The 265,287-nt window shown below is 39.6% G+C and overlaps 1 protein-coding gene across 1 annotated transcript; it reads left to right on the top strand.

Annotated features, from left to right (window-relative positions):
• Nucleotides 1-23,710: 23,710 nt before the first annotated feature.
• PREX1 (phosphatidylinositol-3,4,5-trisphosphate dependent Rac exchange factor 1) lies at nt 23,711-257,165 on the top strand. Its single transcript, XM_032218666.1, has 40 exons — nt 23,711-24,138; nt 135,716-135,787; nt 140,756-140,878; nt 144,406-144,510; nt 146,240-146,341; nt 158,359-158,520; nt 165,298-165,431; nt 172,040-172,155; nt 173,768-173,917; nt 176,025-176,172; nt 181,537-181,637; nt 188,816-188,919; nt 189,736-189,785; nt 191,987-192,062; nt 196,805-196,877; nt 202,039-202,181; nt 204,289-204,381; nt 215,298-215,446; nt 216,018-216,103; nt 216,627-216,763; nt 218,245-218,416; nt 219,927-220,114; nt 221,699-221,860; nt 222,533-222,743; nt 224,455-224,719; nt 228,455-228,658; nt 234,284-234,372; nt 235,399-235,481; nt 237,387-237,477; nt 239,113-239,241; nt 240,708-240,749; nt 241,463-241,680; nt 244,470-244,569; nt 245,294-245,437; nt 247,254-247,368; nt 248,463-248,529; nt 249,725-249,912; nt 251,596-251,698; nt 252,660-252,727; nt 254,537-257,165. Exons 1-40 carry the CDS (start codon nt 23,947-23,949, stop codon nt 254,577-254,579), a joined length of 4,998 nt encoding a protein of 1,665 aa, XP_032074557.1. The 5' UTR covers nt 23,711-23,946; the 3' UTR covers nt 254,580-257,165.
• Nucleotides 257,166-265,287: the final 8,122 nt, after the last annotated feature.

Genomic DNA, 265,287 nt, shown 5'->3' with positions numbered 1-265,287 from the left:
AACTGTTCTGATATCTCTATATCAGGATGGTGGTCACAAATGTGCGATCAAAACCCAACTCTTTTGGCATGTAAAAAAAAATTGGGTGCGGGGCAGGGGTGGGTTTCAACCGGTTCGCGGCGGTCCCCGCGAACCAGTTGGTTGTCGAAGGGCCCGCCCGCCCGCGCTCCTTACCCGATTTTGATGAGTTCTGCGCTTCCACGCATGCGCAGGACGCATACAGCTCCTGCGCGATCCTCCAGGAGCAGCTGGAGCATCGCACAGACGCTAGTACGCATGCATGCACTGCGCACGTGCACGAGGACGCTGCCGGCCCCGTTCCAACCGAACCGGTTGGAACGGGGCGAGAAACCCACCCCTGGTGCGGGGCCAATTATGTAGCAGTGACCATATTGACTTTTTTGAATCTTCCCTGTGGGTGACCTTATTGAACAGCTTAGCTGAGTGGATTGGCAGTTGAAAGTTAAGGATAATTTAGGGCAGAGGGCAAGGCAAGTTCTATCTTTCAGCTGAAAGAAATGGCTGAATATTTCATATGGACCAGCACTACCACTGCTACCCACTGTCAGAATCTTCCACCTAAAATTATAATGGTTCCTCTGATGTTTGTGCAACACTAGAAAGCAAGGTGCTTTATAGTCATGATAAAATTATTCTGGTTTTAGAAGACAGTGCCTAGTTTTGCTGCTTTTCTTTTTTATAACAGTCAACAGTGCTTGTGGCATCCATGTGTATTCTGTGACTTGAGCTGCTCACCCAAGAATATTTCCAGTATTGCGAGAGTAGCAGATACTGGGCAATTACACAAAAGAGGAAATTCTTCCTACAATGCCAAGAAGTGGTCTCACTGCACGACTTCCCACTGCTACTCTTTCCCCATCGTCAGCAACCTGCTCCTTTTTATAAACTAAGAAGTGCTCGTCATTTCAGTTCTGCATATTTGGCTTCTGCTGAATTAAATTTCCTTGCTTGTCTTCTTCTTTCATAAGGAAAGCAAGAAATTGTTAACCCAAAGTAGATAAACAAGGGAAGTCAGGCATATTGTGCTTCTTTGGAAGACTCAAGATTTCTATTGTTACTGTAATTGCTTTGTTTCTTGATTTTGAGCTGTATTAAGTAGGAAACAGACTAGCGAAATATACCCCAAATATGGGTAAATTATCCCAAATTTGGTACAGATAGTCTTCCAACTTCCAACCACAACGGAGCCTGGAATTTTGGTTGTAAGTTCATTGTGCTTGTAAGTCAAGACACTACGTGACTGGACTCAATTTTATGATGGTTTTTATGATAGCTGTAACGCGAGACACCAGGGTTGTTAGGTGAATCTTGTGGTCATTAAGTGAATCATGTAATCATTAAGCAAATGCAGTGTCAACCCTGAAGCTGGCCTGATTGAGGCCATTTTGAGACTTTAGCACTGGCACACTGGAGAAGAGGGACATGGAGGGGGGAATAGAGATAGTTGGAGTGTTGTAGACAAAACAAAATTCATTCTCTTGAGAACCAAGGGCATTCCTGTAGTTATTCTGAAGGAGCGGATGGGAGTCACCTAGCAACTGGACAACATCCTGATTGGACCAGGTGATTCATTGTTTTGAGAAAGAACTTTTTAAAAACCTTTAATTAGGTGAAAATCACGATAATAGTCAGAGTCAGTTTTCACAGCCTATGCTCATATGACATATCCAATAAAATTATTATTTGAGGAATCTACCTGCCTCAAAGTTTTATTTGCTGGGGTATGTTACTTGGAACACTGACATCCAGCATATCCAAACACCAAACAATGTCACAAATTGAGGTCACATGACTGGAATGCTGCAACCTGTCATAGACAAGAACTGATTGCCAAGTGCCCCAAATGCCATCACATGGAGGACTGGTCATACATAGGTTTTCAAAAGCCTATCTTATTTTGTATGGTCATTAAATTACCAGCCATAAATCAAGGACTACCTATGAAAGTGGTTTTTCTTTGGGTAACGATATACAAACCCATTAATAGTTTTTCAGAGCAAATGAACCAGCTTAGGGCAAGCAAGCAGTTCAGTGCAACAGGTTATTTTGCATTGGCTGCTGGTTATTTTGAAGAAAAGAAGGACCATTACCTTTCTAATAAACAATTCACAGTGACCAATGTGTGGAATAGAAATATCAAAATAACAATTGATGGTAAAGACGGTAAAGAGATTGAATCCATGCAAGAGTTCACTTTCCTAAGATTGCCGATTGATCAAAGCAATGAATGCAGTCCAGAAATTAAGTGTTGAATAGTCATGGGTCATTCAGCAATGATGAGCATTAATTGATCATGGAAAAGCAAGAATATCAGTCTGGCAATCAAATGCAGGTTAGTCTGCATTATTGCATTTCCCATAGCTACCAACCGTTGCGTCCTCCCAATGCAGCCGGCAGCCGCAGCCAGAGCCCAAGGCTGCTGATTGGCTCTGGCGCGGCTGCCGGCTGGAGGAAGAAATATGCGCTGCCGATTGGCTACCCGCCTGACAGCTGTCAAGTATAAATAGCTGTCAAGTGTGCTGGTTCTCCGTTCATGTTATGTTCCAACGTTGTAGTTCCTTCAATAAAAGTTCCATTGCATTCACCTCAGGCTTGAGTCTTTAAAACCAACAGTCATGAAAGCTGAAACATGAAAAAACGAGACAGCAGGAAAATCAACTTATTTAAGTTGTGGTGTTGGAAATGGGTCCTGTGCATTCCTTGGACAGCAAGGGTGACAAATAAGCTTTTACTGAAGTGTATAAAACCAGGGGCATTGCTGGAAGGCAAAAATCACAAAATTCTGCTTTACTCATTTCAAGATCAAATGCCCTGGAAAAGGCAGTTATGATGGAATGGTCAGTGGTAAAAGGAAATGAGGGCACTATAACACACAGCGGCCAGACATCATCAAAGCTAGTACCAGCCAGAGCATAAAACAACCAAAAGATCAGATCATGGGCAGAAAGCTGGTCCATAGAATTGCACAGAATTGGACACAACTGAACAGATAACATCATCGAGATCCTGTAACAGCTGGGGATACTATAATACAATTATTGTCATTTCCAAGCACCAACATGAGTGAACTAAGATTTTAACCCCTTGCCTTTAAAAAGAGCACAAAACAAAAGTGTTTGTTGAACCCGAGAATGGTTTTGGGTGTCAAAGGAAAAAGTATGGCAAGCACTGGGCTGGAGACAAGAAATAGGAAAGGTTGTAATTTAGGTCATATTAATTGCATTTGTCTAGAGATCACCCTCTCAGACGTTAGAAACAGTATTAAGTTCTCCTTAGTCTAGGGGTGGGTTCCGGCAGAGACTACTGCTGGTTTGCTCAGGGGCATGCCACTCGTGCGTAGTACAACTAAAATTGCTCTGCACATATGCAGAAGCAAAAAACCAAGATGGTGGTGCCTATGGAGAACCGGTTCAGGGGCATGGCAGGCCTGGGTCACTGTTTTCAGTAGAATGAATTTCCACGTCTACTTACACCTGCCAGCCAAAATGCTGATAGTGGTATTGCTAACATGGGCTAAGGAGGAAAACCTAAATTTTCTGAATCCTGGTGCAACTTTGTGTGTGTGTGTGTGTGTTTGAGAGAGGGGGGGAGGGAGCGAGAGAGGGAGGAAGGAGGGGAAGGGAGAAGAAAAAGAAAAAGAAAGAAGGAAACTTATTTAGCAAAGGAGAAAAACAAATGCTGTCGTTTTAAATCGGAACTGAGCATGTCTGGCTGTGGAATTCTGGGAGTTGAAGTCCACAAGTCTAAAAAAATTGCTGCCTCACCAGCCATAAAACTCACCGCACGTCACTGCACTGGGTTAGTCCTTGAATCAAAACTCATGGAGTGAGTTCAGATCAGCTAATTCTTATCTGAAGATTTCTAGGAAAGTGGGAATTTCAACTTCATTTATGCCACACTTATGCATTGTTTTCTACGAGTAAACCTAAACAGCAAATTCTTGTGGATAAATATGCAGTGTAAATCCAGTGCTGTATACTAAAAATGGACAAGCTTTATAAGCATGTGTAGTTAACCTTGAAAGATTGTCAAAATGATGGCAGGGAAAATACTCACGAGAAGATCAAGGTTGCTCACATAAACCCAAATATTCCAAGCCGCTTTTACTACCTCAGTTTTTCTGACTCGTGTAACATTGATAAGACTATTAGATCTGAGTTGCAAAAAAACCCGATATCCACTAGATGGCAAAAAATAGGTATTTAAAAATCTGACTGTGGCTTAGTGGTTGTCTGAGGTTTTGCAGCCCAGTTCTGTGTATTCTATCTTCTGAGGCTTCATAAGGCCAAGAGGCATTGCTGAAAATACAGATTTGCTTTGCACTGCTTCCTGCTTCCTAATCTACACCCCACCCAAAGCAAATATAGATATCCTGAAGGGTACCAGAAAACATTTTGAAAATCCATGGTATAGAACTGATCTGGCTTCATAGAACCAATCATCTGATTTAGTATGAGTCCTGGAAAAAGTCAGTTATTTAGAAAAGCTTCTGGCATCGTAAGCTGATTTATTATGCCCATCGTAATTATGTAATTCATATAAAGGTGAACTAGTTTCATTGATGTTTTATCTTCCTGATGTATATTTTACATTTTAGTATTTATAGTAGCTCAAGCCCCTTGGATAGAAAGACCATAAATTTAATAATTATAAAAGTGATGCATAATGGAAGTAAGACTAGATTCACAGCTTGTATAGTAGGGAGTAAATCCATCAAACTGGACAAAACCACATTGAGTTATCTGATGAAAGAAAAGATTACAACAGTTTAATATTATACTTTTCAAGTCATGTCTGGTTTTGTGAAAAAAAAATATCCTTCACTGTACCAACACCTAGCTGATGGAAGTTTACATATTATGTAGTAATCTATCTAGAAAGAGAGGATCATAGACAAGCAGACACATTATCTGTGAGTTCTATCTGTTCTATAATATGAAGGTGGCAGTCATGTCATATATTACTGAACATTCAACAACTACTAATGCCTTTTTCAGAATGAAATCAGAAAACCACTCTGAATTAAAATACTTTATATTCTTTAGCTCAGACAGAAATCCTAGACAGGTTGGGAGCAATACTTCCATTCATTTAGTATTTTTGCTCTTAGACCAGAAAACAGGAAACACCTTTTATTTAAAGTGTCCAGGAAGTCAATACAGAAGAAGAGTATCCCTTCCATCATTTCCCTATAAGGCCTATTTAGGAAAAACTTTTATTGTCTTATTTTATTTCTTATTATAGCCATGGGCAGACATCTGGGGCAGCATCTCCCTTCCTCTAAGAATGAACTATAGTTCACAAGGAAAAGTAATAGCAACGAACGACAAAAAAAACAAACAAAAAAAACCACAAATGAAACAGCCCATCATCAAAAAGAAGCTGCCCCCTGCCCTCAAACAACTATTATAGGAAGGATGGAGAAACCCAACTTTCTGCACGTATCTTTGAGAAGGAAGTGAAACGTGTCAGATTCATAGGATCAAATGCAACTAAAAAGATACAGCTAAGAGCCGTGGTGGCGCAGTGGTTAGAGTGCAGTACTACAGGCTACTTCTGCTGATCACCGGCTGCCAGTCGTTTGGTAGATTAGTTTAGTTTAGTTTAGTTTAGTTTATTGACATTTATAGGCCGCCCTTTTCCCTGAGGGGACTCAGGGCGGCTTACAATTAATAGGGAGGGAGTGCAAGACAGAACACAAGAAAAAAAAGAAAAATGTGAATAAAAAAAATAAACCAGTAAAACACAACATTCATTCAGCATTCGGGTGGGGCGAGGTTAGGGTCTTATCCCCAGGCCTGACGGGATAGCCAGATCTTAAGGGCTGTGCGGAAGGTCTGGATGGTGGTGAGGGTGCGAATCTCCACGGGGAGATCGTTCCAAAGCGTCGGAGCTGCAACTGAGAAGGCTCTCCTCCGCGTAGTCGCCAGTCGGCACTGACTGGCGGAAGGAATTCGGAGGAGGCCTACTCTATGCGATCTGATGGGACGCAGGGAGGTAATTGGCAGAAGGCGGTCTCTCAAATAGTCAGATCCACTACCATGGAGGGCTTTATGAATGGTAAGTAGCACCTTGAAGCGCACCTGAAGATCAACAGGTAGCCAGCACAGCTCACGGAGGATCGGTGTTATGTGGGCGAACCGTGGTGCGCCCACGATCACTCGCGCGGCCGCATTCTGGACTAGCTGAAGTCGCCGGATGCTCTTCAAGGGCAGCCCCATGTAGAGCACATTGCAGTATTCCAGCCTAGAGATCACAAGGGCTCGAGTGACTGTTGTGAGGGCCTCCCGATTCAGGTAGGGCCGCAACTGGCGTACCAGGCGAACCTGGGCAAATGCCCCCCTGGTCACAGCTGACAAATGATGGTCAAAAGTCAGCTGTGGGTCCAGGAGGACTCCCAAGTTGCGGACCCTGTCTGAGGGGTATAAATTTTGACCCCCCAGCCTGAGTGATGGAACGTTGGCCAAATTGTTGGGAGGAAAACACAACAGCCACTCGGTCTTGTCTGGGTTGAGTACCAGTTTGTTAGCTCTCATCCAGTCCCTAACAGCCTCAAGACCCTGGCTCATCACGTCCACCGCTTCATTGAGTTGGCACGGGGCGGACAGATACAACTGTGTATCGTCCGCGTATTGATGGTATTTTATTCCGTGCCTCCGAATGATCTCACCCAGCGGTTTCATGTATATGTTGAATAGTAGGGGGGATAAGACCGTGCCCTGCGGCACCCCATAAGTGGGAGTAAGCATCGGGGACGATCTCTGCCCCCCCACCAACACCGACTGCGACCTGTCCGAGAGGTAGGAGGAGAACCACTGTAAAACAGTGCCTCCCACCCCCACCTCCCGCAGTCGTCGCAGAAGGATACCATGGTCGATGGTATCGAAAGCCGCCGAGAGGTTGAGGAGAACCAGGATAGAGGGATGGCCTCGGTCTCTGGCTCTCCAGAGATCATCGGTCAATGCGACCAAAGCGGTTTCTGTGCTGTAGCCGGGCCTGAAGCCGGACTGGAAGGGGTCAAGATAGCTAGCTTCCTCCAAGGTACGCTGAAGCTGGAAGGCCACCACCTTCTCAACAACCTTCCCAACAAAGGGAAGGTTGGAGACTGGACGGTAGTTATTAAGAACGGCTGAGATCAAATCTCACCAGGTTGACTCAGCCTTTCATCCTTCTGAGGTGGGTAAAATGAGGACCTAGATGGTTGGGTACAATATGCTGACTCTGTAAACCGCTTAGAGAGGGCTGTAAAGCACTGTGAAGCAGTATATAAGTCTAAGTGCTATTGCTAATGATCCAAATCCAAGAATCAAAAGGGGTTGTCCCAATAATGTCCCCACACTAAAAGTGATGTTAGATTCCAAAAACCAAGGACGCCATGTAGGCTAGAGTTACTTCTAAGCAGTTTCCTTTGTTGTTCCTTATCTATAGGCAGAAACCTTGCCAAACTAAGGCTACTGAGTTGTAAGCCGCCCTGAGTCCCCCCAGGGAAAAGAGCGGCATATAAATAAACTTTCAAATTCAAATTCAAATTCAAATTCAAATACTACTTGCATCATTAAAGATATACTCTGGGAACCTCTAGGGAGGAGCTCTCTTGACCCAGTTCCTCCCAACCTAACTATATAAACATTGCTGCCTCTTGCTCTTCTGGAATGTGGTCCCGCCCTCCTGGGAATCCAGACTACATTCCCTTACTTGTGGGTTATTCCCTTGATATGGGAGAAATAAAGGTAGGATGGGTTCCACCTGATACAATGAATTACACATTCAATCTCACTGTTGAAATAAATTATATTACTGATGGAGTCTGCTCCAATCTGGGAAATTGAGAAAAACCATGTAGTAAATAACTCAGTCTGGAAAATGAAGAAAATTAACAAGCTGCAATTTCCCATAATATAGTCCCTGTCCGTGTCCCCAGTTTAATGTATTAATGTATTATTTAAGCAAACTATTTGCACAAAGCAAGTGCTTCTATGTAACTGCTAGCTAGGAGCAAGCAAATTGGTTCTAAAATACACACAATTTAGGAAATAATTAGTTTCCATGGAGAGAACACTTGCTCGGCTTTAGAACCTGTGTTTTTCATTTCTGGTTCTTTTACAATTAATAGCCGATACGGTACCTGTTGTCTTCTCTTCACTTTTTGGCAATTTCTGTCATTTATTCTGATATCCAGCTTATTTTCTTCTCTTTCATTTCATTCCACATTTCCTCAGTTTCTCTGCCATCAGTTCTGGTCTTTGAAGTGATTCCTGATATTCTTGAGAATGGTGGCTATAAGATCAAGATCATAGAAACTGTTTGGCTTTGTTCTTCAGCTTTAGCTTGACTTGAACCTTGCACATGAGCAATTCATGATCTTTTTATAGTCAGCCTCTGACCACCTCTTTGACATTATAGCGAAGCTTTCCACCTTCTTACGCCAATAACATAGTCATTTTGAGGTTTGTATGCTTTGTCTGGGAACATCCATGATATAGGAATCATTTTTGTTGTTTTGAAGTCTGATTTAGCATTGAAGAAATCATTGGATTGAGATAAATCAATAAAATATTATTCTGCAACACTCTAGACCAGGGGCCAGAAACCCATGGCTCTGGAGCTTCATGTGGCTCTTTCATCCCACTGCTGTGGCTCTCTGTTGCTGGTCAGTGCTACAATTTTGAGAGGAGTTTCCGGTTTGGGGTAGAGGAAAAAGGGTGTTGTGCTTGAAGGAGACTCTATGGTTGGGGAACCGGACTTCCGGTTGGCTCCAGAATTGAATGGGGGGCTTCCACTTACGACCTTTGTGCCTCTTTGAGTGTTTAAGGTTGCCAACCTCTGCTCTAGGCTCTATAGCCCAACTACATTTTCTCTTTACTATTTCCATCTTGGGCATTCCAATCTCCAATCACAAGCAGCTTATCTTGTTTGCACACTTTGTTGATTTCAGATTGAACTTGACCATAAAATCTATTGATTTCAAAGCATTTACATGCTTTTGAACTGCTAGGTTGGCAGAAGCTGGGACAAGTAATGGGAGCTCACTCCGTTACGTAGCCCTAGGGATCTGAACCGCTGAACTGCCTACCTTTCTGATCAACAAGCTCAGTGTCTTAGTCACTAAGCCACCATGTCCCTGACTTTCATCCCTACTCTCTCCTTTTTCATTATTTTAGATTGCAAGTTATTTATTTTGATTATTGATCTTTGTAAACAGCTTTTGGACTCCTTTCACTTTTTTTCTTTTTGGCTGAAGAATATGATTTTAAAAATATTCTAGATTTAAGAAATAAATGTAAGCTCAGGTTCAGAAGACCAGGAATGCTTTAAGATCCAGAATGCCAGCTGGTAACTACATTACAATACATTTTCACCCTTATTGTCAATACTAATGCAATCCATGGTAAATATTAAAGTGCATTTAAATCTTATCAAAGCTTGGGTTTCAATGTCATTCAAATTAATGAAAAAGCTTTATCCAAAAAGGACATTTTACTGAGAGACATAATTTCAATTAGAAAACACTGTACTATTGAGAGAAATAATAGTGTACATTATTTGCAGAAAGCTGTAAGGATTAAATATCTTCACTTATTTGGTTTAATAATTTCTAATCTCTTTTGCTATTCTGTTGCAGATTTTGCAAATTTCTCCTCATAGTATAATTTATTACCTGAGATTTATCTTGTTAAAGCTTATGTGATATTTTAAAATATGATTGCTTTGATAAAGCTTTGTCATGTTCTGACTGATAAGATAAATTTAATACGTGGATTCTATTTTTTGCAGGAAAACGTCTATGGAAGGGAAAATAAAAGTGGATTAATAGTATCATAAAATAATAAAATTATATTTACTTTCATAAGATTACTGGATTCTTCCTTGCAAATGCTTTTTTTTGTGAAAAAGAATTCTGTGCTTAATGTAACACTTTAATTTAATACTCCTATTTATTCAAAATGAAATTTCAGATACTCTTCCATTTTAGAAAGCCCTGGAGATCTGCTCATTTCTTCTGGAAGTTAAATTTAAAACAATTGAAAAACTTCTCACTTGAATAATGAGGAGTTATAGGGAATCTCTTCATGCTAATATGATGCCAGCTGAGCTACAGATGTGTTTTTATATTTCCTGTCTGAAATCATCTTGTGAGTGTTGGTGACATAAAAAAAATGATTTTTTAAAAAATGGAACCCCCTTCTCCTCTTTCCCAGTCTTCTGTATTACTTTTAAAAACTGCAACTCCTTGACCCAACACCTAATAACATATGAACTTGGAGAACAAAATTAAGGTTTTTAGGATTTTCAGATCACATATCAGAACTATACTGAATACTCCATAATAGATAATGGTAAAGGTTCCCCTCGCACATATGTGCTAGTTGTTCCCAACTCTAGGAGGCGGTGCTCATCTCCGTTTCAAAGCTGAAGAGCCAATGCTGTCCGAAGACATCTCTGTGGTCAAGTGGCTAGCATGACTAAATGCCGAAGCAGCATGAACGCTGTTACCTTCCCACCAAAGATGGTTCCTATTTTTCTACTTGCATTTTTACATGCTTTTGAACTGCTAGGTTGACAGAGCTGGGACAAGTAATGGGAGCTTACTCTGTTACGCAGTGCTAGGGATTCGAATGAATTGTCCATAAAGATACCTTTAGAATGTAATTTTCTTGTTGTTTTAATATTCATTGTTGTTTATATGTTAGATATTTTTTATCTCTAACTCTTATTCTTAAATTTATTTATTTTTAATTGTGACTTTAAAATATTTATTTGGCATTTTTTTTATTTTGAAGGTTAGTATAAAGGGGGCTTTTCTAGAGCAGTTCATCAACTTGGTGTAATAAAATAAACTGTGGAGTTCTTGATTGTTTTCATGCAGGCATTTCATTACCAAACTAGGTAACATCATCAATGCTAGAAGTGAGTTGGTGTGTGTGTGTGTATATATATATATATATATATATATATATATATATATATGTGTGTGTGTGTGTGTGTGTGTGTGTGTGTGTGTGTGTGTGTGTGTTTGTGTGTGTGTGCACGCGCGCAGTGTCACAACCCCTGGTATGCCCAAATATGGGAGGGAGCATACTGCTTCCCTTTTCCCCTTTTTATTTATCAGCACAAATGCAACACACACACACTTAGTATCTAAAATGAGAACAAACCCCACTCCCTTCAGCACTAGCACTGATGACATTATCTAGTTTGATAATGAAATATCTTTAAGTAAACAACAAACTCAGAGAGCACCAAGGACCTCTCATATTTTTCCCCTTTTGCTGTTAAGCTGCAATACAGTGCCTGAAAACAGACATAGCATACAGAAGACCCAAGCATCTATCTCGATCACCGGATACTTAAAAAAACAACAACTGGCTATCTTGGATTCCTTGCTTTAAGTCAGAATAGAAAATATACAATAAATGGGTCAGTTATTTGACTCAGCACATATTTCCAGTTGTAGCTTGAACAGAAAAGTGCTCAGCCTTATTTATCAAAAATTATGCAGATAGCAGTTGTGGCATGATATAAGCATATCTTATTTGTAACTATCTTGTGGTTCCCCCTCCACCCCAGAGATATTTAACTCAGTAGATAGAGGGAAAACGTATATCCACTGAAGTATAGAATCTGAATCAACATCATGAGAAATATCAGTACCGCTTTATAAATCCTTAATAAGACCACACCTGGAATACTGCATCCAGGTTTGGTCACCACATTGCAAAAATGATGTTAAGACTTTGAAAAAAGTGCAGAGAAGAGCAACTAAGATTATCAAAGGCCTGGAGAAAAAAACATATGAGGAACAGTTGCGGGGTTTGGATTTGGCTAGCTTAAAGAAAAGAAGGAGCATTGGTGACATATTCAAGCAGTATTCCATTATTTGAGGGTCTGCCACAAAGAAGAGGAGGATCAACTTATTTTCCAAAGCACAGAAGACAAGACAAGAAATAATGGATGGAAACTAATCAAGGAGAAAAGCAACCTGGAATTAAGGAGAAACTTCCTAACAGTGAGGACAATTAACAAGTGGAATGGCTTGCCTTCAGAAGTTGTGGGTGCTTCATCCCTGGAGGTTTTTAAGAAGAGACCGGACAGTCACTTGTCTGGAATGTCATAGGGTCTCTTGCTTGAGCAAAGGACTAGAAGACCTCCAAGGTCCCTTCCAGCTCTACTCTGATTGAAGTTTCATTTTCAAAAAAGACATTGGAATGAACTGACAGGGAAACCACCAAGATTTCCAACATCATGGAAAACAAATCTTTCTTGAAACAAAAGTGAAAGATACAGAGCTTATTTCATCTAAAGCAAAAAAAGAAACCCTGATAAGCGATATGATAGTATTCTTCAGTGCCTGAATAGATGAAGCAGAGAAGTGAGCAAAGCTTGTTCTTTGCTGCCCCAAAAGGCAGAATTAGACTTTCCTAAATTGGACATTAAGAGCATGGGAATTAAGCTCTTGACAATAAGAGCAGTTTGACAACAGAACTAATTAATTTCCTTGCTGGAGATCTAGAAGAAACTGAATGGTTTTAGAAGGCTAAGATAATGATTTCAGCTCCAGTTTCCATGCGTAGTCCACCCTGACTTTTCTCTTACTGTAATTTAGATTTCATCTGTTTTTAAATAAGACATCTAAGACTTTGGTGCGGATTGTTTTATGAAACTGCTGATATTGAAATACAAACACTGCATTGCAACTCCGAAAAAAGCACATCTCATTAGGAAGAAATATGCAACCTTACATGAAGTAGGCAATGTAAACCGCATTCTCCACTTATCTCAGATTAACTCCCTCTTATGATGCATTGAGAGGCATAGCCTGTGCTGGCCTTCTGCAATTGGTAACAAAACTGGAGTGACTTCACTACAAAAACTGAAGTAAGATTATTTTTTTAAAAAAATAATTTTCCTGCTGGCTTTCCTGCTAACTGAATCCGAACAACAAAGATCAGGAGAAAGATTTCAGATACTAGGATGTTAATTGGTGCTTTGACTTTTTTTGTCAGTTCATCTTGGCTTCAGAAGGTCATGTGACTAGAGACAGGATGCATATGTTGTACAGAATTTCTGCTTCAAAGTGGCATCCTTCCTGGGAGGAACTGCTTTGGTTAGCTAAGTTACTATTTAGACAGACTTTCAGTTATTAAAGTCGTTTTTTAACTGATTTATCACCCTGCTTATCACTTTCTTCTAAATATTTTTTTCACTCTTTAAAGGAGCCTGTCTCTTTGCAAAACAGTGCAAATGAGATCTTTGATTGACCAGATGTTCATGCATTTGCTTGTGTTTGTGCGGTTGTGTATTTCATTACCATTCTAAGTATGCTGGTGGAAGAGGAAAACCAGGGAAATCACTGACTTCTCCTTTGAACTGCAAATGCACAGGGCTCTTGCACGCAAACATTTAAAGGCAAAGGATAGCAGGAGAGAGGGAAAGCAGATGCTGCCTGTTAAACCAGAAGCCTGAGAATCAGCCTATAGCACCACTTTATGTTATGCTGAGTTTTGCTCTCATCTGCAAATACTGTATGTAGCCAGCGTTCCCAAGAATATTTTAGTGCTTCCAAGCAAAACTAACAACTTTGGATAAGATAGGATAGGATAGGATAGGATAGGATAGGATAGGATAGGATAGGATAGGACAGGACAGGACAGGACAGGACAGAATAGGATCACCACAAGGATAGGTGTTGCAGTGGTTAGAATGCACTTCTACAAGCTACTTTGCTGACTGCTGGCTGCCAGCAGTTCAGCAGTTCAATTTTCACTGGCTCAAGGTTGACTCAGCCGTCCATCCTTCCGAGGTCAGTAAAATGGGGACCCATATTGTTGGGGGCAATGTGTTGAGTCTGTAAACCACTTAGAGAGGGCTGTAAAGCGGGGGTGAAGTTCAGCATGTTCTGACAGGTTCTGGAGAACCGGTAGTGGAAACTTTGAGTAGTTCGGAGAATTGGCAAATACCACTTCTGGCTGGCACCAGAGTGAAGTGGGAATGGAGATTTTGCAGTATCCTTCCCCCAGGAGTGGTGAGGGAATGGGGATTTTGCAATATCCTTCCCCTGGAGTCGGGTGGGAATGGAGATTTTGCAGTATCTTTCCCCCAGGAGTGGTGAGGGAATGAGGATTTTGCAATAACCTTCCCCTTGAGTGGTGAGGGAATGGAGATTTTGCAGTATCCTTGTCCTGCCATGCCCACCAAGCCACGCCTACAGAACTGGTAGTAAAAAAAAATGAATTTTCCCACTGCTATAAAGCTCTGTGAAGTGGCATATAAGTCTAAGTGATATTGCTAAGTGTGATAGGACAGGATAGGACAGGACAGGATACAATATGTGGGAGGAGAGAGGGGAGGAGAGGAGCAGGGAAGGGGTGGGAGAGGAGACGGTAAGGTGAGGTGAGAACCTTTATTGTCACTTTTTTTCTACACACACACAAACACACACACAATACACAGAGAAGGAGCTGCAGTGGACTCTGACCTATAACTATGGTTGAATAAGATAATTCAGACAGCAATACAGGGGTGTCAAACTCAAGGCCCAGGGAGTTGAATCTGGCCTGCGGGGTGCTTAGATCTGGCCCACAAGGCTGCCCTGGAAACAGTGAAGGACTGGCCCGCAGTGTCTCTGCCAGTGAAAATGGAGCTCAGGAGGGCCACCTGTGGCCCTCCCAAACTCCATTTTTACTGGCAGAGAATTGCAGAAGGCTGTTGCAGCCAAAAATGAGGTCAGGACCTGTTTTCTATGGCAAAGTGCTCAGGCCACCACAAGTGCCCCTCAACATGAGTGAAGTCAAGCTGGCCACACCCAACCTGGCTCTGCCCACTCTGGCCCCCTGAGGTCAAACACACCCCTGATGTGGCCCTCAAGGAAATTGAGTTTGACACCTCTGTAGCAATGGCTTCTCAGTTGCAGGCAATCCTAGAGACTTCGGAGTAGACTATTAGAGTGAAACAGATCCAGCTTGATTCTGATCTTTGTTTGCAAATCCCCAGAAGCATTTGCCTTTTTGTTTCTTTTTGACCATTTACCGACATAGGCAGGCTGTGCATTGTACTATGTCATGATGTGGCTTAGTTGTGGTTTTTTTTATGATGAGTAAACTCATTCTCTACGACTTAATACAGTTTGTCCATGTGGCATTTCCAACGAAGACAGCAAATCATCAGCACCAAGTACCCCATACAATAAACTATGGTTAAAAATAATGGCTGAGTGTGGTATGTGAACTCCCATCCAGGGGTGGGATTCAAAAATTTTAGCAAGGGGTTCTCTGCCCAGTTTCTGGGTGGGTGTAGCCCTGATGGGTGTGGCCTACTCGGTCTCTTGCAACATGGCAGGGGGCGTTTTTGCCCTCCCCGGGCTCCAGTGGCTTTCCTGGAGCCTCTGGGAGGGTGAAAACAGCCTCCCCAGGTTCTGGAGGCCCCCAAACTTCTGATAGGCCCATTTTTCACCCTCCCCAAGCATCAACACACACCCTGCACTTACCTGCATCCAAAATGGGCCGGGTAGGGACTCCTGGGAGGGGCAGGTAGGGTGGGTGGGGCCAGCCAGGAATGGGATTTGGGGGTTCTCCGAACTGCACAGAATCTTAGCTAGAAGTTCTCCCAAACCCCTGTGAATCCTCAGCAATCCACCCACCCCTGCAATAATTGCTAAACTCTGAGCTTCTGAGGGAAAGCACGGACACAGAAGTAATGCAACAACCTTTATTTAACTTTAACTATGACAAACTATCAACTCTCCCCGTCTGACAGCTCTTTATACCCGAGCTGTATAAGAAGCCTCCAATGCTCCCGCTAGCCGGCAGATGCGCCAGGGCCAATAGCCTCATGCCTCGCTTGATTGACACCCGTGGTCGGAGGCACAAGGACTTGGCAATAGTCATAGTATTTCAAATGAACAATAATATACCTTCCCCACTCTACCTTCCCACACAATCTAAGAATTTTGTGGTAAGCCAGAGCTGAGCTATATTTATTTAGTAATATAATACTAAAGAGATATTCATTATCATTCTACCAGGAAGGTACATATAGAAAAACATAGAGCAGCCTGTGAAAAGGTCTCCCTGCCAAGATGGTCATGTGAATTGACCACACACCTGTTTCTCTCATAATACTGTTTATAAATACATTGGCCATCTTACTCTGTTATGCAATTGTAGGTCAAATTGAAATGGGTGCTTTTAATAATTGGATACCATAGCTCAGCCTGCCTATAATTTGCACAACAAGGTTTCAAAATAGTTCCTTAATGTTGACTCATTAGTGTTCATTAAATAACATGCTACAGCAGTGACAACTTCCCTAGGAGCCAGTTCACGTTAGTTGCACAAATGTGCAAATGATTATGCTCTTATGGTTGGGATTATACAGAGAGTCCTTGACTTACGGATTTGTTTAGTGACGGTTGAATGATACAACTTATTACTGCTCCCTGCGCTTATGACTGTCGCAGCATCCTCACAGTCTTGTAATTAAAATCTGGGTGCTTGGCAATTGGCATGTATTTATGACAGTTGCAGGGGCCTGGGGTCACTATTTGAGACCTCCCTAGCAGAGTCCCAACAAGCAAGGTCAATGGGAGAAGTCAAATCTGCTTACAAATTGCACTTAATAACTGCAGTGATTCACTTAACAACTGTGAATCACAGTTAAAAAGGTCATAAAATCGGGAGGTGATTCACTTAACAACCACCTTGCTTAGCAATGGAAATTCTGATCCCAATTTGGTTGCAAGTTGAGGACTATACTTGTTACATGTGTAGATGAAGGAGATGATCAGGCTGAGCCCAAGGGAGGGGTGAAATGTGTCATAAGTCACAAGTCCCTGAGTGCCTGCAAGAGATCCAAGTCCTGCCCACCTTGAATGCCTTTCTTATCTCCCACTCATTTCCCTTGACCGTTAGTTGGTTAGATTCATGTAGAGAGTTTAAGTTTGCAATAAATGTTTATACTCATTTGAACTGTTGGATCTTCTGAATTCCCCGGTCCTGGACAGTATTAAGTACTTCCCAAACATCCTTTTATGCAAAAGTTTCTGCTATTACAATATGTAATGCATTAGCGTCTGCTCCTTCATTGGTAGTTTATTCATCTACCTCTTTTCCTATTGGATTACAGAAAAACCATCTGAATTTGGAAGCTAAATACAAAGGGTTTACTAAGGAATCTGCAGTCTTTCATCCACCCCTTATCCACAGGAAGATAATGCTACTGTACTTTATGTCAGGAAATTCTTTTTGTATCTTAGAACATAAGCAATCTATATTCTAGGATGTTAATGATGATTCTCAATCATCCAGGTAAAGTTATCTGGAGGCTGAATTGTGGCAACTGGAGTAATTTCAACTATACTTGAAAATCCACAGTAGTTTAGAATCATATAATGGTTTCTCAACCCCTTTTGCACTTAAAAAAGCAGCAAAAGAATGTCATAGTGAAGCAAAAAATTAGAGAGAGATTAGTAGCTGGAACAAATTAATCTATATGATTTTTTTTTTGGGCTGGGTGTTTATAAAATAAAGAATACAGTTCCCGCGAGAAAAAGCTACATATTTTTTTTTTTGCCTCTTTGACAAAAATTTCAGTGGCTTTTCTGTAGAATGGACAGGTATAATGAGCCCCTTTCTATCTGAAAAAAAATCTCCTTTTTAATGACCCTGTGGTTCCAATTTGGAAAGGTATCTTATTTTGAAGATCTATCAGTTCATGAGCTTTATAGTTAAAAAAGATTTAAACTGCAGAGTCCTTCCGATTAGGAAGAGAAATCAACAGTCTTTTATGTGGTCAGTTGTCTGGTAGACTACAAAATGATCAGGCACCCAGGTTGTTTAAACATAATCTTTGCTACAACTATTGTATTTGTATTACAGGTAGCCCTTGAGTTATGAACACAATTGAGCCCAGAAGTGCTGCTGCAAAGTGAGAAATTTGTTAAGTGAGTTTTGCCCCATTTTACAACTTCTCTTGCCATATTTCATAAATGAATCACTGCAGTTGTTAAATTAGTAGCACGGTTGTTAAGTGAATATGGCTTCCCCATTGACTTTGCTTGTCAGGTCACAAAAGGGGATCACAAAACACAGGACAAGGCAACCGTCATAAATACGAACCAGTTGTTAAGAATGTAAATCACATGACCATGGGGATGCTGCAAAGGTCTTAAGTGTGAAAAATGGTCATAAGGCACTTTTCCCCCCAGTGATATTGGCTTCAAATGGTCACTAAATGAACTGTTGTAAGCTGAGGACCACCTGTATTCTAATGATGACTAATATAAATACATTAGTAGCAGAGACTCCATCTCATTCTGTTCCTAATATATTCAAATTGTTCCATTTCACTCCATTCCTAATATATTCAAATTGTATGCATATCTGGATTCTATCTTTTAGAATTCATCTCTTTTGAAGTGATGCATTCCTCCTCTTTGGCAGCACATAAATACGTTAAAATAAGCTACTTCTCTGCCCTCCCTGCAATAATCCTTTCCAAGCTGTATTTTCAGTGGAAAAATGTTTTGGCAACATTTTCCTACAAGAATGAAGACCAGTACTGGAAAACTGAAACAAAAGTGAAAAATAAGAGGATACTTTTTTAAAATTCTATTTTCTTTATTTTAAAAAACTTGACAAAAGGGTATTTGTTTCAAAAAGGCTATAGTTTATGGCTTTCAGTTTCGGCAAGCATTATGCCATTAGCAACCTACCTTATATGAAATAGTCTTCAAAATGTTGATTTTTAAAAGCAAAAGAATGAAAAGTACATTTTGTTTGTCTGTTGCCAGGCACCGTGAACTTCAATAACTGAATAGATGTTGGCCGCCAATCTGGCTTTACAGCTGAAAACCTCATGCTGGCAAATTATAGATTTTCCCCTTTTAATGTCAAAAACTTTTCACATGAAGTATAAATTTTCTACAAATTAAGTGCCTCCTTAAACTAAACTGTACTGTGCTCAGGGGAAGGGTATGCTTTATAGAAGTAAGAAATGTAGATATTGAGTATGGGGAAAAAAACAAGCAAATGTAATGTTTTTGTTCAATCCTAATTAATATTAGGTGCCTGTAAGTCTTGATATAGAATAGAATAAGAGTTGGAAGGGACCTTGAAGGTCTTCTAGACCAATCCCCTGCTTAGGCAGGAAACCCTACACCACTTCAGACAAGTGGTTATCCAATCTCTCCCTTAAAACTCCCAGTGTTGGAGTATTTACAATTTCTAGAGGCAAGATGTTCCACTGATTAATTGTTCTAACTGTCAGAAAATTTCTCCTCAGTTCTAAGTTGCTTCTCTCCTCGATTGATTTCCACCCAGTGCTTCTTGTCCTACCCTCTCAGGTCCTTTGGAGAATAGCTTGACTTCATCTTCTTTGTGGCAACCCCTGAGATATTGGAACACTGCTATCATGTCTCCCCTAGTCCTTCTTTTCACTAAATTAGACATGGTTTTTATCCTGTCTAATGAGACAATTGCTTTAAGGAGTTAAATTCATATTTTAAATCTTGAATTTACTCCCTAAATAAGCCCTAAATCTAGCTAAGTTTCCCATTTTGAACAGGTTTTCAGGTGCAAAGTTAGTACTTTACTCCGAGACACACATCTTCGCCTTTAATTACTCTCAAATCTCTCTTCATATTGCATCAGCCCAGTCCTTTGAAGTACATTATTTGATTTCAATGAAAAGTGGATCCCTAAGTTGCAGCAAAACACTACATCCCATACCATGCTATGTTTCCATTTATTGTTTACCCGCTAAAGAAACCACAACGCAAAATGAACAAACCATATTTCTAGGATGCATGACGTGTGTGAGGTGTTGCTAAAATCTTATTGATACTGGCATTTCATCTCATGAAATACATCTCTGTGTCTATGCAGGGGTTGGGTAGTTGTTGTTTGTTTTTTTTTACCTGTGGCAAAGATGAAAGGGAGATAATTTGAAGTGCTGCTGCAATGTCATCAAGAGTAGGGTGTTGAATGCAATCAAACATCTAATGAAATGAACCATTACATCAAGAGTCTAATCAGACCTGTTCTTCAAGGATCACTTATTTATCACCTCTTGGCTTACAACTGTACTTCACCAGTCTTTTAACTCTCTGATTGACAAGAATGAAGATCAAGGAAAGGAAGAAAAGAAGAAAGGAAGGAAAGAAGGAAGGAGGGAAGGGGAGGAATGAATGAATGAATGAAGGAAGGAAGGAAGGAAGGAAGGAAGGAAGGTAGGTTCACACAAATGCAGAAGCAATGCTTCAAAACCTCAATCTTTAAAGACGGTATGGTGCAATCTTGCATGTGCTAGTGTAACACCAGGTGAGAAGATACTACCAAAAGCCACTTGTCCCAGGGAGTGGCATAAATCTGCATCAGAAGATATGGCAGGGATCCAGCCTAGAAATATGTCACTCCCAGTGGTGGGTTTCAAAAATTTTTAGAACCTCTTCTGTAGGTGTGGCTTGCTTTGTAGCAGTGGCTTGTCGGTGAGGTGAGAGTGGCTTGTCAGTGAGGTGAGAGTGGCTTGCCGACTATGTGACTCAGGGGGCGTGACCAACTTGTAAAATGTGGTGAAACTCACTTAACAACACTCTTGCTTAGCAACCAAAATGTTGGCTCAGAAACTTTGGCATTGAAGTGTGCAAGTCTTAAAGCTGTCAAGTTACAAGACCCTTGCACCCCTAGCCCTTTAGAAAAAAAAACCCCAAGGGTGTTCAAACTTGACAGCTTTAAGATTTATGGACTTCAACTCCCAGAATTTCTCCTCTCATTCTTCATCTTAATGATGTGTGGACGGGTGAGGGGAGGGAGGTGGAACCAATTCTAAATGGTACTGTAGATTTGTGGAACCTCTTCTATAGAAGAGGTTAGAACTGGCAGGAACCCACCCCTGGAACCTGCCCAGAGGGAGTATGTTCTTCCCATGGTTTCAAAATTCCACAGAGATTGATTAATTGGAAGCACTTCAGGAGAATTAAACATAGAATGCTGCATTTGAGATTGACTGATTGACTTTATGTAACTCAAGGCAGCAAACATACACAACACACTTTCCTCCTATTTTCCCCATAACAACAACCCTCTGAGGTCGGTTGGGACAAGAGAGAATGACTGGACCAAGGTCATCCAGGCGGCATTCATGCCTAAGGCGGGACTAGAACTCAAGGTCTGCTACTTTCCACCCTGATGCCTTAGCCACTAGACCCGTGATAGCAAACCTATGGCATGCATGCCACAGGTGGCACACAGAGCCCTCTATGTGGGCATGCGAGCCGTCGCCTGAGCTTACCTCCGCCGTCCATGTGCGTGCACCTCCCTCCGGCCAACTGTCTGCTGCGCATGTGGGGGGCGGGTGCATGTGGGAGACACACAAGCATGTGGGGTGGGATAGGATGCATGTGCAGGGGGATCGCACGGGGGGGGTCATGCATGCATGCAGGATGGTCACACGCATGCACGGGATGAGTGCATGCAGGTGCTTCACCTGTGCATATGGGGGGGAGTAGGGCATGAGGTGGGGTTACACATGCATTGCATTATGGATGTGTGCATTTGCGCACTTTCAGCACTGAAAAGGTTAGCCATCACTGCACTACACCAAACTGCCTGTCCTACAGATAACCCAGCTGGAGGCTTCCATACTGTACTAGGATGTGCATATTTGTTTGTTCATCAAATTTGTGCACTATAAATACATAATATGTTTCCTATATTTATCATGGAAAGATAAAAACAGGAAAAAACAAGAAGAAATGAGAGCAATACAGGTAGTCCTTGCTTATTGACCACTCATTCAGCGACGGATCGAAGTTAGATAGTACCAAAAACACTCATGACCAGTCCTGGAACTTGTGCCTGTTGCAACGTCATCATAGTAATGTGGGAACTTGCTAACTAGTATACAGACAGGGACTGTAGGAATAAAGGATGTGGGATCATTTGGATTTCTGCATTTTTGCTCCTTCCCCTCCCTTCTTCTTTTGAAATTATCTAACTGAATCGGCTCAGAAAATGAAAACAATGTCCTTCAAAGTCACCATATCAAATATTGTATTTTCCCAAAAATAAGACAGGGTCTTATTTTCTTTTGACCCCTGAAATAAGCACTTGGCCTTATTTTTGGAGAAGTCATTATTTTTGAGGTGCAGGAGGCAGCGACATGGTCAGCTCATGGCTGCTATTGTGTTGCAATATTTTCGGGGAAGGCTTATTATCCGGGGAGGTTTTATTTTCGGGAAAACAGGGTAGCATTATTACCATTAAAGCAGGGACATCAGCTGAGGTTTTTTTTTAAAAAAAATTAAAAATGAAATTAGTACCTGTACATTTAAAAAGGGGGACCTTCAATTATATGGTTGTGGCCACTACCTTGACATTTTTGGCACTTAATGACCTGCTTAATGAGAGGGTTTTATGCCCAGGAACCTGTTTTAGAGTACCCTTACTGATCAGAGTTTTTATTATAAAAGCCCACTTGTGGTATACTCTCTCAGCTTCATTTCAGTGGAGCTTAAATTTGTAGATTGGCTTTGTTAAAACAAACGACTCCAAAATCTTTGCTTGATCTAACTCTGAGCGTCAAGGATCTCAAAGCAGCATCAGCCCTGAATTACACTTTTGTGCCTCAATTTCTCACAATTTCCCCGGGCGTAAAATACCTCCCGAATTCGTGGGTTCCACGCCAGGTGGATTTTGCCCGTTGCTTGCAGAGAGGAAAAAAAAATGGTGGGACTCCCAGATCTTAAGTCTGGCGGGCTGGCTTGCAAAGTAAGCAGCCGCTGCTTCTCCATTGCAAGCCTTTGCCGAACCAGACTTCCGTGCAGCCAAAGGCAGCCCCAACCGCGCAGAAAAGCAGGCGCGTGCAACAAGCACGCACACTTGCAAACATCCCGCCAGGAAAGGCTTTCCTCTCATTCGGCAAAGCAGGCAAAAAGTGTAGAATTTTGTGCCGCGTTTTGTATCCCTGCCGACCAACAATTCAAACCCAACTCATTCGATTCAAACTCAACTCCCTCATATCTTTAACCTTAAACTGCCCACCGTGGACCTCACACGTTTCCTAAGAGGTCCCTAAGGGGGCGTGCATAAGCGCACCAGCGTGCCTGCAATCCTTGTCTTACTGCCCCCATTGATATGTACTCACTTTATGTTCACGGCCATGTTATACTTATTTATATCCAACTATTTATACCAATCTCATGCGATCATGTCCACGTCTACACTAATATCTGTTACCTTGTACATGTTGACTAATAAAATAAAGAAAATAAATAAAAATTGCTCGTTTGTGTGTGTGAATGGGAGGAGGGTGGAGGTGGGCAAGACAAATAGCTGCACGAGAAACAGACTGCAAACACGTTTGCAAGGCAACTTCCTCCTTGGGTTGGAAGGGCAAAGGCCCGCCAAAGCTTTTTTTGTTTGCATCGGATCGTAAAAAAATCCCCGCATCTTCCCCGCGTCTGCAGCTCTTTCCCGGCCGCCGCTCTTCTTTGTTCCGGCCTCTAGCCTCTCTCCTCGCCGCCCACACTTCTGTTTTGGGTTCGTCCCGCCGCCTTCGCTTCTGAGCGCTGCCCCCGCCTCCGGGCCCGCAGCCGACCCTCCTCTCCTCTCCTCTCCGCCCCGCTGCGCCCCGGTCACGCCCCCCTCGCGCGCTCCACTCCCTGCCTGCTCGCTTCTCTCCATTCAAGCGCTCTTCGCGCTCCGTTCCTCGTTACCCGTCGCCGCCGCCGCCTTCTTCTCCTCGCCATGTCCCAGCGCGGCGCTCCTGCTGGCGGCTGCTAAGGCGAGCGAGGGAGCAGAGCGACTCGTCCTTTGCTTGGGGTGCGTTTGGCGTGCGCCTTGGGGGATGGAGGGCGCCTAAAGCCGGCCGCGGAGTGAGGAGAGCGCGCTCGGGACGGTTTTTCGGGAAGGTGAGGCAGGCAAAGGAGCCATGGAAGTGCAGTCGGCGACTGGAAGTCCGTCGGTGGCGGCGGCGACAACGGCAGCGGCCCCCGGGCCCGGCGCTCCCCCCTCGGAACCGGCTAAGGATACGGACCGCCAGCTGCGCCTTCGCCTCTGCGTCCTCAACGAGATCCTGGGCACCGAGCGGGACTACGTGGGCACCCTGCGCTTCTTGCAGTCGGTAAGAGCCGGGGCTCCGGAGAGGGTCGTGGGGGAGAGGGTCATTGGGGGGCAGGCGAGGAAGAGGAAGGGCAGCTGCGCCTCGGCTGCGGCGAGCGGACCCGCTGCGGGGAACGTGGAGGTGCCAGCCTTGGGGAGACTCTCGCCGCCTTGCGAAATGAGCTGCGAAGTTGGCCGGCGCCGGTGTAGTCGCGCCAGACTTGTCTCTGGAAGGCGATGCGGAGACGAATCCGTATCCAGTCCGCTAGGGGAAGGGGAGGGGGGGTTGAGTCGACCCTCTCGCCAGATTGGGTGCTCCCTGCTCCCGTTGTTACCGGGCGGCGTCACCTGTAGGGCTTGGAAGCGACCAACTTGGCCAAAGGGCAAGTGGGCTGGAGGGGCAGCTGAGGACACCGTGCTCGGTTCCTGCGGCTGGTTAAAGCGGACTTTGGTCTCCCTCGGGATAAAAAAGGTCTTGGGATTCTGGGTGGCAGAGGGTATCGCCTTCAGAAGTTGAAGAGGGCTCGGCAAAGGCCCGTCGTCGGGTGTTGGGTTGAGCGGGGCCGGAGATGGTTTGCAACCTGGGATGTCAACACTGGGAGAGCTCATCCATCATGTGGCTTTCCTTGAACTCCCCCTCCTCCCCCTATCTTTAATGCTCTTGGCAGAATGCGCAGCCGGCGCACGGGGCGTTTGGAAACTGCTACTGGTGGGCTTCTAAGTGGGTGGTAGAGGAGGGGCAGCGTTTGCCTCATGGTGGGAAAACTGGCCCTTGATGCCGAGAAGCTTGGTGTGGTTTTTAAATCACCCCTTTCAAGATCCAGAAGCCTTCAAGATGTTTACACGCTGTTGATTGGTCTTGCGGTAGTTCATCAGGTGCCTGGTTGGGCGTAAGGGGGAGCCCTTTGCAAGCAACAGTGATATAGTATTACTAATGGATTTTTTAAATTTATTTTTTAAGCTGAACGATAAAACCTTTTCTTGTCTGAGGGGTTGTTTTAAAGCGCCCCCCCCCCCACTTTGTTCTCTCCCAAGAGAAGTTTAGGGTGCATGTTTTAGACTTGGGTGACTTTTTCAGCAGTAAATCTTGGCTTATGTTGAGACTCTCTTGCCTTTTATTTTAAAAGTAATTCCAGGCACCCTTGTAGTCCTCCTAGAAACTTTTCTTTGTTGCTTGAATTTTGGATTACTTATTACTTACTTTTTATTGGATTAGTCAAGCTATTTGTATCCATGTCAGAGTAATTTTTATTTCTTGGCCAGATTAGTACTTGCCTTTTAGTTTTGCAGCCGTGGCAGTTAAAACTCATCAGCATTCCGAAACATTTCTTCTGTCTTTGCACCCAATTGCTTTGTGGCTAACTCTGTCCTCATGCTCTCCTGAAACTGTGGGAACAAACATTTAGCTTTGAGCACTGCCTAAAAACATCTATAATGGTGTTAGTTTTGTAAAACCTCTTCATTAGCAAGGACAGTGTACTTGAATTAGTTTGGCTCAACTGCAATTAACAAAATGTCCTGCAAAAGCAACCCATCTTTAAGGAATAATTTTAAGGAATGAAGTGTTTGCATTGATACACAGTCTGGTTCTGTTCAGACCAACTATTGGTAGAGCTTCTACAGTGGGTCCTTTTAAAGCCATAACAAGTCAGGTGCAAAGTTTAGTCATTAAAATGCTAGACATCTTTTCCTATTGTGTTCATTTTCATTGTTCCTCCCTCCCTCCCACTATTATTTTTTTAATTTACTGCAGGTCATGACACTTGGCTGTCTGATCTGTCTGATCTCAAAAAGCTAAGCTAGAAAGCTGGACTGGACTTGATCTTTAGTTAGGATGGGAGACCACCAGGAAATTCCAGAATATTTGGGATAGACTGGAGAGTCAATAAAGCACTGCAGAGGAGAAGGCATTGACAGGTTATTTCTATATTGAGTTCAGAACATTACATGCGCCTATGTAGTCATCATGAATCATACTCCACTCAAGGGTGAGTTTACTGTTACCTTATTTAGAGGCCAAAAAGAGATAAGTTGTTTGAAGAACCATAAATATTAGCATGAAAATCCCTGAATCTTTATAAATTCTGTGAGAGGCTCTGTTCTTTGCTTGCTTTAAATTGGATCAGGTTTGTGGAAACCATGGCCTAATATTTTGAAATTCTGTGTATACAATTTTGGCTACTCTTAAGCAAATCTAACAAATGGATTTCAAAGTAGTTTGTAATACAATATTAATTTTATCTTACACTCTTTTTATTGAATACTCTAATATATACTATACTAGCTGGTAACCAGGTGTTGCCCGGGTATTTATCGATGTCAAAGCGTTTGTCTGACAGGGAGCCATTGAGAGGGGCCTTTCTTCCCTCTACTCCCTTGCCCATCATCCCTGCCCCCTCCCTTCCCCCTCCCATGTGCTCCTCTTTCCCGCCCTCTCTATGATCCTGGTAATTGCCCCAAATCCATCAGGCACTTCCCCATTGGCCCACTGGAAGGTGAATGTCATGGCTGGCTTTCCAGAGGAAGCTGCGAAGCAACTGATATCACAAACAATTGCTGCTCTAGGATGCCACACTCACTCTCTTTAATGGGCCAGGCATTCTAGAGTTATGCTGGAACATACAGACAGACACACAGACAACCCAGGGGTGTCTCCCCCCCTGTATTTGTTTCCAGAGGCTAAGTCATCTGTGTATCAAATTTGGTTGAAATTGTTCAAGGTGCTCTAGAGTTATCCTGGAACATACATACATACATACATACATACATACATACATACATACATACAGCCTTGCATGTATGTATATGTATATATAATAATAATAATAATAATAATAATAATAATAATAATAATAATAATAATAATAAATTCTCCTGGTTTCTAGCTGATATCTTAACCACTGCACCAAACTGGCTCTTAAATTTAGTATTTGTTATATTGAAAATCTTTTAAAGTGATATCAATTGTAACGATAAATCTTTTACTGTTCAATAACTTACAATCCAATATAGTATTTTCAGTTTATGCTTTCCAGTTTACAATTTTAGTATACCATCCAAGCTAGTGCAGAAGGCAATTCTCGTTTTCATCAGAGGCTTATTTATGACAATTGAGTACAATTCCATCACAGTATGATTATAGATAATATGGCAGTGTATCGCCCCTGTTTTGATATTACCTTCCCATTTTCTTTGAATCATTTATATAAGTATCTTTAATCTATAATGAAACTATTAAGATTGTGGGGAAACAGTTGCAATTTCACATTGCTTGACAAATCAAGCAATCAACAAAACCATAAAAGCAAGAACAGTAAACACATAAATAACAATTTATTAGACAGGATAAAAACTATATGAACATGTAAGAAGAATGGAAAACTTACAAATTTTGTTAATCAGATAATTTTAATGTGGGATAAGGATATTTTAAATGTGTTTTTCTCAGAAAAAATATTAACTGCATAAAATTGGATAAAGTTTTTTGTGTAATCCCTCATTTTTCTGTAAGAACCTGAAAAAAGATGGGGTAAAATTAAAATGAATGGCTGTGCCTAATGAAGATTGCAAGTTATATATTTCTTCCTTTATTTTTATTTTTTGTGTTTCTTTAATTTGCACAGTACATTGTCACAATTTCATGTGGTATGTTTTGGCTTAAAGGTACTATGTGACTCCAGTAGTTTAAATCATGACTTATTCCACCATGTACAAAGCAAAATATTATACATATTTTCTATAAGTGAAATACATGAATTCAGTAGTATTACTGTTGGCTGAAAAGAATGTGGTGTTTGAAGGAGCAATAGCAATTGAAATCTTGGATTTCTTTAGTAGACATCAAAAGTATGTAATCTTCCAAAACTGTCAATTAAAGTGGCTTTTGGCTTCACGTTATTGATGTTTTATTTCATTGGAATGTTCTTCTATAAAAAGCACTTGTTACTTAACCATCACGTTTCTGCCCTGCCTAGACAAAACAAACCAATCATCCGCCAGTATTCTGGCTATTGAAGAAGAGAGTTTTGTTTTTTGCAGATTAGGTTATTTGCTACTAGTTCTTTGCCAGGAGTAAGGTGAGCATGTTTAGTTTTGACAAATCATAGTTTAATATGTGTCTGTTTTTATTGTATGGAATCGTTCTTCTTGCTGTGAATAGAATGGGCACTGTGCTCCCTTGTTTGTGTTTCTGTGTCTGCAGTCAAAATCAAGCAACTTATCCTTAGCATAATGTGGAGTCCAGCCACTGATTGATTCCACAATATTTTGTGAATATCATTGGGTACTGAACGCGAACCTACATTTATGTTATCTCTCAAGAATTGGTGGAAAAAATAGAGAGTTAGGGAACAAATCTGTGACTGAGTTCACATCTTTAACTGGGCCACATTTTACACATTTACAGTAATTATCCTAAGTACCTAAGACATACTAAATTAGAAATTATAGACAGTGCTTCTATTATTTACAGGACCTATTCGCCAAAATAGGATTGATTAGCTTATAATTCAGCATGTCATGCAGATGCAGCCCAATAGTGTTATACTGCTACATGGCTGTAATAGTGTGTCAGTGCATTAGTGATGGCTAATTCTAATACTGTTTCAGAATTACTGTGTGTATACCTTCAATATTTAAATACCCAGCTATACCAATTGAGCAGTGTGTGTAGCTTTAGCCTACCAGAAATGAAAAGCTTGGCAAATGCAGCTCAAGCATGCTAATTTTGCCTAGGAATAGTAAAATCACATGCCCTAGGTTTGTAAATGATAAGTTTCCAGAAAAAAACCCAGAAGCCATGTCAGGTTATATCTGAGTCTCACACAATTGAAGTTTGTATCAGTGGGCAGAGAAGGAGTCCAAGAAAATGCTATTTACTACTGCTCAATTGGAAGACTCTAGAGAAGAATATTTGTCTCAAAGTTGACAAGATCTCACACAGGGAAATGTTTTTTGGTGTCCTGGAGCTGTAAAGCATTGACCAGACCAGTTCTCCAAGGACACTTTTTTATGTTCTGTGTATTCCACAGAAAACAGTAGAAACCTCTGAGACAGCTTTTTCAAAACCCACTATCAGTACTTAACTCTTTTGAGTGCTGATGGTCTAATTTAGGAAAGAGAGGCTGGAAAACCTCTCTTTTCCCCCTCTTCTCTGGAACAGAGGTCACCAACTAATGGTCCGTGGACCACTGGTGATCTGTGAGAAAATTTTGATGGTCTGCAGAAAAATTACATTTTTATATTGTAGTAAATATTATTTATCTTCTTTAAAAATTCATATTAGGCGTCCACGGGTTTTAAAATTATGAATTTAGTTGTCCCTGAGGTCTGAAAGGTTGGTGACCCCTGCTCTGGAGCACTTTTCACAGAACACGAAGCTCAATCTGGAATTATAAATTGTCTGAATTTCATGAGAACTTGAGAACCATTGTCCACTGTCTACGGAGATTCTCAATCATCCAGGTCAAAGTTGACTCAAAGGTACTTTTTAAAAAGGCAACTGGACTTCTTTGGTTTTCAACATTTTCAAAGAAAAAACCCCCAAGAAAGGCCATTTGCCTTTTGGAAAAGCATCTTAGGACACTAAGTCCACTATTGAAAATTGCCCAAGTACACCATTAATGCTTATAATACGCCGCCTGGTTTAATACATGAGAATGTGACATTGCCCTCAACTTGGTAGGAAGCGGACTTAGCTTGTGGAAGCTCCTTCCTCAAGCTTATCTAGAAACTCGTCCTTTTTATCACAATGCTTGAAATTGGAAACAAAGAAAACAGCTTTGGGGAGAGGGAAAAAAGCATAGAAGTTAACGCAATGCCAGAAAGCTTTTCTCGTCTTGTGACAACAAAATACCACAGGGATGAACGAAGGAGTTGGTGTTTGGCGTTTGGGGCTGGGCCCTGGTTAAACATTTACCATACAAGCCCCAGATTTTGTTTCTCGTCTCCATAAATAACGCTGAAGGAGCAAAGAGCCCAATTCAATGAGTAGGGAGCCAGGAGTTTTCCAAGGACTTCCAGGCTCCCGTAGTAATGTGAAAGAATCCTTTTCTATATTCGATGCTATAGTCTTGCCTATAAATCAGGCTGTGTTAATTGCAGATTTTTTTAAAAAAAAAAATCTTTTCTTAGAAGTCTAGCATGTGGCCATATAGCAGTGAAGGGAAAGGTTTCTCTCTGTGTGTGCCTGGAGACCTTTTCCCCTCTGCTGGGTGGGGGTCTTCTTGCAGATACAAAAGGCCCCTTTTTTATTTGCTTTGTCGGGCAGATCCCACCACTTTTATTTTATTTCTGTGGGTCAAAAGGGGGAGCAAGAGGTGTGGGGGTGGGGTGGTGGTAGGAGAGGGCAGCCTGAATGTTACAGTATACAACATTTTCTGAGTTCCCTCAGGAAGCCACCATATTCCCTGCAAGAAAGCGGTGCAGCTTCTTTCTTGAGCTGTGGAATATAATGCAATTTTAGCTCCATGCATTAACACAATTTTACAATAACGCATTATAAAATGCTTCTTTCTTGGCTTGGCAGTTATTTGACAGTGCCCTGCTTTGCATCTTTGAATCTGAGTTGAATCCAGGGCTGCTAGATTCCTTTGGATTATGAAATCACAGAATTTCAAAAAGTTGCCTCATTCTTTTTTTCTTTTTTTTTTACCCTTTACCCATTTTTATTTATTCTTTATTTTTTATGGATTCTGAAGAATTCAGTGGCTGGGCTCTCTACTGTCTGATGAACAAATTGAGAAGCACTGTGTATATTTAGATTGACTCATCTCCCCAAACTCTTTTGCTTCCAATCTCTAAATTTCAGAACTAGGTTTTCAGTGAGTACAAAACTGTAGCTGAAGTTGTAAAGCTGAAAACAGTTGGAATATACAAACACACACACACACACACACACACACAGACAGACAGACAGACAGACAGAAACCTAATCTGTATCTTTAAAGGTAGCTTCTGGCCTGTATACATGCCCCAAATCTCTACTGTATTTTTTAAATGCCAAAGCCTGTTAGGATTACATTGCCAAATTTTAACAGAAGAACTTTTCAGAAGTTCAAGAACTTATGTCTTGAAATACATAAACTAGAACTCTCTAAATACCCTTGAAAGATTCTTCCTGCCCAAACTAGCACAAAGAACAGTTAGTCCTTGACTTAAGACCACAATTGAGCCCCTAAGTTCTATTGTTAAATGCGTTTTGCCCCCGTTTATGGCCTTTATTGCCACAGTTGTTAAATGAATCCCTGCTGTTGATACGTTAGTAACCTGGTTGTTAAGTGAATCTGGCTTTCTGACTTTGCTTGCCAGAAGGTCACAAAAGGTGATCACATGACTTTGGGACAACAATGTCACAAGTATAAACCAGTTGTCAAACATTTGAATTTTGATCACGTGACAATAGGGATGCTGCAATGGTGGTGTACGTGAAAACCGGTTATAAGTCACTGTTTTCAGTGTCACCTTGAACGGTCACTAAATGAGGACTACCTGTATTAGGTATGCACATTTGCATTACTGCCCTGCTACTAGGCCTGCCATTGAAGGTCCCTAGTTGCCAAAAAAATTATACAACTGCAACCTACCCCTATTTTTAATGCTTTGTCCTTACGACATAGTTTTTGTCTCTTTCCTAGCTCACAATAAAATGTGATTATTATTTATTATTATTATAATTATTATTTCACAATAAAATAAAATTAAAACAATATTTTCACATTTTTTGCCAAGAACCCACCTACACTTGTCCAATTAGGGAGAATGAATGATAGTTGCTTTCTGCCAACAGGCAATGCTTTCCTTAGCTTGCCTGATATTAAAAGTGAGGACAGCACCGCTTGCCAACTGTGTTACTGTGACAGAAGAGGGCCTGTCTTATAGGGGCAGTGAATTTTATTCAGGCAAACAGTTATCTGGCTAAAGCCCAGTGGATTGCACTTCATCATGGTCATCTGACTATTGCCCTATGTGTGATTATTACATTAAAGGTTAAATGTAATCTTTATTTGGCTAAATTTATTGACAGGCCATATTTTAATACAAAGATATGAAAGATCTGGGATATAAAAATGATCACACACATGCCCAAGACTGGCATTGGAAATTATTTGCTTACAAACAAATGTTCATCAATTCTGTTGATACCTAATACATCATTTCATATATTCCTGTTTCCAAGCATCATGTTAGACTGATGTAAATAACGCTGAGCTTAGCATCCACAGAAATTTTGGTTTGCATTGATTAAATTGCTGCCAGTTAATTTTGTTGGGGCATTTTTGTGCTGACTTCTTTCATTCCCTGTTGTATAAGTGTGTAACATTAGCACACAGGCTTCTATCAGATAAAGTAAAACCACATCCGTTGCCTTAAAAATATTTTGTTCTGCAACTCGGCTGAGTATTTAGCTTCTTGGTATTTAGGATGCTATGTAATCTGGAGCAGCTGTTTTGTACATGGCCCGCTGCTCTTTTCCCCCTCTGCGATTAGCTGCTGCAATTGGCCTTTGAACCATTACAAGGAATGTTTGTCTTGGTCACTTCTTGGTGGTGATTTCCTGTGTCCTGCCTTACAGCTCTTGTGTCTCTTCTTAGGTTCAGTAGGTGCTGATAATAAAGCTGTTTGTCCCGAGAAGGCAAACCATCTGGTTTCTGTAAAACATTGTTTTTCAAACTTGGTAACTTTTAAGAGGTGTGGACTTCAAATCCCAGCATTCCTCAGCCAGCAGAATTCTTCTCTTAAAGTTGCCAGTTTGAAAAACACTGGTGTAAAACAAGTTGTATGCATGGTGGCTTTGGAAGGGAGGAAGGGAGAGTAAAATATAGAAAAGGGCAGGGTGAAATGTACTTTCCTGTTTTTGTTATTGCTGAGGTATAGATCAGATGCATGAGCCTGGCACTTGCCACAGGGCGTTTATCTGAAAGGCAGCTGGACCATGTATTCCCATTCTGAAAGTGTTGCTTACTTTGTTCAAAATGCTTGATTTCATACAAGCATCTTCTCTTCCAGAGCAGTATTGCTTAAGTACTCAAGAAAACAGACAAAGATCCAATCCAAAGGTAGGGTGTCTCCAGAAAACAGTTTAATTCAGTGGTGGGTTTCAAAAATTGTTCGAACCTACTCTGTGGGTGTGGCCTCCTTTGTGGGAGTGACTTGCCACTCATGTGACCGGATGGGAGTGGCTTGCTGCCCATGTGACCGGATATGAAGATGCCGACGACACTTGTCAGGACCACCTTAAATTACCTCACACACAGCACTGGCATGCATAAGAATATGATGTAAACTTGTTTTTTAAAAGGCATCTTTGGTTTGCGTTAAAACAACTTCAACACACGCAATGTTCTGATTGCACCACAAACGCAGTAGTCATCCTTACCTTTCACAGAGGCACTGAGTTTTATAAATATGAGCATGATAGTGTAGAATAATCATATCCAAGGACCAGTGGTGGGTTTCAAAATAATTTGGAACCTCTTCTGTAGGTGTGGCCTGCTTTCCGGGTCCACTGGTGGAACCTCTTCTAACCGGTTCGGTAGATTTGACGAACCGGTTCTACCGAATAGGTGCGAACTGGTAGGAACCCACCTCTGGTTTAATTGTATAAATACAACAATGTATATTTCCCCAATAGGAAAGCAACCTGGATATGAATGTGAAATGAAAGCAGACAATTCATAGTTTAAGTCAGGTTGAGTGGGAATTTCTTTGAAATTTCATTTTTGATTAGCTGAGAACTTAACTTGGGGATCCCCACAGCTCATTGTTTCATTGAAGCTGTTGATGCTGTAGGTCTCTAATGAACCTTGAGATTAAAATGTCTGCAATCCAATATATGTGTCTTAAGGACGGTCATAGAATCGTAAATGCAAGGGCTTGTAGGTGTCTTGGAAATTATCAAGTCCAACTTAGTCCAACCTTGTGCTACAGTTGGCTATTACTAATGTGATTCTGCTGTATGACTGAGATATGTGTAATTAGTATGATAATGATGGGGGGCAGTGAATTATATCTGTGTTTTAATTAAAAATAGGATTTTCTGGCATGAGTATTTTAGGATCATCTGGAAAGGCATACCGGTGTATGCAAGTTTTTGGGTTCTTCATGCTGTTAGTAACAAAAGCTACTATAATAAACAGGGATTGAGGAAGAAGCAAGAAAGTCCAACAGCTTCATCAGATATTTCCTGAGCTCTGGAAACACAATTATTTTCCTTTGTATCCTATGTATCCCTCAACTATGGGGTGGCTCAGTGGCTAAGACGCTGAGCCTGTCAATCAGAAAGGATGGTAGTTTGGCAGTTCGAATCCCTAGCGCCATGAACGGCGTGAGCTCCCATTACTTGTCCCAGCTTCTGCCAGCCTAGCAGTTCGAAAGCACGTAAAAATGCAAGTAGAAAAATAGGAACCACTTTGATGGGAAGATAACAGCATTCTATGTGCGTTCGGTGTTTAGTCATGCTGGCCACATGACCATGGAGACATCTTTGGACAGCGCTGGCCCTTTGGCTTTGAAACGGAGATGAACACCACCCCTTAGAGTCAGGAACGACTAGCACATATGTGCAAGGGGAATCTTTACCTTATCCCTCAACACATTGATTCATCCTAATTACCATGAACACTTGACATTTGTCCTCAAACTCTTAAATGCTTGCATGTTCTTTAGTGTGATTTTTGTGTTTCCCCAAATAGTACCTATGGATTTTTCTCCCTGTGATCAACCAGGTTATTAGTGTTTTAAAGACATACATAGATTCCCTAAAACAACATAAGCAGAATTGTAGTCTTTATGCAGATTAACTCATGTTTTTTGGATGCTGAAAGCTGTTTGGGGGATGTTATCTTGCATATTATGTCATGTTTTTAGGGACTTGTAGCCATGTAGCCATGATGTTTTAACCTGATTTTAATTAAACCAATTTTTAGGGCCCATGCATCATGCAAACTATACTAACTATATTGTTTGTTTATTCAACATATATGCTACCCATTTTACCTGGAGGACACTAGGCAAATTACAATGATTAAAAAAAATTGATAAAAACATTAAAACATCAAAGCAATAAACAGCAACATTGACCTAAAATTGACAAAGATGAGGAGAAAGGGAGCAAGGTGCATAAAAGGGAGAGATGGGATCTTAGTCTGTTAATTACCTCCAGAATGATGCACCTCCATTGGGATCCTTAATTAAATCACAATCTGTAAATTGCAATAATCCAGATATTGTGTCAAATCAAGCCATATTATGGTTTAACATGGTACATAAAACCAATCAATGCCACCTTTACTCAAATGGGTGGTCAATTGAAATAATTGTAATAATCAAACCATCACCATGGTATCCTTCTGCGACGACTGCGGGAGGTGGGGGTGGGAGGCACTGTTTTGCAGTGGTTCTCCTCCTACCTCTCGGACAGGTCGCAGTCGGTGTTGGTTGGGGGGCAGAGATCGTCCCCGAGGCCCCTAACATATGGGGTGCCGCAGGGTTCGGTCTTATCACCCCTACTATTTAACATTTACATGAAACCGCTGGGCGAGATCATTCGGAGGCACGGGATAAAATACCACCAATACGCAGACGATACTCAGCTGTATCTGTCCGCCCCATGCCAACTCAATGAAGCGGTGGACGTGATGAACCGGGGTCTTGAGGCCGTTAAGAACTGGATGAGAGCTAACAAACTGGTACTCAACCCAGACAAGACCGAGTGGCTGTTGTGTTTTCCTCCCAATAATTTGGCCAGTGTTCCATCGCTCAGGCTGGGGGGTCAAATTTTACACCCCTCAGATAGGGTTCGCAACTTGGGAGTCCTCCTGGACCCACAGCTGACTTTCGACCATCATTTGTCGGCTGTGACCAGGGGGGCATTTGCCCAGGTTCTCCTGGTGCGCCAGTTGCGACCCTACCTGAACCGGGAGGCCCTCACAACAGTCACTCGAGCCCTTGTGATCTCTAGGCTGGAATACTGCAATGTGCTCTACATGGGGTTGCCCTTGAAGAGCATCCGGCGACTTCAGCTAGTCCAGAATGTGGCCGCGCGAGTGATTGTGGGCGCACCGCGGTTCGCCCACATAACACCTATCCTCCGCGAGCTGCGCTGGCTACCTGTTGATCTCCGGGTGCGCTTCAAGGTGCTACTCACCATCCATAAATCTCTCCATGGTAGTGGATCTGAGTACTTGAGAGACCGCCTCCTGCCGATTACCTCCCTTCGACCGATTAGATCGCACAGATTAGGCCTCCTCCGAGTTCCATCCGCCAGTCAGTGCCGACTGGCGACTACGCGGAGGAGAGCCTTCTCAGTAGCAGCTCCGACCCTTTGGAACGATCTCCCCGTGGAGATTCGCACCCTCACCACCGTCCAGACCTTCCGCACAGCCCTTAGGATCTGGCTATCCCGTCAGGCCTGGGGATAAGATTCTAATTTGCCCCACCCGAATGTTGAATGAAAGTTGTGTTTTATTGTTTTATTTTTATTTATGCACTGTCTTGTGTTTTTGTTTTGCACCCCCCCTTCCCATGTATTGTAAGCCGCCCTGAGTCCCCTCAGGGAAAAGGGCGGACTATAAATCATAATAAACTAAAAACTAAACTAAACCATAAAAACCAGTTAATATTATAGGAATCGAAATGAATGACTTTGAAATTCAGATTGGTGTGTGGTATTTATGTCCAGTTGATTCAGTGAGATCTGAATGGAGGATGATTTTTTTTTAAAATGAGAAAGCAGAGGAAACTGAATGCAAATCAGCCATCAGAGTGAGCATGCCTGCCTCTTCCCCTCTCCTAGACTGGAATAAAGGTTTCCCTTGGTATTTTCATGCCTTTTATGTTTTTGCTTCCTATTAGGGAGCATAGCCTTTGTAGTCAGTCCTGAGTGCTACAGCTTTCATTTTGTTTATGCTCCAATCAACCCATGTGGATGTTAATGGCCTTGACCTCTGCATTCACCATGCAGCTTTGCATTTTTGGATTGATCAAGGCTAAGTAATAATTACAGTTTTGATTTCCAGTGCTGTTGCCACTTCTCATGCCTTCTCTTTGCCGCATTGGCCGGAAGGCATCAGAGCACTTCTGAAAGCAGATAATGCAGAAGTCCTGGGCTTCATTCTTGAATCTGCTCCTCGTACTTGATCTGATTTCCTCCCCATCTACCAAATGGGATAGATTATAATCTCTACCTCATGCAGGTTTATGAGGGTTTGTTCATTAGGGTTTGTAAAAATGCTGCAGGTTACCCAGATGAAAGAGGAGTCAGGTAATTACTGTTTTCTAATAAAGTCTCGTATAAGTGCCTTCTCACAACAAGCAAAAGGCCTCTTTCCAAGCAAGATAATTATCTGTATTGCTCTGTGATGCATCCTGTGGTTTTATAGTGGTCTGCTCAGAGCTATATTCAGCCACTGAGCTTGTGCCTCTGTGAATTATTTGCGTCCTCAGTTAACGAGCTTTTCCTCAAAGTTGCCTTAAATTAAAATGAATTATATTTTGCATAAATGTATGTGTAGAGATGTAGGAAAGCAGCAGTAGAACTATCTTGTAAAATTTGACAATTTTCTTTCAGGTTGCTCCAAGATATTTTAAAGCCTGGGGAAGAGATTTCACTGGTCTTTCCCCATTACATAATTCGTTGCTGTCAGTTATTTGAATAGGCTTTGATCTTGTTTAGCCTTTGACTTGTAGTAAGTTACTTAAGGGCTTCATAAGGAAGCCATATCTATGACGGAATAAAATTAGTTGTGGTAAAATTGTCACTCCTGGTTTCCTTGAGGAAAATGTTATACAGGTGGTGTTTTATTCTCAGAGGTTCAGGGTAAAATTGTAGACAATGAAACTGAATAATGAGACTTAGAGTTTAGGGGAATTAAAGGTTTAGGTTCAATAGTATGCCAGGGGTCTTTAAATTTGGCAACTTTAAGACTTGTGGATTTCAACTCCCAGAATTCTGGGAAGTCCACAAAGTCTTAAAGTTGGCAAGTCATTGTCTTCCTCTCATGAGTGTTTCCTTCCATAGTGATACCTCTTTCTCCTTCTTGTGTGGTTGTAGTGGATCTCCCTGGGTCAGCTGAATTATGAGTCCTTGTAGCAGCTACCAATCTTCAGATGAATTCACTTGGCTGGTGATGGAGAGAGTTGCTCTGATTTGTATCACATTTGCTCATACTGGCTTCTGGGTCACTCTTTTATGAACTTGGAGATGTGACTTCTTAATTGTACTACTGGATGCTAGTGCTGTCTGTGGTAACCAGAGGGGGTTCTTGAGAGTCTGTGGGCAGTACAAGCATTGTGACTGCTCATGGCAATCTCCCATTTGTGCCACAGTACAAGTCAGTGATACACCTGTAGGCAGCATGAGCATTTGATCATGTGATTAAGAGACTCCTCCACTGAGATTGTGAAAGAGCTCCATGGAGCAAAGGATCCAGTATTAGCTATTTTTTCATGGATTACTACCTCCATCATTTACCAAGTGATTTGCTGTGAAGAAGGCCGGCTTCTATGAGGAAACCAGGCTGATGTGAGATTTGCTGAGACAGAAGGAAGGAAGAGAAAATACAAGTGCATTGCCCTGATGACCTAACACTAATCCTTGAAAAATTTACTATATAGATATGCAAACATCCATTCTCCATTTTGGTCATGCTTTAGGTATCAAAAAGAAAGGCCAAAATAGCAGATGTGCATAAACAACTGAGCTCTAGTCTGTAATTTATCAATTATTGATGTACAATACAATTTTATTATTAGATGTACATTCTGCCTTCAATTTCAAGGTTGTGTATATAATGTTCCTGCCTTCTATTTTTTCTATAACAATAACAACCTGTCAGGTGAATTCAGATGAGATGAGAGTGACTGGCCCAAAGTTTCCCAGCTAACTTTCGATGTCTAAGGTAGGACATTGAAGTCATGGTTTGTACTCCAGCACCATAACACCTTGTGCACATCACACTTGATGTGAATGAGTCACATCTATTTAATTGAAAACAATACATTTTCAATCTATTATTTTGTCCTGAATGAGTGTACAACTATTCAGGCCAAAGCCTGTCTTCAGGGAAATAACCAACCACACTAAAATAAATGGACATATTGAATTAGCATTTTGAACAGGGAGAAATGGTTAAAGGTAAAATTCCCCTTGAATTTTGTTAGATTCCCGTGACTTCATGGGCATGTTCAAGTTGTTTCTTTGGCAGCAGTCCAGAAGTACTTTGCCATTTCCCTATTCTGGAATATTCTTTCAATTCTTAATCTAACCTATAGCCCTGGGATTTCCTGACTATCATTCCTGATACTAACCAAGCCTGAGCTTGCTCAGCATTTTTTGATATTAGACAAGGTCAGCTAGGAAAAACAATGTATGCACCAAAGATTAAGCTGTTGGGACTAGCTGTAATTAGAGATATTGTATCTTGATGTGCTTCAAGGCTTCTGATGAAAATTAGCATGGGAGACAAGATGAGTTTCATCTTCAAAACTTTCATCTTAGCCTTTATATACCAAATTTGACTCAAAAGAGGTTGGTTTGTTGTAGGTTGTATTTTCATTTGTCATTTAATTCTAAATCCATGCCTAAAAGTGGTTTGAAGTGTTTAGTGGGTAATATTAGAAATTAGAAATATTAAAAATTGAGCATGAAATCTCAGACCTGCAGTTTACTAAAAATATTCACTTTGGGTTGGATAGTAAGTAAGCCAAATAAGGGGCAAAGTTTGGAAATGTTTCTTGGGTCAGTTTGTTGGATCCAACTTTCATTTCCTTTTTGTTCCCAGTACAAAATGGCTGTCCATTTGCCCTTTCACGAAGATTCAGTAGCTGTGTCCATATGTTATTCTAGGCCAGAGGTGTCAAACTGGTGGCCCGCAGGCCGGATTTGTCACACACATACCACGCCTCTCCCAGCTCCCCGAAAAGGAAAAATGTCACGAAATATCATGTGATGGCAACATGATGTGGTGAGTTTGACACCTCTGTGCTAGGCCAATGTTTTCTTACACTAAGCCAAATCACATTGTGGGCCAGTATGAAGTGTATGAAGAGGCAGTTGTTATTAATAAATCATGCCTTTTGGTCCATTTGGTCTAGTGGTTAAAAAATCAGGCTAAAAAGTGGGAGATTGTGAGTTCAAATCCTGTTCTTAGCCATGAAAGCCAACTGGGTGACTTTGAGCCAGTCACTCTCTCTCAGCCCAATCCACCTCACAGATTGTTGTTGTGGGGAGAATAGGAGGAGGAAGCAGCATTGTTTGCCACCTTGAGTTATTTGTAAAAATAACACAGGATATAAATAAAATAAACATAAATATTATCCACCTTTGCAATTCATTCAGCAAACGAGGTTGATACAAGCAATTGCTTAATGCAAATTCGAACCTACTTAATGTGTAATAGAACGAGTAAACACTGCACAGGAAATCTCCACCCTGCAACAATGACTTATAACAAGAATATGTTGGAGATTGTTCACGGTTTTATGCCACTGTGATGAAGGCTCAATCTGTTTCCTCCTTACCTGAAATTGCTGCAGAAGCTCCTTCAAGTAAAAGATAGTGACTTTTAGAAAACCTTGAGTCTTTGATATTTGCTTTTTCTCTGTCTTCCCTTCAGTCATTGGCTGTTTTGCAGCCACCCTGCTGCCACCCTGGTGTTGTTTTGCAGAAGCTTCATCAAGACTCCACAGGAAGTACAGGGACCCATCATTAAAATATTCAACATGCTGAGCAGTGGTGGGTTGCAGGCGGTACACCCTGGTACAGGCGTACCGGAGCCTGCTCGGAGCACTGGATACCGCTCCGGTATGGTGCTTCGGACAGCCCACCCGCCCACACTCCTTACCTGTCTTTAAAGTCTTCTGCGCTTCTGCGCACGTGCATGGCGCATACAGCCGAGTAGCTGGAGCGTCACGGAGGCTCGCGGAGGCGTCGCTGGACAGTAAGATGCATGTGCGCACTGCATGTGTGTGCGTGCATGCTGCACACATCCATGTGGACGACACTGGGCCCATTGCAACCATACTGAATACGGAACCCACTACTGATGCTGAGGATCATGTAAAAAAAAAAATGGAAGGGGCAGGTTTCAGTCTTTCAGCTTATTTAATATTACTCTTTCTTTTTTGTAGTTAGCATCATTTAATGTGCTTTGGTCCATGGAAGCCCAGTATTGGGAAATATTGAATGTAGACTTTGGTACCAGGCAAGATTATTTTGAGAGAGAAATTCCCTGGTGTGACTGAGATTGGAAATTGGCTATGTTCATAAAACATGCTTAACCAAATCAACAAGATTTGGCATAGCTGTCAGACTCATTCTCCTGCAAGTTGAATCTGATATTGTCACATCCAGGGTTCAGTTTGCACCAACATTGCAGTTCATTCTTGCTATGACTGAGAAACCACATTTTTGACTCTAAATAGCAAAATACATTTCCGCCTAATTTAATGATCCACAGCATATAAAGCCAGAGTAGCAATATCCAGAAATATATTCCAGTCTTTCATACAAAATTCCACAGAATTAATTTCCTGACAGTCTACCAATACCTACATTGCTACTAGAAAGTAAACATCATTTTTTCCATTTAAGAGCCAGTCACTTTCTTCATGACCTTTATGACAACTAGTGGATACTATGCATTAAGTCTGCGTTGCTTTTCATAGTCAAATGTCCAGTTCAGACCATCAAAGGTGCTTCAGAACATGCAGGGCACCTACATAATACCTGTCTGCACTTCTTGAAACAAATGCACCTTTTCCTGGGATTGTATGGGTCTCTTCAACAGCAGTGTAATCTGGGGGGGAGGGGTATTTTTGATATAAGGACTTGCAGAGAGATACTAAGGGCACACCCATATTTGTTTCAAAATAACTTGTTCCCATTGAATGCAAAGTGGGATCCTCCTCCTATGAGAAGTTGCCCGCCACTACTATTGTAGTACCATACCATTAAATGTCTTATTTTTGGAAAGGACCTTTATTCTGTAATTGAATCCAGGTTTTGCATACAGAAAGTACCCATCAAGCTTGGGAAAATCTTAATTCATTGGACTGGATAGTAGGCTACTGAGATGCTTCTCTTCTGCCTGATGTCTGGAGTTCGTCTCTTCTTTTCTCCTATTTCCTATTTCTTTTTTCATGTACTGCATTTTTTGCACTATAAGATGCTCTGGGCCATAAGACGCACCTAGATTTTGGGGAGGAAAACAAGAAAAAAAATCTGCCTCTGCCTTCCTGCAGTTTTCCTCCTGGCAGCAAACAGTAAACAGCCTGGTCAGCTTCAGCACTGCCTGATTTAGCAGCTGATTGGCAGTTGGATCGGCCTCCTGGAATACCACCGATCAGCTGTTCCAGGCAACGGGGATTGCTGCTGCCCATCGCTGTCATCGCTGCCCATTGCCGCTACCACCAATTGCCGCTGCCACCAATTGCCGTTGCCACCAATTGCTGTCTCTGCGTACCCTCTTTTTGGCCTCCACATGTCCTGTTTTCCGCCTATCACTGCTGCCACCTATTGCTGCTGCCTCCTATCGCTGCCACCATTTGGTGGTGATAGGCAGGGACAGTGGCGATCCCCTCCGCCTGGAACAGGCCGAAAACCAGGATGTGCAGAGCCCGAAAATGGGACATACGGAGGCAATGGGCGACGATGACGGCAATGAACGGCGGTGATCTGCACAGCCTGGAACAGCTGATCAGCAATATTGTGGGAGGCCAATCCAACCGCCAATCAGCTGCTTGTGCTAAATTGGGTTGCACTGAAGCTGACTAGGCTGTTTGCTGTTTGATGCAGGGAGACAAATTGCTGGGAGACAGAGGCCAAACGGTGGGGGCTGGTGGATAGGCGGGGCTTCGGAAACATTTGCTCTATAAGATGCACAGACATTTCCACCCACTTTTGGGTGGGGGGAAGTGCATCTTATAGACCGAAAAATATGGTATATATTCATTATGTTTTATCAATAGGAATAAAATACAAAACAGAAAAACAGAACAAAAAAACATACATTGAACAGTAACAACAAGAAGAAAAAATGTACACATAAAGGGGAGAAAAGTGACACAAACATCTGGCATTAAACATATTTTAAAAATCCATCTTGGCGGGATGCTGAAAGGAAAAATAAAAAAACCTGATAAATTCTCCTCCCCTTACATAATGTGTTACAGTTATAAAATTGTGCATCCTTATTTAACAACAAAAATATGTAAATAAGTATTTCAGATGAGATTTCTATCTAATAATCATATCGACTCAACATCTAATATATAATAAAAGGGGGGGGGAATTCAACAGGTTAGCCCAAATATTACACTAGTCTTCAAATCCCATTTGTTAAACATCTGTTAATCCTATTTCATATTTCTGAATCTGTCTATCTTAGTCTTGTTAGAAAAATGTCTGTCATGACGCTGACTTTTCTTCACAGCACGTGGGGTCGTTTCCTTCCCCAAGGGAAGTCTGGATAAACCCTTCAAAAGTGCTGGATTAGTCACACAAAACTCAGAGCCTTTTTGGTGTGTGTGCGTGAGACAGAGAAGACTATGTGGTTCATTTAGTGAAAACTGGGATGGAACACTTAATCTGTGTTTACACAGCAATAGTGCTGCTTTGTGACCTTGGTGGACAAGAAGATCTATGGATGGATATATTCACCTATTCGAGTTTCAGGGTATATATGGAGTGGCTAGTTTAAAGTGCTAAAAACAAACAAACAATGTACACTGCCACTGTGGGTTTCACATCCACTTTTCCTCTAGTGTGACAGTCGTTATGGATAGTTTTTCCTGTATTTTGTAACTTTTGGCTATAGATCACTTCCCTTTGCTCAAAAAAAAAAATCCATACATTTCTCCCTGTTGTGCTGCCAAAACTGACTTCTATTATTTGCAAATTAGTAGGGAAAAATCTGGTTGAACCAGCAACACTGTTCCTTACTACACTGAGCCTATGTCAGGCACAAGAGCCCCTCTCAAGGACAGCTTTATAAACAGAACTGCAGATCTCATCTCAAAGGTGGCCCTTATGCTGAGGAAGAAAGTGGGTCCCTATGGGGAAATATGATATAGTGCATGAGCACATCTGGAATATTGTACTTAGTTTGGTCATTGAACTGTAGCTTTTTGGAGAAGAGGGAATTGGGGCAATTGCCAGGAGTCAGGTAGTTGAAGGAATTTAAAAATTGATGGAGAATTTGAAGTGATCAGATTGTTACTTCCGAATCAGGGGAGGAAACTAATTGATTGAAATGTTTCAAAAGTTTTATATTGTTTTTACTGTTTAGGCTTTCTTTATTTATTGGACTTTGACTTCAACTGACAATTCCAATGCGAGGCAAAAAATATATATAGATATTATATAGGTGCAGACCAGTAGTGGGATACGACCGGTATGTCCCGGTACGGGCATACCGGTGCCTGCTGGGCGCAGCAGGTACCATTCTGGTACGGTGCTCCGGAGGGCCTTCCTTACCTGTATTTGAGCCGATTGTGGCTTACTCGCACGGAGCGTATGGCGCCTGCGTGATGCTCTACCAAGCAGCTGAGCGTCGTGGGTGGTAAGTATGCAGGCGTGCTCTGCCCGCGTGCTGCGCGCATGCATGAGGTGGACGCCCGGCCCCGTTGCACCGTACAGGTTGCAGCGGGATCCGGAACCCACCACTGGTGCAGATAGGTTATTATGTAGATGCAAAGAGAAGAAAATGGAACAGGCATGAAACAGCACCCTGTGCCTCTTGACGTTTGAAATAAGGCTGTCATATATGGAGTGCAAAAATTCTGGGGAATTTGAGATAGCAGTAGAGGAATAGATTTTCCTTCCTCTGAGCTACCATTAGGTGGTTATTCAGATTTTTGCATACTGATTTGGTTGCTCTTGTCTCATAGAGTTTCAACTACACCTCAAAAAATATTGTGGAATGGGAAAAAAATATGGAACAAATCAACTAATAAGTTCAGGATCTTGAAGCAAGAAAAAAATATGGTTTGAAATTGGAATTTGAGGCGAAAAGCAAATATAAGTGTGGGCAAGAGAAAAACCTAAAATATATACATACTGTGGAGAAAGTAGAAAAAGACATTAAAACAGAATGACTGCAAGAAGAAGTGAAAGGCAAATACTGTATGGTGTGAGATACGGTATTAGTACATGTAGTTACCTATAGTGGAACAAGATGCTGGAGGAGAAAGCTGAAACCAAACAATTAATTTAAAGAGAGATAGAAGAGAGAAGTTATATACAGTAAGGTGGTAAACAAGACTTCTCTGTTAAAAAGAAATCAAAGAGAAAGAGGATGAAGCAGCAAGATGTAGGCCCGCTGTTTATTAATTTTATAAATTATATTTCTAAGGGTACCTGATTACAGGTTATTCTGGGGGCCAATTAAGTATTAAAACAATAGAAAAAGGAATCAAGGAAAGAACAAGAGATTCCCCTAGAGAGGACAACTTTCAACCAAATTCAATTTGGCCTAGTGGTGAAAGCACCAAGCTAGAAACCAAGAGTGTTTTTTAATTATTATAAATAGCTTATGCTTTTCTTTGTTTTCCCTCTGGAAAATGTGGATCCCTGTTAATTAAAAGGGTAGGTGTCAAATTGAAAGATGCTGAGTGTCAGCAACTGATCTTTAGCCTTTGGTAGATCACAGCAATTAGACAGAAACATTGAGTTCTTGATGTACTGTTCTGTGAAAAAGTATTTCCTCTCGCTAGGATTTTCTGAATTTTTCTGTGTCTTTGTCCTTAAATGTTGTCACAGCTTCAAGTGGGTCCTACTAATATACAGTATAATGGGAGTGTGAGTGAAAGAATAGTATCAAAATGTGATGCTTGTTTAATTTAGTTATTTGTTCATTCCATAAACAAAATCACCCAACACATGATGTGCCAGAATAAAGAACCAATAGGCTTCCTAGTTCAATTAATTCAATTAAAGAGATAACTATAACCAGTTGTATGAATATTTCATTAAACAATTGGGGCTGATTTGAGCCAATCCTGCTCTATACTTCACAGATTTTCCCACATCACAAGGTTCTCATTACATAGATTTTAGAGCAGTGTTTCTCAACCTTGGCAACTTGAAGATGTCCCAGAATTCCCAGAGTCCCAGAACTCTCCAGCCGGCGAATGCTGGCTGGGGAATTCTGGGAGTTGAAGTCCAGACATCTTCAAGTTGCCAAGGTTGAGAAACACTGTTCTAGAGGCATGTTATGCCTTGGACAAAAACATTTCTGAACTTCTTTTCCAATGATCCGGAGTTCCACCAATCCACAATCAGACACATATCTTGAAATGCAAAAAAATTGAAACAATCACAAATCTTTCCAATCATTCTTTCAAAAATCACTCTTAAATGCTTAGAATAATATCACTTAAATACTACAAAGGTTCTATTAATAATCACCAGGAATCTTCAGGCCTCTCTCATTGTGGCTAATATTCATGAACCCACCATCAAAACAGCACTTTATAAAATGTGAATTCTTGGCAGATTAGCAAGTTGCTCACCAAGAACAGCACTGATACTTGTTATGTTTGCATGGTATTGCATGTTTAGAATGCAATATTGCAGGCTAACTGTGCCCACAGCCAAGAGTTTGATCCTGACCGGCTTAAGGTTGACTCAGTCTTGCATTCTTCCAAAGTTGGTAACATTAGGACCCAGATTGTTGGGGACAATATGCTGACTCTGTAAACCGCTTAGAGAGGGCTGTAAAGCACTATGAAGCGGTACATAAGTCTAAATGCTATTGCTATTATTATTGCTCAGTTTGCCAAAAACACTTGGATGACATTTTTTTACTTTCAGAGGAATGTTCTAGAGGAAGATGAATCAAAACTGTTCGTGTTAGATGAATGTCTTTATTTCACAGAAACTAAGTATTGCATTCTGCAGTTAAGAACTTCATACTAACTGTCAAGAATGGATTTTTTTTTTCATGGCTTGGACTTTTGCTTCATGATTTCAACTTGCTTTGATGTCTCAGGACCTGGATGACTTCCCATCATGATAGGAATCATGGATTCTGTTGAAGGGTATCATGTCTTCTGCCCACTGGCTGAAGTGCATGTGAATGAGGTCTGGGCAACAAGATAATACTCCTAAACATATAAATAATTCTATGAGACTGGATGAACAAAATGTACTGTTTGGAATAGCCAAGGCAAAGATCAGAGCTAAATTCCCGTGATGTTACAAGAAAGGAACTGATCATGCTAGAAAAATCATACAACTGACTTTGCTAATAAGGAATTCAACTGTGCTGAAATGGTTAGATTAATCTTTAAAATTAAAGATCAAGAAGATGCAGACTATTATATGATTTGGAATAAATTCTATGAATGGATAGAAGCAAGAGGTAGGAATTAGATCATAAATGTTAGTACTGAAAATAAGGTACTGTAAATAATTACAATACTTTAATGTAAGAAGAAACCTAGCTAAAAGGTTTCTTGGTTATATTATTACTATATCATTATTATTATTGTTATTATCTTGTATGTCAATGTCTACTTTTTTGGTCCTTTTTTATTTTATTAAAAAAAAAAGAAATGGCCAAACGTACAGAGCAATGTGACAGATAAATCCCCAAATGACATGAAACAGTTATGTGCTATTATTACAGCTTAAGGTGGTTCAACGATTCATGCATGACTTTATTTTTGAACTGAATAAATGAAGAAAACCTCTTAGGTTACCTTTATACACATAAAGGAACAAAAAATACACTACAGACTAATGTGGTAGAGAAGCTTTGAAAGCCTTGGAAGGAATATTCAAATTTCATGATATATCTATCAGTATACTTATAAAGATCAGATATGGTGTTCCCTGTGACTCTCTAGGGAAAGGAAAGTTGGACTTTAAAGAAGATAGGAAGAGAATCCACACTTTTGAACTTTGGTGTTGTAAAGGAGTATCCTGAAGATACTTCGGACAGCCAAGAAAATAAATAAATGGTTCATCAAACAAATCATCCCAGAGTTCTCACTCAAGGCACAAATAATGAGGCTAAAATGATCCTACTTTGGATATATTATGTGAAGGGATAGCTCTCTAGGAAAAACTCTTTATGTCATACCTGGAAGCCATCTTTTACATTGGGCCTTTAGGCCGGTCACATTTTCTACTGTGGGAAAATGGGAGGGGAGATTATATAGAATATGGGTGATATATAGTCAAAATAACATTCTTCTTGTCCTGCAGTTGTGATGGCGTGAGGCATCTCCAGTGTTGGATGGTGCCTATTGGATTATGTGATGGACAGGTGGGTGCTAGGCAGGGACTTGAACTTTCTTTTGGGTGGGGAAAACCTAGAAACTTTCAGATTCGGGTTTTCCCAGATGTGCCAATATGACATCTCTAATAAAATGAAACTTTGAGGAAACTCAAGCCTCAGCGTCTTCTTTCGTTGGGGATGCTACTTGGAACCCAGACACTCTAATGCTAGGGAAAGTGGAAGGAAAGGGAAGAAGGAGGACCAACAGCAGAATGTATGGGCTCGGTTATAATGGCAATGGGTTTACCATTGGAAGACTTGAAGGACCAGATTAGGGAGTGATCATCATGTAGAAAATCTGTATCAGGGGTGTCAAACTCACATTGTCACAGTGGCATTACATGACGTATCACGGCTCCCCCTCCCTTTGCTAAACTGGGCATGGATGTGGCTAGTGGGGGACGCATCCGGCCCATGGGCTGCAGGTTTGACACCTCTGATCTATGTCCCTAACAGTTGATACCAACTTGATGGTGCATAATCATTCAATATTCACACTCAGTAACAAAAATATGCAAACATTGGGAAAATCCAAAAAGAGTTATGTGTGGCTGGTTAGGCAGTTACCTTGCCTGCAGGATGATTCCAACACCTGACTTTTGAATGGAAGTCCAGTGTCTTGTGAATATGTATAGCATAATTTATTTTCTAGATTCAAGAGAAAATCTGCTCGCTTGAAACAGGTTTGCAATCCTTCCCAGGAACCAGAAATGTTATTAAATTGAGACCGCCTACTCAGAATACCCACGGAAATGTTTTCATATTAAATTGAACAGCCCATATAATTGCATAGGGACTCCAGTGGTTTTAGGAGAAATATTTTCCAATATTTGATATCTAAAATGTTTTATTTTCTTATTTCCGATTGAGCCTGAAACATTCAAGGAGATATGGCCTAAATTGGTATCACTTTTGAGCTTGGAATTTTTCTCATTTTTAGACAGGGAGTTGCCTGGCTCAATGCCTAATAAAAAGTATAAATACTTTTTATCTAAGCCTGTCTAGTTGTATTGGAATTGCATTTTCCAAAATGTGAAGATTCTATAGAAATCTGGTGTACAGGAAAAGATTAAAAAATATTTTTAAGTGGAAAGCATTGTGCTATTTAACAGTTGGTAGCCATGTAGAATCTGATTAATGTCAGAATCTTAACATCAATGGCGTATGAACTTAGAGTAGCAATCTGAGATAGTCCTTTCTAAGGATCTGGTATTAAGTAATGGGAAAGACCTACTAAGAGCCCACAGAGGTGCTCCTTTTCAGAAATAAGGGTACTCCTGATCTGATCATGTGCTTTGAAGGTTCTTACGTTCCAGCAACAATTCCTTATTCATATGGGCTGCTACTCAGATTAGGGTCATAACGTACCTTTTGATGTAGAAATGAGTGCTCGCAAAGGAGATCACAATTAGAATCTCCAGATGATGAAAGTCAAACTGAAATGCCTAAACTATGCTAACTTGTTCTATTGTGTTCCATACAGTAGCTGGGCATCATTTTGAATTAAAGGGGGGGGGGGGTACTTTAGGGCGTGTTCTATGTTTAACTAGCATTAGCTGATGTTTATCTCTGTGATGTTTATCTGGCATTTAAATGCAGATTCTTAAAGCAACCATAGTTTTCTCCCCAGGATTGTATGTCAGCTGTCCTCAGTTGAGCATCAGCCTGAGAAAAGGTGTGTTAGAATTAAATAGTTGTTGACAGGCACTGCTGGTATCTGTATGCCAGTAACTTTTATCTTCAAATCCAGTAATCTATAAGGGCTAAGCTCTGAGTGTAATTGTACTGAAGTAAACCCATTTTATTTTATCAAACTGATAACTGAATAAATAAGATTGTGATGCTATTCTGGGTTTAGTTATTGCTTTGGATGTGAATTAATTAACTTGTCTCTGGCAACTGTTCTTTCTCAGCTTTATCCCTCCCCTCCGCCCAGTATAGCATGGAAATAAAACTGGATCCGTACATGATACTTAATACAAGTTGCTAAACCATGTCTATTGCGTAAGCTGTATTTTACTAGGTGTCCCACAGCATGCTAAACCATGAACAAAGTCTGGCACAGTGTATGGACCAGACCAATTTATAAACTTGTAAGATTACTGAGGTGTTGTTTATAAAACACTTTGAATAACCCAAATATTACATGTACACTAAGTGTTATATAATGATACTTTCCTCCTTGCTCAACCCTTAGTCCACGCTTGGTGTTTTTGATAATAGTAAGTTGTTTGGCAATGTCCTCATCTAAGGTGTTTTTTTAAAAAAAAATCTTATCTTCAAAGACCAGGGATCTCCCATCCAATTATTATTCCTGTTTAGTTTTTTTGGAAGACAGCCCGGCTGAAAAATTGCTGAGGATTATATGTGGTTGTTTATTATTTTAGAAATGGAGTGAGTGAGTGAGTGTGTGTGTGTGTGTAAACTTGACTGCCACATCTGCCAGTCCTGCAACTTTGACAGCAGCTTCATTTGCTGAAAATCAGTGCTTCAGTTGCACTTGGCATCTGCCAACTCCACCTGTTAAGAGGCCGAGTTTGTGTTGCACTTAGTGAGTTGAACAGCTGTCTTGTCAGGCAGCTGGAACTAAATTAGCAGCATGACCAAATAGTTAATCTCTGAAGCTTCCATGATGTGGCCTTAGGTCACCTCTTGATTTAACAAGTAAGCCCCACTCTTTTCCTTATTAGTGACCACCCAACTTACTTTGTGCTCAGAGATTTTGGAATGTCAAGTGCATTTGCCTGTCATAAAAATCACACACAAGTTACTACCATGCTCCAAATAATACTGCTGCAGTAGGATGAGTCAGGATGAGTGAAAAGAAAAAGACTCTAATTTACAAAATTTATTTCAGGGAATAGATATATCTCCAATTTTCCCATTTACAAATATTTAAGAGGCTAACAAACAATTGCAAAGTAGCATTATGATCCCTTTAAATCAGGGGTGTCAAACTTGATGTCATTATGGGCTACATCAGAGTTGTGTTTGACCTTGGGGGCTGAGGTGTGTATGGCCAGCGTGAACATAGCAAGCTCGGTGTCACTTGTCGGGGGCGCCTATGGTGGCCTGAGTGCTCTGCCAGAAAAAACTTCATTTTTGGCTGCGACAGCCTCCTGCAACCCTCTGCCAGTGAAAATGGAGCTCGGGAGGCCTCTTGAGTTGTTTTTGCTGGCAGAGTTACCATGGACCGGTCCTTTGCTGTTTCCAGGACAGCCCCATGGGCCTGATCTGCGGGCTGGATCCAGCCCCCAGGTCTTGAGTTTGACACCCCTGCTTTAAATAGTCCTTCCCAAACAGGTGTTCTCCAAATATTTTGGGATGTTCATCTCCAAATTTCTAGCTGGGTCAAACAAATCACATTATGGGTTAGTGTAGTGTTTACACTTGACCGCTGGAATGTATTTCTTTTAAACATGCATCAAATAGTTTTGGGGGGAAGGATGTGGATGCCCTTTCTAACTATATGTCTTACTCTCATTTTAAAACAGTATTTCTCAAATTTGACAGCTCGGAGATGATAGATTTCAATTTTCAGAATTCTCCAGCCAGCATGGCTGGCTGGGAAATTCTAAAAGTTAAAGTCCAGGCATCTTCAAACTGCCAAGGTTGAGAAACACTGCTCTAAAAAGATGGTCAGAAATCCCTCTCAGTGGATTGCAAATCACCCAGAGATCTGATTTCACCATTGCTAGAGATGGCAATGGGGTCATTTCCTTTTAGGAGCCTTTTGCTTCAGATGTTTCTGTGTTTATTGCTAACTTCAGTACAGAAAGTTCTGCCACGTTTTTTTTTTTGGAAGGAAGAACAAGGATAACTGTAACATCATTAAAAATCTGCTCTTTGTTTTTTCTCTACAAATGCATATTCCACAATGTTTTCCATAACATTTGTCCTTTATCAACACTCACCCCTTCCCTCCCCAAACTTTTTAGAAAGAATTTGTGCAACTGTGAGATTTGTCCATAAATGAAGTTTGCAACGGGCAACTGATTGGCTCTAGTTCAGTCCTTTCTTATGTGTACAATAAAAATGTTATAGGCTTAGCTCATTTGTCATGGACAAATTCTGGATGGGCTGTGGACTTATATCTCTATCCTTTTTTTCTTTGCCATTGCATCTCAAAGTGGGCTAGTGTAAAAATAATAATAAAATGTAATACAATGCAATGAGCAAAGTGAAATAAAAACAAACAAACATATTAGATTAGAAGGGGTTGCAATTCATAATATAGGAAAGAAATAATTATAGAAAATATAATGGATGTTAAAAGATGTAATAGTATACTGGTTCATACAGATGTAGTGGTCACCTGGGCAAATCCAGTTGCAGCGTTTGGCTCAGGTGCAAGAGTAACTCTGTGGAATGCAAGTGACGTCACGTGTCATATCAAGTGCCTGTGACTCTACATCAGGGTTGTCAAACTCACGACCCACAGTCTGGATCCAGCCCACAGAGTGCTTAGATCTGGCTGGCTCAAGGGCCTCGTACGGTCCTCCCAGCCTCCGTTTTTGGTTGTGACTGGCTCCTGCAGCCCTCTGCCAGCGAAAACTGAGCCTGGGAGAGCTGTGCACGGTCCTCTCAGCCTCCATTTTCACTGGCAGAGGACTTCAGGACTTTGAGCTGGCCATGCCCACCCTGACCATGCCCACCCTGACCATGCCCACCAGCCATACCCATTTGGGCCCTCAAGGTCAAAATCCTGATGTAGCCCTCAATGAAATCGAGTTTGACTACCTGCTCTACATAGATAATATTAGAGTGATCTAAACATGAGGTTTCCAAACTGTGAGCAGAGTTGTCCTTGCCCAGTTTAGCTGAGGCACCAACCAAAGTTGGTAATGGTTTTTGGCTGTGAACATTACCTGGACCTCCAGTAATTACGATGACTCTAGGGATATCCCAGACTTGCTTTTTGGAGTAAGGACATTCCGTTTAGAACAAAGAGCATCAATTTGGTCTGATGATTTAGGCATCAGGAGATTGTGAGTTCTAGTCCTGTCTTGGGCATGAAAGCTGGCTGGGTGACTATGGGACATGATGTCATGGTCAGGGGAAAGGCCGGTCAGTCGATTCCTGTCATAACCAAAGGATCGACTCTGGTTTGAAGCAAAAAATAATAAGTGGAGTATATACTTGCTGGAAAACTCTAGGAAGAGAAAAAAATATTTTAGACCATGCTACCTGGGAAAAAACCACTCACAAGACCTTTATCATTTCCCCCTATTATGCATTTTCATGGTTCAGCACATGTGTAGCCTCTCTTGATTCCGAAGTAATGGATAGATAAACATTTTTCAGCCTATTGTCTGATGATCTTCCCCAGCAGCTTCGTAGACAAAACTATTAGGAACAAATAGTGTCTTGTAGCACCTCAGAGCATGCCTGACAGGGTGCAGAGACACAAACATACAGTATGAATCCATTCTTGCAGTCATATACAACATTTAACGAGGTTGATGAATTAATTTATTTTCTGGATTGCACAATATATTCTACCTTGAATTAAATGAACAGTGTGAATTCAGGCAATTAGTTAAACCAGAATTAAAAAAAACATTACTCAAATTAATTTTAATTTAGCATCTTTTAATACAGAATTTACTAAATATTTGTTTGTCCTGATTAAGCTTGTTGTCTGAATTTGTCATTGAGACTACCCCACCAATAAGAGCAGTATCCCCAGTACAAGTGATCATTAGCATTAATCAAGATACACTTCCTGTATTTTCTTCTGCAAAAGATTATCTAACAGACCAACTAAATAGGATTTTGTTCCAAAACCAGATGTCAACCCACACTTAAAAGAGTGAGATAACCCTTGCTTTTGTGATAACGACTCTTCTCCATCACAAATGGTGATATCCAAATTAAGTATTCTGTAGATACTGCATTGTTTGCTTTCCAGGCTAAATTATAAGCACAATTTCAATGCAGTTCCTAGTTTTTACCTATAAAAGAACGATGCTGGTAATTTTGCAAATTACTTGGATATTCAGATTTTCTGAAATGTGCTATCCATGGTGTAAAATGATGGCTCAGAGCAACTTTCATCAATCTGATACTATCCCAGATGTGATGGGGTGGGCTAAGAATTCTCAGAATTGCAGTTCTGCTATAGCTAGATAACACGAGAATGACGGGATCCTAATATCAATGATCCAAGGGATAAGGGTTCTCTATTAAGATAAATGCTTATAGTAACCCATCTACCTGTACATTTCAGAAGCATTGTGGTTGATGTTGTTTTAATGTTGCATATTAGCCTAATGTCAGAGGTGGGTTGCTGCTGGTTCGGGTGGCGGAGGAGCTGAGAGTCAACTGGTATGGTGGCTCTTTTGCACACACCCCGCCCTCTATACCTGTTTTTATGGCAAAAGGCAAATTGCTCACACGTCCACAGAATGCGGCTCCTGCATGAGCCCCAACAACCAGATGGTTGTCCCATGGTGGTGGGTTGTGCACACGAGTCAGGCGCGTGCACGAATGGAATGCACGTGCGCGAGATCACCAAACCAGGAGTGACGGTAAGTGCAACCCACCACTGCCTAATATGTAAAGTCTGCTACTGGGCCTTATTAAATAAACTATGAATAAAATAGCCTACAGTTATAAATATGTATCTCTGTTTGCCATACTTGATTGATTAATAGCTAAATACAGCATTAAAATATTTAGAAACTTATAAAATGTGTAATAGTGATGCTCAGTATTATCTGCAGTTTATGAAGTATGCATAACCAACAAAGGCCCATTGACCAAGTATAATTTACCATATGTTCCGGTCACACCCCTGATATGCAAACTAAAAATAGGTTATGTAGAGTTGTATACAAGTAGCGGTTTCAGTCTTAACCACAATCCATTTGTAGGTAGAAATTTGACAGAGGAACTTTATAGCTAAAAAAATTAGATAGAAGAGAAGCTATCACTGGTGGTTAATTCCTGCCTAGTTTGCAAAGGCAACCTAAGAGCTAAATGTTATCTTTGGGGCAAATCTATATTAGCAGAAATGTATAGGTTTAGGCACTGTATGTTCAGGATATGCAAAGTTAGTACAGGGTGTTTCTCTGTAGTGATGAACCATGTTTTGCTATCATATCTGAATTAACTCATACGGGTAGTCTGTTAGAAAGTATTTATCATCTAACCCTCATCAAAATTATTTTAAAACTTAAACTACATGCAGTCTTTTGATATCTGTTACCATGTTTACAAAACATTAAAGGTTGTGTGCCAGGCAACCTTGCCTTTGATTTGTAAAAAAAATTAATTTACAGGCAATGAGAGAGTTTTCATGGGCAGAAAAGTGGGTTGTAGGGTATACCGTATGTTTACTAATTTCTTTGCCAACTACTGCAGTTAGCCTAAAAATTGCTCTGTGATTATGATAATTTTTTTATATTACTCATAGCTGATCAGCAGAGATTATTGAGGGTGGCGTATATTTCTAAGGATGCAAGACATATTTTGCTTTCTGTAAATCATAAATTCATCACTAGAGAGTAGAAATGAAAGAAATTTAAAAAAGCAAAGTGTTGTGCTAGGCAGTAAGTGTAACATGTAGTTTGACCACCATTTACCAAAACAGTATGATTACCACAGCAGATTCATTTCTCCTTTTCTCCCTTTATTTGTAAAGCTGCAGAAGTGTGTGAATTGATTTCCTGATGCTGTAGATTTCTCCTACAAGAAACAGCCAGTATAGCAAAACAAAAGCATATGAAGGAAATTTGAGCACTATTACATATAACATATTATAGACCGCCTAGGGTACTTGAGAGACCGCCTACTGCCAATCACCTCCATTCGACCAATTAGATCTCACCGATTAGGCCTCCTCCGAGTTCCATCCGCCGGTCAATGTCGACTGGCAACCACGCGGAGGAGAGCCTTCTCGGTGGCAGCTCCGACCCTATGGAACGATCTCCCCGTGGAGATTTGTACCCTCACCACCCTCCAGACCTTCCGCACAGCCCTTAAAAACTGGCTTTCCTGTCAGGCCTGGGGCTAAAGATTGCAACCCGCCCGAATGGTATGAATGTTGTGTTTTAATGATGTATTGTTCTATATGTTAAAAGTTTGTTTCCCCCCCCCCCCCTTTTTAAGTTGTAAGCCGCCCTGAGTCCCCCCAGGGAAAAGGGCGGCATATAAATAAACTTAAATACAAATACAAATACATATTGGCCCTGCTTTCTATGGCGGAGACAAGTAGCATTACTTGAATTGTTACATGAGGAGCGTATTTTCATGAAATAGCATTGTGGTTTAGGACTAAAAGTGAATAAGATACTTTCTTAGCAAACAAATAGTCCTATTTTCTTAGTTATTCCATTTAGTTGGTACCTGATCATCTCCCTTTCCAGTAGATGGCTTGGACTTCGTTTTTAAGCACAAAAAGTGAGAAAATCTGTGGTGTTCATTGTAGATGAAGGGAAGGCTGGATGGGGGCAGCAAGGATGCCGTTTTTAATTCCGGGTCTCTGTGGAGCCCCTGCCATTTCCTTAAAAGAATAATGAATGCTTAAAAATATAAAATAATAATTTGTTTTGAAGCAGATGATACATTGCACTAGGGTTCAGATAAACTGACCTAAGCTAAGTTTGAATTATAGGTAGTATTTGCGTTATATACTTTACCCTTGGCTTCCTAAATTTACTCTGGTATGATTGACGTGAGTGAATTCCATAAATTAGCACATTAGGCTAAAATATGAAGGGCATAATTTAGCTATTTAGCCAAGCCATTTGTAGGTCCAAAAACTAGAATGCAAACGAGAATCCTAGGCAGTTTAGGACATAAAACCATTCTAATCCCACGATACCTTCTCATGGTCAGAAGTCTAATTACTTTCTTGTCAGTCTTCCAAAGAAATGAGAATGCATTATAAAGCTTGTTGACCCAGCCCGTCAGTGACGGAACATCTGTCTCAAACTGATCTGTTGTATTGCCCAAGCTGTTGCCACTGAATTTTGTCTGGTCAATGGGGAAGAGGCCCATAATGTAATGAAGAGCTTACATAGATAGCTGGCGAAATTTGAGGAAGTAGGTGGGACTTTGCATTTCTCAAAACAAAGAGATCCATTGCCACAGTTGCTAGATTGCCAGATCCTGTAAGAAGTTGCTAAGACTGGGTAAAAGGTTCACTAGGTTAAGTAAATTGCACATAAACACCCTGTTTAATTGGCTTTCATTTTGGTACTCGGTGACTTGTACTTTCCTCAGTTAACTCGGTGACACAGATTTTTCGCAACATTTTGAGCCCAGAAATTAAATGTATTGGCTGAGTCTGTAGTGAGCCACAAACAACAGTAAACCAACAACATTTTTATGTAACTTCCCTAAGAGCATTGTTGAAGAGCACATTAGAGACGTGCTATTGCTCTCATTATGCATAATTTAAGCCATCTTTTGAGTAAATGTCACAGGGATCGTGAATCATAGGCATAATCCACCATAAATCACAAGTAAGAGATGGTAACCTTTTCATTGGTGGGTTGAATAGGTTTTTCATTGAATAGGTCCCTAATCAAGAACACTTTCTAAAAATACTTCTTATACCAGCAGATTTTCCTTCTGCATGTGACTTTTGGCTTTCCCCAATTTCTCCTTGCAACATCTTTACTTGGTGCCTCAAATAATTACTGAGATACAACATATTTGGTACTTCTGCATTACTTCCAAAAATTCTACTCTTTCTGTAACAATATTGCTAGTCAGGCTATAATGTCTTTCATTCAGATGCCCTATAGGAGATGACAGGCCTGTCATCTCTCCATCTCTGTCATGTCTTTCCTTAATACGTAGAACTTTCCAGCTTTGCAACCCCTAGAAAGCTACTGTACCTTTGCTTCATGAAATTAGCAAGAGAAGATTAGTTTTCCAGGCATCAAACTATGAGTGAGGCTACAAGGAAGACCCCTTTGTTAGCAGCCCACACAAATGTGCTCTTAGCATATAGAATGAGAGTGGCTATTGTTGTTTTCAACCTGTGGCTTACAGTTTAGTCTGCTAAATGAACAGTAGCCTATTGCTATTTATTTGATCAATAATGTATCACCATAATCTTACAACATATATTTTTCCAAATGTAAAGATCAGCTATAGGGAAATCTGACCAGGATTTGGACTCTCAAAGGGAACAATTGATGGGACAAATTTTAACTTGATTTTCTTATGTACTTTGTGGAAATTCCATCTCACCTAAGTGACTGTAGAATTTAGATGGAAATTGTTCCATCTAAAACTGTGCTTACACACTGGAATAAAAATCCAGTTGGCATTTCTTCCAGTATTTGAATGAGAAGGAGGTTTTTCCTAGCCATGATAGAAGAGGAAGGGTTAAACTTTACTCATGGGTTCTAATCATGCTCAGTTATCATTTCCACTTCTTTGCTGATGTAAAAACACTAATAGAATTTAAAGTAACACTTTTAGTGTCACGTACATAGCTTGGTCAGACAGTATCAAGGGCAATAAAACAACAGAGAAAGCAATAGCATGCCACATAGATGAGTGCTGTGATTGAACGTATTGTGCATTGATATGTGGACTAAATAACACATTCTGGCGTGTAGGGATATGCAATCAGATAGAGGAGGCAGGCAGATTCTTGGGCACTAAGCAGAAATTAGTAATGTCTTGACGAAGATAAACTACTTCTTGGGTGGCTGTTTATATACTGGCTTCTCGGTTGCACCTCAAAATAGTCTCAGAATGACTCATGACAATCGAAGTAAAAAACTGAGAATAAATAACACAAAATTGAGAAAAAAAATTAAAAAATAAGAATAAAGATTGAAGATTGGATAAAACTGGCTTCAGTTAAAATATTGTGATTTTAACTGATATTCCTTCCCAAACTAGGAAGGAAGTGATAACTGAAGTTAAAGAGTGATAGTTTGATTTCACAGTTGCTTTCTGCTCAAGGAGATACTTATCCTTTATCTGAAAGCGTTTCAAGGATCTTCATTTATTCAGAGGAGTAGAGTGTTGGGGGTGAGAGGAATTTGGAGACAGAATTGTTTCCAGCTCTCCTGGGTTTTTTAAGGAATTATTTGTCATATGGGTGTTTATTGCTTCACGACTACAGAACTACCTGTTGCTTTGCATGTGTGAATGAGCCATGAAGTTCAGTCACTTTGTTAAGGTATTTCTTCAGTCATAATGCTTGCTGACTACAAACCACTGAGTCATAATATACAGCTAGGGTTGGATCATTACTGCTTACTTTAACAGTTATTTGTCAAATAATTTGTAATTTGTGTTCACATTGTGTTACACCATAAACATAGTTCACAAACCAGAGTGGCTAGATTTACTGCACATAGTAAGTGCAGTAAACTAAGTAAACTTACTAAGTAACCTTAGAAAACTAAGCCAAAATCAAACAAAGCTATCCCTTAATATTGGAGTGGCTAATTTAATATTTTGGGGTTGATTCAAAATTGGTGGCACCATAAGTGCCGTTTGGGAGTCCAAACTGCAGTTTTTAGTGTCATATGCCTATAATACAGTGGTGGTTTTCTGGGCGGTACGCCCCGATACTGGCGTACAGCTGGGAGTAGCTGCCACTGTACCGGAACGGTGTTTCTGTTGGGCCCACCTGCCCACCCTCGTTTCTTATCTTTTTTTAAGCTAGCGGGACATTTGCGCACGCACGCGCAGAGTACAGCGCCTGCATGACGCTCTGCCGAGCAGCTGGAACGTCGCAGGGTGATGGGTGCGCATGCGTGTGCAGCACACGTGCCCCTGATGGACGCCCGGCCCTGTCGCAGCATACCGGTTGCTTCGGGATCTGGAACTCACCACTGCTATAGTATAGTTATCACTTTAAAACCTGCATATATACAGGTAGTCCTAGACTTATAACAGTTTGTTTAGTGACCATTCAAAGTTATAGTGGCTCTGAAAAAAGTGATTTATGACCATTTTCCACACTTATGATGGTTTCAGCATCCCACTGACATGAATAAAATTAGATGCTTGGCAACTGACTCACATTTATGATGGTTGCAGTATCCCAAAGTCATGTCTTGCAACCTTCTGGCAAGCAAAGTCAATGGGGAAACCATGTTCACTTAGCAACCGTGTTAATAATTTAATAACTGCACTGATTCACTTAACAAACATGACAGGAAAACTCATAAAATGGGGCAAAAGTCGCTTAACAAATTTCTCACTTAACAACATAAATTTTGGGCTCAATTGTGGTCGTAAGTCAAGGATTAACTGTACAATGATATTCCTCATTCATATGTTCTGTATTGGTGGAACTAAACAAACTACAGTGTATTATGGCTTACTGCAGTGCATGAATCCTGCAATTGTACCTGACCGAGCAAATCATATCAAATAGCAATAGCACTTAAGACTTATATACCACTTCACAGTGCTTTACCACTCTCTCTAAGCAGTTTACAGAGTCAACCTATTGCCCCCAACAATCTGGGTCTTCATTTTATTCACTCGGAAGGATGGAAGACTGAGTCAACCTTGAGCCTGGTGAGACTTGAACTGCCAAACTGCAGTCAGCTGGCAGTCAGCAGAAGGAGCCTGCAGTACTGCATTCTAACCACTGCACCATCATGGCTGTTATGGTACTATAGTAGAAGGGGTGAACTCCTTTTAAAAACCTTTCTACTTAATTTACAGTCAACTTAGTAAAGCCTCTGGAGTCTCTCACGGATTTTAGGGTAGTCCATAGAGCTACAGAAATGTTTCTCCTTTCCATATTATTTATTTATTTCATTTTATTTATTTCAATTTATTAGTCACCCAATTTAATATCTCTTTTCTTCTGAAAATGGATGGATGCGCCACCTGGTTTGATTTAGGAGAGTATTTTCCCAACATTGTGACGGAGTGTATTTGTAAGTTAATCTCATATTTCTCCTCATATAAATAAGATGAATGAATGAATAAATGAATGAATGGAGAAATGAATGAATAAATAAATATTGTCCTTTTCCAACAGTGGAGATAGAGTCTTACCCTTTCCTTATAAGTTATGAGTTTGAAGTATAAAGTTGCAAAAAAAAGTAAGATTGTAATATGGAATTATATCTTCCTAGATATATACAACATACTAACTAAGGCAAAACTTAATACATTAGGACAGAGTTCCCCAACATTTCTGGCTTTTTGGACCGTTGGGTGGGGGAGAGGATGGTTCCGCGTGAGCAGCCAGCAAGTGCGCACACAACTTCTTTTGTGTGAGCTGCCTGCATGCGCACCTGCCCCTCACTTAAATGGAGCATGGGTGCGCTCGCCCACTGCTTGTGTAAGTGAGGATGCGCTTGTGTGTGCCCATCGGCTGTTTCTGTCGCCTGGTTACAAATCCTTCACGGTCCACTAGTGGGCCATGGCCCACAGGTTGGTGACTCCTGCATTAGGACATAACGGCGATGTTTATAGAGGACAACTGCTGGCTTGGGGAAGCTCCGCTAGTATGAATGAACTAAGTGGGACTCAACCATTTAATCGTAAAGAAGCTGAATTAATTTTGTTGGCTAGCCATACCACATGGGGTCAATTGAGGATGACTACTTTTGTAGTGCAATAATCTTGTTTCCACCAGTACAGATTAAAAAAAATAAACCTTCCGGCAGGGGAAAAAATAAATGAAGAAAGTGGGGAAGTGGGGAAAGGACTTGAAAGCCTGGCCTGGAAGAGTAAGACTATAAAACGTCAGAGCAAGAGTGTTGTATATGGCTGCAAAAAACTGGAGAAGAACTAGATAGCAAATAAGGATAGAGTTAGAATCTCTTTGCCACCAAGTACCAGTGGTCAAGGTGGCGCAGTGGTTAAATGCAGCACTGCAGGCTACTGCTAGATCAGCAGGTCAGCGGTTCAAATCTCACCGGCTCAGGGTTGACTCAGCCTTCCATCCTTCCGAGGTGGGTAAAATGAGGACCCAGATTGTTGGGGGCAATATGCTGACTCTCTGTAAACCGCTTAGAGAGGCCTGAAAGGCCTATGAAGCGGTATATAAGTCTACTGCTATTGCTATTGGTCTGTATTTTGTAGCAATAGCACTTAAATTTATATACTACTTCACAGTGCTTTACAGCCCTCTCTAAGCTGTTTACAGAGTCAACAATCTGGCTCCTCATTTTACCCACCTTGGAAGGATGGAAGGCTGAGTCAACCTTGAGTCTGATGAGACTTGAACTGCCAAACTGGAGGCAGCTGGCGATCAGTAGAAGTAGCCTGCAGTACTGTACTCTAACCACTGCCCCACAGAGGTTCTTCATACAGCTATTTATAGCCTGATTTGATAGCTGCAGCCAAGGGTTGGGGCCTGCATCTCTGGGCTCACAGAGAGATGAGTGACTTGGACTCAACATGGCATTGCTGAGTTAGTATTGCTATCAGACATAGAGAACGGCTCAAGACACAAATAATTGAGTTGGGGCAGTGTTTCTCAACGTTGGCAACTTGAAGATGTCTGGACTTCAACTCCCAGAATTCCCCAGCCAGCGAAGTCCGGACATCTTCAAGTTGCCAAGGTTGAGAAACACTGAGTTGGGGAGTGGGGCCTCGCATGTTATGGGAGCACCCAAACCATTTTGTGCCATAGCTGGAAAGGATTAATTTTAGCCCAAACAGCAGGATTTTTTGGGAGTAAACCGATTCCCTGGATCAACTATAATCTATGAACTTCCCTGCTACTGAAATAAAAGAGAAAAAACTATAGCAGCCTCATAAGAACCATGAAGGGTTTTGAGGGATGGAAAAAGTTGAATAGCAGATCCTGGATTGTATTCTTGTTTTGATCAAGGCACCATGGAATTTTAAGAGCTGATCAACTTTTTAGCTGACAACTTTATTATATTTTTATCTTTTTTCATTACTTCTAAATATAGAAAAAGCAAAAGCTGTTTAAGTAAGCTTGTCTTGTGTTCCTGTTCTAAAAGCGGGATTTTGCCCAAGACAGAAACTTTGTATCTTTCTCAAGCCATTGCAAAACATAGCCAAGAAGAAAGCAAAGTATGAATCAAAGCTTACTGGATGTCATCATCAAAGAGAGGAACTGAAATTTGTGGAAATAAAGTTGCATGGTTTTAATTTTTGAAAATGTAGAATGTATTTAAATTCTAGTTCCTGGTAGAGCTTATTTTGCAGTCTGGCTCTGAATTAATACCTGCAGAGAAAGACCACAGTTTTAACATCACTTGGAAGTAAAATTCTGTAGAATACTTGAGTCATGTTTCTATATTGTAAGAAGCTATGGTTAAACATTTATTGAATGAACCACAAGTGGCTGGATTTACATAATCTGCTAAGCCAAAAACAAACAAACCAAAGCTTAACATAATGTGCAAACCTAGTCAGGGCGTATTTTGGAGGGCATTGTTTGTAAGATAGAGAAGAATAAGGTTTGATGTTTGCATCTCTGCATGCTGGAAAGATTGCTTAGCAAAAATAGACCTGGACAGAATACCTTGTCCATAGCCCCTGAATAAAAAAACAGAAGGTATTAAAGGATAAATCTAATTTAGTCCTACTCAGAAGCAAGTTCCATTATTTTCACGTAAGTGTGAATTGGGCTGCAATCTTAATTTGCAGTTCCGGCTACTTTCTGACAAAGCAATTAATAAGCCATGTATGGATGTAAGCATTAACATTAAACAGTAGCCCCAAAATAGCAATAGCAATAGCATTTAGGCTTATATATCACCCCATAGTGCTTTACAGTACGCTCTGAGCAGTTTATAAAGTAAGAATTATTTGCATCTTGCCCTCAACAATCTGGGCTCTCATTTTACCAACTTTGGAATGATGGAAGGCTCCGTCAACCTTGAGCCCTGTTGGGATCAAACTCTAGGTTGTTGGCAGAATTCACCTGCAATACTGCACTAATACACTGTGCCACTAGAAATCTTAAAAATGACTAGGAAAAAGTGAGCAAGTTATTTTTTTCAACCAGTAGAATGCTGCTTCTTCAAAGTTGTTAGCTTGATGTATATGTCCCATTTCTAGATGGACACAATAAAGAGTAATATAATTCCTGAGAACTAAAAGTTTGTTTTCTTTATATTAGGTGAGTATCCAGCTGAACATAGGATATGTGTATACCTGAAACTCTTGGTTGTGTTACTTGAGAATGATACCTAATTGTTTTATTTATAGGTTACATATATTTAGTTACTCTATTTTTATCTTATTCTTACTCAGGTGGACACAGTCAGCCAACATTTTGAATCAGCACGATATTCTAAGTCATAAACAAACACATGAGCAGGATTTGCACACGGTAGTGTGCTAGTCTAAAATGTGGTTGTTTAGTTTCTAGTTCAGTGTGTTGTGCGCATCTAGCTACTGAATCAGAAGAGCTCATTTTGAGTCAGCAACCACTACGGTAGCAAAGTGGACAAATGAACCTTCCATCACCTTGGGTTTTGTAAAATACTCAGAAAAGGGACGCAATATTCTTCTTCACTTGGACTGTGTCCTTTCTCCAAGGAATGCAGGAGAACTGCAGCTGCGTAACAAACTGTAAAAATGTTATATCCGTTTATTTTTTCCCCAAATGTTTTTGTGCCAGTTTAATCACATAACTAAGCAGCATACAGCAAGACACACAATAATTCAAAACATTCTCAAATATATCAGACAATACTAATAATAAATAGTGTTAACATAACTTCAATGTATTCATATTCTCCTAACACCTATAGTGCCCTGTAACACCAAAGCATCCAGATTCATCTCAATTTCCATTCTCATCTCAGACCCAAATGCACATCTAAAGACCAGTAGTTTAATCTTGAATATTGCTACTATTCTGTTGCAACATGCTTTACAAGGGACTGCCCTTCAGCATCAGTCAGAGTCTGCATTAGGATCAAAGTTCCACCTATCTGGTAGAAACATATTATGCCAGTGTGTCATAATGCTCACCGGCAAGCTTTCAATTGCAATCTAGTGTGCTGATAACTAATCTATATGGGATGGTTGGCATTTTATTTGCAGGACCTCATTGTCCTGCAAATTGTAATTGACTGAGCCACTTCAATGTATCCCATCACCCACTGGAGCACAAAATGGAAGTCATCAGAACCCTACATCACCGAGCTGAAGGCCTGGAAAGATGGGAAAGAAAAAGTACTAAAGCACATCAAGGAAGCCCTCAGAACATGTGGCTATTCCAAGTCGGTTTTCCTCAAATCTCAAAAAAGACTGTAAAGGAGCTCCTCCATATCAGACAATGAAGATAACAATAAATGAAGCAACATTATCATTCCATATGTTGCAGGAATATTGAAAAAGCTCAGGAGGATCTTCAGCCAACACAGCATATGTACATACTTCAAACCCAAGAAAACACTAAGGCAGAAGCTTGTCCACCCAAGGATGAAACACCCAGATACAAACTGAGCAACATGGTATATGCAATGAGCCATGTGCAGATCTGTACATTGGGGAAACAAAACAACCACTTCATAAATGCACAATATAGGAGAACAAATCCATCAGGACTAGATTCAGCAGTCCATCTTCATTTAAAAGACAAATGCCACTCTTTTGAAGATAGAAAAACCCCACGTTTTGGACAGAGAGGACTGCTGGTTTGAAAGTGGGCAAAAGAGATCATCTATGTCAAAACTGAACAGAGCGGGAGGGCTACGACATCTATTTCCAGTCTACAACACAGTCCTTTCAATAGTTCCAAGAAGGCTCCACACCCCTTTGCACTACTGAGGTAACCCTGAGGACACAGATAAACCTCCAGGTGGCCTTAACTAATCACTAAAAGTATGGAAATGACCAGCTGTCTGCAAGGAGTATAAATCCTTTCATTCCCCACCATCCAGTTAGAACTGAAGAAGCTTCTTGGAGGAGAAGTGAAGCGTGTTCAAAGAAAAACCAGAAAGTCCAGTTGCTTCTTTAAAATAACATCTTTGGGACAGCCATGACCTGGATGGCTGAGAATCTCCAGGAAAAGTAGGGCAGTCAAGGTACTGTTCTTCTGTGGCAGTTTTAGTCCTTTGGAACAGTGTCCCAGGTGATCACCAGCATCTTTCCAGCTTGTGGCTGGAATGAAACTCATAGTGAATACAGCTCCCTCAAGGTTGGTATGACAATGCCAGTTTGTCCCAATTAATACGCTGCCTGATGCATTTTGCATTAGTTATAGTTTCCAGTGATCGTCAAGTTTTCTTCCCTAAAGGGGGCATTTCTGTAGTCTTGCAAGGTAACAAGGTTATGAATGTAGCCAGGGCCTTCTGCTTATCTAAGATATTCATGGTAGTTGGATCCCTGCACTACATTAAGTTGTGTTTTTTTGAATATGCTACAATGGCTATGTTCGTACATAATCATCTTAAATAATTAAATAATGATTTAAAAACTAGAGTTGAGTTTGTACAGTACATGGCATGGCAACCTAAGCAAATCACATTTTGGCTTTATTGCAGACCATGTGCCTCAACCTAATTTAGCATGCTGTGCTTTCTGTAGACAATTGAGGACTGGGCTATTAAACCAGATTCTATTTGAATAGGTTGCATATTGGCCTTTTCTCTATTAGTGATCTTAGCTGGTTAGTTCAAAATATTTGCAGTTTTAGAAAAAGAAAAGAGAGAAATACATTGTGAGGTTTTTTTCGTTCTTTTTCTGAAACATTGTGGGTGTTTTTTCCCCCATCCTTTCGCTCCAAAGAAGTACAATGGTTTAGAGCCAGTCTTCTTTCTTTTAATAAAGCTTTCTTTCCCTCTGGAAGAACATGATGAAAGTGTTGATTTACACATCAATCACTGTCTACAACTTTTCACAACTCTCCTAATTTTATCCCTATTCTTAATGCAGTTGTTTCAATCTTCCCTGTCCTCTGGAGGATATATCAAGCTGTAGGGGAAAGGGCAGACAAGTTGTAACTTCAAAGCGATTACTTAAAGCCTAGGCACATTTAAAGTTGTTGCTAGTTTGAATTTTTAACATAAGTTTCTCTTTCTGTGTCTGTATAACTTTATGCCCCTGTAACTCATAGGTGTTGCAGAATCTGTCTGTCTAATGCATCTCCATCCATCCATCCATCCATCTATCCACCCATATCCCATTTATTATTCTTACAAATCATTCAGTGTATTTAGCAGACGAAGTAGAGATCTAACATGCTACAGTTAGTTAGCATTATTATCTCTTGTGTGAACCCAGACATTTCCTGTGTTTATATGTTGCACTAAGCCAAGAGTGGCCAACAGAGACTGCAAGTCTACATGTGGCTCCCCAAGTGAGTTTGGAACACTGTAAAAATATTGTGAAATAAATACATACCTATAAATATACATATACAGTATGCATATTTGATGATGTTCCACTAGAAATTAGTTGGCATTCAAACAAACAAACAAACAAAAAACAAAAAACACCAACCCAAACAAACCCCAAGAGATGGTTGTGACCTTGTGATCAAAGCCCTTCCCTTCCCCTCCTTATTTTACATTTTTATTTTCATGTGATGCATATAAAAATGCATCTGGCTTTGATTGTGTGGTTGCAGCTGCTGACTTGCCTTTTTGGACAGACTCTCACCATGCCCATCATATAGCATCTCTAAAAGATGCCTCCAAACTATCTCTGAAAATGGCAGGAAGTGATCTTTTACAACTGCTATTAATAATTTCACAAATTTTGTGAAATTTCACACAGTGTGAAACCAATTTCACAAATTTTAGTTCAAAGTAAATTACATTTAGCATCACCAGAAGAGAGTTTAATACCCCAATACCATGACTTGTTTAATCATAATTGACTGAATAATCAATAAACAGTTGGCTTGATTTGCCCAAAGCTAAACCATTAATTATTTATGAATCATTTATTTTATTTATTAAATATATACGCTGCCCATCTCGCTATGCAGAGCAACTCTGGATGGCTTACAATACATTAAAAATATAAATATAAAAACAATTACAAATATTAAAAAAAATGTAACACACCAAAAGTTAAATACAGGCTAAATCATGGGGCCAAGATCCAAATAATATGCAAAGCTACAAGCAAATAAACATTTTAGATTATTGTAATGCGTGAATGCAGTCAGTAAATAATTATTAACACTTAAACATTCTATCTCCATAGGAATCCCCCACTTAATGTTCCTCTTCTGTGGACTGCTATGCAGTTCCCAATTCTGTTTGTTTGCATGTCCTGATGTTACCTAGCAGGAGGTTCCTCATCTCTATTTTGACAGTTTAGTGTTTAGTGCATTGTATGAACCATGAGTTGACCATCCTTTTTAATACCAGAGTGCCAGCAACCTAGCCAAGAGACTTTATTTAGAGACTTTATTTAGCTATAACAAGAGTTGATAATCCTAAAACGTGGTAAAAATAGCTATCAAAGTAGAATGAACCCTTTTCCTATTTTGATTATCAGAAGATAAATAAGTGGGTTTTCACAATCCTAGATTTGTGAATTTCTATCCTAGAGTATGTGGCTCTGTGCAGAGCCTTTCCTATTGTTTAGATGTCAGGCCAAGGCAAATTTATTCTTCAAGGAGTTTCTGCACAGATTGAATTGTAACCTAAGTCCAATTGAGTTGAGAAAAGATTTTGGGACTACAGATCCAACTGATTAAAGTCAATTTGTTGGGATTTTTACTGCCAGATGCTTTATTTGGCTTCAAAAGAAAACATTCATATTTGTAGGTTTTTAATTTGTATTTAATTTAATGAACTTGTTGATCAGAAAAGTGAGCAGTTCAGCAGTTCGAATCCCTAGCGCCATGTAATGGAGTGAGCTCCCGTTACTTGTCCCAGCTTCTGCCGACCTAGCAGTTCAAAATCATGTAAAAACGCAAGTAGAAAAATAGGGACACCTTTGGTGGGAAAGTAACAGCGTTCAGTGTGCCTTTGGTGTTTAGTCGTGTCAGCCACATGACTACGGAAGCATCTTTGGACAGCACTGGTTCTTCGGCTTTGAAACGGAGATGAGTACCGCCCCCTAGAGTCGGAAATGACTAGCACATATGTATGAGGGGAACCTTTACCTTTAATTTGTAATTTAAAACATTCTTGGTGAAGTTAACAATGAGATGTAAAAGCCAGTAATAAAAACATAGGGATAAATAAAATTAATGATTACATGGATTTTCAACTATTGATTCTGAATAATGAAAGGTTGTTTTTAGTTATGTGGTATCTTAAATTACTGCTTTGCCCAACAGCTGGATAATGGCTCCCTTGATCTTTCCATGCAGCATTAACAGTTAAGAATATAGCAAACTGTTATAAGTAGGGAAGATTAATTTCCTTCTGATAAGCCCATAGTGTGTAGCCTGAAAGCACTAGAGCTGTGCAGTGTTTGGGATTTGATTCCCCAAAGGTGACAGCTAAGAGGAAAAGATGCAGCTACTTTAAACAATTTCAAACAGGTGCCAATTTTATTTCTTAAGCAATTTTTTTCAGGATTGCCTAACATCATAAAACAAAGTGAGTATCAGAATCATACTATCTAATCTAGCATCAGGCCTTAAAACTACTTGGAGAATATTCTTCTACCCATCTCCATCACTGACTTAATGGGACAACTGCTTTGGTAAAAAGCATAAAGAAAAACTGCATTAACAAGATGAATCATCTTGCCTGTATGGCTTAATACATTATTAAATAATAATAGATCAGCAGAAGATACATTATCTTTTGTCACAAAATGCTGCCATATGTTGTCTCTTACTCCTCACCATCTTAGTTTTTTTTAAAAAGATAAATGAACTGTAGTAGCCATGGATGATACATAAGCAGATGAAGCAGTTTTACAGAAAGCAAAAGTGGTAGCTCATCAGCTGAACTAAATAGATAATAGAAACTAAATAGATAGTAGAAACTATTTTCTCCTGCGCGCTGCTTGGAGAGTCCAAGCATGGGTTAAATTCAGTCTATTCGCCCAAGGACTGAGTTAATTCTTTTGGCCATGCCTCCTTTCCTCATTGAGGGCCAGTTCAAAAACTCAGTCCAGCCCAGTTCGCACGTGTTTTTGGGGAGTTCTTCGGTCCTTGGATGAATAAACTGAACTCTCCAAAATAAGTTAGTGTTTTTTATTATTTTTGTCAGCTACATAGGGCAAAAGAAGCAGCATTTGGCAAGATCGCTACATTACAGGCTGAGGGAGTCCAGAGAAACCGCTTCAAGGACAGCAGAGCTGCGGTATGTGTCTGGCGGCTGCTGGCGAGTGAGGGGGGCAGCAGGAGACTTTCTCTCCCCCCAGCTGTTACTTTGCCATTCGACTCACGCGGAGACCTCGGCAGAGGCCCGGAGCGCTGCAAAACAGCTCCCGTAGACTCTGGAGAGGTGCGGTGGCCATTTTTGGCGCCCTTTTCTGGCAGCCTGTTTCCTAGCCTTTGCACCTTCTTTCTCAGTGCGCAGACGCCGCAGGGGTGGATTGGCCTTTGTCGGGGCGCCGGCAAGGCCTTTCCCTTCCACCGAAGGACACACGAGCAGCCTGGGAGAGGTTTGACCCCTTGTCACAAAATGCTGCCATATGTTGCCTCTTACTCCTGACCATCTTAGTTGTTTTTTTTAAAAAAATACATGAACTGTAGTAGCCATAGATGATACATAAACAGATGAAGCAGTTTTACAGAAAGCAAAAGTGGTAGCTCATCAGCTGAACTAAATAGATAATAGAAACTAAATAGATAATAGAAACTATTGTTAATTTATAATTTAATCACTTAAATGATTATCATGACTATCACTTAATCATTTAAGAGCTCTGGTGGCCCAGAGGTTGGAATGCAGTATTGCAGGTTCACTGCCGGCAAATTGCAGTTTGATCCTGACTGGTTGAGGTTGACTCAGCCTTCCATCCTTCCTAGGTGGGTAAAATGAGGGCCCAGGTTATTGGGGGCCATATGCTGACATTTGTAAACCACCCAGAGAGTGCTGTAAAGCACTATGGAGCGATATTTAAGTCTAAGTGCTATTGCTATTTAATATCTTCATTTCTACATCGAATAATACATAGTCTTATAATATAAAACTGTTTTATTAGAATAAAGTAAAAAAAAATCCCAATAATATTTAAAACCTTATATCTGCTTTTGCATTAATCTTGAAATCAGGTTTTGTTTTTGGAGATGAAAGTTCTCTTTACCCAAAATCATGAAAAAAGGGGAAATTTCCTTGATTTAAGCCCACTTCTCTTAAACAGCTGCAGTTAGCAAAATATTGGCACGCAGATAGTTGCTGTAGCCACAATCATCTCCTCTTTTCCTACCATAAATCTTATACATCCTCCTCCAATTGCTTGCAACTTCCTCTGTCTGCTTCCCCGCAGACCTTCCTCCCTTCCTCTTCCTAGTAATTCTCTGTTGAAAGAGAATTACAGCTTTGTGAAGAAGCTTCTTTTTTATTTTTTATTTATTATATTTGTATAGCTGCCTATCTCACATGAAAGTGATTCTAGGCAGTGTACAGCACTTAGCTAAAAATAAAAAAGAGTCAAGAAAGAGTCACAAATTTTAAAATAATAGTTAAAAAGATACAGTAAGGGAACCATCACACAATCTCCCCAGCCCTCTGGAACCCCCAACCCTTGGTAATAAATAACCCTACTCAAAGAGCATTCAGCCTTTGCTTGGATTCAGCATACTCTTACTTGCTCTGAAAACTTGCTCTGAAGTTACTCTCTAGTGACCTTCTCTGGGGACTTTTTATTATGCTATTACAATAGTTCTACCTAATTCTCAGCCATTCAGGAACTAACCATCTATTCCATTGGTAAAGTTGCAAGGATTCCTGATGGCAGTGGATTATGATAATTATAATTGTCAAGGCAAGAAAAGGGGGGAAATTTTGAAGGATATTGAGATTGGCTGATTCAGGTGGTTCTGGCAAATGAGTCAGTTAAATAATCCATTGTCTAGAAATGAAAATTGAAGGAAGCTAGGAAAATTAATATAAAACTATAGGTTGAATGGCTATGATGTATTCTCATTTGCGAGAACATATTTTTCAGCCCCAGATTCAGATTACTAACGTTTTGGCATTTTTATTTCAATGAATTCATGCATTATTAAATTGCTATTAAAAATAGATGTTCTTTATATCATAATGCAAAGGGGGAATTATAAAGCATTTGTACAGTAGTGAAAAATAATTGATACAGTAATGTCTTTCTTTATTATAAATATGTAGAATTCTATATCCTGTTTGTAAGCTGTTTCAATCCATGTGTCATAGAGTAAAACAGGAGGATTATATTTTAGTAACTAGATCTTGCTGTAAAAAATAATATGCATTTAAAGTGGCTTCAGATTATCTATCTATCTATCTATCTATCTATCTATCTATCTATCTATCTATCTATCTATCTATCTATCATCTATCATCTATCTATCTATCTATCTATCATCTATCTATCTATCTATCTATCTATCTATCTATCTATCTATCTATCTATCTATCTATCTATCTATCATTTACCACCCCTCCACTGACCCACCCATCCATCCGTAAAATATATCTTATTAAAAATTGCAACAAGACTATGTACTGTTATGTTACTAGAGGTAGTCCTTGCTTAACAACCGCAATTGGGAACAGCAGCTCAGTTACTAAATGTAACTTCCCCTTCAATCATTAAGCAAAGTTATGGTTGTTAAGCGAAAAATAGTACAATATTATTTATGATTCTAATTCCACTTTCTCTATTATTTCTGTTTGTAGAAAAGTGGTTGCAAAACATGCAAATGGCGAACATATGACCATTCAGTGTCTGAATGGTGATCATGCGACTGTGGAGTACTGTGATGGTCATAAATGGGAGCATTGTTTGCAAAAAAAAATTAATACTGTCTTTTAACTTTCAATGTTCACTAAATAAGACAGTTGGTAAGCAAGGACTAACTGTTTATTATATGTTTATACTGTGCTTCAGGATATGTCATGCTCTAGCAATTGTGGCCTTTATTTACTTTTGAAAGGGACCAGGCAAGGAAGAACAAGTATAAAGAAAGTTTTCATTACAAGACATTAGTGTATTTTGACAGTCCCATAAAGCCTAATTAGTAATTCTGTACCGTTACTATACTGTTACTTGCTATTCTCAGATTCCCAGAGCTAGAGAGATATTATTGCTGCAGACGAACTCTTGTAATTCATGCATATAGTCTGCTCATGTGAGCCAAGTTACTGTAGGTCAGAAGAGCAACCTCACAGCTATGTGTGTGAGCTCACACAAGATTGTCCTTGTCATTCTGCAAACAGGAAAGTTGCAGGTTGCATTTTTTTTCTCCTTACATTCCCTTCTTTTTGCCCGATAGGTCTGCACATACACAACACATTTGTAGTATGATTACCAGCCAATCTTCCTGAATGGAGGTACAAAGCTGACCCAGATGGTCCTATTTTCTACAATCTGTTTCTGCAGTCTGTTAGCATGATATGATCAGATGTAGCAGATGCTTAGTTGCTGGCTTTGAAGATTTCTCACATTTCAGAGGAGTATCTAATGATACATCTTCAAATTTATCCATCTTTTTCATGAGGTCATCATAATAGCCGCGTCAATTGCATTGTTATTTTCCAGGGTTTCTATCATGGATCTACTTACGGAACTGATTCCCAGAGTCCCACTATTACATGCATAATCTTATTGTTGTCATTAAGAAGAGTTGTCACTAATTTCCAATCCCTGAAATAATTGATACTTTGGATTTTCTCTGCAGACTTAAACTTGTGTATGTTTTTTGTTGTTGTACCTTCAAGTTAGGGTTAACTTTTGATGACTGCCTGGATGAGTCTTGCGGTTTTAACTAGGGAGCTATCCCCCCCCCCTTCCTAGCTGCACAATATTTGAATTAGGAAAATGTGGCACTTCCACAGAAAAGTGGAAGTCCTGAAGACAGAGGGGCAGATGCTGTGCAAGAAACAAGGAATCTACCTCTGTCAATAAGATTGCATCAAAAGGGTGTTAAAAAAAAATGAGTCGCCTTTGCTGAATGGACTTCTGTATTGAATGTCGTTTCCAGAAAGAAAGCTATTTTTTTCCCCCAACAATGCATGCTCTGATATCCTCCTGCCATTCAGGTGTCCCTTGCCCTGCATTCTCTATGGCTGCTATCAGCTCACAGCAGATCTGTTTCAGTGCCCTATGCCAATTCCTCTGAAAGCCAAGTTGATGTCTCAGTATCTACTTCCAATAGTCTTTTTGCCTGGAAGAATATTAGTTCAGTTGACAGTTTCTAACATTTGTCAGACTTATTATCAAGCCATTCCTGAATGGGAAGTTAGGCTATTGCTTTAAAGCAGCTCAGACTCTTGGTCCTTCTCTATGCGTTCCTCTTGTTCAAAATTAGTTTTGGTGTATATCAGGGATGTCAAACTTGATTTCATTGAGGGCTGCATCAGCAGAGGTGGGTTCCTCCCGGTTCAGCCGAATAGGTAGTAACTCGGCTGGACACGTGACTGAACTGAACCGGTTTTTTCCTCGGTGGCGCTATCTTGATTTTCTGTTCTTTACGTGCACAGAACAATCTTCATTGAAAAAATGTAATCCCCCCTTTTTACATGTTGTGCGCATGCGCAGACCTTTTTAAGTTTAAGTAAAAATTTTCGGGTTCCGAACTGGTAGTAATGCCAGCAGGAACCCACCCCTATGCATTAGGATTGTGTTTGACCTTGGGAACAGATTGGGGGGCATGGCTGGGGGGGGCATGGCCACCTCAACATACTCATTGAGGCCCTATTTTCGGCTGTGATGGCCTCCTGCAACCCTCTGCCATCATGGTCAAAAACAGAGCCTGGGAGATCTGTGCACAGCCCTCCCAAGCTCCGTTTTCACTAGCAGAGGCATTTCAGGCCGGTCTTGCTGTTTCCTATTTCATCTGGTTATTTCATCTGGTTATTCCAGAGAACTGAACGGCATAATACTTTACTTGTTGAGCTGCAGCCCTTTTATTCCAAAGCATCAATTTCTCATAAGAACTACAATCAGATTTTAATTTCTTTCTTCAAAAAGGTTCATAGAATTAAAACGTCTGGAAAAAAATAACAGCATTTCAACTATAAATGGAACCTAGCACTTCATTATGTTCCAAGGACCACAATGGTATATTTTCAGTATCTTCATAGGATCTTATTAACACTAACAAATATACTTTAAAAACAAGAATATTGGAACTCCATAAAAGGTTCACCATGAACATAAATATTTTAAAAATATTTCAGTATATTTTAATACATCTCTGGATATCCTCTTTTATGTAAGTAATACAGAAGTGCAACAGCATTTTAAGTGTTTATTTTTTATTCCACCTTTTATACAGGAGCCTAAGGCAGTGTACATAATGTTCCCTCCTCTTCCTCTTGTCTTTCCCTCAGTATCAACCTGCATGGTAGATTGGACTAAAAGTGAGTGACTGGCTCAAAGATATGAACTAAATTAAATAATTAAAATTTAATTACATTTAAATTAATTCCTTAATGTAAAAATGGTTGGATAATAGGTGTAGAGAGTAGAAAATTTACCATATTTTTCGGAGTATAAGACACACCTTTTTCCTAAAAAAAGAGGCTGAAAATCTGGATGCGTCATACATTGAATACAGCTTTTTTTGATTCCTGAAGCCCCGTCCCTTCACCAATATGTCCCTGCATACCCTTATGGAGGCTTTCAGAGAGGTCCTGGGGGCTGGGAAAGGCAGAAATGAGCAAACAACGGACCATATTTTGTCCCCCCAGCCTCCAGCAGCATTCTATAAGCCTCCATAAGGCTATGCATGCAATTTTTTTGATAAAAAATGGGCCCGTTTTCATGAAAAACGGGTCATTTTTTGCTCGTTTTTGCCCCCCCAGGAGCACTCTGCAAGCCCTTCCCCAAGGCTATTCATGCCTTTTTTTTTTAAAGGGCTCATTTTCACGAAAAGGGGCGTTTTTGGAAGGTTTGCAAAGTGCAAAAACTTTTTTTTTCCTTTTGGAAAGCTCTTTAACTGATTGATGAGAATTACATTGATCAAGTGCTGTGCCAGCAGAAACAAAGTCAGGTGCTGCAGATTGTCAGCGATTTCCTTCTCCAGCACATGGTTAAATACACCTGGAAACATCTACCTATCCACCTATTCTCTCCCTCTTCCTACCTACCTACTGTATTTCTCTCTCTCTCTCTCTCTCTCTCTCTCCCTCTCTCTCCCTCTATCTATCTACCTATCTACTTTCTCTTCTCCCTACCTATCTACTGTATTTCTCTCTCTCTCTCTCCACCTACCTACCTACCTACCTACTCTCTCTCTCCCTACCTATCTATTGCATTTCTCTCTCTATCTCTTTCCATTTCTCTCTCTTTCTCCCTCTACCTATCTATCTACCTACCTACCTACCTACCTACTCTCTCTCTCCGTACCTATCTACTGTATTTCTTTCTTTCTCTCTATCCCTCTACCTACCTACCTACCTACCTACCTACCTACTCTCTCTCCCTACCTATCTACTGTATTTCTCTCTCTCTCTCTCCCTACCTACCTATCTACCTACCTACCTACCTACTCTCTCTCTCTCCGTACCTATTTACTGTATTTCTCTCTCTTTCCCTCTCTATCCCTCTATCTACCTACTTACTTTAAAAAAATGCCCATTCAAAACCTTGGTGCATCTTATACTTTGAAAAATACGGTAATAATGAAAGAGGATTAACAAATTTGAAATAAATACAAATATAAAGATATATACAAGAATATACATAGCAAGCAATACAGCTATTGGAAGGTACACAATTGTAAATCAAAATGCATAAAGCAACAAATGTATAGATTGTAATGGTATAACCATAGGAATAATTGATACTATTATGACGTACAATACTACATATGTAAAAAAAGATATTAAGTGTGTTTGTTGTTCTTTTGTGTTGTAATGACTTGGGTGGTGGGTGGGACAACGGTATTGCTCTCATCCCTTACATCAAAGGCACTGCGGATAAAATCAGCAAAAATTTCCACAAGCACAATATCAAGACAGCCTTCAGCACTGACCCAAAAATAGCCAACATCTTAAGAAACCCAAAAGATAAGATCCAGCTAGAAAACCAAGGAGTGTATGAAATGCCATGCAAAATCTGGCCTACCACATACATTGGACAAACTAATAGGAGAATAAATGCATGCATCGCAGAACACAAGAACGTAGTCAGAAAAAAAGAAAAAACTTTCTCCCTTTTCCAGTACCTTAAAGCAACAGAACATGAAATTCATTTTGAAGGAACCAAATTAATCTCCAAAACTGAACACTTCAACAAGAGAATAATTATTCAACAAGAGAATAATTATGGAAGCCATCGAAATAGAAAAACACCCCCACAACATGAATAAATGTGATGATACCTCCCACCTACCAGACATCTGGAAACCAGCCCTAGTGAACAAACGAGCCCCACCACCGAGGTCGTTACAACACAAAAGAACAAAGGACACACAGCCAGCACCTCAGCCACACAGGATGATACAAAACAGCCGACCAATCTACAATCATCAATTCCATCTACCAATCAGGATGCAACTACACAGCCAATCAACCCACTTACAGCAACAAAGCCAGCACTCCACACACCCCTACCAAGATTTATAGAGAGACGGCAGCTCCGACCACGCTTTACTCGCACAAGCACAAAGCCAAAAACACCAGCCTGAAGATAGCGAGTGGGACCTTGCCGAGTGTTTGCAAGACTACTTGTAACAAAGTATAAATATCTGTATTCTGAAGTCAGGTAGGTTATTAGGTAGATTAGTACCAGATCTTTCAATAATAGTCTATGGTGACAGCTACGCACTTTGGGATGAACACCCTTTGAATGGTATGGGAGTATGAATTGGTTTCCAGAAAAATTGCAGACTACGGGAACCATTTGCATTTCAGTTTGAGATGCAGACAATACAGACTCATCCCCAACCGCCTGTGCATGTTTTCAACAGTGACGGGATCCAGGGCAGAAAACATCCTACGCCAAGAAGGCTCTACAGCCATTTGCATTATTCAAGTGACCCCGAAAATAGATAAACCTCCAAGTGGCCTCAGTGACTCTCTAAAGGAATGCAAATGACCAGCTGCCTGCAAGGAGTATAAATCTTTCCATTCCCCACATCCAGTCAGAGCTGAAGAAGCTTCTTGGATGAGATGCAAAACGTCTTAAAAGAAAAACAAACTCCAGTTGCCTCCTGAAAAAGCACCTTTGGGACGATCTTTCAGTAATGCATTTCTGTAGGCCTCAAGATAATGCTTTACCAATTAAGAAGCAAGAAACATGAATTTATAAAGCCTTGGGCTATGAATTGTGGACATCTCTCAAATGACACAATCAAGGTGCCTGTTCATGTGTATCTCTTAAAACTGAATCCTTCAAATTTTTTCGAGAGTACAGATAGGGCTGAGTGGATTTAAAAAAAAAGAATGTTGATCATGTCTTATAAAGGTGACTCTAGCATCCTGCATCAGATAATTATAATCCGATTGGATTATTTTGGAGGAGAGAGAAAAGCAGAAAAAAAAAGCCACTGAAAATTTACCGCTAATTGACACTATTGTTACATAGTGTATATACCAGGAATGGGCAATTTCTTCCAAAAAAGGTGACTACCCTTTTATTGTTTTTAGCGTCTGAGGTCTGGACTTGGTGCTTTCACTAAGTTGGTGAGGCTAAAATTTTAGCCTTCCTTATGTTTGAGAGATTTGGAGAGTTAGGAGATTAGTGTAAAATAGATGCTTTAAATCCTCCAGAGATTTACTATGCCTATTTTACATTTTTTCCTCTTCCTTGGACCTGCCAAATTGCAGTGAATAAATCAGCCATTTGCTGTTGAATTTCAGCAGTGCAGTCTTGGGGGGTATAATCTGTAAATCATACATTGCATACTTCTGTTCTATATCAAATGTGGTATAAAGGCTGAATCAATGACGTGTTTTTTTATTTCCTGTTTAGAATTGTTTTTCTAAGTAGTTACATGGACATACTTTAAAATCTTCTCTCTATGATTTATTCCACTTGCAATGGAATTCTGCATCCAGTTACAGAGCTTTGTGGGAGATGCTTCCATAATACTTGCAATCCATCATCGGGGCAGAAGCATTGTCATTTAAGTACAACAGGACATGTTCCATGGTAAAGTGGGCCTTTTCTTGCATGACGTTCAGTGTGACAGAAAGCGCAACCACCTGCACCGCATAGCATAATCGAGACAGCATTTCAGGTCTAATTTTTGCATCCTGATTTTGCTGTTGGACTGTTGTGCAATTTGCAATAAAATCTCCACATGTATTATCTAAACATTACCTCTTTAGAATTTATTAGTGGGATCTCTTGCAGAATTAGTTGTGTGTTGTAATTCAGACATATGATTGCATTTATTTTTAGTTTATGGGAGTGTCTCTTATATGGTCCGAAACTGTAATATGAGAAGTGACTTGCAGAAGTTTCTCAGTTTTTATTTTGCAGCGTTTCCTTGAATAACAGTTGTGTATTTTCCACTTTTTTTTAAAGGGGATTAAAAATGTCTCCTTGATACTACTTTCATTGTACTGTATAATGCAAATCTAAGCTGATGGTTCATTTTTTCCCCTTATCTCAGTGTATATCCAAGGATGCTATTTAATTTTACTTTGATCCAAAATTTTGCCTTCAATACTAGTTGAAAATCTGGAGCAAAGTTTTTTTTTTGTGTGTGCAAAACTTCAGAGCACCAACATCCTTCAACAAATGCAGCTTTGCCCTTACGGGACAAAGTAAATGAATCAGTATCCAAACAAGAAAGTAGAAGGAGGAAGAGGCTGCATGCCTGCATATTAGAGGGGGGGAAAAAAAAGGCAAGGAATCAGAATGAAACTAGAGGAAGAGTTGTTTCCCTTTCTAAGGGAAAGAACCCTTCAAATAAAAATTGCTGAGTTTAGCTGCACAGGCCAGTTAATACCCATGAACTTGCAATTAAATGTGGAAGTGGCAGACAAAAGGAGTGGTAAAAGACGATATTGTCAGACTCTGTAGTGGTGGATGAAGGCAGAAACTTGGGAAATCCACTGAGCTGGAGTCATGAATAAAGACTCCCGTTTCCTGGGATTTGCTGTTATGGGTTGTGTGTGGAGGGAGGCATTTCGAGGTCTCCATCATCAGAAATCTTGCATTGGCAGAGGTTCTTTGTCCTTCCCTGCTGGACAGAGCTACAAAGGAAAGCTTTATTCAATTTCCATGCCGCCAAACTGGCAGGCCCCTTTTTCTCCTGAACAGAGGGGGTTCCTTCCCCAGGCCAAGCTCTGGGAGTCTCTGTGAAGTCTGATTGTTGTTTGGCTTGGAAGTGCATTGTTTGCAGCTTGAATTTTTCTTGATCTTTTGCCTAGATAGCTTTAAACTGGTTCCTTTTTTTTGTTACTGAAAATTACATGCACAATGTGATATGGGTTCCTTTTTTTTAATCCCACTGCCATTCCATTTATTATTTCCTTCATGAGAAGGAGACTCTTGAAAGAATAGTCTTATGATTTAACAGGCTTGTCACAAGCCTCCTTTATAATGTTGTTGCATTTTGATTTAGGTCAGAAGGTGGAAGTTCAGACTTAACCCTTTCCATCATGGTGCAGGACTGCATATGCTCATCATGACTTTATGCTAAAGAGTGAATTTCTCAAAGATTCTTTTCTAGCTTTATCAGAATAGATGCGGTCATTGTTACTTCTTGGGAACCAGCGGCATGACCTTGTTTTCCGGTTCTTTCCCTTGAAAAGGCACAAGCTTCTAGACACTGCCAAAAATGTTCTGAATTTCCCAGAACAATCAATATTTTTTTAAAAGTTATTCAGTGTTTTGCAAAATATAATGCTAGTTCAAATCCAAAGAAGATTGACTGAAGAATTAAATAGCCCTTCCCTTCCCTTTTCTCCCGTACCCTCCCATCCTCACCTTTCCTTGCCAAAACAGAGCATGTTCCTTCTCCTTCTCTTTTTTTTGATAAAAAAATATAATATAAATATAGATATAAAAAACATATTTCTGGAGGAGGGAATTGTAATGGCTTCCAGCGTATAGGATTGGATCAGATCCATGCACAACTTTTTTTTTCTCACTGGTGTTTATCAAATTTTAGTTTTATTTTTAAAATCTGATTTCAGATCAGATTTTAGTTCAAAGTTACAGTGACATTGAAAAAGTTGACTCATGACCATTTTTACACCTATGACCGTTGTATGACCCCATGGTTGCATGATCAAAATTCAGACACTTGACAACTGACTCATTTATGACATTTGATGTGTCTCGCGGTTATATGATTGCCCTTTTGTGACCTTCTGACAAGCAGAGTCAATGGGGAAGCCAGATTCACTTAACAACCATGTTACCAATTTTATAGCTGCAATGATTCACTGAACAACTCTAGCAAGAAAGGTCATGTGGTTATTATGTGGTTGCGAATTTGTGTCCAATCCATCATGACACCATGGATAACGTTCCTCTAGGCCTTCCTGTCCTCTACCATCCTCCAGAGTCAATTTAAGCTCACGCCTACTGCTTCAGTGACTCCATCCAGCCACCTCATTCTCTGTCGTCCGTTTCTTCTTTTGCCCTCAATCTTTCCCACCATTAGGCTCTACTCCAGTGAGTCCTTCCTTCTCATTAGGTGGCCCAAGTATTTGAGTTTCATCTTCAGGATCTGGCCTTCTAAAGAGCAGTCAGGGTTGATCTCCTCTAGGACTGACCAGTTTGATCACCTTGCAGTCCAAGGAACTCGCAGGAGTCTTCTCCATCACCATAGTTCAAAGGCCTCAATTCTTTGGCACTCAGACTTTCTTATGGTCCAACTTTCACAGCCATACATTGCCTTGACTATATGTACTTTTGTTGGCAGGGCGATGTCTTTGCTTTTTAGTATAGTGTCTAAATTTGCCATAGCTTTCCTCCCCAGAAGGAAATTTAATTTCTTGGGTGCAGTTTCCATCTGAGGTGATCTTGGAGCCCAGGAAAATAAAATCTGTCACTACCTCTATTTCTTCCCCATCTATTTGCCAGGAATTGAGAGGGCCGGATGCCATGATCTTAGTGTCAGGGTTCCAAATAGCCATCTTTTCTTTTGGACCTGGGTTTTCTTAATGTTGAGTTTCAAGCCAACTTTTGCACTCTCAGAAAAGTCATACAATGGTGGAAAATTCATTTAACAATTATCTCACTTAGAAACAAATTTTGAACTCAATTGTGTTTGAAAATTGAGGACTACCTTTATCCAATCTATTAAGAATCAATAGACTCTGTACTTTCAGCTTCAGTGGGGACTGAAAACCCCTACTTATTGGCTAAAACCAAATGGCAGAGAAATGGTTTTAATGTTTAATCACTATACCATATCTTCCTTGGTTTCTGTAAACTTTTGAGACAATACTTTTGTCATGGTTCCAGAACAGAGCTACAGAAAATTCTGTTCTTTTATATTTTTAGTGGGATCAGGAAGAAAGGATTACATAGATTGCTGTAAATTCTTCCCCAGCCAGTTTACTTGTGCAGAGGAAATGCTTTGCTGCCTATTAACAGTTGCCTGAGAGTTATCTGCAGAATGTGTCTGGCTGTAACTTACTTATGATGAAGTAAGAGCCTATGAACTGCAGTTAATTTTTTTAAAATCTAGTTTCCATCATGAAAGCAAACATGCCAGATGGTTACTCAATTGTATTAAAGATGTAAGTCTTTCGTACTCCTTGTGTAAAAGATACTAGAATGTGAAACAAACGAATCTTTTCGGAGTACACCATCATGAGATTATGTACCCCTGCAATTAGACACAGTTATAATTTTCTCATTAGTCACTGTGTTCTTACGCAGCAACTTGGAAAGTGAATGAATACATTTTTAAGAAAAGAATAGCTCAGTGGTTAAACACGTTGTTTAAAGGTAGAAGATCTCATACTCCATTTAGGCATATCTAGTTTAAAAAAACTGAGTTGCTGCTCCTTATACCACCTGTGTGCTACCACCTGTCTCATTCAGAATCAGTATCAGGTAGCAAACAATGAGGAGAATCTGGTTTGGGCTTTGGGAAATCTCTGCCAGTTAAAGTAAAAAAAGTTTAAAAAATGAATTAGATGAACAAATAGCACTGTGAATGTTTGGATAGCAGCTAACAATGGTTAGGGCATACTGAGTTCACAAATCACTTTAACTCAGAGGTGGGATTCAGCCAGTTCGAATGAACTGGTAGTTATGGCCAGCGGCTGGGCTCACCCACCAACCCCAGCGCTATCCCGTCTTACACAGTCACCCTGTTTTTGACGCAGCACGCATGTGTGTAAGGTGCAAGCCTGAGCAAAGCTATCCCATCCTATACAATCACCGTGTTTTTGATACAGCGTGAATGTACACAAGGTGCATGCACCCTCACATTTTTTATTTGTGGGCGCACCAGTTGTTAAATTATGTGAAGCCCATCTCTGTGTTAACTCATAGTTTAATCATGATGTACTGAGTAAGCCACAAGTTACTAGGCTTACGCAGTTCATTGAGTCATTGTTTCCAAACCATAGTTGCTAAGAATACATGAAGTTAAGGCAAAGGGTTCAACATACAAGTAGTTCTTAAAGCCCCAAAAGAGGGAGGCTGGAAAATGTATTGTTAAACAGTGTGGTCAGTAAGTAAAGCATCATGTGACTGCAACTGATTTTATTGACCTTTCTGCCATGGTCATTAAGTGAATCATATGCTTGTTAAGGAAATCACACAGTTCTTCCATTGACTATGCTTGTCAGAAGATGCCTGGGAAGATAGCAAATGACAGTCAAGTGACCCTAAGGATGCTGCAACCATCATAAATACGTGACTGTTGCCAAAATCCCAAATTGTAATCACTAGACCATGGGGATGCTCCAACAGTTGTAAGTGCAAAGGCTGGTCATAATTTCAAATGGTTGCTTAAAAATTGGCTATACTGTAAGTGAAGGACTTGCCTGTATTATTAGGATAATGGCCCTTCAGACTTATAAGACTGATATGGCTAGGTAAAACAGGGGCTGCCTTGTCAGCAAACCAGCCTCTTCGTCTTGATGTCAGGTGTGGTTTAGCAGTTGAATTCCTGACTGGCACTGCAAAGACCCAGCTAGTAATGCTCTGTCAGCCACAAAACCTTCCTGTCAGAGTTGTCTGTTATTGTGAGGAAATGTAGGAGGAGGAAATGGTCCTGAACAAAAGTTGTGCTAGAAATCAACTAAAAAATTAGTTCCTCTGAGTATTTTCTTCTACATCACTAATCTCTAAGCAAGAGTTTTTATAGTAACAACACTGAGACTTATATACTGCTTTACAGCATTCTCTGGGTGGTTTATCATATTAGTATTAGAGGTGGTATTCAGCAGGTACTGACCAGTTCTGGACACCCGGTAGCAGAAATTTTGAGTAGTTTGGCGAAGCGGTAAATACCACCTCTGACTGGCCCCATCTCCATCTATTCTCTGCCTCCCGAGTCCCAGCTGATTGAGAAGAAATGGGGATCTTGTAGTAACCTTCCCCTGGAGTGGGGTGGGAATGGAGCTTTTACAGTATCCTTTCCCTGCCACGCCCACCAAGCCACGCCATGCCCACCAAACCATGCCCACAAAACCAGTAGTAAAAATTTTTTGAATCCTACCACTTAGCATATTTTCCCAACAATCTTCGACCTCAGATTGTTTGCTGACCTTGGGAGGATGGAAGACTGAGTCAACCTCAAGCCAGCCAGGATCTAAATTCAGGCTGTGGGCAGAGTTTGCCTGCAGTGTTGTATTTACCTTCTGAACCATCAAGCATTGTATTTGTATTTTTTTAAAAATTCAAAGAAGGAGATAATAGAGGAGAGAAAAGTGTACGAATACTTATCTGTTAAAAAAAAAGATTTTGGAAATTTCCAGTCCTCCTCCATCTGTGTGTTTCAAAGCTGCTGTATTTTTATATTGCTTGTGGAATTCCAAAAAATACGTAGACAAGCACTTTCAAACAGTGTCATGTAGAAGGATAATGGGATGTGGTGCTCAAAATGTCTGGTTTCTAGCAAAAGAGTTACATGACCAACCAAAAATAACAGATGACATGGCTTAAACATATTGTAGCAATTATCCTCAATGCTCAATGTAAACTACAAATATTTAGGTTAGCAGTATGGCAAACAAATGGAAGGGAAAGAGATAAACAACCCCTAAAAAGCCTAATGGTTTTTATTCTATAGTTACTTTCTCTTACTCAATGTTTTGCATCTTTAACTTTCTACCCTGTTTCCCCTGAAAATAAGACCTCCCTGGATAATAAGCCCAATCAGGCTTTTAAGCGCATGCGCCCTCCCCTGAAAATAAGCTATCCCCCAAAATATTGCAAAACAGCAGCAGCCATGAGGTGACCATGCTTGCCGCCTCATGCACCTCAAAAATAATAAGACCTCCCCGAAAATAAGGCCAAGTGCTTATTTCGGAGGTCCAAACGGTAACAATCTGTTAAAAGCTTAAATGAAAATAGACTTAGAAACCTTTTGTTTTATATGATGATACCAGTTATAAAGGTATTGGAAGTTATTTTATATGGTGATGCAAGTTATTAAAGGTACTGGAAGCTTCCCTGAGGTTACTGAAATCCAAGAAATTCTTCCTGGCAAGGACAGTCTCATATCTTTCCTGAGTTCACAACTTCAACAATGCACACATAAATAAATAAAATCCTATTTAAAAAACCATAGCTGGATGGTTTCAATCTCCATGCTACCAAATCCATATGAGAATAATCTATACTGAACTTGAGTTAGCGGCTTTTCAAAGCTTTGAAACAGACTCCCGCTGCCTCCATAATCTGGTTAGCTGTGTAGATCATCACTGAGAGGAATTAAGGATGAAACAGATTTCTCATGTCTAAACTCAAGAGCTGGAGAATCATTCTACAAAGATAAATTAATCTTCCTTTGGAAGCAGTCTACACTCCAGTGTGGTGCTTTCCAGATGTGTTGGCCTTCTCTTCCTATAATCCCCAGCTGGCGTAGCCCATGACTGCGCTGGCTAAGGGGATAGCAGAAATGGTAATCAAAGACATCTGGAGGGAACCAGGTTATGAAAAGCGATTCCAAAGGGTCAAATTACATGTGATTTAAAGTGCATCTTTGAACTCCTCTGTGATAAGGATTCACATGTTCTTTTCTTAAACTAATAGCAATGTGGGAGCTTCATCTGGGTTGGGTTGATGAGGTGGCAGAAAGGAAATAAGGGATATTCCTTCTCCTGTGTGTTTCTTCAGAAAACCAGTCCTCTCCTGGCTTTTTCTTGCCGTTGGCACATTGTACTAGTACATTAATTCTTACAAAATTTCTTAAATCAAGGCCATGTATATCCCTGGGGGTTTCTATACAGATGTCTAATTTGTGGTGTTCCAGGGGTAAACGTGACCTGCTTGTATCTTGAAAGGGGGACGTGGCCATGCAGCCTGAGCAAATCTGATATTGTTTTACTCTGTGGTGGTGTCCCCTTTCAACAATAGATCACATTTCATCATTTGTATGTCTGATACATGAATGTCTTAGGCTTATTGGGAGATTTTGTTCAATTAGGAAAACTCTCATTATGCAGCCCTCATCATTGGAAAGGATTTCATAGATTGCAGATTTTCATAGTCTTTGAATAGGCTGAGCTGCTGTCACCTGAGGCTGTGCTGGTATCAGTGTTACCTCCGTTGTGAAGCAAAGTGCCAATTATTTTGTACATCTTTGACAAATTACTTGAGAAATTGCTATCCCACCCACTGTCTTCTAATTAGTGACTGTATGCAAAAGTTATAGCTCGGAAGATCATAAAAGTAAGTCCCAAATCATATACCAATACGGAGTACATGCTGTGAAAAATAAATCCATGAAATAAATCTTCCAAGAGCCAGTTGAGCTGGGTGGGTATAGAAATTCTTAAAAGTAAACAAATGCTGGAAATAAAATACATATGTGTTATTTTGAATTGGTTCTGTAATCGTAATAGAACTTAAAGTCAAGAACACACTAAGAAAGAACAAAAGAAGAAATAGACATCAGCATAAAGAAAGATCCTGATTTATTTAATGATAGTTTGGCTTAAGTGGGAAAGATTTTGCCTATCATACTTTATGCAAGTCTTGGACTATGAAAACTATCATTCCCAGGCAACATGCTTTAGAGCAGTGTTTCTAAATGGTGTTTCTCAACCTTGATAACTTGAAGATGTGTGGATTTCAACTTCTAGAATTCCCCAACCAGTGTGAAGTCCATATATCTTCCTGTTGCCAAAGTTGAGAAACACTACTGTAAAATAACAGGGTGGATTTTTTTTTGGTTATTTTGTGCACAGATATTTTGTGCATTTTGTGCACAGATATTTTGTGTTTATAAGAGCCGAGGTGGCGCAGTGGTTAAATGCAGCACTGCAGGCTACTTCAGCTGACTGCAGTTCAGCAGTTCGGCAGTTCAAATCTCACCGGCTCAGGGTTGACTCAGCCTTCCATCCTTCCGAGGTGGGTAAAATGAGGACCCGGATTGTTGTTGGGGGCAATATGCTGACTCTGTAAACCGCTTAGAGAGGGCTGAAAGCCCTATGAAGCGGTATATAAATCTAACTGCTATTGCTATTGCTATAATCTACAGCAAACCCCAAATATTTATCCTAAGGATGACTAAGCACTATTGATCTTGCTAAGATACAAGTATTCCTGAGAAAAGATGAAATCTGCTGCAGATATTATTAAATAGGTATCAATAGCGTAAACGTAAAGGTTCCCCTCGCACATATGTGCTAGTCGTTCCCAACTCTAGGGTGCGGTGCTCATCTCTGTTTCAAAGCGGAAGAGCCAGCACTGTCCAAAGACATCTCCGTGGTCATGTGGCCGGCATGACTAAATGCCGAAGGCGCATGGAATGCTGTTACTATCACACCAAAGATGGTCCCTATTTTTCTACTTGCATTTTTACATGCTTTCAAACTGCTAGTTTGGCTGCCTGCCAGACAAGTAACGGGAGCTCACTCTGTAACACGGTGCTAGTGATTCGAATTGCTGAACTGCCGACCTTCTGATCAGCAAGCTCAGCATCTTAGCCACTGAGCCACCATGTCCCTTAGTATCAAAAGAAGAGAATATATTGAACTGTGGAATCTTTTGTGTGCTCTGAGCTTAGTTGTTTGCTTGCAAATGTTTCATTAGCCAAGTACCCAACCTGTTGTGACTCAGCAGATGTCTGCTGTGAGTCTTTTCGGGTACAAGATTCATTATGCAGCTGGGGCTTGTGAGAGGCAGGTTTGGAGATAAACGACGGATGCTGCCACGCCCTAGTCGCAGGAGTCAATGTTCCTTCATGTGTACAACATTGCTTAATACACTTGGATAAGTGTTTTGGTGTTTCCTGTAACCCTGTTTCGTGGAGACTTTGGAAGAAGTGCATTGCTTGTAAGAGTTTTGTTTTGCATTCTTGTCGGAGACTTGTATTTATGTTATTTTTGGGCTCGAAGACAGTCTGAGCCGAGAACTGATAAAGAAAAGTCCTTTTAAGTTTGTCTGCTTGCGTTTGTTAAGAGCCGTGAAGGGGGGACAGAACACCAACCTATTAAATAGGTTATCATTAATGCAGAAGAAGATCTACCTACCTTCAAAAGAATTTGTTCTTCCCATCTCTGTAAGTAATATCAACAGTGATATGATAGCATTGGATTAACTTGTCTGGGCTTGAAAACTAAGGGTTGGGTCTGGTTAGTCCTTGGATGGCAGTCCATAGACTATGGGAAATAAAACAAACAGAAACCACTTCTCTCTGTTGCCAAGATAATTATGACGGTGTATCTATGAGTTCATCAGGAATAAATTTAGTCTGAGGGACACTTGACTTTATAAACTCGTATTGCTTTTAGTTTAGTTTATTTTCTTTAGTTTAACTCTCATTTACTATCCCATTAGGAAGAAAAACTAAAACAACTAATTTGATAAAAGAATATAATTTCATGTCTTGATAAAAGCACCCTCATTTTAAGCACAATATCAAATTATCAAAAAGCCAAACAATTAGAAACATACAACTTAAAATAGTTTCTGTCAACCCTTTGAGGCAGACCAGACTTGGGCACAAAAGTTATGAATACAAAACTACTTTTATTAAAGGGTTAAAGTAACAGAATTGCAAATTCGAAAATGCTTACCTCATCCCTGCCATTATCCTAAATAGAGTTAGGAAGAATTGTCTGAGACATTTTCCTCAAATTACATTCCTGCCTTGGATTTCTCTTTCTTGACAACTGTCTTGGGTGCAGCTTTTCTTCCTGTTTAGATTATTCTCAGTACAGTTTTAGATCTGCAATACTGTAACCTGTGAGAGGAAACAAGCCAAATAAACATTCTGAGGAGACAAAATAGATGTTACTTAGAAAGAGATTTCCTAATTGGAGGGCCACCACTAAGAAGACATGCTATTCATATCTACCAGTGCATCTAGGTTTTCTTTGAGTATTGCACTTCCAAAAATAAATGGTACATGTTGACAAATTCACATAGAATAGAATAGAATAGAATAGAATAGAATAGAATAACAGAGTTGGAAGGGACCTTGGAGGTCTTCTAGTCCAACTCCCTGCTTAGACAGGAAATCCTGTAGCATTTCAGAAAAATGGTTGTCCAATCTCTCCTATATAAGTGCAGACTAATCAAGAGGCAGGTCCAGAGGAGTGGTTTGTGGAGAAGCTCAGTCAAGGTAAGTTTCTCAAGCACTGTAGCTAAGCTGTTAACCTGATTACAAAATTAATTGTTTTTGCTGGGTTTCCACAACAAATTAATGCCTAAAACCAATGACTTAGCCTACATTTGTTTACCAAATGGGATATTAAGTTACAAAAAAATTACCTAAATTGATGTAAATAAGCTAGTTCACAAGGCAGTCAAAGGAGGATGTGAGCAATGAAGAACTTTGTTCATCAGAAATTAGATTTCATGTCAACAGCTGGAATTGACATACATCAAAGCAGTCTCATGCCAAAAGTCATATGGTAGAATGAAAACGATCTAACATCTCAAATATATTCCAGCTGTCTTTTGTAGGAAAGTGAGGTTTTAGGCTTCCCGGAGCCTCTTATTATTTAATTGCTTCTACACTTTCCTCAGCTTTATGCTAAAAGGTAAAGATAAAGGTTCCTCTCACACATATGTGTTAGACGTTCCTGGTTCTAGGGGGCGGTGCTCAGCTCCATTTCAAAGCTGAAGAGCCAGCGCTGTCCGAAGATGTGTCCATGGCCATATGGCTGGCATGACTAAATGCCAAAGGCGCACGGAACGCTGTTACCTTCCCACCAAAGGTGGTTCCTATTTTTCTACTTGCATTTGTACATGCTTTCAAACTGCTAGGTTAGCAGAAACTGGTACAAGTAACAGGAGCTCACTCCATTATGCAGTGCTAAGGATTTGAACCGCCAAACTGCCGGCCTTTCTGATTGACAAGCTCAGCATCTTAGCCACTGAGCCACTATGTCCCCTTTAGGATACACTTATTAAAATAAAAAAAATGATGTAATTGCTTCTCAGATTTCAATATATTTTAACCATTTCGGCTATTCATAAAACAGATTTGGTTTCATTTTAAGATACTTTTTGTTGGCTTTTTAAAGTCCACTCTTTTACTGAAAAGTGTTCCAGAAACATCTTGCACAAGGAAGCTGTCTGGCATGTGGTTGACTGATTTTAAATTATAGTTCAGTTTCATTAAATGATTTTCTATATTCTCAGTCAATAGTCTTTTTCCCTCTACCTGTTACCTGCTTATTTTATCTGCAAATGCCACAGATGGATCTGTTTCTATTCAAAATACTATTTAACTGGTTCATCTATCTTATCTCTTTATTCATCAAACCTCCATCCAGTTATCCCTAGTCCGCCATGTCTTCTTTTATTGGCAGTACCTAACCTGGCCCTCAGACAAATGTTTTCTTCATGGTTTACTATGTGATCCTGTTTATGCTGTAGATACTAGATGTGGAACATGGAATCCTTTTGAATCCTACAGTTTAGGCCTTGATTTTCTCTCTGTCATATTATACAATCTGGAGACTTGTCATATGTGTGAAAATACTACTTAAAGTGATGAAGGTGATATGGGCATACATCCCCATTTCTTATTATGAAACATATTTTTAGTCATGGTAGCTTTCCTCCATGTTATTTGAAAACCAAGAAAATCCAAATTGAATTCAATTACATTCATAAAATGACAATAGCCAGACATCCTTGAGAAGTGCTTTAAACTTTTTGCTTTTTCTATTTAAACACAGATGGTCAGGCAAAGTAAGAGGACAGAAAGAAGACTGAAAAAGGCATAGACAGCTTGAGCTATTCAGGAGGCAGGAAATACAAAGTTCTGCATCTGCATAAAAAAATATGAATGGTACGAGTATAGTGTGTGTGTTAGGGGTGGTATTCAGCCGGTTCTGACAGGTTCTGGAGAACCGATAGCAGAAATGTTGAGTAGTTTGGAGAACCGGCAAATAGGCTGGCCCTGCCCCTGCTTCCTCCCAGCTGATCTTCTTTTGTTGCCCTGTACAGGAGAACGGAGCTGGAAAGCAGGTTAGCGGGGTTGAGAGGGAATGGGGATTTTGCAGTATCCTTCCCCTGTCATGCCCACAAAACCACACAAAGGCACACTCACAGAACTGGTAGTAAAAAAAATTTGAATCCCACCACTGGTGTGTGTGTGTGTGTGTGAACCTGGTTTGAAAACGAGCTGATGAAAAAGACCTTGTTATTCTTGTTGATCAAACATGAGCCAGCAGTGTGATACACTTGCTAGAAGATGCATTAACAAAGAGCATAGAGACACCATGGAAAGTAATTATTCCACTCTACTAGGCTCAGTTCATCCTCCATTTGCAGCACTGTGTCCAGTTCTTAGAAATGTAGTTTTAAAAAATCGTGATAGACTGGAGCAAAGACTACCTCAAAGATAGACTAATAAGACAATAAGCAGTTTGAAAACCAAGTGCTGTCATAAACAGTTAAAAGATCTGACTAAGTTTAGATTGCAGAAAAAATGACCTAGGGGAGACGTGGTAATTGTTAAAATATTAATGACTGAGAGAGACATGGGAACAACGTCAGCCAATGAATAGGCATTGCAACTAAGTCAGCCAATGGGAGCTTGATCTGTGTCTGCAGAGAATTGAAACAGAACTTTAAGCAGTCTGTCTGGGCTTGTCTGCTGAAATGAAACTAACTGCTTGAGTTTGCCTGTAACTCTCCTGCCTTGTGTTTACTTGGAAGAACCACCTATTGGTATTGTACATTTATTTATCTATTCTTATGTATATAAAGGAGTTAATGAATCCTGCTGCATCAGTTATCTGTGTGTGCTTCTGGACTTGAATTTATGCCACAAACTCTGACAGTAATGAGCTTCAAATATCTGAAGTATTGTCACATAAAGGAGTGACCTTAGCCTCCGTCACCTCCCAGGGTAGGATCAGAACCAATAGTTTAAAACTAGAAGGAAGTAGGGTCAGGCCAGGTGTCAGAATGAGCCTTTGACTATAGGATCTGTCAGGCATTGAAACAAGCTACCACATGAAGTCCCCACATGAATTTTCCTTCACTGGAAGTCTTCAGATAGAGGCTGCCTGGGCATCTATCAGAGATTTTATAGTAGGGTCCTCCACTGAGTCAATCTCTTTCCTGCTATAAAATTCTATGAAGCAGATAACAACAAAGCATTTTCTTAACCTTTCTGAAGTGAAGGTTAGCATATTTCCAGAGCCTCCTGGATGTATTAAAATTGTCACATGAATTGCAAAAATAAAATGGCTCATAGATGTCAAATCAGCACCTACCCCTAATTATCTATAGGAGGAGGAAATTGCTTCTTATGACAAAGAACAGGTGTCAGACAGAATGGCAGCACAGTAGGTGCAATAACTACTTAATATGCAGCATGGTTCTATAGTAACTCTCCTTCAATTCACAACAGTTGTATATTGTAGGTGCCTAATCAACATAATTAGGATGCCAGACTTCTGTTTGTAAGTGTACAGGGCAGGATATGGTCTTTTAGCCTGTCATTACTGTGAACTTCCAATTATAGGCAACTGTTTTCTTCATCAAAGAAACAGAATATCCCTTAGTTGGTTCCTTCTCGTCTTAAACTAGGAAATACAAAGCCTTTTAAAATCATAACAAGCTGCAACATAAAAAGTTTGGCAAGCAATGCATTCAATCAATCCACTGTCATTCACTCCAGCTCCTGTCCATCTAGCCGTTTGAAAGTGTGCAAATGTGAATAGATAAATAGGCACTGTACCACTTTGTGGGCACTTTAACAGGGAGCTGACAGGAGCCCTAAGTGGGCATCCCCTGGTTAACGGTGATGTCATGGTCTAATCATTCTAAACCAGAAGGAATTTGTGCTTCCAACACAAAAAGAACTAGGTGAAATTGGATGTCTTCTGAATAAAAAATGCAGTAGATCAAATAATCCATTACAGAAAAATCAAAGGGACAATTCTCTAGTTTAGCACAAAGACTGTGGCAGCAAGATCCTCAGTGTGTAAGCAGATAGTCTAAATAAATGATAAGAAGTTGTGCAAAGGTCATAAAATATGTGTGCCCAAGGGCACACTCATTGCCCAATTCATAATTTTTTATTGTACATCCAAACTTCTATAACAGGAACCAAATGCCGTTAAAAATTTATAATCTCCTTTCATGCAAATCAGAAATCCAATTGGTAAAAGTGTGTGCCTTCGGGGAGCTTTGTAGGAATTCAGAAATTGGGGGTGGGGGAATAAAAATCCCTAATGTTTATAGGGTTCAAGAACTTGTATTTATGGTCTTTATGCAAGAGCCATCCTACATATAAAAAAAATTGAGCACTAATGGGGAGGTGGAAGGGCAGATAAAGCCTTTTTATAAGTTGCCATCAATAACTCGCTTAGGTAGGTCATTTGTTCTGTGACATATGGAAATGGCATTTTCTGGGAAATCTGAGTTACAGAAATGAGATTGATAGTACAATCAAAATTCAGGTTGGGGGACGAGTCTGTACTTTCCTTTTCCTTTTCCAAACACATCAGCAAAGTCTGCATATTTAAGGCAAGGCAGGGGTGGGGGGAGTTCTTGCAGTGGGATGGTGGGGGGGAGATATGAAGCTCAGCAGGCGATATGTTTTGTTTGCCAGAGAATCAAAGGTTAAGTCCTCCTGGTCCCAATGAATATATGGATGGTGAGTCTGAAGCCAAGACTATTGGGAAATGTAACTGAGAGGCCAGATAAAATTACAAGGGTTGCTGATGATGAGTAGAGGAAGTTCATTGCACTCCGTGGTGGATTCAGACAAAAGCCCTGGCCATTAATCATCTCAACCCAGATAGGGAGATGAATAGGCTAAGTGGGCATATTCAAGTACAATTGGGGATTTGATGAAATGCTAGAGTCTACTAGAGGCTTAGCACTTAGACTTATATACTGCTTTGTAATGTGTTAGCATATTGTCCCCAACAATCTGGGTCCTCAGTTTACCCACCTCGGAAAAATGGAAGGCTGAGTCAACCTGGAGCCAGTAAGAATCGAACTTCTGGCAGTCAGCAGAGTCAGCTTGCAATGCTGCATTCTAACGACTGTGTCACCATGGTTCTTCAGCCATATTGATCAGCCTGTTTGTGCAAATAAGTGTTTCTCTACCTCAGCCACTTTAAGTGATGCCTAGAATTCCCCAGGCAGCTTTATACATATTAGAGACTTACAGCTATTCATTTAGTGACTGTTCAAAGTTACAACGGCACTGAAGAGTGGCATAACCAGCTTTCGCACTTATGAATGTTGCAGCATCTTCATGAACACGTGATCAAAATTTGGGTACTTTGCAACTGGCAGGTATTTGACAGATACAATGTCCTGGGGTCATTCCCAGCTGGCTTCCAACAAGCAAAGTCAGTGGGGGAAGACAGATTTGCTTAATGACTCCCTGAATCACTCAACAACCATGGCAAAAGAAGGTTGTAAAATGGGGCAAGCCTCACTTAACATCTGCCTTGCTTAGCAACAGAAATTTTGAGCTCCATTGCGATCGTAATTCTAGGACTATCTGTATGTTTGATGCTGTAAGTCAGGGCTCAAAAATTAAGTGCCCAACTTCTGACCTCCCAGAGATTCAGGCCAGATCTGGAATGTTTAGGGTGTTTGTTTGCAAAAATCCCGCTCTCCATAAATACAGCACTTCAATCGATGCTTCAAGAGGAGGATGCAGTGGGGATATCTTTCAATACATATGTATACAATTTTGTGGCTTCCTCTGCTATGTGGGGGAAGGGGGGGGAGGGGCTCCTAAACTTCTTCCCATGGCTCTGCTTCCCCCTCCCTACATCTCCTGGGGACATCTGAAAGGAAAGTTGCCAAGAGCCACTTTACTCCATTAAAATATGCTGTGTTGGTGAATTACTCTGGAGGAGGTAAATGGTAATCTTTCTCCCTTCCTTCTTTCCTTGGTTGAAGGCTGGATTTGTTTTTCAGAATAAGCACCATTGATCCAGTAAGATATTTACATCTTTATCATATATATAGTAAGGTCAGAGATTTAGCAGAAAGTTGAACAGAAGGAGAAAAGAAAAAGGAAATAAATAATCACAAGCTGAAAAAGTTGATCTCAGCTGCTCCCAAGATCTCTTCCTTTCAGACACACACCAATATAATTTCACATGGCCTAGATTTTTGTCCATAAAAATAAAACAAAATCTATAATTTAACTAGCTTCACTGATCCTTACATCCGAGTTATTAACTCCAGCCATGTGTTTGCCTGCGATGGCTTCTTTTGCTCCCTGGCTTCCAGCCGGTCTCAAAGAGGGTTACATTTCTTTAACTTTTTATATCTGATTTGAACCTTTTGAAATTGAATTTCTCCACATTCACTACATGGGGCCTTAGACATAAGTCTTGCATGTGTTTTCTTGGACAAATAGTTTCATGCTACATTAGAAATCTCAGAGGAGGGGCTGGGGGCTGAAACTATGGAAGAGAATACTCTGCGGTAATGCCTAGAGACCTCTATTGATATCCAAACTGAAATTCCCTGGGATGTCTTAATGAATGAATGAGTTCTGTGTTTTATCTGAATTTCACTTTCCGAATTGATCAGTTAACACCCTTTCTCTTCGGCCCACATCCTGAGCTAGCAATTGAAAAAAAAGCAATATGGTTGTGCCGAGAGTGCGTACATGATCAGGAAGAGTGAATTTTGTAATTTGTGGTTACTCATTTTACTGGATCATCAAAATTCACTCTTAGGAGTGGTATGAAATTAATCAAATTGTCCAAACCTGACGTGTGTGTGTGTGTGTGTGTGTGTGTGTGTGTGTGTTGCCCATTGTAGAGCTCCCTCTGTCGGTTGACTGATTATTATTCTGCTTAGGAAAATCCTTCAGCTGAGGGAGATACAATGAGTAAACTGCATAAACTGCACATTTGCCAAAGCTCCCATCCTATTTAACGGGTAAGGGTTTGGTGTTGGAGAGTTACAACAATAGTATCTAGCTTTGGGCTGGGATAGGAATTGCTGATTGAGGCAAATTTTGTCTTACTTGCATGGCTAGTTGGTTCATTATCTAGCATAACTGGTCCATCTGGGCTACTGTTTGATTGTAATACTGAAACGAGACGTAAGTGACTGATGCATGGTTAGTGAAGATATAAGGGGGAGTCTAGCCATTGTTTACTGTCGTAGTTAAAGTGCAGCTTCCCTCCCCCTCACTAATATTCAGAGCAGGAGTAGAGTGTTCTTGCTTTTCGTCTTCATATCAGATCTGGCAGTGAGCCTCCTCTTCAGAAAAACTCTATTCTGTATTTCTTAACTGCACAACCTCAAGGACATGATATGGCTAGATGTAGCTTTTAATGTAGATATCAAAAGCCAGATATGAAAAGAGGATTGGTCTACTGTGGAATACAGGAAATCAAACCATGTGGATATGCATGTCATATCCAGGATTTACACTTACACTTCCCCCTAGCCTTTTCAAATCAGTTGGACTCTTAGTGATCCCTTTCCCAGCCTTGAAGAGTTATATATCTTTTCTATTTATATAACAGTTCTGTTTGAATTTAATGTACCCCTTTCCAGCATAAGCTCTTATATAGCTAGGAAGGTTGATCTTACCATATGAAGTAAGTCATAACAGCGTAGCTTTGCAAGTATGGTAAAAAGTTGTATGACTTGTACCTCCTCTCTCAGGAGCTCACTGGGTCTACATATTGTAGCACCATATCCTGGTTTGGTGTAGTGGCTTGGGATCTGCTGATGCCACTGCCTGGTTTCCCAGAGGATCTTCCCCCTTCCCCCTACTGCAGTGATGGCTAATGTTTTGTCATTGCGTGCCGAAAGTGCGTGTGTGCATGACAGCTTTTGTGTGCCCACTTCCATAATGCAATGCATGCGTGACACCCCTCCGTGAGCCCCACCCCCTGTACATACGCATATGACCCCTCTGTTCCCCCACCCCATTTTGGGCCTAGCAGGCCTTCCTACAGCCTCCTGGGACCAAAAACAGGGCGCGGGAGGGGCATACTGTGCCCTCTGCATGTGCACATCTCCCGCATGTGCTTCTGTCCCCTGGAAATGCATGGCAGAGACTTTAAAACCAGCTGGCCGACAGGAGGCATGCGTGCATGCATGGTACAGCTGAGCTGGGGCGACGGCCCACGTGCCCGCAGAGCGGGCTCCGCGTACCACAGATTTGCCATCACAGCTTTAGTGTAAAAGAGATAGGGCTCTGCTTTTGTGACAGTTTGATTGGGTGCTATCCAATTGAAATTGAGTCTTAGCAACCATGTAGATTTTCTCAGGAGGAAATTAAAGACGTAAAAATGGAACACACACAAACATAATGTATAGTGTCACCTCCTGATCCTGTAGCACAGAGACATGTGGCTAGGGATATAGAGTCATATGCAATCTCACAAGATATAAATAAAATGATTTTTTTTGTAAAAAAAAAAGGAATAACAAGAATACAGGCATACCTTAGAGATATTGCACGTTTGGTTTCATAAAGCGTTACATAAATATTTTGGTTTCCAATGCATATAAAAATGATCTTTACAGTATGCTGCAGTCCATTAAGTATGCAGTAGCATTATGTCTTTACAAAACAATGTACATATCTTAAGTAAAAATACTTTATTTATATAAATGCTAATCGTCATCTGAGTCTTCAGAGACTCATAATCTTTTTGCTGATGGAGGATCTTGTAAAAAACCACAAATCTGCAAAACACAATAAAGCAAAGCACCATAAAACAAGATGTTCCTATATTAAGTATCCAATTCCCTTTATGCAAAAAGCTAAATGAAAAAATTATAAAAAGCTAAACACAAAACATTGATTAGCAACATAGATAAAACCTTTTGAATTGTTCAAATTGCAAATCAGAACTTAAAATATTTAAAAAGTAAAATTCTAAAGCATGCTGCAACATTATGTTGATCTGTGCCAAATTTAGAGGCAGTGCTGCTTTAAATCGGTTTTAAATTGCATAAAACACAACTTATTCAGAGAAAATAAATACCACAGGAATACATTATTTTACCTATCATTCCAGAAATTATAGTTTCCTGAAACAGATTTCTCTTGGTTTCAATTATATCAGAATTTTTCCTCCATATCTCTAGGGAACCATTTTTCTTCTCAATGCTGGTTCCAAGCCTCTGATCTCATTTGAAAAGAGATTTTTCCCCCTTCTCTAATCTCTCTAGCAGAAATGGATGGTTCTTTAGGTAATGGCCCAGCTGACATGAATCTAAGCCATGGCACTGCTGTCTTGAACTTTGCTAAAATATAACTGACTGACAACGGGTGGAAGATTTCCCTACAGAATAATTTCCCAAGTAGATTTGCAGTCTATGGCAGCCTTAGGCAATGGAACATTATTATTGTAAATAGAGTTTTATATGTCTACAATGCATATTCATCCATGGGTCATCATCTTTTAAGCTACCGATAAATGCCTTGCTTGTTGAAGTCTTGATCTAAGCATACAAGATTGGAGTACCTGGAATAGCTGATCTACTGTATAGGAAGTCTAGCAGAAGTAAAAGGTCATGCAATAATTCACATTGTTTAATTAATTAAATGCTAGGTAGCTGAATCGCTAATTTGCACCCCCAGTTTGGGAAAATAGAGTATTCAAAATATAGCCAGGTTTATCTAGTAATTAAATTATCCCTTATCTATCCATATCTTCTTTTCTCAGTCATCAGCTGTGAAAACCAGATGATCTCTGTTATGACCAGCGGTAGGATTAAGGTGTCCTCTATTTATATATTGCTGAGAATTAAAAAAAATACCTGCCTGTAGAATTAAAACTGATTGAGAAAACTACCACACAGATGGTGTGGGAGATATGGAAATGTGGAAAATGCAGTGCATTCATAGTTGAAAAATATTGAAGGGCATTTAGCATTTAGCTATATGTCAAAAGTAGGTCATTTTTGATGGTAGCCTGGATTGTTGACATTCTCATATATACAAATAGTAGTTTAGATAATAATTGTTAAGACTTGATGTGATCTGAAAGATTTAATTAGGAGCTAGGTAGCAGGTTATTTATATCCACACCGCCAGGCGGGCACAGATGTTATTTGCTCTCAAAGTAGAGAGCTTTCCTGCATTTTCATAAAAATTTCCAGCCAGAGTATTCCTGAGGGCTATCTCTTAAAATCAGTGCTCCTCCATCTCTCTGGCTTCTGGTTTTGACTGTGGAGTTTCCTTAAGCACAGCAAGAGATGCCTCTATTTCTTGATATTCACCTGTTTCCTCATATTAAGAATTTTTTTATGGGAAGGCATATTAGTCTTTCAGCTGGAAAAAGACAGTGGTATATCCCTCTCAAATACTATGACTCAGCCTGGCTACTATAAGCAACTGCTGTCCTGCCTTCAATCATTTGGCGGGAAGGTTGTTGAAAAGACCCTTCTGAGTTGGGATTCTGGCCTGGCTATGAGACAAAAATCTTGGTAGATGACCTGCCATGGGACTGGAATAAGAAAACTCAATTCTCCTGGTCTTGCTGACTCTTTCAGTAGTCTTTGAGACCATTAATCATAACTTCTTAATCCCAGCTCCAGAAATTGGAGGTACCATTTCACAGTGGTTCTCTTCTGACCAGCCAGATTTAATCAATAGAAGAGGAGCTCCTATTGGTGCTGGAGAAGACTCCTGCGAGTCCCTTGGACTGCAAGGAGATCAAACCGGTCAGTCCTAGGGGAGATCAACCCTGACTGCTCTTTAGAAGGCCAGATCCTGAAGATGAAACTCAAATACTTTTGCCACTCAATGAGAAGGAAGGAAGGACTCACTGGAGAAGAGCCTAATGGTGGGAAAGATTGAGGGCAAAAGAAGAAGCGGACGATAGAGAATGAGGTGGCTGGATGAAGTCACTGAAGCAGTAGGGGTGAGCTTAGATGGACTCCAGAGGATGGTAGAGGACAGGGAAGGCCTGGAGGAACGTTGTCCATGGAGTCGTGAAGGGTCAGACACAACTTCGCAACTAACAACAACAACAAGAAGAAGAGGAGCTCCATTATGGAATGCCACAAAGGAGTCCCATTTCCATCTGTAATTAAATTTTACATGAAATCCTTAGGATATCTATGAGACCACCTTCTCTGACTAAATCTGCCTGCCATGTAAAATCAAGAAGAGAGAGTTTGCTGAGGTGTTTTCTCTGAGGGGATACTTTCTATAGAGACCCAAGGAGGAATATTTTTATAGATAGGCTCCCTTTTGTGGAGCTTAATCCTGGATAGCCAATCCTCTTATATTTTATTCGGCTTATGAAGGGCTGAAAAAAACCAGGATTTTCAGGGATGAAGCATGTTAGGAACATGGAAGTTTAGCGTATTGAGTGTTAATTGGAATGATTTAACCCTAGTTTTGGCATTGTATAAACTGGTAGAGCTCTGAAAATTAGCAACCCATTTTAATTAATTAAATATCTCTCCAAATAACTGTGCTTGAGCTCCTGGACTTTCACACAAGGTGTGAGACTGATTTAATAGTAGAACACTTATTTTGTATAGAGCTGATCTCAATCCTAATTAGAAGGACTGGGAAGGCTTCTTCCATGAACATGGCCTAGTTGCCGTAAGTCATAGGATACATGCTAGGGGACTGAAAATTCACTGTGGTGTAGTTTTATATGCACATGATCATTGATAAAAATTAAACATTTTTTTTTCATGCATTACTTTTATAAAATACCTCATCTCTAGCATTCCTTTTATTGTACTTCCATATATCTCTACATTTCTTGGCTGACTCAAAAGGGAGTAGTTCATTCATTCTTGTAAAGCCAGAAAGTGATTCTGAGGAATTTTGTGAATGCAGGACTGTGGATAGATAAAAGCAGGATAATTTCCACCTCCATCTTTGTGGAATAGCACATTGCCTTTAGTGGTTTTTCAAGCTTCCCTCTCAGAACAAATTCCCACACTGAGTCCGATGATGCTAGCTCACTTGCAGAAAAAGTACAGATGAGAAATTGCTATGAATGAGAGCCTTTGCAGTAAAGAAGCTTAAACAAAGCAAAATTTCCATAATACTGGAAAAGTATTTTTCAATATTTTTTCTACTATTTAAATACTATAAGCCCTAATATCATTTACCGGGAAGCTTCTGAGGGAGCAAGATTATGTTCACTGTTCTCAATCATGTCTTCCTAGTTCCTGTGTGAAAGAATAAAAAACAGAACCACACAAAGCTGTTTTAGTTGAACAACTAGCCTTGTGATGTGACCGGAACAATTGTGAACTGAACACATTCAAAACTGTAGAAATGATAGCAGATTTTAGGAGAAGTTCTCCTATCATCTCTTACAATATTAGACAACACAGTATCAACCGTAGAAACCTTCAAGTTTCTAGGTTCTATAATACCTCAAGACTTAAAATGGACACCTAACATCAAAACTTTCATCAAAACAAAAAACACAACAAAGAACTCAGAAAACTCAGATTGCCCAAAGAGCTGGTGATACAGTTCTACAAAGGAATTAATAGGTCTCTACCTCCAAGGTCCCTTCCAGCTCTATCCTGATTCTGATTTGCACTTCTAGAACTGTGGTTTGGCACTGCAAGCAAACAAAACAGACACAGACTTTAATGGATAGTGAAAACTGAAGAAAAAATAATCACAACCAGCCTGGCTTCCATTCAGGACCTGCACGAGCTAGAGAGAGGGCTGTGAAAATATCTATAGATACCTCACATCCTGGACATAAACGTGTTTCAACTTCTTCCCTCAAGAAGACGCTACAGGGCAGCGATGGTGAACCTTTTTTGGCTCGCGTGCCATAAGGGGGAAGCACGGAAGGGTCGTGCATGGGCGTGCTGCACCCATAATGCAATGTGCAACCCCTCATTGCGCATGCGAGAGCCCCCCCATTTTTTGCATGCTTTTTTCGCCCCTCCCCAGGCTCCAGAGGCTTTATAGGAGCCTGGGGAGGGCAAAAACAGCCTCCCCCTCGGAGGCCCTCCGGAGTCTTCAGGGACCTTCAGGAGGATTCCCTGAAGCTTCGGGAGGACTAAAAAGGACCCTACGAGCAAACTGAAGCCTCCAGAAGGCTTAAACCGACCCTACGGCAAACCAGAAGTCCGTTCCCGAACTTCTGGTTTGCCCATAGGGCCGGTTTTATGTGCTCCGGAGGCTTCAGGGAAGGTCCTGAAGCCTCCGGAGGGCCTCCGGTGGGGAAAGGCTCCTTTTGCCCTCCTCAGGCTCCTATAAAGCCTCTGGAGCCTGGGAAAGACAAAAAATGGCTTTAAAAAAGGCTGAACTCAGCTGGCCAGCAGGCACATGCATGCTGGCCAGCTGACAAATGGCTCCACGTGCCACCTGTGACCGGCGTGCCATAGGTTCGCCATCCCTGCTATAGGATGTTGCACGCCAAAACAACTAGAAATAAGGACAGTTCCCCGCCCCAATGCCATCACTCTGCTAAACAATTATGGTAATTCCCATAGCAGTGGCAAAGTACCTAGTAGGGCTGTATTACTATTATCCTGTTACCTATTTCCTTATCTTCTTATGACTATAACTTTGTTGCTAGTATCTTATGATTTATATTAATTGTTTTATTTAGTGTCCTAGTATGATTTATGTTGATTGCTTATTCAGTATCCTATGACTATCACTAAGTGTTGTATCTTATGCTTTATGATGCAGGTATTTTATGATGATTATGATTTATCACTTGTTGCTAGTATGTACACTGAGAGCTTATGCACCGGAGACAAAATCCTTGGGTGTCCAGTCACACTTGGCCAATAAAAAATTCATTCTATTCTTTAGACATTTATACCAGTGATGCTGTAGTTTTCCAAATTTTCCCATCTTCCTGCCCGCAAAGGGAGGAATTGGATTCAGGACCAAAATGCTCCTTAGCTACAACCTTAGTACTGAGTTTGTAGCCCTTCTTTGCTAACTGGGTACTCTTAACATTTTAAAATTTGTTTACAAAACAAAACAATGAATTCATCATAATTTGGGTTGGTTTAATAGATGAAATTTGCTCCTCTCTCCATCTGATCATCCTTGGTACTTCCCAGATGTGTTTAATTGAGAATTTTTGCCCTCAACTAGGAGTTCTCTCTTGGTTATGGTTTTTTAGGTGATTCCACACGAAGAGCTCCTGGTACACCCCATCAAATGAAACTAGTTTTTTGATTTTTTCCTCCTGCTTGGAATTTTTGGGAAAAGAAAAAAGTGACAGTAATAAAGTTACAAATGGAACCTAACATTATTTGAATATTCATTGATGCTTGAAAATTAATGCAAGGATTTTTTTTCTTCCTCCTGTTGATCTGTTGAATTGGATCTTGTAGACCGCTTAGGCAAGTTCTTGTCAAGGTTTTTCAGAAGTGATTTGTCTGTCAAGGTTTCAAGTAACACCCCAAACGAAAGAAGACTCAGAGGCTTGAAGTTCCTCAAAGTTCCATCTTATTAGAGATGTCATATTGGGCACATCCTGGGAAAACCCGAATCTGAAAGCTTCCAGATTTTCCCCACCCAAATGAAAGTCCAAGCCCCTGCCCAGCACCCAAGTGTCTGTCACATGGCCCAATCAGGCACCTTCCCAATTGGAGATGCCTCTCAGCCATACCCCTCCAGGTTCAGGGCAAGTTGTCCGTGACTCTCCGAGGAAGGAATGTTATTATGACTATATGTCTCCCATATTCCATATAATCCCCCCTCCCATTTTCCCACAGCATTGAATGTGGCAGGCCTAAAGGCCCAATGGAAAAGATGGCTTGCAGGCCTGACATTGCCTTCTTCCTAAGACTGAGAGAAAGTGACTGGCACAAGGTCACTCAGATGGTTTTGAGTCCAAAGTGGAACTCATGGTCTCTTGATTTTTAGCCTGATACTTTAACCACCACACCAAACTGACTCTCAATGCAGGGACGCCACATAATAAAAGTCCAATTTGGAAAAAACGGAATGTTTTCCTAAGTCTTATAAACGTGGAATTCAAGCCGAATTCAATTACCTTGTGGTGTTCCTGCTTGTGTGTTTATTTTCCCTTTGGGGTAAGTAGGCTGCAATTACGAGCTTGGCGTAGTCTGTACCATGAAATGGCTCACCCTAAGAATCCATATTATATCTGCTTGCCTTGCCCCTTTCCAAAATTTCCTAATTGAAACTGTGTCTGAAATGCTCAGGATAAAATTTTCCTTGTTAGTGGGATTTTTTTTTCTCACTTGTGTTTTTTTTTTTTCACTTGGAGGGGAGTTTTGAGGAGATTATAAGGATTAATCTCCCCGCACTCACTCTATTGACCTGATGATGCTTCAAATCTCCCCCACAGCAACTATTTTACATTTTAATAACTCAACATAATTTACGCATCCCCCCTCATTTATCACATTTTTCTAAAAAAATCTTGACTAGCACAATTTTGTCATGAAAGGAAATTCATGGTGCATCATCCCACCCCTGCATGCACCTTTTAGGGGCAGCTTCCTGTTTTGGATAACATCATGATTAGCAAGAACAAGTCTCTTCTTTTGCGGAGAGGCATGCTCAAGAGACTGTGTTCTTTGTGTAATTCTGCTTCTTGCCAACTAAGACTTACGGGCCATTGTTAAGGGCAGCTGGGTTTGCTCATTACAAGAACTCAAGTCATTAGTGCAGTAGTAGAAAGCTCTTAATACAATCCCTTGTTCACAATTATAAATCAATCTAAATCTCTTTTTAGGGGAAACTGTGCTGCAGCTCACTCAAGTGTATTCACCCAAAGGGAATGCGCTAAATTCCAGTCAACAGATATTTCTGTAATAGAAGGGTTATTTTTTACATTCTCTATCTCTTGTTAGAAAGCATTATTGTTTTATTCTTAACTGTGATAAGATTGTCAGTTATAGATTTTCCACACAGAATAAAGGAAAGAGCAATTATATTTTTGAACTTATTGCATGTTTTGAAATTGTTACTCAGGTTGATATGCAGAAATTTCATTTGAGATACAGCTGTCTCTGCATCTATTAAACTTCTGAAAGAAAAACATTCCCCTAGCAAACAATATAATAACATTTGATGAAATGTTGGTTTCACATTCACGCTACTTTAGCTCAGTTCTAGTGAAAAATAATATTAATTAGAAAGACAAAAATGCCAAAACCATGAATAAAACTTTAATGCATTTAATTGTTACATGTATATCTAGTTCCCCCCCCCCCCCGCCCTGAAGTTCATAGTGCTGTAGATGTCATTCCCTCTCAGATCAGTTATTGGGCTCTTAAAAGCTTAAAATAACAGCCTGTTTGTGTTAAGACCAAATTATGCTCATTTTACTAGGTCATCCTATCAAATAATCAAATAATGCTTCTAGTCAAATATAGCAATTAAACTGTGTGACAGATTGTGTGTAGCCTAAGATTGAATGAAAAAGTATGTAGACATGAATAAATAAGAGGTGGTGGATGAATTGGTTGACATATGGAATATGGCTTAGCACACTTAGCCCAGATGCCAAGCAACCTAGGAAGAAGCATTTCAAATTAATAAAAGAGATTCCATCTTAACTAACTTACCGTATTTTTTGGACTATAAGACACACCGGTATATAAGACGCACCAAGATTTTGAAGAGGTAAGTAAGAAAAAAAAGTTTTTGTCCTTCCCAGCCCCCAGGAGCACTATGCAGTCTTTTTGTGGTAAGGCAAAAATGCTGCTATTTTTTGCTGAAACGGGGGCATTTTTCCCTTCCCCCAACCCTGCTGAAGCCTGCAGAGTGCTTCTGGGAGGTGGGGGAAGGCAAAAACACCCCCTTTTGGTGAAAAATAGCCCGTTTTTGTCATTTTTTTCACAAAAATGGGATGCAGGGGTGGGGCTTCGGGAGGTCAAAAATGGCTGTATTTGGTGTGTATGACGCACCAACATTTCCACGCTCTTTTAGGGGGGGAAAGGTGCATCTTATACTCTGAAAAATATGGTACTTACTCACTCACTCATGAACCATCTTTATGGAACTGAAGAACTGAAACACAGTACAGATCTCATGTAAACCATTGTACTTGCAAATCCGGAAACAATGAAAAGTAACGCAATAATAGAATGTTCAAAATCCAATTAGGATAAGTATTGAAAGCATTCAGAAATAAATACCAGTTGCAAAAGGGAGTCTTAGAATGCCAAATAAAATGTTTATTAAAAAGAAAAGCAGTCTCTTTCATACTTTTTAGCATTCAAGTGATGCTCTAGAATTTGCCTTATCAGTAATAAATGCCGACAGCATCCTTTTGATTTTTTTAACGGAACGATCCAAGCTTATCATTTCTGGCAACAGATAATTTTAGAAATCACTTTGAGCTAACTGCTTTCCTGAAAACGAACTCTTCAGTCTGTCCCTTTTGGTTTCTAACATTTCATATTGCTTTTCAAAGTTCTTGTCAGTATATCCCGCTATGGTGATGAAGCCTCTAACAAGCATCTTGTTATTTCAAGTGCAGTACTGCCTTTGGCATCTTGATTAAATAAATGATGAAAAGCCCCAGTGAAGACATTGGAAAGGAAAAAAAAAGCATCATGCAAAATATTTATAGGACATGTTTTTTATTTTATATATATTTTAATTTCCCTCCTATTTCCCAAACACCCCCCTTCTTATCGCTTATTTGATTGTCTTGCTGTGAGATGGGCACCAAGTAAAGTTAATTAATAAATACTGGGTGTGGCTTTTAAAAAAAAAATTCATAAAGTAATATTTTTATACAGTGGTACTTTGGTGCTCAACTGCTTTGAAACTTAATGAATTGGGTGCTCAACATATTTTAATGTTAAAAACTTTTGACCTGCCACTCATTGTTTGGTACTTAACGCACAAGCTAGAACATGCACATATGCGCGCACGCACACACACATCCTTCCATCTAACTGTCCATCCATTCATTTCACAAAATTGGTTTTCACATAAAAGAAAGTGGAACTCTTAATTATCAACTCATGCAATCAGATTTCAAGAAATTTATTTATTTTATCTATTTATATTTCACATTTCTTAACCTCCCAACTCCCTTGGGACATAATTTACATATGTAATCACTTACCCCCAATAAATCTCTAGTAGATGCTACAGTTTCTTCTTTCAAGCATGTGTAAATCCTTTTAAAAACAAAACAAAGCAAAAAAATTTAACCACTGGTAAGGAACCCCAAAAAACAGGGCAAAAGAGTGTGACATAAAGGCAGAACAAACAAGTCTGGGTTAATTTTGAATAAGATGATGGGCTGAAGCACTGTACAAATGCCTCATTTTAAATATCTTTGTCCATTTGTTTCCCCTTGCTGTGTATATCTCTTTAGAGTAGTTTTTAGTAGAGTTGGATTATTCAAAAACATGGAGATCTTTCTATTGATCTCTTTGCATTTCATTCCTTGTTCTCTTCTCCTTCATTTTCATCCTCTTCTCTTCATTTTCCTCGCTAGCCATACACGTAATAAAGTTTTGCAGTGTAATTACTTTAAAATGAAGCTGTTTAAAAAAGAGCCATTCACTAGCAGTGTTGAGGAAAATACAACAAAGAGGATGAAAAGTAAGAAATTAGAGGAGAAAAAAAATCAGCTTTGAACGCCTTGCACCATATTTGAGTTTCCTAGGATATTAGCTAAGACTAAAATATTTGCATGTTCAGTTCCTTGTCCAAGCACTTAAATTAATTTCTACATAACTCAGCCTTTAAAAATAATAATCAGGATTTCTTATGTTAAGCTAATTATTTGATTTGAGAAATTGCTTATATCTGAATAACTGTTCTATTACATTAATATATATTTTACTACCTTCCACTTTCTGGGCCTTCATTTCTCTTGTTGTTTTCTGTGCCTGGGTCCCCACTGTGTGCTGAGCTTTAATTGTGCATGTTTCTATATGTTTGACATTTTAGACTTGTCAGTGTATCTGCAATTTTGTTGATTCAGGTTAGCTCAGGAAGTTATCTTTTCTTCTACAGTTTCAACTTTATATTTTGTCTTGATATTTAAACAGGATTTCTTGCATAAATTTCATAAATAATGAAAATTGCAGTTATCTGTGTTGTGTTGCCAAAATAATAGTTTTGGGGAATTTTGGAGAAGATTTTTTTTCTTCCACAGTTTTGAAAGAATCAGTAACTTTAAGATATGTGGACTTCAACTCCCAGGATTCCCAGAACTAAACATACCATTCTAGGCAACAGAGTGGTACTTTCCCAGCAACAAAATGCTTTCATTTGATTTCTAGAAAATGTGATGTGTTTGCAACAGAAGGGAAATCATAGGGAAAGCTAAGTTGCAGTTTCTACAGTCGGTAACATTGCCTGTACAGTTTGAAATAATTGACTTCGGCACGTGTTGCACAAGCCCAGACCAAAAGCAAAATTAATATGAATCACATGAAAAGACATCCTGTGTGTGTGTGTGTGTGTACGTACGTATGTGTACGTATATAGGGTTTTAGGGTTTTAATAACACTTATAGGCCGCCCTTTTCCCTGAGGGGACTCAGGGCGGCTTACATAAAATCAAGGGAGGGATATACAAACAATAACACAGACAAAACATAGAATAAAATAATGAGCAACATTCATTCATCATTCGGGTGGGGGCAATTATCTTTGTCCCCAGGCCTGACGGGCTAGCCAGGTCTTAAGGGTTGTGCAGAAGGCCTGGACGGTGGTGAGGGTACGAATCTCCACGGGGAGATCGTTCCAAAGGGTCGGAGCTACTACTGAGAAGGCTCTCCTCCTTGTAGTTGCCAGCCGGCACTGGCTGGCAGATGGAACTCGGAGGAGGCCTAGTCTATGAGATCTAATTGGTCGCAGGGAGGTAATTGGCAGAAGGCGGTCTCTCAAGTACGCAGATCCACTACCATGGAGGGCTTTATGGGTGACAAGTAGCACCTTGAAGCGCACCCGGAGATCGACAGGTAGCCAGCGCAGCTCGCGGAGGATAGGTGTTATGTGGGTGAACCAAGGTGCACCCACGATCACTCGCGCGGCTGCGTTCTGGACTAGCTGAAGTCGCCGGATGCTCTTCAAGGGCAGCCCCATGTAGAGCACATTGCAGTATTCCAGGCTAGAGGTCACAAGGGCCCGAGTGACTGTTGTGAGAGCCTCCCGATTCAGGTAGGGTCGCAACTGGCGCACCAGGCGAACCTGGGCAAATGCCCCCCTGGTCACAGCCGTCAAATGATGGTCGAAAGTCAGCTGTGGGTCCAGGAGGACTCCCAAGTTGCGAACCCTCTCTGAGGGGTGTAGAATTTGACCCCCCAGCCTGAGCGATGGAGCACTGGTCGAATTGTTGGGAGGAAAGCACAACAGCCACTCGGTCTTCTCCGGGTTGAGTACAAGCTTGTTAGCCCTCATCCAGTCCATAACAGCCTCAAGACCCCGGTTCATCACGTCCACCGCTTCATTGAGTTGGCACGGGGCGGACAGATACAACTGGGTATCGTCCGCATATTGATGGTATCTTATCCCGTGCCTTCGAATGATCTCACCCAGCGGTTTCATGTAGATGTTGAATAGTAGGGGGGATAAAACCGAACCCTGCGGCACCCCATATGTTAGGGGCCTAGGGGTCGATCTCTGCCCCCCCACTAACACCGACTGCAACCTGTCCGAGAGGTAGGAGGAGAACCACCGTAACACAGTGCCTCCCACTCCCACCTCCCGCAGTCGTCGCAGAAGGATACCATGGTCGATGGTATCGAAAGCCGCCGAGAGGTCGAGGAGAACTAGGATGGAGGGATGGCCTCCATCTCTAGCTCTCCAAAGATCATCGGTCAATGCGACCAAAGCGGTTTCTGTTGTGTATTGAAGAAAGTCCTCGCTGTTACGAATGACAGCTCGGAAGCAGCCAGGCACGTCTTAGCCAATCAGACGCGCATGTCAGTTGCCGAGCTGTCATCCGCGCGAGCTGTAACACGAGCCTGCTGCCTGATGTATAAAAGGCAAGCCGTTTTAACAGTTAACTGTCTTGTTAGAGCAATCACCTTGCTGATTGCTACATTGTTTCAGCTGCCTCAGCTACTGCCGCCTAGCCGGCTTTCACTTGTTACAGCCACAACTTACAGCCACAACTTTTCAAACTTTCCTCGCTGAACTAGGGGTACGACATGCGCTGGTTGCCCCTTACCACCCGGCAAGCAATGGCCGAGCGGAAAGGGCGGTTAGATCGGCCAAGGAGGCTTTGGGCCGGCTAAACCGTGGTGACTGGCAGGCTAGGGTGGATGCTTACTTATTGGCACAGCATTCCACACCTTGCCCACTGACACAGAAGAGCCCCGCGGAGATGTTGATGGGCAGGCGCCTGCGGACCACCCTGGATAGATTGCATCCCGTCTATTCAGGAATTCAGTCTGGCAACCTGGGGCCTCCAACCCCATCCCGTTCTTTCCAACTGGGGGATCTAGTTTGGGCTAGAAATTATGGAGGGGACTTGAGATGGGTTCCAGCAGTTATATCGCAAATAACAGGACCCGTTTCCTATAGGGTTCACTTATCCGATGGATCCTCATGGCGAAGACACCTGGATCAATTGAGGAAACGGAAGACAGCAGCCGTAGCTTCTCAAGCGGATGTTCAAGGGTTTCAACCGCAAGTTCAACAAAATCTAGCCTGTGTAAATGCTCCTCCCATTCCAAGGGTTCCAGATCCTTATATACATAGCCCAAACCCCTCAGAGGCGGACTACCAGCCTCATGCCCATCCAGCATCATCTGCCACCATGTCTCATCCACACAGTTCACCTCTTAGTTGTGCAATTCCTCCACAATTACCACAAGGACATCGTTGCCAGGATCCGCCTGCAATAGAATTAAGGCGGTCCGAGCGAATCCGTCGTTCCCCTGCTTATTTAAAAGACTACGCGTGCTTGCGCACAGCTGGGGGGGGAAGAAGTGTTGTGTATTGAAGAAAGTCCTCGCTGTTACGAATGACAGCTCAGAAGCAGCCAGGCGCGTCTTAGCCAATCAGACGCGCCTGTCAGTTGCCGAGCTGTCATCCGCGCGAGCTGTAACACGAGCCTGCTGCCTGCTGTATAAAAGGCAAGCCGTTTTAACAGTTAACTGTCTTGTTAGAGCAATCACCTTGCTGATTGCTACATTGTTTCAGCTGCCTCAGCTACTGGCTTTCACTTGTTACATTGTTGCGAGTTACTGTTACAAATCCTTCAGCTTCTGAATAAACGGTTACAGTGTTTCACAAGAACCTGCCTGGTTTCTTAAGTTATAATAGTTTCTGTGCTGTAACCGGGTCTGAAGCCTGACTGGAAGGGGTCGAGATAACTTGCTTCCTCCAAGGACCGCTGAAGCTGGAAGGCCACCACCTTCTCAACAACCTTCCCAACAAAAGGGAGGTTGGAGACTGGACGGTAGTTGTTAAGGACAGCTGGATCCAAAGATGGCTTTGGATCCAGCTGTCCTTAATTTGTCCTTTATCCAAATAAAGATTTGCAAGGTTGTATTTCTGGGCTTGCCCCCCAAATCACACAACATCTTTTATGGCTTTCTGTGTTAGGTCTTCCTGTCATCAGTACATAACATATATATTGTCACTGCTGCAGGAACCTTTGTGTTGCAGCTAGAAACAGCCAGCCATTGGAAAACTCCCCTCTTGCCCAATCCCATGCTCTCCCCTCTGCAGGATTGGATGATAAATATATATTTAAAAAGCGCTGTTGGATGGAAAGCTCCACTCCTATGATTCCAGAGAGGTGCAGAACATGTTCTGTGTTGGGCTGGATGAAAAACATACAACCTGTATCCTAGAGATCATGAAAAGTCTATGATTTTAGATTTTTCATTTTTCATTTTTTTCTGTAAACGAGACTATCTTATAGAGCAGTGATGGCTAACCTTTTAGTTGCTATGTGCTGAAAGCGTATGCAAACACACCCATAATGCAATGCAGATGCATACCTTGCAGCTCCATCTACTGACATGCATGCGCCCCCACATGCCTCCATGCATGTGTGTGCCCCCCTGTGCTCCCCCGCACACACGCCCCACCCATCGCACATGCATACATGACCCCCTGCGCTCCCCATGCCTGCGCATGCATCTCCTGCATGCGCCCCCCCACATGTGTGGCAGAGACACGAAAGCCAGCTGGCCAGCGGGGGGCACGCACGCATGTGAGGTGGAGCTCAGCAGAGAGGGCTCTGTGTGTCACCTGTGGCACATGTGCCATCACAGCTATAGAGTTTTTCAGCTGATATGTTGTCATTAAAAGCAAGGTAAAGAAGAACTGTGAGTTTGGGATAATATTTCTACAGTTCATATTTACAATGTTACCTGAAAGGATCATGGATAGTATGTCTACAAATATTAGTTAAGTTATGCCAATGAACTTATTCAACTTTGAATAAAAACTTTGAATAAGCTGTCCCATTTGGAAAGTGTCTTTTTTGGGGGGAAGGAAAAGGGACACAGGCTAGTTGACAATTCCACAAGAAATAGGCAAGGCAGGGTCCGATATTTTGTAGGCAGAGAATAACAGAAATGCAATTCCTTCCCATCAAGTTGTGTTGCTTTTTCTAGATCAATATTTTTCAACCTTAGCAACTTTAAGACATGTGGACTTCAACTCCCAGTGTTTCCCAGGTAACAAGATTGTCCTGTATCCAGAACTGATTCTGAAATGAAGGGAAAACTGGGAATTCTGTTGAGAGAGAGAGATGTATAACACTTCTGGAAAAGCATAGGGCTTAACTGACGACTTTGCCATTGTTTTCTTTCCCTTTCTACTTATGAAAAATTATGCAATTGGCAAAAAAATGAATTTGTGGTACACTTATTGTTGGGTAAACTGTCAGCCAAAGGATGGAAAGTTTTGAAACGGATGTGGACTAATTTTTAAGAGAAGTATTAAGGTGTTCTGTTTTGCTGATTCCTTGTGAAATTGTCCTCAATTTGTAAACTTTATAAAGGGGTCAAGAAATGTGAGCTTTAAAAAAAAAAATGTTTCTCTACTTTGACTCTCTATTTATAGTTTTTAGAAGTTGGCAGAGTGGAACAAGTTATCTCTTCCAGGACGTTCGCTGCAGAACTGTAATGAGAACTAGTCAGGTCTTCACTGACCTTTAAGGTGGGGTGGCATTGCATTGCCTAACAACACCACTCTCTTTAATAAATAAATAAAGCAATAGAAGACCTACTTGTGCATCAGGCAAACAGGAACAGTTTAAAGTGCACTTTAATGTCCACTTTCTGCCCCATTTACTGAAATTCATAAAGACATAAGTGGTCATGTTCTATAGGCAATCATTGTTTGGCCCAAGTTTACTTTCAAATACTAGTTACATACTAGAAAATATAGTGAGGATGTTTTGGAAGAGTTAATGGGAATAAAAGTTATATTTTCTGATACTTATTATCATGCATATGGAAACAATTTTTAAAGTAAATTTGTATGTAGTAAGAATTGATTTAATTCCAAATCTGTAGTTTATGTTCTCTCTCTCATTCTTGCCCTAAGCAAAGGGTTATGTATGGTGGCCTATATATGCCTAAATCTCATATGACCTGCTTAACCAGATCATGGGATGTGAAAGAATTAGTATGTCATGCAAACTTTAAACCATAGTCCAGCTATTTAGCTAAAAGGAAGTTTAGCCCAACAGAACTGGCTTTGTTTGGCATTGAATTATACCAAACATAATTGGCATATGATAACTACTTATGAAAAAGTGAACAGTTCCTTCTAATGTTTGGGATCAAGATGAAGTCTGGAAGAGATTTAAATGATTGTTTCACAAATCTCTCTCTCTCTCTCTCTCTCTCTCTCTCTCTCTCTCTCTCCCTCCCTCCCTCCCTCCCTCCCTCCCTCCCTCCCTCCCTCTTTCTGACCTAGGCTTCCCAAGAACATGAAGCAAACTCCTTGTCCCTACAAAAACCCCTTTTATTAATTTATTATGAATTCTGCTCATTTGCATACAGCAAAGTCTTTCAATGGAGGATTTACAGTCACAGACCTTATCAGGCTTGGAAAACTACCAGGCCAATATCTGCAAAATTTGGCAAGGACTCTTGGAGAACTAATTGTCTCCTGCAAACTCCACTCCCCTTTCACTCCTCTTTTATTCCTCTGGAAGGGGCCATTCATCGTCCACCTGTGGCCTTACTCCCAAGTCGACCTCTGTTCTTTAGTTTTTCCCATCGTCTGGCAACTCTGCGCATGCGCACACTGGGAACAGGCTCCAACTGTTCATCTGCCTCACTGATGTCTGACTCTGAAGGCAGCTGATAACTGTCATACGGCTCTGGCCCCCTCTCTGCCTCCGATACAGAGCCCCCATCAGAGCCTTCCCCAGACTGGCCCATGTTCCTCGCCAACCTCCTCAACCTCTGAATCTGCTGCCAGCTCCACAGGCCACTGGGCGGCCACAACACCCTCCCCCCCTCTCCCATTGAATTTCCATTTCTGAAAAGGTACAAGTAGTCCTCAACTTATAACCATTTGTTTAGTGACTGTTCAAAGTTACAACGGTACTGAAAAAAGTGACCATTTTTCACACTTATAAGCATTGCAGTATCGCCATGGCCATGTGATCAAAATTTGGACGCTTGGCAACTGGCTCATTGTTATGACAGTTGCATTGTCCTGGGGTCATGTGGGCAGCTTTTGCAACCTTCTGACAAGCAAAGTCAATGGGGAAGCCAGATTTGCTTAACAGTCGTGTTACTAACTTAACGACTGCAATGATTCAACTGTGACTAGAAAGGTTGCAAAATGTGGCAAAAGTTACTTAACAAGTGTTTCAGTTAGCAACAGAAATGTTGGGCTCAAATGTCATAAGTTGAGAACTCCCTGTACTTGAAACCATTTCTCCCAAGTCCTAGCCCAATTAACCACTACACCACACTTGGCTCATATGGCTCCATCTAGTTGTTGGTGATGATGCAGATTCTGATAGTGCTGATTTGCTTTGTTTTCCTACCAGAGAAGGGAAGTGGTGGCTCAGTGGCTAAGACGCTGAGCTGGTTGATCAGAAAGGTTGGTAGTTCAGCGGTTCTAATCCCTAGCCCCGCTAACGGAGTGAGCTCCCGTTACTTGTCCCAGCTTCTGCCACCTTAGCAGTTCAAAAGCATGTAAAAATGCAAATAGGAAAATAAGGACCATCTTTGGTGGGAAGGTAACAGTGTTCTGTGCGCCTTTGGCGTTTAGTCATGCTGGCTACATGACCATGGAGATGTCTTTGGACAGCGCTGGCTCTTTGTCTTTGAAATGGAGGTGAGCACTGCCCCCTAGAGTCAGGAACGACAAGCGCATATGTGTGAGGGGAACCTTTACCTACCATAGAGGAGGAACATGGAAATCAGAGATACCCAGTTTCCTTTGCATAGACTGGGAGAACCAAAAACAAAGATTCTGTTGAATGGATTTACTGCAGGATCCAATCAGGGTGGGCTCCAGCAGGAGTCTGAAAGCTCAGCAGACTAAACCTCTGGACTGGATCTAGCAACATCATTCTGAGACACGTATATTTTGCCTTCATTTGTAAAATATTTGCTACTGGCATGAAGTGTTGAATGGCCGATGGGTGTCTGGATTGTTTGTATAGTATGAGCAGAGTTTGTGGTTTAATTCACATACATCATGGGTAAAGTAGCACTTAAAACTACTAACTTTTAAGGATTGTAGGGTATATTGTGAAATTATAGGATGAATGGTAGCCCACTTATTCTTCTCTTTTTTCTTCCGTTTTAGAGAATTGGGTTGTCAAAACAACTAAAGTATGTGTGCTAAATCTAAAATAGCTTCTAATTTAAATATATGTAGTGAAATTTGCCAAAATTGTTGCAAGGATGCAAAACACACTTCAGCCACAAAAAAGTCATTGGAAAGCCAGTTTTGATCTGCAATTTTGAGTACTTTAATCAGTAGAAAGAACAGATATGTAGTTAACTCCCTGCATTATAACCTGTTGTGCTTTTGACACCCAATGGAACAAACATTTGGGAGACAGAACATTATTTTGTAGCAGTTGTGCAAATAGCCGTAACACAGTCATTAAGTTTCCAGTTCAGTTGTGCAATTCAAACAGAACGAATCTACAGTGCACACCAGTCTTTGACTTCACACATTCGTGTGGGCTTTTTCTAAACTACTAAATTTGAATGTAATTCAGCATGTAAATTGAGTGAATAAATAAGTACACATTCCTTCTCTGCATGTCTTAAGAATGCATAATAGGGAGCATTTAGTATCTGAGAAATAATTAGAACTTCAGAACTCTAATTAGAATTAAAGCATCTTAATTTCCTAAGTAATTACTTTGTTTTTAGAAATAAATTTGTGCAACTGAGATTTAAAGGAGAAGATCAAACTTAAGCATAGACATTGGTGTTGTTTGAAATCAGATTTTGATGGATTAAAAAAATAGAAAACCATAAAGCATTCCATCTTTTGCTCAATATTTTTATATGTACTGTATTTTATAAGTATAAAATACTGTATAAGGCAGAGTTGGCGAACCTTTTCGGCACCGAGTGCCCAAACCGGAACATGTACTTACACCAGAAACCCAAAGACTAGCTGGCTGGCGTGTGCATGCATATTTTTTGGCCATTTGGACTGTTTTCGGGGCCTTTTCAGGATGTTTTCAGGCCATTTTTCAGGCCAAAAATGGCCTGAAAACGGACCAGAAAACGACCTGGTTTTTGGCTGTTTTTAGGCCGTTTTCCGGTGCTCTGGCACCTGTGAAGACCAGCTGGTACCGGAAACCAGAAGAGCAGCTGGCGATGGTGCGCATTCCCACAGAGAGAGCTCGTGTGGGTTCACCTTCATGGGTGTAAGGCATTAATCCTGCACACTTACAGGTAGTCTTTGACTTATACCCGGTCGCTTAGCAGCCATTCGAAGTCACAACAGACCCTCCTCCTGCAAATGTACTTATGACCTATATTGAAAGTTACAATGGCTGGACCCACTCTGCAGTCACGTGAATGCATTTTGGATGCTCAGCATTGCTCATCATTTATGGCTGTTTACAGTATCCCATGGTCACATAACTACAATTTATGGCATTTCTGCTGAAAACTAGTGTTTACTTCTGATTTCTTGCAAAAAGAATCTATTGCAGATAATGGGTTCCCTTAATGATCATCACGTTTGCTTAATTAATGCCACATTCGCTTTATGACTGTTGTGTTCACTTAATAACTGATCTAAAAAGTGTAAAATTGGATTGGTTAAATGAGTGCCTCAACATACTAGTGCAGGAAGTAAAATCCAACTGGTTCAGTTCCAATCCGGGAGCGAGGCACTGGAAATAAAATGGAGGCTGATTGGAAAGAAGGATCCTGTTTATTGATGAGCAGAACCAGCATGTGGTTCTGGGACAGCTGACAAAGCAGCTTGATGAGTGCAAGGATTTCTATACAGTTTCTGAAATGCTGCAGGGGTTGTGCAACGTAGTGAGCCTGGTGTCTTGTGCTATTCTAATGGTGTTGGGTTAATCTTATTATGTCCTAAAGGTCATGCCCTGTTCTTAGAATTTGGGTGGAGGGGAATGTAAATTTTAATCTCATAGCTGGAGGTGAAGGTGTTTTGTTTGTCTTGCTTAATGGGCTCAAATATCCACCTCTAAAGACTTCAGGCATCTGCTGGAGGCTTATTAAGAAAGACTGGAGCTGCTTTCTGCCTTTAAGAACATGTTTCTCAATTTGTCCTTTGAGGAAATACAATATTGTGCCTCTTTTAATATTCCCCAACATTTTCATTCTGAAGGATGGGGCTGGGGAGGTGTTGCGTGATTACTTCTTACAATACCGTCATGACATGATCAAAATCCCAGGCTCCCATACGGTCATAATTCAAGGACGAACTGTACTCCATTTCTGTGTCTCCTTCATTGCTAATTAACATTTTCTTTTCTTATAAACTAGCCAATGTACCATGTAGTAAATATATTAACTATCTGCTTCACAGTTTGGCAGCATTCTTAGAATAAGGATTAAAAATTAATGGTTAAAAAAATGTACTACTTGAAATTAACAAATTTAGTCCTGTCAATCGCCTTTACCAGCAGCTGAACAAATAATGAAGCAAGGCATGCAACTAAATTAGCATAATCTATTTGGCAAATTAGCAGAGATAATGCTTCATCCTACTGTCCTCTATTAAAAGAGTTAGAGTCACTTTTTCTGACTTGGCATCTAGAAATATTGAACTACAATCACTGCTGTTTCCGCCCATGTCAGGCACCTGAAGTCATTTTAGCCAGGAATTATGAAAATTGCAACGCAGATGCAACCCCTCTAGAGCATGAAAAGTAAGGAAATACTAGGCAAAATATATGTGATGGTATGTATGCTACTGTTACTGTCCAGGCCTGTTATGAGATGGCAGGCTTCATCTTGCCATTAGAAAGACAAGTACTTAAAGAACTCTCAGCTGCATTATATGACATAAATAAGTTTCAAGCATTCACACATTCTACATCACGGGTGTCAAACTCACTATCTCACGTTGCAGTCACATGATGTATTGTGACTCCCCCCCTTTCGCAGAACTGGGGTGGGTCTGGCCTATAAATGACCCATCTGGCCTGAGGGCCACCAGTTTGACATTTCTGTTCTACACCTAAAGAGGATTGATGACTTCTGCCATTAGTCTTTTCTGGTCCTCCAGCTCTTGGTACCATTCGTTACTCACTGACAGAATATATATTGCATTTGTATGAAATCTTAAGCACTGTTTTCAAAACATTTGCAAACTATGCACATCTCTGTTAAATATATACAGTTAAGGTATGACTTTTATAAAACTGACATCCATTCTAATACCAATCCAATATAGTTTCTTTAGCATTGCATTAAACACATTTCCATCCAGCTTGATAGTAAGCTGGAAAAGAGCAATCTTTTGTTTGTTTTTGTTTATTTTTAATAATTTGCCAGTTTAGTTTAAAAATTAAGTGGGCTCCTTCCCCCTTCCCAGCAACCGTTTTAAAAAAAATAGTTGCTCCCTGCCCTGTAGCTTTGCTGTTGCACATTTTCTTAACTGCCAAATATCCCTTTATTGTAACAGGAACTCAAGAAAAAAGATAAAGATCTTGGCTAGTCTTAACGAGGTACCTATTACAATATAGATTTTTGGTTTTTTTACTAAGGATTTTAGGGAAGGCTATGCTCCTATTCCTTCCAGCTGCCACTTCCTGGTAAAAAAGCATGCTAAAACTAATCCAGTAGAAAATCAAAGTTATTTAAGAGTACAGAGGAAACAGGAAATGGGCTGATCAGCATACAAGGATGGTCTTGCAGTTATGACTTAGGTCTGCAAAATAAAATAAAAAATGAGAAGGATAACACCTAGACTATTCCTGGCTCCAAGTCTTATCTATAATGATCTTCCAGGCTTTCCTTCAACAGCACAGGTTAAAATGATTCCAGCAATTTTTATCTTTAGATCAAAGTGTTAGAGATTGGAGCACAATTTTGAACTTGATAGACTTGAAGCCAGGGTCAGTTCTGTATGGCTTATTTAATAGCCTATTTTGAAGTTTCCAAATAGTCTTCTCATAGGGAATTTTACATGATTGTAACCTATTATAATAACATAAAATATTGTTATGGTATGTGATTTATAGTACTGTAGTATGTTCTGTATCTCTTATACTTTTTTTAAAATAGTGAAACAGATGTTTACTTTGTGCAAGAAATCTCCTAAAATGTTTACAGCAGGGTGTCCTATCTTGGCAACTTTAAGTCTTGTGGACTTCAACTCTCAGAATTCCCCAGTCAGCTATTCTGGGAGTTGAAGTCCATAAATCTTAAAGTTGCCAAGGTTGAACACCCGTGATTTAGAGCATTGAGGATTTTGGAGATCGTTCTTTGCCTCACATGCATACATGATCATATGACCTGAAGACACTGCAACTATCAGAAGTGTGAGTCGGTTGCCAAGCATTTAAATTTTGATCACATGACCATGGGGATGCCACAGTGGTAAGGAGCCTTGAAAGAACTCTAGAAGCCTGTGTGTTAACCCTGTGTTGTTTAAAGAGGTTTAAAGGGGAAATAACAGTCATACATGGGAAAAATCATTGTGCCTGTACAGTGGGACCTCGGGTCCCGAACAGCCCAGACCACGAACAATTCGAGTGCTGTCCCCAAAAATCTGCTAAATGTTTCACTCAATGCTACTTTCTCTTCTATTTCAAGCTTATAATAACTCAGTATATGGAGACATCCATGCAGTTTTTTTGGCAGCTATATGGATGTGGTTTGCTATTGCTATTGTCTTCCTTCAGGATGTTTATCGACTTTCCTGTCTAGTCTACATCTTTAGTATTCCCTAGGGGTTTCCATCCAAATGCTGACCAGGCATGACCCTTCTTAGCTTCCAAGCTCAGAAAAAGCTGGCCAGCCCAAATACTTGGGAGAAAAAAGTGCTAGTTAGTCAATCAGCAATACTTTTTTTATTAGGTCGAATGATTCATCAATTGATGAATTTATTATTATTGATGAATACTCCACTGACACAGACTCAGAACATGGTAGATGACTTGAATCCAAAGTTATCCATTGAGAATCGGTTCCAGTTGGTAGCTCAAAGCTGACGTTCAAGGATTTCCAAGAAGGGCAATGGATGCACCACAAATTTTTGGCAATTTCAGAATGTTGCTTTCATTCCATTCAGGAATATTTTCCCTCTTTCCATTTCAAATAAAAGCCCTGTTTTATGTGACTCTGGCACTCAGTTGAGCTTGCAGCTGTGATGAAGGTGCTCGCAAAGGCTAAATTCAATCCAGCATGCAAATTAGGAACTGAAGTGTTAAATCAGATATTTGCCTTGGCCTGTGTATTCTGATGGGAACTCTGGGGTTGGTCGGAGGTTCTGGAGTTTATCTGAGGTTGAGAGGCAGAGGGAATGTCCTTTGAGTAGCATCTGAAGGAAGTAGTGAACTCCCACATTGAACAATAATTATACTGCTTGGGTCATCAACGTCAAAGGATATCCCTTGTGCCTTACCTGGAATATACATTTTAGTTTTCAAAAATGGATGATAAAGTGGAACGAGAAAATGGAAACTCAAACTAAATGGTTTGAGTAAACAACTCAGTACATTAACATCTGGGTCTCTGTGTAGTTACAATGCATTTTGTATTCTTTCTGCTGAATTTGGAAAATCATATTTTTTTCCCTAAAATTCATCCGGCAAAAGGTTCAGTTTACAGAGACCTAAAGTGATGCTCATATAGCTCAGAAACAAGGAGGTCTGTTTGGAAAAGTAGGACATATTCATATACCTTTTGAAATGCTATGTTGAGCATACTTTTCATCTTTGGTGCTGATTGGAATTTTGGAAGAATTGCAAAAGCCTGTTTGAATCCCTGGTGTTCTTGAAACATTTCTGGCATTCAGGCAGTATAATCCTCAATTTAGTTGCCTGGGGAAAGAAATACAAATGTAGCTTCTTGAAGAAGAATATAGAGCAGAGTGTCCAACTTTGGCAACTTGTGGACTTCAGCTCCCAGAATCCCCAACTAGCTGGGGAATTATGGGAATTGATATCCACAGGCCTTAAAGTTGCCAAGGTTGGGCACCACTGATATAGAGCATGCATGACTTTATGAAATGGAAGGAGTTGATATTCTTTTAAGTAGATGTCACATATATCTCTCTCTGCAGCAGAACACCTCCCTAAGAAATGCTACCTTTGTCAGCTCAGCTCTGTGATCTTAAATTAGTTGATTAGTACCTTTCAGTCAGCTTGAGCTGCTACCTGAAATTGACAATACTTTATTCAGTAACATACTGAAGGTTCTTTAGCAACTCTAGTCCATTCCAGCCATTGCAAAACAGTATTTGTGATGCTGGAATAAATACATGTAGAACTGAGAACTTTTTTGCTTTTGCAGTTTTCACTCTAATTTTTGTTGCAGAGACCAAGAAAGTTAATGTGTCCCGTTTCCACCTCTACCCCCATGTCATCCTCTGCCTGTTTAGATATCTGGTAACCATATTTTCACCTCTCTTTTTGATGAGTTTATATGCAAGATGGACCAAAAGTCAGTCTCCTGGACAAGTCGCAATCTGTTCTATTAATTTTTTTCCAGAGAAAATGTTACTGAAGAATTTTCCATGCTCATTTGTCATATGAGTAAGGAAGTGTTTAGGAGAAAAAGGCAACCCATTCAAACATTTTATGTAATTTGTAAAATAAATTATCTGGGAGGTCTGACTATTGGTACACTCTAATCAGTTTCCTAATTATAGCTAAATGTGACAACATCGTATTTAAAAAATAGATTTTAGTCATTTTTTAATGTTATAATTGAAAAATCTAATTTTAGAACACATTATTTCAGAAGAAACATAAGGTGCATGTTGCTGAATATTTACCAATTTAAAGGAAATGCTTTAGATTACAGATTAATAGTTGGAAAGAATCTTGTAGGTCATCTAGTCCAGTGGTCTCCAACCTTGGCAACTTTAAGACCTGTGGACTTCAACTCCCAGAGTTCCTCAGCCAGCTTTGCTGGCTGAGGAACTCTGGGAGTTGAAGTCCACAAGTCTTAAAGTTGCCAAGGTTGGAAACCACTAATCTAGTCCAACCTCGCTGCCCAAGCAGGACACCCTACACCATTTCTGACAAATGGCAGTCTAATCTGTTCTTGAAAATCTCAAGTGATGACACTCCCACAACTTCTGAAAGCAAGCTGTTCCATTGGTTGATTGTTCTCACTGTCAAGAAGTTCCTCCTTATTTCTACGTTGAATCTCTCCTTGGTCAGTTTCTATCCGTTATTCTTTGTCTGGCCTTCGGGTGCTTTGGAAAATAGCTTGACCATTTCCTCTCTGTGGTAGCCCCTCAAATATTGGAACACTGCTATCATGCCTCCCCTGGCCCTTCTCTTCGCTAGACTAGACATGCCCAGCTCCTGTAACCGTTCTTCATATGTTTTAGTCTCCAGTCCCCTAATCATTTTGGTTGCTTTTCTCTGAACTCTTTCTAGAGTCTCAACATCTCTTTTATAGTGTGGTGACCAAAACTGGATGCAGTACTCTAGATGTGGTCTTACTAAGGCTTTATAAAATGGTATTAGTACCTTACTTGATCTTGATTGTATCCCTCTGTTAATGCAATTTAGGATTGCATTGGCTTTTTTGGCTGCCACTGCACATTTTACATACTGAAAAGCTATGTGTAAGGGAGATGGCTATGCATCTTTTTTCCTCCAAGATCCCCCCCCCCCGGGTGTGGAACAGAACAGTGGCTTCTGTGTTATTCATAACCCATCATCATATGAGTTGCAGCTACATCTCCTGTACTCGTATGTAAATTGGCTGTTACGATTCAAGTATCACAAAAATAATGTCATCCGAATCCTTATTTCTGTGCACACTGCATAAACCTTGCATAAGACCAATTCCAAGCTGGCACCAGCGAATCACAAAGGATGTGAAATGACAAAGGGACATCGGGTCAAGACCTCAAAGCTGGTGACCAAGAGGGTTTCCTAGAATGAAGCCAAATCAAAGGAGGGGGGAAATACTGGAGCGGGTAAATTCTTGATTAGCATTTGATTGTAATGTACACTAGCAGCTTTCTTTCCTCTCCAACTTCCCCTTTATGTTTTAAAAAAGAATGGCTTGATTCTTTTCCTTGACCCAGAGGAAGCTGGCATTTGAGGCTGCATGTGATAGGGTTGTATTTTTGTAAGAACAGGCATTCTAAGAAGGAATGGAGGCTGGGACATGGCTTTCCTTTCCTTTCACAAAGGCAATGCAGGGTATAAAGACGATGTCATACGAAAGAAGATTTGCAGTTCTACAGTTAACCACCTTTAGTTTGTGTTGGACAATTGGAAACTACCTGCATTTTATTCTAGAATAATACAAAATTTGTTGCAGCAGTGCTCTGGACTTGCAAACATAAAGTTCATAAACATGTAATTGTGAGTAGCAAACATTTACATACATGTTCAGGACACGAACTGTTTCCATGTATAGAAGCCTAGAATTTTTATTGCTCTTCCACTTAAAATAAATGGCTCGTTTTTTTTTAAAGCATTCAGATACTTAATAGATCAAGTGGTTGCCAATGACTGCCAATTGAAGTAGAAGAATTCACAGCAGAAAGATCACTTGCATGCATTTGGATTTCAACTGAGTGAAGTATATTAATTGCACATTATCCTATGACGGGAAAGACTTTTTTCAGCTTGAGCCTCCAAAGAGGCACTATCAGCAAAAACAGATAACGCTGGTCTAAATGAAACAGTGATCTGGCTCAATAGAAAGCAATTCTGTATTACTGTAATTAGGGGTGAAATCAACTTACCTTTGCTATCGGTTTGGTAGCAATGTGAGTGTGTGGACCTTCCACGCATGCACAGAGTGTCAAAACAGAACAAGCCTGCTAGCAAGCGCGCCTACAAAGGTAAGTATCATTGGAAATACCAGTTTGCCTGAACTGGTTGCATATTTTTTTACTACCGGTTTGGGCGAACCGGTAGCATTTCACCCCTGACTAAAATAAATGCATATTGGAACTTCATCATTTTATTCCAGGATTTGCAAGTTAGTATTAGATTGAAGAGAGGCTGCAGATGGATTTACGTGCTGTTTGGATTGATCTTTATGGAATAACCCAGATGCCTTAAGTTTCTCATTAGATTAAGTTAAGGATGTCAGTAATAGCTGGTAAATTTTAACATGCTTTTCATGTGTTCAAAATATATACATGCCTTGATATTAGCTATATTGCATTATCCCATATATGGCGTGCCTCCAAATCCCAACTAACAATACTGTCGTGGGAGAAGGTTCTTTCTTTCTTTCCTGACTATGATGTTCTAGAGGCAATTTTTGACCTGTGTAAGAAGTAAAACACAGAATGACAGTGTTCCAGGTCTGATCCAGCAGGATAGTTTTTTATACTCTTGGTTCTTATCGTTGTTTGGTTTTATTTGAAAGGAAAAATAATGAACAGTAGCAATAGCAATAGCACTTAGACTTATATACCACTTTACAATGCTTAACAATCCTCTCTAAGCGGTTTACAGAGCCAACATTTTGCCCCCAACCATCTGGGTCCTCATTTTACCCACCTCAGAAGGATGGAAGGCTGAGTCAACCTTCAGCCTGGTGAGATTCGAACTGCCAAATTGTAGTGAGTCAGCAGTCAGCAGAAATAGCCTGCTGTACTGCACTCTAACCACTCTACCACTAGGGGTAACATTTAGGAATTTTTCGGTGTGATATTTTAAACTGCGTGTGGCAGAATCTAGCCAAATTTTAACTAATTTGAAAATCTAAGTGGGTTCAGACCTGGTTACGATATAGGTGAGGGATCATCAAAAAAACCAACCAACCTAGAAATATGAGGTAGAATGACAAGTTGGAAAAAAAAACTCCAGGAAAATGGCAGTGGCAAAATTCCCATATTATTGCCAAGAAAATGACCTAGACATAACTACACAGAGAACTGGAATCAGCTTCAACTTGATTTGATTTTTTTAAAATTCCTATTGTGTCATGCTTTTGAAACACTTTTTCCACAATTTGTTGTTCATTTCCTCTGCTGGAAGAAAGGCCTTCCAAAGAGCCTTTCTTTCTTCTAAAAGCAAAAAAGAGCTTGCTTTTAGAGCAATATCATAAACGGGAAAGAAGGAAAAGAAAACATTTGTGTTCCATTTCCTCTCATAAAATTCCTTAGGTTATTTAGGTGTGTGTGGGGGGTATCGAGTTATTTCCCTCCCCCAAGAAGATTTATTCATAATTTATAGATCATTTAAAAGAGTTTATTTCCAAATTCTGAGGATTAGAGATAATCTTTCTAATCTATCTCTAGGGCAGCTAGGATGATTCAAAACCACACTATACAAATTGAAGAGAACAAATAACAGTATGAAGATAAAAGAAACTCTGTAGAAATAGACCGAAGTCCTGGGAAGCCTAGCAGCATCCTGTTTCCTTCAGTGAACAATTGGATGCTCTGGAAGCTCAGGAGCAGGACACGAGGTCAGGACTATTCCCCTTCTTTTTGTATTCCCCATGAACTGCTACTGAGCAGCATATAGCATCCAGTTGTGAGTGTTCAACTATTATGATAAATAATAAGTTAAATATCTAGATATAATACACATGTAAGATGCTGTTTTTGAAAGATATTTGTTGTTACGTGCAAAGTCGTGATCAACCCATCATGACACCATGGACAATGTTTCTCCAGGCATTCCTGTCCTCTACCATCCCCCGGAGTCCATTTAAGTTCAGGCTGACTGCTTCAGTGACTCCATCCACCACCTCATTCTCTGTTGTCCCCCTTCTTCTTTTGCCCTCAGTCTTTCCCAGCATTAGGCTCTTCTCCAGTGAGTCCTTCCTTCTCATTAGGTGGCCATCTTCAGGATTTGGCCTTCTAAAGAGCAGTCAGGGTTGATCTCCTCTAGGACTGACCGGTTTCATCACCTTGCATCCAAGGGACTCGCAGGAGTCTTCTCCAGCACCATAGTTCAAAGGCCACAATTCTTTGGCGCTCAGCCTGTCTTATGGTCCAACTTTCACAGCCATACATTGCAACTGGGAAAACCAGTTTGAAAGCTGTAGTGCTCCCTTAAAAAGCCCAGGTGCTGGGAAAATATTTCTTCACCGAAGTCTTACAATCAGTGGCTCTGTCAGGAATATATTTGAAATTTAATTTGATTACTTTAATGTAATTTAATTTATTTTATTTTGTAGGCCACCCATCTTTCAATGATTATGGGCAAAGTCCATCTTCCAAATTTTATTCATTGTGCAGGGCTTGTCTTGGGAAGAGCTTGTGCAAGCCATTCTGGGCTAGTTCCGATAGAAGTATCCATAAGAAGGCTTCAGAGCAGTTGTGATTAGCTTTTGAGTAGTGGCTTTGCAACTTTGTTGAAAGATCTGCCTCTCTAAGGCCTCTTAGAGAGCAGCTTGACATGAGGACCAGACTAACAAGTGTGTTCAGGCTTAGCTTGGCCTGTAGCAATAGCAATAGTGTTTAGACTTATACACCGCTTCACAGTGCTTTACAGTCACCTCTAAGCAGCTTATGCTGCAACCTACCCCTTGGGCATTGTGGCTAAAACACAGTACACAAAGAACATTGTGACTTAACCTGATGGATTTAGTCATCGTTGGAAGTAGATGGGAACTCATGGATGGCTGGGAATGGAAAGGAGGAATGACTGGAATACTGAACAGAGCAATCCACACTAATCCACGTGTTTTCTTGCACACCCTTCTTGAATCCACTTATTTAAACATCGTTGAGGATTAGTACACCCGGTTTTAATGAATGGATTTAGAAGTGGGTTTGGATATTTACTGCAGGTATCTGATCGGCCGATTCCTCCACAGGAAAGTCTAATGCAGTTTGGATCCAATGGAACTCCTCCAAGTTGCTTGACCATAGCATATAATTTCACTGTCATGAGGGATTTACTGATGTTATAAACAGGAAAGATTGGTCCAGTTCCTGGCAAGGGCTGGAGAACATGGACTCTTGGAAACAGCAGGAGCCATCTGCACTTGTCAGTCTCCCTGGCTTTAAATCTGCCCTTGCTAAGAACTCATTGTTTGATCTTAGCAACTTCTTTCGATTCCTTCTGTGGACATTAAGAGCCATTACTGGTTTGAGTAGAGATCTGCCCTCAGTTAAGTGTCAGCAAATCCCGCTGGCTTCAGTGCCACTTTTGAACAGGAGCTTCTGGTTAGAGGATTTGAGCATTTCATAAGAGCAAAGTGGAGAAAAATCCCTTTGTAGTTCCTGTGAACTGGCAGTGTGCCGGAGGAAAGTTCCAAAACATAGCAGGGTTCTTTTGTATGTTTATATCTGATGAAGAGAAGGTACTTTTTCTTTTTTTTTGTAGTGAGTATGTAAACACTGGATTTAAGAAGTGGGTAGATTATCAACCTAACTGCACCGAAGTATTCCCATTAAGGTAGTACTGACTGTTTTTTCAAATGGAGGGAAAATATAGGTAGTCCTCAACTCACAACAGTGTGTTAAGTGACTGCTGAAAGTTACAATGGCACAGAAAAAAAATTGAGTTATATGACCATTTTTCACATTTACGACCGTTGCAGCATCCCCATGGTCAGGTGATCAAAATTCGGATGCCTATCAACTGGCTCATATTTATAATGGTTGCAGTGTCCCGAGGTCATGTGTATCACCGTTTGTGACCTTCTGACAAGCAAAGCCAATGGGGAAGCCAGATTCGTTTAACAACCTTGTTACCACTTAACAGCTGCACTGATTCACTTAACAACTGTGGCAAGAAAGGTCTTAAAAAGGGGCAAAATCCACTTTAGAAATGTCTCAGCAACAGAAATTTTGGACTCAATTGTGTAGATGACTCCCTGCACACCTTATTTGAGTGCACAGTTATTTGCAAATTTAACATTGCATCAAAGCGGAGTATCTAAAACCAACAGAAACATTTATTTTGCATCATTGAAATAAACTTATCTGAGTGTGATAGCTAATTTAACATATGAAGGGCGGCATATAGATCTATAGAATGTCTCACGTTTAAAAAATATTAAATTTATCTTATTCCATTTCTACAGCTACGCACTGTATGGATTTTTTTTTTTTTTAAAAAAACCATATAGTGCATGACATTTCACATAAAAGTTAAGGAAATGCCGATTATGAAAGTTCACATAAGAATGCATGCCCCATCTCTGGTGTGGAAAATTGTTTTCCAAATGCTTTGAATTTCTTTCAATTTCACAATGTATTTTTTTACACACGTACGAATGCTCCTTCCAATTTACAGATAGGCCTGTGGAGCTATTTTATATTTTCTGTTAATAACTCAAACATACAAGGATGTCTTCTATAGTTAATTATCAGGAGTGACAAGAAGATAGTTGTACAACAATTCATACCAGTTTTAAATAGAAAGCAGTTTGCCTGTTGTGCTAATAGGTTATAGAAAACACCATTCAAAATGTTGCCTGCTGCCTGTTTATCTTGTAGAAATCTAGCATTGAAGCTCAAGAAAATAACCACATCACGGGAGGTAACTGGGTCATATTTCAACTGAGCTTTCACTATCTTTCATTCCTCGTCATCCATTTCTTCTGCAAACTGCGGATAAATTGCCTTACCTTAAACATAAAATTTACAGAGATATTCTGAGAGATTTGGGTATCTAACTAAAACAGCAAGCTCAAATATTGGAAAGTTCTTTTAAATTTTTCTTCCTGGTGACTTAAGAATCTTCAATGTGAGATTGTTCAGTTGTAGCCATGGTTCATTTATAGAAATTTATAGAGGTCGAGAAATGTCATTTCTGTTTAGAACCCACTTCTATTTCTCTAATTCTACTTTTGACAGGAACTCGGTGAAGAAAGAAGCTATATTACATCTGTGAAATGTCTTTATTTGACAGGCCAGGTTTATCTACCTAACTAGTTCCCTGTTTGATTTATATGCTGCCCTTTTCTGATCAAAGTGAACACCCAAAGGACTTTAAAACCACCTCTAAATAAAGTAGGGAAAAAAAATACTTTGCCCTTGGGATTTTTCTTTTGTTTTTGTTTTTAGTTAAAATTAAATTTTAATTGAATTATTTGAATTAAAAATATTTCTGCCTGATCCATACTTATTTTGCTGAAATAAGGAACAAGAGCAGCTCTAGTTATTATTTGTTGCTAATGCTGAACTTCACTTTTTCTTTTTTTATATCTTTAGAAAACCAGATGATTTCTGTGCTTTATAAGATTGAAGCTCTAGTCTATGTTTCTTGGCCTTGAAAATTAGATATCATGCAAGTTATCCTTGATTCAGGTTTTTAAAAGTTGTGCAACAGAGAATTCTATATCTCTTCTTAAAAATTTGTCTAAATGATCTAAAACATTTTACACTTTATGAAGATGTGTGACAAAGCTACCTTCTATGACATTGGAAAGCTGGCAGTTATATCAAGCAAGTTGGAAAGAATAAGTAAACATTAGGTACATGTGGGTTATAGTAACCAGTAGAGTTTGAAAGAAAACAAGCATTCCATTGACTGCTATAAATCTTGTATATAAAACTTATACAAATTTGTTGATCTTGCAACTGGGCTGTGGATGCTCAAGAAGATAAAAACATTTAATTGGGTCAGGCACGGGCTTTCATCGAGAACATCAGAGAAAAAATAAATAAATACCTTGATTGTCAACAGACCTCCAATTTTAACATTTCAGTCCAATAAAAATCATTTGGCATCGTGATTTCACCAGTGCTAGGGATGAAGAATTTAGATAAGTATCCATTATGCTGTAATGTCTTTCTGCACTGAGTGTGTGCAGGGAAGAGGCATTAGGCAAGTCGAGGTGCAGCAGATAGTGGTCAAAATCCTTATTATTAATATTTTGACAGAAAGTTAACTTAAGGCAGCTTGCATTAAAAATAAATTAAGCACAATTGAATGACACCTGCTTCTATTCCTTCAAAAACTTGACATTATTTTGGAGTAGGGTAGTTCTAAGGTAAAGGTAAAGGTTCCCCTCATACATATGGGCTAGTCGTTCCCGACTCTAGAGGGCAGTGCTCATCTCTGTTTCAAAGCTGAAGAGCCAGCACTGTCCGAAGAAGTCTCTGTGGTCATGTGGCCGGCATGAGTAAATACTGAAGGCACACGGAATACTGCTACCTTCCCACCAAAGGTGGTCCCTATTTTTCTACTTGCGTTTTACATGCTTTCAAACTGCTAGGTTGGCGTAAGATGGGACAAATAACAGGAGGTCACTCTGTTACGTGGTTCTAGGGATTCAGACCGCTGACCTGCCGAACTTTCTGATCGACCAGGTCAGTATCTTAGCCACTGAGCCATCACATCCCTTTAGGGTAGATTTACTTCACTCTAAATTCTCATTGAGTCACTGTGGTGGTTCTCATTTTTACTTGCATCCCATTGTAGTTGTCTGAAAGCCTGCTATTGAATGACTTGCTGCTTCAATTGTTCTCTAAAAACCTCAGCTTAACTTCCCTCTCTTGCCTATTACCCTGGTATTTCCTGGTTGCCCTCCATCCAAGTATTAACCCAGTCCAGTCCTGCTTAGATTTCTGAGATCAGCTAGATTTGGCTAGGTCCGGCTCATCGGTAGAAAAATTTGAACGTTACAGTGGTAAATCTGCTATAACCAATTTGTATATTATAGGCAAAGTACTATTCACTCTCTCCATAAAGAAGTTTGGGCATTATAGGCAAGGAAATAGCTTTTGTTGTATTATAATACTTTTAACAAATTATACATCCCATAAATCACAGCAGAGAAACTATAGCTGTTGGGAGATTATTGGACTTTAAATCTTAATCAATAGGGCTGTGGGCTGATGATATATAATACACTAGCAGTAATTAATAATGCATATGAGAACAAGAAGCAACACACATCCCTTACTGCAGAATATCACAGAGGACAATTCATGTAGTTGTGATAAATTCTGGTACTCTGTTAGCAATTGTGACTGTGAGTAATAAATGTTCAATTAGCTGGAATTATCCACAGCTTATCCTGAATTAAAAAGACCTCTGCTTAGTTTTCTAAATATAGTAGCAGCTAGTCTTTTTCTAAATAGCAGCTGTTTTCCGCATTCTATATTACTGAGAGTCTTGAAAATTGAATCCCATTTGCCATTAGTAAAAAAGGATTGATGAGACTAAAAGAGATTTTTGGCATCAGTTGATACTTTCCCTGTGTCTCTTCCTCATTCCCTTGAATTTCCCTTGAATTTCTAACTCCAATTGTATTTGAAAAAATGAACATTATTGGTATGCCAATTCACGTTCTCTCTCCCTCTCTCCTTCTCTCCCTCTTCCTGTCCCTCCCTCCCTCAAATCTGGGGCTTATGAAGAAAATTAGATGACCATTCAAAGTTAGAATGGCACTGAAAAAAGTGACTTGTGACTATTTTACACAGTTATAACTATTGCACCACCCACATAGTTACAAACCTAACACCTGCAGGGATTCACTTAACAACTGTGGCAAGAAAGTTCGTAAAATGGAGCAGAGCAGACATTGTGTCATACAGATAGTCCTCGATTTAACGACCACAATTGAGCCCCAAATTTCTGTTGTTAAGTGAGACATTTGTTAAGTGAGTCTTGCATATCTTATAACCTTTCTTGCCATCATTGTTAAGTGAATCACTGCAGTTGATTAGTTAGTAACCTGGTCGCTAAGTGAATCCGGTTTTCCAATTGACTGCTTGTCAGGAGGTTGTAAAAGGAGATCACATGACAAAGCAATAGTCATAAATATGAACCAATTGTCAAGCATCTGAATTTTTTTTTGCAATCTGTTTTGTATTTTTAAACATAAAAATAGAAAAAATATTTTAAAAAAATGATCTCATCCATTACATACAGCATGTTGTTTAATTACAAGTGTTTTTGCATCCATATTCTCAATTACATTTACAATCACAGATTTTTCATCTAATATAACTAAATACCCACTTTCATTGTACAATGTATATTCAATTACAATCAATATTTTTTCCATAAACCTAATTCCCTTACATTCTTGATTGTCTGTTTAATATAATCAGTTTAATATATAATCATAGATCCTGATATGAAAGAGATTTACCAACCATTTATATTTGTATATCACTGTTTTCAATTATGTATAATTCCACCAATCAACTATCGAGTATGCTTAAAGCATTTGAATTTTAATCACATGATCATGGGGATGCTGCAAAAAACAGTCATAACTCACATTTTTCAGTGCCGTTGTTACTGAACGGTCACTAAACGAACTATTGTAAGTTGAGAACTACCTTTAATTCTATGTTGTGGTACTTAATGATCTTTATCCCAAGATCAGTTGAGCAAACACAGATCCTGACAGTACAAGTGTTTCCAGTTATTAATATATTCTACTAGGCGTTTGATCAACTAGATCACGGGTGTCAAACTTGCAGTGTCTCATTGCTGTCATGTGACGTATCGCAACGTTTCCCCCTTTGTGGAGCTGAGGAGGACATGGCCTGCAGGCTGCCAGTTTGACACCCCTGAACTAGATCAGGAAATGATGCAGGACTGGGATGGATCTTGAGCTAATTCAGCAATTCTTTTAATATCTCACACTATATTGTGCACTAGGCAGACTCCACTTCAAATGAGACACTATGTTTTAGGGAAACATGACTAGATAAACTGGAAGACATACAGTGAAAGTTAGTGGTGAGATTCAAGAGGAATTTTTTATTCCACTTGCTTTTATGTAAGATAATATAAGTGGAGTATATGCACCTGGGTATTCTTAAGATAGTATTGTTTGGGACGTTACATTCTATTTTCCAAGAGAGCAGAACAGTAATAATAATTTTAAGTTTCATGAAAACAAATTCTAGTTAAAATACCTCTTAACAATTGTGGAGGTCAATTACTACCATAAGAAATGATCATCTTTTCCTTGGATGTGCTCAAGTAGAGGCACAGCAGCTAGGGATGGTATAATGTGGAATCCTAAAAAGGATTGGACTAAAAGACCCTGTCAGCTTTCCCAGGTAGATCAGTTAGGATACACGACCAGATGAGTTCATTCTACTTTATTATAAGGCTATATCAACTGACTCTTGAAAGTCTCCCTCAATCTCCTTTAGAGCCTGAGAACTTGGTGTGTGGAGGGTGTCCCTTCTGACTCTCTTTCTCTGCCTATTATGCAGCTGCGGGCTTTGCCATTACTTAGGCAGCATTTCTTTGACCCGTCCCTCAAGGTCTTCCTCACATACTATTCCAGGCCTTTTCCAATTCTGTAGTTCTATGTTGATGTGTGGTTGAAACAAAGATGCAACTGAAAATTGGGGTAGTGGTGGTGGTTAGGGAGACTACATGATAGGACCATGATGGTGAACCTATGGCCATCTCTCCAGGCATGTGAGCTATCGCCCATTGCTCTTCTGGGTTCCAGCTGGTCTTCATGCTTGCTGGAGTGCCGGAAATTGTGCGCGCTGGGAAGATGATCTTCTGGTTTCCGGTGCATGCATGTGCACCAGCTGGTCTTTGTGTGCCAGAAACCAGAAGACCGGGTGACTGATGTGCATGCCTGCACAGAAAACTGAAAAATCATCTTCCTGGGGCGTGCATGCGCACCAGCCAGCTTTTCTTCTGGTTTCCAGCATGCGCATGCACCCCAGCCAGCTGGTCTTTGCGCACGCATGTTGGTCAGAAACTGAAATACCAGATGGCTGGTGCACATGCATGTGGTGGAAACCGGAAGATCATCTTTCTAGCGCATACATGAGCACTGGGCAGTTGCTCTTCTGGTTTCCAACACATGTGCGTGTGCGCACATACACTCCCGTTTTGGCACTCGGTGTCGAAAAGGTTCACTTTTATAGGACTTCATAAACACATATGCTACATGTTGGTTTCAAAGTGTCCTTATTTTCTCCATTCTATTTGATTGAGTTCTACCCTCTCCTGTCTCCCCCTAACTTGATACAGATATTTTTTTGCTTGACGAAATCCAGACATTGCACCTCCCTAATCACTGCAGAACAGTCGCCTTTTTATAGGACTAAAGGGAGCTTCTGAAGGGTTAAGCAAATAGTAGTTTCCTTTGGTGTGCCAGTGGTGCCAATTGTCTAAGCATAATTAAGTACCCCAAGCGCTTCTGAAGGAAGCTGCTTGTTGTCAGACACGCTGCAAGCAACTTGAAAGAGGTGCTTTTATCAAGATGCATGGAGTCCCAATACCAAAATGTTACAACTGATGATTATAAGTATGTAAAATTAGCTCCCCTTTATCCCAGATTTGTATCTCATGGCTCATGCTATGAAATCCAGAAGAAAGAATAAAATGAAATTGAAGAAGGATCAGCTTGAAAATAATTATCTTTTTTGATTTCCCTGCAGGCCTTTCTGCATCGAATTAGACAAAATGCGGTGGATAAAGCTGAGAAGTATATAACAGAGGAAAATGTCAAGGTAATGCTTCCAAAACATTTTTGGGTTAAGATTGAGATAATGTGAAGTTCAACATTAATTCTGTTAATGGCAATAATGCTTGGATTGCCACATTACTTTAAATGAACAGAAACTATATACAAGATACGTTAGGTAGAAAACAGCAGGGAGTATCTTTTCTTTTCTTCTATATGTTTAATTGAAAAGTCCAATAATATTGTGTCCTACAAAGAATGAAGACATGAATGTGGCGGCCACAGGCAGATAATGAAACTCAGGTCCAACTTCAGTCCCTAAATATTGTTTCTTTTAAAACCAACAGTCTAGTTGGATAAATACTATATGATTTTTACTTACAATCTTCCTTCCTTTAAATTCCTTGTTCAATTCAAAGGCAAAGTACTGTATTTCTGACTTGGAAAATTAGATACTTCTATTTTCCCTCCTTGTAAATTCCTTCATTTCATGCATGTCATTGACTTTTCTTCCAAGGCCAGTTAGTTCTCAAGCTACTCTGTTGTCCTGGGCAAACACATAAACAAACAATAAATACAAAAATTGGTAGCAAAGTTTTTGTGGCTTTTAAATGCTGCAGATAAAAAGTTGGTGGTGTCACTGTTGTTGTTACCGCAATTAATTTATTGCCTGTCAACGTTTTAAATATATCTGTCTTACAATCAAATTCTGCATCTAAATTAATTTGCTTTTCTCACTTGATTAAGTATGTTTATGCCTGAAGTTTCTTTGGGCTTTTCTCCAGATGCACAATCCTATTTCTGTTTTATTTCTCTTTGCTGAATTTCCTAAGGAGATTTTAAAAGACAATTTAGAAAGAAAGATCTACATACATACATACATACATACATACATACAGGTAGTCCTCGCTTAACAACCATTCATTCAGTGTGTGTTTGAAGTTATTACAGTGCTGAACAAATGGCACTTACAACAGCCCCAAGTTCAGATGATCAAAATTCAGGTGTTTGGCAAACTCATCCACATTAATACCCAGGTGGGCTTAATTTATACCCAATGGGTCTATCTATCTCTGCTCTTTTTGTTGACCCCTGCTCCAAGTGCAACCCTGCATTCTTGCCACTTGCACTTTGCCATCCCTCCTGCCCTGTCTCCCTGCCCTACATCCCCACTGCCCTGCACTCTACTGCCCTTACCACCCCTATTGATCCTGCCACTTTGCTCCCTGCCCTGTACTCCACTTCCCCTGCCATCCTCTGCTCTGGCCTGCACTATTCTTTCCCATCCCTGCTGCTCTACCGTTCTTCCTCTGCCGCCCTCACTGACCTCATCACCATCTCTTCTTCCCTCCACACACTCACCTCCATCTGAGCTCACCCCACTGATATGTCTCCTTGTTATTTCTGCCCTTTGGGCTGTTCTGTGCCCAGTAAGCTTCATTGATTTCAGTGGGATTTATTTCTAGTGAATAAATAAAACTTCAGGGCTAAGGCCTTCTGCAGTGGAGGTGGAGCCCTTTATCATATACGTAGCTGGCCTTTCTTTAGTTTTGAAATGGTTCCAGCAATATATTTTATTTGGTTTAATCTAATTAGAACTATAGCAATGCCTTCTCAGATTATATTAGCTACTTTATTTTTGGTCCTTTTAAGCACTTCTGGCTACTATTTTTTTTACTGATGAATAGTATGCCTTGCTATTTCATAACTGATATTTTGTATTTGCTCAGTTTTATGACTGTAAAATAATTTTTCTTATAATCACAACTAATTTATTTTTTTTATTCTGTGGGTGTATAATTGAAGTTTGAACTGTTTGTACCAAATGAAATGACCGGTGGTAGTGGTAGTTTGATGACTTTTAAAGGAAACATATACCCTTTTCTATTTTGTAATTATATTTTTATCCAACCTATGTGCCAAGTAGAAGAGAGAGCATTTCAAATAACCACTAACCCTTTAGCTGGGGACAGATTAACAGAGTTGGAAGGACCTTGTAGATCATCTAGTCCAACCCCTCCCCAAGTAGGGGATCATACACCATTTCTGACAAATGGCTGTCCAGTCTCTTCTTGAAAGCCTCCAGTGATGAAGCTCCTACAACTTCTGAAGGCAAACTGTTCCATTGGTTGATTGTTCACTGTCAGAATTTCTGCTCTTATTTCTAGGTTGAATCTCTCCTTGATCAGTTTCTATCCATTATTCCTTGTCTGACCTTCGGGTGCCTTGGAAAATAGCTTGACCTTCCTCTCTATGGCAGCCCCTCAAATATTGGAACACTGCTATTATGTCTCCCCTGGCCCTTCTCTTCACTAAACTAGCCATGCCCTTAAAAGGCTTCACAATTTTTTATATTGAAACCATTCAAACTGAGAGAAATTTAATTGCCTAAAACCTTCTGGTTGGTTTTATGTTTTAAATGCTTGAAACTGGATCTCCTATTCATAGTCCAACCATTATGCTAAAAGTTTTTAGATTTATGGAAGACAGTTCTGTAAATTACTATTATGATAGGTAAATGAAACTTTAGTGTATTAAATCTTTGAATACTTGCCAAAGAAAAGATACGTGCCTTTTCAAAATGTTTTATAAATTGGATGTGACCAGTTACAAAATATAGCAACTAGGAGTTAGATGGACGAAGATTATGGGCATCTATGAGAGAGAAGAACAAAGGAAGAAAATAACAATCAGTGCATGACAACATCACCGATGATGAAACTTACATACTTGATGTGATGTCGAAGTGTAAATACAATAATGCTGGGATTCGCATGTTGACATTATTGTTCATGTATTGCCATTTTGGTGTCATAGCATGTCAGGCGAAATGGTGATTCTTCCAAGCTGAATGCTTTATTGTTTCCCAACTATAGAGAAAATCTTTCCAAATGAGCACTCCGCTATCTGCATCCATAATATACTCTGGGAACTATTAGGGAGAAACTGTCTTCACCTTCTTTCTTTCACACATGATATCTGAGCTGAATTGCCTCTTACCTCCTGTGGAATGAAGGCCTTTCCTCCTGGAAATCTACCTTCTCGCTTCTGTACATTCCCTCACATGGAGATTTGCTGCTGCTGCTTATCTGTATCTTTTCTGAATTCTTGAACCCACTTTCAACAAAGCAAAAATTGTACCTCTCTCATTTTCTTTATTTTCTAAGGCTGGATATACACAAAATGCTTAATCAAGACAGTTGCAATCCTAATAGCTGGATTTGGACAACATGCTTATAGTAAAACACTGGTTAATTCTTTTATGACTTAGTGAGATATTGAACACAGAACATTTGTTATTTTTATGATTCCATGTATTGTATAGTCTCAGCACACAGCAACAAAGAGTTCTTCCTCACTATTTTCCTTGTGATTACATTGATGCTTCCAGACTTCCCATTTGTGACTTTGGCTTAAACACTTTAGGTGCCTTTCCAGAAACCGATAACTGTTTATCTTTTGACTCAGGATGCTAATCTAAATTAGGGGTGTCAAACCCACATTGCCACGGCAGTGTCACATGACATATCGGGACATTTCCCCCCCCCTTCTTCGCTAAACCAGGCGTGGCCAGCGAGTAATGCATCTGGCCCAAGAGCTGGGAGTTTGACACCCCTGATCTAGATGAACCTTCAATTTAATACAGATAGGCCCTTCTATGGTAACTTGATTTCAGTACTGAAATGATGTAGAAGCCTATGGTGTATTCCTTGCCAGAAATTTTAAATTCAGAGAACTACTGTTCTGTTTTCTGTTTATAAGTTATAACTGAAAAGAAAACAGCAACAAGAACAGTTAAGTTTAAGTCTTTGGAACTTTCTGTGTAACCTCTTCAGGATTACTTAGTTTTCTCAAGAAAGGTTTTATCATTTCATTAAAATCATCTTAGTAATAGTTAGCCATTACTGTTTTTGACTGCTGACTAATGGGGCACTTTCTGAATGAAGCAAGCAGCACATACTGAAGGCAGCGCATACAGTTGGATAACTGAAGTCTGTCAGTTTCCATTAATATAGCTGCTTCTGCTCTGTGGATACTTCAGGCCTTGAGAAGAGTATTAGAGCTTTAATGGTGAAAGAGATGATAACAATACCAGTTGGCCAAGATGCCATAAGAAATTCATGATGAAACCAGCTTCTATTTTAGTATAACATCTGAACTGTGCAACGGTGATTTGCATTCTTCTGCCAAATCAGAATTGAAACAGAGATGAAGTTGATTTACAACCAGTAATTATGGTAGCTATGGTTGTTTAGGATAGCTGGTCTGAAAAAACGTAGTTATAACTACCATTCCATCTTAAAGGCTTATATTGAAAATTAGCAATAAATATTCATTGTGTTGCATTGTGGAAAAATGCATTTTGGAATGTTTTCAGTCTAATTTTTTAAACTTCCTGTATGTTCTGATACACACACACACACAAACACACACACACACAAACACACACACACACACACACACACACACACTTAAGACCAGTGGAATTTACAGGTGTGTATGTGTGTGAAATTCAGCAAGAAGGTGGATATGTCATCACGTGCTTATGCAAAATGGATGGGGATAGGATTGTGATCTACTGCTAACTTGTCTATTACACACAAACACAAACACACACACACACACACACACACACATCACCACTGCTTAATTTTTTTCTTTTTACTATGTTACCAAACCAAAGGGTTGAACTTTTCATTTCAAAACTCTGACAGGTATGTCTTCATTGCAGAGTTAGTGAAAATATTGAGTTATCAAGGACTTAACATTTTGCAATAGGATAATCTTTGTTCAGGCATATGCCAACTATAGTTAATTAAGTTTTATAGTTCTTGCATAGCTTTTACTCCATGTTGTTTTCTAATTTTCTCAATTAGATTCTAAATTGTTTTATTATGAAATATTAAACAATGTAAAACAAACACAATAAGGATGATTTCAAATGGATGGAGGGATAAGAATCTGCAAAGCTTTCACTGGCAATTATTACTGGATTTATTTTTTTATGTTACAGATTTTATTTTCCAATATGGAAGATATACTTGATGTTCATAATGACTTCCTGACTGCTTTAGAATATTGTTTACATCCGGAACCTCATTCTCAGCACGAACTGGGAGATGTCTTCTTAAAATTTGTGAGTATGATACATTAAAATACATCCTCTGGGTTGTGATCAGTCTTGGAAATTGTGTATCTTGATGCAAATTAAAAATATTGGATATGGCAATCACATGGTTTCATAAGATATTTGAATTTATATAAGGTTCCTTTAAGTAGACCAAACCTCATTTCACAACTCTGGCTTCACATCTTATTCTAAGCGGAAATTAATAAATCATACCAAATCAGTATGTCTGCCAAAAAAGGTGAATTTTGTCTTAAGTATCTGAAGAAAGGGCTGTCTCATATATGGGGGATTAACCCCCCCCTGAAAACTGGAAATTAAAGTGCCTCTAACATTGCCAGGATATAGGGGAGAGTTTCAGACCTGAACTGACTTGTGTAAAGTCCTCTTACATCTTCTTCATGTCCATTGCCCTCTCTATCCTAATGTATGTCTATAACTTTTTTAGGAGGACAAATCTAATTCTGTAGAGGTTTTATTTTTTTTGATAAGGTCAAAATAACTTGATATCGTGTCCATTCCTTCCTTTGTTGAGAAAGTCAGTCAATCAGTTTTTGGTTGCAAGAAATGCCTCTACAGCCATATATGTCAAAATGCAGACATATTGTAACTTGGATGCTGTGTTTGGTCAGGAATAACTGACATGTGGGAATAATTCTAGGAAAAAAGAGGAGGAGAAGGAGATGAGAAAGAGGAGGAGGAGGAGAGGCATATCCATATGTTCCCCTAACTTTGGCTCACACATGTCTCACTAATTGTTCTTTATGAAGATGTTTGCATAGCTTTCTTCTCCTTCCCATCCCCATAGCCAAGGATATTTCTGAATACTATACAGACTAATAACGTCTTCGCTCACTAGATATATCTGTAGTTGAAAATAAGAATGGATTTTTCTCCTCCTCCTCCTCCTCCTCCTCCTCCTCCCTCCTCCCTCCTCCCTCCTCCCTCCTCCTCCTCCCTCCTCCTCCTCCTTCTTCCTCTTCTCCTCCTCCTCTTCCTTCCTTTTTCCTAGAGTTATTCCCACAGGTCAATTATTCCTGACCAAACACATCATCCAAGTTACAGTATGTCTGCATTTTGACATATATGGCTGCAGAGGCATTTCTTGCAATAAAAAACTGAGCAACTGGGTCAGTTGGACCTGACATTTGCTTAGCTGAGCAGTATGGTCGTGGGTAGATAGTATCTAGCAGTATTGCTGACAGGAGTAGATCTCACCACCCAAAGTATCAATTATTGCTGGGGCAATATCAGGGGATAGTTTAATAGAAGATAAAGAATTGAAGAAGACCACCAAGTATCAAGATCTGGAAATCAGAATTGAAAGTTTATGGCATAAATCGGCTGTGGTGGTTCCAGTGGTTATCAGCATACTGGATGCCATATCAAAAAATCTTGGATGATGCTTAGAAGATCTGTATCTTGGCAAAATTTCCATCAGTCAATTTCAAAATGCCACGTAGCTTGGATCTGCACATGTACTGCATTGTTACATTACGACATCCTAGGTTCTTAGGAAGAACTCAGTGTTATGAAGGCACCACTTAAAGACTTTACATTGTTGTGAGCAGAGAATAATAGTAATCTAAAAATAATAATCAATAATAATGCTGAATATACAGTGCATGCAGTGTATCTGTATCAGGAAATGGGCTAGATGCATATTCCTGTTGCCTACAGATGCCTGCAGAATTGCAGTTACACATGACTGTCACATGTATAATGCAGGACTTCATCCAGTGACTTTAGTAATGTGGTAATATGTGTGGCGGTCTTAAGTTACAGGGTAGCATGCTGAAAGAATTTGCTGAGCAAGAAAAGATCTATTTTTAAAGAGTTCTAATCAGTGATCATGATATGCTTTGATTGTGCAGGTTCAGTTTTCTGAGGGTAGTGCCTCTAATTATGTAACTGATAGTTTCCTCATCCTATGAAGAAACAGTGTCACCCAGAGAGAAAATTAAATACTTAAAGCACTAAGTAATTTTAAAGCGTGGCTTTCATTCTTGTGGTCTTGTGCATGAAGGACAGCTGGTAAGACATGATGAAAGCCCTCTGGCATCTTTATAATTATTGAATATATTGAACTGTGGTTTGCCAGGAGATGTCATGATCTAAATATAATCTCTAAAAATATGGCCAGTATCACAGAGCTGCAATCAAAATAAACAAAACAACACTGGGTGCTATTCCCCAAGCATAAGGTCAGCTGCAAAGAACTGAGTGATATTAATGGCTACAATACTAAAGAACTAAGTCATATAATGTTTTTCCTTCTATAAATTCCCACCTGCGCTCCATCCGGCACTGGGGCTTTATTTACCATTATTGAGCTATATCTTAAAGCAGTGTTTTTCAACCTTTTTTGTGCAAAGGCACACTTTTTTCATGAAAAAAATCACGAGGCACACCACCATTAGAAAATGTTAAAAAAATTTAACTCTGTGCCTATATTGACTATATATAAAGTAATTCTCCCACGGCACACCTTACACTATGTCACGGCACACTAGTGTGCCGCGGCACAGTGGTTGAAAAACACTGTCTTAAAGCAATCTTCAACATGGTGTCCTCCGGACATCTTGGGATGCAATTTCTATCTTCCCATGCAGCTCAGGTATTGAGATTATGTAGGATTATGGTACAAATGTAGCTGTCTGCTCTCTTGTGAAATATACTTTTTAAAAACCTGTTTGTAATTTCTTCCTGTGATTCAGGTCCTTAGTTGTAATTCAAATTACAAACAGATATGGGAAAATGTGTTCCAGATTTATGGAAGTGTCTAGTTCTAGCCTAATGCTCTAAATTGGGTTGCATTATGATTCAGAATCCTAGCACAATGTGGATCGACCTACACGGACTGGTTTTGTTAGCACAGATTATTTTATTGGAATGTGGGCAGGTTATTGTGATAGTTGAATTCTTAAGTTCAGACCGCTTTGGAGTTATGAAGGGGCAGTTCATTCCATACCCACTGCTGCCCAAATGGACTATTGCAATATGCTTTATGTGGGGTTACTCGTCAAGAGTATCTGGAATGCAGCTGATGTAGAATGCAATGGATGCAACAGCTCTGGGCACCCCTAGGATTGGTCATATAACCCCGGTTTGCTTCTGGATCTAATTCAATAAGATACCGATAATAATAAGGTAAAGTTGTCCTCGCACATATATGCTAGTTGTTCCCAACTCGAGGGGGTGGTGCTCATCTCTGTTTCAAAGTGAAGAGCCAGCGCTGTCTGAAGACGTCTCCATGGTCATGCGGCCGGCATGACTAAATGCCAAAGGCATAGGGAACACTGTTACCATCCCACCAAAGGTGGTCTCTATTTTTTTACTTGCATTTTACGAGCTTTTAAACAGCTAGGTTGGCATAAGCTGGGACAAGTAACGGGAGTTCACTCCATTACGTGGTGCTAGGGATTCGAACTGCCGAATTGCCAACCTTTCTGATTGACAAGCCACTGAGCCACCACATTCCTCCAATAATAATAGAAAGCTTTAATTAACATATATTCCTTTTTTCATTCCCACAGAAAGACAAGTTCATTGTGTATGAGGAGTATTGCAGCAATCATGAAAAAGCACTCCGGCTTTTGATGGAACTGAACAAGATCCCTCCTGTGAGACAATTCCTATTGGTAAGGATCAATAATACCATAAATCTCTTTCTATAGACAAGCCAACTCCAACACTCAAAACCAAGGTAGAGTCATAAATGCCCCAGACCGTGGTAAAACACAATGGAAAAGATTTGCATTAAAAAAACTGTAAATAATACTAGTCCCTTGGCATCCAGTCCCAGCAGCACTAGCAATTAAAAGCGCTAAAGAGCAATTCTGTTTTAATTATTTTCTTGAAAACCATCAGGGATTGCCCCATCCAGATCTCTGGGGGTAAATTGTTCCATGGGGATGGATTATGAAGAAAAGTTGTTTCCCGGCCCCCTCTTGTACTGTCACGATTGAGTTATTAAGTTTATTATTGTGCTTCTATGCTGCTTCAGTCCATTGAAGCTAAATCACTTATTAAGGCATACTGAACAAAAATATTATTAAAGTTTCAAGATTAGAACAAACTAAAAAGAAACAAATACAAATATATATGAGACCATAACAACAACAACAATAATGAACCACTCTATTTGGGACAGCTTATATCCTCCGACATTACTTTAACAGTTCCTAGGTCTTTGGGTAGGACTCGAGCTTTTGAGCTTTCAACCAGCCCCAAAGGCTGTGAATCTAACCAAAGATTACACAATAATAATTTATAATAATAATAATGAAAAAAATAATAAAAAGAGAAAAAATAATGAAATATCGCGACCTGGCCATCGAAACTACACGGCTATGGATGAAGCATGTGACAGTGATACCCACTGTCATTGGGGCACTTGGCACCATGTCCAAGAATTTTACAAGATACATGTATACATCCAAATTTATTTATTTATTTATTTATTTATTTATTTATTATTTATTTATTTATTTATTTATTTATTTATTTAGTCATGTTTATAAAGTGTATATTGGAGATGTTGACCCTTTGAGAGCTATATGCAATGAAATTTCGTTTTAATGTATGGCAATTAGTGTACTTTCAAAGGGACAATGTAATTATTCTAAGTCTTCTAAGTCTATGTTGATTGGAAATGCAAATATATGGATGCTTTTGTATGCAGATGCCATCATGTTGCCTAACAACCAAATTTTACAATATTTCATTTCTAAAAATATGCATTCCAGCTTAGCTGTACATTTTATCTGTGAATGGAATGGCTATTTGGATAAAACACACATGGCTATCCAGATGTTTTTGTGTTGAACTATGTTGACTTTAGAATTTTTAGTGAAAAGTGTGTTGAATTGCAATACCAAGGCTCATGAAGCCACATCCATGGGCAGTGCTTGATCGGGAGATTTTCTGGGAAACCTGTACATCAGGGGTCCCAACCTTTGGTCTTCAGCCTGGTACTGATCTGTGGACCATTGGGAGTTGTTCTGTACAAGTGGCATGTGAGCATGCGAAGATCCATTTATGCAAGGGGTGGATGCGTGCACAAAACCATCTCTTCTCTCTTCTCCCCTCTCCCTGCCAACCACTGCCAGTCCGCAAAGCCAGAAAGGCTAGGGAGCGTTGTTATATATGTACACTTGAGTCCTATTAAAGAAACACAGACTATACATTTTTAATAAATAAAATATTCCTTTTCTCTATGCATTGAAAGTAGGTATTTTTATATATTTTCTTAGTTCATCATCGTATAAGGCTCTACAAATAACCAGCTCTACAAAATGTTATTCATTACCATAATATCTTGAGACGTTCTGAATGAAATGCAATATTCTTATTCTTTTCTGGTTGCAGAGTTGCATGCTTTTGGGAGGTAGAAAGACTACAGACATTCCACTTGAAGGTTATCTCCTAACTCCAATACAGAGGATTTGCAAATACCCACTTCTCCTCAAGGTAACACAAATGAAGACTTTGTCCCAATAGTTATTTTCTTGGATTTTTATCCTGCAGTTTTTCAGTTGTCTTCATTGCATGAAAAGTTCCACTTACCTGCTTATAGGCTGTTCATAAAACCTGAATACAATAAGAACGATTTTTATGGCTTACTACAAATTGATTCATGCAGATGACATATCATTTAGCTGTTTCATTCCTGATTATGTTACAATGAAGGACTTGAGGGCTTATGGAATTGTTGTTTTGAACTAAATTTGAATCATGCTTATACTCCAGAACTCCACATTGTAAAAATATATCTTAGTAAGTTTAAATGGCAATGTTGCATGTTTAATTAGAAAGCATCATTCTGAACAAGAGAAACATTTTCAATTTAAAAAGCAGTATTATCAGAGTAGATTCTTAGGAATAAAAATTTAAAGAATTGGTTTTAGTTTATGCATTTGTTTTGTTACACTATTCTGTCCTTTCCCCATTCATTTATTTGAAACTATAACATGAATTTGGGGAGGCAAGATTGTGTACTGCCTATTTATTTCATGTATCTGCCATCTATTCTTCTGATACTACCTAGTTTATAAGAGATGGCACAAAACAGTAATAGAATCATAAAATAAATCTATAGAATCAATATATAAAGTATTAGAAATGATAAACTTATTGTTATTTCCAAACAACATCAAATATTGTCTTACAGACAAAGAACATATAAATAAATGCACATATGCCAACAGAGTAAAGGAAGAAGGTCATTATGATATATGAGGAGAAAGAGTTCTCTGATACAAAACTTAATTATGAAAGTTTGCATATGTCCTATAAAGAGCTACAAATGTGTAATCCACAATATTGTGTGAATTTGAATTGGTGGACAAGGTCAGAATGGGGATAAGTATACAAGAGAGATGTGCAAACAATATGCCTTTGCAAATAGAGAACAGGACTGACCTCTTCGTGAAAATATATGTCTTAGTGCTAATAACTTGAGATACTTGAGATAGGGCAATGCTTCAAAAGTCCAAAAATCTTAATCCTTTTTTGCATACCTAAGCCTATGAGTCAGACTGTTAAAAATTAGTCTGTTTTAAACTGTTTCTTGAATTTTTGCAAGAGGCCCAAAATAATCATTGGGTCAAGGCTAAGCAGGAAGAGAGGGCATGTTTATTCCATGGATTTGCTCTGGGATTATGGGTGACACTTGGGAGCCTTCTCAAAGCCTCTAGAATAGGATAAACAAGCCAAGGAAGTTGGGATTTGATAAAAGTGCCCAGAATTCATTCCAGACTATGTGTTTCACTTCCTTAAACATTCACATTGATGTGGATTGCTTGGTTGACTTTCAGTTGTATTTATGAGATGGTGCAGAATTGACGAAAAGCAGAAGAGCAGAATTGGTACTCCCTAGAACTGCTTTCACACAACCTATTTAGCCTTGTTGTTTCCCCCTTACCTGCATTCATACACTACACATAACGATAACAAATACATTAGGTTCATGTAAAATGTTAACTCAAAAGAATATAATTAAAGTTACAGCTGACCTAGCCTTTAATACTGTGCAAAATAAATCCTGAACTGATCTGCATAAGCAAATTGTGTGAATACATTAGTTGCTGTCAAACTGTAATTTTTACTATGGTGGAAGAAAAAATAATTATATTGATTAATTTAGTTATTACTTACTCTTAATTCAAGTCTTGCCCACATTTATATTCTTACTGCAGTTATTAATCTAATGCCCCTACCTCTTGAATCTGCTCACGTTGTTCTTCCCCCTTTCTAAAAGACAAATCTGGGCCTTATACCCAAATCTCAAATAATGGAATTTAAACAATTTAGGCTGCTGAAAGTGGATACTATCTCAAGTACATCAAGAAGAGAGATTCTAGAATAGACTAAGGAAGAAACTTGGATAATCTGTGAAACTTTTCAAATCAACAAGAAAAGAAGTCCAGTTGCTATGCTCAATTCTAGAATAGATGTTGTTTCTTTTTCTCAGCAAATTAATTATGTTAGGTAGCAAATAAGACATCTTCTACTCTATGATTACTCCTGCATCCAGTTACATGTGGACTAAACCAGTCGCCATGGATGTTATATTAACAAATTTCATATTTTTTTCATCTTACAATGGTGATAAATGTCCCCATTGATACAGCTGTCTTTCCTCTCCTCCCATGGGCTAAAAACTTAATTTGTGCTAGATATAATACCTGAGTCAATTCTTAGACATAAAGCATATTTTGAGTTGCAATAAATCTTTAAAAATGTTTGGTATTATTAAAGTTTGCCGGATGGGAAATTTATAGTAACATTGTACAACCCATGTATTTAAGCTATTTACTCAATGTTTTTCTAGCATATGGTTTCATTTATACTTAGTGCTGTGAAACAACGGTACTTTTAATTGTTGTTGAGTTCAGCAGTTGCTACATGGTTCAATCTCTGGACACTGAATTAGTGTATTCCACTCAGAGAGGACAAATTCTGTGAATAAAATGAGGGATTAGAGTGAGTTGGAAGCAGTGTGGTTACACATAAATCTCATCCTCAGGGTGGAGATTAGTAGCATTTCTCTCTGCTTTCTTGTCTACCCCCTCCCCAACTTAATGGGAAATGTAGGTTATAGTAGCACAACACATCCTTGGAATCAACAGACTGAAGGTTGTTTGGTAAAAGGATTATGGACAGTTGCTGTCATTTATTTGCATCTCAGCTTTTCAGGTATCTGGCTGCAGCTCAAGGCTGCATTATTTTGGTTTCCATGCCTGCCAGCTGTATGAACCACTTGAAAGGGCATTTATTTGATAATTACAGGCTGTAGCCTTGGCAGGGAGTTTCCTCTATTCCTAAGAAAGGATCACCTAGAGGCAAAAGCCAAGAGTTACCAGACTTCCAGATTTACTTGAAAGAAAATGCAAAACAGTGTAATACTTGCCACCCTTCATGATGGTAGGTGTCAGAAATCAATAGAGAGAAGCATTGTGATGGAAATCTGGCCAAGTGCCTTTTATCTTTTCCCTGGGATTGTATAAAAAAGACAGGATGGTGCTAATTAGCTAGATGTTAAGGTGCTAAAATATCAGCCTCCCCTAGCTTAAAGCTCTGTAGGAAAATTGACAGCGATGTGCTTTCAGTTCTGCAAAAGAATAATTATTTCACCGTTAATAAAATAATGTCGGCTTATTTGTTGTATAATTTAGGACAAGTAGCATGATCCAATGGAAAAGCAGTTTTGTATTGTGCAGTACTCCAATGTACTGGCATAAAAGGCAAGCAGCCGGGAGAAAGAGAATAATTGTATATGATAGTAGTAGATTTTTTTTACAGAAAAAACATACTCTGCTCTCTAAGTGAGTAAATAAAGACTATTGGCATGCTGAAGAAAAAGTCAGTGGGTGGCAACAAGATATTCATATAAAAACAAAGCAGGTTTCAACAGAATAACATCCTTTCTTCTAGGAAGTGCTATGTCCTTTTGAATGCTTGCCTTGTTTTTTTTTTCCATAATATTGTAGGTTATATTGTATTTTACCATTCACTTTATTTTTATAATGATGTTGCTGGCATTAGTAGCAGATTAGATGAAATGGGATAATTCATGGGCTTCGAAAGTGGCAGTTCCTTTGTTTGGTAAATATAAGCTTAAGATTCTACAGGTGAGATATATAGGAAGTCCTCAGCTTCCAACCATAACCGGGCCAGAATTTCCATTGCTAAGCAAGGCAGTGGTTGAATGAGTTGTGCTCAATGTTGCAAACTTTGTGGCCACGGTTCTTAAGTGAATCACTGCAGTTGTTATGTGAATGCCATGGTCATCAATAAATCCGGCTTCCCTTATCGATAAATCTTTGCTTGTTGGAAGGTGATTGGGAAAGTCACAAATGGCAATCACATGACCCTGGGACACTGCATCTGTCCTAAATATATGCCAGTTGCCAAGCACCTGAATTTTGATCATGTGACTGTGAGGAGGCTGCATGAGTCATAAGGGTGAGAACCGGTGCGAAAAAAAGTACTTTTTTCAGTGCTTCTGTAATTTCTAAAGGGTGCTAAATGAATGTTTGTTTGTAAAATACAGCTACAAACTTGCAGCTTCTGTTGTACTGCACTGTACTGTTGTACGTCGTTATTTATAAAGCCCTACATGGTATCGGACCTGGGTACTTGAGAGACCGCCTCCTGCCAATTACCTCCCAAAGACCTATTAGATCCCACCGACTAGGCCTCCTCCGAATTCCATCCGCTGGCCAATGTCGACTGTCGACTACTCGGAGGAGAGCCTTCTCTGTGGCTGCTCCGGCCCTCTGGAACGACCTCCCCATGGAGATTCGGACCCTCACCACCCTTCAGGCTTTCCGCAAAGCCATCAAGACCTGGCTGTTCCGGCAGGCCTGGGGTTGATGAGTTCCCAGCCCCACTCGAATTGTTGTGACTGTTGTGAGTTTTTTAAATCTGTCCTTTGTAATTTGTTTTTCGTCTTGTTTGTTTTTGTATTGTTCCCTTCCCCTTGGTTTGTTAGCCGCCCTGAGTCCCTCTGGGAATAGGGCGGCATACAAGTTTAATAAACCTATAACCTAACCTATAACCTACTGCATTGTTCATGCATGTGTTGAAAGAAATGTCCTTCTGGGTTCGGTTCCAAGTGGGGAAAAAGACACTGGAGACATGGAGGCTGCTTGGAAAGATGGTTTTAATGGTGGACAGGACCACATGGCTTGAGTCCTGAACAGAAAGGGTGATAACATGCTACAATGTTGGTGGAGAAGAGAAGGAAGGACTGAGATGCTGAGTCCCTGGCTTTATCCCTCTCTGGCCTTTGATCTTGAGCTTATATTCTGATTGGTTGTCAGACTCCCATGGGGCCATGCAGGGGCAACTCTCTAGGCTGCGTTTTGAATCCAGGTTTGGTTGAGTTCTCAGATGCCATGTGGCGAGAAGAAGTTTCTTGGGTGAGAAGAGAAATGTCTTCAAAAGAAAAAAAAATAAGAAAGTCCAGTTGCCTCCTGAAAAAAACACCTTTGGGACAACCATGACCTGGATGTCTAAGAATTTCTACAGAATTTCCACCATTTTTCTTGCTTTTTGGCCAACAGGCTGAAAATACAAAGACTGTAAGAAGAACTGCTGCTTTTTCTATGCATGTTAGACTGTGTGAATGAATTACTTCCCATGGTCTTATTCATTTACATGAGAAATTAAAATACATTAAAAAGGTCTCTTTTATGGTATTCATTCAATAGTGAATGCTGATATTTCAGTTGTGTTAGTTCCCTCTGAATTTAAAACTCTTCTAAGTCTCAGGCCTGTATGAGTAGATCTATGGCAGTTAGTTTGATGGTAACAAGGTTAGAGTTTAGAAACAAATTATTTTCCTTTATTGCTTGTTTTAATATCAGGTTCAGCGTTTCTTTATCACAATATTTTTTTCCTCAGAATTTCTCTTAATCCCTAAGCCAGTGTTTCTCAACCTTGGCAACTTGAAGATGTCTGGACTTCAACTCCCAGAATTCCCCAGCCAGCGAATGCATTCGCTGGGGAATTCTGGGAGTTGAAGTCCAGACATCTTCAGGTTGCCAAGGTTGAGAAACACTGCCCTAAGCAGCCTGTTTTGGGATCTTTTGCCCTAGTGAGCTGAACTTTTCCCAGGAATGATTGCTGAGACTGAAGTGCTTCGTGCATTTTGTTCCCAATGACTTTCTCATGCTGCTTTTTGTGTGCTCATTTCTCTGCATTTGCCTTCTTCACTGCACAGTACTTGTTTCTTGTGCTAACAACCCTTTCTCTTTAACCATTTGCACTGGAGGGGCTCCCTTCCTTGTATAGAAGCTGATTGGATTGACAGTTGACTCTTTCTCTGGCACAAGAAGGGGTCTTACAGCACAACTGAGGGTTGATTTAAGGATACAACAAGAATGGAATGGATGAAAATCCCAATTCTGTTCCCTAACTTTGTCCTTAAACCAAATTTGTATTCAAGCTGGAACTTGAATACAAGTTCCAGTACTTAGAAACAGACTTAGAAATGATATCACACATTACCTAATTTTGAAGTGCTGGATTTATTTTGTGGATAAAAAGGCAGAGTCTGTCTGTCAAGATGGGATGGGGGAGGGAAGATAACTTCAGGCTTTCAGTGTTCCTATTATAAGCTTAAGAGGAAGAATTTAATTAAAGGCTCAAGAGGGAATATTTTTTGCTAGAATGCTACCTAACAGATTCTGGTACTTCTGGATTCTTGAAAAATAGCAAGAATATCAGTTTCATCAATATTAAATGAAGGAACTAAGGGCAGCTTGGATGCTTGCTCAAACCAAACCAAACATGTAATATACTCTATAAAGACAGAAGGATAGTCACATGCAAAGTAGTGTACATCTGTTGTGTTGATGGATTGTGATATCTCTTCTATGATTTGGCAGGCTTAGCTCAAGTTCAACCTGCACAACCTCTCAATCTGTTGCTGATTGTATTTAAAGTGTGAGTAGATTTTGGCTCTGTATGTAGAAAAGTGGAGTTGAACATTTTTGTTACCTTTTTAGGTATGAAAAAAGTAATTCAACTTGGCATGCCTGTTACTAGCCATTGTTTTTTTTTTTTTGCAATCTACAAAAGATTAATGATCACTTGAGAAATATTCAAGGAGAGTTCACTCAGTCATTTAAGGTGAGAAAGAAAAGAAGAAATGAAAGTTACTTTGAACTAAGTACCTTTTGCTCGTAAGGGCAAGAGTAATCCCTATTAATGAATCATGATAGTTGCATTTTGCATTTTAAAGGGGAGAGCACCTGAGATAATAATCGGAAAAGGATTCTTTTGAAAAACTGATATGCCTCTACAGGTAGTTCTCACTTACCGAACAGAAACCAGGAACTCTATCACTAAGAGGCATAGTTGTTAAGCATGACATGATGTAACCATGCTGATTTAATGACATCAGTTCCAGCTGCAGTCACTTAGTGACTCACTGTGGGTCGTTAAGTGCCATGTCACATATGATGTCTTGAGATTTCCTGCTGGGTTTTCGATTAACTGTAGATTAACAGAGTTGGAAGGGACCTTGCAGGTCATCTAGTCTAACCCCTCACCCAAGCAGACACTACACCATTTTTGACAGATGGCAGTCCAGTCTTTTCTTGAAAGCTTCTGGTGATGAAGCACCCATAACTTCTGAAAGCAAGCTGTTCCATTGGTTGATTGTTCTCACTGTCTGAAAGTTCCTCCTTATTTCTAGGTTGAGCCTCTCCTTGATCAGTTTCCATCCATTATTCCTTGTCTGGCCTTTGGGTACCTTGGAAAATAGCTTGACCCCTTCCTCTCTGTGGCAGCCCCTCAAATATTGGAGCACCGCTATCATGTCTCCCCCTGTCCTTCTCTTCACTAGACTAGCCATGCACAGTTCCTTTAACCGTTCTTCATATGTTTTAATCTCTAGTCTCTTAATTATCCTGATTGGGATGGAAGCTGGATGTGAAGGTCACAGTGGCAATTGTGTGACCATGGGACACTGCAACCATCATAAATGCACATCAGTTGCCAAGTGTGTGAATCATGATCATATGATGACAGGAATGCTGCAACTTTGAGGGCTGGTCATAAGTCTCCTTCAGCACTGTTGAAACAATTACTGAATGAGTGGTCAGTAAGTGAGAAGTGTGTGTGTGTGTGTGTATGTTTGTACATATACATATTTACATACACATACATACATACATACACATAGACCTGTTTTAAGTCTATCTCATCATTCCTGTTTAATCTATTTGACAATAACATTTCAGAATCCCAGGAAGATCCAGGCCTAGTTGAAATGCAATCTAATCAATAAGGCTTTTCCAGTTTTCTACTCTAATTCACAGATAATCAGTAACTGAAAAATGTGAATGAAGTAGTTGAAACATGCTCTAATAATAAACGTCAATGAGACTAGACAGGGGCTACAGCAACCTGCTTTAGAATTTACAGTGAAGATGTTGAAGTGACGGATAGCTTTTGTTTTACAACCTTCTCTCGACAGTAAAGGAACTTGAAGTTAAAAAGTATGCCATAGGCTAGCACTTGGGAAAAGAGTAATGGAGGCCATGGGAAAGATATTCAGATGCCCATGATGTAAAACAAAGATCAAAATAATGCAGCAAATGATTTGTGACACTTTACAGGAGCAGAAATTGGAGTATGATGGACTAGGATAGAAAAAGTATTTTGAACTTGGTTGGTGAAAATGTCTGACAATACTACAGGTAGTCCTCGATTTATAATCACAATTGAATCCCAAATTTTGATGCTAAGTGAGACATTCATTAAGTGGGTTTTGCCTCATTTTATGACCTTTGTTTCCCCAGTTGTTAGGTGAATCACTGCAGTTCTTAAATTAGGAACATGGTTGTTAAGTGACTCTGGCTTCCCACTCACCTTTGATTGTCAGAAGGTTGCAAAAGATGATCTCATAATCCCAGGACACTGCAACCGTCATAAATATGAGTTATTTGCCAAACATCTGAATTTTGATTATGTGACCCTGGGGATGCCCCAATGGGCGTAAGTGTGAAAAATGGTTATAAGTCACTGTTTTTAGTGTTGTTGTAACTTTGAACTTTAAATGAACTGTTGCAAGCTAAGGAGTATCTGTATATATGCAACCAAGAAAACAAACAGAAAAATGGAAGATTTACACGCAGGGTTCAGATAACTAAGCTTAAGTGATCAATTTTTGGACATGTCATGCAATGATCTAGCTTGCTGGAGAAGATTATGATTCTGAGAAAGGTGAAAGGGATTAGGAAAAAAGGATGATCATCAGCAAGGTGAATAGTCTCAGTTGTAGTGGCAATGGGAACATCTGTTCTGACCGAGGCTTTCCAAGAGCATGCAGCAAACTCCTTGTCCTAAGAAAAACCCTTTTTAGTAATTTACTGTGAATTCTGCTCATTCACATCCAGCAAAGTCTTTCAAGGGAGGATTTACAATCACAGACCTTATCTGGCTTGGAGAGCTGACAGGCCAATATCTACAAACTTGGCAAGGAGTCTCGGAGAGTCACGAACCAATTAATTGTCTCCTGCAAACTCCACTCCCCTTTTGCTCCTCTTTTATTTCCTCTGGGAGGGACCATTCATCGTCCACCTGTGGCCTTACTCCCAAGTCAACCCCTGTTCTTATGCTGTTCCCTTCATCTGGCAACTCTGCACATGCACACACTGGGAACAGGCTCCAGCTGTTCTTCTGCCTCACTGATGTCTGACTCTGAAGGCAGCTGATAAGTGGCATATGACTCTAGCCCCCTCCGCCTCCGACACAGAGCCCTCATCAGAGCTTTCCTCAGACTCCAGGACTGGCCCATGTTTCTCCCCAACCTCCACACTGTCTGAATCTGCTGACAGCTCTGCTGGCGGGCCACAACATGGAAAATCTGAAGGAACCTGTTGGGAATAGTATGTCCTAGAAAAATCTATGTGATCACTAAGAACCGACCTTGATTTGATGGCACAGTCGAGCAATGTATCACAAGAGAATAAAATGTACGCTCAGTATACATACTTCTCTTTATGCCTCATAATATCAGTTTTCAGAATTATTTTTTTTCTTGAGATAGTGGTTAAAACATGGAGTCGTCCTCCTCTTTCTCCTCCTCCCCCTCCCAACCTGAAAATATAGGTTGGACTAGAACACCTCTAAGGTCCCTTCCAATTCTACTCTGTAGATTACAGTTTTCTTGACTACTAGGTCTGCAATCCTGTTGCAGTCAGTGCTGTCCAATACTCAGTCCATCTCATTGTCTTCTCACTATATGGGGAATGAGACAGCTATGCCACAATTTTGCCATTAGATCTTGGATTTTAAAGGTATCGAAATGAAATATAAAAATCAAATAGAAGAAAATACTTACTGGAATATTTGAGTACTTCAGTCAAGCTACAACCTGTCTACATTAAAACAAATAAATAGAAGGAAGAAAGAACAGATTACAAGGTTTAAATGAAATGATACTTTAGCAAAATTGTTATTAGTCCAAAAATTATTTCATTGCAAGTTGATGTGGACTATGCTATTTGCCAAATTTTTGTTATTGCTGATTTCTAAAAGCTTTCCATAGACTGTTTTCAACTAAGCAACTTTGGTCAAGACTACATATAATATTGATATTAATTTATTCTCAGATTTGAATAATTTTTGGCCACATAATTTAGGTCCATTAAAAATGATAGTTTCTAAATGAGATCTAAAAAGATGTTAAGACTCCTTCTCATTAAGATAACCATTGCAACCTCATTGAAGATTTTTTTTTTTGTGAGCCAGATTTCCTCTTATGTTTTCCTGGCAAAAAAGTATTATAACAATGTAAAAATTTTGCACCGTGAAATAAGCAACTGTTAAATATGTTTTTAAAGTATTCTGAGCAAGCAGCCAACAAACTTATTAGATGCCCAGCCTCATTGAAACAGTACATCCAAACAATATCCTTCAGATGCTTTTAAACATCAAAATATTTTGATAAAGAGCTGGAAAGAAATATGGGATGTCCTGTGGAGGTACTTTGAATGTGGAATTCCAGTTGAGGAACTTGCTATCAACAAGGGCCTCACCCACAGCTTCTGTACTTTCTGATACTAAAACAAGTGCTCAGAAGAAGAGTCTGCTCTGTGGCATTGTTGATATGAACAGAAAGTACACGGAACTGGAGTAGGTCAAAATCTCCTCTATTCCAACATGTTGAGTCCATTAAAGGATAAATGTATGAGCTATTCAGAATTCAGACTAATTGTGACATCTGAACATAATCCATGAGGACACTTTTTTATGTCGTCCAGGGATGAGAAATTTGAAGTACCAGAATCAAATGCAACCTGGACTCCTTTTATGAAGCATCAAGTACATCCTCCAGTAATTGAAATTGGTTTGTAATTTTTGAAAAGCAAAAGGGGAAAAAAGATCATTCTGAATAACTAGGAATGAAACAAAGGCTAGGGAGCCAGCCACATATTTGACATAATGTGGCCATTTATGTGCCATGATCCTAATGATTGTATATGTGGAACATGTATAAATATCCAATGATGTCCTCATTTATTAAAAGGATGACTGTCCCTGACATATTCTGGCTCTTCTGAATGTATATTTTCAACAGGATGCTATTTCAATTTGAAGTGGTACTGAGCAATAATATTAGAATGAGTCACTCTAGAAGTAGGTCTTCTGCTCTTCCTGTGTGCATTGCAAATTCTGTTACTTATGAAGAAGGTTATATAAAGAAGGTGTAGGGGGTAGAAGAGGAAAATGCAGTTAGTCCTCGACTTACGGCAATTCATTTAGTGACCATTCAAGTCACAATGGCACCAAAAAAGTGACTTATGACTGTTTTTCACACATATGCTGCAGCATCCTTGTGGTCACCTGATCAAAATTAAAACACTTGGCAATGGCATGTATTTATGACAGTCTCAGTGTTCCAGAATCCTATGATCAATCTTTGCGACTTTCTGACAAAGTCAGTGGAGAAGCCAGATTCATTTAACAACGGTGATAAGAAAGCTCATAAAATGGAGCAAAACTCACTTAACCTATCTTGCTTAGCCATGGAAATGTTGGGCTCAATTATGTTTATTACCTGTAATAAGTGTTAGGGGCTGATACTGTTCTATCTGTGAATGAACATTCTTTGATACAGTCCTTGGGAGGAAGTGATATATATGGAATCTGAATGTTTAGAAAAAAAAAATACAGGAACTAACACCCTGTTGAGCTGATTGAGAGACTTGAGTGTTCAGAATTACCTGTTTGAAAACTACGGTTAACCTTCTAAGATTAGAGAATTGCAAGTTGGTCGGTCTTGACTTGCAGTCTTCAAGAATTAATAAAATTCTTGAACTCAATATCTTTCAGTTAGAGGCATCTCCTTGCCATTGTGATTTTCAGTAATTGCATTCTGTCTTAATCGCAATAGAAAATCAGTTTGTCTTATAACTTCTGTAACTTATTTCTGTTTTCCCTTTTCTTTTTTTACAACTTTCTTCCAGGAATTAGCCAAGAGGACACCCACTAAACACCCAGATTATCAAGCGGTATTGAATGCGTTACAGGCAATGAAAACAGTGTGTTCCAATATCAATGAGACCAAAAGGCAGATGGAGAAGCTGGAAGCTCTTGAGCAATTGCAGTCTCACATTGAAGGATGGGAGGTATGGTGGAAAGTGGGTAATAGATTTAATTCTAAGCTTTTTGGTCATCAAGTAGTATTATCTATAAGTAAAGGAACAAATTTAACTTGGCTAGCCATTCATTAGTTAACTCATTATTTTGTTTCTGTGTCTTACTTTCTTTAACATGTTAGGTTAGTTCATGAATTCACGTGTGAACCGAAAAAGAAATAAATTGAAGCTAGTTAACATGTTGTACAGTACTTAAAGCTACAGGAGCTTGCCCATTATGGTTCTAAATCATGATATTGAGATGACCCTTTTTCACAATTTTTTAAAAGTGGTCATTAAGCAAATTCAGTGATCATTAAGTGAACCTATTGTTTGCTATGAGGTGATTTGCCAAAAACGGGAAGAAAACTTCAATTCCCAGAATTCCTAGTTCAGGTCCACAGATTGTGAAGGGGCCATAGTTTCCCACCCCTGGGTTAGTTATACCCCATCAAGATTTTATATTAGCTAAGCAAATGCTGCCTGCCTGCCTTCTTTACTTTATTTACTCTAGATATCATTCCGATATGTAACATTTGAAATCCACACCAATCAGCACCTCCACCACAATGAATAATACAATGAATAGATCTTTGGGAAAACAAAATAACAGAGTTGGAAAGGACCCATCTCATGAAGATGTTTTATTGTAATAAGATTTATTTTGTACGTTAAATAATTTGAATTGCTTTTAAAAATAATACATTTATAGATGTAGAAATAATTTTAAAAATTATCTGTTAAAATTCCCAATGCTTCTTTTGCTTATAAATTTGCATACATTAGTGCATCATAAAACAGAATGAAAATATGTACACCAATGTATGGTTTAAATATAATTTGCAAAAATATGATATTGCACTATGCATCCCAGCCTTCCTTCCTTCCTTCCTTCCTTCCTTCCTCCATCCATCCATCCATCCATCCATCCATCCATCCATCCATCCATCCATCCATCCATCCATCTATCTATCTATCTATCTATCTATCTATCTATCTATCTATCTATCTATCTATTTTCCTTAATTTACAATCAATTACTTAGCAACAGTTCAAAGTTACAATGAACCTACCAAAAGGTACTTTCAACCCAGTTTATGATGTTTTTGCTGGAAACCAGCATTCACAGGCTGTGAAGGGACCATGGTTGCCACCTCTGCTCTAAACCATGGTAAAACATTTTCTGGAGGTCTTCTAATACAACCACCTGCTTAGGCAGGAAACCCAACACCACTTCAGAAAAATGGTTATCTCATATCTTCTTAAAAACTTGCAGCATTGGAGCATTCACAACTTTTGGAGACAAGTTGTTCCACAGATTAATTGTTCTAACTGCCAGGAAATTTCTCCTTAGTTCTAGGTTGTTTCTCTCCTTGATTAGTTTCCACCCATTGCTTCTTGATCTACCCTCAGGTGCCTTGGAGAATAGTTTGACTCCCTCTTCTTTGTGGCAACCCCAGAGATATTGGAACATGGCTATCATGTCACCCCTAGTCCTTCTTTTCATTAAACTAGACATACCCAGTTCCTGCAACTGTTCTTCATATGTTTTAGCCTCCATTCCCCTAATCATCTTTATTGCTCTTTGCACTCTTTCTAGAATCTCCACATCTTTTTCACATTGTGGGGACCAAAACTGGATGCAGTATTCCAAGTGTGGCCTTACCAAGGCATTATAAAGTACCACTTGGCTACTTGCCAACAGCAGTATTATATGTTGAATTTGTTTGGATGCAAAGTTCTCACTCGATCCACAAATGATCATATTTGGACATGTTATGTGAAGACCCTTTGAGAATTTTATAATGCTGGGAACAGTGAAAGAAAAGAGATGAAGGGGACAACCAGCAGGAAGTTGGGTGGACTAAGTTACAATGACAATAGGTGAACCACTGGAAGATCTAAAAGACCAGGATGGGATAGACTGTCATAGAAAAAAAAACTACACTTGTGGTCAGTAAGAGTTGTCACTAGCTTGATAATCAATTGATCTACCAATCAACTAGTCACATAATAAGCTATAGTTGCAGGACTTTTTATTAAGACTATATAACATATTATGTGAGCTTCACATCCACTCACTACAAAAAGCAGACAGGAATAATGTTTCGTGTGCACATTTTCTCATCGTTTTCCAAAGAATCGTGCTGGTACGATGTAAAAACTATCTGATTATTAAAATATAATTCTTCCTTCATATTTCCATTGAAAGCTGTAATCATGACATGAAACTACAGTACTGCAGCCAGGTAATATTTTCAGTCATGTCGCACTGTATGACTTTATATCTATGGCCGGGAAAGAAAGGACAGTTGATGAGCCCAAAGGTTATAAGGCATGATAAGGCAAAAGTATGGTACATATTGTTCAATAGGCAAGATGGGTTAAGACTGCACTTAAGGGTAAGACTGTCCAGGGAATCAGCCACAGAGCTCTGCATTCAGGTCCCCCTAAGCCCCAATAATTATGAAACTAAAGTTTTGCCACAGAGGAAAATTGGCTTGGTTCCTCAGAGAAGATAACATGAATAGAGTCAAAAAAATGTTTGGAAGGGCTTTTTTCCCCTTGTTCCATGTAATGCTTACAAATATCTCATGAAGATGTTTTATTGTAATAAGATTTATTTTGTACGTTAAATAATTTGAATTGCTTTTAAAAATAATACATTTATAGATGTAGAAATAATTTTAAAAATTATCTGTTAAAATTCCCAATGCTTCTTTTGCTTATAAATTTGCATACATTAGTGCATCATAAAACAGAATGAAAATATGTACACCAATGTATGGTTTAAATATAATTTGCAAAAATATGATATTGCACTATGCATCCCAGCCTTCCTTCCTTCCTTCCTTCCTTCCTTCCTTCCTCCATCCATCCATCCATCCATCCATCCATCCATCCATCCATCCATCCATCCATCCATCCATCCATCCATCTATCTATCTATCTATCTATCTATCTATCTATTTTCCTTAATTTACAATCAATTACTTAGCAACAGTTCAAAGTTACAATGAACCTACCAAAAGGTACTTTCAACCCAGTTTATGATGTTTTTGCTGGAAACCAGCATTCACAGGCTGTGAAGGGACCATGGTTGCCACCTCTGCTCTAAACCATGGTAAAACATTTTACCATGATTTATATTTGTTTACTATGTTCCATTTTTTAGGTTTTTTCTATTTTCTATTTTATTTTTATTACCTTTTTTGATTTGGTAATTACAATACAGTTTGTCTGTCTAATTTTTGCATCTGTAACGGAGTTGGTTAAAATTCATTTGATGAATTGAGTATGATTTTTTAAATTGAACAAAAGGCCATCCAGTAATAATTTCTGCAACTGTTTTGATAGGCATAAGAATTTGACAGAGGCCACTGATTAGGCAGGAGGGGAGGTTTCCAGTGAGCAAATGTGTTTTTTATTCCACTGTCTAGAATATAATTTGCTAAATAACTTCCTGGACTTATTGGTGTCTGGAGTATCCTATGTTTGAGAGGCTGATGGTTACCAGCCGAAATTCTTTTGCTGGACACATCTGTTAGAAGTCATATGAATTTCCTCATGTTTAGAGTGTTTATTCCACTTTGAAATTGTTTTGTTTTGACTTTTTCATTTTCTCCTTCAGACTTCTTTTTTGGCATCCAACTGGAGCCATGTGGATGATGTAAATAGCCAGCTATGTAATTTTTTTTGGAGAGCAAGTTGGTCAACAGAACTCAGATAGACTATCTGAGCACAAATATAAATCTATTCTGAATTGAGGGTCAGCTTTGTAGTCTCAGTGACTACTTTGCCAACCTAAATCCATTTTTTAAACATTTCCATTGTTTCCATTGTTCCATTTAAACATTTAAACAAATCCATTTCACCACAAGGGGCACCTTGTGGTGAAATGGGCAGGAGACAAATTTAATAAATAAAATAATAAATCAATCCAGGATAGCAGTGGACTAACCACCACACTAAGAAGAAGAAAAATGGGATTGGCTAGGATAGTAGTGGATTAACAGCAGTAATAATAAGGAAACAATTAAGATTGGTTAAGCACTGCTGTAAGGATTTAAATGGAGCACAACAAAGACTCTGAGAATTAGAAGAATTTCTGAGATGTTTATCAGGGTTTTAGACAAATGAAAATGTCTTGCTGATTTATTCCATTGCAAGGAGAATTCAAAAAGTAACATCATGTACTTCTTGTCTATACTAGAAGCTGATCTTAATTGAATATACTTTTTGTGGCCAGAAAGGAATATAACCAGAAGGGATGTTTCTTCTATATTCCTCAGAAGAAATATAGAAGGAAAATCTCTAAAATATTGTACTTTTAAAAAAGAAAAATCAATATCGAGAAAGAGTTGCAACAATACATGGATATCAGAATTATTCTTACATTTAATATAAGAATAATTGTCCTTTTTTAATATTTACTTTATTTTCTCCTCTAATGGAGTACTTTCTATTATCCATCATTAAGGGTATACGTGCTATACACCTGATGATCTGAATGTTTAATTAGCATTTTTGAATTTTTATGTGTATTGGGTTATATCAGTGCTGTATATTTAGCCCATGTTTTAGTGGGGTTTAATGTTAGAATGAGAGTACAAGTTTTTTATATGCAAATAATTCCCATTTCTATTGGTAAAACCAATTAATAGTTTAGAAAACAGGCTGAAATTTTACCACCAATATTTTCCTATTGTATTGCCAAGTTTCAGTAGTGTTTCCTTGGGGAGCCGAGGGACAGAAAGAAATAGCTTATGTGGGTTGCTGCAGCCTGTGATTGCCTTTTCTTTGTTTAGATCTGAGTGAGGTGCATCACATTTGTTTACCAAACACATTTTCTGTAATCTTGCTTGCCAATTATAACCAAGTTTCCAGTCCTTGATTTAATTGGGTAGCTAAGTATAACTAAGCATGGATGCAGATTCATTAATTTCAAACAAGATATGAAAATTATACTCTTTAAAACAGCTTTCCTCAACTGGTTTGTTAGACTAAATCCTTATTGTCTATTGAACACATCTGGAAGATTCTGTTTTGGGAAAAACTGATCTTTAAGAACTGGAAATATCATATACACCTATCTGAACAGCTATAGCCGATTATGACATAGACTATAAAAAAAGTCAATTGGTGGATCAAACAGGCCTATAATACAGAATCATTCCTGAATAAAGACTAATTTATTTCAAATAAGTGTTATGGAATCCTGAACTCAAAACCCACAGTTAGTAATGTGTACCTATGAGACTGAACTGTGAGTCAGGAAGTTCCTGATTTAAATCTGTGTTTCACATTTGATACCAATTCAGCAAATGTTTTGAAAAAAGCTAGTCTCTCTAAGCTTCATCTTTTTTGTGTACTTATGTGAATGCTTCCTGTTGATGCTGATGTTCCTTTGCCTTACCACTACTACTTAAAAAATCTGCAAAATTGGTTGTGATTTACCTACCCCTGCTAGCGTGGGTGCATCAAAATATATAAGGAAATATTTTACTGATGGTGTGTGTTTCACAATTCTGGACTATTTTTTTGTCTTTTTTTCTAGGAAGACATCAGTAGGTCATATTAATCTAATATACTTCCTTAGTCTGGTTTGCACTGCAGAGAAGGAAGTTAGACCCTGTCAAACACATTGCAAAATAAGAAATATATTTTTATACTTTCTCTATTTTTTTGTTCTGTGTTTCTTATAAATTGAATTCAGCGCTCGCTCAGCAAACTGGTTGTTACTCTGGTTGAATCCCACCACTGCCTACATATTATGGAAATTGATGAATACCTTTGCCAAATATACTATAGCAAGTTGGTAGCTGAAAGAAGGCTTCAATAAAGGGGGATATTTTTAGATCAGAGTTGAAATGGGAGGTCCTTGGTGCTTTCTGAACTTGGTTTTCTTGCAGACATATTTCATTACCTAAGCTAGGTTACATACGTAATCAGTACTCATCAATGAGCATCAACATTCTTTTCATCAATTAAAAAAAGTCACACACACACCCCCAATTGGTGGCATTTGTCTCCTTTTTGGTACACCCCAGTTTATCTGTTGTTTCTGGAAGGTGATAAATACTCTCAGGCTTTTACATAATGATGTCAATGTTTTTATATCTTTACTCTGTTTTACTTTACAACTGGTTTTACTTTGTATTAGTGAGATTTAGAGATTTAGAGATTTATTAATATTTGTAGGCCGCCCTTTTCCCTGAGGGGACTCAGGGCGGCTCACATAAAATAGGGGAAGGGGAGATACAGACATTAAGATAAGACATATAATAAAATAATAAACAACATACATTCATCATTCGGGAGGGGAATTATCCTTGTCCCCAGGCCTGACGGGCGAGCCAGTTCTTCAAGGCTGTGCGGAAGGCCTGGACGGTGGCGAGGGTGCGAATCTCTACGGGGAGCTCGTTCCAAAGGGTCGGGGCCTTTGTGCTCTCTTGCCAGTGGCTTCGTATAGGCATTTAAAAAAAAATCCATATGTGCAGATTAGCAAATTCTGGTTACTGAATAGTTAATATGTGTATTAAATTAAAACAAACCTTAGTAAGGACAGAGAAAGTTAAGTTAATTTTTTAAAATTTGATTTTTTTGAGAGATGATATTAAAAAAGAAACATGATCAACAGAGTTAGTCAAATATCTTCTAAGAAGCAGTGACAGTGAAAGATTGAATGGATTAACATTGAGTCTCCAGAATTCTAATTATATGCTTTGTAATGGTATAGAATCATGAAATAGTTATTTTGTATTCTAGGGCTCCAATTTGACTGACATTTCAACCCAGCTTCTGCTTCAAGGAAACTTACTAAAAATCTCAGCCGGAAACATCCAGGAGAGAACATTTTTTCTTTTTGATAACTTGCTCGTTTATTGCAAGCGGAAATCCAGGTGAGGGTATTGTCTATATCCGTTGCTCAGTTTCCTTAATAATAAATACATGGAAATAAGTATTTTATGTTGTTTCTGGATAAGAAATTCTAATTCTTATGAAGATTCATCTTACGTTTTGAGCTTTAGGGCTCTAGAGGTATGACTTTAGCAAAGAAGTGGGCAATCTTACCCTGGGACTCTAATTTTTGGGAAGAGGGGGCAAAAGACACAGGGATGAAGCTGAGACCAAGTTTCTATATGCAACCTGGAGGAGTGGAGGAGTCACTTGTTTTGTCGTTGTTTTAAAATAAGCTTTTATTTACAAAGAAGGATTCTGAGGGTCCTTGGTGCTCTCTGAACTTGATGGTTTTATTGGAGATGTTTCATTATCATTAGGTATAGCATCATCAGTGTTAAAAGAAGTGGAATTGTTTTGTTTTATATACTTCTAGCTGATAACCCGGCATTGCCTGGGTATTTATTTATAGGGGGAAAATGTCTGGACCAAAGATAATTTCTGATGTTGGATTTTCCCCCTTACCAGAGGGACCTCCCTTGTGAGTACTATGAAGCTGTTACCATGACAGCCACTGCGCTGTACAGTAGAAGCCATTTTACGACATACAGTAGAAGCCATTTTTAGGCACAACAGGCTGTATCTTAACAGAACACCACCCTGAGGGGTGTTTGGAGTGTCTTACCCCCACAGTTTTTTTTTCTAGAGAGTAAGACATCTGTGTACCAAGTTTGGTTGAAATTGCTCAACTAAACATATGCTGGAACATACACACACAGAGCCATTTTTATATATATAGATTGGCTTGCCCTGTCAGTGTTGGTGGAAGTGTTCTTGGTGTTTCTTTGATTAGGTTGTTGCTTACTGTTAGTTTGTTTCTCTGTGTTGGTAGTTCCTTGATTGGGGTATTGTTTACTTAACGTTCTTTTTATACTATGCTAAGCGTACTCCAATAATATCTCAATAATATCTCTCTTAAAACATCAAGAATTTTTTATTTTATTTTTTGTACAATCATGATCAAGAAAGATCCAGGGATAACAGTTCAGAATATAGGTTGGAATTTACAATGGTCATATTCTTGTGTTGGAATTGTCTCTGGAGATTCTCAGTCATCCAGGTCATAGTTGTCCCAAAAGTGCTTTTTCCAAGAGGCAACTGGACTTTCTGGTTTTTCTTTGAAGATGTTTCGCTTCTCATCCAAGAAGCTTCTCCAGCTCTGAAGACGTTTTGCTTCTTGCATGAGAATCGAAACGCCTTCAAGGAAAAACCAGAAAGTTCAGTTGCCTCTTGAAAAAAAGCATCTTTGTGTGGGAGTTTATTTTTATTTATTTAGAAAATATATCTGCTATCCATCTTAAATACATAATGCGGTGGTGAGCAGCCCATACAAAAACAATGCAAAAATTCAGAACCAATTAAAATAATCAGTACAAGAAACAAATAGCCAAAACACAAATGCCCTGACTCTAATACTTGGGGGGGAAAGAAACAGGTTATAACAGCCCTCTGGAACAGGGGTCTCCAACCTTGACAACTTGTCGACTTCAACTCCCAGAATTCCTCAGCCACCTTTGTGCAAGTGAAGTGAGTCAGTGGACAATACCCCCCTCTGAAAATAAGATCTGGTGCCTTTTTTTCTGGCAAAAAAATTAAGACAAGGTCTTATTTTCGGAGAAACACGGTAATATTTTGGTGACCTGTGGGATGAGTTTCTGCTGACTTTATTCATACTCTTAAAGGAATTTAAGAGCATCCTCCTTTAAAGAGGAAGGACAAAGCATGGGTGAAATAGAGCAGTAGTTGTAGAAAGGGGAAAATATCTACTCTAAAGGTCTGTAAGTCAGTTAGGAACAGAATAGACTAATGGGCTAGAGATTCTTCATTCTACAGTAACCTTCCCTAACCAACCTAGTAGCCTCTTACATGTATTAGACTATGTCATCCCATGACCATCAATGTGCTAAGCAAAAGTGTCCTTTACTAGTAAATCTTGACTTCCTCCTCATTCATTGGAGTCTTCCTGAGTCTTTCTTTGTCAGCCCCCCTCCTCCCATTCAGTTTAGCAGTTTGGGTTAATACAGCCCCTCCCTTTCTGCAGGCAGTTTTCCCAGAACACTGAGTTTTGGGAAACAAAATGTTCTATTGCCTTTTGAGAGAGTGCTCTTGTTTGTACAGAACAGGCATCAGTGAGCAAGTTTTCTGCAGTTTGGCTTAGAGATCGATATGGCAGCACTGACACTTTCAGTTCCCCAAAGAGTTTGTGTTTATATTTCCTGTAATTCCAAAGCAAGCTCTATCCCATTCTCCAGAATCTGATTTTCATTAAAAGTAGAGGAGTTTTCTGCATGCTACCTACTGTTTAAGAGATATATTTAGATGTGGCAAGGCTGCTATAATTTGGGATGGTTTATCTCTCTCTGTCTGCTGTTTAAATTCAGTGCAGAATGAAGCTATTTACTTGCTGGCGTTAGTTAGCATCAGGCTTCAACAAGTGACATACTATTCAGCTACAGTGTTCAAATATATTCGGATCTTTTCTTGTGTAATATATATATTATTAGAGCCACTTTTCCATGCTGCAGCCCCACACACACCCACACCCACACACACTCTGTAGATAGACTGGAGTCAAATTTACAGGATTGTTTCACGGGTCTTTCGATTCATTATCAAGTGACTCCAAAAGAAGGTAACAGTATTTGAAGGAGAAAACCAGTGTTTTCTTTGCCTACTTAGTGCAGTTACTTACATACAACTGAAACAGTGTTCTTTTGCATCATGGATAGAAATGTTCACATCCATGCAGATATGTGCAGGATTGTTGGGGGGCAGTGAAATCTGCTTTTCTACTTAGAATTTACTGCTGTACTTTGGGTAAAAAATTTACTTAGTCACACACTCTGTTTTGCAGTTCATAATTATGTGGGTGTAAAATCACTGATTATTGCCACTTACTCCTCCTTTATAAACTGGACTTTATGCTTTTCTTTAAAAAAAAAACACTGCTTGGAATGTAATTTAGTCTGGTGGATACAAATGATTTAATATTGTAAAATAAAAATGAAACCAAATATTTCATGGCGTAGTGGTTAGAATGCAGTACTGCAGGCTACTTCTGCTGATTGCCAGCAAATTGGCAGATCAAGTCTCACCAGGCTCAAGGTTGGCTCAGCCTTCCATCCTTCTGAGGTGGGTAAAATGAGGATCCATATTGTTGGGAGCAATATGCTGACTCTGTAAACTGCTTAGAGAGGGTTGTAAAGCACTGTGAAGTAGTACATAATTCTAAGTGCTAAAGCTATTATGGTTATAGACCAGCATAAAAATATTTTTTTATAGTACACTTCATTCCTTGCCCCATTCCCTGACTTAACTCTAAGAGAATCATCTTTAATTGACACATGATGATTATTAATCATGTGGGACAACAAAAACAGAAGCACACAATCTATAATATTCAAAACCATTTTTTAACACTTAGTAGGGCAACCCAAACAGGTAGCTATGAAGATTTCTGTTCTGCCATAGCTCAATTTTTGGATCATCAAGAATACCTATCCAAAGTAATAGAAAGAAGAGCATGTGTATATTTGATGTCACATTTTATCTATTCATTCTTAAAAACACAAAGGTAAAAAAGGCTTGTCAGAACCTTGGACAGATCTCTGTGAAGTTGGCAACATACTGTAAACTCTTCCAAAACAATGACAACAAACAAACAAAAACATTGTTATTTCAGCAAAGTCCTTGACCTCAAATGTCTATGGAGAGTCTCAATTATCCAGGTCATGCAAAGTATCCCAAGATGCTTTTCCAAGAGAAAACTAGATTTGCTTTGTTTTTCTTGAATACATTTTACATCTCTAAAAAAGCTTCTTGGATGAGAAGTGGAACATCTTCAAGGAAAACAAAATCCAGGAGCCTCTTGAAAAAGCACCTTTGGGACTTGACCCCAAATGTTCTCCATAATTATTATGTAGTCTCCAACTCTCCATTTTTGAGGAAGATTGTGGAGAAGGTAACCAGTCTGCAGTTGATAATAATCCTGTAAAAGTGGATTATTTAGTTCTTTTTCAGCCAAGTTTCAAGCCAGGATTTAGTATTAAGGCAGCCTTGGTCATGCTGTAGATGCCTGTGATGGAACTGAGATTGGGTGGTGCATTGTATCCTGGTACTCCTTGATTTCTCAATGGCTTTCAGTTCTATTAATAATGGTATCTTTCTAAGCCACCTACATGTTTGGGGGATAGGGACCACTGTTTTACAGAGGTTGTCTTCCTTTCTGTAGGGATGGTTTCAATTGATATTGGTTGGGTGAAAGAGATTGCTCCCTAGGTATCTGCTTTGTGGGTTGCTAGGCCAGCTGGATGAGACTGTTAAGTCTCTGTCTTGAGACTATGCAGGGTGTAAATGGGGAAGAACTGTCTCTGACTTTTTGCCTGTTAAGGCTAAGCAACTGTGTTTGGGGCATCTAGATCTGGGAAAACTTTGGAGTGGGTAGCACTTCCTCAGTCAAGAGTAATGTGCAATCTGAGGGAATCTTCCTGGACTCAGAGCTTTTGCTCAATGCACAATTGCATCCAGGAAGCCCTTTACACAGCTTTGTTTGGCATAACAGTTGTGCTCTCGCCTAGCTCAGGAAAGCTTTCAGACATCCCTTGGCCACCTCACAGCTTGACAAATGTAAAGCACTATATGTGATGCTGCCCTTGAAGACCATCTGAAACTTGAAAACATTATTTATTAAACTTATTTATAAGATTTATGTGGCTGACCATCTTAAAACAAAATTCTGGGCAGTTCACAATTACAACCAGATCATAATAGCAATAGCACTTAGACTTATATACCACTTTACAGTGCTTTACTCTATAAGCAGTTTTCCAGAGTCAGCCTATTGCCCCCAACAATCTGGGTCCTTATTTTACCCATCTCAGAAGGATGGAAGGCTGAGTCAACCTTCAGCTTGGTGAGAATCAAACTGTGAAATTGCAGGCAGCCGGCAGGCAGCAAAAATAGCCTGCTGTACTGCACTCTAACCACTGTGCCACTGTGGCTCATGTATGTAGGATGTAGAATGTATGTAGCATGTATATAGAATGTAGCAGTGCAGACAGTGATGGGTATGTTTCAGCATGCCATGTAACATATCTGTGCCACAAGATGAAAGAGTGCCAGTTTGTTTCCGGATGCATTTCAAGGTCCGGTTCATTACTAAGAAAGCCTTATACAATTAAGGCTTGGTTACTTGAGGGACCCCCCATAGTATCTACTGGATGATTTGATCAAACAGGTTTGCCATTGTCCTGGTTCCTTCAATTACCGTATTTTTCGGAGTATAAGACACACCTTTTCCCTCAAAAAAGAGGCTGAAAATCTGGGTGCATCTTATACACTGAATACAGCATTTTTTGCCTCCCGAAACCCCACCCCTTCACCAAAATGGCCCTGCAGAGCCTGTAGAAGGCTTTCCGAGAGCTCCTGCGGGCTGGGGAAGGCAGAAATGAGTGAAAAATGCCCCCCTCCCAAGCACTCTGAAAACCCCCTAAAGGGTATATTAATGCCTTTTGGGGGGGGGGGGGACGAGCCTGTTTACATGAAAAACGGGCCGTTTTTGGGAGGTTTGCAAAAACTTTTTTTTTTTTAAATTGCTTTTTCAAAACCTTGGTGCGTCTTATAATCCGAAAAATACGGAACAGTACTGGCCACCTTGGAAATGCACTATTTTGCCATAATATTTGTCCTCTGAAATGAAGTTCCCACCAAGATCCGGATGGACCCCTCCCCCATCCTGTCAGAAGGTTTTGAAGCACTGGATTTTCACCCTGGCCTTTGGTGAAAGGGATTGAAGTTCCCCTTCTGCAAGTTTGCTTCTTGCTGTTGCCTGTGGTTTGTCAAATTTGCTTCTTTGTTTTTATCATTGTCATTTACAATGATGTGCTACCATGGTATTAAATGGTGATTAAGAAAACTATGTGGACAAGTTTCTGTTCTACTTGTGTGCTTCTCAGAGGCATCTTGACCAGCCTTGAGGGAGAAGATAGTGTTGAGTTTGATCCAGCAGGACTCTTATTATTCATTTCTTATGTGTTCTCTACTTTTAGCATCATCATCATCATCCAGTCTCTGCTTAAACTAAATCTTCTGACTCAGCATCCTTTTTTTGGTTGACCCTTGAGAACTTTCGTCTTAAATCAAATTAAGCAACCACTAAACAAAAGCAATTGAGAAATGGACACATACATAAATCAATACGATACAAGCATACATACCTGCACACATACATATATAACTAACTAACCACTCTAATATTACTATGGTTTCAGATCCTGTCATAAAGATGGATTATATTTTTAGCTGCCAACTGTTCCTCTGCCATCTGTCATTATGTGCTTGTATCGTTGCCTTTATAAAATACACCTCCACAACAGGTTTATGATACAGTATTTATGGTTACGTGGTTACCAGTACAGGGGGTGGCATATATTATACTTCTATTCCCATCCCAATTTCAGGTGGCAGGATGTTTGTAAGGGTTAAGTTGTTGCGTTGAAACTGTCCAATACATAATAAACATCTTTGTTCACTACATATTCATTAACTACAGAGTTGCTGGGAAGAAAACATCTAAGCGTACTAAGTCTATCAATGGATCCCTCTATATTTTCAGAGGGCGAATAAACACAGAAGTAATGGAGGTTGAGAATGTGGAAGATGGGACAGGTAAGGACCAATTGATTTTTGTCTCAAAAGGACAAGTGGTGTTCTTCTTTTTTGATTCTTAATGGAATTGTACATACCCTTTCAGAGGTGATTTGGAGGTGGGTGGGTGTCTTCCTGAATTCAGTTTATGAGGTGATGGCTGTGGTATGGTTGCAGCATCTCATGGCCATAATTTGATCATAATTTATCACCTCCTATCTGCTTTTCCATTGACTCTTGTTGTTGGAAAACTGCAATGAAAATTGCAAATGGCAATTAGATGACTGTCATACCACAGGGTCACGATTGTGAGCCAGTTGCCAAGTGTCTGAATTTTGATCATGTGACAACAGGTGTGCTGATGGCTGCATATGAGGACCTATGATAAGTCTTCCACATGTAGCACCATCATAGGTTCTAATGCTCACTGAATGAGTGGTCGTTCAATGAGACTTACCTGTACATATTAATGTTGCTTATATTGCATGTACATTTATTCCCCTGGCCAATAAGTTTAAATGAATAAGCAAATGTATTATTTTGGAGGGTGTTGTCTTTAGTTTATGAAATGATTTTGAATGTTAGCTGCTCCGAGTCTTCAAGAATTAAGTAAGTAAGCAAACAAATGAACAAATCTATTTTATTTGTCAAAGAAAAATCCAGTTGTTTTCTTGGCAGACGTCACTTTAGTTTGGAATACCTGCATTTCTGAAGTGGTATTTAAATTCCAAGTCTCTGTTAATACATTCAACTAGGTCTGGTAAAGATCTAGAAAAGCCATCCCCAGAAACTCTTAACTTTGCTAAATTATAGTTAGTTGGTAGTTCATTTTAGCACTAATCCCTAAAATGTGTTAATTCACTCACCAGATTAAACCAAGGACCTGAAAATTAATGTAGTCTAATGTGTACCAATGTAAAAACTCTGTCACTAAAGTATTATTGATTTTTAGTCAGTATGAACTCCTTAAGATTAAAAGCAATTCAGATCAACTGTTCTATTTCTGGTTCAAGTAACCATTAGATGAAGCTGAGTTGACTCTATCACCGTGGAGGTATGGCCCGGTACGGGTGTACCAGTCGCATCTGGGAGCAGCGGCCACCGTACTGGAATGTCGCCCGCCCATGTTCCTTACTGCTTTTTGAGGGAAACGGGCCAATTGCCCATGCACGCACAGTGTACGGTGCCTGCGCAACCTCTGTCAAGTAGCTGGAGCATCGCAGGGCGGTGGCGTGCGCACACGTGCACAGCACGTGTGCCCGAGGTGGATGCCGGCCCTGTCACAACGTACTGGTTGCGACAGGATCTGGAATACACCACTGCTCTATCACTTGATATAATAGATACCTTCTCTTTAATCCCTCTCTTACCTGATATTGGAATACTCTCAGTATTATTTTCACAATTCCCCACACAAGGTATTTCAGTGGCATGCAAGATAGGAACCAGGTTTCATTCCATCTGTGGTCCAATTCAATATCTAAAAATTGTGATGAAACTTTTGGAACACCTATTAGCTGTCTCTATTACTACCATAAAAAACGAACAATGATGAAGCCCAGGTTGAATTTATTTTCCTTTTAGGCTCCAGGTTTGCACTCACTCTCTTCTTGGTCCATTTGTGCTTTTGCAGCAGATTACCACAGTAATGGTTACACAGTAACAAATGGATGGAAGATACACAACACGGCAAAAAACAAATGGTTTGTCTGTATGGCCAAGACAGCAGAGGACAAACAGAAATGGCTGGATGCTATAATCAAGGAGCGGGAACAAAGAGAAAGTAAGTGTGTGGCTGACACTTTTTATATTTTAGGAACAAAAATCGGTATACATTTGCAGAATTTTCCCATCTAAAAAAGGAGCAGCTTATTTTCATTGTCATAGTCAAAAAAATATATGGTGATGCCGGTACAAAGGTATAATTTAAACATCTACAATGTAGAAAGTTTCTCCCTTAAAACAGATACAGAGATGTGGCGCTGAAGTACTCTTGGCACATATAAAGTCATATTTGAGTTTATTTTGCACAACATGTAAAAGTTTTATGGCTCTTGTTTTAAAAGCAAATAAGTACCGTATTTTTCAGAATATAAGACACACTTTAGTTTTTTGGGAGGAAAATAGGAGGGAAAATTCTGCCTACCAGGTATTCATCTGGCTAGCATCCTTAGTCCGCTTAGCTTCAGCACATAGGTTTGCTGATTTTGAGCGCTAGCGTGCTTTTTATCCCCTGGTTGGGAATAAAAAACAGCTTCTAATGCACAGCTGATCGTCAAAGAGAGAAGCAAGAGAAAAGCAGGCAAATAGGGATGATCACTTCACTCATTAGCGCCTCATTAGGGCTGAAAAAAAGGTTCGGAAAAAGCTACATTCAGAGTATAAGAAGCACCCAAATTTTCAGCCTCTTTTAGGGGGAAAAGTATGCCTTATACTCCGAAAAATACGGTAACTTTATTATTTATTTATTTGTGAAATTTATATAGCCACTAAGCTCACGAATGTGACTCTGGATGGCATACAATAAAAACAGAACGATAAAACATATCTTAAATAACCTTCAAAAACAATAAAACCTACATATAATAAGACCACAGGAGAGTGTTAAAAATTAATATATAATAAAGCCTTGTTGCAGGCTCTTTTGTTTCCAAGGGATTCCCGAGCCTGCTGTAAGATGTTCTGGGAAGGAATGTATATTAGTATTCCTTATGCTAATAACTATGGAAAAACTATAATAGTTTTTATAACACACATTTCGTTAAGGTTCTGGCATTTACTTGTATTATTAAACTCTTTTAAAATCTTCCATAAGCATGAAAAATTGACCATGGAGGCAATTCAAACTGACACATACTCCATTGAAATTATGATAGCATTTTGGGCACTTGCCAACTTATTCGCATTTGCAACCAGTTGCAGCATCCTGGCTTGTGAACCTGATTTGTGATGCTTTTTGCTGATTTCTGTCAAAAGAAAAGCCCCAACCTATTCAAGGGAGTGGATTTGATCTAAGGTGCCATTACATTATAAAGAAGAATTAGTTCATCTGCTTATGTTCCCTGTCTGGTTTACCTGAGAGGGCTGACAATTAGAGATTCATTTGTTTGCCTAGAGGCAATTTCTATTTGTCAAAGAGAAGAAGAAAATCAAGGAAGTTTTAGGCATGAATTCAAGATTTTATTGAAAAGCAATCCCATCTGGTTGAGATACTTCAACAGCCAAGCCATTATCAGCACCAAGACAAAATGTTTTATGCTCTAACCAGATGAGCAAGGGATGCGTTGCAATCTTCTCCTTACCTCAGAGAATTCGATGATGTAGTTGCAAATTGAGAATGTGTTGAATTACACAGACTGCTTTCTATCCCAATCTGACTTTGCAAATTACCTTTGGCAGAATTTGTCAGCAAGTGTTTTGGAGTAATGTATTATAGAATGGAGAGAAGATAGCAATTGGCCAGAATGTCCCTCCCCCCTGCAAATAATTTCAGTAGAAATCTGATCATGAAAACAGTTCTGAATTGCACTGGACATAATACTACACTTTCTCTAATTAGATCAGAAACTTGATGCAGTCTATTCAGTATATTTATGATTGATTTGGATGCGTTGTCAATATACACAGCCTTAGTTGTGATGGAAAGGAATGAGCGGCTTCCATTGAAAAAGGATAGAAAAGAATCTTCAGATTTACCCTTACTCTATTTAGGGGAGAAGAAGTGTCTATTCACAACTGAGAAGCTTGTTTTTGTCTCTCTTGTTTACAAAATTATTTCCACCGAGGAAAGGAAAATGTTTGTGATCTAGTTGGTAATAGGCCAACCTTTTTTTTTTTTGATCAAGTTTATCTGGGAAGTGTTTATGGAAGATTCTGCTTTTGTTTTCTAGGTCTGAAGCTAGGCATGGAGAGAGATGCTTATGCTATGATTGCTGAGAAAGGAGAAAAACTGTATCACATGATGACGAACAAGAAAGTGAATCTTATCAAAGACAGGAGGAGAAAATTAAGCACTGTTCCCAAGTGCTTTTTTGGCAAGTAAGTGATTTTGGTTTGAATGGGGCCTTTCTTTCCAATTAACTGAAAGGACTATGAGTTTTCTGTGGATGGTTTGTGGAGCCAAATCAGATGTGCTTTGATGGAACTTAATTGGAAAGGTCTTTAACCTCTATTACAGTTAATTTATTAAAATTAATCATTCATTCCTAAATAATGCCCTTGGATTATGTAATGGCAGCAGATTCTTTTGGATGTGAGAGACAAGATCACTAGAAAAGGAAGGAATCGAATGCAAAACAAGCACTTACAATCTGAAAATAGTTTCGACAGCCTACCTTGTGCAGCCTTCCTTCTCCCCTAACTCTGTCTTTTTGCTCAGAAAAAAAGGTACTCTTGGCAGTTATTTTGTCTTATAATGTTGAATTTAAAATGCAGAAATAAAAGTAGGATGATGCCTCTGCTATCTCTTTATTCTCTGGGAAGCATCCTGTTACTCCTGGGATTCTACATTACATTCTACCACAATTGGACACTTCAAGAAGCAATCATGGGCATGGAGTACAGCATCTTCTTCTAATAGACAAAACACAACTGCAGGGATTACTTTCCCTGATGGGAAAAGCTGTGCAAGGATGATTAGTTAGACTCCATTCATGGGTCTAGATCAGGAGTGTCAAACTCTCATCGTCACAGCATCGTCATGTGATGCATCGCAACTCTCCCCCCTTTTCGCTAACTCAGGCGTAGGTGTGGTCAGCACATGATGCATCTGGCCCATGGGTTTGTCATCCCTAATCTAGATACTGTCAGCATTAAGGTTCTGAATTGATCCACAACATATTTTGAATGAATATTGTGGTGTCAAGCTCGATTGCGTCACATGATCTATCATAATGTATCGTGATGTTTTTTGCCTTCATAGAGCTGGGGCAGGCATGGCCTGTGCATGACTCATCCAGCCTTTGGGATGGGGATGCCAGTTTGATACCCCTGCATTAAATCATGAGGGATCTCTTGTTTATTTTGCTGTGGAAGTTGTCTTTTCCAAATGCCTGTAGAAGGTGTTAGTTAGATCTTGCAATAATTTTTTTTGAGGTGCATGAAATATTTCCCACTGTAGTTTACTTTTTTTCCCCATCCTGCTTTTGTCTAGTACTAGCTTTAAACATATCTCTCTATAAGTACTTTAATGTTTCCCCACTGTTTTTTAAAACATAAGACCCCCCCCCCCCCATTTTGATCTGAAACTTATTCCTTTATGTATTCTAATTCCAAATTGACATATCTAACTATAAACAAGGTTTCATCCTTCCAGGTAGCAATCTTTCTGCTTTGCCCACAACTACCAAACCTATGAAAGATAAGAATAGAATGGTGAGCTTCTAACTTAACTTTAGCAGTCAGCTTGCTTTTCATAACAGATCAATTAATTCATATCTGTTCATCTTACTATGCTCCCCCCATTCAAAATATGGTCTGCACATTTTCTTGCTATTCTGATCTCAAACCACTAACATTGCATCTTGTCACGCACAGCAAGTGGGACTTTTATAGTTTGTTTGACAGATCTCAGAGTATACAAAGTTGTTGGTAGAGAACTTAATATTGGTTCCAAACATAGCTGCTCTTTTTCTGAAGGCCTTACTTGTCCATGACCTTCCTAATCTTTCTTCTTGCATCAGTGCAAATTTGCTTTCTTATGAATTGCATCCTTCTCACTAGGACCAGACAGAAGTCAATGTGCAGGACCCGATCCTTCAAAATCTCTTTCACTAGTCTTTTTTCTTTGGTAATATCTTCCGTTGAGGTCACAGAGATAATGGTTTTTTTTAAACTTACAGATTTAGTCTTAAACTTGAGACCATCCCTAGGACCAGAATTTGCATTGCTAAGCCAGGCAGTTATTAAATAAATTGTGCCCAGTTTTACAACCTTTTCTGCCATAGTTTTCTGCCAAATCACAACAGTTACAATACAATAGCAGAGTTGGAAGGGACCTTGGAGGTCTTCTAGTCCAACCCTCTGCCTAGGCAGGAAACCCTATACCGTTCCAGACAAATGGCTATCTAACATATTCTTAAAGACTTCCAGTGTTGGGGCATTCACAACTTCTAGAGGCAAGCTGTTCCACTGATTAATTGTTCTAACTGTCAGGAAATTTCTCCTCAGTTCTAAGTTGCTTCTCTCCTTGATTAGTTTCCACCCATTGCTTCTTGATCTACCCTCAGGTGCCTTGGAGAATAGTTTGACTCCCTCTTCTTTGTGGCAACCCCTGAGATATTGGAACACTGCTATCATGTCTCCCCTAGTCCTTCTTTCTCTTAAACTAGACATCCCCAATTCCTGCAACCGTTCTTCATATGTTTTAGTCTCCAGTCCCCTAATCATCTTTGTTGCTCTTCTCTGCACTCTTTCTAGAGTCTCCACATCTTTTCTACATGGTGGTGACCAAAACTGAATGCAGTATTCCAAGTGTGGCCTTACCCAGGCATTATAAAGTGGTATTAACACTTCACGTGATCTTGAGCTGTTAAATGAAACAAGATCATTTAGCAAATCTGACTTCCCCCATTAGCTTTGCTTGTTGGAAGCTGACAAACTCATGTCCTCAGGATGTTGCCACTTTCATAAATATCTGCTGGTTGCTGAGGGCCAAAATTTTGATCGTGTGACATGGGAATGCTGCGATGGTTTGTAAGTGCAAGGAGTAGCTGTAAGGTATCTCCCCCCACCCACCCCTGTTTTTTAAAATCATGTGACAGGAAGTTCTGAGGTAAACATGAGGAAAAATTCTGAAGTGTAAATTTTATTTCCCTCACAAACCCCAGCACAAATGGACATCCATCAACAGGAAATTCAAAGTCAGGACTAACTGTCCAGTAACTGACCCACCATTTTAAACTGTTCCCTAACCCCTCAGCCACTCATGCGCACATCCCACCCCCCCATTTTTCCCTAAGCTGAGTCAGTAGACATTAAGCAGGGAGGCCAGCAGAGTTACATCACCAGCTACAGTCTTTTCAAAAGCGTCTGCTTTTGTTTCAGCCGCTTAGCTGACCAACAGCTGTTTGGTGTTGATGTCAGCAGTGGCAACAGGTCTGGTGTGGGCTCGGTGGTCTGATAGGTTTAGCTTCACGGTGGCCATGTTATTCTCGGGTCCCCGCATAAAAGGCAATCCTGGCTTCTCTGTTCCCCGCCAGAATGGCTGCCCTGGGCCTCCAGGCACACCAGGGCTGACTTTTCGTTTTTCAAAACCAACACACTTCTTATACCTAGTTGGAGCTATTATTAAATTCAGCTTTCTTCCAGTAATCATAGACATGGCTCAAAGGAAAATCATAAACATGAGCACATGAGTTAAGTTACACACTGCGGGGAGAAGAGGGAAACTGTATGAAATGTCATTGGAGGCATTTAGCCTTGCTTTCTTAGAAGGTATTCTTTCTTCTCTGAATGAATGACTGCAATGCTATGTCGTAACGCATAAGCCACAACTCCGATCCAGACAGACTGCAGCTGTTTTGTAGCCATGGATGAACAAGAAAGAGATCGGGCAAAGAAAAAACCCTTGATGAATGGGGCATTACCCTTATTCCTGAGGGAATCTGGTAGTTTGCCAAGTGAAAAATCGGTTATTTCAAAGCACTGCAAAAGCCAGACAAAGCATGAAAGTGCACCCCTGCGGAGGAAATAGATGTACAATAAAATAGCTGTAATTCTTGCCATTTGTGTATGTCACTTGCTTATCCAAACCATGCCTCCAGTTGCAGTGAATTTGACTCTACAATTTCAACATGTTTTAGGAACGGCTGACTCATCCAAGCCACAGGTAGTCTGTTTCGGGGAGGGGGGGGGAACCAAAAAAAATAAATTGCATTTTAAAATTCATTTAGGGGATAAAAAAAGAAAAGCTGTATAAACTCATTGCAGGACTTCTCAGTAGTTAGTGTGGGTGAACATAATTTCTGCATGTTGAAATTACTGTCTAAACAGGATGAGATTTAATAGGAATTGTAGAAAGACAGCTGGAATCTCTGAAAGGCACTGGAATGGAAAAAGTTGATCAGAGTTAACAAATTGGGTAGATACAGTTTTCTGATGTTTATGGATGACCAGTAAAGAACACCAGTCTCTACCACATGTTCTTTGGAGATTCTCAGTCATTCAGGTCAAGGTTGTCCCAAAGGTGCTTTTTCAAAAAGCAACTGGACTTGCTTTATTTTTGCTTGGAGTGTTTGCTTCTCATCCAAGAAGCTTCTTCAGTTCTTCTTATTCATGGTGAAATTCTGGAACAAAGGAAATAAATAAAAGATAAGTTAGGTTGCTGACTTCTTTATTGTAATTTGACAATATTTTATTATTTAACTTTATTTATTCATGTCATTGAATAAATGACATGAATTTCTGCATTCCAGTAGGATTGAATATATGTAGTTCAGGATTGAACTATGAAGTCTTGGGCCATTCTGAGCTTAGTTGTTCATTTGCAGACCTTTCATTACCCAGCTAGATAACGTCCTCAGTGTGAGTAGGTGTGGCATTTCCTCCATGTTTATATGCATCTGCTGTTTTGATGGGATTTTGTCCTAATCAAAGAACTACCAATTATATTTTTACAGTCGAGATTTAGGAATTCAATCCAAGTGGTAATTTTAAAGAAGGCAGAACATGCAAATGAGACAGTAACAATACAAATTAATACATTTTTCCCCATCTTGCACCCATATTTTCTTAGACTGCAGCCTCTGGCATGCAATTCAGAAGCCCAAGTGTTAATCACGGATTAATTGCAGAAGTAGTCTCAATGACCTCTAAGGTGACTGTAGAAATATCAGTACTTTATTACACAGTCAACTTTAGTGTCAAAGTTATAAGTGACTGAGAGATATGCCTTTCTTTATACACAATCAGCACATATTGAGTAAATCTATAACCATAATATGTTCATACATTTTAAATAAAAAGTTAACACATTCAATTTGACAGATGATTTAAATAGGATGCATTTTAGGTAAAATTTCCAGAGTTTTATCTTAAGAATTGATCATTAGGAGAGAAAGCTAAAGGCTCATACAGAGATGTCACTATTCAAAGATCATGCATGCACAAACTCAGGAAAGATTCGTAAAATGCTGCCATGTCAGCCTGTTTAAACACATTACGAAGGATCCTTGAAGTAGACCAGGTGAACAGAAAATGAGTCTCTCTGGGCATTTTGTGAAGGGGGCAGGAATTTGAACATCAGCACCCTAACCACAATGTGGCTTCCATGTGAATATGCTTTGCTTAACTGGTAGAGAGAAAAATGCCTTGGGTCATGTCACATCTTGCACATTTATTTTTTGCCTTAAGGAAATAGGAAACTAGCTTCGTTCGTTAAACTGCTTCTCTTTTTCTTTCCAGTGAGTTCGTTTGTTGGTTGAAAGAAATTGGGGAGATAAGCAAACCAGAAGAAGGGGTCAATTTGGGACAAGCTCTGCTGGAGAACGGCATCATCCATCATGGTGAGTATTTTATATTTCAGCATAAAATTACATCAGATGTAATAAAGTTAAATTAAGTTAAATGTAAAAGAAGCCAAATATATACTAAAGCTAATCTTTCAATCAGAACTTTGGGAGGCTCCCTAATTGGAGGAGCTTGTTTTAACATTTTTATAGTTTGCTTTTCATTTACTATAGTTTCCAGAAATAATATAATACTATAAATTTGTGGCCAACATAAATATGTGTGTATTTGAAAGAGTTCCTAAACAAACCAGGGCCAGCCACAAAAAGGTTGAGGTAAAAGTTTCCCCTGTCCTGTCATGTCCGATTGTAGCGGGGCGATGCTCATCTCTGTTTCTTAGTCGAGGGAGTCAGCTTTGTCCAAAGACATATCTGTGATGATGTGGCCAGTATGATTATATGCCAAAGCACATGGAACACTATTAAATTCCCACCAAAGTGATGCCTATTTATCTACTTGCATTTGCATGCTTTTGAACTGCTCGTTGGGCAGGAGCTGAGGCAAGTAATGCGCAGGGCTCGGGACTCAAACCTGGACTGTCAGCTGACAAGCTCAGCGTCTTTAACTGCTGAACCATCGCACACTTAAATTTGCAATGATTAAATAAATTCCAACGAGGAGACCAACATATTACAAGACTCATCTCTATGTTTCTAAACTGGAAACCAAGATGAAGAGAGGAGGTTTACACTTCTTGTAATGATGATTCACTATTAGTGGCTCATTATATATATATATTAGATTGCAAAATAGAATAATGCATTTGGCATTGTGGTTCTGTATGCATATTCTTCAATAGTAAATTCCATTGTGTCTCATGGAGTTTATCACAAAAATAGGAACAAAAAATGCAGACTAAATACGTTCTAATTTAAGATTTCTAAATTCTAATTTGAAGAAATGCAGTAGGCGTTACTTCCAGGTAAGCAATTGTGATAATCTCTTCAAGTCTAGTTTGTGCGATATTAAATCAAACATTTACTTCACAAGTGGTAGCCTTTAGCCAGTGGACAAGCATGTGGCAAACTGAGGGACAACGTTATTTGTGCTTGTGACAAACTCTGCTGAAATTTAACAGTGCATTATCCAAGATGACTTCAGTCTAATTCAGTATTAGAATAATTCAGCCCAAAGCTTAAGTTACATTATGTTTTTGCGTAGAGTGGTAAAATTTTATGGCAAAGCTAAAATAATAGTATATACCTAAGGTTTAGAACCCTACCAGTTTTTTTCCCTTTGTTTTCTGTGCTGATCTACCATTGTAATAAATTGCTCCCATCTTGCGGGTTGCACATTTTTAGATCTAAGAAGCAGATGTTTACATACATATCAAGATGTGTCATTGAGCAAATGAATATGTTGAACAGATGTATTTGTTCACAGAGCCATAATTTGTTTTTCCTCTCAGAATGCCCCTGGGTAGCACAATCAAAATCTGTTTCTAGTGTGTGAAATAATTCTCCAGCGGTTTGCTGGATGGGCAGGATATTCTCCTTCAACAATGAGACCCAGAACTTGTTTTTCTCCTGCTGCTTCCCAATAACAGTATCAGTTTCTTATTTAAGCAGCAGGGTTGCCTGCTGCAATCTTCAGGTGTTCAAAGCTGGAAAATTAACTCCAAAGTAATGAGACATTTTCTTCCTAAAGAATTTGAGTCATCTTAATTCCTATGCCAGTGATGGCTTAGCTTTTTGTCCTCACTTGCCCACACCCATAATGCAATGTGCGCATGACCCCCCCACCCTGCGCATTTGCATGCAAACCCCCCCCCCTGAAGCCTCTTGGGACCAAAAACAGGGCACAGGAGGTGTACCACACCCCCTTGCGTTCCGCTGCCTCCCGTGCATGTGGACGCTGTTAAAGGTATTGTGTCTCCCTTGTATATGCAGCTTTATTCCTCTCTAGCATTCATTCTCCATTGTTCAGTGATGCATTTCCTGTCCCTCTAGGATTTACCTCTGTCTGCTCCTGTGAGGCATTTCCTGTTCCTGTTGGATGTATATAGTTATTTTCTCGATGGCTTGTATAATGTTTTAACTGCATTTTGATTAAACAACACGCACTACAGAGACCTGAAAATAAGCTGGTTGGCGGGAGGCCTGCGCACATGTATGGTGGAGCTCAGCTGGGGGGGGGGGAAGGGGGCTCGTGTGCTGGCAGAGAGGCCTCCGTGTGCTGCTGTGGCATCCGTGCCATAGGTTCACCATCACAATCCTATGCAAACTCTCTGAAACAAATTTCTACATGCGGGAGTTCTATTAAATTTGACTGACATTTTTGATAATCTCTTTGCATTAGTACACCAGAAATCTTTTTTTCTAACAGTGTTAGTAGACAATAGTAGAAGATACTTTCATAAACTGAAATCCTGAGAAGATCCATTTGTTTAGTCCTGGAATAGACAGCATCAATTCTTGAGTGTTCAGTGCACTCAATTTTCAAGTATGCTCTGATGAAATATTGAGCACAGAAAATAATTAGAATCTAGCCATTCTTTTAGTCAATGTACTAGGAAAAAAAGACATTATAGCTGTAATTATGTAATTACATAAAGATATACTACTCAATAATCTCCTTCTGTTACAGCAGCCGCTTGGCACGACAATATTAACAAAGTTGTTGCTTCTTTGATACAATGCATCTTCATATTATATGTAATTGTCACAATAATGAAGAACTATTTGATTGATGATCTCTGTCAGCCCTTCATGGAAAGACACCTCTCCAGCTAATTCAATGCCATTTTAAAGGATCTGAAAGATACTGCAATGTCGCAGGAAACTATTATTTGTCAGTGTAGGTTACTATTGTTGGTCGGAGCTCTCCAGGGTTTCCAGCAATGAAAAACCCAGTGTCTTCTGCAGCAAAAAGCAATGAAGCAAAATCTCAATATATACAACTGCCATTACACTATGAGCATAACATAGTATTTGCATGATTACATTATCATATGAATATTGTCATTTGCCCCTGTTTGCCCCCCTGTTACAGATTTCCATGGCAAAGTCTTCCTCATACTTTATACCTCTCGATTGTTTTCTAAGTGAAAATTGCAGAGTTTGGATCTGAATCCTTTCACACATAAACCGTATGCTTTACCACTAAGTTGCGATCTCACTGCTATTAGTTATTGGATTAAATCCAGTAATTGCTTTACCTTAATGCAAAAGTACACTGTCTGATCCCCCAAGGCAATCTAGTGTCAAGCCCATTAAGTAGATCAGAACAGGAAATCGACTCCTCATAAAGGCTAAAACTGCTTTTATTGAGATTAACTATAACAGAATCTTGCAGGTCTGGCAATGCTGTATCTCCTCCTCCTCCTCCTCCTTATACTTCAGTGAATTAGAGAGGCATCTGCCAGTGTAACCTAGGTTATCTTGATCTGGATTTTAAAAATATTCCAGCCTTTTTTTGCCTAAGTAATGATTCCCCCATATTTCCAACAAAGTCAACCTTCTTACTTTCTACATCTAGAAAGATGTAGTGTCCAGTTGGATGTTGTGTTGTTTCTAAATTGTAATATGCAGTATGAGAGAAAAAATAAGAAAAGTAAATTAAAATTAAATACATGAACAAAGAGCAATTTTATTATTATTTTAAATACAAATTACTAATAATATCACTTTTATCTTGGCTACAGAAAATTTTGCATGTACAGATATAAATGATCTGTGCAAGCAGAAGTATGTTTTGCTACGAAAGAACTACCATTTAATACAATCTTTTGTCTTTGTGCCTAGGTGGTCCTCATTTAATTATCACTCATTCAGCATCCAAAGTTGTAATGTCACTGAATGAGTGGTAGTTATAACCAGTCCTTTAAATTCTAGCCAGCACAGTTCCCCCCTCCCCCAGTCATATGATTTCGATCTAGGCACTTGACAACTAGCCTTGATTTCTGACTGTTGCATTGTCCCATAGTTACATAATCATGATTTGTGATCTTTGTTGCTAGCGCCCCACAAGCAAAGTCATTGGGGAAACTGGCAGGAAGTTAGAAATTGCAATCCTGTGACATCCTTGCTTAATTTCTGTTTCAAATACATTTTATTTATTTCATTTTCATTTTCATTTTATACAATCACTTATATACTGTGCGTAACAAAAAAACAAAGAGAGAAAAAAAAAAAAAAAAAAACCCCAACATAACACTTCAATCCCCCATACACCCTCTCTTCTCCCCCTCCAACTTTCATTTCAGCCCTCCAGAATTCCCCTCTTCTACTTCCCTTCCCCCTCAGACATCTCCCCCTCCCTCCATCTCACCCTCCTTACATTCCCTCTCACTCCCTCTTTACTTCTCCCTCCTCTTTCCCTCTTCTCCTCGCTTTGGTGTATCCATCAGTTTTTTTTTTTTTTAAAAGAATAAAAAAAAAAAAAGGAAAACGAGCCGCAGTATACAAGTGAATTCTTATTGTTCTAAGAATTGAAACTGTAATTCCACCCTCCCCCCTCCCCCCTATAATCCCCCCTCCCTAACCCCCTTACGGCTTCGCAGGTCCCATACCCGGCATAATTCTTTAACAAGCATTTGAGTATAATAAGGCCAGCTAACTTTAAAATTAAAAAAAAGAAAAGAAAAGAAAAGCCAAAAAAAAAAAAGAGAATAATAAAAAATACACACACACCTAAAAAGAAAGGGGAAACAGAGAAGGGTCAATAAACCCACTACGTTAACACAGCTTCCCATTATCTGTAAATCTTAAACAATGTAGCTCATTCCAAATTTCGATTATTTTACTACTTGCAGGGTTTCAAACTATATTAGAGCCAGGTAAGTTGATCAATTAGGATTCCCCAACTAAAAGTCTCATTGCTTTGTCTATCTATTCAAACCTTTAATTTCTCTCTTTTTTATCCGAATATCCAAACCTTTCTATAAAACCATTAAACTCAAGTACTTCTTTCATTTTTCATTTCCAACACCTCCCTTTCTATCCTTACCCACCTCCACATGTAAATTTTTTACCTTCCACCCTGCCTTTATCCATGTCCATATATATATTTTATCCGCGTCCATTGCTCCTCCCATATTTACTCCACTTTCCTGAAGACTCTCCGACCAATCTTTCTTGACCTTATATTGAAATAGCAACTCAAACAAATATCAGCTTGCATTCTAGCCCCAAGTAGTCTAATTAAGCTTTCGCTACCCTTCCCTCTCCCACGCGCCTCCCAACTCCGTTCGTCCCAGACCACAACTCAAAAAGATCGCAATCTCCGCTCTCCTCGCCTAAGAAAATAATTCATGCGCAATTTGAGTTAGAATTCAGACAAATCTTATATACAATATGTGTCCACAATCAGCAACGCTTCTTTCAGTCTCCATGTCTCATCATCAATATACCACTTTTCCATTTTATCCCAGACGGAAATCATAAAGCTTTAAGAACATCGCTTAGTCTTTATTCTTTAGTCTTCTGCCCTTCCGGAAGAAGAAAGCAACACCCTCCGCCTTGTAGCCACGTGTCTCGCTGTTTGTCTTCTCCTTCTCCTTGTCTCTCTCCAGGTCCGGATGAATCAGGAAGTCCCGCCTTCAGGGTCTCGTAGTAAAATTCTCGGGCTTCACAGACAGAGTTAATGCGGTGTTTTTGGTTGCCAAATGTAACTGTAATACCAGCTGGGACTTCCCATTTGTATGGAATCTGAGAATTTCTGAGTTCTTCGGTTAAGAAAGCGTACTCTTTCCTTGTTCTTAATAATTGAAATGGTATCTCTTTAAAAACAATCAAGTCCTGTCCGTCAATTCTCAACCTCTTGCTGTAAAGCCTCTGTATTATCTCATTTCTGGATTCCCTTGTGGTAAAGTATATTATTATGTCCCTCGGAAGCTGTCGCTGTTTTGCTACCCAGGAATTCTGGCAGTAAATTCTTTGAATCTGCCAATCAAAGTTAAATCCCGGACTTCCCACCAAGCGGCTGAAAGCCTCAAAGAAGATCTGTTTCAAATTCTCCTGTTGGTTTTCACGCAGTCCTCTAACCCTTATTGCAAAGGCAGTCTTATTATAATTTATCATGACAAGTTGTTTTTGAGCATTTTCCATTTCCTGTTGTAACGTTTGAATTTTGGATATCAAATTAAGGTTAGTTTCTTCCAAAAGTTCCAATTTGTCCTCCGCTTCAGCAATATAATCTGTCATGACTGTCATTACTCCGATCATATCCTTCTTTGCCTGAGCAATTTTAGCATCAAATTGATCATATAAATCCGATATCAGTTGATTAATTTCCTGTCTGAAGTCATTAAGCGTTTTGAGAAGAAATTCTTGTGTTAACAAATCTCCCGTGGAGGGTGTGGGAGGCAAGGGTAGCGGCTTCATAGCAGTTTTTAGAGATATGTTATTAAGGAAGCGCTTCTGTTTAGATTTGGGAGCCATTCCAAAGTAGAAATAAAAGACAAGCAATCAAGCGAGCCAAAAATCAAAGTCTCTGCTCCCCTCAGTTAATCTTTTAGCAATTAGTACAGAGAAGCCTTCAGGAGGGTAGGGCTGGCTAAGTACGTCACATCAAACACAAAAACTACGAGATCGCCATCTTGTGACGCAGCTAAAAAAGGAAGGGAGCCTTTTGCGAAATTGAAGCCGGTATTTTAGATAGTAATAAAAGAAATTCCTCAGGAATGGTCCCCGCCCGGATTGACTTTTAAATAGCTTAGCTTTGTCCTGGGGGGGGGGCAATCTGCCTAGGCTGCAAAAAAGGCAGCGCGGAAAACTGGCCGGAGTAAAGGCTCAGCTAATGTTGAACCTCTTCTCCATTCACAGCAAAAAAAAAAAGCTATGAATTACAAAGAGATCCTAACGACTGACCTTCTCCCTGCCCCTTTCTGCCAGAAAGGGGAGATATCTATAGATCTTATAAGATATACGAACCAGAGTCCTGGCAGGAGCTTCGTTGAGCTCCCGACGGCGGTAGGCTCCACCCCCCGAAGCCCCTTGCTTAATTTCTCATGCAGTCCTCATTTAACAATTGTAAACAGGGACTCCAGGTACTGCGACTGCTAAGTAGGGTGGTTATGTAGTGTCACACATTGTGACCGCATCACTTACCATTGTTAATTGAGAATTTCTGTATTATTTTATAGTAACCAAATCTTGTTCAACAAATCATGGGTTTGGAGGATTTCATGCTAGAGAATGGAAAATAAAAGTTGTTTATTACTTTTGATGGTTAGTTGCAGATAAGCACCACTTCAAAAATGAACAGGTGATGTACAGATTTCGTTATGATGATGGGACATATAAGCCACGGAGTGAATTAGAAGACATCATGTCTAAGGTACTTATGGTTTTGCTGCTGAAACTGTGGAAAAAATATGTGGTAGCTTAATAATATAAGATATTTCAACTTTCTATAACTTATTTTACATTGTTGATAACATTTTCTTTGTCTGTTATATTTTAAAGAATGATTTTCCTTATTCCCACACTAACACTTTCAAGATGTATTTTCTGTAGAAATATGGGATATGGTTGATTGCACAGTCAGCCAGATGTTTTAACTGGATTTAGCATTTTTATCCACCTATTGCATCCTTCCCCATGACCTGTGATAACACAGATAATGGTATTAAAGGTATTTTGCAATTGACTGATGCCGACTTTATCAATGCAAAGGATGTTCAAGTGATGTTCCAGATATTTTGGAATTGAGTACAAAACGCCTATTAATATTAGTACTATCTTTGCTTTCATAGTCATTCTACTTCTCTTTGCAGGACTTTGTTTTTTGTGATTACTACTATTATTATAATTGATGAGGAAATAGCATGTTTTGCAGCCAAATAGATTTCATTGTCTATTCAAGTACAGTTGAGTGGAAGACTAGACATAATTAACTCAGTGTCAATTGTGAGAACAAAATAGTTGTTTTAAAATATTTTAGTTCCAAGAAATATTGGGGAAATTATGAAATAAGTAAAACATTTTTTACCTCAGTTTTTCTATTTTATTTTAATAGATAGTGAACTGTTATGGTATAAGTAACTCAGCAACCCTCAAAGCTCAGGCTTACCTCTGTTCTTCTGTATGTGTTTTAGATTCTATTTTAACCTGTATTTTAGACTGCAACCTTGTAAATTGCTTTTCTTTATAGGGTGTAAGGCTCTATTGTCGTCTGCACAGTCTGTACACACCAGTGATAAAGTAAGTTCATTATTTGAAGATCCTCATACAGTACTATGCCTCACATCATTTGGAGTTTTCTCCCTTTTGTTATTGAAGCAGAAAAAAATGCTGTCTGGGATAACTTGTATTCCTTCTTAATGTTTTCAGTTAGTTAAGAGTGTGTGACATCCTGTTCTACTGTATTGTCTCTTATAGTACAATTTTCTAAATATAAGTTATCTCTACCTGTGTTTCTTTAAAGGCATTCTTAAAAAGGTAGCCTAAGATTCTCTTAGGAGGAAGAATAAATATGCTGTTTATAATTATGTCAACGAGCAAGAGAACTGGAAAATAATTTTAGCTTAGTGTTTTATCATATGTTTTATAATTAAATATTATTGTATGTTTTAACACAATGTGCTATTTTTTTGTATACCAAAATATCATTGAATGATTGTCTGTTTTAGCTTTCAGATGATCACTACTATTAAATAACAGACTACTATATCAGAATAAACCACTGGTTATACAAAGTAATGAAGTCTGTTTAGAAAGGGGATTGGAATCCCAGTTTCTGAAGCTGACCCCCTAGATTCTGAAGTTTCCTAGAATGCAGTAACTTAAATGAACATTCCTTGTCATGTTAGTACATTTTGGTGCATAGAAGCATCTCATGAAGCATAGTTCCGTTTAATTAAGAGCCGAGGTGGCGCAGTGGTTAAATGCAGCACTGCAGTTCAGCAGTTTGGCTGTTCAAATCCCACCAGGCTCAAGGTTGACTCCGCCTTCCATCCTTCCGAGGTGGGTAAAATGAGGACCCAGATTGTTGTTGGGGGCAATATGCTGACTCTGTAAACCGCTTAGAGAGGGCTGAAAGCCATATGAAGCGGTATATAAGCCTAACTATTGCTATTGCTAATTGAAAATTGTTTCCTAGGGGACAACAGAACTCTTAAGAAATGGGGAATGAGGCTTTAAAATGTGTAAATGAATCTGTGTGTGTTGCCCATATTTGTGCTTCAGCTTGTGTTTAAAAAATAATTTGAAAGGCAAACAAAAAGTATTAGTAAATTAATCAAGGAAGTGATACTGACCCTGATTCATGGTGGCATTTTGATGACCTCAGATTCAGCAGCATTAGTGTAGGAGAAGAGTGGCAAAATCTGAGGATGGAGTTAAAAGAGGGATCTGCCTGGAATCCTTATGTAGCCACAAGCGAACTAAGTTCAACTTCCCTTGAATTGTTTTCATTCTTATATAACTTCAAGCAGGTGTTAACCATTAATTGAGAAGTTTACTGTACATAGGCATAATTAGCAAGAAATCAGTTTAATTGGATTGTCACAAGTGGATCTGACAATTAGCAACCAAAACAAATGCATTATGTTTGCCAGTTTTGGAAAGATGAGTGGAATATAAAATAAAACATGATTGGGGATAATTCCAATATGATTGGTTCCCTAAAGAGATTTATAGCTTTCTCCTGACACATAATAAAGGTATAGCAAACATACATAAACTTTCTGTTTCAAAGAATTTTGTAATAAAATGAGAGATAATAAGACTAATGGAAATTATGTTAAGGTTTGAGAGATACATTCTTAAAGGAGCTTTAGGTCAAATTTGACTCCCCCTGTCTAGTTCAAAAGAACTGCCACAATTAAATGTATTGATAATATAGTAGTATTTTATAACTTAGTAGCTTCCATATGAATTATGGTTGTCACTTTAAGAATTGCCAGCCACCGTGGTCATATGGAATTCTGGGAATTACAGTCCCATAATGTAAAGGAGACTAGTTTTGAAAAGGCTGTATCAGCCCTTCAGGGTAGATCAGATTCAGAAATCAATGTTCTGTGTGTCAGAACTACTTTAATGGTAACAGCAATAGTAACAGAATCTTGCATACCTAAATGTGCTTCCCTCCTCCCTTCCATTATTTTTGTGTGAACTAACAAGCAGCTTGTCTGAGACACTATTTTACTTTCTTGGCTTGGGCTCAAGCCTCTTTTATCTGACAGTTTCCTTGGTAGCAGCTCTTCTTCCTGTCATTCCAGGCTATCCCTCTCCTGTTCAGTGTGCAACCAAATATTTAAACTACAAACTTCAGAAAATCTACAGAGAAGTGGTTTCCTTTCTATCAATTCTCTCTCAGGTTAAAATGTGGCATTGACTTTTTAAAAATGTGTCTGGCCAACCATAATTTTTAACTTATCTTCTAATTTTTTTTTCTGACATAGAGATAGAGATTATCACTTGAAGACATACAAATCAGTGATCCCAGCAAATAAACTAGTGGATTGGTTGATTGCTCAGGTAACGAGATTATAAAAATATTGATGTTTCTCTTCTTTTTTGGGTTCAGCCTCAACTCTCTCACATTTTGCAATGTTATTCCATAAAATTATTCCGCGCAAACTGTTGGAGCCTTTGGAGTCCAACCTGAAGGACTTCTTTGCTATTGTAAATATTGAATTTATCAAACTGGAGATGAAATAAGGATGTTCCAGATGTTAACTTTTTATGTTCTACTAACTACATTCTTTAAAGGGACGCGGTGTCTCAGTAGCTAAGATGCTGAGCTTTTCGATCACAAAGGTCAGCAGTTCGGCGGTTCAAATCTCTACCACTGCATAACGGAGTGAGCTCCCATGACTTGTCCCAGCTTCTGCCAACCTAGCAGTTCGAAAGCACGTAAAAAATGCAAGCAGAAAAATAGGGACCACCTTTGGTGGGAAGGTAACAGTGTTCCCTGCATCTTTGGCGTTTAGTCATGTCGGCCACATGACCACGGAGATATCTTTGGACAGCGCTGACTCTTTGGCTTTGAAACGGAGATGAGCACTGCCCCTTACAGTCGGGAACAACTAGCACACATGTGCGAGGGGAACCATTACCTTTACCTTTAACTGCATTCTTTAAACAAGCTTAATCTAGAATGGCACATAACAATTCTAAAATAACTCTCAGATCCCTTATTATTCCACTGATATTGCATGGACTTGACTTTGACAACTTATACTTTTAATAACAAGATTTAAGATTGAGATTTTAGTCCTTTAGTACAGCGGTCACCAACTGGTGGTCCATAAGAAAATTTTTGGGGTCCGCAGAAAAATTACTTGCATTTTTATATTGCACTAAATACTATTTATCTTTTTAAAAATCATCATTAGTGGTCCACAGGATTTAAAATTATGAATTTAGTGGTCCCTGAGGTCCGAAAGGTTGGTGACCCCTGCTTTAGTACCTTGTTCTGACACTGACTACCCGGATGCCTTTGAGAAGCTTACAAGCAAGATAGGAATCCAAACACAACTGTTGGTATCCAGAAACGGCTCTTGTGAAAAAAAAATGTCAGATCAGTTATCAAAATACAATTTAAGTAGCTTTGTATTGCAGAATAATTTCTTGTGGTCTGGAACAAATTGTCGCTGTTTAATCCTATGTTAGGATACCAGAAGTAGGCCTAATTTGTCTTCCATTTATGCTTAGATATCAACAATGCAAAATTCTTTATCCGAACAAGGAGAAGTAGGCTTCCTACTTTATTATGTCCATTCTTGTTCCATTTGTATTATATCTCAAACTATATAGTCAGGTGCCTTGTAGAATAGTCAAACTATTCTACAAGGCACCTGAGGGTAGAACAAGAAGCAATGGATGGAAACTAATCAAGGAGAGAAGCAACTTAGAATTGAGGAGAAATTTCCTGACAGTTAGAACAGCTGTGGAACAGCTTAATCAGTGGAGCAGCTTGCCTCCAGAAGTTGTGAATGCCCCAACACTGGAAGTTTTTAAGAAGATGTTGGATAGCCATTTGTCTGAAACAGTATAGGGTTTCCTGCCTGGGCAGGGGGTTGGATGCTTCCAACTCTGCTATTGTATTATTGTATTATCTCCAATGAGAGTATTGGAGAAGTTACAGATTCAGTCAACTCCTGACTTGAATGTTACTGTTTTGCAAGGGGTAATAATATGTGAATGTAAGTTGCATTATTAGCCATGTTTGTGTCACTGTTTTTATGTGCTATTTCTTGTAAACAAAGCAGATTCCCAAACGCTAGTTTAAGAACAGTGTCAAACAGATGTCACTTTAAAACTCATTTGGGGGTAAAATTAAATGGTAGCATTTATAAATTCACTGTAATAATTTTCTAAGCAAAGAAGCCATGTGGCAGGATGTTAAAATGGGAAAGCAGCATGTTACGGCATATAAATAATATTTCCATTAAAAAGTTGTGAAATAGTGTTGATCAGCGCTTCTGGCTCTGGACACTTTGCCCATTAAAAAATGCGGGGGGGAAGCTTATTCTGCACTGATAGTGTGTGGTTGATCCAAATTAAAAATAGTTTGAAACTGCTGTATACATATTTTCCAAATTAGGCAACCAGTCACAGGTTAAAGCGGTTTCTGAAACTGTACCGAAGACTCAAGAAGTGTTTCTCAATTTTTGCAACATGAAGATATATGAACTTTAAATCCTCGAATTCCATGCTGGTTGGGGAATTCTGGGACTTGAAGTCCACATATTTTTAAGTTGCCAAAATTGAGGAACACTGTATTAGAGTTACCAGATTTGAGCTGCAGAAACCCAGATGACCTCTCAACCTCAAAGAGACACAGACAGCTCTGCTGTCATCTAGTGAATACCCAATTTTTTTCAGCCCTGATCTGTTGGCCCTGTCATCCATAGCTGTTACAAGATACCTAGTGCTGGAGATTGCTTTTCATCAAGAAAAGTTTTGCTATTCATTTTCAATTAGTACCTTATTTTTGAGGCAACTCCCAGGGATAAATACAGAGAAGGAAGGTATCAAGTTGCTTTGTTTCCTTTTTCATCCTGTGCAGAATGAAAAAGGAAACAAAGAGCACAGGGGAAAGCAACTACTTTAGAGACAAAAGATAAGCAAAACGAAATACTTAATTTACCATTCTTTAAGGAAAAGGCTAGAAAGAGTATTGATAATTATAACAGCTAATTGAGACATTTGGTGCACATAATATTGTCATCTTAAAACTATTATGTATTAGTTTTAAAACTTAAACTAATATGTAAAACTATTACTAAAGGTCTGTTTAGTAGTCTTTACAAGGCTCAGTCTTTGTTTTGCTTGGTTTATTGTCCTGGGTATGAATGAGTTGCTAAGCCAAATGAATCTACTTTATCCTATTGCTATTGAAAGCTCCTGGCCATAATTTCATCCTGTATATTTATAGTTGGAAACAATGGAGATTTGTACATGTATAGACCAGGAAGTGGAGCAGAAGTGCTACGTATTCCAACCCCTTGCTTAGCAGACAGAGTTATCCATTTCCCTCCTCTGTTCCTTTCTATATTAACTTTACTGGACAAAGTTCTCTAATGAAAAGAAAGGAAATTTTCAAAACTCATAACTAAGCCTTCTCTCCAAACCATTGATTAGTTTGACTTAGGAATCCAAGAAAGGAAGGGACTTCAAGCCAAGGGCAACACACCGTATTTTTCCATCTATAAGATGCCCCCATGTATAGGATGCCCCCCTTTTCATACCCCAAAATTCAGAAATCAATATAATAGACATTTATTTTGCAGAGTAAAACATTCATTTATTGTTACCGATATTTTTTTTTCCCTGACATTTTTATGGGCTCAGAACGCAGAACTGACATTATTGCTCCCTGTCGCACCTGGGCACTGACTACACCAGGGGTCGGCAACCTTAAACACTAAAAGAGCCACAAAGGTTCTAACCGGAAGCCCCCAGTTCAATTCTGGAGCCGACCGTAAGTCCGGCTTCCCCACCATAGATTCTCCTAGTGCAGCATCCTTTTTCCTCTACCTGTCCTAACCGAAAGCCCTATCAATTGTGGAGTTGACTGGTGACAGGGAGCCGCAGCAGAGGGATGAAAGAGCCACATGCAGCTCCAGAGCCGCTTGTTGCTGACTACATACTCTCCACAACATCAGCTGATGTCAGATACATAAGGCTCATGATTGGAGAAAATTTGTTAGCTTGTCTCTGCAATCTGAAGTTTCACTCATGAGGCTAATTTGCAAAGATAATGTAACGACAGTTTCGCAACCGTAGTTCTCTTGGCCCTCCTCCATTTTTAGGTAAATAGTCTTAAGAAAAATTATCATCTTATACACGGAAAAATACGGTACTTTGAATATCTATGTTACTGACTGTTTCAATAAGAAATTATACATTTTAGAGTGGGCCAAGAACTGCAGTATCCATGAGCATTGTTTCTGGTATGATTGAAGAATGAAAAAGTATCTTCAAGTTCAAGTGGAACAGAGGGGAAACGTATTCCAGTGGGAGTGATCTTTTGGTAAAGAGAGGAAACTACACTAATAAACTTAAAACTGCCCAACTCTCGTGAACTGCTTGCCATATGGAACTAAGCCTATATAGTTCCATTCCAAGTGGCCACCCACACAAGTGGTTGAGCAGATAAAATGGGAATCTGGCACCAAAATAAATGTGTTTCTTTCTTTTTTCTTCCGCTTTCTTTTGTCAGCCAAAAACACCTATTACATCATTCCTAGAACTATTAGCCTGAACACAATGTAGTCATATGACTATATGTAATTATTTTAAGCAGCTGTTTCTCATGGGGCACACAGGCACGATATCTCATATTTTATTGTATTTATTCCCTATTAAAACTGATCTTTGAGAACTCTAAATAAGGGGTCATTATCCTTCAGTAGGTTCTGCTGCCTCTTATTCTGATATTTTATGGTAAATCAAAGCCAGCTATAGATGGCTTTGATTATATGGCTAGTAAAAGAAAGCTTCTTCATAGAGACAACTGGCTGCAACTGTGTACTGTTAAAAACAGCTCCTTTATGAGATTCTGGTCTTTGTCCTCCCAAAGCTTAAGGAAGACAAAAGGTACTATATTTAGGAGTGAATGGGATTTAAGTAAAGGGAGTCCTGCTTTAATTACTTCTACTGTCTCTTTCTAAAGACTGCTCTGTTCGTTTGGGAACTGGGATCTGGTTGTGGTAGGATTGTTTGATTTACGATTTGCCCAGGATATAACATTTATCTTCTTTTGTTACTAGGGTGACTGCCAGACCAGAGAGGATGCTGTGGCACTGGGAGTCGGGCTCTGTAACAATGGTTTTATGCATCATGGTAAGCCGTTAATTCTTCCTTATCCTAACCAATTATCAAGGATTTTAACTTTGTTTCTTTAACCAACAAACGTGGTCAATTTTATGACAGACTTTTTAATCAAGTACACTCTGGATTACATCTCCTGGAATCACAATCTTTCCCCCCAATATATTTTCGACAGCTACTAAACTGGACTGTTAGGTAACAGACAAGCCCAGTTATTCCAGTTGCTTCCCCTCTGTCTAAAAATAATAAAATTCTAGTAAAGAATCTTTTTCATCCCAATTTAGGATGAGAGCTACATTTGAAAAGCAGAAGTGGTCATAGTTTAAACTTGGTGGAAGTGGGTGTCTGTCAGTGAGGGAAGCAGGTTAATATCTAAATCCTAGATTTAGTTACTCAAAAGTAGGAGACAGAAGCAGCACAGAATCTCACCAGATTCTCTTGGTGATGGAAAATTAGATGTTTGGAACAAACTTAAAGAAAGACCTTTTACCCAAATCAGTCTGCAAATGCTAGATTTCCCTGGTACGAAATATATTTGCAAATAAATTACAATTCAGATGTTTCATTCTAAAGAGTCAACAACAAAGAAGAATTGTAACACTGAGGATTGGAATTCTATTCCCTCACACTCCCTATTCTGTCTGTCTCTCTGTCTGGATATCTGGAAGTGTGCAGGTCAGAGGTGGTATTCAGCAGGTTATGACCAGTTCTGGAAAACCGGTAGCGTAAATTTTGAGTAGTTCGGAGAACTGGTAAATACCTCTGACTGGCCCCGCCCCCATCTATTCTATGCTTCCTGAGTCCCAGCTGATCGGGAGGAAATGGAGTTTTTGCAGTAACCTTCTCCTGGAGTGGAGAGGCAATGGAGATTTTAAAGTTTCCTTCCCCTACTATGCCCACCAAGCCATGCCACGCCACGCCACACCCATCAAGCCATGCCCACAGAACCGCACTGAGTCTCTTGAGAGTGGGCGGCATACAAACCCAATAAATGAATGATGAATGAGAAACGGTAGTAAAAATTTTTGAAGCCCACCACTGGTGCAGGTCACAAATCAGCAAGAAAAAGTAAGGCAAGAGAATCAAGGAAAGAAAATGAAAATCCTTGTATGTTAAATGCTCTCTTGTACAGAAGAGAGCAATAAGAGACGAGAGGTTTTAGCTCAGCTATAATACAATTCATTTAGCTTTGGCTTTATATATTGCATGAACCCAGCCTTTGTGGTATGTAAACCACATTTTATAACTTAATGTGCTTTTCAAGCCCTGCCAACTGAGGTTAAGTAAATGATGGTTAACCAACGTATGGCTTTGTGTGGTATGTGAATCTAGTCCAATCTGTGAAGATTTGTGAATAGTTGTGATAAAAGACAACCAGTCCATTTGTTGATTATTTTGAGAAATAATTCTGAAACAGCTACAGTATCAGTTTATATAGGGGTTCAAGCATTTTCCATACAAAATGAGTGAATGAATCAATAAACAATGAAAAAAAAATTAAATCACAGTTTATTAAGGCATATATTTATGGCTATGACAAATTTAGCACATTTAAAAAGAGGTGAATTACTAAAGATATCAGACTAGAGCTTAAACTTTGAGAGTACAAAGTAATGGCAAAAGTAACAACATATATTCATAATTGAAGTCTTAACTCTATTTAAGCAAGAGTAACTTCCATATCTGCTGTATATTTTTCAGCAATGAAAATATAAATATTTTAAATATGGTTTTAAAGGAAAAAAAGAATTGAAATTGGAAACACAGACACACAAAAATCTACAAGCATTGGAGATCACACTTGTCTAATAAATCTATTCTATTCTATTCTATTCTATTCTATTCTATTCTACAGAGTACAACAAAGGGAAGTTAGAAACAATATTTAGTAATGTTTAGTAGTTTTTTCTTTTGTATATTTAACATATTTAGTAAATTCATATTAGCTGCCATTTTATATACTTGTCTCATCCAGTTCAGATTAAAATCCTTACATCATTAAAATAATTTAATGTACTTTGTTTTTTATTGTTAAAATCACACCTGAGATTTGAACACTAACTGTACAATCTGGTGCTATAATTCCTTATAGATAGCATTTTAAAAATTCCTTATAGATAGTATTTTTCTGAATCATTTTTTCTTTTTTTCTTCTTGTGCTTGCTTATGTTCATTTTTCTTATCACACACACACACACACACACACACACACACACACACACACACACACATATATATATAATAAACAATAAATAGCATAACCCTCCATCCAGAACACAAACTCATAGGGATATTATTAGATAAGATAAGTATATCCAACTTGGATTTTACTTCCAAGGTTTCTCTGTCTACTGATGTCTTTCAGTGAGCAGCAGAGGTTCCATGAAATGAAAGGCAATTCATTCACACACATCACAGCCTTTCTTTTCTTTGTTTGCTATGCAATAAAGTAGAACTACAGGAAGACACAATGGCCTCAGATTATTCTGGCATCTTTTCAGGCAGCTTTAATTAATGTAATTTATTTTCCACTTCTGTGTGTATTCTTGTCCCGATAACTATTGTATTCTGGACATTTGAAGGAAAAATAAACAGATTTAAGAAACACAGAGAGCCAGTGGTGGGGTGTCAATTTTTTTACTATTGGTTCAGGGGGGCGTGCACGCAACACTTCTGTGCATGCAGGATGGAGCCTACCGGTTCGCCTGATCTGGGACAAACCGGGGGCAACCCACCTCTGCAGAGAGCATTTTCTAGAGAGCCAAATTCTTTGAACCTCTTCTTGACCAAACTGGCATTTATGCTTTTATAATGTTCTTTTTGAATTAGCAAAGATACTTCATAAGCACGGCTTTACGCAGAATGCCATATGTATATTTTAATAATAATCCAAAGGCCCTGCATCCAAAGAATTGCATTTTATTAATGAGATGACCATTTACATTATTTTTGAGGGTATGAGACCACTGATAATGGTCTCTTTATGGCCTTAGGTGGGGACATTTCAAATTTATGCTGTGTAACCTAATTTAACAGAGGTACTGGCAGGCCTTCTGGTGAATCATCTCCTCTACTCTTACAACACGTGCAGCCATCCCTCTATTGATAGTAGCAGGAACAAAGTGCAAAGGGCTACAGGGATATCTTCCCTAAAGGTTTTAAGGCATCAAAATAGATATAAACAGGGCCTTGCAGGGGCTGTCGACAGTACCATTTAACTGGTGCTGGGCTTGAATGCTCAGAACTAAACCTTCTCTGTCCTTCCTTTAAGTCCAGGTCCATTTCCCTCATTAGGTTGTTTTGGAGTCCCTGCTCCACTATCCACATATTGTTTTTCATTTATTCAGACTTCAGGGTTACCCCAAGCTTATTGATGGTACTGTTTGGGATGACTGAGCACCCATATTCATTGCTGAACATGAAAGATAGAGAAAATAATTTGGGCCTATTCTATGTCAACAGGGATGGGTTCCTCCTGGCCTTGGTACCGGTTTGCTTCACACATATGTGCAGTTCACTGTAAATTGTTCTGTGCATGCGCAAAGAACATGAAAAACTACTAAAAAACATGCCAGCAGCAGCAACCGGGGAACCGGTTCGGGGGCGTGGCTACCCTGGGTCGCTGCCGGTTCTGGGACCAAGGCCAAATTTCCACCACCAGGTCACCAAACCAGTGCGAACCTGTAGAAACCCACCCCTGATGTCAGACTATTGTGATTTACTATAAGAGGAGTTAGATTATAGCCCCCCCCCCCCCATAATTTGCAGGTCTAAGGATTGAGCGATAGTTCAACATTTGTTCAGCCTTGGGAAGGCTACCATTATGTCAGTATGGAATGTCTAATGAAATGACTCCAAGAAGGGGCAATGTGATACTTTTTTTGTGCCTTCAAGTAAAGCTTTTGGCAACCAAATGGAAGTTTTGGCAAATCAATGTTGTTTTCTTGCATTATGTCTATGGAGAGTCTCAATCATCCACCAGGTCATGGTTGTCCCAAAGGTGCTTTGCCAAAAGGCAAGTGGACTTCTATTTTTCAGAAGAGGTTTTCTATTGATGTTTCCTTAAGTCTACGAGAGGATGACTGGCCCAAAGTCACCCAGTTAGTGTCATACCTAAGGCAACAATAGAACACATAGTTTCAGGCCCAGTGTCTATAACCACCACACCAAACAGTTATCAAATATGATAACAGGAATTTTGTTAGGACCAGTTCAGTAAATCTGAATAAACTATAAAAATGGGTGATAGGCAATGCATCTGCTCATTCCTTTTATATTATCTTTCATAGATAATACTATTCTTGAAGCTATTAGTATATGACTTACGTGTTCAAACTTGGGTATGACGCATTTCAGACAAGTAAAAATGACTTTAAAAGTGCTGAAGGAGAGGAGCTGCATGCAGCTGAGGAGTAAATTTAGCACTATGTCCATTTTCAGTTTTTCATGGAATGGGCTGGCCTTTGGAAGCCTCACAATGGACCTATGTTTACCAATTGGAATTTTTCCAAGCCATGGATGAAAAGCAGGCGTTGTTTTGTGTCCTCCTTTGGATATTTTAGATTCTGTGTCAGCAGTGTGAAAGCCAGGCTCCTGGCTAGCTGCAGGGACACAGTGTCAGACATGATGCAAAGAGAACAACTTTTTCCCATTGGGGGCTAGCAAGACACAAACCATCAATTTATAGAGTTTGAAAAAATGGAGAGAGAGATAAGGGAAGGGAAGGAACTGATTTCAGCCAAAAACTTGCTTTGAACATTGTGTTTACGTTGGAGGAATCCCGATAATTTCACACTGAGGTTTTCTCTGTAACTACAGTGTCAATTGTCTATTTTCCAGAAAGAAACATTGTTAATGTGATTTGATTATTATTATTTTTTTTAAAAAAACTTTTTTTCCAGCCCAGATAGGACAAAGCACATGCTTCTGGAAAGCTTTTTTCAGAGTGTTATCTCAGGATGTAACTGTAATGCCTTTCAATGAAAAATGACATAACCCAAAGTTTAGCACCCAACCCCAGGCATTTAAGGAGGGCATTAAGGACTCTTTAGAAACCATATATAGCTATATATAAGACTGCAATGGCTGACATTAATTTAAGACTGTGACTATACTTGTAGATCCATATAGATTTATGAAGTAATGTCATGTTTTCCTGCTTTTTGGACTCAAGTACTGGAGAAGAGTGAATTCAGAGATGAATCTCAGTACTTCCGTTTTTACGCTGATGAGGAGATGGAAGGTACAAATTCGAAGAGTAAGCCTCTGCGAAATGACTTCAAGCTTATTGAAAACATCTTAGCTAAAAACCTGCTGGTAAGAAAAATCAAAACCTTGTAATTGTGTGCCAATTAATCTGTTGTAAATAGAAAAATCTCATCTCTGTGCTCTGCTAGAGAGATATTTTCAACTGTATATCCCCCTAAGATAAAAATGAATGGATATTTTGCATAAGTTGAGGACTATCCTAGGAAGGGCTTCACTGCAGAAGCCAAGAACAATTGTTCCACAGAGGAAAAAAATGGATCACTTGGCCTATTGGAATAGACATAGGAGACCCAGTCAGGGGAGGAGGCAGAAATTGTGGTTTAGGCATGAAGAAATGGTGATAGTAGCAGACAAAGTATGCCACAGATACTTGTCTCCTAATATCTAAACTAGCTTATCTAAAAAAAAACAGTTAACTTTAATTTTTTCCCTAAACCAGGCCATTAGCACCTCTATATTTTTTTTAATTTATGAGGGATGTGGCGGCTCAGTGGCTAAGACACTGAGCTTGTCTCTCAGATAGGTCAGCAGTTCAGCAGTTCGAATCCCTAGCGCCGTTTAACGAAGTTACTTGTCCCAGCTTCTCATTACTTGTCCCAGCTTCTACAAACCTACCAGTTTGAAAGCATGTAAAAATAGAAATAGAAAAATAGGTACCACCTTTGGTGGGAAGGTAACAGCATTCCGTGTGCCTTTGACATTTAGTCATGCTGATCACATGACCACAGAGACATCTTCGGACAGCACTGGCTCTTCGGCTTTGAAATGGAGATGAGCACTGCCCCCTAGAGCTGGGAACTAGCACTTATTTTACCTTTACCTTTAAATTTGTTTAATATCAACTGGCTTGTATAACATTGCACAGTGTTTAAGATGGAATGTCCTCCAATTTATGAGTAGACTTTTATTAAAAGTTATAACTACTGAGAGATATTTCTTTAGTTGGATGAAATGTTATTCTACAATTCTGATAAATTTAATGAGAACCTAAATGGATGTAGAAATAAATATTTGCATTAATGCGCTGAGATTACATTTAATTCTAACTTTGTGTAAGTCTATTTTGGATTTGAAGGGAGTTTAAAATCAAAGCTTATTTATGCCGGAATTATTTTGTATTAAGTACATCACTGGTATATCATATTTATAAATGATTTGCTCTGGTTAGCATCCCAACAATGCACGTTTGCTGAAGGTTTATCCACATGAATTCGGTTGAATTATAGTCATAACTTTGGGGAAAAAACAAAAAAAAATCATTTGGTGCATTTTCAAACAATTTTGAAATCTTTCCAAATAAAAACCAAGTTAATGAGTTTCCTCATTAGATCCAATTGACTCTAGAACATGGGTGTCCAACTCGTGGCATCACGTTGCTGTCACATGACGTTTGGCAATGTTTTTCCCCTTCGCAGAGCTGGAGTGAGCCTGGCCTGCATGTGCTGCCAGTTTGACACCCCTGCTATACAACGTAACAGCTAGAAACTACCATTTGTTCAGTATCATTATAATTTTAAACAGTTGGTAACAAATGGTTGTTAAGTCAGGATACCTGTAATTAATCACCAGGGAAGAACAAGCCTTCATTCAAAGATTTTAGCTAAAAAAAAAAGGCTTTTGCAGGAAGTGATGTTTTTTAATATAATTTGGATTAAGAACCATCCTAATCCTTAATATGATTAAGACACAGTACAAACATGAAATTATCATACCTACTATTAGTTTAGCTCTCAGACTTTTTATCTTTTATCTGATCTGTATGCCAGTCACTGTCTTGAAAGCATCAGTTGTACATACTGAGCTGAAACAAGAAGCAATTGAAACCCTGCATTTCTACAAGTACGGATGCAGCTTTTCTTAACAAATAATCACTTCAGTAAAAAGATCTCCATCATTCAGGAAAAAAATAAGTAAAACTGTATCATTAAAGGCTAAAGAAGAAGAAGATTCTCCTCTGTAAGTTTTTAGTTTACTGATTTTGTAATGGAAAGTAATGGAAAGAAATGAACAATATTTTGTTTTTAGTTGATGTTGAAGTTTGGAAGAAAGAATTGGAATAGCAAAACTATTTGGAGCCAAATAGATTATTATTATTATTTGGCAAAAAAAAGAACCCTTGTGTGTTAAAGATTTTATTTTTTAATGTTGTTCTAAGGTTCTTCCAGAAGAGGATGACTATGGATTTGACATAGAAGAAAAGAATAAAGCCATTGTGGTAAAGTCTGTTCACCGAGGTTCACATGCAGAGGTAAGCACTTCTGATTTGTAACTATTTCCTCCTAAATAAAACTTCAGAGTTTCATGTTTTTAAGAAATGGTAAAACACATAGCACCTTCTACAATCCCTGATTCATTAAATTGCTTTGGGGTACTGAAAGGTTTTTCACCCTCGGATCTAGCATTTTTGCAGAAAAATTCAGTAAACTGCTCTCCAGGTATGTTGGGGCTAAAATTCTATTCATTTCCCAAACACTAAGCCTTCATATCTGAAAGGCATCCAGTTATGAAAGTTGATTGAAGTGATAAATACAGTAAAAGCCAAAAATAATGTTTTTGTTGTTGTTAGTTGCAAAGTCATATCTGACCAATCGCGATCCCATGGACAACATTTCTCCAGGCCTTCTTGTCCTCTACCATCCTCTGGAGTCCATTTAAGCTCACACCTAAAAGGTTTAAAGGTTTATTGCATTTATATGCCGCCCTATTCCCTGAGGGACTCAGGGCGGCTAACAAACCCGGGGGGGGGGGTAGTCCACACAAGGTAACACAAACAGACAAAATACAGAGAAAAATTTCAAAACAATCAACAGTCACACAATTTGAGTGGGGAAGGGAACAACCCCAGGCCTGCCGGAAAAGCCAGGTTTTAACGGCTATACGGAAAGCCTGAAGGGAGGTGAGGGTCCGAATCTCCGCGGGGGGCAGTTCCTACTGCCATCCAGCCACCTCATCCTCTGTTGTCCCCTTCTCCGTTTGCCCTCAATCTTTCCCAGCATTAGGCTCTTCTCCAGTGAGTCCTTCCTTTTCATTAAGTGGCCAAAGTATTTGAGTTTCATCAAATACTTCAAAACCCCATCGACAGTACCAAAAGGCAGAATAATGTACCCTTTTGCAAATGTGAATCTATTTGCTATGAATCTGTGTTTCAATCTTCAATCATTGGAAGTGGTTTGCCTTTTTTCTCTGCAGCAGAGCGATTAATATCTTAGGGGAAAGGATTAAGATCAGGAAATGAGAGTGAAATGAAAGGGTTAATTCCACAACCCACCTACAGAGCTATTTCCTCATTAAATTAATAGCCTTTCTGATTGCTTTGAAATTAAAAATAAAATGCTGCAAGAGATCCTGATCACCAGCTTTCCCTGAAATGCTTATAGGGCTCTTAAGGGGAAAAAAGTGTGTCAGCTGGAAATTAAAATACTATATATGGTAGTAATAATCATTTTCTGATGATCAAAACACTGATAATTGAGAATATAGTTGCACAGCAGATCATATTGAGATAAGAAAGGCTCCCTTGAATCAAATTCAACTTTGATGATTATATGGACATGTTTATGTAGTTACTTAACAATGGGGAACTAGTTGGCTATTGCCTTTTTCCAGTTCCTTCAACTTTTCAGTCTAGTCTCCCAAATCTAAGATTGCCTAATGATCTCCTATTGAATAGCCAGGCCAGATTTGCTTATCTTTTGAAGTTCAGAAAATATCAGCAAAGTGCTGACACCTGCTGGATTTTCATTGAAATGGTGGGAAACAAACGTATGGAATGAAATTTAAGTGTCAGCATATGTTGAATGTCTCAGCAAATAAGACCTTGAGATGTGTGTGTATGTGAGATGTTCAGTGAGGAGACAGAGAAGGTGGAAAAAATAAGCCCTCTTTGATACCAGCACTATTACACCGTAAGTGAACTTGTGCAGTGTAACTCTGGTCTAGCTGTATATTTGTTTATTTCATATCCTCAAATTGCTCAGTAAACTAAAGAGGATCCTGGGCTGCCTATAATCCAAAGAAGGATTCAGATGTTATGTCTATATCAGGGCTGTGAAACTCGAGGACCACAGGCCAGATGAGCCACATGCTGGCCACACCTATGCTTGGTTTAGAGAAGGGAAAAAAGGTCCCAATATGTCACCTGACGATGTGAGTTTGACACCCCTGGTCTATATGCAAAATACAGATTACAGAGTTGGATAGAACCATGGAGGTCTTCTAATCCAAGCTCACGCAGGAGACCCTATACCATTCCGGACGAATTGCTGCCCAATCTCTTCTTAAAAACCACCAGTGATGGAGCAACAGGGGTGGGTTCCTGCTGGTTCTAACTAGTTCGATAGAACAGGTTCCACAAATCTACCATGCCGTTTAGAACCGGTTGAACACTTGGCTCGCTCCCCCTGCCCGACGCAATCTCCTTTCATTCTCCATCTGCCTCATTCACTCGTTTGGGCAGCAGAGAATGAAAGGAGATCGCATAGCCGAGGGCAAAGGAGTTTGCAGCCTCCTTCATTCAAACATTTGGGCAGTGCGGGGAGGGCTTTCTCGCATGCCTTCTTTCTTTCTCCAAAGGCATGCGAGAAAGCCCCCCCCCCATTGCCAGAACTTGTCCCGGAACTGCGCCGCGAGGTAAGGGAAGCAGGTCTTGGAAGAGATCTTCCGTCCCCCTCCAGAGAGCCAAAAGAGAGGAGGCAGGCTGGTTTGAATGCGGGCGAGCGAGTAGTTTAGTGGCCTGCCTTCTTTGCTAGTTCAGGTGGGTGGAGAAAGGAGGCATGCAATAGTCAAGGGCAAAGGTGCTCCCCTTCGCCCTTGGAGGCAGGAGGGCTTTATCACAAGCCTCCTTCCTTTCTTTGCCTGCCTGAATTAGCGAAGGAGGTGCTGGCCCCAAGCCTCCCACTCATCCGCATTCAAACCAGCCCACCCTCTTTTGTCTCCCGACATGGGCTCTCTGGAGGGGGAGGTTCTTTCAAAAGACTGGCTTCTTTCCGACTCAGCGGCGATGGCAAGAAGCGGCTGCCAGTGAAGACAAGAGTCCTGCCGTTGCGCCGGATTCAGCAAACCAGACGGCTGTCAGAGAAAAGAGGACATCACATGCCCGTGGGCTTATGCAGAGCTGAATCTTCGCCTCCTGTTTTTTGGCTGCTGCACAAGTCCACATAGCATGCACTGCCCTCTTCCTTCTTGACAGCCCCCTGGTTAAAAAGAAGAACGAGGCTCCGCTGGTCCACAGTCCATCCGGGAAGATGAGGAATGCGAGGAGGACCCCTCCTCCTGCAGATGGGCTCCGGACCAGCGGAGCCTCGTTCTTCTTTTTAACCAGGCAGTTGTCAAGAGAAAAGAGGGCAGCGCATGGCACGTGGGCTTGTGCAGCAGCTAAAGAACAGGAGGTGAGGATTCGGCTCTGCACAAGCCCAAGGGCACGCACTGTCCCCTTCGGGTTGCTGGAACAGCAAGTTTCAAGGCAAAACCCAGCTACCTTGTGCGGCAAGAGAGAAAGTTGCCTGAGATGTCGCTGGGAGAATGTCCCTTTCAGGTTGCTGAAACAGCAAGTTTCAAGGCAAAACCCAGCTTCCTTGTGCGGCAAGAGAGAAAGTTGCCTGAGACGCCGCTGGTTTTTGCCTTGAAACCTGCTGTTCCTGCAACCCGAAGGGGACAGTCTCCCAGCAGCGTCTCAGGCAACTTTCTCTCTTGCTGCGCAAGGAAGCAAAGCCAAATTTGTTTATTTAACCTTCTGCTCCAGCCTCCCCCACGCTACTACAATAAGATCTTCACGCTTCCCATTTCCGCTGGAAGCACGCAGGCCATATGAGCAGGCGCACGGGGCCCCTCGATGATCTGAGTGGAGCTGGGATGCGCCAAACTGCATCCAGCTATCCCTACTCCCTCCCGGCTAAGGATGGGAGCCCCTGAGGTGCCGCTGGGAGAATGTCCCCTTTGGTTTGCCGGGACAGCAAATTTCAAGGGAAAACACAGCTGCTGGAATCGGTGCGCCACTGCGCCTGCAACTTAATGCTCTTCAAGAAGCCTGCATTACTGGGAGCAGCAGAAGGATCAGCGGCGGGCGCCACCTCCACCCACAGTGTCCAGTGTCCTCCTCGGGAACCTCAAGTTGTGGCTGTTTGCTTCTCTCGGGAGGTGAAATGGAAGGTGCCCCACTCGCAGAGTCTCCGGATGAAATGCGAGTGAAGGGCGCAGTGACAGGAGAGGCTGGCCATCCCCGAAGCCAACTCTCGAGGAAGGAGGCAGAGATGAAGCCCGGGGCTCGCTTCCCTGCCTCCTTCCTCTGAGAGCTGCAGGCAGCAGGGAGAACAAGTCTTCTTTGCCAGTTTCCCAGCTGGCAAAACAGAAATTTTCACCAACTGGAAGGTATGTGTGTGAGGGGGGGGGAGAGAAAGAAAGAGAAAGAGTAAGAGAGAATAAAAGGAAGGAAGAGGGAGAAAGAGAAAAAAGACAGAAAGAGAGAAAGAGAGAGAAAGAAAGAAAGAGAAAGTAAGTGGGGAAGATAGAGACAGGAAAGAAAGAACAAAGGAAGGAACGAAGGAAAGAAGGAAGGAAGAGAAAAGAAGGAAAGAAGAAAGAAAGAGGGAGAGAGACACAAGAAAGAAAGAATGGAAGGAAAGAAGAAAAAGAAAGAGAACTTATGATCATAATTTGGAATTTGGAATTTGAATTTTATTTATAGGCTGCCCTTTTCCCTGGGGGGACTCAGGGCGGCTCACAACTCATGGGGAGGGGGGGATACAAACAATAACAAACAATAACACATAAGAGCGATACATGATTAAAAATAGAGCACACCATTCATACCATTCGGGTGGGGGTGAGTTACATTCTTTAACCCCAGGCCTGACGGGATAGCCAGATTTTAAGGGCTGTGCGGAAGGTCTGGAGGGTGGTGAGGGTACGAATCTCCACGGGGAGATCGTTCCAAAGGGTCGGAGCTACTACAGAGAAGGCTCTCCTCCGCGTAGTTGCCAGTCGACACTGACTGGCAGATGGAACTCGGAGGAGGCCTAATCTATGTGATCTAATTGGTCGCGAGGAGGTAATTGGCAGGAGGCGGTCTCTCAAGTATCCAGATCCACTACCATGAAGGGCTTTATGGGTGGTAAGTAGCACCTTGAAGCGCACCCGGAGATCGACAGGTAGCCAGCGCAACTCGCGGAGGATAGGTGTTATGTGGGTGTACTGAGGTGCACCCACGATCGCTCACGCGGCCGCATTCTGGACTAGCTGAAGTCGCCGCATGCTCCTCAAGGGCAGCCCCATGTAGAGCACGTTGCAGTATTCCAGCCTGGAGGTCACAAGGGCACGAGTGACTGTTGTGAGAGCCTCCCGGTTCAGGTAGGGTAATTTAGCCCAAAATTTTGGTTGCTAAATAAGAGCATTATTAAATGATTTTCACCACATTTTACAAGTTGGCCACTCCCACTCGGTCACATGACTGCCAAGCCACACCCACAAAATAGGCCACACCTACATAATAGGTTCTAAAAATTTTTGAAACCCACCACTGTGGAGCACCCACAACTACTGGAGGCAACCTGCTTCACTGATTAACTGTTCTTACTCTCAGGAACTTTCTCTTTTTGCTTAGTTTCCATAAGTTTAATTCTTGCCTTGCCATCAAGTGCTTTGGAGACTAGGTTGTCCCCCTGTTCTGTGGCATCCTCTCAAATATTGGAAGACTGATATCATGTCACCCCTAGTCCTTTTCTTGGTTAGACTCACTAGACATACCCAGTTTCTGCAACCGTTCATCATATGTTTTAGCCCCCAGACCACTAATCATCTTTGTTGCTCTTCTCTGCACTTCTTTTTTAGAGTCTCAACATCTTTTTTGTATTGTGACCAGAACTAGATGCTATATTCCAATTCTATAATAAGTTTAAAAAAACTACCTGCCAACACCTGGAGACCATGAGCTTGGGGAAATGTGACCTTTGCTATGAAACCTAAATTATTTGTTCGACTATCTTGAAATATATTTTTTTTAAAACCAATCATTTCAAATGCTGAACTAAACCCTAGGTAGATCCTCTCCTTGCAAAGGTTACTTGGCTGTTGCTCCCATTGGTCTCACTAAAAAGTCACTGGTTGAAGGAGATGATTAGGTGTTGAGATGAAATATTCTCATGTAGAAGGAAGGAATTGCTGGATGGTTATCTTTTTATTTGCTAAGCATTTCCAGACCTGTTTGGTTTCCCAAGGGCAGCATTCTGCCTCCCAAGCAGTTTGTGTAAAATGATTGTGCTTGTCCGCACAATTACAACTACAACCTATTATCCTGTAGAAAGACTGAACTACAGTTCCTATCTCTAGACATTGGCCACGTTGAGTGGGAATAATGGGAGATGTACTTCATCCAGAGGTCATTTGGCTGGAGAAGATTGTGCTTGATTATCTATTTTGTCATGATTGATGGTATCTGCTTAGAGAGTATTTTAATAGTTGAACTATTGGCTGACCAATCATTATTTTAGTTTCATAGGACAGTCACCTATTAAAAAGGGTTTTGTTGGAAACAGAAAAGGCTATAGTTGCACACAATTTGGCAAGTGTGTTTTTAAAAAAGGTTTAAAAAACATTCTAAAAATATATTTGCTTTCTTTCCTTAAATTTTTGCTATGAACCATTGGCTCTGTTTCCAGGACTTGAAATCTTGTGACAATAATATTTTATTCAATTCTTTAATTGTGTTTTGATTGCAAAGCATCAAGCAAAAGAACTAGCTAAGTAGGTAAAAATCATTGGTTAAAACCTCTGGTGGCTTGATGCTCTCCAGGTTGAAGACTGGGAGCTATACAATCTTGGTGATATTTATAGGCTTGTAAAATCTTGGTGATATTTATGGGATTGTAAAATGCCATATTAAATAGTGTTTATTGACACTATATGAATAATAAGAGAAATAAGATATAGACTCATTTATATAATCTTTTGTACCTCATGCATTTCAGAAAACATATTTGAAGTCCAGTAAAAGTTACAGAAAATATAGGTGGTTGTATAATTGCATATTATATTCTCTAGTTTTGATTGTTTTGCATAACTGTGGTTATGGTAACCATGAGCCAGGTACTGAGAATAACCTGAGAAAAATTTTAGGAATGTATTTTTTTCCCACTAAAAAAATCCAAAATTCTTTAGAAAACCTTGATCATTGTTGGTATCAAATATTACATTTTAAAACATACTCCACATAGAATTCATACTGCTCTGAACTTAATTGAAGCAATTTTCTGATAAATTAAATAAGATGTAAGCATATGATTCTTGTAGAAAGGGACACCTTTTAGTAATAAACATAATTCTTATTTATAGAGGAAAAGTCACACAAAATATTACGTATGTCATAAGGATGAATATTCGTCCAATAAGATTTCAAAAGTGACAGTTTTCCCTATAACCTTTTTTTGTAGATCTTTAAGAAAAGAATCCATGCAAATTTATTGCTCTTTCTGTTTATGTGTATGCTAGTCCAATGTGCTTTCCTACACAAATAATAAATTGGCATTGGTCTTGGGGTAGTCAGTAGTTATTTCATTAATTTATGTGCAACATTAATAAATGCCCAAATTAGTTGGGGTTCTTAGTAATATCTAAAAAAGGAAAACAAGACAACAATTCACTTTTCAACTCAGAACATTTTGGAAAACAACCGACATCTACATTTCTCTGAAAAAGTATTCATTCTGATTTTCTGAATTTCTGCATATTGTTGCCACTTAATATTATCAGAATTATAAGTGGATCCTTTTGCTATCTATCTATCTATCTATCTATCTATCTATCTATCTATCTATCTATCTATCTATCTATCTATCTATCTCCCTCCCTCCCTCCCTCCCTCCCTCCCACCCACCCACCCACCCACCCATCTATCTATCTATCTATCTATCTATCTATCTATCTGTCTATCTGTCTATCTATCTATCCACCTACCCACCCACAAACACACACACACACCTACTTATTCAACATGGGTGAGCCATGCTGCCTCTATAGCTGACTTTTACTGTGCTTCCACAACGAACTGAATCACTGCAATTATTAAGTGACTTAACCTGTCATTAGGCAAATCCATCTCCTCCCACTGGCTTTGCTTGTTAGAAGCTCGTTGGAAAGGTCACAGATGGTGATCACATGACTGGGACACTGCAACTGTCAAACACATGCTAGCTGCCAAGCTCCTAAAATTTGATCATGTGACCATGGGGATGTCATTTTTTCTGGTACCTTTGCACCTTCAAATATTCATTAAACAAATGGACTACCTGTAAACTACAGTAGGCAGATTTTCTTCTAATCTAAACTCCTATGAGAGGTTCAATCCAAAAATCCCTCTTTAATTCATTAGCTTGGTGTGTTGAAAAAGAGCAGTCTTTTCTATGGGTGCTGCTTACCACCCATAAAGCCCTCCATGGTAGTGGATCTGGATACTTGAGAGACCGCCTTCTGCCAATTACCTCCTCGCGACCAATTAGATCACATAGATTAGGCCTCCTCCGAGTTCCATCTGCCAGTCAGTGCAGACTGGCAACTACGCGGAGGAGAGCCTTCTCGGTAGTAGCTCCGACCCTTTGGAACGATCTCCCCGTGGAGATTCGTACCCTCACCACCCTCCAGACCTTCCGCAAAGCCCTTAAGATCTGGCTATCCCGTCAGGCCTGGGGTTAAAGTTGTAACTCACCCCCACCCGAATGGTATGAATGTTGTGTTCTATTTTAATTATGTATTGTTCTTATGTGTCACTGTTTGTATTCCCTTCCCTATGAGTTGTAAGCCGCCCTGAGTCCCCCCAGGGAAAAGGGCGGCCTATAAATAAACTTTAAAACTAAAAACTAAAAAAACATTTATTTAAGAGAGATTGACTGGCCCAAAGTCACTTTGACTTAGGCTTTGATACTTAAGACAGGACTAGAACTCACAATCTCCTTAACCACTATACGAAACTGGCTAGTATATGAATATAGAACAGAACAGAACAAAATAACGTAGTAGGAAGGGACTTTGGAGGTTTTCTAGTCCAACCCCCTGCTCTGGCAGGAAATCCAATACCATTTGAGACAAACGGTTATCCAACATCGTCTTAAAAACTTCCAGTGTTGGAGCAACCACAATTTCTGGAGTCAAGTCATTCCACTGACACATTTTTCTTACTGTCAGGAAATTTCTCCTTAGTTCTAGGGTGCTTCTCCCCTTGATTAGTTTCCATCCATTGCTTCTTGTGTTGTCTTTAGGTGCTTTGGAGAATAGCTTGACTCCCTCTTCTTTGTGGCAATTCCTATATAGTACAGTACAGTACATTACAGTACAATACCAATAAAATGCAGATAGAAATATAACATAAGCTGCAGCAGATTCTGTTCTGAGTCACATTTCATGCACTAGTATCATCAATAACAATTAGTAGTAATGTCATTTATAAAATTCTTTAGCATGGTCAAAATAATTTATAATTTTTAGTAATGATTCAATATTTACAATAACATAGGCAACATTATGACTATCCTTATACTCTAATTAGGTGAGCCCACAAGAACTCAGTTACTAAATTTATGGGGAGGGGAAAAATGTCCCAATCCAAAACTGGATCACTCCTAATTCTTCTCAAATAATCTAGAAACCTCTTTTTCTGGAAGCTGAAGACCTTTGTACCTTTTCAGGCTTCTACAGAATTTTTGGGTTCGTGTTGCCTTGTCAATAGATGCTTTCAATTCTGGAAAATTGTTAGCTCTGTAAATGATTGAGTAAGTCAAGTTTGATGGAATTTATTTGTATATTTCATCTGTGCGTGTTTCATACTAAATACAGTCACAGATAGTCAAGATGAAGAAACAAACCAAGGCGTTTTCCCCCAAACATGTTTACTTCTCGGTTTTGAGGAAACATTTGACAACCAGCTGTCTGAAACTTAATTTAATAGCATCTAACAGCTGTTTGATCTATGACCATGCAAAAGCTAACATAGAAAGCCAACATCCAGCTAACTATACCTGATTATTAGGAATTGAAACAGGGAATACAGTAACTATTTCAATTAATTGTATCATTTTAAATTTGTTGCCACTTTTTGAAATTCCAGTTTGTGGCTAAATTTATTGTACACTTAATAAGCATCGTAGCTTATTTACTAAATGTATGGTTCAGAAGTAGATTGCTGCCGGTTTGGGCTGGTTCAGTAGAACCGGTAGTGGCCTAGAGGAGCTGAGAGCAAACCGGTACAGTGGCTCTTTTGGCCCATCCGCCTGCCTGTGGTCTCTATCTGTTTTTATGACAAAAGGTAAATTGCGCACATGCACACAGCGTGCAGCACCTGCATGAGCCCCGACAATCAGCTGGTTGTCACAGGGGCGGTGTATTGTGCAAGAGAATCAGGTGTGAGCATGAACAGAAGGCATGCATGCACAATCACCAAAACAGGAGTGATGGTAAAAGCAACCAACCACTGGTATGGTTTTGCATTGGTTCTTTTGTAAATTGTTGAAAGTTATGTATAGGATTTCTAAGAAGATAACAGTTATTCTGGTAAATTGAAGAAAAATAATTGATACCAAACCTAGAATGTAGCTTTGATTGTGAAATCTTTTCCGTTGTCATGCTTGTAGTTTTCTTCTCCCTAGATAAAGTCTCCTTTGAGTTGAGTTTGCATCCTGATGATTTCACGGATATGTCCTTGAGGTTTCTTTAGCTATAGTATGAAAGTATACTTGCAATGCTAATCTCCGGATTTTATTTTCTGTCATCACACTCTTAACCTCCAGTATTTCCTGGTAATCTTCCAATTAGGTGCATCATAGCAAATCAGTTGACAAAAGAATAACAGAACATATGCCAGGAACATAGTGTGTTATCACAGTGTATGTTTTTAGGCATAGTTCCTACTGTTCTTATTCTTGGGAGCTATTTATTTGTCTCATCTTTGCCCAGGTATATCAAGAATGTTTTAGAATATACCCTGTGTTTTCTTACATTAATCAGACTTTTATTGCACCAGAATTTGGTAAACATTCTTTTTTATAAGCTTACCTGTTGATATGTCTCAAGTTTTGCTTTCCCCAAAGCAAAACTTGGGGGAAAAGACACACTAACTGTCTTCTGCTTTTTCATTCACATGTTTAATAATGTGGCACAGCTTGTAATGTTTATGCATCATTTCAGATGGCGGGCTTGCAGGTTGGTCGAAAAATTTATTCCATGAATGAGGATCTTGTGTTCCTGCGTTCATTTCAAGAGGTTGAGACCATCTTAAACCAGTCTTTCTGCTCTCGGCGTCCTCTTCGACTTCTTGTGGCCACCAAATCTAAAGAGTAAGATTCTAAAGAAATGTAGCCAGGAGAGGATTCTTGTATGGGAAGCATATTCCAAGGGAGATAGAGAGAACACATGTGAATATGGACACAATAGATTTATAATCTTGTGCCCCTGATTCAGAGAACAACCTATAAATCTGGATTCCAAAAGCATGACTCATAGTCTTCTGTTAACCATAAAAGAGACTACACAAGGTTTATCCAATGAATCTGACTTAATAGCTTAAACATACGCTTGAAATTGAATTGGGGAAAACATATATTTAACAATAATAAAATAATTCCCTAGTGCAACATCTTTAGAACAGAGTTTTCTGATACCATGTTCCTGATAATTAGTATTTCTTTATTCTTTCATTTGACCTTTGATAGTCTGTTAATTTTGGTAGTTTCACTTATAATAAACAGCATATTAGGAGCTGTGATTGATCGATTGATTTAGTTTTAATTCCCTGTAGAATATATTCCTAGATATTCAGTGACATGGAATAACTTAAACAGAACTTAATATCCATACTTTGCCAGTCACGACTTTTGTCTTATATGTAATTCTCTTAATTTTTGGCAGGATTATCAAAATTCCAGATTTCAATGACAAGTTGTGTTTCCAGATATGCGGAGAAGCACCACCCTATGTCCATGCTGTGGGGAGAGGTAAGGAAAGAATATGTGTTTTCTGATAACACTAATCACTTGTTGATAAGCTGTCATCTCAAAAATATGAACAAGGAAAGCACAACATTTTACACTGTATTTGATATATTACTAGCCGATAACCCAGCATTGCCCGGGTATTTATTTATAGGGGGAAAATATCCAGAACAAACATAATTTCTAATGTTGGATTTTCCCCCTTACCAGAGGTAGCCCCCTTGTGGAATACTGTGAATCCGTTACCATGGCAACTCCACTGGGCTGTACAGTAGAAGCCAGTACAGGACGTCAGGCTTTATCTTAACAGAACACACACACCAAGCGGTATTAAGGGTGTCTTACCTCCACAGTATTTTTCTCCAGAAAGTAAGGCATCTGTGTACCAAATTTGGTTGAGGCGTTCCAGAGTTATGCTGGAACATACACACAGCCATTTTTATATATATGTAGAAGATGTAAACACATTATCTATCTATCCTGTTATTGAGAAAATCTGTTGAGATTCTCCTGTCTGCCCTCTAAGGATCAGAAGCAGCAGCTTTGGGGCTTCACCCAGGCCAATGTGTCCTGAAAGTAAATGGAAATAACGTGATGAGTGAAAATTACACTGAAGTTCTGGATCACTTTTCATCGTATAGGAATAGGCAGCAAGAATTTCTGGTGAGTAAGTAGGTGTGTGAAGGAAGGGATGGGTTTTTTTAAAAGTGTGTTTTCTTACAATGATTTGGGAAGGGAGAAGAGAAAAAATACTTTGTGATGAAACTAATCTGCTAAATAAATGTTTTAATATCCTTTCTTCAGCTGTTCAGAAGTAAAAATACATATATTTCTTTCAGACACAAATATTCTGACAGATACAACAGATAATTTCCCTTTTAGTTTGCTGGGATAAACCCTGCTAACAAAGCCCTAGATTGGCAATGTACAGAGACAGATACAATACATTCAGAGGTTTGCTATTCTCTTCTTCCAGATGGCGCCATGAAGAATATTGGTTGTTTTGTGGGAAGGTGAAGCAAGAGAACAAGAGAAATTGAATACAAATGCAGGAGACTTAATTTAGTTTCTGCAGGCATCATATAAATCCACCTGTGTATCTTTTTTATATCATGTATCCATTTAACAATTTAATTTGTAGAACATATAGGGAATACATGTACTGTAGCTCAGGGCTAAACTCTTGGATTCGCTGTGTCCTTTGAGCTTGGCTGTTTTTCTGCAGATGCTTCGTTTGAAATAGCATCATCAATGCACCAGGAAGTGGAATTTGCTAGTTGTTTATATTTTGGAAAGACTGTCAACATTGTAGACTAATCCAAGTCCAAAGGTGCAAGGGAGTTTCTGAAAGCTAAGCATTCAGGTAATTCAGTCATCAGCAGACATTTAAGGGTAAATCCCATGTCTATAACTTTTTTTTAGAAAAGGTAAAATCAAAAGAAGAAAACAAACAGCCCAGGGTAGTGAATACTCAGATAAGCAGGAAATAGTGAGAAAGAAAAGAAACAGCATCCTAATCAAAGAACCACCATAGGAGAAATCCTTACCATCACCAAGATTGCAATACACAGGTAATTCTCAGCAAATGGTTATAATGGTGCGTGGACATCATGGCCATAAGTGCTGATGGTGGTAAATAGAATTATCCATAAAACTGACCCACTTTTACAATCCTTTTTATGGCAGTTATTAAGTGATTGTTAAGCACAGTTGATAGCAAACCAATGATTTGCTATGGCCCAGTTTTGCCAAAAAACAGAAGTAAATGGCAAAAATGTGGGATGCTACAAATGGCTGAAAATGCAGGCTGGTTGCTGAACATGCGGTCATTTGACTTTGTATCTGGAGAGCAGCCATTGGAACTTGGGAACTAGGTCATAAGGTTTGTCGTAACTTTAAATGGTTGCTAAGTGGCCAGCCATAAGTTGAGAAGTACCTGTAAACAACTAGGAAACTCCATTTTCCTGTGTACTATTGCCTACTCTTCCAATGAAACCTCTGCAAGAAAACAACCAAGCTCCAAGAAGACAAAATCAAGTCAGTTAGTATACAATGATGACAGTAAGCAATGTTAAATCTTCTTTAAAGCCAGTGCTTGGTGAATTATTCAGTCTGACTCTCTGTTATTCCTGCTTTCCTGGAAGGGTTTCTACCAATGGGTTTACAGAACGCATGAAGATGCTGAAGAGGAGAGAGCTCTTCAGGCAGCTTCAAACTCATACCTGAATGGAAATCATTCAGAGATGCTTAAAGGAAACCTCTCAATTGAAGAAAATTCAGATCTTGATCCACTTAATGACAGCCAGCAGGAAGAAGGTATGGGGAAAACCTATTCTATACTAATAGAGAAAATGATCCAGGTAGCTTTTTTTTCCAAAAGGGAGTAGTTCTTTTTGAATGATGAGTTGTGTCCTTTACATTCAGATATTGTGTGCTTTACATTCAGATGGTGTAGATATTGCCATCTCCTCCTAAAAAAAGAAAAGAGAAATAGAGAACTTCTAAACTCCAGAGAAATTAAGCTTTTCTGACCAAAGTAGGCCTCAATGTAAAGTAGTTTCATATGTCTGAATTATACCTCAGGGAATGGTGCTATGACAAGAAAAAAAACTACTGATGCAAGGAGAAAAACACAATTATATATAACTGAACTGTTCCTGAAACCTGTGGGTTATTTGGTAATCAAGTGCTGAAATTGTCTGCAAGGAACTTTTTTTTTAAGCTTTCCAGTCACTTCAGGACCTGTTCTGGAAGCAATGGAGAGATATTTAGCTTTTGCTGGTGAAACAATCTCTTGCTTCTGTACTAATGTGAGGCAGTAGCAAGAAATCAGGCAGATCAGTTGCCCACTAAAGAAAAATCACTAATCTACTGGAAGTGATGGTGCAGGATAATTGATTTGGTAGCTGCAATGCCAAGCCACAAACCAGCCTAATTACATAGTGTCTTGGCATGTCCACATCTGTCATAGTGAGCAATGTGGTTGTGGTATTTTTAAAAACAGAATTATCGTATTTAGTGTGCCACGTAAGATGCCAGCTCAGGCCCGTCTCTTTTAGCTGGTTACCTAAATTGGAAGTGATATACTTGCAGCTGATCTGTGGGAGTCGTAACAAGAATGTTGTCAAGAAAAGGGCTATAACTATGAGCCAGATAAAAAGGGAAAGTTTATTCAAGACATCTGATCCCTGTTTGATATTTTGTCTACGTGGCTTCCCTCTGAAAGGAATTGCACAGCTTCACTGAGAGGAAACTTTTCTTATTTACTATAAAATCAAATGTTTACCATAAATTTGATCAATCCAATGTCACCCTTCATAGTTGGGAAGCAATATTTTAATTTGGGACAGAAGCAGAGAAAAAATAAAACTTTTAAATTATATATGATAAAACCGCTGTGATTGGATTGGACAAACCTAATAGCACATTTGGGAAAGCTGGGCTCGGATTGTTGCTGAGCTCCATAGTTCTGTGAAAAGTAAATTGTCACTTTTAGATGTTCAAAATGTTTACACATCTTTTATCACTTTGTGCTTCCCAAGCTTCATGTGAGTCTTAGTGGTATATAAAGGGAGTCAAAGTCAACAAGTAACATTGATATCTGATGGTAGTGCCATTAATATTTGTTCATATGTGTATATTATAAAACTCATAAATGAAGAAAGTAAATGAAGTATAACTATTAATATCCAATAAATAAATAAACTGCACCATTTATTCAATGTACATGCAATTTCTACAAATATGGACAAATTGTGTCAACAGGCTATACAGACAGTCATCTTATCCCTGTATAGTATTGTAATAATTAAACTTTGATTTTCAGACTTGCCCCTTCAGACTTTTGACTCTCCTCTAATTATAAGAGAAGACACTCATCTTATAAGTCTAACAGTGGACAATGTCCATCTAGAACATGCTGTTGTTTACGAATATGTCAGCACTGCTGGAATCAAATGTTTTGTCCTGGAGAAGATCATTGAACCGAAGGGGTCCTTCATCCTCACAGCAAAGGTTTACATCACTGGGCATTATTTTCTATTTTCTCAATTCAGATTTCAGGTTTCTCCTTTTCCTGTCTGGATATTAAGGATTAATAAAGTTTTAAGTCAGGAGTAATATGTTTTAATAAAGATGGATTAAAATGCAGGTTTCACTAATAGATATTTTTGTTGATGGCAGATATTTTGGTTGTAGCTTTTAAGATTTCTCTCTCTGGAATAAGAGCTTCTCAGAGTTAGATAATAACCATGTAGAAGGTATATTAACTTGGTAAAAATAAATTCCAGCTATTTTATTTATATAGCTTTCTGCAACTGAAAACTGTGGGGCCTGAAAATGCAGGAGTCTCAATAGCTGAGATTTGCATGTTTTTACTATAACAGCTGACTACACAGTGATCATTATTAGGAGGTTTTAATAAACAGTTGAAAATGCATTAGCAATGTAGCATGAGAAAGACATTAATCTTCATTTTAAAAAAATTATAAGAGACATTAGAGATTAATTGATAAAAATATTTCTGAAGTATCAAAAGTGAAGGGGAAAGCACAATAATAAAGTAGAAAGGCGATCATAAAAAATACATTAAATTGAAATTTGTATTTATAGGTTGAAATAATAGATCTAAAACTAGTAGGCTTAGATAACGTTTTAGCTGTCCAAACAGAAAAATTAAAATTTAATAAGAATGGGTTTGTTTGATGAAGATATGCAATCAAGGAAATTGGAATTAGGGGATGACTAATAGCTGCATTAACTAAGATCAATGCATTAAGGGCAGTGGGCTGAAGAAAACAGCCTTGGAGAAGCAATCCAATCAGTTGCATTCAATGAACAGCCAAAGCCCAATTTTTCACCTTACCATTTGACATCTCACTCTTGATTGAAGTAAGCAGAGGAGATAAAGATGGTGTGTATAGTTATAATATATTCCTGCAAGTCTTGTATCCAACAATGCTTCCAGTTGATCTTGGAGGCTAGACTCACACATTGCAACGATATCTAGTAATTACTGTATGAAAGGAGGAATCACGGCGGCTAGACCAAAGTTTGAGAAAAAATAATGGTTCTCTTGCTGAGCTTTGGAAGCCTTTGATTAAGACCTATTCCCTGAACTTCTAGAAAAGGTTATAGAGTTGATACAGTAAACTAGAATTTGTGGTATGTGGAATGTATGGCGTTAATTGTCATGTTGTGGAGGATTTTTTTAAGCTAACCATCAGTCTGTTGACTAATCAGGTCAACATGCTTCAAGTTCGTCACCTGGCCCACTAAATTCTTAGACTGTGGAAAATAGACTACCCACAATTACAAAAATTTAGTCAACTAGGTGACGATTCTATGTAATTTCACTCTTTGGAAAATAAATCCCATGAATTTTTGTTCTAAATAAGCTTCTAGTGGATTGGTAGTTACATTGGATGTACAGTATTTCATGCCGACTCTCAAATTAAAACAGAAGAGTACCAAAAATACTTGATAAATACTTGGAAGTGTGCCCAAAGCGGTAGTAAAAAAATTGGCAACCCACCTCTGCTTAACAACCTGTGTCACAATAACCCAACTGAGGAAATCTATATATTTTTCCTGCTTTAGATTTTGGAGGCTTTTGCAACAGACGACAGCAACTTTGTGAAGAATTGCAGAAGGCTCATGTCTCTCAGCAATGCAATGGCCACCATGCCACAATATGAGTTCCGGCGCATTTGTGACACAAATCTAAAAAGCATCAGCAGAAGAATTGACAGTTATCAAGAGGTAGGATAATAATGCACAATCTTATGTGTCAAACAGCACAGTGATGACTTCAACTAGTATGATTTCAGGACCTTAACAACAAGGTTTATGAGGGTAGGTGTGTACATATTCAATTACATATTTTCAATGTTCAATGGCTTTATTGATTTTGTTGAGCAGGCAAATTCGTAGTAGCATCTCATTATAGAACACCCAAATTCATACGGTGAACAGCCTTTGCATATACATATTAAATTGCAAAATCGAATTTCCTGTTAATTAGATATGTTTAGTCCCTAACTGCTTTCTCCATCCAGTGGGTGATTATTGACATTTAGCTATGTTTTTAAAACATTGCAGTTACACATCTACTTTTTCTTTCTTTTAAGTGATCTTCTCAATAACATTGATTTGCAGATCAATATTCTGTCACAGCTGTTTTTCTTCATATTCATGTTCTCCTCCAGGAATTTTTGAGTATTTTGATTGTTACTTATGTAACATGGATTTATGTAGTTCTTGTGAACATATTTCCCCCCTTTTGGATTTTTCTAATTATTGAAAACTGCCCACAGAACTTAATTACTCTGGTGGGTGAAGTAATTATAGAAGAAACAAAGATCTCAGGTACATGTTATTTTATGAGGTAATGTGCTCATAATAGTGGTCTAAACCTCTTTTTCCTTGCTCTAGTTTTCAGATGAATTGAAAATGAAAGTGAGCCCATCCTTCAAACGAGCCACAACAGATCTTCACCCCTTGTGCAGCATGGATTTCTGCCCTACCAACTGCCACATTAACCTCATGGAAGTGTCATACCCCAAAACCACTACCTCAACGGGAAGGTCATTCAGCATTCGCATTGGACGGAAGCCTTCTATTATTGGCCTTGATCCAGAACAAGGTGTTTAATAACAATAAGAGTCGTAGTATCTTATCTTCCCCTGGAGTGAAATGATTGACTGGAATTAAGATTGCATTAAAAGATAGTTCTGCTAAAATGTCAGACAGGCTTTGAAGTTTACATCGGAATATTTGACTGTCATAGGAAGTCCATAGACAGTCTATGGAGGTGGGGTGGGCTGCTGGGGTTTGGGAGAACCTCTAGCTAATATTCTGTTCGGTTTGGAGAATCCCCAAATCCCACGTGGCCCGTTTTGGATGCAGGTAAATGCAGGGGGTGTGCGGAAGCTTGAGGAGGGTGAAAAATGGGCCTACCGGACGTTTAGGAATGCTGGAACTCCTTTGGCACCTGGGGAGGCCGTTTTCACCCTCACGGAAGCTTGAGGAAAGCCTCCAGAACCTGGGGAAGAGAAAAATGCCCCCCTCCGGGGTGGGTTCTGTCTTTTTCTACTGCCGGTTTGCTTAGGGATGCGCTTCGCATGCACAGTAGGTAAAAAAAAATGTTTCTGTGTATGCGCAGAAGCAGAAGACAAGCCGATAGAAATGGTTCGAGGCGGGGGGGGGGGAACTGACCAAGTTACTACCTACTCAGCTGAACTGGTAGGAACCCACTTTCCCCCCCCTTCCCCCACTGTGGTGCAGGAGGGTGACTAGGCCATACCCACCTAGCAATCAGGCAGAGAACCCCTTGCTAAAATTTTTGAAGCCCACCCCTGGACATAGTTAATACCCTACACATGACAATAGCTAGAACAGAACAGATTTTCTTGTGGTTTTATTTAGAAAGTATAGTCTTCTTACCTTGAAAGATACTGAATGATTAAAGAGATCCATCCTTGTGCGTATTTCTCATGGCCACCAGGCTTGAAATTTGTAAGCAGACAATTAAATAGCATTAATCTTAATTGCTGTTTCCTAATGCATTTTTCTGAGAAATTTCCTGATGATGCAAAAGCTACTGAAATACTGGCACCAGGGAAGGGAAGTTCATTGGTCTAATTAAGTGTTAAGGGAGCTCTGATAAGCTTCCATATATCTATTAGCTTTCCATTAATTTCAACTACGTACATACCACATATAACATTCTGATGGTCTTGATGAATTTCAGGTAATTTCTTTACTGAGTCTTAGAGGTTCTTCAATGGTTAGATAGAAAAGCTACAACAGGACTCTTTATCACTCTATTTCTAAATTATGTCCAGCAATCAATCTTGTTCTTTGACTTTATTATTTCACAATTGGTTTGACATAAATTATATAGAAAGTTGCTGTATACCAGACAGTCATTTGACTCAGATTAGCAACAGACCTTTGGTATTTTAGGGATGCTTTCAGGGATGCTTTTTCCATGCAAAACCTCTTCCACTTCTCATCATTAATATACTAAATAGCGTCTCAAGGAACTTCCCATATTCTTTTGGGGTAGAGTATTTTTAATGGTCTATTTCCAACAGTCTGTACCGACATTCACCTGTAATCTTAAATCTTAGCTAATTATTTAAGAATTCCACCAAACACATTCAATTTTATTCCATTTTATTGTGCATTAAAAACAACCAGTTTAACAATAAGGCACTGTTGCTTAGCATATTTTGAGGGAAAAAAACAGTGACAACCCTGACAAACAGTTTATTTAGCATATTAAAGTAACTCAAATGCTCATCTTTAAAAAGCAGTGGTTTAAGCTTGAACAGTTTTTTAATGTTTAACAGGAACCTTAAATCCCGTCTCATACACTCAGCATTGCATCACGACGATGGCTGCACCATCATGGAGGTGTTTGACTCCAGAAAATGAAGATGGACAGTATGATGGTTACTATGGGCAAGAGAATGGAGGAACTGCTCAGGAAGATAGAGGTCTTGCTTTTCTGTTGAAGCAAGAAGATCGGGAGATACAGGACTCCTACTTACAGCTGTTCAACAAGCTAGATGTAGCAGTTAAGGAAATGAAGCAATATGTCCTTCAGATACATAAGTAAGTCGATTACTGGGATGTGGTTGTTGTTGTTGTTGTTGTTTGTTTTATAGGGGTACAGATAGTTCTCAACTTAGGACTACAGCTGGGATCAGAATTTCCATTGCTAAGCAAGGCAGCAGTGAAATGAGTTCTGTCCATTTTACAACCTTTTTTTACCCTGCTTGTTAAGAGAATCACTGCAATTGTTAAGTAAGTCATATGATTGTTAAGCGAATTGTACTCCCCCCTTTGACTTTGCTTGTCAGAAGATGGCGGGAAAGATGGAAGATGTCAATCACATGACTCCGGGATGCTGTCACCATTACAAATACATGCCAGTTGCTAAGCACCCAGAGTTTGATCATGTGATGATGGGGATGCTGCAACTGTCATTAGCGTGAGGACTGGTTGTACGTCACTTTTTCAGTTCTGTTATAACTTCAAACGAATAGTTGGAAACCAAGAACTACCTGCATATATATTGGTTTTATTGCTAGGTTGTAAGTTGCTTAGAACTTAATTTTTAAATTGGATAGATATACAAACGTTTTGTACGTAAAGCAACTGCCACCATCATTAATGAAACCGATGGTTCACTATGGGCACTATGATTCTCAGTCATCCAGGTCATGGTTGTCCCAAAGGCGCTTTTTCAGGAGGCAACTCAGTGGTGGGTTTCAATTTTTTTTAGAATCTCTTCTGTAGGTGTGGCCTGCTTTGTGGGAGTGCCGGCCATGTGACCGGGTGGGAGTGGCTTGCCAGCCATGTGACTGGGTAGGAGTGGCTTGCCAGCCATGTGACTGGGTGGGCGTGGCCAATTTTTAAAATGTGAAACTCACTTAACGCTCTTGCTTAGCAACCAAAATATTTGTTCAGAAAGTCTGGCATTTGTTCAGAAACTCTGGCATTTGAAGCACGCAAGTCTTAAAGCTGTCAAGTTACAAGACCCTTGCACCCCTAACCCTTTAGGAAACACCCCCCCCCCAGCTTTAAAACTTGTGACTTCAACTCCCAGAATTCCTCCTCTGGCTCTTCATCTTGCTGATGCGCGTATGGGCAGGAGAGGGAGCTGGAACCAACACAGTAGATTTGTGGAACCTCTTCTATAGAAGAGGTTAGAACTGACAGGAACCCACCCCTGAGGCAACTGCACTTTCTTGTTTTTTCTTTGAAGACATTTTGCTTCTCATCCAAGAAGCTTCTTCAGCTCTGACAGGATAGTGGAGAATGGAAGGATTTATATTCCTTGAGACAGCTGGTCATTTGCATCTTTTTAGAGGGTCGTTGAAGCACTTAGAGGTTTATCTGTGTCCTCGGGGTCAATCGAGTAGTGTTCCTGGTTCCTGTAATGTGCCATGTTTTCTCTAGTTGCCTCCTGAAAAAGCACCTTTGGGACATAACACAGGGATGTTGCAACATCTGTAAATGTGGCATTACTACTAAGCGCCCAAAATTTGATCACCTGACTGCAGGCGATGCCTAGCCAGTGGAACTTCGAATCTGGGTTATAAGTAGCTTCAAGTTGATCCATCATAACTTTGAATAGTTGCCAAGCAACCAGTCATAATTTGAGGACTCTGTATTTGATTACAGATTGTCAGTATCTTTTTTTTTAATGAGCATTTTTTAAAAAACAAACTTTTACAAATATTTAGTTCCCACCCCCCACCCTCCCCCCCGAGCCCCCCCAACCCTCCCCAACCTTCCCCCTCCCCCTGACTTCCTAGAACCAATACAGGGTATAAATATTTAACAAAAACAATCTAAGGTACACTTAAAAAACAAAGAAACCAAAAAAGATAGTTAATAACGTCTTTCAATTGCTCCTCCTTGCTGGACTAGCTCTAGACAATTTATAATTCCTGGTCTCTAATCATACGCTATCTGGAATTTCTTAGTCCCATATTTGTTTTGAGTATAGTCAATCCATCTTTTCCACTCCGGTTTGTATCTTTTGTTTGAATGGTCCTTAAGATATGCAGATATTTTGGCCATCTCGGTAGGTTTGTTACTTTCAATGTCCATTCTTGAATAGTAGGCAAATCTTCCTTCTTCCAGTATTGCGCCACCAACAAAAATAACTGAGGGGTAAACTTTATCTTTTTTTAAAGAGCATTTTGCATAATCCACCATATTTTTATCCAAAATGCTTTAACCTTCAGATTGTCAGTATCAATTCTGAGATATTCAGTTCACATTCATGCAGAATTAGATATTTTCAGACAATTTTAATTACATCAATCTGGGGGTATGCCATCTGTCATTTTGTTTTTGTTTTTATTCCATGCAAAAGTGAAATTTTGCTTATGTAATTTATTTGGGTGACTAAATTTTAAATGCTTCACAAATATTTTGCAGATTAAAATGTACTGTTTATTTCTGTGTGCCTGTTATAAGCGAAAGCAAAGAGGTAATCCTCAACTTACAACAGTTCATTTAGTGACTGTTCAAAATTAACAATGGCACTGAAAACAGTGACTTTTGACTGCTTTTTCACACTTATGACTGTTGCAGCATCCCCATGGTTACGTGATTAAAATTCAGATGCTTGGCAACTGGTTCATATTTATGACAGTGCCATGTCCCAGGGTCAATTTCGTTGTATTTAAGTACAATGACAATAAATATTATACTTATATGATCAGCTTTTGCGACCTTCTGACAAGCAAAAACAATGGGAAATCCAGATTCACTCAACCTCCTTACTAACTTAACAAATGCACTGATTCACTTAACAACTATGGCAAGAAAAGTCATAAAATGGGGGCAAACTCACTTAACAAATGTTTCACTTAGCAACATAAATTTTGAGCTCCATTGTTGTCATAACTTGGGGACTCCCTGTGTTTTCAGGTGACTTTTTCTCCTCCCTGAATTCTTTTATAAAAATGTTTCATTTAATGAACTTCAGGTGTATTATTAGACCTGCCTCTCTCCAAAACCGAATTTTCTTCAGGATCAGTTGGTCAGTCTTTCTTCTATAACACTCCCTCTATATATTTCAAGGTGATAAATTTAGATTATAATTGAGTTATAATTCATAAAGACTAGCAAGGGTTCAGTGCACATACTTATATGCTGCCTCCTTGCAAGATTGTAACACAGTACCTAATAGTACCCAAAATGCTGACCCCAACAATTAAAACATAATCTATTAAATACTAGGACAAATAAGGTTGCCACCTTCGTAGTTAAAACGAATAAACGCACAGTTGAGTATCCTCGGGAGGGTCATTTCAGAATCATAATGCTTTCACTAAGTCCTAGCTTCAGTCAGCACTTTAAGGAAAATGCTCTGTGCTTTTTTTAAAAATGAAGCTCATATGGGACTTTACAAAACTCCATTTTATATCAGTGGCTAAGATGCTGAGCTTGTCGTTCAGAAAGGTCAGCAGTTCGGTGGTTTGAATTTCTAGTGCCGCGTATCAGAGTGAGCTCCCATTACTTGTCCCAGCTTCTGCCAACCTAGCAGTTCAAAAGCACGTAAAAATGCAAGTAGAAAAATAGGAACCACTTTGATGGAAAGTTAACAGTGTTCAGTGCAACTTCGGGTTTTAGTCTTGCTGGCCACATGACCACAGAGACTTCTTCAGACAGCGCTGGCTCTTCGGCTTTGAAACAGAGATGAACACCGCCCCCTAGAGTTGGGAACGACTAGCACATATGTCATTCCTATGTAGCTTAGCAAAATAACTATGTCCCTCCCAGGCATAGTTTTTACCTTTCTTATCATAACATTTTCTATACTTGCAGGCTTTTGTCGACTATCACAGAACCAACAGCAGAAGAATTATGTGAGCCTCCCACCACAGAGGAGATATCCTCCACTTCTTTGGTTGCAGATGAAAGTGACATTGACAAAGCGGAGCATGGCATGAAGAAGGTGTGCTTTAAAGTATCTGAAGAAGACCAGGAAGACTCTGGGCATGATACAATCAGTTTCAGAGATTCCTACAGGTAAGTCCTGTGAAACCGTCTGCTTGGAAGGAAGTAAAATGATACATAGAAGAAAATGAAAGGCAGATAAGAAAGGTTGAAACTTCTTTTTAAAAAAAATTTTTTTATTTGTTTTTGAACAAGGATAAACAAACATAAAAATAAAAATAAAAAAACCCATCTTCTATTACAAATTGTAGAAAGTGTGTCAGTTGGTTACAGTATTTCCATGCATCTCTTCCATAGTCACCACCTGCTTTTCATATCAAAATGCATATTTTAAATTCACCTATATTCATGTATATCACAATTATTATATCTCAACCTTAATTTGACTATAATTGGTTTTACGTCCTTTTATATATAATATTCAAAATCTAGAATAGGATTATATGATAACATTCCATTAAATCATCCTAAAATCATCCAATCACAATACATCTTTATAACATATTCTAGATAAAGCTTTAAACCTCCTCTCATAATCTCCATATATTGTTTATATAAAATTTCATATTATCAAACTAATATATCTATATGTATTGTTATCATTATTAATCATTATTTAACTATAGCTATTGTCGCTTCATTTTATACATACTACTAGTAAACTAAATTTAGCTTAATTTTTATTATACATTTTCATTGCATCAACCTGTATCCCTACAGCAAGAATACGGTCTTATATCTCTTGCCATTTAACTTCTTAATAAATCTTTTATAAACCTCCCTTAGCAACATGCTGTTCCTTTCGTATCTCACAAAAGCTTGAAACCCAACATCTGCTCTTTCCATCAGCTTATTTTTGGTTATTGCTAGTGCTTCTATCAAGATTTCTCTCCTTATCTCTGTTAATTTTTCTCTCTGTTCTTCTTCTGTGCTTTGAAGTCTGGTAGAGTTCCAATCCATCCATCTCCCCTTTCCATATTCCGCTCTTGCCATTACCAACCATGCTCACTTTGTTGTCAGTATCCACAGTTTTCTTATCTCTTTGCTCATTTTTTCTTCCATCTTTTGAACTCTGTCCTCCAAGAAAGGTTGAAACTTCTGACATATTCAGCCATTGTTTTCATTATGACTTTGGAAACAATGAAAATGCATTATGGACTTTGTGCATACTTACACATAATTGCTTAAAAGTACATATTTGTGTGTTTGTGCCTATTGGGTTTTGTTAGAAAATGCCCTGTATGAAGGATACAGAAGATCCCTTTGCCCTCTACTATGTCTCTTATTGCCATGGAGGAATTCATACAAACATACATAAAATCTGCCCAAGTTTTGAATAAAAGGAATACCTAGTGTATAAGCCAGTGGTCGTCAATCTTTCTGGCTCTGTGGACTGGCGATGGCAGCGGGGGCAGAGGGGATGGTTTTACGCATACGTCCACCACTTACACAAATGGAGCTCTGTGTTCTCATGCACTTGCCTGCCCCAGTTCACAACGGGCCATGGCCCAGTATCGGGGTGTGAATTGGGATTGGGGTCCCCAGCTATAAGCAAAAAAAGAAAAGAATGAAGTTTAAGGTTCACTATTATTTAAATTCATCAAATATTACCATTTCTACATTGTAAGAGTTTATGTATCATTACATATAGCTTTTTCCACACAATATTCATGATTCTTCCAAATCTTTGCACTATTTCTTCTGATTCAGAGTGCATGTAATATTCCCTGGCAAAGTTAGTTTGATTTTCTCAGGAATGTTTTTCAGTCCTACTTTCCTGAAGCTGAAAAAGTATTGTTTTTTAGTCTTGTCAATTCCTGGAAAAGCACTGATTGCCTAAAATCAACTACTAGATAAGTATATAAATTTATAGAAACACTATTTCTATAGAATGAGGACTTCAATATTTTACAGAGCACCATAGAACATTTGTGGTATATTTGACCAGTCTGTAATTGTTGACAGTACGGCATGAATTTAAGTGTATCCTTTGCAAAGTCCTCCATAATTAGACATGGTTCATATGTCTGTCACAGGATCAACTTACAACTTGGTTTCAAGGTTCAGGCAGGTCAGGTAAGGTCAGAAAGAAAAATTCTCCCCTTTTATCCAGCAAAGTAAAACAGCTGGAAGGAGAGAATCTTTTGTGGGTTTTCCAGAAGCTCAAGTCTTTTAGTCTGAAACCAGCACAGCAGCTGTTGTTTGCAGAACCAATGATTTGTTGTCTTATGTATACAAACACAACCATCCACAGAAAACACAGACTAATTGAACTTTCAAGTAATGATTACGTCAATCACAAGAAGGGCTCTATGACTCAAAAAGATAGGCACCAGTCTGAGACAGTTGAAAGTACACAGAATGAACCACAGCCCTGCTGTGGGAGAGGGGGGCACCTCACAACCAGAAATGGTAGCAATGGCATTTTGTATTTTACATTTTCTGTGAACAAAGTCTGGGTTATACAAAGCACGAGCAGAGTAGAACAGAAGAAAATATACTGCTTTGGAAAAAACTGCCTTCTTAGAGGTTTCTTCATTTTGTAATTCAGAACTCTAGATAAAAAGACATTGTAGGCTTGAAATAGCAGGTGGCTCAGTGGCTAAGATGCTGAGTTTGCTGATCAGAAGGTCAGCAGTTCGGTGATCCGAATCCCTAGCGCCATGTAATAGAGTGAACTACCGTTACTTGTCCCAGCTTCTGCCAACCTAACAGTTCGAAAGTAAGTAAAAATGCAAGTAGAAAAATGGGGACCACTTTTAGTGGGAAGGTAACAGCGTTCCGTGCGCCTTTGACATTTAGTCATGCTGGCCACATGACCACGGAGACAGCGCTGGCTCTTCAGCTTTGAAACGGAGATGAACACCACCCTCTAGAGTCGGGAACGACTAGCATGCATGTGCGAGGGAAACTTTACCTTAGGCTTGAAATGCACTTATTTCCGGAAGTCCACTTGTTCTATTTCAGAGGTTTCTTGTTTCATATCTCTGGAATACATTACTATCATCACACTAATCTGACCTTTTCCTTTTCCTTCTTTTTATGCAACAGTTCAAATACCTGCTGCCCTGCTTAGGGGGAGAATAAGGGGTGTACTAAATGTATTCATTTAAAACTTTTTAAAACTACATAGTTGGAGTCTGGGTTAAAAACTTTCAAAAGAGGACAGCCACAAAGACTTTGAAGATGTGTAGCAATAGCAAGCTCGTGGTCAACCAATTAAAGAAGCTATATAGGACACCTAGTCCCAGTTTTCGCTGTTCTGTTGTGAGGTGTTGCTTTTCTCTTTAAAGTCTAATAATTCTAAACATGCAACTATCCCTGCAGACTAGAATATGTACATTTTGTGCAAAATTGTATTCCTTTGGTAACATGTTTCTTCTTTGGGGCAGTGCATAGCTCGCAGTCTTATAATGTAGAAAGGGAAGAGTTGGGGAATGGCAGGAGTTGCCATGTTTAACTCCTAACAGGTTTAGCACTCCCTGGACAGAAACAATGAGTAGCTTATTGATTGATTTGATTTGATTTACGTTACCACCCAACTCATACGTGTCAGTTAGTCCGATAGACCAGGCAAGAATCATGACCAGATAAGCTAATTCTACTTTGTTGTAAAGCTTACAATTCTGAAAATACAATTCTCCCACTATCTCCTTTCTAGCATAAGAAACTAGGGAGGGTCCTTTCTGAGTATCTTGTCCAGCCTACCATCCAGCTATAGGCTTCGCTGTGTCTTATCTGACTGTTAAAACTCTTAAAATGGGCAACATTGAGAAACACTGTTTTATATAATATACACAGTTTTGTTTTTCAATTTTAAAAGTAAATGATAATGAAAAAAGGCCATAAAGAGTAAAATAGTACAGTATTTCTTTTTTGCATGGACATCACATGATTGTAGTTTACCACAATAGTCCTTCTTGGCTGAGTAGAATAGCAGTTACACATTGATATTACTTTCACACCTCTTTCATAATTTAGAGGTTCCCAAACATGGTAACTTTTTAAACTTGTTATGAGCATGACTATGCAGGTGGAGTGAATGTTTCTGCTGGCAAGAAAAATATTGTTTTCTCTGAGCCACAGCTAACATAAATGACTCTGAGGTAGAAGCCAAGAGCTGTCAATGTCTGTGGGAGTTTATAGAAATTTTTTAACATGTTTTGCATCTGCACATTGCATGGAGTGGGCCAGAGCAATTCAATGTGAAATGTTATTTCCTTTCCTTTCTAAATTTAAACCACTGATGTCATGAGCTCAAGATTCCTAGTCATAGGAATTAATGGTATTTATTTCCTCTTAAGAGCTGTTCATTGCACAAATAAAAGAGCACATTTGTATGCTTTAAATCCCTGGTTTTGATAGTCTAGGAATATTTTGCAAAACAGCAGCAAACTACCCAGTTAGCAATGTGCCTCCACATTAAAACTCAATGCACTATGAATATGTGTCAGTACCGATTGACTTTGATTTTATTCATTGTTTTATGGCTTTTAGTTCTGCATCATGATTTGGTTAATGCTTTCTATTACTGAGAATAATCTGTCCTAGATTACCGAGATCAAAGCAAATTCCTCAAGGAGCCATTACCTTTCAGATTTGGACAGAAATGAAAGTGAAATGAAAAATGTACTTGAGACATAAACAGTTAAACATAGTTCTTGCAGAACAACTGTTCAAGAATAAATTAAATATATTTTGATAGCTTTCAAATTGGAGAATAGATATGTAAAGTTTACAAGAATGATAAAAAAAGAGTTTGTTGATAGGGTGGTGGGATTCAAATAATTTAACAACTGGTTCGCTGCCCTAATGATTTCTTCCAACAACCAGTTCACCAAACTGCTCAGAAAGTTAACAACCGGTTCTCCCTAAGTGGTGCGAATTGGCTGAATCCCACCACTGATTATATCCCTTAATTTCCTGTATACATCTTTGGCTCCTTCTACCTGTATGTTGTATCCTGTTTAGAAATGGGAGAAAGAGATGTTTGGGGGAATGAAGTATTATAAGTAGAAAGTTATTTTAAAAGAGATATTTTTTTGAAGAGTCACCAACCCAGGAAACCTCAATGTTCAGGGAAGACAGCTTTCAGCCCTTTTGATTTCTGATTGGGTCGTGGGTGCTCCATCATTGGAAGCTTTTGCGAAAAGACTGGAGAGCCACTTGTTTGGAATGATATAAGGTCTCCTGCTTGAGCAGAGGGTTGGACTAGAAGACCTCCAAGGTCCCTTCCAACTCTGTTATTCTGATATTTTTTGGAATATATATTACTGAGAAGTAAGTCCCATTGCATATGGCAAGAATTTTCATTCAGATAAACAAAAGATGAATGGCTTTTCATATGAATATGATTTCTATCGTGTTGATTATATTAATTGGTTCTTACAGGATGTGGTTTCTAAAGGTCATGAAGAACCATGACAGGTTTAATAATAAATCTTTATCATGTTTAGCCATTCTCATCAAGAGTAATGTATTAATTCTGTAATGCATCTTCATCAATAGAAGACAAAGTATGAAAGATGGAAGTTCAATTAAAAAAATAATAATACTAAAGGCTAGTATTCCCTTCATGGAATTTTGTAAGCAGAGTCTTAATTCTTGGAGATGGATAAGATAGAAATGAACAAGTTCTCTCTATGTTTTCTTCTTTTCCCAAGCTATATATTATATCCATTTTTTCTTTCTTTCCAGTGAATGTAACAGCAATAGGGATTCAGTCCTTTCTTATACCAGTGTCCGGAGTAACAGCTCTTACTTAGGCAGTGATGAAATGGGATCAGGTAAGTAAATGCTATATAGAAGTTTTCAACACAGATTAAATGATACACCATACTAGTATTTTCCAGATGTGTACAACAGTGGTGGATTCCAGATCCTGTTCCAACCGGTACGGTTGGAACAGGTCTGGCATCACCCACATGGATGCTCGCGGTGCGCGCATGCGTCGTACCTACCAGCGATGCTTCCACAAGCCTCCGCGATGCTCCAGCTGGTCGGCGCTGTATGTGCCATGTGTGTGCGCGGAAGACCCAAAGACTTTAAAGGACCATACCGGAACGGTACCCGGTGCTCTGGGTAGGCTCCAGTATGCCAGTACCGGGGCATACCTCCTGCTATCCACCACTGGTGTACAATAATAACTAATCATTCCTGGTTAGCAGATTCAGTAGTAAAAAAAAAAGAGAAAAGAATTAAATGAATTTAATTAATGTAGGCTGCTAAGGAAATGCTCTGTTGGCATATTAGCACATTTAGGGCTCATACTGAGGATCTATAGCTTGCTATAATTTTTATGTATTTTGTTTCTCAAAATGACATGAGCAATGCCATCAGTTTCAAGGAATCTTGCCACTTCAGTTTGGCACATAGTTATTTATCCAGAGCTTGTGAAAAAGAGTTTCAGCAGCCCTATTAATTATAGGCACTTTAACTAACTGCAGGTTATCTGATGAAATCTCCCTATTGTAGCTCATATAATTTGTTCAAAAAACATTATTAGAAATGGGGCAAAATTATGTTCCCAATCAATGCAAATATTTTTGTTTTTGCTTTTTCAGTAAATGAATCTAATAATGAATCTGCTTTGTTAGAAAGATATCATGTCTAAGAATTTAGGGGAAGCTGTGGAATTCATCAAAAGCTAGACATTGGATAGTTAGATGGAAATATGAAGGGAAATGAACAAGGAGTGGAAAATGTATATAGGATGAAAGAGAAAGAAAAAATGTGAGCAAATTTAAAGATCAGTGTGTGCTTGTGAAGTTCAGCGTGGGAATAAAGATCAAAGTTTATTTATTTCATTTTAGGTGATGAACTTCCCAGTGATATGAGAATACCCTCAGACAAACAAGACAAGCTTCATGGCTGCCTTGAGCATCTTTTTAACCAGGTAAAGAGATTTTACCTTTTTATAGTTGTACAATGAATGTTGTGGAGGTTGTATTAGCAGATTCTGAAGGAGGGTTAGATTAGATATTCTGTCATTCAAGGCATCAAGCATTATTTAACGCAACATATGGCTTCTAATACTAGTTGTCACTCCTTTGGAATTTCATAGTCATGGCATGAAAACACTGTGTTTTTTTCCTAATGTTTGTCACCAGCGCCTGCCCTTCAGGGAAAAACTTCCTTTAATTTATGTAGCCAATAACTACAGCAATCTTAATCAACATTTTAAAGTCACTTGCTAATTTCTGCCAACCATTGTTTTTTTTGTTTGTTTATCAAATGTATTTGCCATCCGTCATGATTCAGGTGAGAATTCTAGGGAAGAAAGATCAAAGCTAAAAAGTTATCAGGTAATAATTAAATGGGATACCAGACCAGGACTGTCAAACTCCGGCCCGCGGGCTGGATGTGTCATGAGCTGACCATGCCCACGCCTGGTTTAGTGAAGGAGAAAAAAATCCCAATACGTCACGTGACGATGTGAGTTTGACACCCCTGTACTAGACTGACTCTTCCTAGACCTCAATGAGGTCATAATCCAGAGCTTTTTATTATGTTCCTCTTTCCTTTTATGTAAGAGAAAAATGTAAGGGAAAAGATGTTATGGCTCTCTTTATGGGTTTAATCATAAACCTTTTGTCACTTCTGGAGTTTATATTTTTTTATCCTGCCTTTATCATTTTTAAAAAGAGCTCAAGGCAGCAAACAAACCTAAATACTCCTTCCTCCTCCCATTTCCCCCACAGCAACAATCTTGTGAGGTGAGTTGAGCTGAGACAGAGTGACTGACCCAAAGTCACATAGTCAGTTTTCATGCCTAAGGCAGGACTAAAATTCACAGTCTCCCAGTTTCTAGTCTGGAAGTGCCTTGTTAGTGTATCTGAAGAAATTGAACTGTAAAATTGGATTTCTCCTATGCAAGTCAATTTTGTACTCAGTTCCTAAATCTCACCTGTGTAATGTAATATTAATGCATGATTGATTGTTTTTTTTTTACTAAATTGAATGATTGGTGTTAATATGGTAGAATGTTTAATCCAGTGGTGAAATTCAATTTTTTTTACTACCGGTTCTGTGGACGTGGCTTGATGGGCCTGGCAGAGGAAGGATACTGCAAAATCCCCATTCCCACTCCTGGGGAAAAGATATTGCAAAATCTGCATTCTCTCCCAACTCTTGGGGCCAGCCAGAGGTGGTATTTGCTGGTTCTCCGAACTACTCAAAATTTCGGCTACCGTTTCTCCAGAACCTGACAGAACCTGCTGAATTTCACCCCTGGTTTAATCCTTTACTTTAGATTTAACTGAAATAGTAATAATTTATTCTGTATTAATAATTAATAAGATTATTGATTGATTAGAAAAGGACTATTTTATTTTACTTCATTTTGATTTTTTTTAAATTACATAGTTGGCTATTTTGGGGTTTCTCAGGAAAGAAAATAGAATACAAACATTGAATAAATACATCTTCTAACTTAGACTTTAAAAACTTAATCACATAGGACATGCAGCAAATGTTCTTCTCTATCTAAATTAATAGTTCTTGGCTTACCTTTGGGGGGTATACATAGACAGTTAATAAGTATTAGTTTCTACTAGTATTTCATGTCCTATTGCTGTCCCAGTCTTCATTAATAATACCTTTACTGGAAGCAATATTCCTGCTACTGTTTTCTCATTTCAGATCAGAAATTCAGTACTTTTAATCTGCTCCAGGTTGCTTTTCAATCAAAGTGCAATAGATAAAATGTAATTACTAGAGAGGTGTTTTTTTTGCAAATAGGATTTTATCTCCAAAAAGGCCAGAAGAATGTTAAAGACTGAGTAAATGTGCTTCTTTGCAGGTGGATGCTATCAATGTCCTTCTCAAAGGACCAGTAATAAGCAAAGCTTTTGAAGAAACCAAACATTTCCCAATAGATCACACTTTGCAAGGTAATCTTGCCTGGCTCAGGAAAAGTGTTTCTTAAATGGCACAATATAATTTCTTCATTTCCTGTCAATTGTTAAAAGACTGAGATAATTTCTCTGTATAGTCTGTCTGGTTATCTCTCTCTCTCTTCCTGTCCTTCTGTATATAAATATCACTCAATCATTTTCAGAGATATCTGTATTATGTCCGTACTGGGAAAGTGGGGGCAAAATAGCGGTCATTCCTCAGTTGAGCTTGCTATTTACAAATGGCAAATTGCAGTGTGCATTTATTTATTTGGTTTTGATTCAGAGGTTGCTTTTCAGAAGCATTGCCTCATCCTCCTGAATGATCAAACTAGTGATGATGTGAATGTTATCCCCCCCTCCCGTATTTCTTCACAGCCAGTGGTAGTGTCTGACTGAAAAATGCTAAGCAGAATTTGCTCTATTTGGATATGGATTTATAATTTTAATCCTATTGTATTGTGCAGTGTACCAGCAACGCAATGATTAATTCAAACTTTATTTTTTTAAAAAATAATAGTAATAATGAAATACCAAGAAGGTGAAGGCTAAATATTAAGAGGAGAATGTATAAATCAGATGAGCGTGTTCAAAAAGTATCACACAAAAGAAAACTAAGCCTTAGCCAGAAATTAACAAGATACTACCATGCTTGGGCCTTATTATGAGGGGAGGGTTTATTGTTTTAGGGTTGCTGGGTGGCTGCTCTCTTGCGAGCAGGCTCCCAAAGAGCCGTGCACAGCCTCATGGACGAATGTCGCAGCAGCGCAACACAATAGTCATGAAGCCATGAAGCGACCACGCTCATGAGCATCCACCCAGCGAACCCCCTTTCCAGCCGGGCACAGCACCATTCACTGACCTAGGGGTTTCACCAAGCCGTGTGAGCGCCTGTTCACTGCCACTCGGATCCCGCGGCTTGGTGCCTTCAAAATGCCAGTGAATGGCGCTCTGCACGGCTGGAGAGGGGGGTTGCGTGAGCGGCTGTTCCGCTCTCGCTCACGAGCCTCCCAGCCTCACAATGCCCTGGCCCAGCTCTCCCCGCAGAGCCAGAGCACCTCTGCTGCCACCACCGCCATCCCAGCATAGCTTTTTTGGCAGCTTCCAAACCAAGTCTTCCGGCAGTGGCTGCTCTGGGCAAACGCTCTATGGTTGTGGGCCAGATGCCGGCAGAGCATACAACCATAGAGCGTATGCCAGAGCGGCCACTGCTGGAAGACTCGGTTTGGAAGCCGCCGAAAAAGCCCTGCTGGAATGTGGTGGGGGTGGTGGCAGCAGTGGAGGTGCCCTGGCTCTGCAGGGAGAGCTGGCCAGGGCATCATGAGCCTGGGAGGCGTGCAAGCAAGAGCGGAACAGCCGCTCCTGGCGGCTGGGGGGGGGGGGAAATGAGCAAAATGCAGCCCATTTTTTGCAAAAACAGGCCCATTTTTTAACCAAAAAAAGGGCATGCATACCTTTAGGAGGCTGCAAAGTGTTCCTGGGGACTGGGGGAGGGGCAAAAACAAGCACAAAATGGCCCGCCTTTTGCTCCTTTTTTGTCTCTCCAGTTCCCAGGAGCACTTTGCAGGCCTTCCAAACCCTCTGCACAAATCTTTAAATCTATCTAATAAGAAATCTTTTCTTGTTCTGCAGAATTTAAGCAGAAAGAAGAAACCACAATTCGGAGCAGGAACAAGATTCAGATCAGCATACAGGAAGATCCCTGGAACCTCCCACTTCGCATTAAAAATCTTGTTGATACCATTCAGAAATATGTGGAAGGTTTGTGAATGGAAAGCTGGAAAAGAGCTGTTAAAAATTTCAATGTTATAAAGAAAGTAGTAGAAAAAGTTGGGATCAGAAGGAGTAGGGTAACTAAATAAATAATGGAAAATTGCTGATAAGATCTTCGTAACTAGAATATGAAGGTAGATTGAATCTTAGGAACAGAAAAGGAAGTTGCCATAATCTATTTCAATATTATTTCTTATTCAACTGTTATGGGAATTAATTTTAGCATTTTGTTTGTTATACACTTATGTTTACACCTAGTACAAAACTACAGTTCAAAACCATAGCATCATCTCTGTGAGGTAGGTTGGACTAAAAGAGAGCATACTCAATGAGTGTGACTCAGTGGTGGGTGCCGGATCCCATTGCAACCAGTATGCTGCAACGGGGCCCGGCATCCACCACATGCACACGCATGCGTAGTTACCATCTGTGACGCTGCAAATGCTTATTGGAGCGTCGCACAGGTGCCGTACACTTCGTGCATGTGCACGAAAGCCCTGATCGGCTCAAATACAGGTAAGGATGGCAGGCAGGCGGGCCCTCTGGAGCACCGTACCGGAACGGTACCTGGTGCTCCCAGCAGGCAATGGTATGCCCGTATCGGGGCATACTGGTCATATCCCACCACTGGTGTTTAAGTTTAATTTTATTTATAGGCCGCCCAATCCCGAAGGGTAGGACACACGGCATGTGTGACTAATAGAAGACTAAAACTAGGTTTCTCTGCTCTATCTGAAAATGCCTGGAATTAAATATTAATATTCATTAGTATTAGCTAATTCCAGAAATGGATTCTACCACAGAGCTATGGCCCCTTCATATGTAAATTTTATGAATTCTGGTGGCATCAGTCTTTGCAGTCCTTAGACCGGTGATAGCGAACCTATGTCTATGAGCACGTTAGCTGTCGCCCCAGCTCAGCTCCACTGTGCATGCGCAGTGTGCTCCCCACTGTGCTCCCATCGAACAGCTGATTTTGGGGTCTCTGCTGCACATGCGCCTGGTGTGGGACACATGTGGGAGATGCACTCGCATGCGCAGGGGCAGCAGAACCCCCTGTGCCCTGTTTTTGGTCCCAGGAGGCTTCAGGGAGGTCTGCTAGGCCCAAAATGGGGCCTCGAGGGGGGGGAGCATGGAAGGGTTGCACATGCATGCTCAAGGGGCGGGACATGCCGGATGTGTGTCACATGCACATTACATTATGGGGTTTGTGTGCGGACACGTTTTTGGCATGTAATGACAAAAAGGTTAGCCATCACTGCTCTAGACATTAATAGTTTATAGTTTCCAGCACTTTCATTATGGGTTTTATTACAAAGTACAGTTTCCCTATACTTGATTACAGTGCTCTCTTTCCAACTCTGCTTCAGCTCCAGCATCTATCAATAAGCGCCTGAGCATGCCTTGTCATTTCAGTTAAGGTGAATAAATTCTGCTTCATTTTCCTTTTCTAGATGGAAAGAATCAGCTCCTGTTGGCTTTGTTGAAATGCACAGGTAAAGCAGCTTTTTGCATACTGCTGACTTGTCTTCTGTTGCAGAGAACTTTTCCCAAGCTCCCTTTCATCCTTCTGGCTAGGAGACTCTATATCACCTATGAATTCAGTCCCTTGTCATTTACCTCATTACCTAAGCAGCTCCTTGATGCCCATTACAGCTGACCACCTCAACAGGTTTAAGAGACAGACATGCAGTTTGAGGAATATTTTCATTTCATTTCAGGGATTAACCAGTGGTTCTCAACCTATGGTCCCAGGACTCGGGGGGAGGGGGGGCTCGTGAGGTCATCCCAGGAGGTCCACAAAGGCTTGAAGAAATGTTATGATTTAAATCTTGAGTCGAGTCTTGGGAGGGGGGGCATGGCCATGATCTGTGGCCTCAAAAATTATTTAAAGGGGGGTCTGTGGTGAAAAATCTTTTTGAGAACCTCTGCATTAAACCATTATTTTCAAGATTAATAATGTGGATACCTCTATGCATCCTAATCTTCTTGCTGGTCTTGTGAAAAACTCTCTGTTCCTCTGGGGTGATGATGAGAGAATAAACACTCAGGAGCAGGGAGGCACCTTTCCCCAAATATCATCAGTGCCATATGAGCTACCCTGAACAAGAAAAGCCAAAACCACTCTTGGGGCATGAATTCCAACCATACATGCTAACCCTAACCTTAGCCTATTGGTCCCAATTCTTGTCTCTCTTTCTTCTTCCAGATACAGAACTGCAAGTGAGACGAGATGTAATTTTCTGCCAGGCCCTGGTGGCAGCCGTCTGCACGTTTTCGGAGCAGCTATTGGGAGCACTCAACTATCGATACAATAACAATGGAGAGTATGAAGAAAGCAGTCGGGAAGCCAGTAAAAAGTGGCTGGAGCAGATAGCAGCCACAGGAGTGTTGCTCAACTACCAGTCCTTGCTGTCTCCCAGTGTGGTAAGGCTAGAAGACCATTTCCTCAAACACAGAAAACCAAAATAAGGAACCAGGCAGTTCTTTCATTACTCATCTTCTGACCTAAATATATTAGCAAAGGCTGGGGAAATAAAACTGCTGTTGTTTGCAGTGTGGTAGCATTTGCATTTCAAACCCCATTCACACCTACTCAGCCTGGTTTCTGGTATAGCTGGGATATATGTGCAAAATCTCAACCTAGTAAGTGTGACCCATTGCGTGGTAGCAGCCTTTCAGCTGTGTTGAACCGTGCAGCCAAACCTTTCCTATATGCAACATATCATTGTTCCAAGTAATGGTCCCAATCAATTCAGGATTCTGAGAGCTTTTCTCAGAAGTCCATTTTATTGGATACATCCTATCGGCACGTTCATATGTGAATCCAACTCTTGAATATTTCCTGTGTTTTCAGTATAATAAGAGAGATAGATATCACCTACCCCGCTAGTGTCACTGGTCACGTTGACTAATCAGGTAGATGGCAGGCTACTCAGCTACTCCCTCTGGCTGTTACGAGCTCTCGTTGAGATTACCTTGATTCTCACAGGCCTCATCGCTGTTATGTCTGGCACCTGGGAGGACATTATCCCGCCCCCCATAGTTCCCCTTCCCCCCCATATGTATGACAACCAAGAAATGAAGTAAAAAAGATATAGCTTCAGCTAAAGTCGGTTTGAGAGTTGACACAACATATTGGCGGCTTGATTTCATTGAGGACCACATCAGGGTTGTGCTTTATCTTGCGGGGGCATGGCCAGGGTTGGGTGTGACATCATTCCGGTTGGGGGCACCTATGCACCCAGCACTCTGCATGTGGCCCTAATGGGCTCCATTTTCATTGGCAGAGGGTTGCAGCAGGCTGTAGCAGCCGAAGACAGGGCTCGAGAGCCTTTTTATTCCTGACAAAACCATGGGCCAGTCCTTTGCTGTTTCCATGGTGGCCCCATGGGCCAGATCTAAGTACCCCATGGGACAGAACTGACCCCCGGCCTTGAGTTTGAAACCACTGAAGTGGGAGAAGCTACTTTGGACAATAGCGTGAAGGGATCTATGGGTTCTAGGTATGTGCATATTACCTTAATACGCATAAGAAGAGAGAAACTGGCCTTGTTTGTTGTGCAAGACACTCTGAAAGAGTTGTGTAACATCACATTTATTCTTTTAATAATTAAGAGAAAAATAATAAAGTGCAGTTCATTGCTTGGGGGCATGCTTTGCATGCAAGAATAAATTCTGGCAGGGAAGATATTTCTGATTGCTACTGCATTGATTGCGGACAATACTGAATAATCAGACCAATAGTTTAATTCATCAAACAGTACAACAAATTCATCTATTCAGTCTTTTCTGCCCCTTTAAGTGACAAGCTGTACCTCACCATATTCTGTGATCTGCATAAGTATGTTACATGTGCAAGAATTTTATCTCCTTCGCTTCTCGAAAAGACAAGCTAAGAGCAAAAAAAGTACTGTAATAGCAACATTCATTGCTATTTTTTAAAAAAATTAGCTACATATTAGTGCTGTAAATGATAACTAGTTGTGTGAAGTGTTGAAATATTCTGCCCTCTGCTGATGAGAAACTGTATCTTGCATTGCACTGAATGTATTTGAAACATGTACCAAAAACATGTATAATAGCAATTTTCTTGAACAGAAAATTCAAGTTGTTGTTGCTCACAAATTTTTAATATAAAACCCAAATATATAAAACCAAAAATATGAAAACCCATATGAGAAATATATGAGACCTGTAATGGACAATGTGTGTTACAGATATGAGACACATTAAAAAAACACACAATAAATTTAAGGGAATGAATGAATATACAATATAGTCCAACCCGCTGCTTAGGCAGGAAACCCTACACCACTTCAGACAAATGGCTATCCAACATCTTCTTAAAAACTTCCAGTGTTGGAGCATTCACAACTTTTGGAGGCAAGTTGTTCCATTGATTAATTGTTCTAACTCTCAGGAAATTTCTCCTTAGGTCTAGGTTGCTTCTCTCCTTGATTAGTTTCCACGCATTGCTTCTTGTCATGCCCTCAGGTGTCTTGGAGAATAGCTTGACTCCCTCTTCTTTGTGGCAACCCCTGACATATTGGAGCACAGCTCACCCCTAGGCCTTCTTTTCATCAGATGAGACATAGCCAGTTTCTGCAACCGTTCTTCATATGTTTTAGCCTCCAGTCCCCTAAGGATTTAGATATGCTTTTAGTCACAGTCACAACCAACCTTTGATGCTTGTGATGCGTAGGCTTGGGGAATGCATCTATTCTCCTTTTTATAATTAGAGTTATTATGAAGAGAATGTTTTGTGTACTTATGACTACAATAAAACTCTGGATTTCAGTCATAAGTTACTACAGTCCTGAACTGAGGCACTGTGTGACCAGACTCGATTTTATGACCATTTTTACAATGATTGTTACACAAAACATATGATTGTTAACTGAACCACATGGTTATTAAGCTAATTCAGTGTATTCACTGGATTTTTTTTTTTTGCCATTTTCTGCCAGAAAACAGCAGGCACTGTAGTAAAGTGGTTATGTGAGTATTGGAGGCTGTAAGCACTTGAAAAGTGATCACCTAACTGCTGCGCATAAACATCTGCAGTCACAATTCTAAGGGGCAGGGACAAATAACTTTTTATTGCATCATAATTTCAGAGTCATTGAATGACTGGTCATAAGTTGGGAACTACCTGAATCTGTTCCTTTTTGCAATCTATTCATCTATTTTTATCCTATTTCTTCCTCCCTTAGAAAGAAGAGCGAACCATGCTGGAAGATATCCAGGCCACCCTTTCCGAGCTGGACAAGGTTGCCTTTTATTTCAAGCAGCTGGATGAATGTTTTGTAGCAAGTAAGTTGAGTCACTAGATGCATGGGTTCCCTTGAATTTTTCCTATGACTGTATTTGTTCAAACAGTTAAACGATGCCTTCGGTTGTCTTAAGTTCACCGAGACTGGAATTTCAATAGAAGCTGCAAAACCTCACCTTTTCTAAGATATACCTATTGCAACACTCAGTTCAACAGAAGTTGCACATCCCTGATTAAGAGCAATGCCCAACACCCAAAAGACAAAAACCTATGAGTTTCAGGGTTCCAAGTAACACCCCCAACAAAAGAAGACTCCGAGGCATGAAGTTCCTCAAAGTTCCATTTTGTTAAAAATGTCATATTGGCGCATCTGGGAAAACCCGAATCGGAAAGCTTCCAGGTTTTCCACACACAATTGAAAGTTCAAGTCCCTGCCCAGCACCCACATGTCCATCACATGGCCCAGTCAGGCCTTGTCCCAACTGGAGATGCCTCTCAGTCACACCCTTCAAGGTGCAGGGCGAAATGTCCTTGACTCTCTGAGAAAGGAATGTTATTTTGACTATCTATCACTCATAGTCTGTATAATCCCTCCTCCCATTTCCCCACAGCATTGAATGTGGCAGGCCGGAAGGCCCAATGCAAAAAAGATGGCTTCCAGGCCTGACCATGAGTGGGTTTCCTTCTTTCAGTTTTCACGTGTCAATTATCTTGTGTTACTATTTCCCCTGCAATTTGTAATGTCTTTTTCCTTGATTCCTCCAGATACTCATGTATTTTATCACGTGGAGGGAAATCGGCAAGTTTTGAAAGTGACCTTATTCCTGGATAGTTACTACTTTTCTAAGCTACCTACCCGATTTCAGAATGGAGGAAGTCTGAAACTGCATGCAGTACTCTTTACAAAAGGTACAAGACAAATGTTCATTCATTTATATTGAGCTCCTAACACAGTCGAACTGAAGGTCAAGTTAATGGATGTTAAATAGACAAACAATTTCACATTTTAAAGCCAAATCAAGGCAGATAAAAGTAGATACTTGTTGTTGTTGTTAGTTGCGAGGTTGTGTCTGACCCATCGCAACCCTCTGGACAACGTTCCTCTAGGCCTTCCTGTCCTCTACCATCCTCTGGAGTCCATTTAAGCTCATGCTAAAGAGCAGTCAGGGTTGCTACAGATTTATTGGAATGAATGATTGGACCGTTGGACCAGCTGTTGAAAATTTAAATAATGATTGTAGACTCATTTTTAATCGTACAGGTGCAATATTTGCAATCTGCAGGATGGACATAATTCCAACAATTATTTGCAACCTCTGGAATAAGCAGGATAATTTTTTGCAGCCATTTTTAGTTTTAAACTCTCTGAATGCTCTCACCAAATTGTCCTGTGATGGGTTGACCAGGGTGAGTTGACAATGACGAGTTGGCTGCAGCAAGTTGTTCAATTCTGAGAAAGAGGTGCATTAGCTAGCTTGCTTGCTTGCTTGCTTATTTATTTTTTATTTATTTATTTTTATGTTTATTTTATTTATTTATATTTATTTATTTTTATTTCAGTGTAAGCTAGATATATAAAAAAGGATGATCATTTGTTAATAAATTCAGTGTGCTTGTTCTTACATTTTCCCAAGACTTCATTTGATCACCAGCACACACAAGTGCCTGGTTGATCCATAGTGACATCATGTTCATCATGACATCCTCATGTAAATGATACAAGCTTTGTCATTTGCATTACTTCCATCATGACATAAAGAACTACACAATTCACATTATCGATGGGTTCCACTACGTATGTTGGGATGTCATGACAAGGATGAAATCCTTTCCCCCCACATCCCATGAGTAAGCATTCCTTTTTTTAAAACTTCACACATCCATTCTTCTTGGCAAGGAGAATAATATAGATTTGCAAGATGAGAGGGATAAATGTTGCCCAATAGTGAGATGGGCAGCACACAAATTTAATCAATAAATAGATCCAAATTAATTCAAAAGTTTCCCCCTTCTTATTGTAGAACTAGCTGATAACCTGGAGTTGCCCAGGTTTTATTTATCCTAATCCTGTATTAGACAGGAAAAGCCCTGATTTTGTTGAAAATGTCCAGACCAAATGTAATTTCTAATGTTGGATTTTCCCCCTTATTAGAGGGAGCCCCCTTGTGAGTACTGTGAAGGTACCATGGCAACTCCACTGCGCTGCACAACAGAAGGCATTTTACGGAAGTACGGTAGAAGCCCTTTTAATGCACAATAGGCTGTATCTTAACAGAACAACCCCCCCCCCCACCTCCGAAGGATGTTAGGGTGTCTTATCCCCACAGTATTTGTTTCCAGAGAGTAAGTCATCCAGAAGTTGTGAATGCCCCAACATTGGAAGTCTTTAAGAAGATGTTGGATAGCCATTTGTCTGAAAGGAAATAGGGTTTCCTGCCTAGGCAGGGGGTTGGACTAGAAGACCTCCAAGATCCATTCAAACTCTGGTATTGTATTGTATTGTATTGTATTGTATCTGTGTACCAAGTTTGGTTGAAATTGCTTAAGGCATTCCAGAGTTATGCTGGAACACACACACCCATTATACATGCATGCATGCATGCATGCACACACACACACACACACACACACACACACATACATACATACAATGGTAATAATAGATACAACAGACATATGATAATTGTTAAAAGTTGCTTTAAACTTTTCATTAAATTATTTACAGTCCTTGAAAATCTGGATGGCCAAGTCCTACCAAATGGTTCACCTCAGGAGGAGCTTCAGCATCAAATCAATTCCTATTCTCTTGAGAAGGTGCAACAGTATTATCACAAGCTCAGGTACTATAGCATTAATAAAAATCTGATTGTAAATAGTCTCGGCAACTGAATCAAAATTATTCTTAAAAAGTGCACCCCTTTTTGTTACTCTCGCCCTTGGCAGGCCACATTAGTGAAGATAGGAAGCTTTATTGTGCTACTAGAAATTGACTGTTTTAGTTGAATTCATACAAATTGGAATGCCTTTCAAGTTTTATTTTGAATGTTAATAATACGTAAGAGAAAGAAGGAGATCAAAGAGATCAGGCAATGTGGGCTAGGACTGAAAATAGACCATCAAAGCTGGTTGCTAGGTTTTGGGATGAGAGCAGGGGTGGGATTGAAAATTTTTAGCAACCAGTTCTCTGCCAGGTTGCTAGGTGGGCATGGCCATGGTGGCATGTCCTAGTCGGTTTCCTGCACCACAGCCAGGGGGGGGGGCATTTTCACCCTCCCCAGGCTTGAGAGGCTTTCCTAGAACCTCTGAGAGGGCAAAACAGCTTCCCCAGGGCTCAAGAGGCCCTCTGGAGGCTGGAAATGGATCCCGAACTTCCAGTACTTCTGGTAGGCCCTTTTTTGGCTCTCCCAGAGCTTCCACGCGGGCCCTGTACTTACCTGGCATCCAAAATGGGCCATGTGAAGACTCCTGGGAGGAAAGGGGCATGGTCGCTACACCTCCTAACTACCAGTTTGGCAAACCAGATTAAAATTAACGTCTAGTTCACCCAAATCGTTCTGAAATGGCTGAATCCCACCCCTGGATGAGTGTGAAAAGGAACAAGAGAGAAGAAAGAAGTGAGCTCACACAATAATTTGCATGGGACTCTCAAAATTGCAGACGAATTGGAACTGGAAATCTGTCTAATTTTTAATTTGTCATTTTTTGGACCATCCAAATATAGCTAGTCCATGTGGGGCCTGTAGTAATTGTCCCAAAGGTGCTTTTTCAAGAGGCAACTGGACTTCCTTGTTTTTCTTTGAAGATGTTTTGCTTCTCACCCAAGAATGAGAATCTTGATAGACACATGTAGTAATTGGTTCCTTTTGGAAATTAAAATACTTTATAGAAGTGCTTAAAATTATGTAATTACAAGGTAATTATTGTTTCATTTCAGGACATTTTACCTTGAGCGATCTAACTTGCCTACAGATTCAAACACCACAGCTATGAAAATTCATCAGGTATAGAAATTTTCTGTCTATATATATTCAGATATTTGGCAAAGTGGGAACTGGGAGAGGCGGCTACTGTTAGGATGAAAGTTAGTGCTTCTAACCTAACAGTCACAGAAGGAAAAGAGTTCAAGCTTAACCTATTCAGTGAAACTGGTCAAACCAGACCTCATTACTAGCTAAAGAAGGATTCCAGAACCTGGTGCCTTCCAACCTGATCCCTGCTGTATTTGAAAGGTGATTGGATGAAGGAAGCCGGCATAACCAAATATTTTTACCCAATGCAAAATAGTGAAATAGCGTTTTTTCCAATTGTCCTTCACGTTTCTTAGTACATAAGAGTATAGATTTAAAAAAAGAAAGAAATAAATGTCAGGAATGTCAAACTGCTGAAATTCCAAGGTTACTTGTGGCCTAGGTGTTTTTTCTACTTCATGAGTAAAATGGTCTTCTAGTTTTCATTTCATAATCCTGATCTGATTTGCCCTTTGGGATTGTAGTTAACCACCATAAAAAAGATTTAGAGACTCCAAATGTTTTAAGAGTGCATATTTTTTCTCCCTTCCCAGATTTAAACTCAGCTTTAAAGAATAATTAGGATTGGGACCTTATTGCACAGACAAAGATTCAAATCATTCCCTAAAACATAAATATTCATTCAATTCACTATTTTCTTCTATGGCTGCTTTTTCTTCAATTAAATGAAGACCTCCAGCATAACTTTCCATATAGTCTCAATTCTCAATAGGCTAACAACTTCTATTCTATTCTATTCCTATTCTATTCTATTCTTTCATTTATTTAGTGCTTTCGAGTCACTTTTGACTCCTGGCAAGTGCCTGGATTAGTTCTTGCAGTTTTCATGGCAAGATTCTGGAAGTGATTTGCTATTGCCTCTTTCCTATGGTTGAGAGAGAGAGTGACAGGCCCAAGGTCACCCAGCTGGTTTTATGCCTAAGGCAGGATTTGAACTCATAGTCTAAAGCAGATGCCTTAACGACCGCACCAAACTGTGTCCTATATTCTAATTTAGAAACTCCTAGAATTGCATAGACTTTTTAACCTATTTGCCAAGCATCACTTGAAGGCACAAAATATTGAACTAATACTGAATAGTTATTGTCTTAAGAGATCTGAAGAATATGGCTTTCAGGAAGGAAAAAGACTTAAGTTGTACTGAGACGGGTTTTCTGTTCTTTTACAGCTTATTCGGCCCATCAATGCAATGCAGGAGCTTTGCAGATTAATGAAATCGTTCGTCAGCACAAAAAGCAATCAGTCTGGGTACTCTAGTAATTCTGTAGCAGGGGCTGGACTGCTGCCTATATCTTCTGAATTCTGCTACCGCCTTGGAGCCTGCCAGGTTGTAATGTGTGGCACCGGGATGCAAAGGTAAGGCTTCAGAAACAAGGGGGATCAAGAATGAAGTGCAAACATTAGCTATATTCCTATCTGTATCTCCTAAGTATTTCTTAGACATCCGTCCCGTGTAGGGGTAGGATTGAAAAATTTTGGCAACTGGTTTTCTGCCCGGTTGCTGGCTGGGCCTGGCCATGGGGGTCGTGGCCTACTCAGCCTCCTCATGCAGGGGGAGAGCGTTTTCACCCTCCCCAGGCTCCGGAGGCTTTCCTTGAGCCTTGGGGAGGGCGAAAATGAGCTCCCCCAGGCTCCAGAGGCCCCCCCGAAGGCCAGAAACGGGTCCGTTTCTGGAGTTCCAGAACTTCTGCTAGGCCCATTTTTTGCCCTCCCAAGGCTCCAGAGGCTCTCCGCGTGCCTCCAGGAAGGCGAAAATGGCCTCCCCCAGGATCTAGAGGCCCTCCAGAGGCCAGAAACAGGCTTGTTTTCGGACTTCTGGTAGGCCCATCTTTTGCCCTCCCAGAGCCTCTACATGGGCCCTGTGCTAACCTGGCATGATGAACAGGCACTGTGGAGACTCCTGGGAGGGGAGGGGCGGGGAGGTCGGGGCCAGTCAGTCTTTGCAACACTCAGTTCGCCCAAACCAGTGCGAACCGGCTGAATCCCACCCCTGGTCCCGTGCCTTTGAATAAACTTGCAGAAAGGATGTGAGGGTGATCTGGCTGCGACATCTGTCAACCCATTGATTGCCAGGGTTGATTTGACTGATCTGGCTGGCTAGGCGGGTGTCCCCTTCCTCCCTCACTGCTCCATGTGCGTCCCTCCCAAAGCTGCGCGCTCGGTGGAAGAGGACGACCATCCCAGATAGAAGGAGTGTACCGATCTTCGGTCAAGGGTATACGATAGCTGTGCTCCCCTGCTAGAACCTCCAAACAAGCTCAAGGAATAAACTTGCAGGAAAATGTGGGGGTGCGGTGGCTCAGCGGTTAAAGACACTGAGCTTTTCAGCTGGAGAGCTGACAGTCCGGATTCAAGACCTGAGCTCTGTGCAATGGGATAAGCTCCAATTACTTGTCCCAGCTCCTGCCCACCTAGCAATTTGAAAGCATGCAAAGTGCAAATAAATTAATAGGTACCGCTTTGGTGGAAACAGCATTTTGTGTACCTTTGGCATTTAGGCTTGCTGGCCACAAGACCATGGGAATTGTCTTCTGACAATTCTGGCTTCCTTGACTAAGAAATGGAGATGAGCACCATGCCTTAGAGTCAGACATGACTGAAACCTTTCCTTTTTTGCAGGAAAAAAATGTAGATCAGAAAGTGTTTTAGCCCATGTCCCACACTTGGTCTTTTCTTTGTATCTTTAGTGTTGCATTCCCTAAAGTATGCAAGAACAGATAGAACGAGTGGGACCAGGGCAAAGAAGTTGTAGGGACTGTAGCAAACCCAAAGATAATAGAATTTAATGGAAATGTGGAGATAATTAAAATTATATAATATTTAGTAAATGCATAAATGTAATATTCAATCATTTCACTCCTATGACAATTGAAATGTCTAATTTGCTGAAATGTTTTGAAGGATGCTCTGGGAGGAGTGTGGCTGGTGGCAGCTTACACGTTATGGATATCCATGGACGGGTGGGTGGGTGGGTAAATCAGCTTTTCTGACCAAGTGTTGAGTTTCTGAATGCAATGCTCTTTGCTGTTATACTATTAGGAGCACACTCTGTGTGTCATTGGAACAAGCAGCAATATTAGCTCGAAGTCATGGACTCTTGCCCAAGTGTATTATGCAGGCAACAGACATAATGAGAAAGCAAGTGAGTATTAATGAAGCATTCACTAAGTAATATTAGAACCATAAATTTCCAAATGGGACACTGAATATGTATATTTGTATGAATTACACAGAATTTTTATATGCAGTCTCTATATCATTTAATGATACAAGAGGTAATAAAATAACATGCTTATGATAACTATTTACAAACCTGTCTTGCTTTAAGCAAGACAGAATGGTTTTGATTTCCCAGATGTTAGCAAATTACAGTTTTGAGTGTGCTTCATTACTGGCCCTGCCTTTTGCGAAGTGGCAAGGAAGCAACATCTGAAAAACCACAAGTTTGCCCATCCTTGGTTTCAAGAGAGAAGTGCAGTGTGCAGAATATCCTCATGTACCCAATCAGGACACTCGTCGGTCGGGGGGGTTGCTGTCGGCATTACTGCTGTTCGGCACGCAAAAATTTTGCTCCGTGTGTGTGCACATTTGCATCTAAAAAGGTCTGTGCATGCACACAACGTTAGAAAAGGGGAAAAAATTACATCTCTGCAATGAAGATTGTTGTCCGCATGAGCAGAACCAAAAACCAAGATGGTGACACCGCTGATAGAACCGGTTCAGGGGCGTGGCAGGCCGAGTTACTACCTACTCGTCCGAACTGGTCTGAACCGGTAGGAACCCACCTCTGTTCTCAATGTGCTATGGCAGGGCTCTCTAACCTTGGCAACTTTAAGCCTGGAAGACTTCAACTCCCAGAATTCTTGGCTTAAAGTTGCCAAGGTTGGAGATCCCTGTGCTATAGTATTGTCGCACTCTCACTAGAGCTGCAAGATATATTGAAGATTTTCATCTTAGGCAAGCACAGAAGACTACACTGCCAGCTCCCCCCTTTCCAGAACTGCTTTATAGCTATGAACAGATTTTTCAAATGGAAATACTGTATTTCTACCTTGGTGTTCCTCCAGAGCCATGCTTAACTGTTTTTGTATGTTTTTCTTTAGGGACCAAGAGTTGAAATCTCTGCAAAAAACCTGAAAGTGATGGATCAGATGCCGCAATCCGCACCCCGGTAGGTAGCTGGGTTCAATAGCAATAGCACTTAGACTCATGTACCACTCTAATCTGGCTCCTCATTTTACTGACTTGGGTAGATTGGGGTCAACCTGGTTTGAACTCCTGGCAGTGAGCAGAGTTAGTCTGCAATATTGCATTCTAACTACTGTGTCAATATGGCTCTTTTAAAGAATCTTGGGGGTGGGGATGTTTGGAATGTAAAGTATTGATGAAAAATCAAATCCTGAGGAAACCACTGAGATGATTTAAAAGCCACAATTGTTAAATGCAGAAGAAAGGAACATAAAATTGGACTGTTTGATCAGGGAGAAATAATTTCTTTGAAACAAGTGGTAGCTTCTAATGGCTATTTCTGAACCAGGACTAAACAGATGAAGATTTCTGGATTGCATATATAAATACAAGTTATGGTATAGGAAGTTTGTTTGAAATGTTAAAAGAGGGTAAAAAGTGTAATTAGTTAGTGCTCAGTATGCTGTAGATTGAAAGTCACTTCTTTATTAATATCTTTATTTCTTTTTCCTTTTTTCTCTTTTTCTTTCTTTCTCTTGAATTTTTAAAACTTTTCCTTTAAACTTTTATTTTAATTTGTTTTTATTTTTTCTATGCCTGTTAAAAAAATTCAATGACATTATTACAAAAAAAGAAACAAAAAGATAAATTGGAAACATTTTTTAAGTTCACCACCATAACTACCAAAGCTGAGAAGCTGGCTTGTGTTGTCAACTCTGAAGATACTGACAACATTCCCTTGTCCCGTATTTTGTCTGAATTTTCAATATACTTTTTCAGCCCATTTTCTATTATCTGTTAGCAAATCATAGTAGACATTGGCAGTATCTCAAAGGCAAAGTAGTGTTTTGCATGTAAAATATAGTTGAAGTAAATATCTATGGAGATTCTCAGTCCTCAGGACATGGTTGCCCCAAAGGTGCTTTTTGAAAAGGCAATTGGACTGCCTTTGTTTTTCCGTGAAGACGTTTTGCTTCTCGTTCAATAACCTTTTTCAGTTCTGAACTGAACTGAAGAAGCTCCTTGGCTGAGGAGCGAAATGCCTTCAAGGAAAAACAAATAAAGTTCAACTGCTTTTAGAAAAAGCACCTTTTCGTATAGTTGAAATCAGAAAAAAACTTGCTGTTAACTATTAGGCAGCTGCTGAAACAGTAGAGGACAAAATGATCCAATAACCTCATCAATGTGAATTAGTTTTGCATGTTCATATCATTCAGTATTCCAGAGAGTAAAAAAGCATTCAAATGAATCTTTACATTTCATAGGTGAATTAGAGTTTACTTTTAATCATCTATTCCTTTGATGGAGGTAATTTAGCATAGCCCTGTCCCAAACTGAACCTGACTTTTACCCCTGGCACTTTGGCGCCACTTGAAGGAAGTCACCTCTTGATTTATTATGGTGTAGGTCACCAGTTTACAGTCTGTGTTTTATGTTTATATACTGTATGTTTATATATTGTGTACATTTTAAAGTTATGTGGTCCTTTTTAGGTTTATAGTTTGCTTTTTGTGGTTGTACACCACCCAAAGTCATGTTGTTGAGTTGCACAACCGCATAAGTCCAGTGATAAATAAAACAAGTAAACAAATAAGTAGATTGTCTTCAGATATCATAGACTGCATCCTAATTCCTCACCAGCTTCACTGAATGTATGAAAGTTACGGGCATCTAAGGTCTGGAGGGCAAGACATTGAATATGGCGGTTTTAAAACAATTTGGTTTACTTTGGTCTGCCACATTATCCTTAAGGATCCTTTTCTAACACCAACTTTTTTGCCACATTTTACAGACTCTACCAGTTATGTCAACCCCCTGCAGATGGAGACTTGTAAGAGGAAAAGAAACAGATTATCTTGGAGTCACAGAAGGGTTCAGCAGACAGCAATTCTGCCTGAGTACTGTCATGCCAGTGGTGCTGAGTCCAGAAGATGGGACAGTCCCGTTTTCTGTTTTTTAGGTACTCTAGTGCACTAGGGACTTCTCTTTCCCCTTGTTTCCTGCAAAATTACGAGAGCAGGCATGCTTAATGTCTCTGGGCTCGACGCAGAAGTTCTTCAAAATTGAATCTCCAGGGGATGGATGGAAGAATCACCTGTCTCAGGTTGCCTGACATGGAACATTGTGGATTCTGAATTTTGGATGGGCACAGATGATCCAAGCTAATGCAAACCTACCTGCCATGGTGTTTGGACTACACAGAGTTTCTAGCAAAATGTTGGCCAGTTGCCTTGAATAAGAGTCTCACAAACACTCACTTGCACTTTGAAATTTTGAATGGCACACATTCTCTGGTTTGTTCAAAGAATTTTTCATTTCCTATTAATATAAACAAAGCTCAACTCTATAAAATACACATTCCATGAGACTTTCTACAAGAAATTCCTTTTAATTTTTACTGTAAAATTCAGAAGTTAACACATTAAAAAAAAACTAATGGTCCATTATGTATTCTGGAAATACAGTTATATTTTACCAGTGAGAATAACAATGAAGGATTTTTTTTAAAAAAAAAAAGTTGTTACAAAAGAGAAGCAAGATGCAGCTATTTGCTTCAGTAATTTAAACATGTGAAGGTTTTTGAAGCAAGGACAGAAATATACTTATTTATGTGGCATAGAAGGTCTGTTTCGGAATATGTTACTATATATGCAAGATTTAAATAAAAAAGTATTTGTTTCAAAGGGGCCAATAGACTGGTAGCTATGTAGTAGTTTACTGAAAATATTATTGTGATATTTAAAACGTTGCAGTATTTAAGTAGACTTTAATCATTTTTTTTAAAAAATAGAATACAATTAGGTTGTAATTTAAAACAAAAATTTGGTTGTGTATATACTGTACTTAATTTTTTCCAATTTTAGAAATGTTTTTAGTTTGATCAGGATGATTACTGGAATGGTGATTTACTTTTAAATTACCATCTGCAATGGTTTTTTTTTTCCTAAAAAAAAAGAGCAATCTCAGGCCAGAAATAATGTTTTCGTGGAGTGAGTGCCTTAAATTAATTATCCAAGTCGGTCATGTGACTAGGATAAATTAAGAGGAATAAAACTAATACTTGTCTATATCAATAATAATTTAACAGCATAATATGCTGGAAAATGCATATTTCTGGGCATGCATAGAAATTCCTTATAGTGACTTATGGTATTTAAGGCATGCAGAAAAGAATTGCGTGATGAGGGAGGGAGTCTGATGGGGGCATTTAATAAGCGTCAGTGTTTGCTAATAATAAAAACTTTGTTTTTTATGTGTTACACTGAAAATGGCCCCTCTGCTTCTACTCTGGGTGAGGAAGTTGATGAGGAAGAAACATGCTGTCATATCTGAATTTATTTGAGATTCTCGTTAAACGTACAATTTCATTTCTGATTGGTGCATAAGACTCGTTTATTTGTATTAGAATAAATAACCGTCACATAACTAAATGGCCAGCAGATGGCAGTCTTAGGCTTCTTGGTGAAAACCACTGTACTACCCCCCCCCCCCCTCCGCAAAATGGATTTTAAAAAATCCATTTTAGTTGGAAAAATAACATTTCATAGTTGCTTTTAATAAGTTACTGAATGGGACTCATTTAAAGTTAGTAAAATTTTCTGGAAGATTTGCTCAGCAAACTGGAGTAATCGTCTTAGTCCATGCTGCTTGGATGCTATAATTGAAACATAACAGTTTATTCTCCCCATTATATACAGTAACATGGTGAGCATCCAAATTATAGGCTCATTTCAAATAGTTTATCCAGGATAGAGACTAATATTTTACGCGAGACTTTCTCAGCAAATTGCATCTAGGTCTACAACCAACGAAGCTTGTCTATACGTGATTGCTGAGCTAGGGAAAAATTAGATTGGAATCTTAAGTGTTGCATCGATTAATCTGCATGGCCCAGCATCAATCAATCTGCCTTGTGCCCTTCAGTTTCATTGAGACAATTGTGAAGATTGATTCATGTAACTAATATTGGGGCCTAATTAGAATGTCAAGAATTTTATTGGCGCTCTTGCCTCCCATACACCCCATTGAATGTAAACATCATGTACCATAGGTTCTTCTGCCAGAGTAATGTACAAGCATGAAACGCCTTATGGGATAGTTAAGGATTCTTTTCAAAGGAACCAGTTGCTTGCTGTTTGGCTTAATTCACATTTTTCATCTTCAAGTCTGCACATTTTGAATTGTTGAGGATATTGTATAATGGCATGTGAGAATTCACCAAAGCTGCAGTCTATATTTTCTTAAGCATTGTCCAGTGCACAGAAGTGAACATACAGAAGAGAAAGTAGAAGTACAGCTCTTGCAACAACATTTGCACATTTGGAGAACGCCTGCAAATCAGAACCAGGTATATATTATGACATTGAAAAGATCACAAGACCTTGGAATAAGTTCAGTAGAAGAACAAAAGTGTGGTGACAGATACCAACTACAGAGAGCATGGTGTAGAGCTGTTTTTGCTACTCCAGCTGAACTCACTACCATGTCCTAAATTTAGTCTTTTACATCTAATTCTCCAGATAATGCTGGATGTCAGCTTCCAGAATCCTTAGCTGTAGCAGCCATTGCCTAGTAATGCTTAAGTAGCTGCTGTCACACACTGTTGCTCTGTAGAGGGTTAGACCTGGGTAGCATAGTACAGGGGTCCTCAACCTTGGCAACTTTAAGACTTGTGGATTTCAGCTCCCAGAATTCCTCAGCCAGCTTCACCAGCTAAGAATTCTGGGAGCTGAAGTCCACAAGTCTTAAGATTGCCAAGGTTGGAGACCCCTGGCATAGTAAGTGTTAGGTGAAATTTCCCTTTGCAATTACATTGAACATCCATTGCATGTTTTTCATGGTTTCCTCCCTTAGAAGCCTGCAACTGACAGTTCCCCAATCGCAGCACTGAAACAGGCTCCCGGAAGCTCCCTTACTCATCTCTGTCATACACAGTAAAGGAGCAATTGCTTCTCTTTATAATAAACGTATATGGGATTTTTCTGAAGACATTGGTTTTGCCAATCTGGGGAAGTAACAGAACATATTTTTATAGCAATATGTAACTGGCATTTTCAGATGTACTGTATGTATATAAAAAGTACACCGTCCTGGTAAAGTCCGCTCCAGTTGCTTTCTTTCATTTTTCCTTGCTGTATTGCTAATGGTATGTATATGTGTATATGATAAGATAAATGAGGTAATACATCTGATGTCTAACCTATTTTGTCCATTCATTGATGATCCATGTGGTTTCTATTGGTGCTGGCTTGTTTGCCTCTCAAATTGGTTACTCTCATAACTCAATAGAAAACTGATGAATCAAATTTTGTTTTTGTTTTCATTAATCTCTCAAGCAGATATTTGTCTATTATGAAATGGCAGTTCCCACAGAAAAGTTCCTTTTAAAACTATGTTGTTTTTTGATTCAGACATTACGTTACTGTGAGTTTGGGTTTCACTTTCAGGGCCCTTTCCCATTAAATTTGCAAATATCTTCACTAAAAACTGGTGGAGAACTTTGTTCAAAAAAGAATGCAGCCCATAATCCAGACCAGGGTCTCAGGGGTCTAGATGAAAATGCAGTATGTGATACAGTGGTGGAATTCAATTTTTTTTACTACCGGTTCTGTGGGCATGGTGTTGCTTGGTAGGCGTGGCTTAGTGGGACCGGCAAGGGAAGGATACTGTAAAATCTCCATTCCCACCCCACTCGGGGGACCGGGAGGCACTTCAGATAGTCACTCATGCCCTCGCTACCTCAAGACTGGATTACTGTAATGCGCTCTACATGGGGCTGCCCTTGAAAAGTGTTTGAAGACTTCAGCTAGTCCAGAATGCAGCCGCGCGAGCGATTGTGGGTGCACCTAGATACACCCACGTTACACCTATCCTCCGCGAGCTGCACTGACTGCCCATCGGTCTCCGGACTCGCTTCAAGGTGCTAGTTATTACTTATAAAGCCCTGCATGGCATCGGACCTGGGTACCTGAGAGACCGCCTCCTGCCAATTACCTCCCAAAGACCGATTCGATCACACAGGCTCGGCCTTCTCTGGGTTCCATCTGCCAGCCAATGTCGGCTGGTGACTCCCCGGGGGAGAGCCTTCTCTGTTGTTGCTCCAGCCCTCTGGAACGAGCTCCCCGTGGAGATCCGGACCCTTACTACCCTCCCGGCCTTCCGTAAAGCTACTAAGTCCTGGCTGTTCCGGCAGGCTGGGGGCTGTTGAAGTATCCAGCCCCGCTTCAATTGTGATTGTTGTGTATTTTAATATTGTTCATATTGTCTTATTATCCCCTCCCCTGTTTTATTGTGAGCCGCCCGGAGTCCTTCGGGAGTGGGCGGCATACAAAACCAATAAACGAAATGAAACGAACTCCAGGGGAAGGGTACTGCAAATCCCCATTTCCTCCGGATCAGCTGGGACTCGGTAGGCAGAGAATGGGGGCGGGGCCAGTCAGAGGTGGTATTTACCAGTTTTCCAAACTAATCAAAATTTCCACTACTGGTCTCCAGAACTGGTCAGAACCTGCTGAATATCACCTCTGATGTGATGTCATTCCTGTCTATATCGTTGAAGATGTGTGGTCATAAGCTTCCATTCATCAAGAACTACAGCTAAATCTTGATTGGATTTTCTTAACATCTTAAGCTAGGCTAAAAAAACTAGGTATTCTGTGATTGAATGTGATGAAAACCCGGCATCTTTTAGCACGCTAAGTAGCCTATTGTGTTAAGCCATTATCAGAATGTGCAAAACCAAATGTTCTGGAGGTGCAACATTTGGAATGTTCCAACAGTGAGAATTCTGGAATGTTCTGTTCCTTCTTCAGACCTACCAAGCTGCCTGTGATGCAGTTTTCCAAACAAAACAGCCTTGTTTGTGGAGTTAGGCCATGTGCAGAATATCACAATCGCCACTAGCTACTTCTAATTTGGAGGATTAATGGATCACTCCAGAATAATTGGCTTAATGTGATTTGAAGAAGGATTGATTGGATTGTTAGCTTCTGTACATACCTAAGCCATAATATGGTTTAGTTTGTTGGGTATAATATGTAATGTGAACACAGCAGTGTTATTCCAGAGATAAGGTAGATTCTTCTCATACTTAAAATTGCCAGGCTGTTAACATTGTTAAATCTGCATAAATTGAAAACATCTTCTAAATCAGGGGCCCCAACCTTTTGGACCTCAGTGACCACTAAATTCATAATTTTAAATCCTGCAGACCACTAGTATCATCTGCCTAATGACCAGCTGGGTGGGCGTGGCTAGGTGATAGTGACTGGGTGGGTGGGGCCAATTTGATGTCATATCGAGGGGCGCCTTGCCAGCCTCTACTCGCCACTCCTTGCCTGCCTGCCCGGGCTCCTTAGGGCCTCAACAGGAAACAGTTGCTGGAGCTAAGCAGCCACCATGAGAAAGAATTGGCAAAACAGCTGGCTCAGTTCAAATTGGATCTGATCGAGAAAGGGGCTCAGCAGAGGCATCTCACTGAGGACTATGAACATAGGCTTTCCCAGCAGGAGTGCAAGGCCAGGTACCAGTGCCTCGAGGCTCAGCAGGCTGAGCTGGTCAGCCAGTTCCAGTGCATGATGCAGTCCCACTGGAATGAGGCCCTCCGACTCTTTGTCACCAGCAGCGCTTCCCTCCAGCCTTCGCCCAAAGCCCCTTCAACCAGGAAGTTGAAGGAGACCCCAAGTCAGAATTTCTGCCCCCCTCCGACCAAAAGACCCCGAAGGGAGAGACTCTCTGCAGCAGCACAAGCATTCGTTGCATGTATCCAGTCCAGGGGCCGTAGTTTGAGGACCCCCGATTTAGTGCAATATAAAAAATGCAAATAATTTTTCTGCGGACCACCAAAATTTTCTCATGGACCACCAGTTGGTGACTGCTGTTCTAAATGAATAATTGCAATTTCTACTTCAGAAAAGTTCTAGATTAGTTCTAGGTTAAGCATTTACTTTAATACTAAGTTTAATGTTCATGTACAAGTGGGAAAACAGAAACAAATTTTTATTACACTGATTTATGGTGTGCTTAATCATGGATTATTGAATAAGCCACAAAGGGTTAATTCATAATATATTCCAAGGCTGAAACATTTATTTATTGAGTATATTTATATCATATATACACTCTCAATGGCACACGACCAGTGGTGGGTTTCCTGTTTTGTTACTACCGGTTCAACCTGCCCTCACCCGCCCGCTTTGCATGCGTGCGTCTCCTCCATGCAAGCGCCCGGCCTTCTGCACATGTGCTTTGCTCACATGCACACCTTCCACCCATGCGCCTGGCCTCAAAAACGTGCCTAAATAGGATGGCATAGAGATTTCCACTACCAGTTCGGCTGAACCGGTCTGAACCAGCTGAATACCACCTCTGCTCATGACCTAAAAAACGAAATAATAAGTTATTAATTGCATACTGCCCAATTCCCAGTAATTCCCTGACTGAAACTCCACACCAGTGGTGGGTTCTGGATCCTGTTGCAACCAGTACGGTGCAATTGGGCTGGGCGTCCACCACATGCACGCATGCAGCACTCATGCAGCCTGCATATGCGTACTTGTCACCCACGATGATCTGCAACGCTCCAGCTGCTTGGTGGAGTGTTGTGCAGGCGCCGTATGCGCCGTGCGCATGCGCGAAAATCCTGATTGGCTCAAATACAGGTAAGGAGGGCAGGCAGGCCCTACGGAGCACCGTACTGAAATATTACCTGTACCGCCAGGGCGTACCGGTCGTATTCCACCACTGCTCCATACCATCTGTATGTGTGTGGCACGTGTGCAATGCCCATGAAAAAAAGGGGGGAGCTTCAAATTGCACAGTTGCAACTGCCACCTTTACTTTTTTTGACAGGATGGAAGTGGTATATTGGATTTGAATGACTATGCTCTACAAATTCTTTAAAATACAGAGCTTTTTCCCCCCCAAAAAAATTACAAGTAGCTGCTACAATGAATTTTTTATATGCCAATTAAACTTATAAAAGCTCACTGTGGCCAGTGAAAGAGAAAATGATAATTTCATTAGTTTCATGCAATGGCTTCTGTAACTATGTATCTATGTACATATGTACGTATGTACGTACGTACGTATGTATGTATGTATGTATATGTTGGGTTTTAATTTTCCAGCCATTACAAGCAATTTGCTGTGTCAGTCTCATTCTCCATGCACACATAAGAGCAGAAAGCAAGCAAGCAAAAGAAAGCTTGCAAATGTTTTTCAACTGTGAAAAGTTCTCACAGCTTGATTCAATAAACTTCTGCAAGAAAGTGTTGGATGTATCAGATGTTGATCTATCCTGAGTTATTTCACACTGCCAGCATTGCTCGATGACTCATCCCTGGAACGTGTTGACTTGTTCGCAACTGCTACCCTGCTAGATCTATCAGGATGCCAAGATTTTTTTTTAAAAAACAACATACACACACAATTATTGGCAAGATAATGGCGTGACAGGAGTGGAATGAGGGCAGCCCACATGGCAACGCATGCTGTTTTCCATTATTTCATCGCTGCTTTGTAAAGAGTTTCTGAAGAGAAATCTTTACAATCTGTTTTAAGGATCTAAGTATTGGTTCCTGGAAGTACAACATTCAGATCTCTTGTGGCTCTGTGAACACATTAATATTGTTGCCCTGAGAAATGATGGGGTTGCTCATACTGTGATGATGCATCTCCTCTCCTGCCCAGGTTGAAGTGACAATTGCTTATAATGTTTGAGAAAAATGTCCATCCATGGAAGGAGAGGGGAGGCCTTATCCTCAAAGAGCTCCCATGCCGTGGGGCAGGCAAACCACACAACAGCTTCTTGTGCACAACCAACCAAGCCAGCCTGATTGGCTGGTTGCTTTATTTGCGTCATCACACATAATCTGGACAGGAGAATTAATTAGAGATTAATCCTCCCTTCTGGTCTTTGGATGCAAACATAGGAAACTGGGAATTCATGCCATTTTTTAATCTGAAAGAAGAAATGGGAATGGTGAAAATAAATCTCTTTACACACAAACATTGGTATACAACCAGCTAGCCAGAAAGTGTAGTTTTAACTTAATTGGGACACATATATTTTGTACCAACTTTATTATTTTATTTTTGTGTATAGTTAATAAGCAAAAAATATGAGCTGTCCAGGAACTTCAAAATGTTTGTTAATCAGTAAACCGGGACTGGCCACAGTTTGCTAGTTCATCTGATGCTGGATCAATTGGTAAGTGCTTGTAGTGAAAACTGCATTAGCCCGGACTCTGATGGAGTAGTATTTACTGGTTCTCCGAATTACTCAAAATTTCCGCTACAGATTTAGACAAATGGCAAAAATTGTGGTCTCAAAATTACAAAACAACAATATAAAGCATATAAAGAAAATTTGTATAAGATGTTTTACAGGTGGCACTTACCCCCGACGAGAATTGCAAGAATGTTTAAGAACAAATCCGAAAAATGTTGGAAATGTCATCAGATACTGGGTTCATATTGCCATATGTGGTGGATGTGTGCAGAAGCTAAAAAATACTGGACTAAATTCCACACATGGTTGGTTTGAAAAACATATTGACCTTAAACCAGATATATTTTTATTGGGGATTTTACCGGAAACATACAGCAGAGAATTGAAATATTTGATTGTAAATCTGTTAACAGTGGCTAGAATTGTATTTGTTAAAAAGTGGAAAAACGAGAAAACACCAACGCAGGAGGAAGTTATTTATAAAATAATGGAATGTGCTGAAATGAGTAAATTGACATTTGAAATTAGAGAACAAGAAGATAAACAATTTGATAAGATATGAGATTTATTTTATCAATGGTTAGACAAAAAAACATGGAAATGAAATATGACTGAGAATTTTACAATACAAGGACAAAGGAATGACATAGAATATAATATAAAGATGTACTATTATTGGATGGATTTAGGAGAATGTAATGAATTGTTATAATATAAATTAATTTAAAATTTAGAATATCTCGTATAAAATGAAGGAATAATAGTTATAGTCAAATAAAAGATTAAAAATGATAATAATATGCTGTGGAGAGGAAGCACAAAAGTTTTGTAACAAACGGGCACCCTAGATGTAACTGGAAGATGTTTTTATGTTTTATGTTTTATTTGTCTTTGTCTTTAAAAAAATTAAAATTCTTTAAAAAAAAATCCGCTAGTGGTTCCCCAGAAATGGTCAGAACCTGCTGAATACCACCTCTGCTGGAGTCCATCTTCAGGGAACTTGAGATAGACAGAAGTTCAAAAACTTGGAAGACTAAGGTGACCCAGATTTGATTCTGCAATCATATCTTGGAATGTGTATATTTGCCTTCATTCATTAGTAGCAGGTCTTAGTTACATTAATAAATGTTTATGTTATTTAAAAATAATTTTCTGTTTGGCATAGTGTATATCATGCCTACCCAACTTGTTGAGGGGAAAGACGGAGAGGGAGCAACAGAAGAAGAGGGAGAAATCAGGGAAGGAGAGGGAGATAAACACCTGACACATCACTACTTGGCAACTAGGGAAGAAGTGGCAATCAATAGGAGGTGGTGCAGTGGTTAAATGCAGCACTGCAGGCTACTTTAGCTGACTGCAGTTATGCAGTTCAGCTGTTCAAATTTCACCGGCTCAGGGTTGACTCAGCCTTCCATCCTTCCGAGGTGGGTAAAATGAGGACCCGGATTGTTGTTGGGGGCAATATGCTGACTCTATAAACTGCTTAGAGAGGGCTGAAAGCCCTATGAAGCGGTATATAAGTCTAACTGCTATTGCTATTGCTATAATCAGGCAATGAGGCCTTTGAGGTGTTCATGGTGGAAGAGATGCATGGAGAAAAAAACCCCACTGAAGTTAGGAGTGTTATCTTGTAGAAGAAAATATTCTTGAAACATACTTCCTGTGAAAAAAAAATAAAGATGAGATTTCTTTAGGAAATAGCAGGTAGAAAGCTTACTTTAATCTTTCTACAGCTAAAAACTTGCAGCATGCTGTCCTCTATTATGGAGAGAGGAGTCCCCACATTGCCCAGTTCAAAGGCAGAAGAAAAAGAGAAGGGAACTGAGAGAGGAAGGAAGTAATGAAAACCTTCAGAATATCTGTAAAAGCCTTTATATTTAGACACGTGCAAAATTTTGTAAAAAACAACCACACTGAATATTATCTATGTTTACATGTCTTACCCTGTTGGTCAGTAGGTTTATAGATGGTGAAAGGTGCTGTGTACAAAGCTGATTTCCAACACTGAAGAATTGGTTCTTTCTGGTACTCACTACGATGAACTTCCATAAAAATCAATGAAAGATCCATAGATAACTTTGCTTGCAACATTTGAAACACAATAGAGGGCATAACATTATAAATAAAGAGGTTTCAGAGCACAGTTCAAATGCTCCGTTGATATTCAATAGGATAGTGATGGCAAACCTTTTCAGCACTTTTCAGGGCCAAAAAGGGAGTGTCCGTGCGTGTGTGCGCTCATCTGGGCCACCAAAAGGAAGAGGAGCTGCCCCCGGAGGCATGCGTGTAGTGGAAAATGAACTTCCAGTTTT

This window comes from Thamnophis elegans, chromosome 5, assembly GCF_009769535.1.
Source record: "Thamnophis elegans isolate rThaEle1 chromosome 5, rThaEle1.pri, whole genome shotgun sequence".
In the NCBI taxonomy this organism is placed as follows: Eukaryota; Metazoa; Chordata; class Lepidosauria; order Squamata; family Colubridae; genus Thamnophis; species Thamnophis elegans.
This window is presented reverse-complemented; position numbering and strand designations above follow the sequence as displayed.

Bases quoted from the DNA above. Each gene is read 5' to 3' on its own strand.
- PREX1 (XM_032218666.1), top strand. From the start codon at position 23,947: ATGGAAGTGCAGTCGGCGACTGGAAGTCCGTCGGTGGCGGCGGCGACA. The intron at 165,432-172,039 runs GTGAGGGTATTG...CATTAACTACAG, and splicing joins TATTGCAAGCGGAAATCCAG to AGTTGCTGGGAAGAAAACAT. The intron at 228,659-234,283 runs GTAAGTCCTGTG...CTTTCTTTCCAG, and splicing joins AGTTTCAGAGATTCCTACAG to TGAATGTAACAGCAATAGGG.